Source organism: Coregonus clupeaformis, chromosome 6, assembly GCF_020615455.1.
Source record: "Coregonus clupeaformis isolate EN_2021a chromosome 6, ASM2061545v1, whole genome shotgun sequence".
In the NCBI taxonomy this organism is placed as follows: Eukaryota; Metazoa; Chordata; class Actinopteri; order Salmoniformes; family Salmonidae; genus Coregonus; species Coregonus clupeaformis.
Window position 1 is genome coordinate 24357265 of NC_059197.1, and position 288358 is coordinate 24645622.

The 288358-nt window shown below is 44.7% G+C and overlaps 2 protein-coding genes across 2 annotated transcripts; both read right to left on the reverse strand.

The window, feature by feature from the left end:
• Positions 1-72762: 72762 nt before the first annotated feature.
• LOC121568043 (CXADR-like membrane protein) lies at positions 72763-188117 on the reverse strand. Its single transcript, XM_045219603.1, has 8 exons — positions 187895-188117; positions 187640-187733; positions 85882-86039; positions 82276-82477; positions 80261-80428; positions 77200-77322; positions 76503-76644; positions 72763-75705 (listed from the first exon to the last, which is right to left on the reverse strand). The coding sequence occupies exons 2-8, from the start codon at positions 187698-187700 to the stop codon at positions 75357-75359; spliced, it is 1203 nt and encodes a 400-aa protein (XP_045075538.1). The 5' UTR covers positions 187701-187733; positions 187895-188117; the 3' UTR covers positions 72763-75356.
• A 78044-nt stretch (positions 188118-266161) lies between these two features.
• Positions 266162-274962, reverse strand: mxh (myxovirus (influenza virus) resistance H). Its single transcript, XM_041878948.1, is given in 14 exon segments — positions 266162-266685; positions 267043-267312; positions 267444-267520; positions 268676-268834; positions 269019-269151; positions 269463-269585; positions 269669-269747; positions 271109-271307; positions 273010-273148; positions 273757-273911; positions 274075-274209; positions 274467-274672; positions 274799-274838; positions 274937-274962. Coding segments are annotated over 13 exon segments (1935 nt in total). The 5' UTR covers positions 274837-274838; positions 274937-274962; the 3' UTR covers positions 266162-266463.
• Between the last annotated feature and the right edge of the window lie 13396 nt (positions 274963-288358).

The window sequence follows — 288358 nt, forward strand, 5'->3', positions numbered from 1 at the left end:
GTATCATATTTGTCTTGATTTAAGTGCTAATGCATAGCAGCGATGTAAAGCCATCATATTTCATTGAAGACCTCAGCCAGTGCCAAAGATATGACACATGAATATAGCTAACTGTTGTCTGTGCATCTGAAGAATTATTAGAGGAGATGAGAGTAAAACAACTGCTCTATTTTATGGACTTTTTCCTAACCACTGTTCATAGGACCATGAAGGAACACATAAGAAATCTAAACTGACAACTCAGACGTCCTGACACACACAGAGAGATAAATGTGTCAGCGAGATAAATTCCTCTAATGCAACGCCAGATTTCAATGTTTCCAGCAGACTTCTTAGCAGAGCAAAAAAACATCTAGACATGTAAGGTAGGTTTGTTTAAATCCAGCCCTAAATCAAATGATGTAATTATCCTATTAGTAATTTGTCCACTTTACACCTCATTTCAAGTAATCCCTTTCCTTCAGTCACACTTCTGTTTAATAACCTGTGAGATTATTCCTGCTCTTTTTGTTATGAAGGATATTTTTACAAAAACTGTTCCAAGTAAATTATTCAATTAGAGAACTGCTATGTTTAACATAACATATTTCTAAAGAACAGATGGTTGTCAAAATGTGACAGAACCATTGAGATCTCTCTGATCTTAGAAGTATCTATTCTATGCAATGAAGGGGTAATTTGTTCACCCAATAGCTACCATTGTTTACTAGTTCAATGCTACACTGTAACTTTACAACAATTCAACCTCAGGCTCTTTGCAAATCTGGAGTTAAATGTGTGATGTTGTGTATTTTCCATTGACTAGACCAGTACTAGAATTCAACCAGACCCAAAATGTGCAATCTCCCCATCTAACAGTCCCCATCTCTCCCCTACCTACTGCATAGGATGTTCCATGTACACACCCTTTCATCAGACTTGTTCCTATAGCCTCTCTCTTGGGGCAGAGATCATTATATTCTTACACAGCCATGGCTATTATTCCTCAGGGACTGGTAAAAATGAGAAGGTGAGAAAGGTGAAGGGACAAGGTATTTTTCTACAGTAGGTGTGTGCTGCTTCAGGCAGTGGCGACCAGCAGCAGCATAATTTTGCTTGACAACAGACGGCTGATAAAAGGTGCAGGTGGATGCAGACTCTTGAGGAAAGTGTTCACCGTAGGGTGCTCTCCTCAGCTGCCCTTCAGCTAAACTACCCTTTACTACGCTTCATCACCTAGTTGATGTAATCTAAGGTTATTGACAGAACATGCATCTCCTGCCACATGAGAAAATGTACTGAAGAGTGCAATGGACCAGCAGCAGATCCCTCAAAGCTGACTGATAACACACCGATGAAGTAATGATAAACTACCACTAGCCCGTTAGTGACCTGACACTGAACTGCTGCTTCATTTTAAACACATAGTACAGTAGTTCCATTCACACCCATTCATGCAAGCATATTCAAAGCATTACAGTACAGCATGTACAATATATGTATGTTATACAGTAGACATGAGCTTCACTAAAGCAAGGTAGGAAACATACATTACCTCATAGAGTACAAAAGGGCAGTAGCTGGATTAGAATCAAGGATCACTTTGCCTTGCCATCTGTCAAGCAGTTGGGGTGCATGGGAAGTGCGACCAATTCACTCCTCTGCTCTCCTCTCTTCCTGTGCTTTCTTCTCGCTCCACTACCCTACAGAGCAGAGAGCAGTTCCACTCCATGTGAAGGGAATCGTCTGTCTGGAGCCCATTTAAATTCACACAAGATAACCTTTGCTGAAAATTGTGACATATACCTGCATGCCCCGGCAACGTGTTAAGCTGTCCCTCTGTATCCTTCGCTCTCCTACTTCTCTCTCTCTCTCTCTCTCTCCTACTCTGTTCTCTCTACTGCTCCCACTCCCCCACTCACTGGTGTTCTTTCTCCTCCACGCCGTCCTCTTACACAGAAATGCACACACACACACACACACACACACACACACACACACACACACACACACACACACACACACACACACGCACGCACACTACAGGCAGCCTTCTGTTGTGTGTAGTTAACCCCTGTCATTACACAGTGAAGCGTATGGACTTCTGTCTTTCTACACTCTACACATCTCTCTCAGTGAACATACTTTATCTTTAACCACGCCAAAAACACAACTTACATCTTTGGAGTGTTTTGGGACTTATACACCGTAGACTACTAAATAAACAATAAAGCACCATTAAAACATTATAAAGCACTAAATACATTAGAATCCTTTTTCTGTGCTTCATGGTACATTTTCATGTCTGAAATGTTTTTCATCATTACATGGCTCACCTATTCTAGAAGATGATTTTAGCCCCTGAATATATGACAACCTGGACAAAACCCCTCTAGTAACAATTATATTAGCACTGAATGAGATTAGGTAATAAGGGAAGCATAGGCTGTGACTTAATAGTGGATGTAATGAATAAAATAACCTATCCTCAGCGGCCATGATCCCCTTGGCTGCTGTAGGTTCATTCACCTCAGCAGATCTACAAACACATAGCCTATTAGCTATAGAATTGTAATGTTATACCTCTGAAAGGGGTGAAATATGAGAAATTATTCACACTGACACATAGCATCAGCGACTGTTCAGTCAGTGGTAATGATGAATTGCTTAAAATCATAAACTCTTTACATAGATATCTCTTTTCTCAAATTACATAGCATTCACATTTGTATTCCTAGGCATTAGTAATCAAGCTCCACACAAACAGACATCAATGGAGCACACAGTTTATCATATTATCACATTCATTATTTGAATATTACTTACGATTCTGTATTAATATCAGTTATGAAGTGGTAAAAAAGGTGGGTAATGGGTAAACTACAGTAATTAACTTGGACTGAAATAGGTGCCGGTACTTTTGAGCTAATATTCTATAAGGAGCTCAAGCAGTAATCAAATCAAATCAAGCTTTATTTATACAGCACATTTCAGACATGGAATGCAACGCAATGTGCTTCACAGGAAAAAACAAATAAAAACGAGAAAAACTGAAATATTTACTACACAACAAACATAAGATGATAAAAAAAACTAAAGAATAACAATAAAAACTGAATGACTAAAAAGCACCCTAAGGAAAAGCAAAGCTAAAAAGTTGTGTTTTAAGATCTCTTTTAAATATGTCACAGTTTCGGCCCCCCTCAGGTTCTCTGGCAGGCTATTCCAGAGGCTGGGGGCATAACAACTAAAGGCTGCCTCTCCACGCCTCTTGGTCCTAGAACATTTGAGGTGCCGGTACCCAGCTCCGGTAAGCTCCTGCCCAAATCAAGCACAGGTAAACTATAAACTCCAGTGGGCAATTGAGATAAAACGAACAACCGCCGATATGAACAAAATCGTATGAGATTTGTAGAACTGCATTTTGATTGCATTTTAATGTATGCCTAGGCCTATCGGGAAGATAGGCCATGTGGAGATGTTCATATTGAAACATATCTTATTTTAATAAGTTCATAACTTAACATAACTAACTCAAGATTAGTACAGATTTTCTCAGGGGACCCCATGTTGGGCTCCAACCCCAAGTTTGGGAACCACTTTACTAACCTCTCTCTCTCTGCTTGCTTCCTCTCTCTCTCTGTCTCCTCTGCTTCTGCTGCATGCAATGCAGCCTGCCTCAGCCTCACCACAGAGCGCCACATCACTGTCTGTCTCAGTAGCCTATTCTCTGTAAAGCAAAGTTATGAGAACTTAGTAGCCTATTTCTTACTCCTGCTGAGGTAGGCTTTGTTTAACGTTAGGTTCTTACTTCATCCTTCTTGCTGGCTAAGTAATACTAGCCAGAGTCCTTCATTAATGCAATATGAGTCTCTGCCGGCAGCTGACTGTAGGTATCTATAAGCAACTATTTACTAGTTGTGCACTCATTCTCTGAGAGTCTGTATTTGTTTGTTTGTGGGATATCTGTAGACACGGCAGGAGTCACGGGACGGTTTTGAAATTGCCTTTGGTCCGGCATCTCGCAAACACACTGTCAGCAGCATCTTTAGTTGCCTACTTGAGCCGGCTCTCTCTCTCGAGCTGGGGTAGTTAGTTTCTCGTCTCAGGCCCACGGCATGTGCCGCGAGAGGGCGGAGTTAGCAGTTTAAGAGAGTGGTGAATGTGCTGCTAAAAAGGCAAATCCGGGAGGCAAATCCAGGGGACGCAAGCAAACACAATGAACAAACCACTGTTCATGATTCCACTTGTTCGCAAAGAGGCAGACGTGATTAGAACTCAGTCAGATGAAGAATGTAAGCGTTTTGAGCTTTCATGAATTCTGGGAACAATATTTAGATTTTGACCCGTAATTGATTTTCTTAATTCTGTACAATATACAGTATATATATACTGTATATACTGAACAAAAATCTAAACGCAACATGCAACAATTTCAAAGATTTTGCTGAGTTACAGTTTATGTAAGGAAATCAGTCAATTTAAATAAATAAATTAGGCCCTAATCTATGGATTTCACATGACTGGGCAGGGGCTCAGCCATGAGTGCACCTGGGAGGGCATAGGCCCACCCACTTGGGAGCCAGGCTGACCCACTGGGGAGCCAGACCCAGACATTCAGAATGAGTTTTTACCCACAACCGCAGACCAGCCCCCCTCCCCCCTCCCCTTTTGATGATCCCGCAGGTGAAGAAGCTGGATGTGGAGGTCCTGGGCTGGTCTGCGGTTGTGAGGCCGGTTGGACGTACTGCCAAATTCTCTAAAACAACGTTGGAGGTGGCTTATTGTAGAGAGATGAACATCAAATTCTCTGGCAACAGCTCTGGTGGACATTCCTGCAGTCAGCATGCCAATTGCACGCTCTCTCAAAACTTGAGAAATCTGTGGCATTCTGTTATGTGACAAAACTGCACATTTTAGAGGGGCCTTTTATTGTCCCCAGCAAAAGGTGCACCTGTAATTTATCATTGAAATGTGATACAAAACGAGACAACTGTGTGCTTTAGGACCATGTGGATGCCTCCAAGCAGTCGGGTAGGCTGTTTGGAGTGTTTATCCGACTGGATATATAGAACAAAAAAATTATACAAAATTATGTCCCTCCCACTTCTAAAACCAAAGTTGCGTCCTTGGTAATGATCATGCTGTTTAATAAGCTTCTTGATATGCCACACCAGTCAGGTGGATGAATTATCTTGACAAAGGATACAATGCTCACAACAGGGATGTAAACAAATTTGTGCACAACATTTAATAATAATATAATATGCCATTTAGCAGACGCTTTTATCCAAAGCGACTTACAGTCATGCGTGCATACATTTTTGTGTATGGGTGGTCCCGGGGATCGAACCCACTACCTTGGCGTTACAAGCGCCGTGCTCTAGCAGCTGAGCTACAGAGGACCACATTTAAGATAAATAAGCTTTTTGTGTGTATGGAACATTTCTGGGATATTTTATTTCAGCTCATTTATTTATTTATTTATACAGAGGTCTGGACATCAGTCTCCTCATATTTAGTTACGGACCTGGGTATTTGTATATCCATCCATGATCATGTGTAAAATGGAGTCAAATATGTGTTTATGTGTGTGTACATATGTATATGACATGTGTGATGCATTTTTAAGTGGATGCTCCAGAGATGTTCTATTTTGAGGCTTGAATCGTAATGCATAACAGAAGAAAAAGTGGGAAAGGGCTATTTACAAATCAGCCTCTCAGTGGAAGCTCACCCCCCAACCACATCTCCACGCTTTAAGGGGATAACAGTGGGAGAGAGAGGGAGGAGAGAGAGGAGAGGAGTGGGAGAGGGAGGGACAGATTTAGGTAAGAGCCAAAAACCCCTGGAGGTGAGCTGAGCTGTTATGAGATTGGTTGGGAGGGCTATGCTGTCAGCTAACACCATACAACACAGAGTCGTTCCACCTCAAAAAACAGAAGAAAGAGGATTTCGTCACCCACCATCTCAGATTATTCTGAAACGATGTCTGTAGTTAGAAACGGATACGATTAGCATTCGTGAAACATTATTTAGTTGAAAGATTATTTGAATTGAGAAATTACGCTAATTGATTGCACCCAAATTAGCCATTTACATTTATAGAATATAGCTCAGTTGGTAGAGCATGGCGCTTGCAAAGCCATGGTTGTGGGTTCGTTTCCCACGGGGGGCCAGTATGAAAAATGTATGCACTCACTAACTGTAAGTCGCTCTGGATAAGAGCGTCTGCTAAATGACTTAAATGTAAAATGTATATAATATTAAATAAATACAGCACCCAACATCTGTATTGGACCAAACTTCTTCTTAACAATGATTAAGAAGTGAGGAACCCAAATCAAATGGTCAAAAGCCACCCACGGACCCCCCAAACTCCACACCAAGCCCACCCAAACGGCCAGTATACAGTATCAGATCTCTATATTTGTATAAGTAGTATTTGTATAAGTAGCATGAAGCTGCAGCTTGGAGTATTGTTTAATCATACTATATAATGAATTCTCAATTAATTTGGTGATGTTTCTTCCCCCAAGTTCAGAGAAATTAGCCATTGAAGTAGCTTGTATTTCCACCCATAAAATTATTGTTAAAGCACAAGGTTTTAAACACTAGATGCCGCTGTTCCTGCTACTGCCACACCCCGAAAGGTTTGTTGAAACTAAATGGAACGACCCCACAGGTACAGTTGAAGTCGTTTTTCAACCACTCCACACATTTCTTGTTAACAAACTATAGTTTTGGCAAGTCGGTTAGGACATCTACTTTGTGCATGACACAAGTAATTTTTCCAACAATTGTTTACAGACAGATTATTTCACTTATAATTCACTGTATCACAATTCCAGTGGGTCAGAAGTTTACATACACTACGGTGACTGTGCCTTTAAACAGCTTGGAAAATTCCAGAAAATGATGTCATGGCTTTAGAAGCTTCTGATGGGCTAATTGACATAATTTAAGTCAATTGGAGGTGTACCTGTGGATGTATTTCAAGGCCAACCTTCAAACTGCCTCTTTGCTTGACATCATGGGAAAATGAAAATAATTCAGCCAAGACCTCAGAATTTTTTTTGTAGACCTCCACAAGTCTGGTTCATCCTTGGGAGCAATTTCCAAATGCCTGAAGGTACCACGTTCATCTGTACAAACAATAGTATGCAAGTATAAATACCATGGGACCACACAGCTGTCATACCGCTTAGGAAGGAGACGTGTTCTGTCTCCTAGAGATGAATGTACTTTGGTGCAAAAAGTGCAAATCAATCCCAGAACAACAGCAAAGGACCTTGTGAAGATGCTGGAGGAAACAGGTACAAAAGTATTTATATCCATAGTAAAACGAGTCCTATATCGCATAACCTGAAAGGCCGCTCAGCAAGGAAGAAGCCACTGCTCCAAAACCGCCATAAAAAAGCCAGACTACGGTTTGCAACTGCACATGGGGACAAAGATCGTACTTTTTTGGAGAAATGTCCTCTGGTCTGATGAAACAAAAATAGAACTGTTTGGCCATAATGACCATCGTTATGTTTGGAGGAAAAAGGGGGTTCTTGCAAGCCGAAGAACACCATCCCAACCGTGAAGCACGGGGGTGGCAGCATCATGCTGTGGGGGTGCTTTGCTGCAGGAGGGACTGGTGCACTTCACAAAATAGATGTCATCATGAGGAAGGAAAATTATGTGGATATATTGAAGCAACATCTCAAGACATCAGTCAGGAAGTTAAAGCTTGGTCGCAAATGGGTCTTCCAAATGGACAATGACCCCAAGCAGACTTCCAAAGTTGTGGCAAAATGGCTTAAGGACAACAATGTCAAGGTATTGGAGTAGCCATCACAAAGCCCTGACCTCAATCCTATAGAACATTTGTGGGCAAAACTGAAAAAGCGTGTGCGAGCAAGGAGGCCTACAAACCTGACTCAGTTACACCAGCTCTGTCAGGAGGAATGGGCCAAAATTCACCCAACTTATTGTGGGAAGCTTGTGGAAGGCTACCCGAAACGTTTGACCCAAGTTAAACAATTTAAAGGCCATGCTACCAAATACAAATTGAGTGTATGTAAACTTCTGACCCACTGGGAATGTGATGAAAGAAATAAAAGCTAAAATAAATCATTCTCTCTGCTACTATTCTGACATTTCACATTCTTAAAATAAAGTGGTGATCCTAACTGACCTAAGACAGGGAATTTTGACTAGGATTAAATGTCAGGAATTTTTTAAAACTGAGTTTAAATGTATTTGGCTAAGGTGTATGTAAACTTCCGACTTGAACTGTAGGTGTGTTTGGTGGCTTATATACAGTACAGTATTGTCAATAGCTTTGTTGTTCCACTTGCATTATGTAATTAAAGGCTTACTTAAGAATGCAACAGAGTAGCTATCACTGTGACAATACAGTATGTTTTGGTACAGTTTTCCAAAGAACTCCCCCAGGGTAGGGACCCACACTGCATGTATTTTATTGCTTCAATGAATCACAATGTCCCCAAAGAAATATGCTCTGCTCCCTCAAGGCAAGCTTGATCAGATACGAAACACACAGTATATTTAGATCTGGTCTAAGACAAAGTATGTGTTATTACTGCAACTGAGAGGTGATCACAACAATACATTTTTTTATAGAAAATAAGACTGAATAAATGTGATAGTTGCCTCAACATGGTTTCAAGAACTAAACATGTCAACTTCTCCATGATTAGAATTCCTGAGTGGAGGAAGTGGGGCTGAAACACAAAGAGTGCTTTGTGATTAAAATGTAATTATGGCAGGTCTAATCTTTGGATTAGCCATGGTCTGTCTCAGGCAGAGGCAATTGTCCTCTTTGAGGTATCATCAATAATGCTGCCGCAAGCAAAACAGAGAGTTCATTAACAATATATAACATTATTTTGACATCCTGCTTGGACAGTTCACTGGGCAGTATACCGTATATACCGTATACCGTGGTATTTGGAAATAGCCACCGGATGGTTTTTCAATACCGTCAATACTATTAAAACTATTTATTTGAAGTTTTTCAATAAATGTTAATATATTTGTAGGTACTTTTTAAGTAAATACCTGCAGTCAACTTGTGCAATACGTTAGGAGAGAAAGCAGATTGTGTTCTTCATTTCACCTGTCACATTATTTTACATTTTGAACCTTACCATAGTTCCCCAGAACAGTTGAGCCAGTCACGTGTTTGTTTGTATATAGCACAACGGAAGACAGCGGGAGCAGGTGAGTCCAGCTGTGTATTGACAGGGGTTGCGTTTTATATTGAAAGTCAACAGTGTTTTTTGCCTCAATATAGTGATCAGGGACATGCAACTATACTTTTCCTTCACAGAAAATACATTACTGCAACACATTCTGCAGAAAAAAGCTTAATTTTCATCAGATGACAACAGAAGTGCAATGCTATTTGGCTGGCAGCCACACAAGTAAATGAGCTTTGGGACAGATTGAAATGTACTGGGGGAGGTGTGGTCCAAAATAGGGGAGGGTTATCAAACTTCTTTTTTTGCTTTGGGGAGGGTTGTGTAGTTTTTTACTGGGCACAGAGGAGGGTAGTGCATTTTGTCCCTGGTTTACATTTGATCTTGTGCTCATATTTTCCCTATAAATAATGTCTGGACTTAGTTTTGATATTACCCTAATAAAGTTTAGAAACGTTTGTGAAGGTTTGTTATGGTGTGGCTATTATTAAACGTTAGCTACTGCAGGTCTATGATATGAAGGCAGTGTGCCCCGGCGCTCCAACTGACTCCGACAGTTGAACTTGAGGTGAGGAAGACTGTTTCAGGCCTACCAGAGTTACTCATTTAATCTAACAATATAATATTTATCTTTTTACAACATATTCAGATTGAACATTTACGAATTACCCTCCTTCTGTACGTCTATATCTGTATAGCTATAGACTCTGGCAAGTGCGCTAGTCCAGTGTCACTTTGATTATGCCTGCACATCATGGTTCACAAGTAGCCCCAAACATCTAAAGAATAAGCTACCAGCCAAACAAGCTTGTAAGAATTGGTCTTAATCTCCCCTCTCATACTCATCTGGAGGTTGAGCATTTTTTCGTCTCTATCTCTGTAATATGTCTGTATCTATGTAATTGTTAAAACATTTAAATATGCACAGTATTTATGTAACAAATAGGGATCACAATGGAATTTAAAACATCTTTGTGTATATACAGTACCAGTCAAAAGTTTGGACACACCTACTCATTCAAGGGTTTTCTATATTTTTACTATTTCTACATTGTAGAATAATAGTGAAGATGTCAAAACTATGAAATAACACATTTGGAATCATGTAGTAACCAAAAAACTGTTAAAGAAATCAAAATATATTTTTAATTTTAGATTCTTCAAAGTAGCCACCCTTTGCCTTGATGACAGCTTTGCACACTCTTGGCATTCTCTCAACCAGCTTCATGAGGAATGCTTTTCCAACAGTCTTGAAGGAGTTGCCACATATGCTGAGCTGCTTTTCCTTCAATCTGCGGTCCAACTCATCCCAAACCATCTCAAATTGGGTTGAGGTCGGGTGATTGTGGAGGCCAAGTCATCTGATGCAGCACTCCATCACTCTCCTTCTTGGTCAAATAGCCCTTACACAGCCTGGAGGTGTGTTTTGGATCATTGTCCTGTTGAAAAACAAATGATAGTCCCACTAAGCGCAAACCAGATGGGATGGCGTATCGCTGCAGAATGCTGTGGTAGCCATGCTGGTTAAGTGTGCCTTGAATTCTAAATAAATCACAGACAGTGTCACCAGCAAAGCACCCCCACACCATCACACTTCCTCCTACATGCTTCATGGTGGGAACCACACATGTGGAGATAATCCGTTTACCTACTCTGCGTCTCACAAAGACACGGCGGTTGGAAACAAAAATCTCAAATTTAGACTTATCAGACCAAAGGACAGATTTCCACCGGTCTAATGTCCATTGCTCGTGTTTCTTGGCCCAAGCAACTCTCTTCTTCTTATTGGTGTCCTTTAGTAGCCAATTATTGTTGGAATTGTTTCCAACAAGGGACAGAACAACAATTTAACAAGGTCTTATATCAGACAAACCAATGTTTACAGTAAATCACATAACTTCATGTTTTTTTTTATTTTTTTTTTTTTTTTTTTTTTATTATTATTATTATTATTATTTTTTTTTTTTTTTTTATGGGGGATGGATCAGCTTAATATTGCAGATAGATTGTATCTTCTATCAATGTAATTGTCTGCATCACTTCCAATCCCCCATGTTTATTTTTATTTTTTATATATATATTCCCCTTTATTACTTTTCAACCCCACCATCCTTTCCCTACTTGGAGTAAATTAGTGAACAACAACGCCCAGGCCTCTACTTCCGGTCTATACTTACTATCTACACCTTATGGACAGAGTTAATTTTACAATAATTCTATATCTATATATATATATATATATATATATATATATATATTTTATTTTTTTTGCTCTGAACTTCTTCTACTCTCAACCTCTCCGATCATTTTCATGATGTCCATCCGGTTTGCTTCTAAATGCCATATCTTTCTAACTGTGCTCTTTCCCAAAAGCTCCCAACATACAACCTACAGTGGGGAAAAAAAGTATTTAGTCAGCCACCAATTGTGCAAGTTCTCCCACTTAAAAAGATGAGAGAGGCCTGTAATTTTCATCATAGGTACACGTCAACTATGACAGACAAAAATAGAAAAAAAAATCCAGAAAATCACATTGTAGGATTTTTAATGAATTTATTGGCATATGATGGTGGAAAATAAGTATTTGGTCAATAACAAAAGTTTCTCAATACTTTGTTATATACCCTTTGTTGGCAATGACACAGGTCAAACGTTTTCTGTAAGTCTTCACAAGGTTTTCACACACTGTTGCTGGTATTTTGGCCCATTCCTCCATGCAGATCTCCTCTAGAGCAGTGATGTTTTGGGGCTGTCGCTGGGCAACACAGACTTTCAACTCCCTCCAAATATTTTCTATGGGGTTGAGATCTGGAGACTGGCTGGGCCACTCCAGGACCTTTGAAATGCTTCTTACGAAGCCACTCCTTCGTTGCCCGGGCGGTGTGTTTGGGATCATTGTCATGCTGAAAGACCCAGCCACGTTTCATCTTCAATGCCCTTGCTGATGGAAGGAGGGTTTCACTCAAAATCTCACGATACATGGCCCCATTCATTCTTTCCTTTACGGATCAGTCGTCCTGGTCCCTTTGCAGAAAAACAGCCCCAAAGCATGATGTTTCCAACCCCATGCTTCACAGTAGGTATGGTGTTCTTTGGATGCAACTCAGCATTCTTTGTCCTCCAAACATGACGAGTTGAGTTTTTACCAAAAAAGTTATATTTTGGTTTCATCTGACCATATGACATTCTCCCAATCCCTCTTCTGGATCATCCAAATGCACTTCAGACGGGCCTGGACATGTACTGGCTTAAGCAGGGGGACACGTCTCGCACTGCAGGATTTGAGTCCCCTGGCGGCGTAGTGTGTTACTGATGGTTGGCTTTGTTACTTTGGTCCCAGCTCTCAGCAGGTCATTCACTAGGTCCCCCCGTGTGGTTCTGGGATTTTTGCTCACCGTTCTTGTGATCATTTTGACCCCACGGGGTGAGATCTTGCATGGAGCCCCAGATCGAGGGAGATTATCAGTGGTGTTGTATGTCTTCCATTTCCTAATAATTGCTCCCACAGTTGATTTCTTCAAACCTAGCTGCTTACCTGTTGCAGATTCAGTCTTCCCAGCCTGGTGCAGGTCTACAATTTTGTTTTTGGTGTCCTTTGACAGCTCTTTGGTCTTGGCCATTGTGAAGTTTGGAGTGTGACTGTTTGAGGTAGTGGACAGGTGTCTTTTATACTGATAACAAGTTCAAACAGGTGCCATTAATACAGGTAACGAGTGGAGGACAGAGGAGCCTCTTAAAGAAGAAGTTACAGGTCTGTGAGAGCCAGAAATCTTGCTTGTTTGTAGGTGACCAAATACTTATTTTCCACCATAATTTGCAAATAAATTCATTAAAAATCCTACAATGGGATTTTCTGGATTTTTTTCTCTCAATTTGTCTGTCATAGTTGACGTGTACCTATGATGAAAATTACAGGCCTCTCTCATCTTTTTAAGTGGGAGAACTTGCACAATTGGTGGCTGACTAAATACTTTTTTGCCCCACTGTATATACTTATTATGGACACAGTATGCTTACATTATTAGCTATCTTTGTTATTATTTGTTGTTATTTGTTATTAGTCCCATCCTTCAACTCTATTCAATACCTCCCATCTATCTCTTAACACCATCCATATAGGATTTCTATTTGCCATATATATTTCAACCGTACTGTGATGTTTTACAAAAGTTCTGAACCTTTCTATTCTCATTGCTTCTACAGATTCTACATTTTTGCTAAAAGTATTATTATATTATTGATTGATTGACTATGACTTTTCAGATCACCCAGTAATGCTATCTGCAAGGTTAGTTCCAGGTAAATATTGCAATCCTTTAGCTATTCCTGGACCTGTGTCCAAAAACAAGCTACAAATGGACAGAACCAAAACAAATGATCTAATGATTCTATCTCTTCACAGCAAAATCTGCAGAGCTGGGAAGATTGTATCCCCCATATAAATAACATTCTATTGGTAGCAAGAATTTTATATAATAATTTAAATTGAAAGATTCTAATTTTTGAATCCGGTGTCGTTTTGCGTGTCAGTTCATAAACACTATGCCATGGGATCGGTACGTCAAAGATCTCTTCCCAACTATTTTGCAATCTATATGGGACGGCTGTCAATCCTTTGGTCCTTAAGTGAAACTGATATACTTTTTTATTTATCACAGTTTTCCTTAACCAATTATGTTCTTTAATGCAAGGCCGACAGACAAGTTCCTTACTTTCTCCCCCTTCAACTTTCCTCTTCCACTTTTGCGGTAAGGCTGCAATTATTTGGTTGTAATTTTGGGTAGAGCAGACATTTCCATATGTTTTTGTTAGCTGCATGTGCGACATAACTCCACCAGTCCTACCGATGATATCATTTACGAAGATTATACCTTTTTTAAACATTCTGTCAAAAAATAAAGGTTTTTTGTCAATTAGTATATTTGAATTTAACCACAATATTTGTTGCATTATTTGTTCTGTCGTTTCTGGAGGATTAAATTGAAATTGCAACCAACTTTCTATGCCTTGTTTTAGAAATAGTGACATTTGGGAGATTATTTCCTTTTCAAATAACTGAAAGTGAGAGGTTGTAATCTGAATAAAGGGAAAAAGGCCTTTCTTGAACAGTGGGTGAGACAATCTTACTAATTTGCTTGAGAACCAGTTCGGATTTAAGTATAACTTTTGGATGACTGAAGATTTTAGTGATAGGTCTAATGCTTTAATATTTAATAATTTCTGTCCTCCGAATTCATATTCATTATATAAATATGCTCTTTTAATTTTGTCTGGCTTGCCGTTCCAAATAAAATTGAATATTTTTTTCTCATATAATTTAAAAAACTGTTTGCTAGGCGTAGGCAAGACCATAAGCAAATAGGTAAACTGGGATAATACTAAAGAGTTAATCAGGGTGATTTTTCCACAAATTGACAGGTATTTTCCTTTCCATGGTAGTAAGATCTTATCTATTTTTGCTAACTTTCTATTAAAATTTATTGAAGTGAGATCATTTATTTCCTTTGGGATATGTATTCCGAGTATATCTACATCACCATCAGACCATTTTATTGGTAAACTACATGGTAATGTAAAAAATTGTATTTTTAGTGATCCAATACGTAATATAGTACATTTGTCATAATTTGGTTTTAATCCAGAGAGGTTAGAAAATGTATCTAGATCCTCTATGAGGCTGTGGAGGGATTCTAGTTGTGGATCTAAAAGAAAACATGAATCATCTGCGTACAATGACACCTTTGTTTTTAAGCCCTGTATTCTAATCCTCTGATATTATTATTGGATCTGATTTTAATAGCTAACATCTCGATGGCCACAATAAATAGATATGCCGATAGTGGACAACCTTGTTTCACTTCATGTTGTTACCCACAAGCAAATGCCTGCTAGGTCGCCATATCAAGATCACCTCCAGTACACCACAGTGCATTCTATTCCACATCAGCAGGCACACACAGTACTCTGGAGAGCCTTGTGTTGTGTCCCTAGTGCACCTCAGCCTGTCCTGCTGGTTATGTCATGTCTCTCCCAGAGTGAAGGGGCCTTCAGGTCCATCTCTCCATGATTAAATCCCAATTATCTTGAGATACCTGGATGTACCATAACCACCCCAAACGGAACAGTAGATGTCAGTTTGACACTACACATCCCACACTACATCTCACACGCTTTAGTCTCTGGGTGTCTTAAACTATTTACTATCAAGCATCCCTCCATAAAGGCAAGAGTCATTCTCTCTGTAGTAATAATGCCATTGTACTTTTGGGAGACAAATAATTGCCTTTCTAGATTACTGATAGTAAAAGTGTTAGTCATTATGATAATAGTGTCAATGAATGAGACGCTGTGTGTGATATCTGACAATTACAGGCGTAAACAGGAAGCTGGGAAATTAAGTTTGAATATATAATGGATCTAACTAAGCCTTTAGTAAACCCTATGCATACTGACATGAAATTAAACCCCTCCCAGAAATGTTGTTGTACATTTTACTTGATTTTAATTTACCCATGTGACACATTCCAAAGCCCACATTCCCCACCTCAAGAGAATAAAGCTCTAAAAGGTCCAGCCCGTCATAATCATAGTGAGGTGTTGATGGTACAAGAGAGTGTGAACCCCTGGGGTACTATAGCAGTAGGGTCTGTGTGGAATGGAAGGCAGATAAATGACCACATTACCTCATGTTTATAGGCTGCCTTAAGAGTGTTTGATTGGTCCTACAGAGACCTGTGACACATTCATCACTTCAAGGTTATTCCGCTGACTCTGGTAAAACCATCTATTCATTTATCATGTTCTACAGTGTACATTCAAATGCATTGAGACCATAGAGAATGATAGAGGACTCTTCTTTGTATCTGTCCCATTATGGCTTTTATGAGCGCACGGGCAGTGCAATTGAGGCCATCTCCATTTTGAGTAGTCAATTTTCTTCTTCTACTACTTCTATGAGTTGGTAAACAAACTGAAAGGGTGCACACTGCCACCTGGAGTGTATTGTTTGAAGATATAAAGCCAAGGTTGGCCACCAGCCGTTATGGAATGTTTGCTCACAAGCATAAATCATTGGCTGATCCCTCCTGATGACCCGGATGGAATTATGTGATCCTTCCTTAACCCATAGGAAGTCCCACCCAGTTGACTACATCAAAATGGTTAAAGTCCTCAATGGTGCTGCCCATGCTAAAACAGGCTTTTTGGCACTAGATTCCTCTATCTCTATGATTGAGACCATGTGGGTGATGCTTACGATACGATACCATTTCGACGTTGGCCCTCTCTGGTGTGATTAGGTTATGTAGTATTTTAACTACCACCCTCACTTTTTCTATTACATCAATTCAATGAGGCTCATCAGTGAAATGTTCAAGCATAACGGTCACTGATGGTCTTTGCTCTTTGCTCTTACAGGCAATCCAATTTGACGAGCTAGGAGTGTAATCAACCATTGAGAAGAACACGATAGCAGATTGTTGCAGAGCTTTTCTATTTCCCGTCTTGCTCCCAGTGTTCTGTCAGTGGTGAGAAGACAAAGATATTATCATAAACACAGAGGAAAATAGTACAATTGTGCTGCCGTAAGTTAACACACAGTCTTACATGGAGGATGCAACCTTTTATATGTGAGAATGTAATCACACACTGATGTAGCATCCTAGAAAATACATGATGATGTGGTTGGGCAGGTATAATGAGGATGGAGACAGGTAAATGTTGTTTGGAAATGAAATTCTGCAAATTGATAATAGGAAGATATCAGAGCTACGAGAACACATGGAAATGCTTTTTGTCGTCACAGTATTTTCATATCAAATACATAATATTGTAAAATCTAGCAGTTTCAGATTTGTATGAATGCTTTGGGGAGAGTGCAGTCCTTTTCAATTTGAGGTAAACATATTCAGCCTCTATCCTGTTGTTTGAGAATGATCTTCATTCAACATTTCCAAAACAAATGGACTGAGATAGTGTGCCCTCATTTTGTAATGTATGGCTCACGGCTTGTTATGATTCTCACTGGAGAATAGTGTGCTGAATTCTATAGGCGATTTATTCTTTAGGGATTTATTTCTAAATCTGAGCAGAAAGCACACTCAGCAAGTTAAGTTCTGTTTCTCAGGAACACCCGCTGGCTCCAATACAGCCTGCTTAGACATGGGGCGAAACCAACGGAGGGAACAAACGATCAGTAAAAAGATAGCATTTCAGAAAAATCCCTAAATTAAGATCAAGGCACTTACAAAAAAAGTCATGCAGGCAAGTTCCAGTAATTGCATGTGTTGTTCACTTGACTTAATCAAAAATGTTTCATGCTCATACAGTGGGGAAAAAAAGTATTTAGTCAGACACCAATTGTGCAAGTTCTCTCACTTAAAAAGATGAGAGAGGCCTGTAATTTTCATCATAGGTACATGTCAACTATGACAGACAAATTTAGATTTTTTTTCTCCAGAAAATCACATTGTAGGATTTTTAATGAATTTATTTGCAAATTATGGTGGAAAATAAGTATTTGGTCACCTACAAACAAGCAAGATTTCTGGCTCTCACAGACCTGTAACTTCTTCTTTAAGAGGCTCCTCTGTCCTCCACTCGTTACCTGTATTAATGGCACCTGTTTGAACTTGTTATCAGTATAAAAGACACCTGTCCACAACCTCAAACAGTCACACTCCAAACTCCACTATGGCCAAGACCAAAGAGCTGTCAAAGGACACCAGAAACAAAATTGTAGACCTGCACCAGGCTGGGAAGACTGAATCTGCAATAGGTAAGCAGCTTGGTTTGAAGAAATCAACTGTGGGAGCAATTATTAGGAAATGGAAGACATACAAGACCACTGATAATCTCCCTCGATCTGGGGCTCCACGCAAGATCTCAGCCTGTGGGGTCAAAATGATCACAAGAACGGTGAGCAAAATCCCAGAACCACACGGGGGGACCTAGTGAATGACCTGCAGAGAGCTGGGACCAAAGTAACAAAGCCTACCATCAGTAACACACTACGCCGCCAGGGACTCAAATCCTGCAGTGCCAGACATGTCCCCCTGCTTAAGCCAGTACATGTCCAGGCCCGTCTGAAGTTTGCTAGAGTGCATTTGGATGATCCAGAAGAGGATTGGGAGAATGTCATATGGTCAGATGAAACCAAAACAGAACTTTTTGGTAAAAACTCAACTCGTCGTGTTTGGAGGAAAAACAATGCTGAGTTGCATCCAAAGAACACCATACCTACTGTGAAGCATGGGGGTGGAAACATCATGCTTTGGGGCTGTTTTTCTGCAAAGGGACCAGGACGACTGATCCGTGTAAAGGAAAGAATGAATGGGGCCATGTATCGTGAGATTTTGAGTGAAAACCTCCTTCCATCAGCAAGGGCATTGAAGATGAAACAGTGTGTGAAAACCTTGTGAAGACTTACAGAAAACTTTTGACCTGTGTCATTGCCAACAAAGGGTATATAACAAAGTATTGAGAAACTTTTGTTATTGACCAAATACTTATTTTCCACCATAATTTGCAAATAAATTCATAAAAAATCCTACAATGTGATTTTCTGGATTTCCTTTTCTCATTTTGTCTGTCATAGTTGACGTGTACCTATGATGAAAATTACAGGCCTCTCTCATCTTTTTAAGTGGGAGAACTTGCACAATTTGTGGCTGACTAAATAATTTTTTTCCCCACTGTAAAGCATGTTCATAATTATCTCGGCAAAACATTTCATGGGAATTTACTCAGCTGTTGATGAGACATAGGTCTGAATTACATGCTAGTTCAACACCCAAGCCTTGTTTCCATCCAATTGGCAACAGATATTCATGCAAATATTCTAAAATCTGCATAAAACAATATGCACATTTTCCCACCAGAGATGTGTTTCTATCAAACTAATTTATTGCAGATAAAAGACTGTGTGTGATGACGTGGTGCACATAAAAATAACTTTTGTGGTTAAATTCCCATGCATAAAAAATACAAGTTAAATGGGTTTCCATCGCATTTTCAACTCTACTGATGGTTGCGTCACAAAAAGTGTTGGATTATACAGCAAATGTGCCCACTCTGGTCAAGCCAACAGTTTGCAGATAAAGTGAGGGTAGGCTACCTACATGGTGAGATTATTATGGATAAGAGCGAGATAATTTGTATTTGTCAAATGGCAGCCAAGCATTGATCATCATGTCACCAGAATAAGGCCCTCAGTATTTATTGGAAAGGAGCATCAAACTCATCACCGTCCACTTTCACCACCCTGTGACGTTCATCATCATTTATTTAATCTGTAGCCTAATAGACAGCATGCTTTGCCCGAGTCATAGTGGGAGGACCACAAAACATAATTGCGTGACTACATTTTCTTCGATAAAATGGTTATTATATCAATATGTGCGCATAAAGGAGTTTCCACTGCCACTTCTCTCATAATACATTTTACAGACACAAAAAGATCCCACCATGTCGAACGAACAAATTTGTCTGTCGACATTTGTACAATTATACCGGCATTTCCTGTTTCCATCAGCCCGGTCGTGGCATTTTTCATGCGTCAGGTAGTTAATCCGCATGAAATGGTTGGATGGAAACCTGGTTACAGATTAACCCCGTTCTGTTCCTGAAATTGTCCGCCAGTGAAAATCAATTAGTCCACCGTTTGTCAGCTGCTCCCATAGAATTAGGAATTATATTACTAGAATGGACGTGAACCTTCTTATGATGGTCAGGGAGTTGGTCAACCATGGTTTGCCAGTGCTGTGATAAGATATTGTGTAAAATAATTAATTTGAAGAATGTATCTGCACTGTATGTTTACTAGCTAGCTAGCCAGCCAGTTTTAGAGGAATTATTCCATTAATTTGTCAAATTAACTGCCAATATGCCAACATTCCATTCAAACAGAGCAATCAATCCACAGCCATAAACTGGCTGAAATCAATTGATGATAGGACTTGTAAAGGCAGCAAGTTGTAAAGGCAACAAGTACTGATATTGTATCATATAAAAGCACTCACAGCTTTTAAAGAAAACAAAAATGTTGACATTTATGGTCTGTTTACATATATTTCAGAAGCTATTTATACAGAACATTGTTATAAAACTCGTATAAACTGTATTTATATGACAATATTTTACGTTGACAATAATTCTATTACACCATTTCTGATATATCACATACTTTACTTTTATTTTGTATTTTTCTGCATAAGTAAAATCAGGATTCTACCTCTACTACCATTCATTCCAAATAGACTGGTTTGGATTTCTCCCTAACCAATATGGCTGCCATTTTCAATCCATTCCATCCATGTATTGGTTGTCTCATATTGGTTTTACATCTCTATGATCATGTAAGAGCTGAATGAACACAATTATTTGTGTGAACTGACTTTGAAAATGAATAATCACAGCCTTTCTTGGAGATAATGTTAGAGTGTTTTTATTTTATTACGAAATTGCAGGAAGAAAACTCTGCAGAAGACACATTCATCAATATTTCAAAAGCTTTTGACATGGATTGTTATCTTGGTGGGTAAAGTGCAGATGAGAATAGTTTGCTGATAAGAAAAAAAAAATGTAGTCTGTTTTGTGGAAAATTATACAAAGCTACAAATTCAGCTGTTTTCTCAATTCTACAGGGGTCTATAAAGATGAATAGTTGCTGTTGCATACATATTGTATCTCAGCCACCAAGGATATAACCATCTAATGACAACCATAATGTATGTAGGAATTCATGATGTGGAATGAAGCAGCGGGGGAGAACTGCATTGATATTCTCCACAGAGCCGGGAACCATAAACTGTACATATAATAATAATAATAATAATAATAATAATAATAATAATAATAATAATAACTGCACTGCTGACCAAATGCAATTGCAATTCCATTAAATCCTACAATAACGAATATCCAAACACCTGAACAGGGTTAGGAAATGTCTTCATATCACAGCAACTGACAAATGGCTACGATATCATAGCCAGTTAAACACTATCCTAAGGGCTTCAGAATGCCAACATCCTCAGCATGGTACTGTGCATAGATATCCTACTAAATTACTAGAGAGACTATGTCATAAACCCTCAAAGTTCCAGAATGGGACGACAATGGCAGCCATTGTGGTCAGGGAGAAATCCAAACCAGTCTATTTGGAATGAATGGCAGTAGAGGCATAAGTGATGCATTTCCTGCTTCTACTTATGCAGGACAATAAAAGTAAGGCATGTGATATATCAGAAAATGTGTAATAGAAATAGTGTCACCCCAAAATTTGTAATCTAGTTGATACAGGTTTTATACAAATGTTCTGTGTAAATAGCATCTACAATATATGTAAACAGACCATAAATGTCTAAATGTGTGTTTTCTTTGAAAGCTGTGAGTGTTATAATATGATACAATATCAGTACAGTGCATTTAAAACTTGTCTAAGTCCTATCAACTGATTTCAGTCAGTGTATGGCTGTGGATTGACTGCATTGTTTCTATGGAATGTTGGCATATTGGCAGTTAATCTGACAAATTAATGGAGTCATTCCACTAAAACTGACTGGCTAACTAGCTAACAAACCTAATGTGCAGATAATCTTCAAATTCATTGTTTTACACAATATATTTTCACATCGCTGGCTGACCATGGTTGACCTACTCTCTGACCAAAATGGCTGACCTTTTATACTGTCATAAGAAGGGTTATGTCAATTCTAGTATTGCCATTCCTAATTATATGGTACTGTGTCTGTTCTTCATATTTGTCCTTGCAGTCCATTTATCTCCAAAAACAATGGAGTGAATGACAAAGTTGGTGTCTCCCCTGTCAGAGCACACCCCCTGTGAAGCCTGTGATGCACATTTCCCTCAATGTTGACTCTGGGAGCTGTGAACCCTTTGGAGTAGTCCTTGAAAGGGTCTCACTTTAAAAGGCATCACATTTCCTGTGTATGTGTGTGTGTGTGTGTCTGTGTGTGTGTGTGTGTGTGTGTATGTTTTATCTTGCTTTATTTGAACTTTTCCTGGCTTTCCACAAGGCCAAATCCATGTAACCCCATTCATATTGGGATCTATTTCAGGTAAGCCACTTATTCCTGAAATAGTGCAATCCTGCCACCATGTGGAAGAAATCTACAATACATTTACATTTACATTTTTACATTTTAGTCATTTAGCAGACGCTCTTATCCAGAGCGACTTACAGTTAGTGAATACATTTTATTTATTTTTTTATACTGGCCCCCCATGGGAAACGAACCCACAACCCTGGCGTTGCAAACGCCATGCTCTATCAACTGAGCTACATCCCTGCCGGCCATTCCCTCCCCTACCCTGGACGACGCTGGGCCAATTGTGCGCCGCCCATGAGTCTCCCGGTCGCGGCCGGCTGCGACAGAGCCTGGATTCGAACCAGGATCTCTAGTAGCACAGTTAGCACTGCGATGCAGTGCCTTAGACCACTGCGCCACTCAGGAGCTACACAGAGACAGTGTACACTGTACTGTACCACTGGGCCATTCCAATTCTGATTAGTTCAGATAGCACTCCAATGTTTGCCTAAACAGTCATTTGTTTGCATTTGCAAACAAGCAAGCATGTTTGAGACTCCTGCATGCAGGCCGTACAGAGACGAAAGAGAAAGAAAGCCTCACATGATAAGAGAAAACAAAGTAACTCTTTGCATCCTTGTTGAAAATGCATTGTTTTTGGTCTTTCTTTGAAAGAAAACCTGCTCCTCTGGTGCCCAATATACACACAATGTTATAAATAAACCAAATAATGTTCCTCTAAAACCATTTTAAGCACCTTAAAGAGAGAGAGAGAGAGAGAGAGAGAGAGAAGGAGAGCTCAGCAGTGTGCTCAGAGGATGGTTGCACCTTTACAGGCCCTGGAAGAGGACAGTAGGGTTCACTAAGGGTTCAGTATTGGAGGTGTTTAATCAAATGTGCAGTGCAATGAATGATGAACATTTCAATGCAAAATATTTAGTCGGTTTGAGGTCTCACAAGATACCTTGAAACTGCTGCCAAGCAAAACTGATATTTTCCAAGTGATAACACCTGACTGAACAGGGCACTAGCAAGAAACACCTTCATGTGACATATGAATCACAAATGTCATCTAGCCATCTGGTCTGCACTGAGTGGTTTGGGACACACACACACACCAGACATGCACACTGGACACCCACCCACATACACACATACACACTGTGACTGCAAGGCACATCTCCAGACCCATCATGACATATGGTGGGCTCGTGACAGTAATGTTGCTAAACTCCGGCCATGCAATCCAATAACCAACACATTGAATATTGCCTTCCTTCCGTGCTGCAGTTTGTCAACAGGGCTGAGCACAGCGACAGCATTCTCAGTAACACCAGGATGCTGTATATATCAGAGGGTTTGGGGGCTTTTGTGATGAGGATGATCTGGATCTAATTACCTAGACAGGACAGCTTAACAGCAGCGTCTGGGTCTGATTGCTCTGCTGCTGTTGCTGAACACATCGGATAGAAAGATCACGCTGTTTAAAGATGCACTATGCAGAAATTGCTCTGCCATTTCCTGGTTGCAAAAATTCTAATAGTTCACCTAATTTCAGTTTATGTGACAAAACAAGCAAGTATAATGTAGAGTATCGTTGTACCATCTAAACCGCTGTGAAATATATTTTCCATAACAAAAAATATTGTATTTTCAGCTGTTTGAAGCTGGTGTACAAAACCAAAAATAAAAGACGCAAAAACGAAACTTAAGCACAGGAAGAAATAGCGCAAATAGAACCGATCTACCAATTCTTAGACTTGCTTTCAATGAGAATGACAGATCTATAACTCACATTTCTATGTGAAGTTGGTCGGGTCGCCCAAAAAGTTACATATTGCAGCTTTAAGACTCGATGGAGATGGAGACTAGCTAAGCAGATCCATTATGATATTAGATTTTCTAGTGATTAAATCAAATCAACTAGTAATACAGTATAGGCCTAGCTACAACTGTTGGAATCAGTGTATCCATTGTGGGCAGACTGAAAATGCCTTAGGTAACAAAGCTGTCAAAAATTGAATCTTGGAAGAGCCTAGAGCTACCACGGTGAGCCCGAGGTCAGTAAGAAAGCACCATATCCAAAAACATTACAGATGAATGCACTTCACTGGTGCTGTACAAGAGGGAGTTACATCCCCAAAGACCAAGAAGAGAGCAGTGTGTGTGTCTATCTGTCGGTCTGTGGACCTGTATGGAGTAATGGAGACAGTCTGGGTCCCAGAGAGACTATCCTGTTACTGTGTATTGTCTGTGGACCTGTATGGAGTAATGGAGACAGTCTGGGTCCCAGAGAGACTATCCTGTTACTGTGTATTGTCTGTGGACCTGTATGGAGTAATGGAGACAGTCTGGGTCCCAGAGAGACTATCCTGTTACTGTGTATTGGCCCTTGGGGAGGAGTCAGGGCCTAAGGGCCTGGGGGGAAAGAAAAGCAGGAATGCCGCAGCTCTAGCCCTGAACAGGGCCTGGTCTGCTTGTGAAACCTTAGCCACAGCACCTGCCTGGAACACTGCTCATGGTCCAGATATGGGAAACTCAACGTGATGTTTAACCCAGTTGTGAAGACAAGGATGCACACAGGACACCCAAGTATGGGGTTGGGAGCTTAGTGATTTGTAATCTGGGGACAGCAAGATCTGCCAGATCTTTGACTGAAATTACAGTGAGTACAGCACATAAGCAATACTCTATATCTACGTATAAGATGTCACCTTTTCCATCTGGTACCAAAAATAAAAGGCTGGCCATAAAGGCCTCTGGGATTTCCAGTTCCCAGCACTCACAGGGGGTAGTTAAGAGGGATTTGGGCCCATAGATCTTCATGCAGATGAGTTCCAGAAAGATTTGCTTTATTCTGCCCACGTGTGCCAGACCAGGGCCCTGATGCAAATGAAAAAGCATCCAAAAAGGCAGCTCCATTTCATCTCACTTCACTCTCGCATAATCAAAAATGTCCATGAAAATATAGGCAAGGCAATCCACAGCTTTCATTTCTCCCTGTAAGCAAAAATCACCCGTGCTCACTTGCCATTAGGGACTCTGTGTCCGCTTGCTTTTGAAAATACATTTAAAATGTGCCAGGCTGCTTTGATCTTGCCTTGGCTTGAGATAATCAGAGGGAACTGGTGCACTAGATCTCACAGGGATAAAAAAAATCTAATGCATCCCTTTACCAGGGCTCCGATCAGCCTCATCTACTAGCACAGCTTTGATTGTCCTCATTAGGAGGCATGTCAATAGAGAGACTAGAGCTGGGAACTGTTCCTTGGGAGAAAGAAAGGCCATAGTCATTAGCCAACTGAAGAAGATGTTGGTATAACTTGCTCTTTGCTGACCTTTTCATTGACTTACCACATTAGTTTGTTTGATAAGCCTGTGGTGTGAAAATCAAAAGCACCATACATCTAAAATTCGATGGGGGTCATCGCTGCCGGCTCACCTGACAGGTACACGCCACCCTGTGCCTTCTGTGAGCCGAATGGCACTGCAATCGCTACTCCTTTTTCCTCCTTCACGGCACTCAGAATCAGAATTGCCTTTATTCGCCAAATACATGTACAGGAACTTGACATGGTAAAATGGTGCTGCCATAATAAACAGAATATACAGACAGACAATAAACAAGCGGAATATACGGACAAGACATATAGACACAGAGTTCACACAATCCACATAGCTACAGTATGTACACAATGAACACAAGGCAAAAAAACTACAGACTACACTATAAACTGGGACAGAGCTGAGTGGAACCATACAGTATAGGCTAGACATGATTGATGGCATCCACCACAATGTACAGGGGGCTTGAATGAGGGACGGAGAGTGAGGATAGATGGTCAAAGGGGAGATGGTGGGTATTTGTGAGAGATGATCATTTCTATAATTTCCGTTATAGTGTGCGCTTTGTTCAGTCTGCTGCTTATGGGAACAAGATTGAATCTTTCCAATCAGCCTCCTGCTGTTTCAGAGGGAACTGAGCTGTCTGGAAATCATATCAAACTTCCATGAATATAAATTGCTCTAGAGTCTAAATCTATTCATACCATACACATCAGTATTCTCCACATATCAGCAAGCATGCAGGAAAATGTAAATAATGCACACAGTATACTATCATTATATCTTCAATGACTACCTACAATAAGACAAAGCAGTAACTAACAGTAGAGGAAAAGAGGATAATAATATGAGCACACTATAAAGAATAGGCCTAAAACTTAATGGATCACTGCTCCAACAAGCTTTGAATTATACTGCACATCTTCAGTATCCACACTAGTCATTACATCACCCTTGGCTGTAGTAACTCTTGATTCCACCCATTCTAAATGAGTGGCTGGAATAAAGAATGCATACATATTCATCCATCTGGATGGGAGCCAGGAGTAGATTAGTGTTACAAGGCAGAGCCAGATTAATTCTTTATTACTGCTTCCCTATAGCATATAAATCAGCTAGCTGGAAAAGGCCAGTGAAAATGAAACTGCACGCCCAAGCAGAGCAGTGGAGAGATGATGGACACACCCACTGGATGGCCACAGTAATGGTGTATCAATGAGTGTATCAATTACACAGTTACATAATATAATAGTTTGAATAAAATATTTACATGCTTTGCAAGTAGAACGATTTCCCTAATAATCCTGTTTACATGGACACATCTAAAATCAGGCTACCTGATGGGAATTTCATAAATGCAGAAAATTGCAAATCAAAATAAACTTTCTACCACAGTGACCATGTTATTTTTGGGAAGCCTATTTGATTCTGAGTTCGGACATATAAAGTTTGTATGTGAAAACTATTTCTAAGATGCATACTTTCAGTTGTTCTGAACTCACTTCACTCGCGCTAAAGAGAGAGGCTCGCTGGGCTGGTGCTAGTACATGTGCAGATCAAATACACCACTGGAACACCAATTAAGGTGTTTACATGTCCTAATCATTTGAAAGATTGCTCAGAAAATCAGGTGTTTTAATCGGCGAATGCTTACTTCGATTATGACCTTATGTCGATTAAAGATAAGCAGAGTAAGATGTTTACATGACTAATGCCACACTCGGCCTACTGCCATAATCAGTTTAATCAGCCATAATCGAATTATTACTGTGTGTGTAAACATACTCAATGTATGGGACAGGATGATCCATTGCTGTTATCACGTACTCCTTCTAGCCCCAACCTGCCTTATCGCATTTAACTAGTTTCATCCAGTTATTTACATTTATTTGACTCTCTGTCTTATGGTCAACAGGTGTGTTTTACCAATCAAATAGAAAAAAAAAATGTCAAAGCTTGGAATGCCAAAAAAGCAGGTAGAAATCCTCTAGAACTGTAAGCCAAAAGCCTCTTCATTCATTTAATTTATAGCGAGAATAACTGAAGAAAAGGCTTTTGTCTGTGACTACAGTATAAATTGACATGAAAGTCAAATCTTTCCGATACATTATTTTTTTTAACTAGGCAAGTCAGTTAAGAACACATTTTTATTTACAATGACAGCCTACTTGCAAAGCCCCCCCGGCCAAACCCTCCCCTAACCCGGATGACTCTGGGCCAATTGTGCACCACCCTATGGGACTCCCCATCACTTCCGGATGTGATACAGCCCGGGATCGAACCCGGGTCTGTAGTGATGCCTATAGCACTGCAATGCAGTAGACCGCTGCGCCACTCGGGAGTTGATACAGAGAGGAGTACAGAAGCCTGACAACTGACAATCACTTTCCTACTGTAGCTTTAACACATGTGATGTCCTTCACTGTGCCATGACATGCACAGTCTCCTGTCGTAAAACACCTGTGATGTTCCTTCACTGTACCATGACATGCACAGTCTCCTGTAGTAAAACACATGTGATGTCCTTCACTGTGCCATGACATGCACCGTCTCCTGCAGTAAAACACCTGTGATGTCTTTCACTGTGCCATGACATGCACAGTCTCCTGTAGTAAAACACATGTGATGTCCTTCACTGTGCCATGACATGCACCGTCTCCTGCAGTAAAACACCTGTGATGTCTTTCACTGTGCCATGACATGCACAGTCTCCTGTAGTAAAACACCTGTGATATCCTTCACTGTGCCATGACATGCAGTCTCCTGTAGTAAAACACCTGTGATGTCCTTCACTGTGCCATGACATGCAGTCTCCTGTAGTAAAACACATGTGATGTCCTTCCCTGTGCCATGACATGTACAGTCTCCTGTAGTAAAACACCTGTGATGTTCTTCACTGTGCCATGACATGCACCGTCTCCTGCAGTAAAACACCTGTGATGTTCTTCACTGTGCCATAACATGCACAGTCTCCTGTAGAAAAAACCTGTGATGTCTTTCACTGTGCCATAACATGCACAGTCTCCTGCAGTAAAACACCTGTGATTTCCTTCACTGTGCCATGCCATGCAAAGTCTCCTGTAGTAAAACACCTGTGATGTCCTTCACTGTGCCATGACATGCACAGTCTCCTGTAGTAAAACACCTGTGATGTCTTTCACTGTGCCATGACATGCACAGTCTCCTGTAGTAAAACACCTGTGATGTCCTTCACTGTGCCATGACATGCAGTCTCCTGTAGTAAAACACCTGTGATGTCCTTCACTGTGCCATGACATGCAGTCTCCTGTAGTAAAACACATGTGATGTCCTTCACTGTGCCATGACATGTACAGTCTCCTGTAGTAAAACACCTGTGATGTTCTTCACTGTGCCATGACATGCACCGTCTCCTGCAGTAAAACACCTGTGATGTTCTTCACTGTGCCATAACATGCACAGTCTCCTGTAGAAAAAACCTGTGATGTCTTTCACTGTGCCATAACATGCACAGTCTCCTGCAGTAAAACACCTGTGATTTCCTTCACTGTGCCATGCCATGCAGTCTCCTGTAGTAAAACACCTGTGATGTCCTTCACTGTGCCATGACATGCAGTCTCCTGTAGTAAAACACCTGTGATGTTCTTCACTGTGCCATGACATGCACAGTCTCCTGTAGTAAAACACCTGTAATGTCCTTCACTGTGCCATGACATGCACAGTCTCCTGTAGTAAAACACCTGTGATGTTACTTCACTGTACCATAACATGCACAGTCTCCTGTAGTAAAACACCTGTGATGTCCTTCACTGTGCCATGACATGCACAGTCTCCTGTAGTAAAACACCTGTGATGTCCTTCACTGTGCCATGACATGCACAGTCTCCTGTAGTAAAACACCTGTGATGTCCTTCACTGTGCCATGACATGCACAGTCTCCTGTAGTAAAACACCTGTGATGTTATTCACTGTGCCATGACATGCACAGTCTCCTGTAGTAAAACACCTGTGATGTTCCTTCACTGTGCCATGACATGCACAGTCTCCTGTAGTAAAACACATGTGATGTCCTTCACTGTGCCATGACATGCACCGTCTCCTGCAGTAAAACACCTGTGATGTCTTTCACTGTGCCATGACATGCACAGTCTCCTGTAGTAAAACACATGTGATGTCCTTCACTGTGCCATGACATGCACAGTCTCCTGTAGTAAAACACCTGTGATGTTCTTCACTGTGCCATGACATGCACAGTCTCCTGTAGTAAAACACCTGTGATGTCTTTCACTGTGCCATGACATGCACAGTCTCCTGTAGTAAAACACCTGTGATGTCCTTCACTGTGCCATGCCATGCACCGTCTCCTGCAGTAAAACACCTGTGATGTACTTCACTGTGCCATGACATGCACAGTCTCCTGTAGTAAAACACATGTGATGTCCTTCACTGTGCCATGACATGCACAGTCTCCTGTAGTAAAAGACCTGTGATGTTCTTCACTGTGCCATAACATGCACAGTCTCCTGTAGTAAAACACCTGTGATGATCTTCACTGTGCCATGACATGCACAGTCTCCTGTAGTAAAACACCTGTGATGTCTTTCACTGTGCCATGACATGCACAGTCTCCTGTAGTAAAACACCTGTGATGTCTTTCACTGTGCCATGACATGCACAGTCTCCTGTAGTAAAACACCTGTGATGTTACTTCACTGTACCATAACATGCACAGTCTCCTGTAGTAAAACACCTGTGATGTTCTTCACTGTGCCATGACATGCACAGTCTCCTGTAGTAAAACACATGTGATGTCTTTCACTGTGCCATGACATGCACAGTCTCCTGTAGTAAAACACCTGTAATGTCCTTCACTGTGCCATGACATGCACAGTCTCCTGTAGTAAAACACCTGTGATGTTCTTCACTGTGCCATGCCATGCACCTTCTCCTGCAGTAAAACACCTGTGATGTTCTTCACTGTGCCATAACATGCACAGTCTCCTGTAGTAAAACACATGTGATGTCCTTCACTGTGCCATGACATGCACAGTCTCCTGTAGTAAAACACCTGTGATGTCCTTCACTGTGCCATGACATGCACAGTCTCCTGTAGTAAAACACCTGTGATGTCCTTCACTGTGCCATGACATGCACAGTCTCCTGTAGTAAAACACCTGTGATGTCCTTCACTGTGCCATGACATGCACAGTCTCCTGTAGTAAAACACCTGTGATGTTATTCACTGTGCCATGACATGCACAGTCTCCTGTAGTAAAACACCTGTGATGTTCCTTCACTGTACCATGACATGCACAGTCTCCTGTAGTAAAACACATGTGATGTCCTTCACTGTGCCATGACATGCACCGTCTCCTGCAGTAAAACACCTGTGATGTCCTTCACTGTGCCATGACATGCACAGTCTCCTGTAGTAAAACACATGTGATGTCCTTCACTGTGCCATGACATGCACAGTCTCCTGTAGTAAAACACCTGTGATGTTCTTCACTGTGCCATGACATGCACAGTCTCCTGTAGTAAAACACCTGTGATGTCTTTCACTGTGCCATGACATGCACAGTCTCCTGTAGTAAAACACCTGTGATGTCCTTCACTGTGCCATGCCATGCACCGTCTCCTGCAGTAAAACACCTGTGATGTACTTCACTGTGCCATGACATGCACAGTCTCCTGTAGTAAAACACATGTGATGTCCTTCACTGTGCCATGACATGCACAGTCTCCTGTAGTAAAAGACCTGTGATGTTCTTCACTGTGCCATAACATGCACAGTCTCCTGTAGTAAAACACCTGTGATGATCTTCACTGTGCCATGACATGCACAGTCTCCTGTAGTAAAACACCTGTGATGTCTTTCACTGTGCCATGACATGCACAGTCTCCTGTAGTAAAACACCTGTGATGTCTTTCACTGTGCCATGACATGCACAGTCTCCTGTAGTAAAACACCTGTGATGTTACTTCACTGTACCATAACATGCACAGTCTCCTGTAGTAAAACACCTGTGATGTACTTCACTGTGCCATGACATGCACAGTCTCCTGTAGTAAAACACATGTGATGTCTTTCACTGTGCCATGACATGCACAGTCTCCTGTAGTAAAACACCTGTAATGTCCTTCACTGTGCCATGACATGCACAGTCTCCTGTAGTAAAACACCTGTGATGTTCTTCGCTGTGCCATGCCATGCACCTTCTCCTGCAGTAAAACACCTGTGATGTTCTTCACTGTGCCATAACATGCACAGTCTCCTGTAGTAAAACACATGTGATGTCCTTCACTGTGCCATGACATGCACAGTCTCCTGTAGTAAAACACCTGTGATGTTCTTCACTCTGCCATGACATGCACAGTCTCCTGTAGTAAAACACCTGTGATGTTCTTCACTGTGCCATGACATGCACAGTCTCCTGTAGTAAAACACCTGTGATGTTCCTTCACTGTACCATGACATGCACAGTCTCCTGTAGTAAAACACCTGTGATGTCCTTCACTGTGCCATGACATGCACAGTCTCCTGTAGTAAAACACCTGTGATGTTCTTCACTGTGCCATGCCATGCACCTTCTCCTGCAGTAAAACACCTGTGATGTTCTTCACTGTGCCATAACATGCACAGTCTCCTGTAGTAAAACACATGTGATGTCCTTCACTGTGCCATGACATGCACCGTCTCCTGCAGTAAAACACCCGTGATGTTCTTCACTGTGCCATAACATGCACAGTCTCCTGTAGTAAAACACCTGTGATGTCTTTCACTGTGCCATAACATGCACAGTCTCCTGTAGTAAAACACATGTGATGTCCTTCACTGTGCCATGACATGCACCGTCTCCTGCAGTAAAACACCTGTGATGTTCTTCACTGTGCCATAACATGCACAGTCTCCTGTAGTAAAACACCTGTGATGTCTTTCACTGTGCCATAACATGCACAGTCTCCTGCAGTAAAACACCTGTGATGTCCTTCACTGTGCCATGCCATGCACCGTCTCCTGCAGTAAAACACCTGTGATGTACTTCACTGTGCCATGACATGCACAGTCTCCTGTAGTAAAACACATGTTTGTTGTGATGTCCTTCACTGTGCCATGACATGCACAGTCTCCTGTAGTAAAACACCTGTGATGTCTTTCACTGTGCCATGACATGCACAGTCTCCTGTAGTAAAACACCTGTGATGTCCTTCACTGTGCCATGACATGCACAGTCTCCTGTAGTAAAACACCTGTGATGTCCTTCACTGTGCCATGACATGCACAGTCTCCTGTAAACACCTGTGATGTTCCTTCACTGTGCCATGACATGCACAGTCTCCTGCAGTAAAACACCTGTGATGTCTTTCACTGTGCCATAACATGCACAGTCTCCTGCAGTAAAACACCTGTGATGTCCTTCACTGTGCCATGACATGCACAGTCTCCTGTAGTAAAATACCTGTGATGTCCTTCACTGTGCCATGACATGCAGTCTCCTGTAGTAAAACACCTGTGATGTCCTTCACTGTGCCATGACATGCAGTCTCCTGTAGTAAAACACATGTGATGTCCTTCCCTGTGCCATGACATGTACAGTCTCCTGTAGTAAAACACCTGTGATGTTCTTCACTGTGCCATGACATGCAGTCTCCTGTAGAAAAAACCTGTGATGTCTTTCACTGTGCCATAACATGCACAGTCTCCTGCAGTAAAACACCTGTGATTTCCTTCACTGTGCCATGCCATGCAAAGTCTCCTGTAGTAAAACACCTGTGATGTCCTTCACTGTGCCATGACATGCACAGTCTCCTGTAGAAAAAACCTGTGATGTCTTTCACTGTGCCATAACATGCAGTCTCCTGCAGTAAAACACCTGTGATTTCCTTCACTGTGCCATGCCATGCAGTCTCCTGTAGTAAAACACCTGTGATGTACTTCACTGTGCCATGACATGCACAGTCTCCTGTAGTAAAACACATGTGATGTTCTTCACTGTGCCATGACATGCACAGTCTCCTGTAGTAAAACACCTGTCATGTCCTTCACTGTGCCATGACATGCACAGTCTCCTGTAGTAAAACACCTGTGATGTTACTTCACTGTACCATAACATGCACAGTCTCCTGTAGTAAAACACCTGTGATGTTCTTCACTGTGCCATGACATGCACAGTCTCCTGCAGTAAAACACCTATGATGTCCTTCACTGTGCCATGACATGCACAGTCTCCTGTAGTAAAACACCTGTGATGTCCTTCACTGTGCCATGACATGCACAGTCTCCTGTAGTAAAACACCTGTGATGTCCTTCACTGTGCCATGACATGCACAGTCTCCTGTAGTAAAACACCTGTGATGTTCTTCACTGTGCCATGACATGCACAGTCTCCTGTAGTAAAACACCTGTGATGTTCCTTCACTGTACCATGACATGCACAGTCTCCTGTAGTAAAACACATGTGATGTCCTTCACTGTGCCATGACATGCACCGTCTCCTGCAGTAAAACACCTGTGATGTCCTTCACTGTGCCATGACATGCACAGTCTCCTGTAGTAAAACACATGTGATGTCCTTCACTGTGCCATGACATGCACAGTCTCCTGTAGTAAAACACCTGTGATGTTCTTCACTGTGCCATGACATGCACAGTCTCCTGTAGTAAAACACCTGTGATGTCTTTCACTGTGCCATGACATGCACAGTCTCCTGTAGTAAAACACCTGTGATGTCCTTCACTGTGCCATGACATACACAGTCTCCTGTAGTAAAACACCTGTGATGTTACTTCACTGTACCATAACATGCACAGTCTCCTATAGTAAAACACCTGTGATGTTCTTCACTGTGCCATGACATGCACAGTCTCCTGTAGTAAAACACCTGTGATGTCCTTCACTGTGCCATGACATGCACCGTCTCCTGCAGTAAAACACCTGTGATGTACTTCACTGTACCATGACATGCACAGTCTCCTGTAGTAAAACACATGTGATGTCCTTCACTGTGCCATGACATGCACCGTCTCCTGCAGTAAAACACCTGTGATGTACTTCACTGTGCCATGACATGCACAGTCTCCTGTAGAAAAACACATGTGATGTCCTTCACTGTGCCATGACATGCACAGTCTCCTGTAGTAAAAGACCTGTGATGTTCTTCACTGTGCCATAACATGCACAGTCTCCTGTAGTAAAACACCTGTGATGATCTTCACTGTGCCATGACATGCACAGTCTCCTGTAGTAAAACACCTGTGATGTCTTTCACTGTGCCATGACATGCACAGTCTCCTGTAGTAAAACACCTGTGATGTCCTTCACTGTGCCATGACATGCACAGTCTCCTGTAGTAAAACACCTGTGATGTTACTTCACTGTACCATAACATGCACAGTCTCCTGTAGTAAAACACCTGTGATGTTCTTCACTGTGCCATGACATGCACAGTCTCCTGTAGTAAAACACATGTGATGTCTTTCACTGTGCCATGACATGCACAGTCTCCTGTAGTAAAAAACCTGTGATGTCCTTCACTGTGCCATGACATGCACAGTCTCCTGTAGTAAAACACCTGTGATGTTCTTCACTCTGCCATGACATGCACAGTCTCCTGTAGTAAAACACCTGTGATGTCCTTCACTGTGCCATGACATGCACAGTCTCCTGTAGTAAAACACCTGTGATGTCCTTCACTGTGCCATGACATGCACAGTCTCCTGTAGTAAAACACATGTGATGTCCTTCACTGTGCCATGACATGCACAGTCTCCTGTAGTAAAACACCTGTGATGTTCCTTCACTGTACCATGACATGCACAGTCTCCTGTAGTAAAACACCTGTGATGTTCCTTCACTGTACCATGACATGCACAGTCTCCTGTAGTAAAACACCTGTAATGTCCTTCACTGTGCCATGACATGCACAGTCTCCTGTAGTAAAACACCTGTGATGTTCTTCACTGTGCCATGCCATGCACCTTCTCCTGCAGTAAAACACCTGTGATGTTCTTCACTGTGCCATAACATGCACAGTCTCCTGTAGTAAAACACATGTGATGTCCTTCACTGTGCCATGACATGCACCGTCTCCTGCAGTAAAACACCCGTGATGTTCTTCACTGTGCCATAACATGCACAGTCTCCTGTAGTAAAACACCTGTGATGTCTTTCACTGTGCCATAACATGCACAGTCTCCTGTAGTAAAACACATGTGATGTCCTTCACTGTGCCATGACATGCACCGTCTCCTGCAGTAAAACACCTGTGATGTTCTTCACTGTGCCATAACATGCACAGTCTCCTGTAGTAAAACACCTGTGATGTCTTTCACTGTGCCATAACATGCACAGTCTCCTGCAGTAAAACACCTGTGATGTCCTTCACTGTGCCATGCCATGCACCGTCTCCTGCAGTAAAACACCTGTGATGTACTTCACTGTGCCATGACATGCACAGTCTCCTGTAGTAAAACACATGTGATGTCCTTCACTGTGCCATGACATGCACAGTCTCCTGTAGTAAAACACCTGTGATGTCTTTCACTGTGCCATGACATGCACAGTCTCCTGTAGTAAAACACCTGTGATGTCCTTCACTGTGCCATGCCATGCACAGTCTCCTGTAGTAAAACACCTGTGATGTCCTTCACTGTGCCATGACATGCACAGTCTCCTGTAGTAAAACACCTGTGATGTTCTTCACTGTGCCATGACATGCACAGTCTCCTGTAGTAAAACACCTGTGATGTTCCTTCACTGTACCATGACATGCACAGTCTCCTGTAGTAAAACACATGTGATGTCCTTCACTGTGCCATGACATGCACCGTCTCCTGCAGTAAAACACCTGTGATGCTACTTCACTGTGCCATAACATGCACAGTCTCCTGCAGTAAAACACCTGTGATGTCCTTCACTGTGCCATGCCATGCACCGTCTCCTGCAGTAAAACACCTGTGATGTACTTCACTGTGCCATGACATGCACAGTCTCCTGTAGTAAAACACCTGTGATGTCCTTCACTGTGCCATGACATGCACAGTCTCCTGTAGTAAAACACCTGTGATGTTCCTTCACTGTGCCATGACATGCACAGTCTCCTGCAGTAAAACACCTGTGATGTTCTTCACTGTGCCATAACATGCACAGTCTCCTGTAGTAAAACACCTGTGATGTCTTTCACTGTGCCATAACATGCACAGTCTCCTGCAGTAAAACACCTGTGATGTCCTTCACTGTGCCATGCCATGCACCGTCTCCTGCAGTAAAACACCTGTGATGTACTTCACTGTGCCATGACATGCACAGTCTCCTGTAGTAAAACACATGTGATGTCCTTCACTGTGCCATGACATGCACAGTCTCCTGTAGTAAAACACCTGTGATGTCCTTCACTGTGCCATGACATGTACAGTCTCCTGTAGTAAAACACCTGTGATGTTCTTCACTGTGCCATGACATGCACAGTCTCCTGTAGTAAAACACCTGTGATGTTCTTCACTGTGCCATGACATGCACAGTCTCCTGCAGTAAAACAATGCCACCATCTCTTCTTCTCAAGGGCATGTTCAACCAGGTGTTACGGGGACCATTACACATCTGTCTAGTAAATGGGTTATGGTGACAACACAACTACAACTCAAGAAGGTCACCCATGAAACGTCACACAACTGGTTACTCATACATTCTGTATCCGCGCAATACGATTCAGAATTGTATATGCATGCCTGAGTGAGTATGAACGACAACTGGATGGCCACAGGGACACCCTACTTTTCAGCAGAACTTTTTTATTTTGTACTTCTATTAGGCCGATGCCTTTTAACACAGTAAAACAGGGCTGTGTAATCGGGCTGTGACACAGTTGTCATGCATCATTGTTACTCAGAGTCAGCGGACAGACAGACAGACTGGTTGCAGTAGGCCTAGAGGTGTGATACGTGGCCACAGAGAGGGAGTGATTCTTAATAGCCAGGTTAGCCAGAGACCACCAGGCCTGCTAACCACCAACGCCGCTCATATTAGACAAAGCCTCATTTAGATCAGGATTGTCCCAGGTGACACCTCTAGTAGACACCATTTAGCAAGCACCCCGACTGCAATCCCAGAGACATATTACTTCTGATAGAGCAATCTTGTTATGTCATGCTGCGTTGTATTTGACTGAGTACATTTCTCGAAGGGGCAATTTTTAAAATCGAATTGTTCATCAAGAACTAAATACGCTATAGTCTGGTACTTGGTGCAACTGGATAAGGAGGGGGACCTGAGTGAGCATTAAATTAAATTGCTATGCTCTCTGGAAATCCCATCCATCTCTGGCATATCAATGACTCAACTGCACCTTGGCTTTAGCATGATTAAAGTCTTTGCACCCCCCGTTTATGGCCGGTATTTACTTTGCAGTGTTATCAAACTTGCATCTAAAGCAGCAGCTACATCATAGGTTCTGTGATGTTTTATCCATATGAAAACCATTGCAAATAAATTCAGACTTAATACCCTCTCCCCACATGAAGTTTACTACAATAACATCCTACATTACAGACAGTGAGGAAGTCATCACAAGCTGAGTGAAGTAACTAGGGTTGCAAAACTACCGGTAATTTACCAAAGTTACCGGAATCTTCAGTAATTTTGGCAATTAACAGAAAATCTATGGCAATCTATCGTAACTTTGGTAATCTATAGTTTAATAACTTTTTTAAAATGTATTCATATACAGTATTGATTTGTTATATCTGTGTCCATATTGTCCATGAGTTTCTAGTAGATAGACCATATGGTTCAAAGTATGGTGTCACGACTTCGGCCGAGGCTGCATCCCCTCCTTCTTCGGGCAGGCTTCGGCGTTCGTCGTCACCGAAGTACTAACCACTGCCGCCCCAATCATCATCACAATTGTCTTGTCTTCACACACACCTGGTTCTAATCCCCTAATTAGTCTGTGTATAAGTGTTCCCTCTGCTCCCTTGTCCTTGTGGGTGATTGTTTATTGTGAAGGTTAGTGAAGCTTGGTGGAGCGCATTTATTTTGTTCGACGGGAGTATTTTCCCGTGTGCCTTGTATTTTCCAGTGCACCTGTTTTGTATCCCTGGAGTGTGTTTGACACAGTTCTGCGTAAACCTGTATTTTGGGTATTAAAGCCTGTTATTCTGTGATTTACCCTCCTGCGCCTAACTCCTTCAACACCACCTCATCACAGAATCTCCCACCCGCATATGGAGTCAGCGGGAGAAGAGCGCATGCCTGGAGTCGTGGCACGGGTCCAGGACCATTCCACGATGCTTGCCAGCTTGGGGGAAGTGATGGATCGTGTTCTTCAGGTCGTCCAACGCCTGGAGAGGAGAGAACCCGATCTGTCGAGACCAGCTGGCTAACCGGATCCAGCCACCTACACCCCAGCACCCGGAGGGATCCAGATATCCCGACCACGGGTGTTTGATGGGACGACGGCGCTGTGCCAGGGAGTCCTCCTCCAATTGGAGCTTTACTTCGCCAGCATCAGGCCGGAACCATCGGAGCAGGAGAAGGTGTCCGTCCTCGTTTCCTGCCTCTGTTGAAAAGCCCTGGAGTGGGACAACGCGGTGTGGAACGAAGGAGGAGCCGCGTTGGAGGACTACAGGGAGTTCGCTTGCCTCTTTCGGGCGGATTTCGATCACCCGCCCGAGGGTAGAGAGGCGGGTGATCGACTGGTCCACCTGAGGCAGGGGACGAGGACCGCGCAGGACTTCGCCTTGGAGTTTCGGACGCTGGCAGCGGGGTCCGGTTGGAACGAGCGGGCCCTGATCGACCATTTCCGGTGCCATCTGCGGGAGGACATCCGACGGGAGCTAGTGTTGTCCTTCAATAAACTGGTGGACATGGCCATTCGTTTGGACAACCTGCTGGCAGCCAGAGGATGTTCTGGTAGGGGTCTGCCCGTTTCCACCCCGGACGACTCGGATCCCGAGCGGATGGAGCTGGGTGGAACCGCCAGCCAAGAGAGCGGAGGAGGACAGCGACAGTGCCACTCTGGTGGCACGAAGGGACAGTACACCACACGTTGTAGTCAACGTTCTTTTGGGCCTGGTGGCGGCAGGCAGGGCACTCCCGCATCACCCCAGGTATCGAACACCCACACTTGTTCAGAGCCCTCTGTTGCGCACTGTATCCTACCTATCCACTTTTCCACTCACATGGTAGTTCCCAGTGTAAGGCGCTAGTTGATTCAGGCGAAGCTGGGAACTTTATGGACAGGGCATTCACATGCCATCAAGGCATTTCATTGGTTCCCCTATCCATTCCACTCGATAGTCGACCAATAGGGTCCGGGTTTGTTACGGAAGTCACGATACCAGTCACCATGATCACCCAGGAGACTCATTATGAGCAGGTTATTTTTTCGATTATTGAATCTCCTGCTTTCCCTGTGGTATTAGGTATCCCTTGGCTAGCACTCCACAACCCCACCTTCTCATGGCCGCAGAGGGCTCTCACGGGGTGGTCGCGAGAGTGTCAGGGTAGGTGTCTAAATGTTTCCGTTGGTGCAACCACGGTGGAAAGTCCAGACGGTACCTCCACCGTGTGCATTCCCCCCAAATACCTCGATTTGGTGCACGCGTTTTCCAAGACGCGTGCGACTAAATTACCACCTCATCGGGCAGGGGATTGCGCGATAGACCTTCGGGTAGGCGCTGTACCTCCCAGGAGTCATGTGTACCCCCTGTCGCAGGCTGAAACGGAGGCTATGGAAACATACGTCTGCGAATCCCTGGGTCAGGGGTATATATGTCCCTCCACTTCACCCGCCTCCTCGAGTTTCTTCTTTGTGAAGAAGAAAGATGGCGGTCTGCGCCCGGGCATTGATTATCGGTCACTGAACAAAGAGACGATTAGATTTAGTTATCCTCTCCCCCTCATTCCTTCGGTGATTAAGTCAATGCATGGGGTGCGCTTCTTCACAAAGCTAGATCTCAGGAGTGCATACAACCTGGTGTGTGTTCGGGAGGGGGATGAGTGGAAGACAGCATTCAGCACAACCACGGGGCATTATGAATACCTGGTGATGCCCTACGGTTTGATGAATGCTCCATCCGTCTTCCAGTCCTTTGAGAACGAGGTGTTTCGGGACATGCTGGGTCGTGGTGTGGTGGTCTACATCGATGATATCCTGGTGTATTCCGCTACTCGCGCCGAGCATGTGTCCCTGGTTCGCAAAGTGCTGGCCCGACTGTTGGAAAATGACCTTTATGCCAAGGCAGAGAAGTGTATGTTTTTCGAGCAGTCCGTCTCCTTCCTCGGATACCGCATTACCACCTCAGGTGTGGAGATGGAGGGAGATCGCATTTCAGCCGTGCATAATTGGCCGACTCCAACCACGGTTAAGGAGGTGCAGCGCTTCCTTGGCTTTGCCAACTACTATCGGAGGTTTATCCGGGGCTTTGGCTAAGTGGCAGCTCCCATTACATCCCTGTTGAAGGGTGGGCCGTCCCGGCTCCTCTGGTCTGCTGAGGCTGACCTGGCCTTCAGGAGACTGTGGGGTCTGTTCAACTCAGCTCCGGTATTGGCCCACCCCGATCCATCACTACCGTTCGTAGTGGAGGTGGATGCGTCCGAGGTAGGGATAGGCGCTGTCCCAACAATCGGGCACGCCACCCAAGCTCTGCCCCTGTGCCTTCTTCTCTAAGAAGCTCAGCCCGGCGGAGCAGAAATACGACGTTGGTGATCGGGAGCTGTTGGCTGTTGTCTGAGCCTTGACTGTGTGGAGGCATTGGCTCAAAGGGGCGAAACACCCTTTCCTCATCTGGACGGACCACCGTAACCTGGAGTACATCCGGGCAGCGAGGAGGCTGAATCCTCGCCAGGCCAGGTGGCCCTATTCTTCACCCAGTTTGATTTTACACTGTCATACATTCCGGGTACGAAGAACGTGAAGGCAGACGCACTGTCCCGGCTGTATGAAACAGAGGAGAGGCCCAGAGACAACACCCCCATACTCCCGGCCTCCTGCATTGTGGTGCCGGTAGTATGGGCGATGGACGCGGATATAGAGCAGGAATTACGCACAGATCCATCTCCACCACAGTGTCCAGCTGGGCTGCAGTACGTGCATAATCTTATCCGTGATCGTCTGATCTTCTGGGCACCTATCTCTGGTCACCCAGGTATCGGCCGTACAGTGCGCTGCTTGAGCGGAAAGTACTGGTGGCCTACCTTGGCTAAGGACGTGAGGGTGTATGTCTCCTCCTGCTCAGTGTGCACCCAGAGTAAGGCACCTAGGCACCTCCCAGTGGGTAAGCTGATCCAAGATGGCGTAGCAGTTAGGTCGTGTTCTCTGTGTGTCCATGTAAATAGCCTGTTTTTTGTATTTTTTTGTATTTTACATACAGTGAGGGAAAAACGTATTTGATCCCCTGCTGATTTTGTACGTTTGCCCACTGACAAAGAAATGATCAGTCTATAATTTTAATGGTAGGTTTATTTGAACAGTGAGAGACAGAATAACAACAAAACATTTCAGAAAAACGCATGTCAAAAATGTTATAAATAAAAGTATTTGGAATGGGCTACAAGACCATCGCCAAGCAGCTTGGTGAGAAGGTGACAACAGTTGGTGTGATTATTTGCAAATTGGAAGAAACACAAAATACCTGTCAATCTCTCTCGGCCTGGGGCTCCATGCAAGATCTCACCTCGTGGAGTTGCAATGATCATGAGAACGGTGAGGAATCAGCCCAGAACTACACGGGAGGATCTTGTCAATGATCTCAAGGCAGCTGGGACCATAGTCACCAAGAAAACAATTGGTAATACACTACGCCGTGAAGGACTGAAATCCTGCAGCGCCCGCAAGGTCCCACTGCTCAAGAAAGCACAAATACAGGGCCGTCTGAAGTTTGCCAATGAACATCTGAATGATTCAGAGGAGACCAAAATCGAGCTCTTTGGCATCAACTCAACTCGCCGTGTTTGGAGGAGGAGGAATGCTGCCTATGACCCCAAGAACACCATCCCCACCATCAAACATGGAGGTGGAAACATTATGCTTTGGGGGTGTTTTTCTGCTAAGGGGACAGGATAACTTCACCGCATCAAAGGGACGATGGACGGGGCCATGTACCGTCACATCTTGGGTGAGAACCTCCTTCCCTCAGCCAGGGCATCGAAAAGGGGTCGTGGATGGGTATTCCAGCATGACAATAATCCAAAACACACAGCCAAGGCAACAAAGGAGTGGCTCAAGAAGAAGCACATTAAGGTCCTGGAGTGGCCTAGCCCTTAATCTCATAGAAAATCTGTGGAGGGAGCTGAAGGTTCGAGTTGCCAAACGTCAGCCTCGAAACCTTAATGATTTGGAGAATATCTGCAAAGAGGAGTGGAACAAAATCCCTCCTGAGATGTGTGCAAACCTGGTGGCCAACTACAAGAAACGTCTGACCTCTGTGATTGCCAACAAGGGTTTTGCCACCAAGTACTAAGTCATGTTTTGCAGAGGGGTCAAATACTTATTTCCCTCATTAAAATGCAAATCAATTGATAACATTTTTGACATGCGTTTTTCTGGATTCTTTTGTTAGTATTCTGTTTCTCACTGTTCAAATAAACCTACCATTAAAATTATAGACTGATCATGTCTTTGTCAGTGGGCAAACGTACAAAATCAGCAGGGGATCAAATACTTTTTTCCCTCACTGTATATATTTCCCTATCACACTTTTCATCCTTCTACTAAATATACTTTCCTGCAACCCGCCTCACTCAATGTGGAACGGATTCTATTATTTACTCAGCTTTATCTAGAATCTCCAGTTGAAACTAGCTACTTGCTATTAGCCACCGTTAGCGGTTTTCACCCAGAACATCAGATTTTCTGCCGGAATAACTGAATCACTGGACCTTAACACTGGATCGCAACTAGCTAGCCGCAACCGAATGGATGTTGCTGTAGGCTAATCACCACTGCTCCGAAGCAAGCACCAGTTAGCCTTGAGCTAGCCTCGAGCCAGGCCCATATCCCGGCTATCTACCTCTTTGTCTACCGGACGGGAGTAGCCAGCTAACTAGCTACTTGCTATTAGCCACCGTTAGCGGTTTTTCACCATTGTCCGTGGCCTGCACTACCTACCAGCCAGCTCTGGCCTGGACTATTTTCGGCCAGTCTGCACTGTCTGCACAGCGCGTTATCGACCCAGAACATATCGGATTTTCTGCCGGAATCACTAAATCACTGATCCTTTAACACCGGATCATCGCAACTAGCTAGCTGCAACCAACTGGATGTTGTTGTTGGCTAATCAGCCTTGAGCTAGCCTCGAGTCAGGCACATCTCCCGGCTATCTACCTCTCTATCAACCGGACGGGACATCCTAGAGTCGACACAGAGCCCCGCCGATCCATCACGACTGGTCTGCCGACGTAATCGTCTGTGGTTTCAACAGGCTTCCTGTTGCGACGACCACGAAGATCCATCTGCTAGACCCGACCCGCTAGCACACGCAAACAACAGCCGTGCTTCCTGCTCGCTGTGCTGTAGCACCAATTCGAACTGTTCTCAGACTCAAATATTGCTGTTCACTGGACCTTATGATCACTCAGCTGCATAGCTGATGCCTGCTGGACTGTTCCTTTACACGGTACCCTGTCCTGTTTATCTGTTTAGCCTCAGCCCAAACTTTAATCGCCATTACCAGTTGTTGTCTTAGCTCTCTCTAATAACACCTGTGATTGCTTTATGCCTCTCTCCCATGTCAATATGCCTAGCCTATTGCTGTTCCAGTTAGTTCTTAATATACAATTTCACTATAGAACCCCAGGTCCTTCTCAAACTGCCTCAAATAGCTCATTTGTTCCACCCCCCATACACGCCGAGACCGGCTCAATCGGTGCCTCCAGTGATGCTATCTCTGTCATAGTTACCCAACGCTTAGGTTTACCTCCACTGTACTCATATCCTTCCATATCCTTGTCTGTACATAATGCCCTGAATCTATTCTACAACGCCCGGAAATCTGCCCCCTTTATTCTCTGTACCCAACGCACTAGAAGACCAGTTCTTAAAGCCTTTAGCCGTATCCTTATTCTAGTCCTCCTCTGTTCCTCTGGTGATGTAGAGGCTAACCCCTGCAGCCCCCAGTATCACTCCTACTCCCCAGGAGATATCATTTGTTGACTTCTGTAACCGTAAAAGCCTTGGTTATCTGCACGTTAACAACAGAAGCCTCCTTCCTAAGTTTGAGTTATTCACTGCGTTAGCAAACTTCGCCAATCCTGATGTTCTAGCAGTGTCTGAATCCTGGCTTAGGAAGGCCACCAAAAATTCAGAAATGTCCATCCCCAACTACAACATTTTCCATCTAGATAGAACTGCCAAAGGGGGTGGAGTTGCAATCTACTGTAGAGATAGCCTGCAGAGCTCTATCATACTATCCAGGTCTGTGCCCAAACAGTTTGAGCTCCTACTTCTAAAAATCCACCTTTCCAGAAAGGTCTCTCACTGTTGCCGCTTGCTACAGACCCCCCTCAGCCCCCAGCTGTGCCCTGGACAACATATGTGAACTGATTGCCCCCCATTTATCCTCAGAGTTCGTACTGCTTGGTGACCTAAACTGGGATATGCTTAACAACCCGGCCATCCTACAATCCAAACTAGATGCCCTCAATCTCACAAATTATAAAGGAACCTACCAGGTACAACCCTAAATCCGTAAACATGGGCACCTTCATAGATATCATCCTGACTAACTTACCCTCTAAATACACCTCTGCTGTCTTCAACCAGGATCTCAGCGATCACTGCCTTAATGCCTGCTTCCGTAATGGGTCCGCGGTCAAACGACCAACCCTCATCACTGTCAAACGCTCCCTAAAACACTTTAGCGAGCTGGCCTTCCTAATTGACCTGGCCCAGTTATCCTGGATGGATATCGATCTCATTCCGTCAGTAGAGGATGCCTGGTTGTTCTTTAAAAGAGCTTTCTTCTCAATCTTAAATAAGCATGCCCCATTCAAAAAATGCAGAACTAAGAACAGATATAGCCCCTGGTTCTCCTCAGACTTGACTGCCCTTGACCAGCACAAAAACATCCTGTGGCGTAATGCATTAGTATCGAATAGCCCCCGCGATATGCAACTTTTCAGGGAAGTTAGGAACCAATATACACAAGCAGTTAGGAAAGCAAAGGCTAGCTTTTTCAAACAGAAATGTGCATCCTGTAGCACTAACTCCAAAAGGTTTTGGGACACTGTAAAGTCCATGGAGAATAAGAGCACCTCCTCCCAGCTGCCCTGAGGCTAGGAAACACTATCACCACCGATAAATCTATAATAATTGAGAATTTCAACAAGCATTTTGTTACGGCTGGCCATTCTTCCCACATGGCTCCCAGTACCCCGGCCACCAGCTCTGCACCCTTCGCTACAACTTGCCCATGCCCCCCCCGCTTCTCCTTCACACAAATTCAGACAGCTGATGTTCTGAAAGAGCTGCAAAATCTGGACCCCTACATTTCATCTGGGCTAGACAATCTGGACCCTTTCTTTCTAAAAATAGCCAGCGAAATTGTCGCAACCCCTATTACTAGCCTGTTCAACCTCTCTTTCGTAACGTCTGAGATCCCCAGAGATTGGAAAGCTTCCGCGGTCATCCTCCTCTTCAAAGGGGGTGACACTCTAGATCCAAACTGTTACAGACCTATATCCATCCTGCCCTGCCTTTCAAAAGTTTTTGAAAGCCAAGTTAACAAACAGATCACCAACCATTTCGAATCCCACCGTACCTTCTCCGCTATGCAATCCGGTTTCCGAGCTGGTCATGGCTGCACCTCAGCCACGCTCAAGGTCCTAAACGATATTACAACTGCGATCGATAATAGACAGTACTGTGCAGCCGTCTTCATCGACCTGGCCAAGGCTTTCGACTCTGTCAACCACTGCATTCTTATTGGCAGACTAAATAGCCTTGGTTTCTCAAATGACTGCCTCGCCTGGTTCACCAACTACTTCTCAGATAGAGTTCAATGTGTCAAATCGGAGGTCCTGTTGTCTGGACCTATGGCAGTCTCTATGGGGGTGCCACAGGGTTCAATTCTTGGGCCGACTCTTTTCTCCATGTGTATCAATGATGTCGCTCTTGCTGCTGGTGACTCTCAGATCCACCTCTACGCAGACGACACCATTTTGTATACATCTGGCCCTTCATTGGACACTGTGTTAACAAACCTCCAAACGAGCTTCAATGCAATACAACACTCCTTCCGTAGCCTCCAACTGCTCTTAAACACTAGTAAAACTAAATGCATGCTCTTCAATCGAACGCTGCTGGCACCCGCCCACCCAAGTAGAATCACTACTCTCGACGGGTCCGACCTAGAATATGTGGACAACTACAAATACCTAGGTGTCTGGTTAGACTGTAAACTCTCCTTCCAGACTCACATTAAGCATCTCCAATCCAAAGTTAAATCTAGAATCGGCTTCCTATTTCGCAGCAAAGCCTCCTTCACTCATGCTGCCAAACATGCCCTTGTAAAACTGACTATGCTACCGATCCTTGACTTCGGCGATGTTATTTACAAAATAGCCTCCAACACTCTACTCAGCAAATTGGATGTAGTCTATCACAGTGCCATCCGTTTTGTCACCAAAGCCCCATATACTACCCACCACTGTGACCTGTACGCTCTTGTTGGCTGGTCCTCACTACATATTCGTCGCCAAACCCACTGGCTCCAGGCCATCTATAAATCACTGCTAGGCAAATCTCCGCCTTATCTTAGCTCATTGGTCACCATAGCAACACCAACCCGTAGTCTGCGCTCCAGCAGGTATATCTCACTGGTCATCCCCAAAGCCAACACCTCCGCCATCCCTTCCAGTTCTCTGCTGCCAATGACTGGAACAAACTGCAAAAATCTCTGAAGCTGGAGACTCTTATCTCCCTCACTAACTTTAAGCATCAGTTGTCAGAGCACCTTACCGATCACTGCACATGTACACAGCCCTTCTGAAATTATCCCACTAAACTACCTCATCCCCATATTGTTATTTATTTTGCTCATTTGCACCCCAGAATCTCTATTTGCACATCATCTCTTGCACATCTATCATTCCAGCGTTAATACTAATTGTAATTATTTTGCACTATGGCCTATTTATTGCCTTACCTCCATAACTTGCTACATTTGCACACACTGTATTTATATTTTCTGTTGTATTTTTGACTTTATGTTTTGTTTTACCCCATATGTAACTCTGTGTTGTTGTTTTTAATCGCACTGCTTTGCTTTATCTTGGCCAGGTCGCAGTTGTAAATGAGAACTTGTTCTCAACTGGCTTACCTGGTTAAATAAAGGTGAAATAAATAAAATAAAAAATAAAAAGCTACAACCATTACCAGTTCCACAACGACCATGGTCTCATCTGAGTATTGATTTTCTGACTGATCTTAAACTTTACCAAGGTAACACCACCATCCTGGTCGTTGTGGACCGCTTTTCTAAAGCCTGCCGCCTCCTTCCTCTGCCCGGTCTCCCAACAGCTCTGCAAACTGCGTTCTGCGTAAACCTGTATTTTGCGGATTAAAGCCTGTTATTCTGTGATTTACCCTCCTGTGCCTGACTCCTTCCACACCACCTCATCACAGAGGTCTAATGTCAGGGATTGAAGTTCATCCTTCAAATTTGCCAAGGCGTTGAAATACAATATATGCCTAGTGGAAATGGCTAGCTAGTTAGCGGTGCGCGCTAGTAGCGTTTCAATCGGTGACGTCACTCGCTCTGAGACCTTGAAGTAGTTGTTTCCCTTGCTCTGCAATGGCCGCGGCTTTTGTGGAGTGATGGGTAACGGTGCTTCGATGGTGACTGTTGTCAATGTGTGCAGAGGGTTCCTGGTTCAAGCCCAGGTAGGGGTGAGGAGAGGGACGGAAGCAAAACACTTACACTAGTTACAAGAGATAAAAGTGCCATGATGAAGCACACGTGATATGGTTATCATAACCTTTACCAGTCCATCAGTGGAGGCTGCTGAGGGGAGGATGGCTCATAATAATGGCTGGAGCTAATGGAATGGCATCAAACCATGTATTTGATACCATTCCAGTCATTTCGCTCCTTTCATTACCATGTGCCCGTTTCCCCAATTAAGGTGCCACCAACCTCCTGTGCTGTCCATCATTCTTCTTGTAATAAATGCATCCTATACGCCTACATACTCATACATTTCAATTGACCCAATATAATTAAAACCCTTTCCTGCAGTCAAATGACCTAGTGGCCTCATGGGTGGAGTGTTATTAATCTTTTTCATAATTTAATAATTAATACACTTTTTTTCTTTACTGCCGAAAATCCGGTGTTTCTATGTCAAACGGTTTTGTTATATTTCAGTCTTTTGTGATGTATATAAAGTTTAGTATTGGGATGCAAACTCGAACATTTTATACATTTCAACTCTATATCTGACATGGTACAGGTGTCTTCTTTTTTGTAAGCCCAAAGTAGATTTGTTTAAGACTACCAAGAAAAAAAATTGTGACCCTGATTTAGCCCACTGCAGTAAAAGGCTAAGAATAATAATTTATTGATATTTCTGATGGAAGGAACATATAGGGGAGAGTGTGGTATGTAGAGGCATTTATTACATTCAGCATCACTATGTCAAGGGAAATATAGTATTCTTTCTAACAAAGATATCTATACTGAACTAAAATATAAATGCAACATGCAACAATTTCAACGATTTTGCTGAGTTACAGTTGTAAGGAAATTAGTCAATTGAAATAAATTAGGCCCTAATTTATGGATTTCACGTCACTGGGCAGGGGCTAGGCCCAGTGGATCTAGGCCCAGCCAATCAGAATGAGTTTTTCCCCACAAAAGGGCTTTATTGCAGACAGAAATACTTCTCAGTTTCATCAGCTGTCTGGGTGGCTGGTCTCAGACGATCCCGCAGGTGAAGAAGCCGGATGTGGAGCTCCTGGGCTGGTGTGGTTACATGTAGTCTGCGGTTGTAGGCCGGTTGGAAATACTGCCAAATTCTCTAAAATGACGTTGGAGGCGGCTTATGGTAGAGAAATTAACACTACATTCTCTAGCAACAGCTCTGGTGGACAGTCCTGCAGTCAGCATGCCAATTGTATGCTCCCTCGAAACTTGAGATATCTGTGGCATTGTGTTGTATGACAAAACTGCACATTTTAGAGTGGTCTTTTATTGTTCCCAGCACAAGGTGCACCTGTGTAATGATCATGCTGTTTAATTAGCTTCTTGATATGCCACACCTGTCAGGTGGATGGATTATCTTGGAAAGAAGAAATGCTCACTAACAGGGATGTAAACAAATTTGTGCACAAATCTTGAGCGAAATAAGCTTTTTGTGCATATGGAAAATGTCTGGGATCTTTTATTTCAGCTCATGAAACATGGGACTATGTTGCATTTATATTTTTGTTCAGTATACATATATTTTAGGATGTTGTGTATCCCTGGAAATAATCAGAATTCATATACACATAACAGTTTGGAAAACATAGCTTATCCAAAAATATATGGGGTAAGTTGGGACAGGGTAAATTGAGCTGCCTTGGGGTAAATGGGTGATAGTGTCCTATGACAGTGGGTGATGGTGCTGGTAGGTCAAAGTTCAATTCATGGCATGGGGGTGTGGTATATTGTATATCTTAAATGTATGCCTACATTCAGATATAATATCACTTACCCTTCCATTCTTGAACAGTTGTCTCGGTCAGGGATGTTGTTTCAATATGCCAATTCGTAGGCAAGTTCTCTGCATTTGAGGCTACTAAGCCCATGAATCTGGTGAGCGAGATTCTTGACATGTTTAGCAAGCTCAGACTCCATGTCATCAGATAAGACCTTGTGTGCCTCTGCTACTCTATCATAGCCACTACATGAGCCACAGGTACATGTTCGTTTTCTTTTTAGTCAATTTACCTCTTCAGTGTCATTCAGTAAATTTTTTCAAATCTTTTACTGCTGCTCAACGTACACAAAAGTATGTGGACACCTGCTCGTCGAACATTTCATTCCAAAATCATGAGCATTAATATAGAGTTGGTCCCCCCTTTGCTGCTATAACAGCCTCCACTCTTCTGGGAAGGCTTTCCACTAGATGTTGGAACATTGCTGCGGGGACTTTCTTCCATTGTCCCCAAACTGTTGCCACAAAGTTGGAAGCACAGAGTCGTCTAGAGTTGGCACTATGCATTGTGGCAGGTAGCATTCTCCTGGCATCCGTCAAACCCAGATTCGTCTGTCAGACTGCCAGATGGTGAAGCGTGATTCATCACTCCAGAGAACGCGTTTCCACTGCTCCAGAGCCCAATGGCGGCGAGCTTTACACCACTCAAGCCGATGCTTGGCATTGTGCATGGTGATCTTAGGCTTGTGTGCGGCTGCTTGGCCATAAAACCCATTTCATGAAGCTCCCGACTAACAGTTATTGTGCTGACGTCGCTTCCAGAGGCAGTTTGTAACCCGGTAGTGAGTGTTGCAACCGAGGACAAGACGATTTTTACGCGCTAACGCGCTTCAGCACTCGGCGGTCCCGTTATGAGAGCGGCTGAGCCGTTGTTGCTCCTAGAAGTTTCCACTTCACAATAACAGCACTTCCAGTTGACCGGGGCAGCTCTAGCAGGGCAGAAAGTTGACGAACTGACTTGTTGGAAAGGTGGCATCCTATGACGGTACCACGTTGAAGGTCACTGAGCTCTTCAGTAAGGCCAATGTTTGTCTATGGCGATTGCATGGCTCTCTGCTCAATTTTATACACCTGTCAGCAACGGAAGTGGCTGCAATAGCTGAATCCACTAATTTGAAGGGGTGTCCACATACTTTCGTATATATAGTGGACTTCTTCCCTTCTCTCACTTCCTTGGCTGCTCTCTCAAGAACCTCAAGGGGGGCTTGTTTTATATTTGTATACATGATGTCTGCTCTGTAACAATGAGTTCATATGAATGACACATTGCAGCAATACTATGCATATTATACATAAAACGGACAAAATGTAATCATAATTTGTATGGGGTATGGTGGCCATTGGCTCAACTTACCCCATGGGCATTAGCTCAACACACACAGCTACAAGGCTGCAATTTCATGTTAGGTTTAGGACCTCATATTGTAGCTTATCTATCTACTTTGGTTTAGATACAAGCATCATGAAACATATAACACAATACATTCATTTGACTTGGTGAAAATCTTTTTTTTTTTTCCTAACATTTTGTTTTATATATACCAACCTCAAATCTAATATTTCAGCTCACAATACATGCATGTTTGGAATCCTCATGTTTTCAGTATTCTACTTTAAGTAAACAGAATCAAAACAAGCGTGTAGGCTACCTGTGTTGTTTTCTGTCACTAGAAGGGGAGGTTGTTTTCCCACGTTGGTTTTGTCCCTGCTGAAAGAGAGGGAAGGAGATGCTCTTGAACAAACCGTCCTCAGCCGACTCCTCCAGCCTCAGTTGAGGGATGAGGTGTCCGAAGGCCATGATGTTTATCACAACACCTGCGCACTGTGTTTACAACGTATAGCCGCCTACTGATGAGGAGGGCGCACTTCGAGAGACAAGCCTTCAACACTAGAAAGGACTAATAAAAACGATTGTTGGTGCTCCTGTCGCTCTTATAATGTGATCTCCATCCCCCCAAGCTCCTTTTCACAGCGTCCTAAACGCTCTACTGCCGCTGAAAAGTACAATTGGGATGCTGAGGCGCAGTTGGTGCCACGCGTCACACAAAACGCTTCACTGGAGTCGCGCGTGCACTTGTTCCAAACCATTGGGCAGAATCATTATAGAGGTCCACGTGCCACTGTGTAGAGTGAGCATGCGTCGTTTATTAATGGAACTAATGAGTCCCTCTTCACGATTCAGTGGACAGTTTCAAATATGTTGATTTCATTAGAACTTAGGAAATTAAAATGCATGTTTATTTAAGCCATTTTTATTTGACCTGATGCTGTCTGTCACCCCAAACTTGACATAAGGTAGGCTACCACAGACTTTCCTTTATGTTTCGATCTGAGGTTCAGCCAATGACCATAAATACATCTGAATCCCTTCAGGATAATTGCTTCTCACCCACTATGTTTGCGCCATGGTGACGAACACAGGATTTGGCTAGAAAACGTACCTCAATCCAGGGATGGAAGATGTCCCTGTACTCCTAATTATCCTATTATCCGAAATGAAAAATCGAGAAGATTGAAATACTGCTCGTTTTTAATTAAACTGGCTTTTTCGTCCTCATGCTAGGCTAGCTAGTTCTAAAGCAACCCATTGGATTCCACAACACATTCGGAAGCTACTCACTCCAACGTGTCACATTTTCATGGAATTCAATAGGCTGCTTTAGGAAATTTTTCCAGGGGGTGTTGTTTATTTGTCCAGCAACAGAGTCTAGCTCTCACCCATCCTCACCTTTTCTCCCCCTCAAGTGAGAGATTTCTATCACCTTCAGCTCTTGACCTCAGCCAATCTGACAGGCCCCACTCACCTCACCCCTGTGCATAAACTAACCATGCTGTCTCTTCAGGCCCTGATTGGCTTGCCAGCCTGACCCACGCTCTCCAAGGGTATAAGCATGGCCCGTACCCCTACAGTCTTTGTCCAGTTTGTGAGCATGGGCGGACATCCAGACATGAGATCTTAATTTGACCCAGTTTGCTACAGCAGGAAAATAATCCTGCAGCAACAGGAAATGTGAATTATTATGTGGATTATAATTAATGGTCTGAAGTTTAAAACTGGAAATCACAAACTTCAGAAGCCTTTTGAAACCTCAAATATACTACAAATTCTCTTGCAACAGGTTGATCAAATTAAGATCCTACATCTGTACATGCATGGGATACGTGACTACAAAGCTGCTTATTCCCCTCTTCACCTCTGGTCACAGACCAGCAAACACGGAGAGCCAGGTCGCTCTCTTTCAGTACTGGACCCAGAATCAACCCCTACGGTACCCCACATGACATATGTTGTCTGTCCATATGTCATAGACTAGCCTATGGTTAGAAAATAGAAGACTTCTCATACAGAATTCTGTAGCTAATAGCCTAATCCTCACAGCTCTACTGATTTGTGTAGTTTTCTTGAGGAGTCTTAGCTCAATTACTTTACTGTGGGTGGATAGTCTGGTCATCACTTGTATTCAATTAGCTCTCCTCCATTGAACTGCATGGAGTCAGCTCAGTATCTGCCAAATACACGTCTTAAGGGCCCAGAATAATTTTATTATGAAACCACATGGCATGCCAATTTGGCCTACTCTTACTTTTCTGCACTCTGCCCCCATTAGGAGATGTTATTTACATTTACGTCATTTAGCAGACGCTCTTATCCAGAGCGACTTACAGGAGCAATTAGGGTTAAGTGCCTTGCTCAAGGGCACATCGACAGATTTTTCACCTAGTTGGCTCGGGGATTCGAACCAGCAACCTTTCGGTTACTGGCACAACGCTCTTAACCACTAAGCTACCTTAGGCCACCCAAACAATGTATTTTACTTTTTTACTTTATAGATATTAATGTAACAAGTGCTCTACTTTCTTGTTTAGCATCAATCAGGCTTAGTGAATTAATTATAATCTCCAAGATGAAACCTAATGCCAATGGCTTAACTAAAACACATTTATGTTTGACCAATGGCCCCTAAAGGTCACAGGGGCAATCCTTCTGTCCAAAATAACATCTCGACCAGCAGTTCTAGGCAAACATTTGTAACTGGAAAAGATTCCACAATATTGTGCCCTTCACACACAGGTCAAAAGGAAGGTTGGCCGCCCATAGAAGACATGGAGAAGGACGAATGAGGAAGAGATAAGGCAGGAACAACCTGGAATAAGGTCATGAAAACTACTCAGAACTAAATTAGCTGTAGATGCACCATTGATGCCCATTGCTCCACTAGGAGCTAAAAGGAATAAGTCAAGTAAGTCTCTTCCTTTTAGCAGTGTGAGACGGGCAGTATCAAGAAGAATAGTATCAACGAGTAAATTGTGAGCAATTGAGTGTCTTCCGACTGGAATTATGTCTGCACAGTTAATCTGGATGAGGGGGGAGTCGGGGACTCTTGATTTAAAAAGGGAATTATAATGCCAAGCTGATGTTAAAAATAGCATCCTATTAACCTCTCCATTTGACTTTATGGCAGCGCTGTAATTAGTGTAGTCGTCAGACAGTGAAATGTGCTTTAGATGCGGGTCATAGTGCAATACCCATTATCCACTGAGAGAACTGAGAGGTCTACGATGTGTGTGTTAAGTTTGACACAACCTTCAGACAAATGTATCAATTGCTCAATAGTCTTCTTTCACCAGCATTTTGGCTTTTATACAGAGTTATAACCCTGGCGAGCGAGGCTTTGTGTCCTATACAGCAGCAGTTGCCATTTTAGATCGGAATCAATAGGCAGATGGTTACCAACTGTAATTTAGGCAGAAGATATTCTTGTCCAGAGAGATATATGACCATGATAGTTGCATGTGGGTTGTCAAAATATATGGGTGTGCCCAGTGGGTACATACTACATTACTGTAGGCCTATATCATCATTCTCTTATCAATTCCAATTTTATTGAAGTACTCCAGTTGTTGCATTAGCAACATACTTTCAGCAATTGTGTGACTCAGTACTGATAAAGCTATTCCTTTGTAAACTGACAAGCATATACAGTTGAAGTCGGAAGTTTACATACACTTATGTTAGAGTCATTAAAACTCATTTTCCAACCACTCCACAAATGTCTTGTTAACAAACTATAGTTTTGGCAAGTCGGTTAGGACATCTACTTTGTGCATGACACAAGTAATTTTTCCAACAATTGTTTACAGACAGATTATTTCACTTATAATTCACTGTATCACAATTCCAGTGGGTCAGAAGTTTACATACACTAAGGTGACTGTGCCTTTAAACAGCTTGGAATATTCCAGAAAATGATGTCATGGCTTTAGAAGCTTCTGATAGGCTAATTGACATAATTTGAGTCAATTGGAGGTGTACCTGTGGATGTATTTCAAGGCCTACCTTCAAACTCAGTGCCTCTTTGCTTGACATCATGGGAAAATCAAAAGAAATCAGCCAAGACCTCAGAAAAAAAATTGTAGATCTCCACAAGTCTGGTTCATCCTTGGGAGCAATTTCCAAACGCCTGAAGGTACCACGTTCATCTGTACAAACAATAGTACGCAAGTATAAACACCATGGGACAACTCAGCCGTCATACTGCTCAGGAAAGAGACGCGTTCTGTCTCCTAGAGATTAACGTACTTTGGTGCGAAAAGTGCAAATCAATCCCAGAACAACAGCAAAGGACCTTGTGAAGATGCTGGAGGAAACAGGTACAAAAGTATCTATATCCACAGTAAAACGAGTCCTATATTTACATTTTAATCATTTAGCAGACACTCTTATCCAGAGCGTCTTACAGGAGCAATTAGGGTTAAGTGCCTTGCTCAAGGGCACATCGACTGATTTTTCACCTAGTCGGCTCGGGGATTAGAACCAACGACCTTTCGGTTACTGGCACAACGCTCTTAACCACTAAGTTACCTACCGCCCTATATCGACATAACCTGAAAGGCTGCTCAGCAAGAAAGAAGCCACTGCTCCAAAACCGCCATAAAAAAGCCAGACTACGATTTGCAACTGCACATGGGGACAAAGATCGTACTTTTTGGAGAAATGTCCTCTGGTCTGATGAAACAAAAATAGAACTGTTTGGCCATAATGACCATCGTTATGTTTGGAGGAAAAGGGGGAGTGCTTGCAAGCCGAAGAACACCATCCCAACCGTGAAGCACGGGGGTGGCAGCATCATGCTGTGGGGGTGCTTTGCTGCAGGAGGGTCTGGTGCACTTCACAAAATAGATGACATCATGAGGAAGGACAATTATGTGGATATATTGAAGCAACATCTCAAGACATCAGTCAGGAAGTTAAAGCTTGGTCACAAATGGGTCTTCCAAATGGACAATGACCCCAAGCATACTTCCAAAGTTGTGGCAAAATGGCTTAAGGACAACAAAGCCAAGGTATTGGAGTGGCCATCGCAAAGCCCTGACCTCAATCCTATAGACATTTGTGGGCAGAACTGAAAAAGCGTGTGCGAGCAAGGAGGCCTACAAACCTGACTCAGTTACACCAGCTCTGTCAGGAATGGGCCAAAATTCACCCAACTTATTGTGGGAAGCTTGTGGAAGGCTACTCGAAACGTTTGACCCAAGTTAAACAATTTAAAGGCAATGCTACCTTTAATAATTGAGTGTATGTAAACTTCTGACCCACTGGGAATGTGATGAAAGAAATAATAGCTGAAATAAATCATTCTCTCCACTATTATTCTGACATTTCACATTCTTAAAATAAAGTGGTGATCCTAACTGACCTAAGACAGGGAATTTTTACTAAGATTAAATGTCAGGAATTGTGAAACACTGAGTTTAAATGTATTTGGCTAAGGTGTATGTAAACTTCCGACTTCAACTGTATAACCATATGTGGACAGTGACACATGCATCTCTTGTGTATCTTTAACTAGGTTTCCATCCACTTTGTGACAGATTTTCATGCAAATATTCTAAAATATGCTTAAAACAATATGCACATTTTCCCACTAGATGTTTCCATCAAACTTACTTTCTGTGGATAAAAGGCTGTGCCTGATGACGCAGGACGCATACAAATAACTTTTATCGTTAAATTCTCATGTAGGCTACCAAATGAAAAATACAAGTTTATAATAATAATAATATGCCATTTAGCAGACACTTTTATCCAAAGCGACTTACAGTCATGTGTGCATACATTTTTACATATGGGTGGTCCCGGGGATCGAACCCACAACCCTGGCGTTACAAGCTCCATGCTCTACCAATTGAGCTACAGAGGACCACAGTTTAATGGGTTTCATCGCATTTTCAAATCTACTGATGGTTTTATCACAAAAACTGTTGCGTTGTATAGCAAATGTGCCCACTCTGGTCTTGGCAGATGTGCTCTAGCCAACACCTAGCAGATACCATGCGGGTAGGCTACCTACATTATGAGATTATTATGGATAAGCGCGATAGGCCCAGTGGCAACCCTGGCAGAGCCCCACCTGTTTTGAGCCCCACATTTTTAGCTTGCCTGTTTTGCATGTTATTTTGGCACTAATACGTGTCACATATCAGTTTGCAAACAATGTAAAAATAAATAAATAATAATAATAGAGTTAATAAAGCCGCTTTTTTGCTTTCTTGAGTAAGGCAGCTCCAAAATGCAGGTGTTTCAGCCTAGCTCAGTGCTTTCTGTGGTGGTGAGGCAGCCAGCGGAAAATACGGAGCGTAGGTGTTGGTATTGTTCTCTAGTTGCGCCGTGATTGGCTCAGTGTTCTGTCACTCATGGGGACACTAGTAACCGCCAAGTCTAAGGGTAGAGCTCGAAAATTCAAGCCCCTTGGGTGCTGCCATAGAGTTACATTAGAAGTGCCCATCCAAGAAGGCTCTAGGTCATTGGCCACAGATAAAATCACATTATATCTACAGTAGCTTTGATTGGACTGATCATGTCAACATCATACTTTCAAAATCTTAGCTAGCAGTCATCATCATGAATCATGTCGACAATCTACTGGCAAATCCTTTTTAATCCTTGTCATGTGAAGAGAAATTATGGATAAACGTATGGGTGCTCATCGGCCATTGGACATAAACATTACACAATAAGTTGGAAATCGCAAATTCAACAATGAGTGCTTTGGAACGAATCAATAATAATATGCCATTTAGCAGACGCTTTTATCCAAAGCGACTTACAGTCATGCGTGCATACATGTTTGTGTATGGGTGGTCCCGGGGATCGAACCCACTACCTTGGCGTTACAAGCGCCGTGCTCTACCAGCTGAGCTACAGAGGACCACAATGGCTAACTGCAAGCATTGCAAAGCAATCACTAGCCTGCTATTCAGTGGAGTGGCTGTGTGGTCCCAAGTCTAGCATTAAGGGTCTCTTTTCCAAGCTTAAAATGATAAACATTCAACATTGGCCATGCTGTCAATGAAGCATGATTTGTGCCGCGCTAAATCGGAACTGCAAAATCTGACTTCAATGAGATCAAGACAACTGGGAACTCGGGAAAAACAAGCTCAGACAATAAATACGTTTTGAACGGTCAACCAACTCAGATATGTAAATCCGGAACTCGGGCCTCTTTCTAGAGCTACGACCTGAAGATCACTGACGTCATCATGATTCTACCTTGTTTTTTTCAGAGTTCCCAGTTGTCTTGAAAGCACCATAAATCCAGAGAATGCCAGACTTTGATGACAAAGTTTGATGACAAAATTTGCCCACGAACGACCACCGCGCCACCTTCCTGTTCAAGTGAGCACAGCACAACAAGGTGAGTCCAAAAATGTATTGTATGCTGCTGCATAAATTATGTAATATGCCAGGGAGTTATGTATACTGTAGCTAAGAAAGTAATACTAAGTGTATGTTGTGTAGTAAGCTGTTAGTAGCCCATGCACCTCACCCTAATAATTTGGTCTATTTTCCCCTCTTATGTTCGCCTACTGTTCTGACTTGGTGGTGCACATGTAGCCTATAACCTGTTTTAGAGAAATGTAATCATCGAATATTGTAAGAGCTTTCATTGTCTGCTTATATGCCCCCTTTATTTATCCTACGGTTCTGACTTGGTGTACAGGGAGAACACTGTAAGAACGGCCAATGTTCTGAATTCTGTCGCTGTACATTTCAAAAGTGCTGAACAAATAGTTATATTGACTACGTCCATCCTACCTCGCTCATTAATGTCTTATTCGAAATTACGGATTGCCTCTTATCCGCTTGTCATACCCTTATACCATAGTTTGTACATCTCAATTGTCAGTAGAAACCACATTTGTTTAAGCAAGTCAGCCATATCAGTTATGTTTTGTTTTTAAAGGCAGTAAAAGAGGCTGAATGAATTGTTTCGCTGCCAGACAAGGCTCCGCTGATAGCCAGGTGTAGCAGTGGTAAATTGTTGGGATTGCTGTTGGGACTATGTTGGCCCTAACAGTTTGTGGGCACAGTTTGTCACCATTATAGTGCAATTAATGTATTGTTTAGTGTTGTGTTGTGTAGTGGCTTTGCTGGCATGCATCACACATTTTTTGTTTTTTTGCCCCACCAAGATTTACATGCTAAAATCGCCACTGGATAGGCTGATTATTTGTATTTGGCAAAGACCCTCGATATTTATTGGAAAGGTGCATCAAGCTCATCACCTTGCACATTCACCACCCTGTGAAGTTAATTTGTAGCCTAATAAACTGCATGCTTTCCCGAGTCGTAGTGGGAGGACCACACAACATATCATCGCGTGACTCCAAGTTTACTTCGATATGATGGTTATTATATCAATATTTGCATAAAGGCGTTTCAACCAAAGATCACACCATGTCGAACGAAAAAAATTGTCTGTCGGCATTTATACAATTGTACCGGCATTTCATGTTTCCATCAGACCGGTCATTACTTTTTTTTTTTTTCATGCGTCAGGTAATTCATCTGCATCAAATTATTGGATGGAAACGTGGTTTGTAATAACCATGATTCTTCTGGAGGAAGCCATATTATGGACCACCATAGGGCAGAGGTGGGATCAAGTCACTATTATTGGAGTCACAAGCAAGTCTCAAGTCACAACGTCCACGTCTCAAGTCGAGTCCCAAGTAGAACGGGTCAAGACTCCAGTCAAGATCAAGTCGTGCATTGTAAGAGCAAGTCGAGTCCAGTCACGTTTTCAAGTCAGGTGAAGTAAAAAATATATATACAAGCAATGACTTGTTCAAATACAAATCTTTGTTTGTTTATTGAGGCTACCAGACAGCTCTATTCATTATTTTATCTAAAACACATTTTGATTATGTAATTGTAAAATAGGGACCTTGAAGCAGTCATAAGGGCATGAAATCAGCAGAAGGCACGACAGGTTGAGATGTTCAGAGTGTACATGGATCTTGGTGATCCAATGGTGAAAGCACCATTTCATACAAAATATACAAGTAGATTGACCAAACATACACGAGCAATAGCCCAAAATAAATAGCCTTTGTATCAGGCTTAATCTGGCCTATCTGAATGGACAGCAAGACTGTACAGCCTCCCCTTGAGAAACCAAATCAAATCTGTCTAACAGGAGTTCAAACAGGTAAGCCTACATAATATAAGCACTTGGCCCCAGGACCATACAAATTACCCAATTGGCAATTACAACTTATAAAGTGGTTCTACAATCTAAAATGTAATTTCCACATACATTGTTGCATTCGTGTTAATGATTACATTTTAGTCATTTAGCAGACGCTCTTATCCAGTGACTTAGACCACTGCGCCACTCGGTAGACATGATATTTAAACACCATGCATACATGGAACAATCATTTTATCTTATTCAAGTGCAGGTCACGTATTCTATTTCTATGCGCACTGAGGCGCGCGAGCTCCTATTACGCACAACCATAATGACAAAGACAAAGGACACAGACACATGGAACTCCAACATTACACAGGAAATATGAACAAAGGAAACCATACATTGAATTAAATAATCATAACTTCTACCTCATTAGTATTGTGAACGTTCATGTGCACAATAATGTGGGCTCCCTGCCTGTGCCATTAAACCCCTACAACTTATCCAGAACGCTGCAGCCCGTCTGGTGTTCAACCTTCCCAAGTTCTCTCATGTCACCCCGCTCCTCCGCACACTCCACTGGCTTCCAGTTGAAGCTCGCATCTACTACAAAACCATGGTGCTTGCCTACGGAGCTGTGAGGGGAACGGCACCTCCTTACCTTCAGGCTCTGGTCAGACCCTACACCCAAACGAGGGCACTACGTTCATCCACCTCTGGCCTGCTAGCCCACCTACCTCTACGGAAGCACAGTTCCCGCTCAGCCCAGTCAAAGCTATTCTCTGCTCTGGCACCCCAATGGTGGAACAAGCTCCCCCACGACGCCAGGACAGCGGAGTCACTGACCACCTTCCAGAGACACTTGAAACCCTACCTCTTTAAGGAATACCTGTAATATTATAACAGTAATCCTTCTACCCCCCCCTCCCCCACCCCCCCATAAAAAACTAAAAAACTAAAAGGGAGTGGTTGTCCCACTGGCTATCCTAAATTGAATGCACCAATTTGTAAGTCGCTCTGGATAAGAGCGTCTGCTAAATGACTTAAATGTAAATGTAAAATAAACATCGCGCCCACACAGAGGGCAAGAAATGGTTGGCTAAATTAAAATGAATCGTAGGCATATCAAACATGAAACAGAAATGTCTACATGTTGCAATAAACGGTACAGGGTTGAAATGATGAAACGCTATCAACTATTGTAGTATCAGATGGAATATAGATTTACCACATAGGGCCTATGTATTTAAATGTGTGAAAGCAAGAGAAAACATTTCAACAAGAGAACAAAAGCGCTCTCCACTGGCGGGAGTTTGGAGAGCGCAAGTCAAAGCCAAAGTCAAAGCCGCGCCTATGGTGCGTTAATATTCTTGATCACCAAACCATTTTTGGAGCTGCATATTTATTTATTATGGCAATCCTCTCTTCCTATAATTTGATGATTGCGCTGCAACCGAACCTATAGCCGTACAGCAAATCAGCATTCGCTAGCTCTTCACCCGACCTGTATTGATTGACAGTTTTCTAGTCCAATCATAGTGCCGAGTGTGCGTTTCACTCGCCAATCCGTTGCAGGTTTTTTTTTGCAAGGGCAATGCTGTGACTACTGTCTCTGGCTGCGTGTAGATTAATCCACGTAGACTGTGCCACAAAATGAGTGACAAAATATTACAAAACCTGGCCAGATAAATTCAAGTCATCAGTCTCAACTCAAAGTCGTGTCTTGATCAAGTCTCAAGTCTCAAGTTATTTTATTTTCTATCGAGTTTCAAGTCATCAAATTTGTGACTCGAGGCAAGACTCGTCATGTGATTCGAGTCCACAACTGCCAGAAGAAGCCTCAACCAAAGCTATTCATGGCTTCACTGTTTCGATCCCGATTCCCACCGCCATACTGTAGTCTAGATAGTCATGTGTGGTCACTAATCACCTTGAGGATTTGTTATAAACTGATAAAGTTGCTCATTGTTTTTATGCCTGATTTCTTGGTTTAATATGTGTATGGTTGTTATCATATTAGGGTCCAGCAGCATAATCACAGACGGGATAGTTTTCGCTGAGATCTTCAACCAACACCAGGGGGCACAATTCTATAACTGATGAACAGAAACATATTTTCGGTGCTCCAATTATGTGCTATGGCAATCTACATACGTTCACTTTCAAGATGAAGGAGAGCTACAGCCAAATAAGGTTTGATTACATTTTCTCATGGCAGAAAGATCAGATTAAGATATTCCTCATTGCGATAAGGACACAAGGACTCATCTTTATCATAGTTATGTTAGAACCAATTAGAGTAACATTGTGTTTTCTATTCCTGTGGTAATCCATTATTGTATTCCACACTAGGACTAGAATTACATTTTTAATTTTCAATTACATTTTTCTAAAATGAGAGACATACAATGACCAGTTCTTGGGTTATTGATTTTCATGCCATATAATTTGATTCCGAGGCTGAAGTGTGTGTGTGTTTAAATCAAATCATACAAGTGTTTAGCAGATGTTATTGCGGGTGTAGCGAAATGCTTGTGTTTCTAGCTCCGACATGATGTGTTTGTGTGTATTTGTGTGTCTGAGGGGGTGTGTAAGTGTCATCACATACTGTTAATCATGTGGAATCAAAGGGCACAAAGGCATGGAGTAGAGAAATGTGATGTGGGCTTGAAAATCTGACTCAATCTTGTTGGATATGTATGAGGGGCTCTGGAATTATGGTAATGTTTAAACAAATAGGATCCGCAACAAGCAGATGTCAGATAACACAGTCTGATATGTGGTATGTAGCCTAACCAATCCCCATTTTATTGCTCTCATATCTACAGTACATTCACTTTATATCTCTTATCTTTTACTTCAGGAATATATTGCATAATCCCTGTTTGTCGTGACTTGTTGACATATTTTTGTATGATACCTGTGTTCCTTGAAAAATGTATAAAAGTCACTGTTTATCTCTGGATCCGTTTGACATGTGTACTTCAACTTGGCAGTTCAATAAATTGTCAACATAGAAATTGTCTGAGGGAAAAAGATGAATGTCAGTCAATATAAGGCTGACAGTTCAATAGATATCTCTGACCTTCCTGCGATAGGCATAAGTGTCACATCCAGGGGCCTGGAGATGAGCAGTTAGGCTGAAGCCTCTGCTACTGCGACCCTGGGGATCATGAGGCCTATTAGTCTCGCTTCCGCATTGTCTCCGTGCTGCTCTGCTGTTTGTTGCTACTTGGCTACCTAACAAACTATTCACGTTTTACTTTTAATAAACGTTTAATCAATCTCTGTGTTCAACAAATTTACCAACTTTTTAGTTTTGTCCTCACTCATCTTTTTTCGTTAAACTTTTTCACCCCGGACGTTTATCCCGAGACAGAAGAGTCATTTTCCTGTGCGTTTTAGCTGCCAACTTTACGTTATTTTCCTTTTTTCCATCGCAACTTTTTTCCCTTATTCAACTTTTTCACTCCGGACGCTTTACCTGGACATGGTTCATCAACATCTTCAACAGCCCGAAGCTAAGTAGTAACATTAACATGATGTCTTCTAATTGCAGTCGCTGTACTCGCTGTACTCATAATATACAGGAGAATTCTCGCCTTGCGGCGAGAATAGCTGTGCTACAAGCCCAGCTTCAGACGCAATCGTTAGGCAAGGGTAATATCAGTGTAGGAAAGGAAGAAACAGCGTCTGTGCCACCAGTAAGTACAGATAGTAATGTTAGTATAAATCCCCCCGCACAGTCCCCGCAGCCGGACAACTTTCTCATGGCTTCTGGAGGGAAATACTGTTGGAATGCTCAACCGGTGTCGCTCATTCAGCCGACAGAAACCTTCAACCGGTTTTCCCCATTATGTAGCGAGTCGGAGTCTGAGTCTGAGTCTTCTCTAGTCTCTACTCCTCCCGTTACGGGGTCTGAGACTCCGAAGGCTCCACCATTAGCTCTGACAAATTGAAAACCCTAGTCATTGGCGACTCCATTACCCGCAGTATTAGACTTAAAACGAATCACCCAGCGATCATACACTGTTTACCAGGGGGCAGGGCTACCGGCGTTAAGGCTAATCTAAAGATGGTGCTGGCTAAAGCTAAAACTGGCGAGTGTAGGGAGTATAGAGATATTGTTATCCACGTCGGCACCAACGATGTTAGGATGAAACAGTCAGAGGTCACCAAGTGCAACATAGCTTCAGCGTGTAAATCAGCTAGAAAGATGTGTCGGCATCGAGTAATTGTCTCTGGCCCCCTCCCAGTTAGGGGAAGTGACGAGCTCTACAGCAGAGTCTCAGCACTCAATCGCTGGTTGAAAACTGTTTTCTGCCCCTCCCAAAAGATAACATTTGTGGATAATTGGCCCTCTTTCTGGGACTCACCCACAAACAGGATCAAGCCTGACCTGCTGAGGAGTGACGGACTCCATCCTAACTGGAGGGGTGCTCTCCTCTTATCTACCAACATAGATAGGGCTCTAACTCCTCTAGCCCCACAGTGAAATAGGGTGCAGGCCAGGCAGCAGGCTGTTAGCCAACCTGCCAGCTTAGTGGAGTCTGCCAATAGCATAGTCAGTGTAGTCAGCTCAGCCATACCCATTGAGACTGTGTCTGTGCCTCGACCTAGGTTGGGCAAAACTAAACATGGTGGTGTTCACCCTAGCAATCTTATTAGGATAAAGACCTCCTCCATTCCTGCCATTATTGAAAGAGATCGTGATACCTCACATCTCAAAATAGGGTTACTTAATGTTAGATCCCTCACTTCAAAGGCAGTCATAGTCAATGAACTAATCACTGATCATAATCTTGATGTGATTGGCCTGACTGAAACATGGCTTAAGCCTGATGAATTTGCTGTGTTAAATGAGGCCTCACCTCCTGGTTACACTAGTGACCATATTCCCCGTGCATCCCGCAAAGGCGGAGGTGTTGCTAACATTTACGATAGCAAATTTCAATTTACAAAAAAAAAAAAGACGTTTTCATCTTTCGAGCTTCTAGTCATGAAATCTATGCAGCCTACTCAATCACTTTTTATAGCTACTGTTTACAGGCCTCCTGGGCCATATACAGCGTTCCTCTCTGAGTTTCCTGAATTCCTATCAGACCTTGTAGTCATAGCAGATCATATTCTAATTTTTGGTGATTTTAATATTCACATGGAGAAGTCCACAGACCCACTCCAAAAGTCTTTCGGAGCCATTATCGACTCAGTGGGTTTTGTCCAACATGTCTCTGGACCTACTCACTGCCACAGTCATACTCTGGACCTAGTTTTGTCCCATGGAATAAATGTTGTAGATCTTAATGTTTTTCCACAAAATCCTGGACTATCGGACCACCATTTTATTACGTTTGCAATCGCAACAAATAATCTGCTCAGACCCCAACCAAGGAGCATCAAAAGTCGTGCTATAAATTCTCAGACAACACAAAAATTCATTGATGCCCTTCCAGACTCCTTCTGCCTACCCAAGGACGTCAGAGGACAAAAATCAGTTAACCACTTAACTGAGGAACTCAATTTAACCTTGCGCAATACCCTAGATGCAGTTGCACCCCTAAAAACGAAAAACATTTGTCATAAGAAACTAGCTCCCTGGTATACAGAAAATACCCGAGCTTTGAAGCAAGCTTCCAGGAAATTGGAACGGAAATGGCGCCACACCAAACTGGAAGTCTTCCGACTAGCTTGGAAAGACAGTACCGTGCAGTACAGAAGAGCCCTCACTGCTGCTCGATCATCCTACTTTTCCAAATTAATCGAGGAAAATAAGAACAATCCAAAATTTCTTTTGATACTGTTGCAAAGCTAACTAAAAGCAGCATTCCCCAAGAGAGGATGGTTTTCACTTCAGCAGTGATAAATTCATGAACTTCTTTGAGGAAAAGATCATGACCATTAGAAAGCAAATTACGGACTCCTCTTTGAATCTGCGTATTCCTCCAGGGCTTAGCTGTCCTGGATCTGCACAGCTCTGCGAGGGCCTGGGATCGGGAGAGACACTTAAGTGTTTTAGTACTATATCTCTTGACACAATGATGAAAATAATCATGGCCTCTAAACCTTCAAGCTGCATACTGGATCCTATTCCTACTAAACTGCTGAAGGAGCTGCTTCCTGTGCTTGGCCCTCCTATGTTGAACATAATAAACAGCTCTCTATCCACCGGATGTGTACCAAACTCACTAAAAGTGGCAGTGATAAAGCCTCTCTTGAAAAAGCCAAACCTTGACCCGGAAAATATAAAAAACTATCGGCCTATATCGAATCTTCCATTCCTCTCAAAAATTTTAGAAAAAGCTGTTGCGCAGCAACTCACTGCCTTTCTGAAGACAAACAATGTATACGAAATGCTTCAGTCTGGTTTTAGACCCCATCATAGCACTGAGACTGCACTTGTGAAGGTGGTAAATGACCTTTTAATGGCGTCAGACCGAGGCTCTGCATCTGTCCTCGTGCTACTAGACCTTAGTGCTGCCTTTGACACCATCGATCACCACATTCTTTTGGAGAGACTGGAAACCCAAATTGGTCTACACGGACAAGTTCTGGCCTGGTTTAGATCCTACCTGTCGGAAAGATATCAGTTTGTCTCTGTGAATGGTCTGTCCTCCGACAAATCAACTGTACATTTCGGTGTTCCTCAAGGTTCCGTTTTAGGACCACTATTGTTTTCACTATATATTTTACCTCTTGGGGATGTTATTCGAAAACATAATGTTAACTTTCACTGCTATGCGGATGACACACAGCTGTACATTTCAATGAAGCATGGTGAAGCCCCAAAATTGCCCTCGCTAGAAGCCTGTGTTTCAGACATAAGGAAGTGGATGGCTGAAAACTTTTTACTTTTAAACTCGGACAAAACAGAGATGCTTGTTCTAGGTCCCAAGAAACAAAGAGATCTTCTGTTAAATCTGACAATTCATCTTGATGGTTGTAAAGTCGTCTCAAATAAAACTGTGAAGGACCTAGGCGTTACTCTTGACCCTGATCTCTCTTTTGACGAACATATCAAGACTGTTTCAAGGACAGCTTTTTTCCATCTACGTAACATTGCAAAAATCAGAAATTTTCTGTCCAAAAATGATGCAGAAAAATTAATCCATGCATTTGTTACTTCTAGATTAGACTACTGCAATGCTCTATTTTCCGGCTACCCGGATAAAGCACTAAATAAACTTCAGTTAGTGCTAAATACGGCTGCTAGAATCCTGACTAGAACCAAGAAATTTGATCATATTACTCCAGTGCTAGCTTCCCTACACTGGCTTCCTGTTAAGGCAAGGGCTGATTTCAAGGTTTTACTGTTAACCTATAAAGCGTTACATGGGCTTGCTCCTACCTATCTTTCCGAGTTGGTCCTGCCGTACATACCAATACGTACGCTACGGTCACAAGACGCAGGCCTCCTAATTGTCCCTAGAATTTCTAAGCAAACAGCGGGAGGCAGGGCTTTCTCCTATAGATCTCCATTTTTATGGAACAGTCTGCCCTACCCATGTGAGAGACGCAGACTCGGTCTCAACCTTTAAGTCTTTACTGAAGACTTATCTCTTCAGTAGGTCATATGATTGAGTGTAGTCTGGCCCAGGAGTGTGAAGGTGAACGGAAAGGCTGGAGCAACGAACAGCCCTTGCTGTCTCTGCCGGGCCGGTTCCCCTCTCCACTGGGGTTCTCTGCCTCTAACCCTGTTGCAGGGGCTGAGTCACTGGCTTGCTGGTGCTCTTTCATGCCGTCCCTGGGGGTGCGTCACTTGAGTGGGTTGAGTTACTGACGTGATCTTCCTGTCTGGGTTGGCGCCCCCCCTTGGTTTTGTGCTGTGGTGGAGACCTCTGTGGGCTATACTCGGCCTTGTCTCAGGATTGTAAGTTGGTGGTTGGGGATATCCCTCTAGTGGTGCGGGGGCTGTGCTTTGGCGGAGTGGGTGGGGTTATATCCTTCCTGTTTGGCCCTGTCCGGGGTTTCTTCGGATGGGGCCACAGTGTCTCCGGACCGCTCCTGTCTCAGCCTCCAGTATTTATGCTGCAGTAGTTTATGTGTCGGGGGGCTGGGGGTTAGTTGGTTATACCTGGAGTACTTCTCCTGTCTTATCCAGTGTCCTGTGTGAATTTAAGTATGCTCTCTCTAATTCTCTCGTTCTCTCTTTCTCTCTGAGAACCTGAGCCCTAGGACCATACGTCAGGACTACCGGGCATGATGACACCTTGCTGTCCCCAGTCCGCCTGGCCTTGCTGCTATTCCAGTTTCAACTGTTCTGCCTGCGGCTACGAAACCCCTACCTGTCCCAGACCTGCTGTTTTCAACTCTAAATGATCGGCTATGAAAAGCCAACTGAGATTTATTCCTGATTATTATTTGACCATGCTTGTCACTTATGAACATTTTTGAACATCTTGGCATGGTTCTGTTATAATCTCCACCCGGCACAGCCAGAAGAGGACTGGCCACCCCTCATAGCCTGGTTCCTCTCTAGGTTTCTTCCTAGGTTTTGCCTTTCTAGGAGTTTTTCCTAGCCACCGTGCTTCTACACCTGCATTACTAGCTGTTTGGGGTTTTAGGCTGGGTTTCTGTACAGCACTTCGAGATATTAGCTGATGTAAGAAGGGCTATATAAAATAAAATTGATTGATTGATTGATTAGAAACACAGAGAAAGGTGGTCCCTACTGCACTGTAGCTCTCTCACCTAAGTCACCATGAGTCACCAGTATAATACCATTACAATGTCACACACATGAGAGGCAGCTGCTAGTGAATGTCAGTTTCACTGCTTGCATTTGCCTTGATTGAAGCAAAAAAATGATGTCATGCCGTATAACTTGTCATTGTATATTTTATTTGCAAATTAAATAGTAATAACTCAGAAGTCGTAAAAATATACATTTTTTACTTGTGATATTTACATGGATTGTTTTCGTCAAACAAACTGTACCGCTTTAAAAAACCAAAGAGAAGCGACTGCGAAGAAGATGGCAGATGAGTGAAAAGTAAAGAGTGGTTCATATTTCCCTTTATGATGCCGTGCTGAGCTGTCTGACATCCAGACAAGGTCGTTACAGACAGAGACAAACCCCTCAACCCCCAACCCTCACTCATGATGAGCACAGCACACAAAAGTGCAAAGTACATGGATTCAGAATAACCAAAATAGAAAACGAAATAAAGCTTCATAAAACTTTCTGTGATATATATTTACAATAATCTGTTTTTAGCCAAATACAGGTATATGTTTACATCAAAGCAAAGCATTCCCCCTCATCTGCTCGATGGCCTTTGACATGCAGCTCCCTTTGCGTTCCTCCTTTCTGAGATGGACTTCCACCCCTCCACTTTCAGAATGTCACAACACATCATGTTCCCGTGCCAGAGGCTGTCCAAACACAGTATGAGCTTCAATCTGTCATGCTGGACTGCTTATCCCAAAAACTGCTTAAGAACACAAATGTGGTGGCTACAAGAGATTCATATTCATATAATATAATGCAGGATAATCAGAATGTTGAATCATTTCACTTACGTTTGAATGCTGACAACAACATTATAGTGGTGCCACTTTAAGACCCATTTTGTCTGGGAGTGGAGAAAAAGCCTAGTTTAAATTCCTGATTGCTTAGACAAAAGCCTATCTGGATTTTATTTGGAGAAAACAGAGCAGCTTTGACAGTCCACAAAGCTGGCACATATGTGGAGAAGCAACGCGAGGGCTCATAATCTGGGGAATTTGCCACCTGAGTCCTCCAGTTGCTTGAAAGCAAATAAAAAAGCTGGAGGAATTTAAGACAAAGCATCTTATCCTCCACCGAGCTGCTCCTATAGGCAGAGGAGGGAATTTAAATGGAGGAGCCTAGAGCTCTGGCTCGATATCAATCTTGTTATACGTCCCCTCCTCTCCCACTACTCTCTCACGTTCCCTTGAAAACTGTGTTAGAGCATTTGTTTTTGAGAATGCTAAGACACATAGCACTGTTTGTGTGTGTGTGTGTATTGTCTCCTGGGTTATGCAATGGTTATTTTTGTGCTCCCTTTGGTGGGGAGCGCCATCAGTCAGTCGTAATACCCCCGACCATCCATCAAATGTATTCTGAAGGAACAGAAATAACAAGGCTGACTGTTTGGGCTTTCGGTTCACTGTGTACTGTGTGTGTGTGTGTGTGTGTGTGTGTGTCTGTTTCTGTGTGTGTGTGTTTGTTTGTCTGTGTTTCTGTGTGTTTCTCTGTGTGTGTCTGTGTTTGTGTGTGTGTGTGTGTGTGTGTGTGCGTTTGTGTGTGTTTGTGTGTGTGTCTGTGTTTCTGGTTGTGTGTGTGTGATGGGAAGCTGTCAATACACAAAGAGACCGGTGCATGGCTATATTAAAAAACAGCTTTGCCTGACAGATAGCATGCGAGCAGCTTCCAGAGGCCTAGATGAGTATGAATTATGGACGGGCATTGTCTCGAGACACCGCTGCCACTAGTGAAAACAAGATTGCTGCCTGTGAAACTGAATTTAATTCAATAATAGGCATCTACTGTTAGTCACAGAAACTAAAATAAACACTGTGTGTCTGCACTGCAACCGTATCCATTCAGATAGGTTATGCCTGGCTGGTCCCCTTATTCTTCTCCCTTGAATGAGAAGCTAACATGAGAATGTGTGGGTGTGGCCCTGAAGGCTTGTACCCAATTAAAACACATCAGCTTCCCTGGCCAAATACAAACCATGTTCTCTTTAAAAAGGCATTTCTTTCCTCATTGGACATCTTAACACCACCACCAACACCACCACGATCTTGTCTATTAAATTAAATGACTTCATGTGCGTATATCTATCTGTATGTACAATATAAAACAACACTATGACTACATAATGTACATTAGTCCCTTGGCATGGATTGTTGCCTCATTATGGAGATGTACACCCTCTGCATTGTGATTGAGTTACATATAGACCCATGGGGCGGCACACAATTAGCCAGCGTCGTCCAGGGTAGGGGAGGGAATGGCCGGCAGGGATGTAGCTCAGTTGGTAGAGCATGGCGTTTGCAACGCCAGGGTTGTGGGTTCGATTCCCACGGGGGGCCAGTATGAAAATGTATGCACTCACTTAACTGTAAGTCGCTCTGGATAAGAGCGTCTGCTAAATGACTTAAATGTAAAAAATGTAAATATAATCATGTTTACAGCAGAGACCCTTGTGCGCTTTCAGTCAGGGTCTTTGTCCACTACTTTGTATAAAAAGCCTACAGACAAGAACGGTATCCTACATGCCTCTAGTGCGCATTCCACATTTCTGAAGAAGGGATTAGCGTACACGCAATTTCTGAGACTGAAGCAAATGTGTACTAGTAAAACAGACGTTGAAAACGAGGCTTTGAAAATGTATAGACAGTTTGAGGCCCGCTCATACCCGAAAGAATGGCTTGATGATGCTCTCAGTAGAGTACATACCATTGATGAGACCTCTACCAGAAGGGATAAAATGATTACAAAAATAAATAAAATAAAAAGCAATTTTATCTGTACCATTACATATTGTCCTGTGAGTGATGACATCAAGGGAGCTATTAAGAAACATTGGAATGTGCTTATGGCTGATCCTGCTTGCCAAAATATTTTCTCTGACCCTCCTTTCTTTTCACACTACAGGGCCAGGAATGTCAGGGACTTCATTGTTCGGGCTACCACGAGGTGACTGGCTTCTACCCCTGTCGTAGTTGTACGGCATGTAGGGATTCCTGGAAAAACTTTACACTATCAAACAGTTTCTCACATGCAGCTCTTCTAATGTCATATACCTTATCTCTTGTCCATGCAATAAGCAATACGTGCGCAAAACCATTAGACCGATAACAACACATATTATAGAACACAAGAGTGCTATAAGGAGAAATGACCCTAAATCCCCTATTGCACGTCATTTCTCAGAGGCCTGTCACCCTGTCTCTTCCATATCCTTCTGTGCTATACAGCAGATACAACGTTCACGTAGGGGGTGTAATCTTGAATTAAGTCTTCTCCAGACAGAATGCATGTGGATGTTCTATTTAAAAACTCTCCACCCATGAGGCATGAATGAAGAATTGTTATTGAAGTGTTTTCTGTAACTGGTATATTGCCTCTTATTTGCGTTTGATACCCCCATCTAGTGGTGTCTCTAGCTCCCTACTCTTACAATCCTGTGTTATTTACTCTGAGGAAATGTTCACAAGGTATATCCATAAGCAATAATTGATTATATTTCTCTGTCCACTTTTGTATATAACCTAGATCATGCATTATATTGTACTAGGTACTGATTTATAGATTTTCGGATGTATTTTCTTGCCCATGTGACATATGCAATTATCATTGAAATAGAAACCAGGTGTGTGTGCCGACAATTTCCACTGATGATGACCTGAGGCCGAAACGTCTGTGTTTTCTTTTCACCTTTTATTTATGCACCATAATGTTGCAATAAACATCTTTATTTTGCATTCAAGCCTCAGTTTTGGATCCATTCCTTTTTTTGACAGTGTGCGGGTCTCTATCTCTTCCAGTATTGTTATTTTGACTCCTACGCACCTGGAACAGACACTTTTCAGTAGTAAGGACCTTAAAAGAGCACAGATGGCCTCTGATCAGTTATATATAATCAGACAGGTTTGGCTTACGCCCCTGTCTCTCTGTGTTTTGGCTGTAGATTCCCAAAGCTGAATCAACACATATAACTCAAACCACATGTGCATTCATGATAAGGACAGAGAAAGAAACCGTCAAAGGGGATAGGGATTGATGTACACTGCACTGGTCTGACAGATGTACAACAAATGGGATGGCTGATGCCAAAGCCTGGCCAACGTACTGAGCAGCCATCAACACAATGAGACAGTAATCGAGTGCCACTCTGTTGTTGTGGATCCAAGGAGAGTACCTACCAGCGGTGGAACCATGCACACTGTACAATACAAGTTCCTAGAATCATACTCCTTCCTCCATTCAATCATCCACAGTATTTGGGGGGATTAACTTCAAGGTCATGTATGTCTCTGTACCTATGTTTGACTTCCTTCCATTCAGTACCTTACAAAGCATAGAAAATAATCTATGTTCAACACACATTCACTGCGTTTTTGACAGGTTTTAGTTTCAGTGACATTGCAAAACAGTGGAGGTAAATAAAAGAGTAAAAAAAGCAACGATGACCCATCCTGGGGATTGGTGGCACTTCTTCAGACTGAGACACTGTCTGTCACCCTTCACAACCTGTTAGACATGCCCGGGTGGGGGGAGTAAAATAGAAATATAATAGATATTAAGCCCCCCTTGTCTTAAAGGTATTATTTTCCAGTATATTCAGTAACGTATCTCTATGTACTGTACATTAACACCCAATTCACCCATATGTTAATTTGGGGAGTAGTTTCCGTACCATATGGGATGGTAACGCCAGTCCTCGGGGGCCTGATTGGTGTCACACTTTTGCCCCAGCCTCAGCTAACACACCTGACTCCAATAATCAACTAATCATGATCTTCAATTTAGAATTCAATTAGTTGAATCGGCTGTGTTTGCTAGGGACGGGGGAAGTGTGACACCACTCCGATCCCGAGGACTAGAGTTGCCCATCCCTGATGTAGGATGTCCACAGAGCTGAGAGACAGGATGTGGAGAGAAAAATAAAAGTTTCATCAGAACTCTGACTACCATGTCAGTGAGACGTCATACGAATGTGGCTAAAGTTTCTCCTGTTGAGAAAAGCAGATGTTCTCTGAATGGGGTCAGGACCATGGAACATGGTGTGTCTTAGATGTCGTCATGGAGTGCATAAAGCATCACAGAGAGTCTGGGGCACAGGAGGCTGCTGAGGAGAGGACGGCTCATAATAATGGCTGGAATGGAGTGAATTGAATATGGAAACCATGTGTTTGACGTGTTCGATACCATTCCATTTATTCCATTCCAGCCATTAATATGAGCTTGTCCTCCCCAAATAAGGTGCCAACGGCCGCCTGTGGTCTGGAGGGGTGATCTAACGGTTTCCCTCGTCACAGGGAACACAGCCTGGTCTCTGTCAGAGGGCCAGGGGTGTGTATGTGGGTGTGTGGCTTGTAACGGGGGCTGGAAGCTCCGGTGTGTCTGCCTGCTGGGAGTGGTGTGGTTGGATGAGTCAGAGACACCACTAGGCTCCGACTTTGGATCTCTCTTTTCTCATCCCATCCCTTCTTTCTTAGTTTTTCTCTGCACTCCTCTTGTCCTTTTGATTTGATAAATAAATTAAAGCTCCACTCGGGTTTTCCTTCCACCTCACCGCACACAGCATTGTGCTCACTCACTGCTTCCCATTCCTTCAAAGTTTAAAGAAAAGTGTAAAAATAAGTTATTTAGCAGAGAGACATAAACAGAAATGTGTTCTGTCTCTGGTTTTTTTTGTTGTTTTGTTTTGTTGTTTTTTATTCAGTAGGGGGCAAGCATTTCTTATTTTCCCTTTTTAAGTGTGCATTCATTAAAATTTGAGATTTATATTATTGATTATTTTAATTACATCCTTTTACTAGTTGCATTTCGTTGTTTAACAGAAGAGTTTGTGTCTTTGAAGGGTTGTGGGGAGGGGGTGGGTCTTATACATCAACACAGCCAGGATGGGCTCTCTTCTCCTTCCTACACAGTTTGAAAGGCCTTGGTCTGGGCAGGGACCATGAGAGTGGGGGGAGTGGGCCCAGAGATCTGGTTCCTGGAGTTGATGTTGAATTTGGGGGTGCCGGGGGGCTCAGGGGTCTTGTTCGGGGGTACCACCGTGGTGTAGGCTGGGGGGGACTGAGGGAAGTCATGGGGCTGTCCGTTCTCCTTAAGGGCAGCTATGGCTGGGGGCCGAGGGCGGTGCCCGCGGGGGACGGTGGTGTGCACCATGGACTGTGTTGAGGAGGCCCCAGAGCGGGAGCTGCCAGAGCGGGATGAGGACAGAGAGTTGGGCTTCACCAGCTTGGCCTTGGGAGCCTCAGCATCTTCCCTGTACGGATACACAAAGCAAAAACAAACAAGAGCTACTTAGATTCGGCCAGTCATGACCCCAAGCATGCACACAGAGACAAACTTAGACAAACTCTATGGCCTTTCTGAGGAGAGCCAGTGGAGAAAACTGTCTTATACAATCAGAGAAAAGGGTTTGGTGACGCTCCACTGCACTTGCTGCATTATCATCTGGGTCTGACACAGTGTCTAAATAAAGATAGTCTAATTCGTCACATTACATCGGCGCCATCGTCACCGACCCCACTTCAGAAAACCTACGAGCTCCATCCCATCCCACCCACTCAGTGGTTAAACATGGCATGTAAAAAGGAAAGACCTCCACGTAGTCTGCATTATTTACTACACAGTCATCCCCAACCAAGCTGCATTATTCATCTGAACACCGGCAAATAAGCAGCTACATAGCCTCCAAGTTGTAATTTTTCTTATTTTTCTGCTGTAACAAGTCATTCCATTAGCAGCCTGGAGTCCCCAGTTTACTGTAACTCTCGCTCTGGTAGTCAAACACGGCCTCAATCCACACCTAGGCCCTGCCGCCTGTTAATGGCTGCTCTGGAGAGGAGAGAAGCTCTGGGCACGGGAGCAGAGAGGTGTGAAAAGGAGGCTCTCAGAAACCAATCAATACTACGCTTGACAATGATGGATTTATTACAGACACACACGCATGTGCACTTACACATGCAGAGAAGTTGGTGCTTTGCTTTAGTATTTAAGTTAGAGACAGAAAAAGAGCAAAAGAGGAACAGAAGAAGAAGAAGAAGGAAAATAACTGACCGGATCTCGTTGGGAGTCTCCTCCTCCTCATACTTCTTCTTCTCCTTCTTGCGGAAGACGAGCCAGATGATTAGGATGATGAGGAGAACACCAAAGGAGACGCCCACCACGGCACCTGCCAGCACGCCCATCCCTCGAACATCTGTGGATCATCACACATCTGTGACCTCAGAAGGGCAGCGGAAAACCACCATACATGCACCTGTACATACAGTATCCACACTGTACTGTGTACACACGCAAATATTGATGCTTCTCACATAAACAATCCCTTTGATTTAGTCCCGATAGGTAAATCCTGTGAATTTGTGGATCATAGATTTTGCTGGTGTTGTGTGTATTATGTGTTCAGTCCCCTACAAAGCTATGAATCTAACAAAACGCTATCAAACCATTTCTGTTGCTGTGTTAACTTATAAATCATGTCCCCAACAGTTCACCCCATTGTGACCCTAATATTCCTGTGCCTTTCTGGAAATCTAATACTGTGACATTGAAACATTACTGTTTGAGCGTAGCCGATGACCAATGGCCACTGTTTTAACAGTACAGTCCCCAGTGTTGGGTTACTGAGGTGCAGGGGAGTGGAGCGAGGGCGTGAGGGAAAAAGAATTTTCAGGTGCTGTTGGAAACTACAGTCATCCATCACCATTGTAGTATGGTATGGTGCGGAGCCGGAGAGCAGCTCTCTACTCACATTGCATGGTGACCTCGATGATGCAGTTCTCCTCTCCCACGTCATTGCTGGCGGTGCACTTGTAGACACCTGTACTGTCCTTCGTAAGGTTCCGCAGGGTGACGATCGCTGGATTCTTCAGATCTGTAAGAGAGATAGATAGACCGTGATTTAACAACCTGCTCAACTTGGGAAAGCTGAGAGGACCAGGGTCTGTGGTGCAGTTTGTACAGTCATGGTCAAAAGTTTTGAGAATGACACAAATACTAATTTTCACAAAGTCTGCTCCCTCAGTTTTGATGATGGCAATTTGCCATGTCCCTCTTTGCCATGAAAATAAACGTAATCCCCAAAAAACATTTCCACTGCATTTCATCCCTGCCACAAAAGGACCAGCTTCCATCATGTCAGTGATTCTCTCATTATCACAGGTGAGAGTGTTGACGAGGACAAGGCTGGAGATCACTGTGTCATGCTAATTGAGTTTAAAATAACACACTGGAAGCTTTAAAAGGAGGGTGGTGCTTGAAATCATTGTTCTTCCCTGTTAACCATGGTTACCTGCAAGGAAACACGTGCCATTATCATTGCTTTGCACAAAAAGGGCTTCACAGGCAAGGACATTGCTGCTAGTAAGATTACACCTAAATCAACCATTTATCAGATCATCAAGAACTTCAAGGAGAGAGGTTCAATTGTTGTGAAGAAGGCGTCAGGGTGCCCAAGAAAGTCCAGCAAGCACCAGGACCGTCTCCTAAAGTTCATTCAGCTGTGGGATCGGGGCACCACCAGTGCAGACCTTGCTCAGGAATGGCAGCAGGCAGATGTGAGTGCATCTGCCCGCACAGTGAGGCGAAGACTTGATGTAAATTATGTAAATGTAAATGGAGGATGGCCTGGTGTCAAGAAGGGCAGCAAAGAAGCCACTCCAGGAAAAACATCAGGGACAGACTGATATTCTGCAAAAGGTACAGGGATTGGACTGCTGAGGACTGGGGTAAAGTCATTTTCTCTGATGAATCCCCTTTCCGATTGTTTGGGGCATCCGGAAAACACCTTATCCGGAGAAGACAAGGTGAGCGCTACCATCAGTCCTGTGTCATGCCAACAGTAAAGCATCCTGAGACCATTCATGTGTGGGGTTGCTTCTCAGCCAAGGGAGTGGGCTCACTCACAATTTTGCCTAAGAACACATCCATGAATGAAGAATGGTACCAACACATCCTCCGAGAGCAACTTCTCCCAACCATCCAATAACAGTTTGGTGACGACCAATGCCTTTTCCAGCATGATGGAGCACCTTGCCGTAAGGCAAAAGTGATAAGTGAACAAAACATCTACATTTTGGGTCCATGGCCAGGAAACTACCCAGACCTTAATCCCATTGAGAACTTGTGGTGGATCCTCAAGAGGCGGGTAGACAAACAAAACCCCACAAATTCTGACAAACTCCAAGCATTGATTATGCAAGAATGGGCTACCATCAGTCAGGATGTGGCTCAGAAGTTAATTGACAGCATGCCAGGGCGGATTGCAGAGGTCTTGAAAAAGAATGGTCAACACTGCAAATATTGACTCTTTGCATAAACTTAATGTAATTGTCAATAAAAGCCTTTGACACTTATGGAATGCTTGTAATTATACTTCAGTATACCATAGTAACATCTGACAAAAATATCGCATAACACTGAAGCAGCGAACTTTGTGAAGACCAATACTTGTGTCATTCTCAAAACGTTTGACCATGACTGTACATGTATTTCCACTACAATGGTTTCAAGCACTTATACAGTTAGCATGACCTTGAAGAGCAATTTTATTAACAGCATGTAGTAAATCCTTGCAGTGAAGTACTGTACTACATCAAAGTCTACTCAGCTCTGATCCACTCCATTCTATGATAATCTAGTAACAGACCAGCAGCAAGAATAATGCATTGTGAGGCTTTATTGAGATTAAATTGTATTGATGAGTGTTGAGCCTAGTTAGACCTGACTCAGGTCTGTTTTGGGCTTTCCATTCCTGTCTGTAATAGTGTGTCAGCTCTGATGTATCACACTTTGTGGGATGGAGCAAGAGTAGAGGAACTCGCAAATGTTGATCTTGGCCTCTGAGAGATTGGATGTACTCAGACTCAGAGTGGCTTTGGTGATTGAAGAGCAGGCCCGTAGACACTGGGGGAATTTAGGGTGAGTTAAAAGAGTTTGTCTGAGAGAATGATGGAGCTTTACGGGGCTAAGAGTTGCTTAGTCATCCCCGATCATGACAGCCACGTGATATTACCTTTCACCAACACCCATAAATAATGGGCCACGACGATGTGTTTTATCGCCCAATGAAAACGAATTAGACTGAACAAATGTTGTTTCATGGAGGTCGTTAATTTCTAGGCTTTTGGCATGGGCACGTGTCATCGCTAATGCGAGTTGAGTGGGGAAAATAGGTGGTAAAACTGGAACGCAATGAAGGTGTGTTGTTGTGTGCCTTGAGGGGTAGATGCGTCTAGGCCGATTCAGCCATTGGTCGATTTTTTCTTGAGTGGATGGTCACGGGGCCAGAACATAATTACTAATAATTTGTAGAATGCATAAATGCATAAAACATAATAATTTCAAACCTTGCTTATATTTGTATACGATCACATACTGTATATCTCTCTATTATGCGTGGGAATACTTTTGAACATATTTTCTCAATTAAAATCATTTGGAGCTGATTTGCTGGTGTTTTTACAGTCTTTTATGTCCAACAATAATAAACAATAATTTTAAAAAACTGATTTTCTTGTGCAGAAAACTTGTGGGGCCAAATAGAATCTCCCGCGGGTCAAGTTAGGCAGCCAGTTGGGGAACCCTGGCGGAATTGCCGCTATCAGGAAGTTTTGTGCTATAATGAATCTCCATTACATTTCGGTGTTTCGGAGGCAGACTGGTATTTAAGTGTTTGGGGATAAAACAAAATCTGGGAAATACTATCATCAAAATGTCATATTCTATGTAATATCCTCTTTAGTGGACCCGTGTTTCACATACACATGGATGAAGTGGGGCGCAGCATGTGTACTTGTGGACAATCTATTTACCTCTCAGTGCCAGTATGGGGAGTTTCCCAACACTCTTTCCCTTATCCAGCACCCTCTCCCAATTGTATTTGATAGGGTCTGAGCCGTCATTGGATTTGCAGCTCAGTTTAACATCACTGCCCTCCAACAGCCTGCCGTCCATCCAGCATCGCGGCTTAGAGGGCTTCACTGTAGAAACAACAGAACAGTAGTTATAGAACACTCAAAATAACACTATAATACAAAAAGATAACACAGGATGGTACCTAATACGGATAATGATTCATTCTTATAATATACTGTTTAGCTCAGAGTATGACATACTGTAGCAGCATGTGTAAATGTGAAAGAATACTGAAAGATTATTGAGTGTAACAGTAGCTTGCTTGTTTCTCATGGTAGTAAATGCTGGGATTAAGAGTTGTGTTAAAGGCCCCAGGTCTAGATCATTAAGTGACTGTGAGTTGGTTTTGAAAGCCTGCAGACAGAGACAGGTCAGGAGAGAGTCCTGTGCTCCTGAGTTCACTAGATGGCCAGCACTGCTCTAAGCTCTATGCCGCTTCACAGCAGCTGCTCCAGTCCTCCTTATATCTCTCCATCCATCCCTCAACCCATCCCTCCATCCCTCAACCCATCCCTCCATCCCTTCCTCCTTCCATCCATCCATCCCTCCCCTCCCCTCCATCCCTTCCCTCCCAGTCTAACCGGCCTGGTGAACATGCTCAGTGAGAGATATAATGAGGGGGCTGAGGAGAGTGCCGGGGATTCTGCAGTACATCTCACAGCTCTGTCAGGGCCAGTTAGGCCAATCTCTCTGCAGCAGGAGCAGCCAGAGTGAGGACACACACACACACTGACACAGGGGCCCAGACCCAGCCAGTCACCAGCTCCGCTGCCAACCCATAATCTTAACATCGGGACTGCGAGAGAAAAATGCAAATGTTCGTATCTCAAAATCAAACACGTCACTGCAAAGCTGAGGGCAATTTGTAAAAATCTAGGCGCTAACTCAGTGAAATGTCTTTATGTAGGAGAGGGAGAAAAGAGAGAAAGAATTAAGAGACTTCCATTAAAGTACCAATTAACTAATCTCCCATGATGTTTTAATAAATTGCATGGTTTCTGACATTGAGAATGATCTCACTTCCCCCGTTGGACTACTAGACGGCTTTGTGGTATTGCTGCTCTTCACTTGCCTGTCTGTCCTTCAAAGCTGTTTGTCTATTCAATGATATGCAGAGGCACATTTACCACAGAGCCATTGAAAACTAAGCCATTTTAAACAGATCCAACAAGCCTCTGTGTATAGGGGCAATGAAAAAAACTAAACAGAACAGAGAATATAAAGCAGCCCAACTGGCTTTGTCATCATAGTTATGAAAGCTGAATGATGGCTCAGAACTCTGTATGGTGTTTAATAATTAAAAACAGATATAACAAATATTAAATCATCATAAAGAGCTTGTCTGCAGTATATTTGATGACAGAAAACTTATTTTCATATCATGATGGCAAAAACGTTTCCTAATGTTTAACAGCTAAATTCTGCATCATCTGTTTCAAGCTGACATGAGGTCAATCCACAATGTCAGCCATTTTTCGACATATACAGTACCAGTCAAAAGCTATTATCAAGGCAAAGGGTGGCTATTTGAAGAATCTCAAATATAAAATATATTTTGATTTGTTTAACACTTTTTTGGTTACTACATGATTCCATATGAGTTATTTAATATCTTCACTACTATTCTACAATGTAGAAAATAGTAAAAATAAAGAAAAACCCTTGAATGAGTAGATGTGTCCAAACTTTTGACTTGCAGTGTATATGATATGTTACTTCTATGTGCCTCAACAACCACACATCTCAGAGACCCTCGCAACGGAGAAACAAGGCCAAACAAAAAATCTAAATTGAATCACTCCGTCTGAATCAAATTGAATCATTAGATCAGTCAGCATGAGAGAGGAAATGTGCCGGGCTAATTCCCTTTTGATTAGCGCGTGTGAGAGACAGAGCTGGAGAGCAGACTCACCCAGCACAATGAGTTTGACATGGCTCCAGTGGTACTTTCCCCCCGTCTTGACCTTGCAGTGGTACTCCCCAGAGTCCGTCAGCTGTAGGTCACTGAGGAGCAGGGAGGCGTCTCCTTTCAGGTAGTCCCCGGCGAAGGACAGACGACTGGCCTCGCTGGTCACCTCATTGGTGTACACCTGGCCCCCGAAAAACGTGATGATCTGGGTTGGAGAGAGAGACAATGAGACACACTGAGAGAGCTGAATGCAGAGATATATGTAAATAAATCAGCTCTGTATCTGGATTTAGACGTACATGGACACCGCTTGCTCATAAAGACACATACACATACAGTACAGACATACCCTCTCTTTGTCTTTTTCTCTCTCTCCCTTGTAAACACACACACACACATACAGTGAGGGAAAAAAGTATTTCATCCCCTGCTGATTTTGTACGTTTGCAAACTGACAAAGACATGATCAGTCTATAATTGTAATGGTAGGTTTATTTGAACAGTGAGAGACAGAATAACAACAACAAAAATCCAGAAAAACGCATGTCAAAAATGATATAAAATTAATTTGCATTTTAATGAGGGAAATAAGTATTTGACCCCTCTGCAAAACATGACTTAGTACTTGGTGGCAAAACCCTTGTTGGCAATCACAGAGGTCAGACGTTTGTTGTAGTTGTCCACCAGGTTTGCATGCATCTCAGGAGGGATTTTGTCTCACTCCTCTTTGCAGATCTTCTCCAAGTCATTAAGGTTTTGAGGCTGACGTTTGGCAACTCGAACCTTCAGCTCCCTCCACATATTTTGTATGGGATTAAGGTCTGGAGACTGGCTAGGCCACTCCAGGACCTTAATGTGCTTCTTCTTGAGCCACTCCTTTGTTGGCTTGGCCGTGTGTTTTGGGTCATTGTCATGCTGGAATACCCATCCACTACCCATTTTCAATGCCCTGGCTGAGGGAAGGAGGTTCTCACCCAAGATTTGACGGTACATGGCCCCGTCCATTGTCTCTTTGATGCAGTGAAGTTGTCCTGTCCCCTTAGCAGAAAAACACCCCCAAAGCATAATGTTGCCACCTCCATGTTTGACGGTGGGGATGGTGTTCTTGGGGTCATAGGCAGCATTCCTCCTCCTCCAAACACGGCGAGTTGAGTTGATGCCAAAGAGCTCCATTTTGGTCTCATCTGAGCACAACACTTTCACCCAGTTCTCCTCTGAATCATTCAGATGTTCATTGGCAAACTTCAGACGGGCCTGTATATGTGCTTTCTTGAGCAGGGGGACCTTGCGGGTGCTGCAGGATGTCAGTCCTTCACGGCGTAGTGTGTTACCAATTGTTTTCTTGGTGACTATGGCCCCAGCTGCCTTGAGATCATTGACAAGATCCTCCCGTGTAGTTCTGGGTTGATTCCTCACCGTTCTCATGATCATTGCAACTCCACGAGGTGAGATCTTGCATGGAGCCCCAGGCCGAGGGAGATTGACAGTTATTTTGTGTTTCTTCCATTTGCGAATAATCGCACCAACTGTTGTCACCTTCTCACCAAGCTGCTTGTCTTGTAGCCCATTCCAGCCTTGTGTAGGTCTACAATCTTGTCCCTGACATCCTTGGAGAGCTCTTTGGTCTTGGCCATGGTGGAGAGTTTGGAATCTGATTTATTGATTGCTTCTGCGGACAGGTGTCTTTTATACAGGTCACAAGATGAGATTAGGAGCACTCCCTTTAAGAGTGTGCTCCTAATCTCAACTCGTTACCTGTATAAAAGACACCTGGGAGCCAGAAATCTTTCTGATTGAGAGGGGGTCAAATACTTATTTCCCTCATTAAAATGCAAATCAATTTATAACATTTTTGACATGCCTTTTTCTGGATTTTTTTGTTGTTATTCTGTCTCTCACTGTTCTAATAAACCTACCATTAAAATTATAGACTGATCATTTCTTTGTCAGTGGGCAAACGTACAAAATCAGCAGGGGATCAAATACTTTTTTCCCTCACTGTACATACATACACACAAACACAAACACACACACACACACACACACACACACACACACACACACACACACACACACACACACACACACACACACACACACACACACACACACACACACACACACACACACTACAACAACAACATCAAACACAGCTGTCACAGTAGCCTATTACTCAGGGCAACTGAGAGCCTGCAGATGGGGACTGCTAAACACTGGTGCCACAGCACATCAGTGCCACCAGAGCTTGGTTTACCTGCTGCGCTCGCAGGTGACGTCTGGCCATTTACACACAAAGACACACACACACACACACACACACACACACACACACACACACACACACACACACACACACATGAGCCCTGCCACAGGCACTCTGTGACATAACCCTGGCACCTGCGCTATGAGGTTCAAGTTACTGTGTTTTTGCATACGCATCCCCAGGTTAGCACCAGTGAACCCTGCCCTTGCTCAGGCTTTCTCTCCCCTCTGTGCTCCTGACACATTTAGCCTGTACGCTCGGCAACAGAGGCTAAATGTTGACAAGCTGCTCTTTTCCATTTCAACACGGCCTTCCAGCAGAAATTAAATAATGTATTCATTCCGCCACAGGCACAGTCTCATTCCTAATCACATTTTCAGACGTTTGATTTTAATTAATGTTCAATGTTATCTCCCTGTTAAATATTCAATGCAATGCGCCAGCCCCTTCAAGATATCAAAGTGTTAGACATTTGTTTTCCCCTTTCTTCCCTTCTCTCCCTCCTTTCTTCTCTGCCTCCTCCCTTCTCTCCCTCCTCCCTTCTCTCCCTCCTCCCTTCTCTCCCTCCTCTCCCTTTTCTTGTGGAACCAAATCTCTCACTGCTAATCAAAAGATCAGTGTGTTAATGAATGACTTCAAAAGAGAGAAGAAATCTCTTTCTTCTGATGAGGCCTGTTCAGATTTCACTGTCTTACTGTTATCAGATACTACATTTCCTTAAGAAAAAACAGGAACAAATCAAAACAGAAACTGATACTTTAACATCTTCTGAGAGCTACAAGACAAGTAATTACATTAGGACTGTTTTTAGACTCTGTAGATGATTTAAGGTAGGTGATAGGAGGGATACATTTTTATTTTATTAGGAGCTGGCAGTATTGATGCGGTCTAATTCAATTCTCAGGGACTGGAATGTCTAGGTATTTTTTGTCACAGCTGGTGTGATGTACAGGCTTTATTTAGTAACTGTGTCTCAGGTGGACATTCAGCCACAGTAATTTGTTTGCTACTGTATCTCTGTCGATATTTTAACACTTCAGGGAATCTGAAAAAGCCTATGTACAAAACCCTGAGCAGTTGAAATAAATAGAGGCATGAGGAATTGGGAGAGTGTAAGAGTAAACTGTAGGAAGTAGAAAAGGGCTGAGATCGGAAGGAAACAAATCGGAGGAACATTGTGTTGTATAAGTGTGCCTTTGAAAAAGCGATTAAAATTCAATCAAATTGGTTGCAACAAAGAAATTGGGAGGGGGTATAGAGAAAAGGAGAGAGAAGAGAGAGAGAAAGAAGGAAAGAGAGAAAATGACAAAAAACATCAGAAGAGAAAGAGAGAGCAGCTTCCTCACCACTCTCTGCTTGGAGTTGGGCTTCTGCAGTAGCCACTCGATGTCGAGGGACTGCGCATTGGACTGCCAGAACTGATGGTGGCACGGCAGGGTGGCGTTGTCTCCGACGACTCTCTTCATTTCTGTCTGGGCGCCGGCCTTCAGCAGGCTCAGCAGCACTGGAGAGAGAGAGAGAGAACAGAGACACTGTCAGACAACTAGAACCAGATACACCACCAGACAGCAGCCACAGGCAGAATATAGCTGGAGTAAAAAAACCTAGTGAGATAGGAAACAGAATCAGAATTACTAGGACATAATACGTTAAAGAAACATAATCAAACAAGCAAAACCATCCAAATCCCAATAAGACAAAGACTATAACTAGAGCCAATTTCTCCCAAGCCGACCTAGCTGTCAGGTTGTTTGCTGTACGACAGGGTCTGGGTTACACTAGGCTCAGTCAGTAGTGTACGTGGGGCTTGTGGCTCGGCCCTTGATCAGTGGCCAGACTGTCAGGGCCCTTCGCAGAAGGGGCCACTGGGCTAATTTATTGGAGGATGCTGGCTTGAGGGGAATTAGGGAGAGGCGTCGGGGGGATTTGCAGAGGGATGGAGCTCAGGGGGGTCAAGGGAACATACGATTCCCTCCACCTGGTAGACCCAGCGCAGGGAAAACAATGCACAGGCTTCACAGCCTCACTGGGCTTACTCACTCAAATGTGAGAGATATTTTTGGTGCTTCAGCATTAACGTAACTAGCACATTTAATTTAACCACTGCAGAGAGCGGGCTAAGAGCCTGGCTTCAAATAACTTTAAATAAAGTTATCCAAATGCTTGTTCGGATGCAGTATGTCCTGGTCATGTAAATATTGTGATATTACCAGTGGTATGTTGCTGATTAGGTGCTGAGTGGTTCAGTAAATCACTAAATATACAATGTGGTACACATACTTTTTTTTTAGGGGGTAGATCAGCTTTAATATTGCAGATAGATTGTAAATTCCATCAATGTAATTGACAGCATGACAATGATCCCAAACACACCGCCCGGGCAACGAAGGAGTGGCTTCGTAAGAAGCATTTCAAGGTCCTGGAGTGGCCTAGCCAGTCTCCAGATCTCAACCCCATAGAAAATCTTTGGAGGGAGTTGAAAGTCCGTGTTGCCCAGCGACAGCCCCAAAACATCACTGCTCTAGAGGAGATCTGCATGGAGGAATGGGCCAAAATACCAGCAACAGTGTGTGAAAACGTTTGACCTGTGTCATTGCCAACAAAGGGTATATAACAAAGTATTGAGAAACTTTTGTTATTGACCAAATACTTATTTTCCACCATAATTTGCAAATAAATTCATTAAAAATCCTACAATGTGATTTTCTGGATTTTTTTTTCTAATTTTGTCTGTCATAGTTTACGTGTACCTATGATGAAAATTACAGGCCTCTCTCATCTTTTTAAGTGGGAGAACTTGCACAATTGGTGGCTGACTAAATACTTTTTTCCCCCACTGTATATGGGACGGCTGTCAATCCTTTGGTCCTTAAATTAAACTGGTATACTTTTTTATTTATCACAGTTTTATTTAACCAATTATGTTCTTTAATGCAAGGCCGACAGACAAGTTCCTTACTTTTTCCCCCTTCCACTTTCCTCTTCCATGGTTGTAATTTTGGGTAGAGCAGACATTTCCATATGTTTTTGTTAGCTGCATGTGCAACATAACTCCACCAGTCCTACCAATGATATCATTTACGAAGATTATACCTTTTGTAAACATTTTGTCAAAAAAAATAGTTTTTTATCAATTCGTATATTTGAGTTTAACCACAATATTTGTTGCATTATTTGTTCTGTCGTTTCTGGAGGATTAAATTGAAATTGCAACCAACTTTCTATGGCTTGTTTTAGAAATAGTGATATTTGGGAGATTATTTCCTTTTCAAATAACTGAAAGTGAGATGTTGTAATCTGAACAGGGGCGGTGTGTTCAATAGGGCGATATGGGCGACGCACTGCCAAACGGGAAAAGGAAGGGATTTTTTTTCTAATCAATTATATCACGGCAACAGTAGTTATCAGTGTTGTAATCTAGACGTCTGATCTGCCACAGTGCCACACTGCCACTAAATGTCCAATCAGGCTAAAGTCGTGCTTCAAATGGCCCCCTCTTTTGGGGGCGATTTCAGTCAGGTTGAAAATCGCCCAGAAGTCTGTCATAGACTCCCATGTAAAATCTATTTTTTCAAATTTCAGAGCTTTCAATACAATCTCTATGGGTTTCTGAGGGCTTGCACTTACGCGCTTTCGTCATACGTAACGTAACCATGAACGTAACTAAGAAAAGAGCAGGTAGCAGCATCAATCAATTCACGTACTACTATCAAGATGGCTATAGCGTTCAGTGCAACTCGATTGTCTCTTTGAAAGAAGTTCACATCAAAGAGACAACCACAAAGTGCAGGAGCGCTTTTTTGAGTTCCTTCCCATCTCGGAATCAACCTCAGTCTCAATCGCCAGTGTGCTTTTGGAGAGACTGAACGGTCTTTTTGCCGACGACGTGAAAGTCAAACTCATTGCGCAAGCTTACGATGGAGCCAGTGTGATGAGGCGAGAGAAGGCAAAAGGTGCGTGAGCATTTCAAGAAAGGCCATTACGTGCATTGCTATGCGCATCAGCTGAATTTGATCATGCAGCAAGCTAAAAAGTAACTAGCAAACTAGTCCTCAGCATGCCTGATTTCAATGAGAAAGTCATTGACCGCTTTGCTGCATTGAAAGAGAGAAGAGAACAGTTTCAGTACAAGTAATGTAGCCTCTCTCTCTCTTTGTCCCTCCCTGTCTGTCTCTTTAACACACACACGCCCAAATCAGTTCACAGTTGATGTTGTTTAAAATAGTTATTTTTCATTTAAAAAAAGTAAACAATTTTTTTTACAAATCTATACAATTGGCCAGAATATGGTTGTTCATATTTACAAAGCCATACAGATAGCTGTGTTTACCTTTTCTAGAAATTATTTTCAAATTCTGTTTTCAGGCAAAATGTCTATCACTGTTCATTTTCACAAATCTATACAAGAGGGCAGAATATGGAAGTCTATAAAAATTTCTTATTACCAATAACTTGCATCAATGTTTTCAGTAGCCTCTATCAAAAGCTCCTGCTTGCTCAGGTGCACATATTTCCAATTCAACCATGAGGCCTTTTTGAAGCAAGTAATGTGTATATCAGTATTGACTTATATGCTGCCCCTGTCTTCATGTTGTTGCTGGACATATCTTTTTTTAAATGTGTGTAGGTCACCTAAATCATCAGAAAAATTGCCCCCCCTGAGAATTTTTTCAGGAGCCGCCACTGAATCTGAATAAAGGGAAATATATACTTACACAAACATTTTATGGCCTGTGGGCCAGCCCTGAATATGTTATGTCTGGGCTTCAGTGATTCAACAGACAGCGACTCATTGAAAGAATGCCTTTGTGCCCTATCACCCTCGATCACATGTTGTTGTCACGATCGCTCATTAACGAGAAGGACCAAGGCGCAGCGTGATAAGCGTACATTTTATTAAGTACTTAACATGACACAAAACAACAAACAAACGATACGTGAAGTCCTAGGTTACACAAAACAAACCTTTACGGAACAAGATCCCACACCGACTAGTGCCAAACAGGCTGCCTAAGTATGGTCCCCAATCAGAGACAACAAGAAACAGCTGCCTCTGATTGGGAACCACCCTGGCCAACATAGATCTAAACGATCTAGCACATGAACATAGAAAATATAACACAGAAACTACACACCGTGGCTCAACATTTCAGAGTCCCCAGAGCCAGGGCGTGACAGTTGTCAATGTTCCATGGATCACCAAATGTGGTCAATGCATCAGCTGTAGGCACCTTTCTTCTTATTCAGTGGCCACCCTCTCAGGAACAGCAAACATAAGAGCTGTCAAAGCCAATGAGAATGGTCACTAGTCTGCCCTATAAAACATGTGACTTGGTGTAGGTATGTGGTAAAGATGGCGCCGCTGGAGAAGGGCGACATCATACAAGTTCCACCACAGTTCCACCCAGCCTTCAGTCACTTTTACCCTGCCTTCAGTCACTTTTACCCAGCCTTCAGTCACTTTTACCCTGCCTTCAGTCACTTTTACCCTGCCTTCAGTCACTTTTACCCTGCCTTCAGTCACTTTTACCCTGCCATCAGTCACTTTTACCCTGCCTTCAGTCACTTTTACCCTGCCTTCATGTCCATATCTACCTCAAATACCTCGTACCTCTACACACCAATCTGATACTGGTACTCCCTGTATGTAGCTCCATTCTTGTGTATTTTATTTTACCTCTCTTGTGTTTCTATTTTAATTTTTTATGATTATTTTTTAACTCTGCATCATTGGGAAGGACTCGTAAGCAAGCCTTTCATGGTAAAGTCTACACCAGTTGTGTTCGGCACCTGTGACAAATTTGATTTGATTTGGTACAGGGAGGGAGGTATCATAACTGTAATCCGCTTATTCAGAAGTGGTTGACTGACTCACAGTAATGACATCATTACTCTGTGAACTTTGTGTGCAGCTTTTTAAGTTTCCTTCACTTTCACATTTCCCTGATGCAATAACCCTGGTGTCACGGTTTCGGCCGAGGCTGCCTCTCTTCCTTGCTCGGGCAGGCTTCGGCGTTCGTTGTCTCCGGAATACTAGCTGCCACCGTTGCATGTTTCTATGTTCGTTTGCTTTTGTCTGATTGTTGTTACACCTGTTATCCTTTAGTGTAATTAGTGTCCTATAAGTTCTCGTTGTGTTTGTCTAGTGTTGTGTGTTATTGTTTTACTGTCGTGCCGGTAGGCTGTTATTCTACTGTTTGCTCGGTTGAGCTATTTCTCCATATTGTTTGGAGTGTTTTGTCGCACCTGTTAGTGCGCCCGTTATTTTCGCCTACGTGCGGAGTTTTCGCCTCAGGGCATTTATTCGTGATTGTTTTTGTGTGCATCTACTAAAGTCTGTTGGACTAACGTTCTGCGTCCTGCGCCTGATTCCACCACCACACCCACCTACATCTACCTTGACAGAATAAAACACCACAAGAATGGAATCAGCAGGAGCCGCAGCAGCACAGGCGACGCTGGAGGACCGGGTCCGCGACCAGATCCTGCGGATGGGGTCCGCACTGCAGGAGGTGATCACCACCATCCGAGGCTGGGAGACCCGAGGGACACCTCCACCACCATCCTCCCTGCCCGCACCATCGGCAAGTCAGCCCATTCCCGCTCCGGAACCCAGAGGAGTTCGACTCTCGCTCCCAAGGGCCTACGATGGGACCGCTGCCGGGTGTCAGGGATTCCTTCTCCAGGTGGAGCTTTACCTGGCCACCGTGCACCCGGCGCCCTCGGGACACGAGAGCGTGTCCGCCCTGATCTCCTGCCTTTCCGGTAAGGCGTTGGAATGGGCCAACGCAGAGTGGAGGAGAATCGACGCTACCACCATCACCTACGACGAGTTCTCCCGCCGCTTCAGGGCGGTGTTTGACCATCCCCCGGAGGGGAAAGCGGCGGGGGAGCGTCTGTTCTGCCTCCGGCAGGGGAAGAGGAGTGCCCAGGAGTTCGCCTTAGAATTCCGTACTCTAGCGGCGGATGCAGGGTGGAATGAGCGGGCCCTCATCGATCACTACCGATGTAGTCTACGTGAGGACGTCCGTAGGGAGCTGGCCTGTAGGGACACCAGCCTCTCGTTCGACCAGTTGGTCGACATGTCCATCAGGCTGGATACCCTGCTAGCTACCCGCGGACGTCCCCGAGGGGGTCCGTCCATTTCACCCTCCAGCGCCTCCGAGCCGTGCCCCATGGAGCTCGGGCGCTGGCGCTAGAGAGAGGAGGGGTCGGATGACGAGGGGGTCCATCTCCTGCACCAACTGTGGTCGGGGGAGGACACCGCGGCTAGGTGCTGGGGATGGCCTCCTAGGGGAGAAGACTGACAGGTCCCGCACTGGGGAGTCCTTCCAGGTGAGTAGGCGCCCCACTCACCCAGAGCTCTCTGTTGCACACTTCTGTATGCCTGTGCGTTTTCCACAGGTAGCACCTCATTCCCAGCATAAGGCGCTGGTAGATTCAGGCGCGGCTGGGAATTTTGTTGATAAGAAATTTTGTTTAGCCTTAGGGATTCCCCTTCTCCCTGTTGACGTTCCCTACCCCGTTCATGCCCTAGATAGCCGTCCGTTGGGTGCGGGCTTGATCAGGGAGGTCACGGCGCCACTTAGGATGTGTGCGCAGGGGGTCATCAGGAGATGATCCAGCTATTTCTGATCGACTCGCCTGCGTATCCGGTGGTGCTGGGCATGCCCTGGTTGAGTACCCATAACCCATCTATTTCGTGGCAGGAGAGGGCTCTGATGGAGTGGTCTGCCCAGTGTGTGGGTCGATGTTTAGGCGTTTCCATAGGGGCTACCTCGGTGGAGAGTCCAAACCAGGTGCCCGCATTGCACGTTCCCCCTGAGTATGGGGATTTGGCTATTGTGTTCAGTAAGTCGAGGGCGACGCAGTTGCCTCCCCATAGGCAGGGAGATTGTGCGATAGACCTCCAGGCAGGAGTTGCGCTCCCACGGAGCCATGTGTATCCTCTGTCTCAGGAGGAGAAGAGAGCTATGGAGACTTACATAGACGAATCTCTGAGACAAGGATACATACGGCCCTCCACTTCCCCTGCGTCCTCGAGTTTCTTTTTGTGAAGAAAAAGGATGGGGGTTATGCCCGTGCATTGACTACCGTGGTCTCAATCAGATCACGGTGAAGTACAGTTATCCACTCCCGCTGATTGCGACCATGACGGAGTCATTGCACGGGGCGCGTTTCTTCACTAAATTAGATCTCAGGAGCGCGTACAACTTGGTGCGCATTAGGGGGCGATGAATGGAAGACAGCCTTTAGTACCACCTCGGGCCATTACGAGTATCTTGTCATGCCATACGGGTTGATGAACGCTCCTTCAGTTTTCCAATCATTTGTGGATGAGATCTTCAGGGACATGCAGGGGCAGGGGGTGGTCGTGTACATAGATGACATTCTCGTGTACTCGCCTACCCGAGTCGAGCATGTGGCCCTGGTGCGCCGAGTGTTGCGGAGGCTGTTGGAGCACGACCTGTATGTCAAGGCAGAGAAGTGTCTGTTCTTCCAGGAGTCGGTCTCCTTTTTGGGTTATCAGTTGTCTGCGTCAGGGGTGAAGATGGAGGTAGACCGGGTGTCAGCCGTGCGTAATTGGCAAACGCCAACCACTGTGAAGGAGGTGCAGCAGTTTTTGGGGTTTGCGAATTACTACCGGAGGTTTATCCGGGGTTTTGGACAGGTGGCAGCTCCCATAACGTCTCTTTTGAAGGGGGTCCGGTGCGTCTGCAGTGGTCAGCCGAGGCGGACAGGGCGTTTGGGAGGCTGAAGGACCTGTTTACCTCGGCCCCGGTGCTGGCGCATCCGGATCCCTCTTTGCCATTTCAGGTAGAGGTGGACGCGTCAGAGGCCGGTGTAGGAGCCGTGCTTTCGCAACGGTCCGGCGCGCCACCTAAACTCCGCCCCTGTGCTTTTTATTCCAAGAAGCTCAGTCCGGCGGAGCGAAACTATGACGTAGGGGACAGGGAGCTGTTAGCCGTGGTACAGGCCCTAAAGGTGTGGAGGCACTGGCTTGAGGGGGCTCAACACCCTTTCCTCATTTTGACGGACCACCGTAACCTGGAGTACATCCGGGCAGCGAGGAGGCTGAACCCTCGCCAGGCGAAGTGGAATATGTTTTTGACCCGGTTCACATTTAAGATCACGTACATCCCTGGGTCACAGAACGGTAAGGCAGACGCACTGTCTCGGCGGTATGACACGGAGGAGAGGTCCGTGGAGCCCACTCCCATACTGCCGGAGTCTTGTCTGGTGGCACCGGTAGTGTGGGAGGTCGATGCTGAACTCGAGCGGGCGTTACGCACCGACCCTAGTCCACCTCAATGCCCGGAGGGTCGGAAGTACGTTCCGCTCGAGGTTCGGGATCGATTGATCTATTGGGCTCACACGTCACCCTCCTCTGGACACCCTGGTATCGGCCGGACAGTGCACTGTCTTAGTGCCAAGTACTGGTGGCCCACGTTGGCGAGGGATGTGAGGGTTTATGTTTCCTCCTGCTCGGTGTGCGCCCAGTGTAAGGCGCCTAGACATCTGCCTAGGGGTAAGTTACTACCCCTGCCCGTTCCACAACGACCATGGTCTCACCTCTCGGTGGATTTCCTCACTGACCTTCCTCCTTCACAGGGGAATACCACTATACTGGTCGTTGTGGACCGGTTTTCTAAGGCCTGTCGTTTGCTCCCTATGCCGGGCCTTCCTACTGCCCTGCAAACCGCCGAAGCACTATTCACCCATGTGTTCCGGCACTACGGGGTACCCGAGGATATTGTGTCTGATCGAGGTCCCCAATTTACCTCCAGAGTCTGGAGAGCTTTTATGGAGCGGTTGGGGGTCTCGGTGAGCCTCACCTCGGGTTACCACCCGGAGAGTAATGGGCAGGTGGAACGTGTGAACCAGGATGTGGGTAGGTTTCTTAGAACATACTGCCAGGACCGGCCGGAGGAGTGGGCCAGGTACGTTCCCTGGGCCGAAATGGCCCAGAATTCCCTACGCCATTCCTCCACTAACCTAACCCCTTTCCAATGTGTGTTGGGTTACCAGCCGGTTCTGGCACCTTGGCAGCAGAGCCAGATCGAGGCTCCTGCGGTGGATGAGTGGGTGCGGCGCTCAGAGGAGACATGGAACGCTGCACACGTCCACCTGCAGCGGGCCCTCCGTCGTCATAAGGCGAGCGCCGATCTCCACCGCAGTGAGGGACCGGTGTACGCACCTGCCCCTCCGCCTGCCCTGTCGGAAACTGGGTCGGCGGTTTGTAGGGCCATTTAAAGTCCTGAGAAGGTTGAACGAGGTGTGTTACAAATTACAACTACCTGTTGAGTATAAAAGTATTAACCCCTCGTTCCATGTGTCTCTTCTCAGGCCGGTGGTAGCTGGCCCACTCCAAGAAAGTGAGATCAGGGAGACTCCTCCGCCCCCATTGGACATCGAGGGGGCACCGGCGTACTCCGTGCGGTCCATCTTGGATTCGAGACGTCGGATGGGGGTCTCCAATATCTAGTGGAGTGGGAGGGGTACGGCCCGGAGGAACGGTGCTGGGTGCCGAGGAGAGACATTTTGGACCCGTCTCTCCTGACGGAATTCCATCGTGGGCACCCGACGCACCCTGCTCCGCGTCCTCCTGGTCGTCCCGAGGCCGGAGTCGGCGCACGTCTGGAGCCGCGCGTCAAGGGGGGGTACTGTCACGGTTTCGGCCGAGGCTGCCTCTCTTCCTTGCTCGGGCAGGCTTCGGCGTTCAGTCGTCTCCGGAATACTAGCTGCCACCGTTGCATGTTTCTATGTTCGTTTGCTTTTGTCTGATTGTTGTTACACCTGTTATCGTTTAGTGTAATTAGTGTCCTATAAGTTCTCATTGTGTTTGTCTAGTGTTGTGTGTTATTGTTTTACTGTCGTGCCGGTAGGCTGTTATTCTACTGTTTGCTCGGTTTAGCTATTTCTCCATATTGTTTGGAGTGTTTTGTTGCACCTGTTAGTGCGCCCGTTATTTTCGCCTACGTGCAGAGTTTTCGCCTCAGGGCATTTATTCGTGATTGTTTTTGTGTGCATCTACTAAAGTCTGTTGGACTAACGTTCTGCGTCCTGCGCCTGATTCCACCACCACACCCACCTACATCTACCTTGACACCTGGGCTCCACACCAGTCACTCACATTTTCATTTAACATTTACATTTGAGTCATTTAGCAGACGCTCTTATCCAGAGCGACTTACAGTTAGTGCATTCATCTTAAGATAGCTAGGTGGGACAACCACATATCACAGGCATAGAAAGTACATTGTTCCTCAATAACGTAGCTATCAGTAGAGTCGAGGTGAGGAGGAGGATTATTTAAGATACTGTTTGAAGAGGTAGGGTTTCAGATGTTTTCGGAAGATGGGCAGGGACTCTGCTGTCCTAGCTGTCCTAGCTTCCATCCATCTGAGTCACCACTTAGACACAACCCCAGATGCCCTCTCTGACTGGCACCCAGCAACACAGGAGATGAGGCCATATTACAGTACAGCAGGGCCCTCAATCCGCTCAATACGGCCCTGGTGACAGGACACATTACTGAGGTCCTCCTACTGCTCTCGCTCTCCCCTGCTCTGCTCAAATCACTACTCAGCAGAAAAAAGGGCCACCTCTTCCCAGCCAAGGAGCTCCCAGCTCCCCTGAAGGTATCCCCGTTCATGAGTTTTTAATGCAGCATTTGCAGAGCTATTCATCTTGTGGGCTCCCTGCAGATATTACTTTGGATGGAAGTCAAAGAGTGGAGTCTAGGAGAGAACGATCCAGCCAGCACAGAGGACTCTGGGTATCCTCTCAGCATAGCTCCTACTCACTTTAAGGAGGAGGAGGAAGGAGGAGGTTGGCTGGAGTGTGTGTGTGTGAGAGAGTGAGTGAGTGAGTGTGAGTGTTGGGGCCTGGTGATGGTCCGTTGGCAGCCCAGTGCCCACTGCTGGCCAAGGCCTGTTCAAGCCGTGCTGTCTAATCAGTGCCCTTACACTCGTCACCTTGGGACTGAACCCCCTGCTCTGTGTGCTGGGCCTGATAACAGCTAGTAGGCTCACCTCTCCTCTCCACCGCACGCCCAGAGTTTTGCATGGGAGCGTTACGAGTAGGGCCAATTATCAAAGGGGGTATATGGAAGGTTGTGTGTTGTATGTGCAATTAACTGTGCTGTATATTGCCCACTCCTTTAGCCAACTCTCAACGACCTTCCAACAAGCACACTGAGCCAATATAGACTGTATGGGTTTGGAAGTAGGCTTCACTTTATCATCTTTCAATGGATTTACCATGTATGAAATTATCTCAATTTCAGCCAACAACATGACAAACATTTAAATGCCTTTATAGTGACACTACAATCAGCTTTTACACAGTCAGTTTATGGTCTTGGAGAGGGGATTTTGTGCTGTGGAATGGATAACATAGTGGTCCAAAATAAGCCTGCCTTGAAGTCTATTTGTGCTCAAATTTGGATTGGCCTCATTCACAGTGTGCACAGCTGTGGCAGTTTGGACCGATGGAAACCATAATTTGTGAGATGCCCAGTATGCGGCATACCAGGGTGTCACAGCATACTATGGTGACTCTGTATAGGAACCTCAGGTAGTCTTTAGTTTATGACCTTGGCTTTAATGGTCTTAATATAGTGTGATATTTCACCATACTTTAGTTTAGTTTGTTAATTCAACCGTTTAAAAAAACAATCACACATAAAACTTGAAAAAGCCATACATGAGTAAAATCATTGAGGATAACACACAATAATGTCTGGGACTTATTTCCATTGTGGTCCTCTTGAAACAAGATGGCTAGGCAAGAACACAGTATGGCATTGAGATAATAAAACATAAAAACAAAAAAAAAGAACATCTATCTCATCATTGCAGTTACATCGTAGGGTACATTCATATGGGCACAGAAGACATCAAACCATTTTTTACTTTATTTTTAAGGCAACTCATTCCACTCTGAGGCTCCAGTATACAAGAAAGTACCTTTCCCAGCATTACTCCTGTACCTGTATATGCACACATTAGCAACACCTGATCTGGTGCTGTGGTTGTGTGCATCCCTAACATGGGGAAAGTAATCAGTCAGATATCTGGATGCAGAACCATAAATACTCCTGTAAACCAAACCCAGTCTAATCTGGGACACCCTAGCCTCAACAGGCAGCCAGTTGAGTTCCTGAAAGCAGCTCTTGCCTATGTGAGTACATGGACTCACCTTCAATACTACCCTGATCAGCTTATGTTGGGCTATCTGGAGCTTCCCGTTCAGAAGCTTAGATAAGCCCCCAAACCAGGAAGTACGAGCGCAGTCAAAATTGCATTGAATTACGGCAGTGACTAGCACGCTCATGGAGTCCTTATCATGCAGCTTGGACTTTCTAGCCAAAAACTTGTTCCTGGCATTAACCTTCCCTAGCACTTTACTGTCCATGCTCACACCCCCCAAGCTTCCATCAAGGATGCATCCCATGTACAGTGCCATCCCAGGTATTCATCCCCCTTGGTGTTTTTCCTATTTTGTTGCATTACAACCTGTAATTTAAAATTATTTTTATTTGGATTTAATGTAATGGACATACACAAAATAGTCCAAATTGGTGAAGTGAAATGAAAAAAATAACTTGTTTCAAAAAATTCTAAAAAATTATTCACGGAAAAGTGGTGCGTGCATATGTATTCACCCCCTTTGCTATGATGCCCCTAAATAAGATCTGGTGCAACCAATTACCTTCAGAAGTCACATAATTAGTTAAATAAAGTCCACTTGTGTGCAATCTAAGTGTAACATGATCTGTCACATGAGTATATATACACCTGTTCTGAAAGGCCCCAGAGTCTGCAACACCACTAAGCAAGGGGCACCACCAAGCAAGCGGCACCTTGAAGAGCTCTCCAAACAGGTCAGGGACAAAGTTGTGGAGAAGAACAGATCAGGGTTGGGTTATAAAAAAATATCAGAAACTTTGAACGTCACACAGAGCACCATTAAATCCATTATAAAAAAATTGAAAGAATATGGCACCACAACAAACCTGCCAAGAGAGTGCCGCCCACCAAAACTCACGGACCAGGCAAGGAGGGCATTAATCAGAGGCAACAAAGAGACAAAAGATAACCCTGAAGGAGCTGCAAAGCTCCACAGTGGAGATTGGAGTATCTGTCCATAGGACCACTTTAACGATGAGACAGCCTATAGGGAGGAGGTCAGAGACCTGGCCGTGTGGTGCCAGGATAACAACCTCTCCCTCAACGTGACCAAGACAAAGGAGATGATTGTGGACTACAGAAAAAAAAAGAGGACTGAGCACGCCCCCATTCTCATCGACAGGGCTGTAGTGGAACAGGTTGAGAGCTTCAAGTTCCTTGGTGTCCACATCACCAACGAACTATCATGGTCCAAACACACCAAGACAGTTGTGAAGAGGGCACGACAAAGCCTATTCCCCCTCAGGAGACTGAAAAGATTTGGCATGGTTCCTCAGATCCTCAAAAAATTCTACAGCTGCACCATCGAGAGCATCCTGACTGGTTGCATCACCGCCTTGTATGGCAACTGCTCGGCCTCCGACCGCAAGGCACTACAGCGGGTAGTGCGTATGGCCCAGTACATCACTGGGGCCAAGCTTCCTGCCATCCAGGACCTCTATACCAGGCGGTGTCAGAGGAAGGCCCTCAAAACTGTCAAAGACTCCAGCCACCCTAGTCATAGACTGTTCTCTCTGCTACCGCACGGCAAGCGGTACCGAAGTGCCAAGTCTAGGTCCAAAAGACTTCTCAACAGCTTCTACCCCCAAGCCATAAGACTCCTGAACAGCTAATCATGGCTACCCGGACTATTTGCACTGCCCCCCCACCTCCACCCCATCTTTTTACGCTGCTGTTACTCTGTTAATTATTTATGCATAGTCACTTTAACTCTACCCACATGTACATATTACCTCAACTACCTCACTAGCCGGTGCCCCCGCACATTGACTCTGCACCGGTACCCCCCTGTATATATAGCCTCCCTACTGTTATTTTATTTGACTTCTGCTCTTTTTTTCTCAAAACTTTTTTGTTGTTGTTGTTTTATTTTACATTTTTATAAAAAAATAAATGCATTGTTGGTTAAGGGCTGTAAGTAAGCATTTCACGGTATTGTCTACACCTGTTGTATTCGGCGCATGTGGCCAATAAAATTTGATTTGATTTGAAGCCGTACACTCCACAGAGCTGGGCTTTATGGAAGAGTGGTCAGGAAAAAAATGAAAAATAAGCTAACACATTTGGTGTTCGCCAAAAGCCATTTGGAAGACTCCCCAAACATATGGAAGAAGGTACTCTGGTCAGATGAGACTAAAATTGAGCTTTTTGGCTATCAAGGAAAACACTATGTCTGGCGCAAATCCAACACCTCTCATCATCCCGAGAACACCACCCCCACAGTGAAGCATTTTGGTGGCAACATCATACTGTGGGGATGTTTTTCATTGGCAGGGACTGGGAAACTGGTCAGAATTTAAGGAATGATGGATGGTGCTAAATACAGGGAAATTCTTGAGGGAAACCTGTTTCAGTCTTCCAGAGATTTGAGACTGGGATGGAGGTTCACCTTCCAGCAGGACAATGACCCTAAGCATACTGTTAAAGCAACACTCGAGTGGAAACATTTAAATGTCTTGGACTGGCCTAGTCAAAGCCCACACCTCAATCCAATTGAGAATCTGTGGTATGACTTAAAGATTGCTGTACACCAGCGGAACCCATCCAACTTGAAGGAGCTGGAGCAGAATGGGCAAAAATCCCAGTGGCTAGATGTGCCAAGCTTATAGAGACATACCCCAAGAGACTTGCAGCTGTAATTGCTGCAAAAGGTGGCTCTACAAAGTATTGACTTTGGGGGGGGGGCTTGAATAGTTATGCACGCTCAAGTTTTCTGTTTTTTTGTCTTATTTTTCTAGTTTGTTTCACAATAAAACTATTTTGCATCTTCAAAGTGGTAGGCATGTTGTGTAAATGAAATGATACAAACCCCCAAAAATCAATTTTAATTCCAGGTTGTAAGGCAACAAAATAGGAAAAATGCCAAGGGGGGTGAATACTTTCGCAAGCCACTGTAGCAAACAGAGGTTTTAGTAGTAAGCACCTCACCCACTAACTCCACTCTGAGGACCAACACAATTTAGGTCTGGACCCAAAAATAATTGCCTCAGTGCAGATATAGCTTATTATCTCCAAGCCATTTGCTAATGTTAGTAAGCTCTGTGAAAAGTATGCTCTCCAACATAGTTGTACTTTTATGAGACACCAGAAGTGTAGAGTCATCCGCATAAAGGAAAAGACGGCAAGCACAAGCATCTTTCATATCGTTTATATATATGTAACCCTCTCACCAGGCTCGAATTTGACTCTCAGAATATTACCTTATTTAGAATATCTGAACAGCATGGGATATTAGGTGAGAAGGACATCTCCAATAAGAATCCCGATTGTAAACTTGCTAGGGTGAATGACAAATAGGGTATTAACTTCAGATAGAATGATTATAGACTTGGTTATTGTTATAAGGATATGCTTTCCCATGCATTAAATGAAACTGAAACAGTAAATGACTCCACCAATACAACAGACATAAGGTTCAAGATCTATATTAATCAAATGTTCAATGTATCACATCAAAATAAATAAAAATTATAAACCCCAATGATTTTTCCACAACCCATGTCCAAATTATTTGCAAGCTTGCTTAAACCCTGGGCGCGCGTTGGAGCTCATAAAAAAATGACGACATACATGAAGTCCCGAAGTCCACCCCACATTTGTAGTTACTCACTACTTGTAGATAATGCCTCAGCAAAATATAGTAGTTCCGTGCAGGTGTCCTCACAAGATCCACAGCGAAACCAGCTATCAATGCAGCCAGTACTCGGTAGCAGCAACAGACATCCGTTGGAAACCCGAACTCGTTGATCGTCACAAGCAATTCTCTCCAAGTCTTGCACGATGCTAACCTCTAGAATGTCTCCACAATGCGACGGCAGCTTCAGTCTCCACTAAGTCTTTCTTAACGAAATAATAAACACTCTCTTATAGAAATAAAATCAGGATTTCCCTTCAAAAAACTCTGTAGGTATGGTTTTGTTCTCTCTTTATCGTTTCCTTTGGTCGTTTTTCCTTCACCAACCCCACTAACGTCTCTCCTCTCCCTTCTTTCAACCTTTCCCTCTCTTTTCTTTCCCAGCAACCAGTCCACTCTCCCATTGGCCACAACTTAACAAGTTAGCTCATTGGTCAAAACTTTAACGAGATACGTGGGAAACTTAAACTTAAAAGTAAACCAACCTATTCACTTGTAAATTTTTTTAAAAACATTGCTTCAAAAGAAATGCATTAATGACATTACAAATCAGGAGCTATTCGATCACCTTTTAAATCTAATACCAATGAATTATAACAAATCAACTCTATACTTGGTTTTAGCAAGGTATTACACTCTCCCCCCACCAAAATAGGCATGTCCTCATGACTTGTAAACATAAGTGAAATGTAATGACAAGTAAATGTGTCAACTCTTAACTACAACCTACAGCTGAGACAAAACTTGTTAGATAATTGAAAATGAGATACATTTGTGTTTCCCTTATCCAATCCACTTGTACAATGTGGAACAATATCTGACAACTGGGGCTATACTTGGAACTCCAGGTTTATCATAGGTAAGTAATACAGGTGCTTTCTTTACTCTCTGAGATCTTCTTATCCCTGGTCCTTCCATTTCCTCCGAAGTTTCCACTTCTCCCTGAACTTCTCGTTCCTCTTCTGTAATCTCTTCAACTGAGTTAGATGCCTCATTATCATCTACTTCAACTTCAGTTGCGACCTCAGCTTCTTGACTGGACTCTTTTACTTCCAGAACTTGGTCTGCTCTTTCAGGTACCCCTGTCATTTGATTCCAAACTATGTCTAAGTCCAAGCTAAATGGTTCCGACCTCTCTTCCACTTCTCGGCTTATACAGTTTGCATTTGGCACTTCATACCATACTCCGATGTCCTCATCTTCTGAGTCAAAATCCTTCTCATCTTCTGGATTCTCAACCTCTTCAACTTTCTCATCATTCCGAGGAGTACAGTTTCCAGGGAACTTTTCATGTCCCTTTCTCTTCCTCCTTCTTTGCAGGGTCCTTCTACCAGTTGTTGGTTCTATGTTAACCACAGGTTCTATGCGCACTTTCTGCCCCAGTGGTAGCAGGTGATTTCGATGAAGTATCTTAATGGGTCCATCTCCAATTTCAGGCTTCAAACGAAACACAGGTAAGTTTGACATCTGACTTTCCACCACATATGGCATAGAGGCCCAGCGATCTGCCAGCTTATGTTTTCCTTGCAGTCCTAGATTCCGTATGAGGACTCTGTCTCCAGGCATAAGTTGCATGTAGCGGATCTTCTTATCATATCGCTGTTTGTTTTCTTGGTTTTGCTTTCCAGCAGTGCTCTCAGCAAGTTTGTAAGTAGCTTTTAACTGTTTCTTCATATCAGATACATACTTGAGGTAAGTTCTCTCTGAAGAGCTATCACTCGAGACTCCAAAACAAATATCAACAGGCAATCTAGCTTCACGTCCAAACATAAAAAAATATGGCGAATAGCCAGTCGCTTCATTCCGACTACAGTTATACGAGTGCACTAGATGCCCAACATACTGACTCCATTTGTTCTTTCGTGTAGGATCAAGAGTTCCAAGCATGTTCAACAAGGTTCGGTTGAATCTCTCGGGTTGCGGATCTCCCTGAGGATGATATGGTGTTGTCCTTGACTTCTCCACTCCAAGCATATTCAGTAGCTCATGGATGAGTCGACTTTCAAAATCTCTACCTTGATCACTATGCATCCTCTTGGGCAGACCATAATGGATGAAGTACCTCCCCCACAATACCTTGGCGACCGTGGATGCTTTCTGATCCTTCGTAGGAAAAGCTTGAGCGTATCTTATGTAATGATCCATAATGACAAGAACATTCGCTGTGTTACTGGAGTCAGGCTCAATGGACAGGAAATCCATACACATAAGGTCCATAGGTCAATCACTTTGCATATGACCAAGCGGAGCAACTATCTTTGGAAGTGTTTTCCTCTGTACACAGCGAGCACAGGACTTACAGTACTCTTCTACTTCCATCTTCATGCGTGGCCAGTAGAACCGGTCTCTGACAAGTCCATATGTCTTGTCAAATCCTAAATGACCTGAGTCATCGTGCAGTGACGTGAGAACCATAGTTCTGAACTTCTCTGGAAGAAGTAACTGAGCACGACGAGTCTTGTTTGGCGGATGTGTGATCCTGTACATAACTCCATCTTCCATCTTTAGCTTATCCCACTCTCTCAGGAGCAAAGAGATGAGTGGATGGTTTGTCTTGGTCACCCTGGTGATATCATGTTTATTAAGAGCAACCCACATCTCTCCTAAGCAAGGATCTTCTTGTTGTGATGCAGAAAGTTCCATAGTGCTCAATCTGGGCATGTTAGACTTCAGCATGCTCAGGTTACAGTATGCTTGAGGCACAGCATGCATAGAGGCTCCCAACTGATCAATCACTCTACTATGAGATGATCCAGGAGTTATTCTAACAACATTAGACATCTGGCACATGGCTCTAACACCGGATGCAGGAATGTCTCTCCAATCTTGTTCCACTGCATATATTGCTGATGAGGGCGGCGAGATAAAGCATCGGCATCTATGTTCTGCCTGCCTGTCCTGTACTTGAGACTAAAGTCATAGGTAGACAACGCAGCCAGCCAACGATGACCAGTGGCATCCAGTTTTGCGGACGTGAGGACATATGTCAATGGGTTGTTGTCTGTTCTAACCTCGAACTTGACCCCATACAGGTAATCATGTAGTTTATCAACCACGGCCCACTTCAACGCAAGAAACTCTAACTTGTGAGCTGGGTAGTTGCGTTCAGAAGTGGTCAGGCTTCGACTCACAAATGCCACAGGACGCAGACCCTCACCTTGATCTTGGTACAGTACTCCACCTAACCCTTCGCGGCTAGCATCTACATGTAGAACGTATGGCAACTGAGGATCAGCAAAAGCCAACACAGGAGCTTTTGTGAGGCTTTCCTTCAATGTCTCGAATGCCAATTCACACTTCTCATTCCACCTTGATCCAAATGGTTCTGAGTTGTTGAGGTAGGCTTTCACCTCTTCCTTGGACTTTCTCCCTTTCTTGCCTGTGGGAAGATATCCACATAAGAGCTGATTCAGGGGGTAACTCACTTTAGAGTAGTCTTTCACAAATCTCCTGTAATATCCACAGAATCATAGGAAAGAACGCAGAGCAGTCACAGTTTCAGGCCTTGGCCACGTGGTGACAGCTTCAATTTTTGATGGGTCTGTGGCCACTCCATTCTGGGATATGATATGTCCAACATAGTTGACAGATGTGCGGCAAAACTGACACTTGTCAAGGGACAGTTTTAGGCCTTCACTTTTCAAGCGGTCCAACACCTTGAGCAACCTCTGCTCGTGTTCTTCCAGCGTCCTTCCAAACACGATTAAGTCGTCAAGGTAAACAAGAACTTCGAGTAGATTCATGTCTCCAACTGTCTGTTCCATGACACGTTGAAATGTTGCAGGTGCTCCGGACACACCCTGTGGCATCCTCTCAAATTGGTAAAATCCAACTGGACAGATAAATGCAGTCTTCTCTTTATCTGTGTCACCCATTGGGATTTGATAGTATCCGCTTCGGAGATCTAACACACTGAACCATTTGCTCCCACTCAAACATGTCAGAGTATCCTCCACACGTGGGACTGTGTACTGGTCGGGAACAGTGCGCTTGTTGAGGGTCCTGTAATCAACACACATGCGTATGGTGCCATTCTTTTTCCTCACCACCACAATAGGAGATGCATAGGGGCTTCTCGACTCAGATATGATCCCAGAACTTTTCAAGTTATTTAGATGGTTCCTTACATCTTCAACATCAGCTGGAGCCAAGCGGCGAGATCTCTCCCTAAACGGTTTGTCTTCAGTAACTCTGATGGTGTGATGAGTACTCTTTGAACAACCCACATCAAACGCATGTGTTGAGAACACTTCTTTCCGTTCCATCATCTTTTCACATAACCTCTTCTTCCATCCCTCAGGCACTGGAGAATCTCCAAAGTTGAATGAAGAAGACGTCAACTTCTCAGATGAATCCTGCTCTCGTTTCAATGGAAACCCAGGAGCAATATCTACAGGAAACAGATGAGCAATAGGCATACCTCGTTTCAGAGTGATCTCCTTTGTCGAGACATTCCTGACAGTAAGGGTGATTCTTCTAGACGACACAACTGCAACCGTCTGGATTTCAGGCCTCACTAGTAGTTCTTCAGGGAACCGAGGTTCTTCAGGCCTCTCTACCAGAAGGGTTTGTGAGTAGAAGGTATCCCAGGAAACTTTGGAATTCCAGTAACTCTCGCCTGCCCACCATGTGGCAGGGTGACAGGTTTTGTCTGTGCGAACCAGACCGTTCCTCTCTTCTCATCATCATCAGTTGAGCTTTCTCTCATCCTCTCATATGCCTCCTTGATAGCAGGATGAACTTGTAGTGTGCTAAGGAAACCTTCACCTTCCTTTTCTCTGCAAGCAGTCATAAGTCTCTTCACTACAGACGTATTTGTGCCGACCAGAATAGACACGTCACCTTTCATGGCCGGATCTGGACATACCAACACAAGTGCTTCAATGGTCTCTGCTACGCCCACAACCGATCCCGAGAACTCAAGCTTGAGCGACAAATAGCCATCATATGGATACTGCTCAGAGCTAAGGCCCCATATCTCTAAGTTTCCTATAGGAATCAATGGCAAATGCGTCAGGTACTTGTCATAAAAGGATCTGTAAAGTAGAGTAATCTGAGAACCACTATCTAGTAAAGCTTTAGTATAGACACCTTCAATCTGTACAGAAACGACAGAACTTGGGCCAACTAAACCTGTAGGTAGCATGTCTTTCATGTCTTCATACTTGTGGCACTTTGTGGAACGTATCTTCACCGGGACGTCAGGCCGCTCCTTTACTGGGTCCCTCTGTAGTTTCCCATAGACCGTTTTTGTTTGATCAGGCGTGTGTTGACTTTCCTCAAGTTCTCTTCACCTTCACAGTTTCTCTTGAAATGGCCATCTTCTCCACATCTATAACAGAACACTCCAGGGTTTCCGTCGGCCTGTGTCTGTTCTTGTGATGGATTTACCCTTTTATTTTTGCTTTTAAATGCAACATCTGACCTTTGTGTGTCAGAGTGAGCTGCTGTGACGTTAGCAGACATGAGACGTGTCATTTCAATTTTCAAACCTTTTAGCTCTTTTCTCAGCACTTCTATCTCAGTATTAGCTTCTTCACAAACTGTAGCAACAGGAGCAACAGCTGATGACTTCACAACACTCTTCGTTGTGTTCCTGTCTTGAATCATGTCCTCCTCCTCCCTTACTTCCTGCAGCAGCTCAGTAAAGGTTGGTGGATCACGCAGCTTATAGGTCATGCGAATACGAAGCGCAACCATGTCATGTGAGGATGCACCTCTCACTACTTGGCCAATGCGTGTGCGATTCATCTCTGACAGCTCAATGCCTCCTTTTCGATATACATTGTGCAGCAATTTGTCAAGTCTCAACAGGTAAGCTGAAAGCTTCTCTCCTTCACTCTGGAATGTGTTTCTGAACCTTACCATGAGATCAGGTGCACTTTCGGTGGTACCGAATGCGGTTTCTAGAGCCTTCATGTATTCGATCGCTGTAGCATGGGGGTTTCCGGTCCTAAAGAACCTCACAATGTCAGCAGCAGGCCCTTTGAGACTTTCTATTATTCTCTGTTTTTTCACATTGTCGGTGCACTGCCATTCCTCTAGAAATTGGGTGGTTTGCTCAGCCCATGCGTCATACTCTTCCTCTTCACTAGGAGTGGGCTTCACACCTGAGAACATACGTAGCTTACTGTAACTCTGAGTCTCAGATGGCACATTGTTGCATTCTTCTACCAGTGAACTTATGGCAGTAACCAGTTCAGCGTTGAGGTCAGCACCAGAGGGACTTACCAGGCCTTTAACATCAGCCACAGTCTTCCCTTCATATCTCAGAAAGGATAATAACTTTGCCTGGAAATCTTCACCCTCTCTCTCAGCTGGAGATGTGACTTGTGAAACTACATGTACAGGCCAGGGACCCAACTCTCCAGGTATCCCAACAACACTTGGCACAGCTATTTCGTTAAGGTTGTTTGATATCTCTACCAAAACATACTGCTTTTTACCAGCTGAATAAGAACAACGACTACGCAGTCTAATTTTACCAAAAGCCTTAACACAAGTCAGCGTTTCCAGCAGAACCTCATCAGACACATCATCTGTAACACTGCTAAGGACAACTGCACGATTAGTAGCTAGCTGTTTCTCTCTACACCAGGTAACAATCTCTTCAACATGCATGTTGTAGGTTTATGCCTATACAGCAATGTCAGAAGAAAATCCAAAATTTCAATTCAAAATTGTCAAATGGGGAGTCAAAAATATCCCATCAACAATAACCAAGATCCCGGACGAGCCCCCAAAAATGTAACCCTCTCACCAGGCTCGAATTTGACTCTCACAATATTACCTTATTTAGAATATCTGAACAGCATGGGATATTAGGTGAGAAGGACATCTCCAATAAGAATCCCTATTGTAAACTTGCTAGGGTGAATGACAAATAGGGTATTAACTTCAGATAGAATGATTATAGACTTGGTTATTGTTATAAGGATATGCTTTCCCATGCATTAAATGAAACTGAAACAGTAAATGACTCCACCAATACAACAGACATAAGGTTCAAGATCTATATTAATCAAATGTTCAATGTATCACATCAAAATAAATAAAAATTATAAACCCCAATGATTTTTCCACAACCAAATTATTTGCAAGCTTGCTTAAACCCTGGGCGCACGTTGGAGCTCATAAAAAAATGACGACATACATGAAGTCCCAAAGTCCACCCCACATTTGTAGTTACTCACTACTTGTGGATAATGCCTCAGCAAAATATAGTAGTTCCGTGCAGGTGTCCTCACAAGATCCACAGCGAAACCAGCTATCAATGCAGCCAGTACTCGGTAGCAGCAACAGACATCCGTTGGAAACCCGAACTCATTGATCGTCACAAGCAATTCTCTCCAAGTCTTGCACGATGCTAACCTCTAGAATGTCTCCACAATGCGACGGCAGCTTCAGTCTCCACTAAGTCTTTCTTAACGAAATAATAAACACTCTCTTATAGAAATAAAATCAGGATTTCCCTTCAAAAAACTCTGTAGGTATGGTTTTGTTCTCTCTTTATCGTTTCCTTTGGTCGTTTTTCCTTCACCAACCCCACTAACGTCTCTCCTCTCCCTTCTTTCAACCTTTTCCTCTCTTTTCTTTCCCAGCAACCAGTCCACTCTCCCATTGGCCACAACTTAACAAGTTAGCTCATTGGTCAAAACTTTAACGAGATAAGTGGGAAACTTAAACTTAAAAGTAAACCAACCTATTCACTTGTACATTTTTTTTAAACATTGCTTCAAAAGAAATGCATTAATGACATTACAAATCAGGAGCTATTCGATCACCTTTTAAATCTAATACCAATGAATTATAACAAATAAACTCTATACTTGGTTTTAGCAAGGTATTACATATAGTAAAGATAGTAGTGGATCAAGCACGCTCCCATGTGGAACGCCACAACTTATTTGTTTTGCCTGAGACAGTGAACCATTAACCTCTACCACTTGTGTCCTACCTGACAAGTAGGACTTTACCCAGCCTAGAGGTATACTGCTTAACACCAGTACCTCCAGTTTGGAGATTTGGAGACAGTGGTTAACTGTATCAAAGGCCTTCTGTAGGTCAAGCAGTACCATTCCACAAAGATTTCCCTCATCAATCTCTTTCCTGATGAAGTCAGTCAGGTAAAGTAGACATTAATCAGTGGAGTATGTTTTTCTAAACCCAGACTGAAAATCATACATTAGACTTTGTTTGGTGACATATTCATACATTTGCTCATGTGCAACTCTCTCCAGGATCTTTGAAGTTATACTGAGGATAGATACAGGCCTATAATTCCCAGGGTCAGACTTTATCCCCTTCTTATACAGAGGTATAACTTTCGTTTCTTTCCTTGGGAAAGGTGCCTTGTTCAAGAGAGAGATTAATGAAATGCGTAATACAAGGGGCAATTTGCTCAGCAGAATCTCTAAATAACCTTGCAGGAATATTATCCAGGCCTGGGGTTTAGGAGCATTTCAGCTCTGTTGCTACCTTTGCTAAAGACAAAGAGTTTGGCTGAACCCCTAACTCGGCATAATACTTCTTGACTTGGTCGTTTCCATATAAACTAGAACTGGTGGGCCGCTTGCTAACCAGCTTGCTGGCAACAGAAGTAAAAAAAGAGTTGAATTACTATGAATACCGGTGACATAGTAAATAGCCTACATAGTAAATACCTACAGTCAGGCATGGCAAAACTGTCAAAACATCTTCCATCATGAGCAGATCTCGGTTCAAATACTATTTCAAATATCTCAAATACTTTCATATACAGTACATTCAAAGTAAGTATTCATATATCTTTTATTTGAAAAGACATGTCCCAATGTGCACACACTGGTCAATGAAATTAAGTTGAACCAGCGTGCAATTGATGTCTGTGCCCAGTGGGGTGGTTGAATATTTGAATGTATTTGGAAATACACTTGGAAAGTATGTTAGAGTATTTTCAAATACTTATTTCACATACTATTTTCAAATTCCTGTGTTAAATGCATGGGAGTATATTTTTTTGTGGGAGTTTTTACCCCTTTTCTCCCCAATCTCGTAATTTCCAATCGGTAGTTACAGTCTTGTCCCATCGCTGCAACTCCCGTACGGACTCGGGAGAAGCGAAGGTCGAGAGCCATGCGTCCTCTGAAACACGACCCTGCCAAGCCGCACTGCTTCTTGACACGCTGCCCGCTTAACCCGGAAACCAGCCGCACCAATGTGTCAGAGAAAACACTGTACAACTGGTGACCGAAGTCAGCGTGCATGCGCCCGGCCCGCCACAGGAGTCGCTAGAGCGTGATGGGCCAAACCCTCCCCTAACCTGGACGACGCTGGGCCAATTGTGTGCCGCCTCATGGGTCTCCCGGTCGCGGCCGTCTGCGACACAGCCTGGGATCGAACCCGGGTCTGTAGTGACGCCTCTAGCACTGTGATGCAGAAAAATACAGAAAAAAGTATTTTAAATACCAGATACTCAAATACACATGTATTTGAACCCAGGTCTGATCACGAGGCCTCTATGCGTTTTATTTTATTTTATTTATTTCACCTTTATTTAACCAGGTAAGCCAGTTGAGAACAAGTTCTCATTTACAACTGCGACCTGGCCAAGATAAAGCAAAGCAGTGCGATAAAAACAACAACACAGAGTTACATATGGGGTAAAAAAAACATAAAGTCAAAAAAATACAACAGAAAATATATATACAGTGTGTGCAAATGTAGCAAGTTATGGAGGTAAGGCAATAAATAGGCTATAGTGCAAAATAATTACAATTAGTATTAACACTGGAATGCTAGATGTGCAAGAGATTATGTGCAAATAGAGATTCTGGGGTGCAAAAGAGCAAAATAAATAACAATATAGGGATGAGGTAGTTGGGTGGGCTAATTTCAGATGGGCTGTGTACAGGTGCAGTGATCGGTAAGGTGCTCTGACAACTGATGCTTAAAGTTAGTGAGGGAGATAAGAGTCTCCAGCTTCAGAGATTTTTGCAATTCGTTCCAGTCATTGGCAGCAGAGAACTGGAAGGAATGGCGGCCAAAGGAGGTGTTGGTTTTGGGGATGACCAGTGAGATATACCTGCTGGAGCGCAGACTACGGGTAGGTGCTGCTATGGTGACCAATGAGCTAAGATAAGGCGGGGATTTGCCTAGCAGTGATTTATAGATGGCCTGGAGCCAGTGGGTTTGACGACGAACATGTAGTGAGGACCAGGCAACAAGAGCGTACAGGTCACAGTGGTGGGTAGTGTATGGGGCTTTGGAGACAAAACGGATGGCACTGTGATAGATTACATCCAATTTGCTGAGTAGAGTGTTGGAGGCTATTTTGTAAAGGCTATTTTGTAAATGACATCGCCGAAGTCAAGGATCGGTAGGATAGTCAGTTTTACGAGGGCATGTTTGGCAGCATGAGTGAAGGAGGCTTTGTTGCGAAATAGGAAGCCGATTCTAGATTTAACTTTGGATTGGAGATTCTTAATGTGAGTCTGGAAGGAGAGTTTACAGTCTAACCAGACACCTAGGTATTTGTAGTTGTCCACATACTCTAGGTCAGACCCGTCGAGAGTAGTGATTCTAGTCGAAGTCAAGGATCGGTAGGATAGTCAGTTTTACGAGGGCATGTTTGGCAGCATGAGTGAAGGAGGCTTTGTTGCGAAATAGGAAGCCGATTCTAGATTTAACTTTGGATTGGAGATTCTTAATGTGAGTCTGGAAGGAGAGTTTACAGTCTAACCAGACACCTAGGTATTTGTAGTTGTCCACATACTCTAGGTCAGACCCGTCGAGAGTAGTGATTCTAGTCGAAGTCAAGGATCGGTAGGATAGTCAGTTTTACGAGGGCATGTTTGGCAGCATGAGTGAAGGAGGCTTTGTTGCGAAATAGGAAGCCGATTCTAGATTTAACTTTGGATTGGAGATTCTTAATGTGAGTCTGGAAGGAGAGTTTACAGTCTAACCAGACACCTAGGTATTTGTAGTTGTCCACATACTCTAGGTCAGACCCGTCGAGAGTAGTGATTCTAGTCGAAGTCAAGGATCGGTAGGATAGTCAGTTTTACGAGGGCATGTTTGGCAGCATGAGTGAAGGAGGCTTTGTTGCGAAATAGGAAGCCAATTCTAGATTTAACTTTGGATTGGAGATTCTTAATGTGAGTCTGGAAGGAGAGTTTACAGTCTAACCAGACACCTAGGTATTTGTAGTTGTCCACATACTCTAGGTCAGACCCGTCGAGTAGTGATTCTAGTCGAAGTCAAGGATCGGTAGGATAGTCAGTTTTACGAGGGCATGTTTGGCAGCATGAGTGAAGGAGGCTTTGTTGCGAAATAGGAAGCCGATTCTAGATTTAACTTTGGATTGGAGATTCTTAATGTGAGTCTGGAAGGAGAGTTTACAGTCTAACCAGACACCTAGGTATTTGTAGTTGTCCACATACTCTAGGTCAGACCCGTCGAGAGTAGTGATTCTAGTCGAAGTCAAGGATCGGTAGGATAGTCAGTTTTACGAGGGCATGTTTGGCAGCATGAGTGAAGGAGGCTTTGTTGCGAAATAGGAAGCCAATTCTAGATTTAACTTTGGATTGGAGATTCTTAATGTGAGTCTGGAAGGAGAGTTTACAGTCTAACCAGACACCTAGGTATTTGTAGTTGTCCACATACTCTAGGTCAGACCCGTCGAGAGTAGTGATTCTAGTCGAAGTCAAGGATCGGTAGGATAGTCAGTTTTACGAGGGCATGTTTGGCAGCATGAGTGAAGGAGGCTTTGTTGCGAAATAGGAAGCCGATTCTAGATTTAACTTTGGATTGGAGATTCTTAATGTGAGTCTGGAAGGAGAGTTTACAGTCTAACCAGACACCTAGGTATTTGTAGTTGTCCACATACTCTAGGTCAGACCCGTCGAGAGTAGTGATTCTAGTCGGGTGGGCGGGTGCCAGCAGCGTTCGATTGAAGAGCATGCATTTAGTTTTACTAGTGTTTAAGAGCAGTTGGAGGCTACTGAAGGAGTGTTGTATAGCATTGAAGCTCGTTTGGAGGTTTGTTAACACAGTGTCCAATGAAGGGCCAGATGTATACAAAATGGTGTCGTCTGCGTAGAGGTGGATCTGAGAGTCACCAACAGCAAGAGCGACATCATTGATATACACAGAGAAAAGAGTCGGCCCAAGAATTGAACCCTGTGGCACCCCCATAGAGACTGCCATAGGTCTAGACAACAGGCCCTCCAATTTGACACATTGAACTCTATCTGAGAATTAGTTGGTGAACCAGGCGAGGCAGTCATTTGAGAAACCAAGGCTATTTAGTCTGCCAATAAGAATGCGGTGGTTGACAGAGTCGAAAGCCTTGGCCAGGTCGATGAAGACGGCTGCACAGTACTGTCTATTATCGATCGCGGTTATAATATCATTTAGGACCTTGAGCGTGGCTGAAGTGCACCCATGACCAGCTCGGAAACCAGATTGCATAGCGGAGAAGGTACGGTGGGATTCGAAATGGTCGGTGATCTGTTTGTTAACTTGGCTTTCAAATACTTTCGAAAGGCAGGGCAGGATGGATATAGGTCTGTAACAGTTTGGATCTATAGTGTCACCCCCTTTGAAGAGGGGGATGACTGCGGCAGCTTTCCAATCTCTGGGGATCTCAGACGTTACGAAAGAGAGGTTGAACAGGCTAGTAATAGGGGTTGCGACAATTTCGGCAGCTAGTTTTAGAAAGAAAGGGCCCAGATTGTCTAGCCCAGCTGATTTGTTGGGGTCCAGATTTTGCAGCTCTTTCAGAACATCAGCTGTCTGAATTTGTGTGTAGGAGAAGCGGGTGGGGGGGGGACATGGGCAAGTTGAACAACCAGGCATCCTCTACTGACGGAATGAGATCTATATCCATCCAGGATACCTGGGCCAGGTCAATTAGGAAGGCCTGCTCGCTAAAGTGTTTTAGTTCACATGTCTTCTTGACATTCCATAGGGCCCTAGGAAATGCCATGTTAAGGAGGCCATCTTAACTGAGAGCTGTGAGTCAAGGGGGTGTTTCGCGATAAGGTAACTATGTTAATAACTTCTGGCTCCAACAAGACACAACCCCCTCTCCCTCCCTCCTCTTCTCTCATTTCCTCTACTCTCTGGACTGTGATCAACTCGACTGCACATTGTCATTTTTGACAGAGCTCGGTTTTTACCCAAGCAATGAAAAGAGCTAAATAAATGTATTATAATGAACAAAAGGGAGCGGGCAGCAGCATAGGCTTAGAGAGAGACAGAGAGACACACAGAGAGAGAGAGAGAGAGAGAGAGAGACAGGGGGAGACAGAGTGACAGAGAGAGTGAGGGAGAGCTGGGGTGACTGTAGTGAAGGAACCAATTTGTATGAAAATGCCCTAGGGGGAGTTGTGCTCCAGTAAATCCACCTCCCCACAGAACCCTACAATCTTATTATAGAGCAGCCAGTGGGACGCAAGCAGGCAGCGGCCCCAGATCTTTCACATTGCCCAAAGTCAAGCTCCACATCCCATTCAGCACATTGGCTTGGCTGGGGCCTCAGCACCGCTAAAGCGCCTGACCTCTGGCTCTCACAACTGAAGAGATCAGGGGAGGAAAAATAAGAGAGGGAAAAGAGGGAAAAGAGAGGAAAAGGCTGAATGTCTTGTCTTGAGCCCTTAATACGTCCACTCTGTTCCCCTACAGATATCCCGGCATTGTCAACAGATTCTGGCCACATTGAGCTTTAATCTCACCTTAGCTATAGGGAAAAGCAGTGGGAAAAGTGGAGGATGTAGAACTAACTCGTCTAGAGTGCATCTGTGTGAGAGTGTGAACAGTATGTGGGTGCTTGTGTGTGTGTGTGCTGCATGCTTTATGTGAACATATGCTGCCTCAGAAATGTGCTTCCATACTCCTCTATCTGCATAATGGAAAAACAAGGCCTATCTCATGCTGACGGTAAATCAATGCCTCTGTGCAGACATGTGAAGTAGAATATAGCAGTCATGGGGCATATGGAGTTTCAAATTGCATAGGAGTTACCAGCTGCTCCACACAAGGTCCAGACAGGGAGAGAGGACTGCAGCATTCATCTCTCAGCACTGCCACTCTATTCTAAAGTTGTATCTTGCTCCACTGACAGGCTCCTCTGGCAAGAGAAGAAAACAGAGGGAGTGGACGGGAAGAACTACTCAGAGAACACTGGGCTGGAACATAGAGAAATGCCTCTAGGGTTACCAGGTGCACTGTATTTGGCTTTTCTCCATGGTATGATCAATACGTGTGAAATGCATCAGAAGCGACTGGTGACATACAGTGTCACGACTTCCGCCGAGGCTGCCCCCCCTCCTGGTTCGGGCAGGCTTTGGCGTTCGTCGTCACCGGAGTACTAGCTACTGCCGATCCCATTCTCATCACTCCACTTGTCATGTCAATTATTATTATTATTATTATTAATTTTTTTACCTTTATTTAACCAGGTAAGCCAGTTGAGAACAAGTTCTCATTTACAACTGCGTCCTGGTGCTCATTCCCCTAATTAGTATGTGTATAAGTGTTCCCTCTGTTCCCCTTGTCTTTGTGAGAGATTGTTTTGTTGTGAGAGCGTGTAGCTCGGTTGAGCTACATTTCACTGTGTTATTGCCAAGGTGGATGTTTTCCCTTGTACAGTTTAGTTTGATTTATGAAAACAGATTAAACCCTGGACTTCGGTATTTTACCTTCTGTGCCTGACTCGTTCTTTCACACCTCGTCACAGAATCACTCACCTGATATGGAGTCAGCAGGAGAAGACTGCATGCCTGGAGTTGTGGCAAGGGTCCAGGAGCATTCCTCGATGTTGGCCAGCTTGGGGGAAGCGATGGATCGGGTTCTACAGGTGGAGAGGAGAGGATCCGATCTATCGAGACCAGCTGGTCAACCGGATCCAGCCACCTACACCCCAGCCCCTGGAGGGATCCAGATATCCCGGCCACGGCGTTTGACGGGACTGCAGCGCGATATAAGGGATTCCTACTCCATCTGGAGTTGTATTTCTCCAGCATCAGACCGGAGCCCCGGGAGCGGGAAAATGTATCCGTCCTCGTTTCCTGCCTTTGGGGGAGAGCCCTGGAGTGGGCCAACGCGGTATGGAACGAGGGAGGTACCACGTTGGAGAACTACGGGGAGTTTGCTCGCCTCTTTCGGGCCGTTTTTGATCACCCGCCTGAGGGTTGAGAGGCGGGCGAACGACTGGTTCATCTAAGGCAGGGGACGAGGACCACTCAGGACTACGCGCTGGAGTTCCGGACGCTGGCAGCGGGGTCCGGGTGGAATGAGCGGGCCCTGATAGACCATTTCCGGTGCCACCTAAGGGAGGACGTCCGATGGGAGCTAGACTGCCGGGATGTCATGCTATCGTTCTCCCAACTGGTGGACATGGCCATCCGGCTGGACAATCTGCTAGCAGCCAGAAGATATCCTAGTAGGGGTCTGCCCGTTCCCACTCCGGACGACTCTGACCCCGAGCAGATGGAGCTGGGTGGAGCCGCCGGTCGAGAGAGTGCAGGAGGACAGCGACAGTGCCACTCTGGTGGCACAAAGGGACAATCCACCTCACGTCGCAGTCAACGTTCTTTTGGATCTGGAGGCGGTAGCCAGGTAACGAACACCCAAACGTGTTCAGAGCCCTTTGCGGTGCACTCTACTTTATCTATCTCCTTTCCTGATCACTTGGTAGGTTCCCAGTGTAAGGTGCTAGTCGATTCAGGCGCAGCTGGGAATTTTATGGGCATTTGCACACCGTCAAGGCATTTCATTGGTTCCCCTAACCATTCCACTTCCGATCAGAGCACTAGATAGTCGACCATTAGGGTCCGTGTTGGTTAAGGAAGTTACTGTACCAGTCACCATGATTACGCAGGAGACACATGTTGAGCAGATCACCTTTATGATTATTGAGTCTCCTGCTTACCCTGTAGTCTTGGGTATCCAGTGGTTAGCCCTTCACAATCCCAATTTCTCATGGCCGCAGAGGGTTCTTACGGGGTGGTCACGTGAGTGTCCGGGTAGGTGTCTAGGTGTTTCCGTTGGTGCGACCACGGTGGAGACATCGGCTCGAAGGGGCGAAACACCCTTTCCTCATCTGGACAGACCACCATAACCTGGAGTACATTCGGGCAGCGAGGAGGCTGAATCCTCGCCAGGCCAGGTGGGCCCTCTTCTTCACCCGGTTTGATTTCACACTCTCATACATTCCGGGTACGAAGAACGTGAAGGCAGACGCACTATCTCGGCTGTATGATACAGAGGAGAGGCCCAGAGACAACACCCCCATACTCCCAGCCTCATGCATTGTGGCGCCGGTAGTATGGGCGATGGACATAGATACAGCGCAGGCATTACGCACAGATCCATCTCCACCGCAGTGTCCAGCTGGGCTGCAGTACGTGCCTGCGCTTATCCGTGACCGTCTGATCTACTGGGCACACACGTCACCCTCCTCTGTACTGATGGCCTACCTTGGCTAAGGGCGTGAGGGTGTATGTTTCCTCATGCTCAGTGTGTGCCCAGAGTAAGGCACCTAGGCACCTCCCAGCGGGTAAGCTACAACCTTTACCAGTTCCACAACGACCATGATCTCACCTGAGTATTTATTTTCTCACTGATCTTCCCCCCTCCCAAGGTAACACCACGATCCTGGTCATTGTGGACCGCTTTTCAAAGTCCTGTCGCCTCCTTCCTCTGCCCGGTCTCCCCACGGCCCTACAAACTGCAGAGGCTCTGTTTACTCACGTCTTCCGGCACTACGGGGTAACAGAGGATATAGTGTCCGACCGAGGTCCCCAGTTCACGTCTAGAGTCTGGAAGGCATTCATGGAACGTCTGGGGGTCTCGGTCAGCCTGACCTCTGGTTTTCACCCCGAGAGCAATGGGCAGGTGGAAAGGGTGAATCAAGATGTGGGTAGGTTCCTACTGTCAGAACTGGCCGAGGGAGTGGTCGGTGTTCCTGCCATGGGCAGAATATGCTCAGAACTCTCTCCGCCACTCCTCCACTAACCTAACACCCTTCCAATGTGTTTTGGGGTACCAACCGGTCCTGGCACCATGGCACCAGAGCCAGACCGAGGCTACCGCGGTGGATAACTGGTTTCGGCACGCGGAGTAGACTTGGGACGCTGCCCACGTTCGCCTCCAGCGCGCCGTGCGTCGTCAGAAGGCCAATGCTGACCGCTACCACAGGGAGGCCCTGGTGTTTCGGCGTGCGGAGGAGACTTGGGACGCTGCCCACGTTCACCTCCAGCGCGCTGTGCATCGTCAGAAGGCCAACGCTGACCGCCACCGCAGGGAGGCCCCGGTGTTCGTACCGGGGGATCGGGTCTGGCTCTCGACCCGGAATCTGCCCCTCCTTCTGCCCTGCTGGAAGCTGAGCATTGGTTTGTGGGGCCATTTAAAGTCCTGAGGAGAATAAACGAGGTGACATACAGGTTGTTACTCCCCCCTGATTACTCCTCAGGTCGGTGGTAGCTGGTCCGCTCCAGGAGTCTGAGGTACGGAAGGTTCCTCCACCTCCTCTGGCCATTGAGGGTGCCCCGGCGTACTCGGTCCGTTCCATCCTGGATTCGAGGCATCGGGTGGGGGGCCTTCAGTATCTCATGGAGTGGGAGGAGTACGGTCCGGAGGAACGGTGCTGGATCCCAAGGCGGGACATCCTCGATCCCTCCCTGTTGAGGGATTTCCACCGTCGCCATCCGACTCGCCCTGCTCCACGTCCTCCTGGCCGTCCCCGAGGCCGGGGTCGACGCACTGCTGGAGCCGCACGTCGGGGGGAGGGGGGGGGGTACTGTCACGACTTCCGCCGAGGCTGCCCCCCCTCCTGGTTCGGGCAGGCTTCGTCATCACCGGAGTACTAGCTACTGCCGATCCCATTCTCATCACTCCACTTGTCATGTCTTGTCAATCACACACACCTGGTCCTAATTCCCCTAATTAGTATGTGTATAAGTGTTCCCTCTGTTCCCCTTGTATTTGTGAGTGATTGTTTTGTTGTGAGAGCGTGTAGCTCGGTTGAGCTACAGTGGGGGGAAAAAGTATTTAGTCAGCCACCAATTGTGCAAGTTCTCCCACTTAAAAAGATGAGAGAGGCCTGTAATTTTCATCATAGGTACACGTCAACTATGACAGACAAATTGAGAAAAAAAATCCAGAAAATCACATTGTAGGATTTTTAATGAATTTATTTGCAAATTATGGTGGAAAATAAGTAATTGGTCACCTACAAACAAGCAACATTTCTGGCTCTCACAGACCTGTAACTTCTTCTTTAAGAGGCTCCTATGTCCTTCACTCGTTATCAGTATAAAAGACACCTGTCCACAACCTCAAACAGTCACACTCCAAACTCCACTATGGCCAAGACCAAAGAGCTGTCAAAGGACACCAGAAACAAAATTGTAGACCTGCACCAGGCTGGGAAGACTGAATCTGCAATAGGTAAGCAGCTTGGTTTGAAGAAATCAACTGTGGGAGCAATTATTAGGAAATGGAAGACATACAAGACCACTGATAATCTCCCTCGATCTGGGGCTCCACGCAAGATCTCACCCCGTGGGGTCCAAATGATCACAAGAACGGTGAGCAAAAATCCCAGAACCACACGGGGGGACCTAGTGAATGACCTGCAGAGAGCTGGGACCAAAGTAACAAAGCCTACCATCAGTAACACACTACGCCGCCAGGGACTCAAATCCTGCAGTGCCAGACGTGTCCCTCTGCTTAAGCCAGTACATGTCCAGGCCCGTCTGAAGTTTGCTAGAGTGCATTTGGATGATCCAGAAGAGGATTGGGAGAATGTCATATGGTCAGATGAAACCAAAATATAACTTTTTGGTAAAAACTCAACTCGTCGTTTTTGGAGGACAAAGAATGCTGAGTTGCATCCAAAGAACACCATACCTACTGTGAAGCATGGGGGTGGAAACATCATGCTTTGGGGCTGTTTTTCTGCAAAGGGACCAGGACGACTGATCCGTGTAAAGGAAAGAATGAATGGGGCCATGTATCTTGAGATTTTGAGTGAAAATCTCCTTCCATCAGCAAGGGCATTGAAGATGAAACGTGGCTGGGTCTTTCAGCATGACAATGATCCCAAACACACGGCCCGGGCAACAAAGGAGTGGCTTCGTAAGAAGCATTTCAAGGTCCTGGAGTGGCCTAGCCAGTCTCCAGATCTCAACCCCATAGAAAATATTTGGAGGGAGTTAAAAGTCTGTGTTGCCCAGCGACAGCCCCAAAACATCACTGCTCTAGAGGAGATCTGCATGGAGGAATGGGCCAAAATACCAGCAACAGTGTGTGAAAACCTTGTGAAGACTTACAGAAAACGTTTGACCTGTGTCATTGCCAACAAAGGGTATATAACAAAGTATTGAGAAACTTTTGTTATTGACCAAATACTTATTTTCCACCATAATTTGCAAATAAATTCATTAAAAATCCTACAATGTGATTTTCTGGATATTTTTTTCTCATTTTGTCTGTCATAGTTGACGTGTACCTATGATGAAAATTACAGGCCTCTCTCATCTTTTTAAGTGGGAGAACTTGCACAATTGGTGGCTGACTAAATACTTTTTTCCCCCACTGTACATTTCACTGTGTTATTGCCAAGGTGGATGTTTTCCCTTGTACAGTTTCGTTTGACGCTTGGGGCGTTTGATTTATGCAAACGGATTAAACTCTGGACTTCTGTATTTTACCTCCTGCGCCTGACTCCTTCTTTCACACCTCGTCACATACAGTCGAGCTTGGGACACATTAAAATGATGGAAAATGATGCAAGAAATCACTTTACAAAATAAAATGCATCATTATTCTCATACAATTATTACAGTGAATCAGACAAATTATGCTACCCTCTGCCTATTGGCTACTTAGCTTATTCAAGCCTGTCTCAAAATACCACAATGTTCCTTTAATAAAAAAAAAAGCTCTTTACCTGACTCGCTTTTCAAAGATGTCTGTAAATGTACACGTTTTGTGCTCTTGTAGGAAGCAATCACTCCCCTATTGCTGACTACAAATGACCTATAACTGGGCTAATAACTCACTAACTAGCAAAGGATATGAACAAAATGTGCAGACGTGGCTACATGCAGCTCTCGCTTTGATCTCAAAATAAACGCATCTACTCACAACCGCTCATGCTGTAAACACAGTCCAGTTTAAAGTAAATGGCACAGATCCATATATGGCAATGGTCTATTTGCATATAGGCCTACTGCAGCTCTGATTGTTTATGCATTGTTTATGTCTGTGTAGAGTAGGGGCTGAGTAGTGCATGTCAATGCAATACAATCCTATTCTGATGCGTTCTGCCTACAAAAAAATTGCTTGCATAGTTAGTTTTGTTTTGGTATGTTGCATTGAAAGTGGATAATATTGCATTGATTCAATCACAATTGCCACAGTAAAGGGAAACGTTGATATTGATAACAGGCAAAACTCTAGAACAGTGGTCACCAACCTTTTCTGATTCAAGATCACGTTGAGTCAAAATGCAACCCGAGATCTACCGCTCAGTAAGCTATAGGCCCAATACATTACCACCGCATATTGGCTTTGCTTGAATTGCCCTGCCAATGCATTGTTGTTCGGGCCATTTATAAAAGTTATATTTCAACATTTGAGGTAGCCTATATGATAACACCAGTAATAGATCCGTTGTTGTATTACTTGTGAAGCACAGCTGAGTGAGCCTACATTTAAATAATTTGCTTTTTTTTGACTGGGCTGATGGTAATGCATCTGAGGGTCAGTCTCAATGAAAGGAGAGAGCAGCAGACTGACGGTCCACCACTCAACATCCCAGGGCTGATATTTCTGCACAGCAGTCCCGGGGAGCTGCGCAGCAGTCTCGGGGCTACTGCACACGTAGTTTAGCGGGAACATTGGTCACAGCCAGAAGTACAGCTTGGTGTTCAGAAAGATCAGTGAAATGAACACTTACAGCACAGTGGGTTTGTTGACCTCCTGTTGCTGTGGCTATACAAATTGTAAATATATTGGTGCTTTCTTCACAAGGAAACAGAGTTATCACAGAGATTGGCACAGAGGGAGGTAAATCATTTCCAGAGAGATGGAGGACTTGAAACACTGAAATCCTCTCACATCTCTGATGGCTCCCCAGACAAGAGCTGTGCTCTGAGACGCTAGTACAAACAGGCTATAAAAACAACCTTCGTAAGAGCTCTCAAAGAGACTCCTTTATTTATACAGCCTCTTATCCAGGCTCTTTTTAAATGGTCAAATTCACGCTCTTATCAAGACAACACATGGTCATCTCTTCTGCCTCTGATCTGGTGGAATCACTAAACACAAATGCATCTTTTGTTAATGATGTCTGAGTGTTGGAGTGTGCCCCTGGCTATCCATACATTTTTAAAACAAGAAAATGGTGCCGCCTGCTTTGCTTAATAGAAAGAATTTGAAAGAATTTACACTTTTACTTATGATACTTAAGTATATTTTAGCAATTACATTTACTTTTGGTACTTAAGTATATTTAGAACCAAATACTTTTAGACTTTTACTCAAGTAGTATTTTACTGGGTGACTTTTACTTTTACTTACGTAACTTTCTATTAAGGTATCTATACTTTTACTCAAGTTTGACAATTGGGTACTTTTTCCAACACTGCCGGTGAACAACACCCCTTCTGCTGATATGGAACTTTTCTCCATGCCACTTGCAGCACTATTAAAGAGCAGGGCCACTTCAAGCATGGAGAGAGAGCCGGGGCTTGAGAGGAAACATTTAAAATGAGGGCCCCTTCGTGTCCGCACTCGTCTGCGATGATGGATTCCTAAGAGCCTGGCTAGAGCAGGCGGGTACAAAGAAGGAATGGAATCACTTCCAGGATAATCCGTAGGACCTGGAGGAGAGGAACAGGGAAAGGGAGAGGGCCTATGGGAAATAAGGAATGGGAGATGAAATTCCACTAAGATCTGAATAATGTAGGACCCTGTGGTACATTTTCACCTCAAGCTCTCTTGTTGGATTCATTAGCATTTATTTCAAGGGCTCGTCATCTATGTCACATCGAGCAAACTTTTTGGGGAATTAAAAGAGCTCGGCATTAAACCAATTTAGCATCTATTTTGGGATTCCGTCAGTGGGATGCACTGACAGAATCCCAGAATAGATGCTAAATTGGTTTAATGCTGAGCTCTTTTAATTCCCCAAAAGTTTTCGATAAACTCTCTCAGCAGATAAACGCCTCATAAAAGCTAATTACAACTTTTCCCAAAGGAACGCCAAGTCACTGAAACCTGCTTACATCTTCCAAACCCTGCAGCTGTTGGCATCATACTGTATGCACGGGTGTTATCCAAGATCCTATGGATGTTCCATCAGCTCAGCTGCTTAGCCGTTAGCGTTAGCTTAAACGACCAGGGCTCTAGCGTGTACCACATGTGGTACTCGAGACGTTCCAGTAAGCAGCCACCGCCGCCCCACTTCCTCCCTTTACCTTTATGTGGCTCAGTAAAACCACGGCTCCACATATGACAGAGTGGGAAGAGTGGCACAGGACTTAAAAGGGCCCAAACACAAAGACACCACTGATAGTCATTGGTTGAGTTTTAATTAAAACCCAATTCATCATTTGGAATGGATGTTCCCCATTTACATTTTAATTATGCCAATGCATCTTAAGAGACTCCAGGCTCCCTCGCAGGATAATCGCTGGAGGCTTGTATGGTGTTAAACCGTTTAAGGAGTTATTTTCAGGTTGAAATAACACCATGCAAAGGACCTCCTATTTCCATGATGTGTTCTAAACAAACAAGCCCCCCAAATCTCAAATGGCTTGGCTTGCGCAAGATAACAAGCTTCAGCTGCATTGTGGGGATTGGACAAAGACCCTCTGCTCTGCTGTGGCAACATATCCTCCCCACATCTGGCCACTCCAAAACATACCAGCATGTGTGTGCATTCGCTTTGCTACACATGACCAGAGTGTCTACATACAGTACCAGTCAAACGTTTGGACACACCTACTCATTCAAGGGTTTTCTTTATAGTTTTACTATTTTCTACATTGTAAAATAATGGTGAAGACATCAAAACTATGAAATAACACATATGGAATCATGTAGTAACCAAAAAAGTGAGATTCTTCAAACAGCCACCCTTTGCCTTGATGACAGCTTTGCATACTATTGGCATTCTCTCAACCAGCTTCATGAGGTAGTCACCTGGAATGCATTTCAATTAACAGGTGTGCCTTCTTAAAAGTTAATTTGTGGAATTTCTTCCCTTCTTAATGTGTTTGAGTCAATCAGTTGTGTTGTGACAAGGTAGGGGGGGGGGTATACAGAAGATAGCCCTATTTGGTAAAAGACCAAGTCCATATTATGGCAAGAACATCTCAAATAGGCAAAGAGACAACAGTCCATCATTACTTTAAGACATGAAGGTCAGTCAATCCGGAAAATGTGAAGAACTTTGAAAGTTTCTTCAAGTGTAGTCGCAAAAACCATCAAGCGCTATGATGAAACTGGCTCTCATGAGGGCCGCCACAGGAATGGAAGACCCAGAATTGCCTCTGCTGCAGAGGATAAGTTCATTAGAGTTAGTAGCCTCAAAAATTGCAGCCCAAATAAATGCTTCACAGAGTTCAAGTAACAGACACATCTCAACATCAACTGTTCAGAGGAGACTGTGTGAATCAGGCCTTCATGGTTGAATTGCTGCAAAGAACCCACTACTAAAGGACACCAATAAGAAGAAGATACTTGCTTGGGCCAAGAAACACGAGCAATGGACATCAGACCAGTGAGAATGTGTCCTTTGGTCTGGAGTCCAAATTTGACATTTTTGGTTCCAACCGCCATGTCATGTGAGACGCGGTGTGGGTGAACGGATGATCTCCGCATGTGTATTTCCCACTGTAAAGCATGGAGGGAGAGGTGTTATGGTGTGGGGGTGCTTTGCTGGTGACACTGTCTGTGATTTATTTAGAATTCAAGGCACAGATAACCAGCATGGCTACCACTGCATTCTGCAGCGATACTCCATCCCATCTGGTTTGCGCTTAGTGGGACTATCATTTGTTTTTCAACAGGACAATGACCCAACACACCTCCAGGCTGTGTAAGAGCTATTTTACCAAGAAGGGGAGTGATGGAGTGCTGCATCAGATGACCTGGACTCCACAATCCCCCGACCTCAACCAAATTGAGATGGTTTGGATGAGTCGGACCGCAGAGTGAAGGAAAAGCAGCCAACAAGTGCTCAGCATATGTGGGAAGTCCTTCAAGACTGTTGGAAAATAATTCCAGATGAAGCTGGTTGAGAGAATGCCAAAAGTGTGCAAAGCTGTCATCAAGGCAATGGGTGGCTATTTGAAGAATCTCAAATATAAAATATATTTTGATTTGTTTAACACTTTTTTGTTTGCTACACGATTCCATGTGTTATTTCATAGTTTTGATGTCTTCACTATTATTCTACAATGTAGAAAATAGTAAAAATAAAGAAAAACCCTAGAATGAGTATGTGTTCTATAACTTTTGCCCGGTAGTGTACAGTATGTGCTTATCTTTCTCTTTAAATTAAATCAAATCAAGCTTTATCTATACAGCACATTTCAGACATGGAATGCAACACAATGTGCTTCACAGGAAAGAGAGAGAGAGAGAGGTTTAGACTTACTCCTCACAGACTTACTCCTAACATGACTGATGTGACTAATGTGCTGGTCCTTGGCAGAATCTCTCTCTCTCTTTCTCTCTCTCTCCCCCTCTCTCTCTCTCTCTCTCTGTCTCTCTGTGTCTCTGTCTCTCTCTGTCTCTCTGTCTCTCTCTCTCTCTCTCACTCTCTCTCTCTCTCTGTGTCTCTATGTCTCTCTCTCTCTCTCTCTCTCTCTCTCTGTCTCTGTGTGTGTGTATGTGAGACACATACAGAGAGAGAGACACACACACATAGAGACACACACAGAGAGAGAGAGAGAGACATATAGAGACACAAACAGAGAGAGAGAGAGATATAGAGACACACAGCAGAGAGAGAGAGAGAGAGAGAGAGAGAGAGAGAGAGAGAGAGAGAGAGAGAGAGAGAGAGAGAGAGAATAGACCGCCTTTTGCTGTTTCAACTGAAACATTAGACAACTTTGCTGAAAATCCTTTTCACTTGTGTGTATGCAGTGAGGATGGAAAACAACGGCAATATTTGAAAGAGTCACCAATTTGTGATATTCAAAGAAATACATTCTATATCCTGTTAAGAAATTACATTTATTTTCACAGAAACTACATTAATTGACCTCTATTAGGAAAACATTTATTTTATTAAACCACTTGGAAAGTTTCTCCAAGAATTCAGCAAAACTATTGTTTTCTGAGCTGGGCCTATTTTTCGCTTTGAGTGGCATTAAGTTATTTTTCTTTGCAAACAAAAAGGTTATTTTCCAGGATTGTGCAAACCGAAAGGAAATATTAATCACAAAGGACTTATACTGTAACAGTTAGCTGGTGAAGAAACAAGAAACAATACCTAGAAAAAGACAAACAGTCATAGATTTGCCTCCATGGGGTTCAGGCTCGGCTTGACCGTGCCATCAAAACAGATGGTGCAGTCAACGAGGAAGCTGGCCTTATGAATTAAAGCACTGTTTAAGTCTGCCTCACCTGCTTCTGATAAACAGGAGCTGTCCTGTTGGGTATTGGTATGATAGAAGCTAAATTATGCTAGGGACAGACAGATGGAGAAGACCTGAGACCAAACATAATTGCCACAGTACCCATATCAACAAACTTTTTCCGTACTACTTCACCTGGCACAACAGACAACTGTGTGCAAGTCTCTCCATTATCCAGGACACAAATTGACAACATTTGTTTCCATGTTATTTATGCAGTCCAATCTCCATTTGTGGCTGGCTGCTGGTGAACTCCACTCACATTGTTGGTGCTGCCTGGACCTCCGAAGATTCAATACTTTATATGCTACGGTGCTGCCAATTCCATTTAGCTGCAATCTGCAATTTTTTATGTCCATTAGGTGGAAAATAGAGCTGACTTGGTGGATGACCACAGAAAGAGGAATCCATGTTGGTCGCCCAGTCTCTGTGGTGATGGATGCTCTGTAGCAGCGTACTGTACAACCAATAAAAAACGTCAAATGCTGTCTGCCTCAAGTATTGTGCAATTAACTTATATTAAATGCAATTTAATACTTTGATGATGATGTTTTAAAGGAGTCTCTCTAAGTCCTTTTACAAGATGTGGGAAGACAATAAAACACATGAGTGTATACAAAGGATTGTTTGAAATCAACCTCAAAGCTTGGACTATATTTAGAGCAGTATTAAACAATGGCTTTAAACAGCATTAAACGGCCTGGAATTGGACATGCTAACACAACATTTTGTGGGCTCAGCCTGAGCGTGCTGCTGGGCCTCTGGATCCTTCCCTGATCCCTCTCCTCTCCACACACATTTAATTCCATTAGTTTGTCCACTGGCACTGTTTGTCACTGTCGAGACCCTTGAGTTCACCCAGGGTTAGACAGAGCATTTCTGAGCAAAGGCACTGAAGCGCTGGGCTGTATCCATGTAAGAATAGGATCGGAACAACAACAGAACAGAGCGGCTCCTATGTTGTACATTTCACAAGCTAATTGAAAACAGACGGGATGCTAACTCCCTCCCCTCCATTTGAGGGTACTAGCTCGCCAGCGTCAGTAACATATTAGCGCTGTCTCCAGACTTATGGTATGTATCTGACTTATCATTTTACTTGATTGACAAAGCAGAAAATAACAAATACATGACACATGAAACCAGGAGTGGATGCAGGACGCTACTGTTGCTGCGTGGGAGTGGAGTTACCCTATCCATCCTGTCTGATGACTGAGAAGGGCACGTCAGTGGACGCCATCTCCATTTTTCTAACTTGATCACTAATAATCAGAATAATTTGAGAGTGCTCTTCTCAACCGTTGATGGCCTGATAAATCCTACCCCCGCAAACCTATGTGAACTTTCTTCCACATCTAAATGTGATGAGGTTGCGGCATTTTTCAGAGATAAGATAACAAACATTAGGCTGGGTATCAGTGAAACAAGACCTGATGAGAAGTTTGATGATATGTGCCATAGCCTACCACGCAAAGGCACTATGGATTCATTTTCCCTGGTTGACACAGACATGCTCAGGGAAGTGATATCAAAACATAAACCTTCTATCTGCCTCCAATCCTATCCCCACCACCTTCTTCAAAACTGTTTTTAATTGCATATCTGAAGAAGTGCAATGTATTGTTAACCACTCCCTGTTCACAGGCACTTACCCCACTGCACTAAAAACTGCTATGGTGAAAACCCTTCTGAAGAAAAGTAATCTAGATTCTTCAGCTCTTAGCAATCGGCCAATCTCCAACCTTCCATTCTTAAGCAAAATTCTGGAGAAATTGGTTTTCAAACAGCTAAATGATTTTTGAAGTTCCAATCTGGTTTTCAGGCCCACCACAGCACAGAGACAGCCTTAGTTAAAGTGGTAAATGATCTTAGAGCCAACACAGATGCCAAACAGCTCTCTGTCCTTGTACTCTTGGATTTAAGTGCTGCATTCAATACTGTTGACCATTATGTCCTTCTGGACAGACTGGAGAGGTGGGTTGGGCCTCTTCGGCCCAGTTCTACATTTGTTTAGGACCTATTAACCGGTCGAGAGTTTTTTGTCACCCTTGGTGAGCCTAACTCAGAGAAAATACATATCACATGTGACGTTCCACAAGGTTCGGTTTTGGGTCCGGTACTGTTGAGTTTATATACAGTATGTTACCACTTTGCAGCATTATCAGAAAGCACAGCATTGGTTTTCACTGCTACACAGACGATACACAACTTTATATTTCTGTGTCACCAGAGGATTTTAGCTCCATGGATACATTATTACTCTGTATTAGTGATTTAAATATACTTGGATGGCTCACAACTTCCTCCAGCTAAATCAAGACAAGATCAAGGTACTTATTGTTGGAGCCAAAGCACAGAGAGAGAATCTGGCCGCACATTTTAATTCACATTCAATAAAGATAAAACACCAGGTAAAAAACCTAGGTGTTATTTTAGATTCTGAACTCAATTTCGAATTACACATTAGGAATGTGACCAAAATAGCTTTTTACCACCTGAGGAACATTGCCAAGGTGCGGCCGTTTCTCTCTGAGGCTGATACAGAGAGACTCATCCATGCTTTTCTTTCAAGCAGGCTTGACTGCTGTAATGCTCTCCTGCCAAGAAAGCCATTGGTCAACTGCAAAACATACAGAATGCTGCAGCACGGGTACTGACCAAGACCAGACGGAGAACACACATTACACCAGTTTTAAGGTCTCTGCACTGGCTGCCTGTGAGTTGAAGAATTAATTGTAAGATTCTTCTGTTGGTTTTTATATCAATCCACAATTGTGCACCCCAATACATGTCAGACATTATTTTAAGTTATGTACCCAGTTGGTCCCTCGGGTCCTCTACCACTGGCCTTTTAACTATCCCAAAGCCTAGGACCAAGAGGCATGGAGAGGCAGCCTGACATATTTAGTGGACATATTTAAAATAAATCTTATAACACAACTTTTTGCTTTGCTTTTCCTTAGGGTGCTTTTCAGTCGTTCAGTTTTTATTGTTATTCTTTAGTTTTTTATCCTCTTATGTTTGTTGTGTAGTAAATGTTTAATTTTATTCTTATTGTTTCTATTCGTTTTTTCCTGTGAAGCACATTGCATTGCATTCCATGTCTGAAATGTGCTGTATAAATACAGCTTGATTTGATTTGATCTCCCCTGAGGTGAAGAGGTGCCATGGCAGCTTTCGCGGCTTGTGAAAGGCGTTGATTTGGGAGGTATCTGACAAAGACAAAGTGCTGCTGTGGCTGTGGAGGGAAAACAGGAGCCAAATCTTCCAGGAAAGGTCCCATTTCCGCTCAGAGGATCGCTAATGGCCCAGGTTACCATCTGTCCTGCTGGCTACTCAGGTCCAATGGAGCAGACTGACACTGAGTGGCTGCTAGGCATATACAGACACTCTGTCTCATGAGCACACAGAGCACACAATCACTCACATACAAAGTACAGGCATCTCTTTACTTACTACATGCTGGCCTGAGGAAACTATGCAGCATTTCAGTAGGCCTAATATAGCAGCCTATCAACAGTAAACAATTTAGAGGTATCTTTCAATCATAATTACTGTACTTTGTCCATTTCTAATGTGCCATAAACAAGATATCCATTAAAATAATGCATGTGATGTGTTAGGTTTTGAATGGGCATATCACGTTGAACCAGCATTGCCACCAAGCATCTTACAGCACTAGTAAACAACATGCCTAGCAAGCCCTTTTTAGAGAGAGCACCAGGAAAGGCCAAACACCTTCTCCCCTCTCTGGGCCAGCAGCATTAGCAGAGCAGAGGTCCCCATACATCCACATGTGGCATAAGCTTCACAGCTCTCACATACTCCCCCAATAAATAAGGCTTGCCTTTGGGCTGCTAAGCTCAGTCAGTCTCAGCGAGGGTGGCCCCTCCCGGCGTGTCAGCCAGATAAGGAACTTCAACACTGCCACATCCGAGGGCGGAGAGGAGATTGAAACCAGATGAATGTGACTTTGGTGCAGTAGGCTCTCCAGGCCCATATTTCACTCCCCAAATCCTGATTAAACGAGATGTGGAGCTCGTTGGGCTAAGGCTGTGAGCTCAGTGCTCAGAGCAGGGCATGGGCTCACTGTGACACCCCAAGCAAGGAAAACAGGACAAAGGGAAGACCTACAATCTCTCTGATTTGTCGCCGTAGTCTCAGGAGTTCTTTCCAAACACATCAAGAATGCACTCCAAATTTGCTTCAGACAAAATAATTGATCGACCCTCATTCAGACTTTTCAGTTAAATGGGAGGACTGATGAATGTCATTAAATTAGATTCTGCCTAAAAGGGGTTTGGCGGGACTCTGTCACCTTACATTGTGGTTTTGTGTGAAATAAAGCCGCGCAATGCATTAAAGTAGACCATGGGGTTGAAACTGACAACCAACGGTGCCAAAGAAAATGAGGGCAAACTGCAACATTTTGGGAGAGAGCGAGAAATAGCAACATCCCTGTCTAATCCAGGAGTCTATATGGATCATGTGAAAAGGGTGAAAAAAACTGACACAGATCTACAATTGCTAGAGTTACTAATTATACCTTAGAGTGTATAATTGCATTGTTGAGTTATTAAAATTACACTTTAATACCCCTGTGTACAATTACTGTCTGTGTAACATGGATGTAAGACCTTGTCCAATTAAATGCAATATACGGTAACTCACGCCCTTCCCCCAAACGTAAATGTTTTACAGCAATGTGGTATAAAGTTCATTTTCCAGTTGTCCAGGACATCAGATGTGCACAGCACAGAGAAGTTGAGCAACTTGGAGGGTGTTGGCCTGTGCTTTAGAGGACTGGGGAAGAAAGAGAAACAACTAACTAACTGCACAGGGCTTGTTTTTCCAGCTTGAAGGCTGTTTTCTGTTGGCCAGAGGAGGACTTTGCTAAACATGCCACATGCCCCTGTTTCGCCTCAGTTCATGAGTTCAGACTGTGTGTGTGTGTGAGTGACTGCGATTGTGTGTGTGTTCAGGGCAGACAGTGTTTGTGAGTGATTAAGGGTCTGCTTTCATTGGTTGTCCACAATGGTTCTCCTGAGCGAGGGAAAGTGGCCTACTTTTTTCCAGCCCCAGCCCCTGCTCCAGGACCTTTTCCTGTTCCCTCTGACATGTAGCTGGTTGGCCACACTCACAACCCAACGCCAAACACACTCCATATCCCCATTACATTTCAGCTATGTTATTGCTGAAAGAATTGTGGCTGCTTCGCTGGCTGCTGCCCTGCGTTAGGCTAGAGTAAATAAAGAAAGGCCTCATTTAATTCACCCGTAATGTTTAATCTGCGTTTGCTTGGCCAACGAGAGGTTAATCTCATTATCTTGTGCTAAATGGCATGCTTGGGCATCCTCTCTGACAAGGCTAACATTTTACAGTTAGTTAATTAAGAGAGCCATTAAAAAGACAATGGACCAACTGGACATAAGTAATACGTTCCAGAGACAGTTCAGCCAGTAGAGAGCAAACCACTTAGATGACAAAATACCCAGCACTATAAACACACAAAATAACAATGGCAGACCAATGGGGGAAACCTGGCACAGGACAGGCTAGTTCTGTGGTTGAACATGTTCTCCTAGTGATGCGGTGTGAGTTTAGTTAGTTGTGGTTTACCTGCTGTGAGAGTGCCCTATTAAACTCAGCCAGCCTTGCCACAATACACATGCAGGCTAAACGTATTATTATCCTCCTCCTAATCAACTGGCTCCCTTCATGTGGCTGGGAGGGAGCTGCTGCTGTTGCTGCTATCCTTTCCTCTCCTGTCCTCTGGGTCTTCCCGTGTCCGCATTGGCTTCCTCATCTCTCTGTGTGAATCATGAGCCAGGCCCAAGCCTCCATGACTTGATCCCCTGTGACATCACCACAGGAGACGAAGTGAGCAACACAAAGCAAAACAGCCTCCCTACTCTCTCTCTCTCTCTCTCTCTCTCTCTCTCTCTCTCTCTCTCTCTCTCTCATTCTCCCTCTCTTCTCCTCTCTCTCTCTAATTTAAAATGGGTGTAAATGATGATTAATGTGCAAGAAGGTATCTGAGGATATGTCAGAGGACTCTAGATATTAATTTAACAGATGATAGCATTTGGCAAAAGCTTACATTTTTGCTTTTTGGAGACTGAAATTAGTCTCTCTCCCTCTTCTCCTTCGTCAAGCCTTTTCTTCCCCCTGTCCTCCCCCTCTTGGTATGTTATGTAAATTCATACCTCCCATTACTTTGTTTAAATACAACCACACAGCCCTAGATGAGTGCTTATGTAGTGTGGCAGCTGAACTAGAATCAACACAGGGCCCTTTTAGCCATGAAAAAGCGTACCCTGGAGGGAAAATATATGTATTATAGGCCACAGAATGTATAGTCTTATGTAAGGCCAGACATGCTAAGTGCTTTGTCTCTTATGCATCAACCCTTGGGGAAATGTCTTCTTCTTAATTAAAAAGGGAGCAAGGAGCAGAGGAGACATAGCTACTTTTGAGGCGGGTGGAGTGTGTTGTATTTCTTGTTGTATTTCTTCTCAAAGTTTTCGGTATGATCCTCACTCTGGTGTGGAGTCTGCGGTTCTGCTGATGCAGGGGCTTTGTCTCAAGATTAATGAAAGACGTTTGGCTCTTTGGCGTTTGGATCCTACACAGAGGTGAAGAACAACCTCCAACCGGCAAAGGTTTATGCGCCACGCTATACAGAACATTCTGCTCACTCAGTGAAGCAATTCTTTCTCTCCTCCTCTCCCATTTGTACACTCCTAACAAATAAATAAAAAGTGAAGCTCAGATTATTTAGAAAAGGCCTACTTTTTCGCTTTCTCCTGCTGACAAATCAGATTTCAAGCAGAAAAATGGAAACCATTACCCCAAATAATACAGTTAACATGTTTTTGAAGGGCAGCAACCATGTTAGAATAGAATATCATCTGTTCTAAAAGGGACAAGCGACTGCTGATCTGGGACTGCAGGAGTTGATTTATATGCCATTTACAGTGCCTTCGGAAAGTATTCAGACCCTTTGACTTTTTCCACATTTTGCTACGTTACAAAATGTATTACATAGTTTCCACCCACCCCCCAAAACCCCGGAAATATCACATTTACAGTATTCAGACCATTTACTCAGTACTCTGTTGAAGCACCTTTGGCAGCGATTACAGCCTCGAGTCTTCTTGGGTATGATGCTACAAGCTTGGCACACCTGTATTTGGGGAGTTTCTCCCATTCCTCTCTGCAGATCCTCTCAAGCTCTGTCAGGTTGGATGGGGAGCGTTGCTGCACAGCTATTTTCAGGTCTCTCCAGAGATGTTTGATCGGATTCAAGTCTGGGCTCTGTCTGGGCCACTCAAGGACATTCAGAGACTTGTCCCGAAGCCACTCCTGCATTGTCTTGGCTGTGTGCTTAGGGCCGTTGTCCTGTTGAAAGGTGAACCTTTTCACCAGTCTGAGGTCCTGAGTGCTCTGGAGCAGATTTTCATCAAGGATCTCTGTACTTTGCTCCGTTAATCTTTGCCTCGATCATGACTAGTCTCCCAGTCCATGCCATTGAAAAACATCCCCACAGCATGATGCTGCCACCACCATGCTTCACAGTAGGGAAGGTGCCAGGTTTCCTCCAGACGTGACGCTTGGCATTCAGAGAATCTTGTTTCTCATGGTCTGGGAGTCTATGTGGTCGGGTCTATGTCAAACAGCGAACTGCAGCATTCTCCTATTCAGAACTAGAGAGGGGTCTGGAGGCAGACAGAGTGAAGCTGCATAAAGATACTTTGTCATGCTGTCTGTCTGACTGCCACTCACCCATCCCAGTCTAAGAGGCACCACATCACTAGTGGTGATACACTTCACTCTCAGGCTACTCCCTTTGTGTGGAACAGGACAATCTCAAACCAGATTCACCATCCCTGTCTGGCTTCTCTGCTGCATTGGGGAAGATGGGGATAGGGAGGCAGAGGGTTTTGGGGGGAAGAGGGTGAGGGAATGTTTTCAGGAGCCTGCAGTGGGACGTTCGTTCTTTCTTCCATTCATTCCAACCCCCATCCTTCAACCCTTTTCTGCCTCCAATCCTTCTCTACCCACCCCTTTTGCCTTGATGTAGACAAGCCTACAGTGCACACACAGAACACACACTGCAACACAAACACACAGCCTCGCCCTGCATGGCGACTGTTCGGTGGAGGGGAATAATGCACTTGCCATGCATGCGTGGGCCAATGTCAGGGCAATGACAACATTCTCCCAGGGATCCAATAAACAAGAACTGATTCAATCAGCTTTGGTTCCGGCCCAGATGCCATGCAATGGCCCGGTCGGTCTCTTCAGCTGGAGCAGCTAGCCAGTGGATCTGAGGAGAGGAGAGCCGGGTGGCGCTGAGGTTAGCATTATATGTTTCAGACAAGCCCGCTCCGCTCCAGGCTTATTTAACCCACCATGGCCAATCACACAGGCTCCGGACACAATTTATATTCCCTATCGTCGGGCGGATTAGTCCAGTCTAATCTGCTCAACTCATAGAAAAAACCTTCACCATCTTTCTCACTCTAATATTTATATTAGTCCCGCCTGCATTCAAGTGATGTGCTGCGACACAAGTCGCTCTCCTTGAGAGACTCCTCTAATAGGGGGTGGAGGAGGAGGTCAAGCAGGCACAGGACTTCATTCTGTCAGAGAGATGTGCCTGGTTCTTAATGCAGACATAGGTGGGGAGGTTCAGGGTGGGACTGCATGCTGATTATGGGTCTGGTGTTGATGAGAGGGAGAAATGCCCTGTATGATTTAATGAGCAGAGGATATTGGCCTGGAGCAGGGTCTTAGGAGGGCGCACACACATACACACACACGCGTATGGATACAACTGGAGCTGTAATGCTGCCCTTAGAGAAGTGCTACCGACTCCATAGTGTGATCTTCAAGCCCCAAAGTCCTTCCTCCCTCAGATGTCCTTCATGACTACAGCTCAGCATTCAACACCATAGTGCCCTCAAAGCTCATCACTAACGTAAGGATCCTGGGACTAAACACCTCCCTCTGCAACTGGATCCTGGACTTCCTGACGGGCCGCTCCCAGGTGGTAAGGGTAGGTAACAACACATCTGCCACACTGATCCTCAACACGGGAGCCCCTCAGGGGTGCGTCCCTCAGTCCCCTCCTGTACTCCCTGTTCACCCATGACTGCATGACCAGGCACGATTCCAACACCATCATTAAGTTTGCCGACGACACAACAGTGGTAGGCCTGATCACCGACAACGATGAGACAGCCTATAGGGAGGAGGTCAGAGACCTGGCCGTGTGGTGCCAGGATAACAACCTCTCCCTCAACGTGACCAAGACAAAGGAGATGATTGTGGACTACAGGAAAAAAAAGAGGACTGAGCACGCCCCCATTCTCATCGATGAGGCTGTAGTGGAACAGGTTGAGAGCTTCAAGTTCCTTGGTGTCCACATCACCAACGAACTATCATGGTCCAAACACACCAAGACAGTCGTGAAGAGGGCACGACAAAGCATATTCCCCCTCAGGAGACTGAAAAGAGTTGGCATGGGTCCTCAGATCCTCAAAAAAGTATACAGCTGCAACCATCGAGAGCATCCTGACTGGTTGCATCACCACCTGGTATGGCAACTGCTCGGCCTCCGACCGCAAGGCACTACAGAGGGTAGTGCGTACGGCCCAGTACATCACTTGGGCCAAGCGTCCTGCCATCCAGGACCTCTATACCAGGCGGTGTCAGAGGAAGGCCCTAAAAATTGTCAAAGACTCTAGCCACCCTAGTCATAGACTGTTCTGTCTGCTACCACATGGCAAGCGGTACCAGAGTGCCAAGTCTATGTCCAAAAGACTTCTCAACAGCTTCTACCCCCAAGCCATAAGACTCCTGAACAGCTAATCATGGATACCCGGACTACTTGCACTGCCCCCCCAATTTGATTTGATTTGATTTGATGACAAGCCAGGTCCCCTTTCACTCAAACACAAAGGGGGACTTCTAGATTAATGTGAGACAGAGAAAAAGAGAGAGAGAGAGCGAGAGAGAGAGAGAGAGAGAGAGAGCGAGAGAGAGAGAGAGAGAGAGGCAGAGAGAGACTTGCCTGTTCGGTATATCAAACCATACTGAATAATAATCGCTGCTGAGATAAGCACAAGAGACCATCTCTCCTTTTCACTTTATGAAGAGCAGATTAATTGCCAAAAGCATGAAATAAAAATGTCTAATGACATTTGAAGGGCTTCATATTGAGAACAGGTCCCCAGCAGCAGTTTTGTGTGCTGTTGCAGTGCTCCTGGCCAGTAGGTACAGGCGTGCCTGTGTGCTTGCCGGCTGATCAGCAGAGTAATGTCACTGGGTTTTACCAGAAATTAATTTTAATGTCACTCCGTCTCCCACGCTTGAATGTCACTGCCTTTTAATTATCCCAGTAAAATGGCAGTGTTGTTTGTAACTGGGAGTGACGGATGGGAGGGGACAAATGAGGTGACGGTGGTTTCAGAGACTTGCTCCATGATGGGGTTTTGACCACAAGCCATTTTGCAACTGGCCTGATTCTGTGGTGCATTGTTTCACTGCTGCCGAAGCAACATTAGGTTATACTGTGTGGATGAAGAAAAATAGAAATAAATCAGACTATTCTACTCCGAAGTACACATCAGGGTAGGGTTTCAGAAAATATTTTCCTGATGATTTGAAATGATTTAATTCAAATGGAATTGACCCCAACCCTGATAGACATTCTTGCATTAGGGTAATGATATCATTATTAGGGGTTGAAACACAAACCGGATAAGAGGAACAGAATCAGAACCGTGAATGAAAGTGATCTATACTGTTCCGGAACAGAACTGTTATTTTAAAAGCATGGGAATCGGTTTATAACAGTGGAATGAAACAAATAATAGAATAGTTCTGTTCAAAACAAAACAATTGGAAAATAATTATTATGTAAGGTTACATCTACCCGAGTCAATAGTGTACATACATAGAACAGTGGATACCCTATACTATTGAGTGATAATGTGGGACCTGTTTGGTTGTCAGGATGATTTTGTAGTAAGAATTGTGGGGCAGAGGTCAAAACAGTCAGCACTGCCCTTAAGTCCTGTCTGTGGCCCAACAGACTCTGGGGGACACTGTTAGACTGATACAGTGGCTTGCGAAAGTATTCACCCCCTTGGCATTTTTCCTATTTAGTTGCCTTATAACCTGGAATCAAAATGGATTTTTGGGGGGTTTGTATCATTTGATTTACACAACATGCCTACCAGTTTGAAGATGCAACATATTTTTTATTGTGAAACAAACAAGAAATAAGACAAAAAAAACTGAAAACTTGAGCGTGCATAACTATTCACCCCCCCCAAAGTCAATACTTTGTAGAGCCACCTTTTGGAGCAATTACAGCTGCAAGTCTCTTGGGGTATATCTCGATAAGCTTGGCACATCTAGCCACTGGGGTTTTTGCCCATTCTTCAAGGCAAAACTGCTCCAGCTCCTTCAAGTTGGATGGGTTCCGCTGATGTACAGCAATCTTTAAGTCATACCACAGATTCTCAATTGGATTGACGTCTGGGCTTTGACTAGGCCATTCCAAGACATTTAAATGTTTCCTCTTAAACCACTCAAGTGTTGCTTTAGCAGTATGCTTAGGGTCATTGTCCTGCTGGAAGGTAAACCTCCGTCCCAGTCTCAAATCTCTGGAAGTCTGAAACAGGTTTCCCTCGTTAATTTCTCTGTATTTAGCGCAATCCATTATTCCTTCAATTCTGACCAGTTTCCCAGTACCTGCCGATTAAAAACATCCCCACAGCATGATGCTGCGATGCTGGGATGGTGTTCTCGGGGTGATGAGAGGTGTTGGGTTTGCGCCAGACATTTTCCTTGATGGCCAAAAAGCTCAATTTTAGTCTCATCTGACCAGAGCACCTTCTTCCATATGTTTGGGGAGTCTCCCACATGCCTTTTGGCGAACACCAAACATGTTTGCTTCTTTTTTTCTTTAAGCAATTGCTTTTTTCAGGCCACTCTTCCGTAAAGCCCAGCTCTGTAGCGTGTACGGCTGAAAGTGGTCCTATGGACAGATACTCCAATCTCCGCTGTGGAGCTTTTCAGCTCCTTCAGGGTTATCTTTGGTCTCTTTGTTGCCTCTTGATTAATGCCCTGATTGCCTGGGCTGTGAGTTTTGGTGGGCGGCCCTCTCTTGGCAGGTTTGTTGTGGTGCCATATTCTTTCCGTTTTTTAATAATGGATTTAATGGTGCTCCGTGGGATGTTCAAAGTTTCTGATATTTTTTTATAACCCAACCCTGATCTGTACTTCTCCACAACTTTGTCCCTGACCTGTTTGGAGAGCTCCTTGGTCTTCATGGTGCCGCTTGCTTGGTGGTGCCCCTTGCTTAGTGGTGTTGCAGACTCTGTGGCCTTTCAGAACAGGTGTATATATACTGAGATCATGTGACACTTAGATTGCACACAGGTGGGCTTTATTTAACTAATTATGTGACTTCTGAAGGTAAGATCTTATTTAGGGGCTTCATAGCAAAGGGGCTGAATACATATGCACGCACCACTTTTCCATTATTTATATTTTAGAATTCTTTGAAACAAGTAATTTTTTTAAATTTCACTTCACCAATTGGACTATTTTGTGTATGTCCATTACATGAAATCCAAATAAAAATCGATTTAAATTACAGGTTGTAATGCAACAAAATAGGAAAAATGCCAAGGGGGATGAATACTTTTGCAAGGCACTGTATGACACATCAGCCAGTCAGTCAGCCACAGTAGCAACACAGCACTGAGCATCACATGTCAACCTTCCTCCATGTCCCTTCTGACCACGCTGACATGGTGACATCCCCGCTCGGCAAGGTCCCAGACTGGTGCCAGGACTATGACATGATCCCTCTGCTCATAAACAAACAGCTCACAGTCGGAATCGTGAGCCCATTGGAAGATTAACGCAAGGAAACAGTTGCTGTCTGTGGTTTGGGTTTTGAAATACAACAGGAATTTTAGGAAAGAACCCACTGGGAATGTGCTAGCATGAATGTTTCTGGAATGGAAAGAAAATGATATCAGGTTTCTGAGTAATAAAAGAGCTTGTTCTCTGTTAGCTCCGGGGAGGCGCTCTGAATCAGAGAGCCACATAAACAAGAATCCCAGGGACGTAGAGGAGGAAGAAACAGGCTGATGGGGTTGGTGTTGTGTGGTAGCTCCCTAGTGTGTGATCCGCTTGCAGTCTGTATATCTGGTTGCAGGGCAAATGTATCACCTCGCTATGACTATACATGGCAATCAAGTGAAACTGGGGATAGCCTTCCTGCCTGCCTGCCTGCCAAGAGGCTCCAGGTTCAAGTTCAGATTGTGTTTCATCTCAAGCACACACACTTGGATACTGACCACACACACGCACACACACACCTTCACAACCTTCCCTTTTGCCATGACAGAGTACACATTACTCATTGCAGCTCCGCCGAAGCTCTTTGTTTGGATTAGCTGAGGCAGAGCAGAGCCCCATCAGTCCCTGTGGCTGTGAATGCCACACGTCGACCTTCCTGCCGTGGTATACACGCACACACACGCACACACATGCACACACACTGCCAGTCTGCTGGCCTTATACAGAAATAGTGGAGACCCATTGCCTTTCATGGGAGAGCTGACTTCCTATACTCCTGTCCTGGGGCTCAGTGTTTTCCATCCACAGCCAACATACCATTCTAAATGACAGGAAAGGAGAGGGGCGGGGGGGAGCTGCAGGAGACAGGGTGATGAAGAGTGCTCTGGTGCTCCTGCAGTGTTTACAGTGGTTCAGCCGTTTGGCACCAGACTCGTTCGCACTCTAAAACCCTCTTTCCTGAGTTCCCAACACTTGAGTGGTTCTGGGACGATCTGAGCTAGATCAAAATACACATACTGCTCTTTTCACTGTAATGTGTATGTGAGGCCTGCTGGGAAGAGAATCTCTGTCAGTATTGGTTTCTTCTTGCTTGTTCTGAACTTGAAGTATTATTTGTATTGAAGTTTGATTTGTATTGAAAGCACAGTATGCTCCCACTAAAACTGAACCGGTTGTCACTATCTTTACCTGGCTTAGCGTCACATAGGATAATGCATACATCCAGTACAGTACAAGACTATGCTTTACTATGCTTAGGCCTCATGTATTGTATACTGAACAAAAATATAAACACAACATGCAAAAATTCCAATGATTTTACTGAGTTACAGTTCATATAAGGAAATCAGTCAGATAAAATAAATGAATTAGGTCCTAATCTATGGATTTCACATGACTGGGCAGGGGTGCAGCCATAGGCACCCACTGGGGAACCAGACCCAGCAAATCAGAATGAGTTTTTCCCCACAAAAGGGCTTTATTACAGCCAGAAATAATCCTCAGTTTCATCAGCTGTCTGGGTGGCTGGTCTCAGATGATCCAGCAGGTGAAGAAGCCGGAGAAGTCGAATGTGGAGGTTCTGGGTTGGCATGGTTACACGTGGCCTGTGGTTGTGAGGCCGGTTGGACGTACTGCCAAATTCCCTAAAATGATGTTGGTAGAGAAATTAACATTAAATTTTCCGGTTCAGTTTTAGATGCAAGATGGCGCACAGAAGGATGTGGACGTATTGAAGACCACACAGGATACACTTTCCAGAAACTGTTCCTCTTTGCGGAACGAAATCACCACAGTCAGGGAGGGCCTCCAGAACATGTCTGGGAAGGCTGATTACCTGGATGGACAATCGAGGATAAATAATCTTGTAATAGATGGTATCCAGGAGAGCCAAAGTGAGACATGGGCTGAATCAGAGGACAAAGTTCGAAAGCTGTTTTCTGAGAAGCTACAATTGGATCAACAGGTTGAGCTGGAACGTGCTCACCGGTCTGGGAAACCAGGGGGCACTGGTGGTGCCAATGATGGTGCCAATGGAACCAGACCCAGGCCAATTGTAGTGAAATTCCTCAAGTTCAAGGATAAGCTTGCAGTCCTTGAAAAAGCCAAATGCCTTAAAGGGTCCTACATCTACATCAATGAGGATTTCTCTGATGAAGTCTGTCAAAGAAGAAAGGAACTAATACCAGCTATGAAGGCTGCAAGAGAACGAGGTGACATAGCCTACCTGAGGTATGACAAACTGATTGTTCAGCCTCCCTCCCAAGGAGTTAGGAGGAGCGACAGGGACCTCATCCCTGTCATTTGCAGTAGAAAGAAAAGGAGATATCGCAGAAGGAGATCAAGGTGCCTGGTAAGGAGCTGGCGAAGAGTGGCTAATCTGCTTTTGGCGTCAATACTATTGGCCAACTTACAATCGCTTGATAATAAAGTGGACGAACTACAAGTACGTATATCCTACCAATGGGACATAAAAAACGGTAATATCTTATGTTTCACCGAGTCGTGACTGAACGAAGACATGAATAACATACAGTTGGCAGGTTATACACTGTATCTGCAGGATAGAACAGCAGCCTCTGGTAAAACAATGGGTGGCAGTCTATGTATATTTGTAAACAACAGCTGGTGCAAAATGTCTAAGGACGTCTCTAGGTTTTGCTCGCCTGAGGTAGAGTATGTCATGATAAGCTGTAGACCACACTATCTACCAAGAGAGTTTTCATCTATATTTTTCGTAGCTGTCTATTTACCACCACAAACCGATGCTGGCACTAAGACCGCACTCAACGAACTGTATACGGCCATAAGCAAACAGGAAAATGCTCATCTAGAGGCAGCGCTCCTAGTGGCCGGGGACTTTAATGCAGGGAAACTTAAATCCATTTACCTCATTTCTACCAGCATGTTAAATGTGCAACCAGAGGGAAAAAAAACTCTAGACCACCTTTACTCCACACACAGAGATGCGTACAAAGCTCTCCCTCGCCCTCCATTTGGCAAATCTGACCATAATTCTATCCTGCTGATCCCTGCTTACAAGCAAAAACTAACGCAGAAAGCACCAGTGACTCGGTCAATAAAAAAGTGGTCAGATGAAGCAGATGCTAAGCTACAGGACTGTTTTGCTAGCACAGACTGGAATATGTTCCTGGATTCTTCCGATGGTATTGAGGAGTACACCACATCAGTCACTGGCTTCATCAATAAGTGCATCGATGACGTCGTCCCCACAGTGACTGTACGTACATACCCCAACCAGAAGCCATGGATTACAGGCAACATCCGCACTGAGCTAAAGGGTAGAGCTGCCGTTTTCAAGGAGTGGGACTGTAACCCGGAAGCTTATAAGAAATCCCGCTATGCCCTCCGACGAACCATCAAACAGGCAAAGCGTCAATACAGGACTAAGATCAAATCGTACTACACCAGCTCCGACGCTCTATTACAGACTACAAAGGGAGGCACAGCCGCGAGCTGCCCTGTGACACGAGCCTACCAGACGAGCTAAATTACTTATATGCTCACTTCGAGGCAAGTAACACTGAAACATGCATGAGAGCATCAGCTGTTCCGGACGACTGTGTGATCACGCTCTCTGTAGCCGAAGTGAGTAAGACCTTTAATCAGGTCAACATTCACAAGGCCAGACAGATTACCAGGACGTGTACTCCGAGCATGCGCTGACCATCTGGCAAGTGTCTTCACTGACATTTTCAACCTCTCCCTGTATGAGTTTGTAATACCAACATCTTTCAAGCAGACCACCATAGTCCCTGAGCCCAAAAACACTAAGGTAACCTGCCTAAATGACAACCGACCCGTAGCACTCACGTCTGTAGCCATGAAAGGCTGGTCATGGCTCACATCAACACCATTATCCCAGAAACCCTAGACCCCACTCCAATTTGCATACCGCCTCAACAGATCCACAGATGATGCAATCTCTATTGCACTCCACACTGCCCTTTCACACCTGGACAAAAGGAACACCTTTGTGAGAATGCTATTCATTGACTACAGCTCAGCGTTCAACACCATAGTGACCTCAAAGCTCATCACTAAGCTAAGGACCCTGGGACTAAACACCTCCCTCTGCAACTGGATCCTAGACTTCCTGACGGGCCGCCCCCAGGTGGTAAGAGTAGGTAAAAACACATCCGCCACGCTGATCCTCAACATGGGGGCCCCTCAAGGTTGCGTGCTCAGTCCCCTGCTGTACTCTCTGTTCACTCATGACTGCATGGCCATGCACGACTCCAACACCATCATTAAGTTTGCAGATGACACAACAGTGGTTTTCCTGATCACCAACAACGAAGAGACAGCCTATAGGGAGGAGGTCAGAGACCTGGCCGTGTGGTGCCAGGACAACAACCTCTCCCTCAACATGATCAAGACAAAGGAGATGATTGTGGACTACAGAGGACTGAGCACGTCCCCATTCTCATCGACAGGGCTGTAGTGGAGCAGGTTGAGAGCTTCAAGTTCCGTGGTGTCCACATCACCAACAAACTATCATGGTCCAAGCACACCAAGACAGTTGTGAAGAGGGCATGACAAAACCTATTCCCCCTAAGGAGACTGAAAAGATTTGGCATGGGTCCTCAGATCCTCAAAAGGTTCTACAGTTGCACCATCGAGAGCATCCTGACTGGTTGCATCACTGCCTGGTATGGCAACTGCTCGGCCTCCCACCGCAAGGCACTACAGAGGGTAGTGCGTACGGCCCAATACATCACTGGGGCCAAGCTTCCTGCCATCCAGGACCTCTATACCAGGCGGTGTCAGAGGAAGGCCCTAAAAATTGTCAAAGACTCCAGCCACCCTAGTCATAGACTGTTCTCTCTGCTACCGCATTAAATGGCTACCCAGACTATTTGCGTTGACAATCCCCCCCACTTTTAGGCTGCTGCTTCTCTCTGTTTATTATCTATGCATAGTCAATTTAATAACTCTACCTACATGTACATGTTACCTCAATTACCTCGAATAACCGGTGCCCCCGCACATTGACTCGGTACCAGTACCCCCTGTATATAGCCTCGCTATTGTTATTTTTACTGCTGCTCTTTAATTATTTGTCACTTTTATTTCTTATGATTTTATATTGTCTTTTTTTGTGTGGTTTTTTTTTGGTATTCTTTCTTAAAACTGCATTGTTGGTTAAGGGCTTGTAAGTAAGCATTTCACTGTAAGGTCTACACATGTTGTATTCGGCGCATGTGACATATAAAATGTTATCTGATTTGATTTGATTTTGAAGAATGGTGTCTGAGTGTGTTGATATGAACACATTGGTGTTGAACATTTCTAAAACTAAATGCATTGTATTTGGTTCAATATATATGCTTGCTGATGATCCCCAATTGAATTTGTTGATGAATAGAATGTATGTAGAGCAAGTGGAGAAAAAAAAATGACTAGGCGTCATGTTGACCGCAGCTTTATCATGGTCAGAACACATAGATAATATTGCTATTAAGATGGGTAAGGGAATTGCTGTTACAAGAAAATGTTCAGAGTATGTAACATCTAGCACTCTGAATCCGGTGATTCAAACCCTGGTCCTATCACACCTAGAGTACTGTCCAGTTATATTGTCATCTGCAGCAAAGAAATATATAAAAAAGCTCAAAATCGCTCAAAACAGGGCTGCCAGATTAGCTCTTCATTGATCTATCCGTATGAATATTATCCAAATGCATTAGAATCTCTCATGGCTTCACGTTGAAAACAAATTAATATCCAGTCTTTTGATTTTCTTTAGAAATGTAAAATTTTTCAAAAAAACACACTATTTTTCAGACCTGTTAGTACATATTAGCAACACGCATAACCACCAAACGAGACAGGTAAATTCAGGGCATCTAAGATAACCCAAGCCAAGGACAAAGCACCTTAAATCTCCAGTCTTATATAGAGCCATTGCTGAATGGAACTCTTTACCAATCCATATTTCTCAGGCAAAAAGTAAATCCACCTTCAAGAAAAAACTAAAAGAACATCTAATGCGATAGACCATATGACAGGAAATAGAAAGCATCAACTGAATGTTAAATGTGTTACCTGTCTGGTATTTTAATTGTCTGTATTGTCTACTTGTTAAATGTTTGTAAAGTCTTAATTTGTAATTGTTTGTAATGTCTTATTAATTGGTGTTGGACACCAGGAAGATTAGCTAACGTTACGGCGTTAGCTAATGGTGATCCTAATAAAAATGCACAAATTACATCTGGGATATAGTCCTATTAACAATGTCTGTTTTATGCACATGTTGAAGCCTAAAGCTGCCTTGGATATAGTAGAGCACACAATGTCTGTGTGGCTAACAACCACACTCCATATGACCAGGTTGGAGCTTGTTGTCTTTCCTCTCTCTCTCTCTCTCTCTCTCTCTCTCTCTCTCTCTCTCTCTCTCTCTCTCTCTCTCTCTCTCTCTCTCTCTCTCTCTCTCTCTCTCTCTCTCTCTCTCTCTCTCTCTCTCTCTCTCTCTCTCTCTCGTCTCTCTCTCTCTACTATTCCCTACCTATACCCTTCCTCTCCTTCTCTCCCCCTCCTCCCTCTCTCTCCCCTGTCTCATTAACTGACATGCACAGTGTCTCTCAGAGAGGGCCAGATGAAAGACACAGAGTACCATGACCTTCACTTCACAGCAGGGCCACTATCAGTGACAAGCCTTCAGCTGCAGTGACACACTGTGTAAACACACACAGGCACACACACACACACACACACACAGGCAGGGAGGCAGGCACGCACACACACACAGACAGATAGACACGCACACCACACATCAAATTCTCACGATACAAAAGCACTCATCATCGCCAGTCCTAAATGCCACTCTGCCAGGGAGGACACCTCCAGAGGTGGAGAGCAGCAGCAGCCATCATGGCCCTAGGCCCAACCCCCCACAAGGCAGTAGTGCGAAGGGGTGGGGGCGTTTAGAGCCTCCTGTGGGTCGCGTCCTTGGCCTGTGGCAGTAAATACAGAGCATGAGCATAATGTTTTAATCAGCCTGAGGGTCACATGGGTGCTCCCCGTCACGCTAACAGGCCCTCCATCATTGCAGCGTGGGGCTTGGTCACATGGGTCCATAGAGTCAGGTGGAGAGACCACCCGGTTGACCCCTGGGGCGGGTTATCAGGATGGGATTTCCTTAGCCAAGCCCATAAACATTGGATGAGCTATCTGAGGCCGAGAGACACAGTAACCTTGGGATATGGGGGTGTGATGGATGGAGACAGTAAACATTGGCCCTGTTCCCTCATTGATCAGGGACTCTCAATCACATGATGATCTGTGATGCTTCAGCGCATCCATGGTCTGCTCTCCAAATGAAATGGGACCAAGGCAATCAGGACCACCGGAAAACACACTTGGGAGTAATAATTATAATCACAGAGCAACTGAATGTCATTATAATAAATGATCAGGAAAAGACGTAATCAAAACAATAATGGCTAATTGGCGTAATTAGCTAGCTAGCATCTCTGCAGTCATTACATTCAGCAAAGCTTGTTTACTGTACTAAACAGGTAGAAAAAAGCACAATTTAGACTAACTGCCTTTGCTTTCTTTTCGGACGACTCCTTCATTTTTCAGAGTGCTCTGTTGTAAAGAGCAGGCTGTGGTGAGAAAGAGAGGAGAAGTGGAAGAGTTCAGTAATGTAATCAGTGCTTGGTCGCTCTGGTATCTTGCTGCTGACTGCACTACTGGGGCTGAGAGTAAGACTGAGGCTGAGGCTGGTGGGGCGTCCACACTGTGTAATGCCAAGGAGAAAACAGTTTGTGTCGTGCCAAACTTTTTCACATCTGGGAGCAGGGGACCCACCTAGGCCTTGCACGTCCACGGATATCTGGCGTCCAACTCGCACTATGAAACCAGATCTCAAGACCCCAGGCCCCCCGTTTACTGTAACCAGACAGTCACCGGGATTGGTGGACGCAGACTCACAAACTACCTCCCCACCCTATAACACAACAGAACAGGGTGGCTCTGTGAATGCTTTATTGCTAAGCCTGTTTGTGGAACCGTCTGTGACAAAAACAATGTCATGGTAGAAAATGGTAATGTTCTCTGGAGCCAAATGTTATACTGATGCATGGTTGGTACAACATTTTAGCTTATATGAGGTTCAGTTTACGTGACAAATAACAAATAAAGATCCATCCATTTATGACTGCAAGCAGCGTATTAGCTGTAATTGTCACAATTGTGTCAAAATAACTACAGTATTTTGAGCTACAGTAATAGAGATTAACATTGAATTTCAGCTGTCACAGAGAAGAGACAAAAATAGTTAAGAGTTTGAGCTGAGTAACAGACAGACAGACTGACCTGTTATGGAAAGCACTGGGAACATCCAACAGTATGAACTGTTGATTACCAGCCAGAGGATCCACACTAGATACTGTAGATTGTCTGGAGATACTCATTTACTTTGTGTTCAGTGTTTCAACAGCTTTGTTGTGATTAGCAAATAGCAGCTATGCAGATGAACTGGAGCAGAGGTGTCAGAATATGAGGCCTCAATAAGGCTAAATGTAAACTGTCATCGTCAACTGCACAACACTTTATCTAGTGCACTTCTTGCATCTCACACTCTCTCTTGTCGACTATGTCTCCATGATATTATTTATGACATTGGTTTCATAAAACAGGAATTACACGTGGCTAATTTATTAGTACATAAAAATACTTCCTACTAGAGAAAGAGCTAGAGAGTGCTAGAGAGAAAGATATAAACTGATAGAGAGAGAGAGAGCTAGAAAGACAGAGAGAGAGATGGAGAGATAGAGAGACAGGGAAAGAGAGAGATGGAGGAGGTGTATGGTCTTCAAACCAGTGACCTTTCAAAACCAGCACTCTTAACGGCTAGGCTACCTGCCAACCCTACACCATAGCATAGAAAAACAATCATGTCAGCCATTAAGAGAGCGAAGACTGTCTGACATGGTTTTTAGATGTCTAGTGTTTAGACTGAGTAATTGAAGAGAGGGAGATCATTTTGGTCTGGTCACACATAAATTGACAATTCACACAAACGTACACACAACCAGAAATACAACCAGATACAGTCATTAGGTGTTGCCCCCCTGATGATTATGAGCTGGACTTATTAACTTGTGAAGGGGCACCAGGTGTTTTTAATGTATCAGCTCTGTGACCCGCTAAACACGTGACCCGCTAAACACGTCTAAACATCTGCACATTTAGAGTGTTTTTCTCCCTCCCTCCCTCCCTCCCTCCCTCCACCCTCTTCTTCTAATGGGGCTGCCTCATGTGCCAAGAGACAGAGAGAAACTCATCAGAATGTGACAGAGAGAAGCTAAAGTCAAACGCATATCTCCATGATATAATTTATGACATTGGTTTCATAATAACAGGAATTACTTGGCTGATTTTTTGGTACACTATAATAATAATTCCTACTAGAGAAAGAGCTAGAGAGAGCTAGAGAGAAATATATAAACTAAGATAGAGAGAGAGCGCTAGAAAGACAGAGAGATGGTGTGATAAAAAGAGAGAGGGAAAGAGAGAGAGAGATGGAGAGATGGAGGAGATGTATGGTCCTCTCTGATGAGAGTGAAGAGTCTAACTCTGTTTGGGGCCTCCTCTGATCTCCTCCTGTCCTCATGTAACAGTGACAGAGCACTCAGCACACACCTCAGGCTGAGCCAGCTTCAATCGCTCTCCCTCCCTTTCCTCCAGAGAACAGGTTAGGATGAAACAGCATAAAACAGTGTGGAAGCCTTTCTCTATTAGTCTCCTATACTCTAGACTTGCTATCAATGGTTGTCTCAGTCCCTGAAATCCTTTTAGTTCACTAAATAACTTTTCTTATTAGTCATGACTGAATCAGTCATGACTGAATCAGACCTATGCTACTTACTCTATTTGTCTGCCTCCTCAAATTTTCCCTGGCAAACCTTACAGCGCTTGTGACAATCTCTTTTGTAAATAGAGACTAAATCAAATAGGGGCTGTGATTGATCGGAAAGCACATGAAACAGCTCAAGTGCCCATATTGACTCATTTAGGGCCATTTACTGTACCAATGAGAGGAGGCGTGCCCTGCCCTGCCTGTGGCCATCAGGACTGGCTGAGGTGTGCCAACTTCAATTTCAGAGTAATAGGAGAGTGTCTCCTGCTCAAACGGATCATTGTGCCCAAGCTCCCAGGATATAATTCGAATGGACAGGTAAGTCTATTCTCCAAGCAGACACTGATCCTGCAGTCTAGAGGGGGATGAGACAGTGTGGCTGCTTGGTGAGTTATTTGAAGGTAAAAAATGGTGTGGCCCGACCTATAGTTTAACAGCTCTGGAACACATCATTAGAAAAAATATATACTTTTAAATAATCCCTCGGGGGTTGGGTTTCTCACTATCTCACTAATTGTGTACTTTAGGAACTCAAACTCCCAGCCACCCCTGATTAATGTACCTGAGATGGTTAGTATGAGTGAGGATCAAAGGGAATATGAATTAGACCGACTGAAGGAGGTCACCCAGGCTGTTAACAGTGAATTAACATACCATCTAAGTCTAATAACCAAAGAAATGGGCAGGCAGTGTCACGTTCGTCGAGGAGTGAAGGAGACCAAGGCGCAGCGAGTGAAAAGAACATGTTGACTTTATATACTTAAAGCAACCAAAACAACAAACCAAAGCGACGAATGTGAAGTCCAATAGTGACAATGACTAAACAGGAACAAAACCCCACAACCCTCATGAGAACACAAACAGTTTAAATATGGCTCCCAATCAGAGATAACGAGCCGACAGCTGACACTCGTTACCTCCGATTGGGAGTCACACGACACTACAAATAACTCACCCAAAACACAACCAAACGAATACACCCTATACAACAGAACCCCACAACAAAACCCAACAAAACAAATACACCCTGGCTCAAATACAAAAGTCCCGGAGCCAGAGTGTCACAGCACCCCCTAAAGGTGCGACCTCCGGGCGCACCAGCATACAGTCTAGGGGAGGGTCTGGGTGGGCGTCTGTCCACGGTGGCGGTTCTGGCCCTGGTCGTGGTCCCCCACCCCACCTTAGTCACCACCCGCTTCCCTAGCCTCCTCCACATGACCACCCTCCAACTTACCCCACCTGGATTTAGGGGCAGCACCGGGCTAGAGGCAGCACCAGGATAAGGGGGCAGCACCGGGCTAAGGGACAGCATCGGGCTAAGGGACAGCACCGGACTCCATGGCGGATCCTGGCTGGCTGGCTCTGGCGGATCCTGGCTGGACGGCTCTGGCGGATCCTGGCTGGACGGCTCATGGCTGGCTGAAAGATCTGGCTGCTCATGGCTGGCTGACGGATCTGGCTGCTCATGGCTGGCTGACGGATCTGGCTGCTCATGGCTGGCTGACGGATCTGGCTGCTCATGGCTGGCTGACGGATCTGGCTGCTCATGGCTGGCGGAAGGCTCTGGCTGATCCTGTCTGGCGGAAGGCTCTGGCTGATCCTGTCTGGCGGAAGGCTCTAGCGGCTCGGTCTGGCGGACGGCTTTGAAGGCTCATGGCAGACGGGCGGCTTTGCAGGCTCAGTACAGATGGCCAGTTCAAGCGCCTTAGGGCAGACGGGCAGTTCAGGCCCCGTTGGGCAGACGGCAGACTCTGGCCGTCTGAGGCGCACCGTAGGCCTGGTGCGTGGTGCCGGAACTGGAGGTACCGGGCTGAGGACACGCATCTCAGGGCTAGTGCGGGGAGAAGCAACAGGGCATGCTGGACCCTGGGGACGCACATAAGGCCTAGTGCGGAGAGCAGGAACAGGGCATGCTGGACCCTGGGGACGCACATAAGGCCTGAGTGCGGAGAGCAGCAACAGGACGCACAGGACTCGGGAACACACAGGAGGCTTGGTGCGTGGTGTAGGCACTGGTGGGAAAAGGCTGGAGACACGCACCATACAGCTAGTGCGTGGAGGAGACACCGGGCTCTGCAGACGTACAGGAAGCCTAGTGCGTGGTGTAGGCACTGGTGGTACTGGGCTGGAGCGGGGAGGTGGCGCCGGAAATACCGGACCGTGCAGGCTTACTGGCCCCCTTGAGCACTGAGCCTGCCCAACCTTACCCGGGTTGATGCTCCCCGTCGCCCGACCAGTACGGGGAGGTGGAATAACCCGCACCGGCCTATGTGGGCGAACCGGGGACACCCTGCGTAAGGCTGGTGCCATGTAAGCCGGCCCGAGGAGACGCACTGGTGGCCAGATGCGTTGGGCCGGCTTCATGACATCCGGCTCAACGCTCAATCTAGCCCGGCCGATACGTGGAGCTGGAATGTACCGAACCGGGCTATGCCTGCGTACAGGAGACACCATGCGCTCTACTGCGTAACACGGTGTCTGCCCGTACTCTCGCTCTCCACGGTAAGTCCAGGGAGTAGGCGCAGGTCTCCTACCTGACTTCGCCACACTCCCTTTAAGCCCCCCCCCAAGAAATTTTTGGGTAGTACCCACGGGCTTCCAGCCTCGACTCCGTGCTGCCTCCTCATACCGCCTCCTCTCGGCTTTAGCTGCCTCCAGCTCTTCACGAGGGCGGCGATATTCTCCCGGTTGTGCCCAAGGACCCTTTCCATCCAGTATCTCCTCCCATGTCCATGAATCCTTGATAGGCGTCCATAAATCCTGTGTAGGTAGGTCCTGTTGCCGCTTGACACGCTGCTTGGTCCTTTTACGGTGGGGTTTTCTGTCACGTTCGTCGAGGAGTGAAGGAGACCAAGGCGCAGCGAGTGAAAAGAACATGTTGACTTTATTACTTAAAGCAACCAAAAACAACAAACCAAAGCGACGAATGAGAAGTCCAATAGTGACAATGACTAAACAGGAACAAAACCCCACAACCCTCATGAGAACACAAACAGTTTAAATATGGCTCCCAATCAGAGATAACGAGCCGACAGCTGACACTCGTTACCTCCGATTGGGAGTCACACGACACTACAAATAACTCACCCAAAACACAACCAAACGAATACACCCTATACAACAGAACCCCACAACAAAACCCAACAAAACAAATACACCCTGGCTCAAATACAAAAGTCCCGGAGCCAGAGTGTCACAGGCAGACAACACGGCTTAACGGTTAAAACCATTAAGGGCTGTTTAATACAGATGTAGGATCTTAATTTGATCACTCTTTTGTTACTGAGAATTTTCATGTAAAGCAGGAAATGCAAACTTGTATTTGAGTTTTAAAAAGATTCTAAAGTTTGTAATTTCCACTTAGAAATTTCAGATTTGATTTTCCCTAACGAAATATTTATTAACCCCTACAAAAATGTCCATTAATCCACATAATAATTCACATTTCCTGTTGCGGCAGTATTATTTTCCTGTTGTTGCAAACTGGCTCAAATTAAGATCCTACATCTGTAGTATTTCAGTATAGCGCACACCCATCGCACAGTGTCTACGAGACTGGTGCTCTGAACCATGTGTCCCGAAAAGGCAACATCTGGCTGGTGCCATGAGAACTAAAGTGATAAGCATCGTCTCTCTCCCACGCTGGGCAGTTCCCCATCTCTTCATCATTACAAATGGTCCTCCAGAAAATAATAAAGAAGGGGAATGGCATGTAATTAAGTTGTTTCTGGCGTCCACCTTTTCCTTATGAAATGCTAGGCAATAACTAATATATGGCCTAACAAATGGCTACCCATACTTTTTGCATTGCCCCCCCCACCCCTCTTTTACGCTGCTGCTACTCTCTGTTTATTATCTATGCATAGTCACTTTAATAACTCTACCTAAATGTACATATTACCTCAATTACCTCGACTAACCGGTGCCACCACACATTGACTCGGTACTGGTACCCCCTGTATATAGCCTCGCTATTGTTATTTTAATGCTGCTCTTTAATTATTTGTTACATTTATTTGTAATTTTTTTTCTGTATTCTTTCTTAAAACTGCATTGTTGGTTAAGGACCTATGAAAGTCCTTATGGATCAGTTTTTATCGCACGAGTTGTGTGCGAAAGAAAATGTGTTGGACTACGTTAGTCGCTTTCGTGAGCGCCTACATGGTGCCTGTGCTCTGGCAAAGGAAGCGCTGTCTTCCTCACAGAGATGTATGAAACGGCACTATGACAAACAGGCTGTTTCTCGTTCGCTGCAGCCGGGTTCTTGTATTGTTGCCTGTTCCAGAGCGTCACTGTCAGCACGTTTCTCTGGTCCTTATGTAATCGAAAATAAACTAAGTGAAACTGATTACGTGATACAGACTCCCGATAGAAAACGCCAATCTCGTGTGTGCCACATTAACATGTAGAAGACATATCACACCAGACCCATCACCCAGATAGACAGTCCAGAGAAACTGGCCGAAATGACTGTCTCCATTGCTGCTGCGGCTGTAGTGGGAGGTCATGTTAATGATGTTGACGGAGATGGTTTGGAGTTGCGCAATACTCAGCCACAGTGCGCTAGATGGCCCAATTCAGAGATGCTGCTGTCTCTCCAGTCAAGTCTGGTTCATTTAACGGACGGACAGACAGATGATATTGTGAGGCTATTACACAGCTTTCCATGTCTTTTTTATGATGTTCCTATATGCACAAATGTGTTAGAACATGACATTAATGTTGGAAATGCTGCCCCTATCAAGCAACATACTTATCGTGTCAACGTCTCTAAAAGAAAGACAATGAGGGATGAGGTCGGTTATTTGCTGGAGAATAACCTGGCTATGCCAAGTTCAAGTCCTTGGAGTTCGCATTCTGGTTCTCAAAGCAGGTTATGTATGGATTATCGAAAGGTAAATTCTGTCACAGTGCCGGACTCGTTCCCGTTACCCAGACTGGACGATTGTATTGACACTGTTGGTGCTGCTACTCATGTAACCAAGCTAGATCTTCTAAAAGGTTACTGGCAGGTGCATCCGACATCGCTGCCTTTCTGACCCCAGACCACTTCCTACAATATGCTGTCATGGCATTTGGGAAGCGGAACGCACCCGCCACTTTCCAACAACCTGGTTAACACAGTATTGGCTGGAGTTCCTAATTGTAGTGCCTACCTTGATGATCTGGTAATTTATTCAACTGAGTGGTGAGATGATATTAACACTCTAAGGGTAGTGTGTGAACGTCAAGCAGCCGCTTCTCTAACCCTGAACTTAGCAAAGTGCGAGTTTGGGAAGGCTCCTGTTATTTATCTCTGCAAACAGGTCGGCCATGGTCAGGTGCGCCCTGTTGATGCCAAGGTCTCGGCTATAACTGCATTTCCGCACCTACCACCAGAAGAGAGCTACGCCGCTTTTTAGGAATGGTTTGCTACTACCGTAGTTTCTGTAAAAATGTCCCTGCGGTAGTTGCTCCATTAACGGATTTGCTCAGTCCTGTGAGAAAATGTGTATGGTTTGCAGATGTCACACTGCTTTCAACACTGCTAAAGCACTCTTATGTAATATCCCTGTTCTTGCTGCTCCAGATTTTGAACGGCCGTTTAAACTTGAGGTAGATGCTAGTGCCAGAGGTGCTGGTGCTGTTCTACTGCAGCCGGACCAGAGTGGAGTGGACCTTCCTGTCTGTTATTTTCTCTGAAATTTAACAAATGTCAGACTAACTATTCAACCATTGAACAAGAAGCTCTAGCTTTGTTGTTAGCTCTGCAGTACTTCGAAGTCTATGTTGGTTCCAGTGCACTACCAGTGATAGTGTATACTGACCATAACCCCTTAGTTTTACTCCACCGTATGTACAACCAGAACCAATGCCTTATACGTTGGACACTTATTGTGCAAAATTATAATTTGGAGATCCGCCACAAAAAGGGTTCGGATAATGTGATGGCAGATGCTTTGTCTCGTGTTTAAAGATGTATGATTTATTTTCTATCCCATGAGAATGCCATTGCTCTGTGGATTTGTTTGGTATTCTTTATAGTACTTGAGTCGCAAACCATTGTATGTTTGCTCTTTGAAGGGTGGAAGTGTTACAGATACAGGTATCCTGTATGTGTATTTGTGTTTTTCCTCTCCTTCTGCCCTATTCACAGGTGTCCCTTGTGTTCCTGATTGGTGGTCGTTGGTGTGTCCCACCTGTCAGTCGTCAGTTCATCTGCTGATTGCTGAGGTGGACCAATTAGTGGACACTCCTCCTGATTGCACCACCTGTTTCTGGTTTTCATTACCCAATCACATCACACATCCCCTGGTTTAAAAACCCAGTCAGTTGTGTTTCTCAAGTAGATTCTTTTTTTTTCTTGCTTTCTCACACATTAGGCCACACATACCTTTGTGATAGACAGACTACCATCATACACCACATAGTCATAGCCCATACATCTCACTTTGTCCTGTTCCATGTGAGTATGTATTACTGTGGTGTCTTGTTTGCTATTGTCTAGTCACTCGTTTGCTGTTTAGTCCTTATTTACCTATGTTGTTTGTTGGTGCCTGGGAAAAGGGGGATTTTTAGCAAGTCGCCCTTGGGCATATACTACCCATCGGAAAACTTTGCCTAAAAACACTAGTTAGACCTGAGCAGACCACCCACTGTATTTTTGAATAGTTAGTAGCAAGCTAACGGTTCTTGAGGCAGGCAGGATCATTTTAGGGGTTTTTGAATTTATTATTTCATTCCTTGGGTCCAGCTCAGCCCCTTTTCCCCAAACCGTTTACAGTGTGTTTAAAATAAATGTATTGTGATTGACGGTAGGATTGGTTGTCAGTGTATTTTGTTCTCACTGTTCCTTTTCACTATTCTAATTCGCATGAGTTATGTTACGGGTCTCTTTACCATCCACCCTAGACTTTTAAAGCCACAGGGTTCGTAACAGTAAGCATTTCACTGTTGTAATCGGCGCATGTGACAAATAAAATGTGATTTAATTATAATGGATGTGACGGCGGGATTTGTTAAACCCCAGCGAGAGAGAAAAAGTGTTGATGAGTGAGGGAAAATAACTTCCCCGCTAAAGAGTGGCTGACTCAATCTTCAGGATGTGGATCATGAACTATTTAGATTGGGTATGCTGAGGGTTGCAAAGATTCCGGGAACCATCAATAAATTCCCTATTTTTCCCGAAATCCCGGTTGGAGGCTCACCAGAATCAGGAGGGATAAGCAGGAAATCCGGAATCCACCAACCAGGACTTCTGGAAAACCAAGTAATTCACTTTTTTTTCCTTTTTTTTATGAGCTGGAGTCAGCTAGAGCTCATAGGATTGAGTTTGTTTAGTGAGTTCAATTCAGCGGTTGAAAGGGACAGTAAGAAACCCTGGGTGGTGCGAGAAAGAAATACATGGAGAAAAGGAATGAACTTCAAAGATCTGCGTGATATCCCAAGTGCGATGAGTGTTTTTTACACAATCTCCAGAGGCAGGGCAGAAAAAAGAGCTGCTCGGCAGTCAGTTGAGGATATGTGAGATTGAGAACAACAGAGAAGAAAGAAAGAGAAAGGGCTTTTATGTGAACTCTCTCTGAACAGCCAGCCTCTAGCCTAACTCTCACACCACGTCTCCAAATGAAACACATTCATACTGCACCACCGATGGAATCCAAAGACCTGCAGTGCTATGATCAAGAGGACAACACGTGGCAAGGGAAGAACCATAGCATAGAAAAACAACCAAGTCAGCCATTGTAAGAGAGAGAAGACTGACTGACATGGTTTTTAGATGTCTAGTGTTTAGGGCACCCTCAGCGGGATAGGTAGAAACCGGAAACATCAGGTTTTCAGGGATACAGTATCTTCTAATGAAGGCAACTATATAACTTTATGCAGCTGCACTGTGTGTCTCACTGAGCTGGCTGCTCTTAGGGCTGGACTATTGCTCACTGGGGCACTGTGTCTCAGTCTCTCTACTGCAGTTGCATAGATTGATCCATAGATAAAGATGATCACACAATTGTTTGTGTACTCTCTTTTCTCTTTGCCTTTCTCTCGCTGTCTGTCTGTCTGCCTCTGTCTGTGCGTCTGTCTGTCTGTCTCTCTCTCTCTCTCTCTCTCTCTCTCTCTCTCTCTCTCTCTCTCCCTTTCCCTTTCCCTTTCCCTGCATGGCACAAATAGATTTGAATATATTCATTTGAAATCCACTGGGTTGCTATAACTAGGAAACACACTAGAAGGGATGCAGATAATGCAGACATATAACAGAATACTTTCTAGCCTGGCCTCCTTTATGCACCACTATCATCTTGATGCCTTTGTACTGGAACATTGTTTCCTAGTTTGGAAAATGAGGAAATCAGATTCACAAAACAAGTGGATTAACTTAATCACTCCTCCGCTTTGACAATGACCTTCGCTTCTCAACCATAATAGGGATTAGAGGAAGTCGAGGACATATGCCATTCAGCAGAGAAAGATTAGAGTTTTCCCGTGACAGAATTATTGAAATGTGCTATTCAGAATTTCTTCACGGTGCCGAGTTACAGTAGGATAAGATGCAATACGGTACAGTACAAACCTTCTCAGTTATGTCAGGAAAAAGAGCAAGATACTGTACTTGTACACAGCAAAAGCCTCTGGTGTAAATTACACTGAATTTAAAGGAGTCCACTTTCACTGTAAACAAAAGTATGCGGCACCCACAACAGCTACAGAAGTGGGAACAGCAAAGTTTTCATTTGCAGTGAGGTATCGATTACGGCTACGGTAGGTATATTCAAGAACTCATATCCTTTGTGAGCTGAATTGCTTAATATTTCTTAGGGCCCATGCTATTGATTCATACGAAGGAAGGAAGTCAGTTGAAGTTATTCCTGGGGCCGTATGAAAGACAATACTGGCATGGGTCCTGTTCAATAGTACATTAAACTGAGAGAGGTCACACAATTAATAAAATGCCTTTATCCTCACTTGAGTGAAACCTGAGGTCAGGTGGGAGCAGCAAGGTCACTGGACCGGGAGCTCAATGCAAATGGGGGAATGAGATCAGCGATAGGGATGATGGATGACCATTGATTTCTGGTGACACTGGAACAATCAATCGCCATGTACAAGCATCTTCTAAACGAATGGCGCTAATGGAAAAAGATCTGTCCGTTTAAAAATAAAAGAGCAGAACAGAGAGGAACATGCTGACTTGGAACAGTGAAGGACATTGTCTCTCTCTGTGACGCGTTTGTCACTTCAGTATGGACTGGGATTGGTGTGCTATTGTTTCCTGTCAGCTGGATGGGGGTAGGGTATATGTTACTGTAAAATAGGCTGATTGGTGACCGGTAACTTTGTGCGCATGTGTGTGTCAATGTATGTGTGTGCATCAGTGTGTGTGTGTGCGTCAGTGTATATATGTGTGTGCATCAGTGTGTGTGTGAGGCAGGATTGGGAGTAGGTACGATGAGGGACTGTAAATAACAACAGCCACAAGGCAGTGGCAGGGGGCAAACGTGCAGTGAATTCATCCACACTCCCCCTCCCCTTCTACTCTCCATCGACCGACACCTTACCCCCTCATGAGTCCCATCCAGAAATGCAGGAGATGGACGATAGGAGTGCGATGTGCTGTTTCTGTAGGAATGACCTTCAAATGTGGTGACTAGCATTAAATAATGGCCGAGGGGGGAGCTGTGGAGGGGGTTGTTTATCCTAGCAGGGTCCACTTTAAAGGTTGTCCAGGGAGTGGTACAAGGACCGGAGGTACTGTATATGACAGGCCCAGTGACGTAGAACAGTAACAGTCACAGAGATGGTTAAGAAGCCCAGAGGAGCCAGTGGGACCGCTGTAACAGACCCAACATCCCTCTCCATCTTCCTCATCTCTCCTTTCCCTCTCTCCCGGGGACCAGTGAATTGTATGTTCATTACCCAGCATGTCACCTGACCTTGACACCTATCTATCTCTCTCTCTCCCGGTACAGCAGCTTATGATGGAAGTCATGTTCTCCACCATATTATGCACCAACACACACACACACACACACACACACACAGATGGAGAATACACACAGACATACATATTGACACATGCACGCAGACATACTGTACACCAGAATGCAAACATACAAACACACACACATATATGCATGAATGCACACAAGCACACACAACTAAACAAACACACAAATACACACACACACACAGTCTTGCGCAGCTAACTTTGTGGGGACATACAATTCAGTCCCATTCAAAATCCTATTTTGGGGAAACAATTGGGGACGTTCCGTGTTCATAAACTACCCTAATCCTGCCCCCCCTCCCCAGCCTCCCCAGTCAGGCACAAGGTTATCTAAGGGGGCAGCCCACCTGAGGCAGAGTCTAAACGGTGGACAGTCAACCTGAAGAGGTTTCTAAATGGTGGACAGCCCACCTGAAGCAGTGTCTAAACGGTGGACAGCCCACCTGAAGCGGTGTCTAAATGGTGGACAGCCCACCTGAAGAGGTTTCTAAACGGTGGATAGTCAAACTGAAGAGGTTTCTAAACGGTGGACAGCCCACCTGAAGAGGTGTCTAAAAAGGTGGACAGTCAAACTGAAGAGGTTTCTAAACGGTGGACAGCCCACCTGAAGAGGTGTCTAAACGGTGGACAGCCCACCTGAAGAGGTGTCTAAAGGTGGACAGCCCACCTGAAGAGGTGTCTAAACGGTGGACAGTCAAACTGAAGAGGTTTCTAAACGGTGGATAGCCCACCTGAAGAGGTGTCTAAACGGTGGACAGTCAAACTGAAGAGGTTTCTAAACGGTGGACAGCCCACCTGAAGAGGTGTCTAAATGGTGGACAGCCAACCTGAAGAGGTTTCTAAACGGTGGACAGCCCACCTGAAGAGGTTTCTAAACGTGAGACAGCCCACCTGAAGAGGTGTCTAAACGGTGGACAGTCAAACTGAAGAGGTTTCTAAATGGTGGAGAGCCCACCTGAAGAGGTGTCTAAACGGTGGACAGTCAAACTGAAGAGGTGTCTAAACGGTGGACAGCCCACCTGAAGAGGTGTCTAAACGGTGGACAGCCCACCTGAAGAGGTGTCTAAACGGTGGACAGCCCACCTGAAGAGGTTTCTAAACGGTGGACAGCCCACCTGAAGAGGTGTCTAAACGGTGGACAGCCCACCTGAAAAGGTGTCTAAACGGTGGACAGCCCACCTGAAGCGGTGTCTAAACGGTGGACAGCCCACCTGAAGCGGTGTCTAAACGGTGGACAGCCCACCTGAAGCGGTGTCTAAATGGTGGACAGCCCACCTGAAGCGGTGTCTAAATGGTGGACAGCCCACCTGAAGAGGTGTCTAAACGGTGGACAGCCCACCTGAAGAGGTGTCTAAACGGTGGACAGTCAAACTGAAGATGTTTCTAAATGGTGGACAGCCCACCTGAAGCGGTGTCTAAACGGTGGACAGCCCACCTGAAGCGGTGTCTAAACGGTGGACAGCACACCTGAAGCGGTGTCTAAATGGTGGACAGCCCACCTGAAGAGGTGTCTAAATGGTGGACAGCCCACCTGAAGAGGTGTCTAAACGGTGGACAGCCCACCTGAAGCAGTGTCTAAATGGTGGACAGCCCACCTGAAGAGGTGTCTAAATGGTGGACAGCCCACCTGAAGCGGATTCTAAACGGTGGACAGCCCACCTGAAGAGGTTTCTAAACGGTGGACAGTCAAACTGAAGAGGTTTCTAAACGGTGGACAGCCCACCTGAAGAGGTATCTAAACAGTGGACAGTCAAACTGAAGAGGTTTCTAAACGGTGGACAGCCCACCTGAAGAGGTGTCTAAACGGTGGACAGCCCACCTGAAGAGGTGTCTAAATGGTGGACAGCCCACCTGAAGAGGTGTCTAAACGGTGGACAGTCAAACTGAAGAGGTTTCTAAACGGTGGACAGCCCACCTGAAGAGGTGTCTAAACGGTGGACAGCCCACCTGAAGCGGTGTCTAAACGGTGGACAGCCCACCTGAAGCGGTGTCTAAATGGTGGACAGCCCACCCGAAGCGGTGTCTAAATGGTGGACAGCCCACCTGAAGAGGTGTCTAAACGGTGGACAGCCAAACTGAAGAGGTTTCTAAACGGTGGACAGCCCACCTGAAGAGGTGTCTAAAAAGGTGGACAGCCAAACTGAAGAGGTTTCTAAACGGTGGACAGCCCACCTGAAGAGGTTTCTAAACGTGAGACAGCCCACCTAAAGAGGTGTCTAAACGGTGGACAGCCAAACTGAAGAGGTTTCTAAATGGTGGACAGCCCACCTGAAGAGGTGTCTAAACGGTGGACAGTCAAACTGAAGAGGTGTCTAAACGGTGGACAGCCCACCTGAAGAGGTGTCTAAACGGTGGAAAGCGCACCTGAAGAGGTTTCTAAACGGTGGATAGCCAAACTGAAGAGGTTTCTAAACGGTGGACAGCCCACCTGAAGAGGTGTCTAAAAAGGTGGACAGTCAAACTGAAGAGGTTTCTAAACGGTGGACAGCCCACCTGAAGAGGTGTCTAAAGGTGGACAGCCCACCTGAAGAGGTGTCTAAACGGTGGACAGTCAAACTGAAGAGGTTTCTAAACGGTGGATAGCCCACCTGAAGAGGTGTCTAAATGGTGGACAGTCAAACTGAAGAGGTTTCTAAACGGTGGATAGCCCACCTGAAGAGGTGTCTAAATGGTGGACAGTCAAACTGAAGAGGTTTCTAAACGGTGGACAGCCCACCTGAAGAGGTTTCTAAACGTGAGACAGCCCACCTGAAGAGGTGTCTAAACGGTGGACAGTCAAACTGAAGAGGTTTCTAAATGGTGGAGAGCCCACCTGAAGAGGTGTCTAAACGGTGGACAGTCAAACTGAAGAGGTGTCTAAACGGTGGACAGCCCACCTGAAGAGGTGTCTAAACGGTGGACAGCCCACCTGAAGAGGTGTCTAAACGGTGGACAGCCCACCTGAAGAGGTTTCTAAACGGTGGACAGCCCACCTGAAGAGGTGTCTAAATGGTGGACAGCCCACCTGAAAAGGTGTCTAAACGGTGGACAGCCCACCTGAAGCGGTGTCTAAACGGGGGACAGCCCACCTGAAGCGGTGTCTAAACGGTGGACAGCCCACCTGAAGCGGTGTCTAAATGGTGGACAGCCCACCTGAAGCGGTGTCTAAATGGTGGACAGCCCTCCTGAAGAGGTGTCTAAACGGTGGACAGCCCACCTGAAGAGGTGTCTAAACGGTGGACAGTCAAACTGAAGATGTTTCTAAATGGTGGACAGCCCACATGAAGCGGTGTCTAAACGGTGGACAGCCCACCTGAAGCGGTGTCTAAACGGTGGACAGCACACCTGAAGCGGTGTCTAAATGGTGGACAGCCCACCTGAAGAGGTGTCTAAATGGTGGACAGCCCACCTGAAGAGGTGTCTAAACGGTGGACAGCCCACCTGAAGCAGTGTCTAAATGGTGGACAGCCCACCTGAAGAGGTGTCTAAATGGTGGACAGCCCACCTGAAGCGGATTCTAAACGGTGGACAGCCCACCTGAAGAGGTTTCTAAACGGTGGACAGTCAAACTGAAGAGGTTTCTAAACGGTGGACAGCCCACCTGAAGAGGTATCTAAACAGTGGACAGTCAAACTGAAGAGGTTTCTAAACGGTGGACAGCCCACCTGAAGAGGTGTCTAAACGGTGGACAGCCCACCTGAAGAGGTGTCTAAATGGTGGACAGCCCACCTGAAGAGGTGTCTAAACGGTGGACAGTCAAACTGAAGAGGTTTCTAAACGGTGGACAGCCCACCTGAAGAGGTGTCTAAACGGTGGACAGCCCACCTGAAGCGGTGTCTAAACGGTGGACAGCCCACCTGAAGCGGTGTCTAAATGGTGGACAGCCCACCCGAAGCGGTGTCTAAATGGTGGACAGCCCACCTGAAGAGGTGTCTAAACGGTGGATAGTCAAACTGAAGAGGTTTCTAAACGGTGGACAGCCCACCTGAAGAGGTGTCTAAAAAGGTGGACAGTCAAACTGAAGAGGTTTCTAAACGGTGGACAGCCCACCTGAAGAGGTTTCTAAACGTGAGACAGCCCACCTAAAGAGGTGTCTAAACGGTGGACAGTCAAACTGAAGAGGTTTCTAAATGGTGGAGAGCCCACCTGAAGAGGTGTCTAAACGGTGGACAGTCAAACTGAAGAGGTGTCTAAACGGTGGACAGCCCACCTGAAGAGGTGTCTAAACGGTGGAAAGCGCACCTGAAGAGGTTTCTAAACGGTGGATAGTCAAACTGAAGAGGTTTCTAAACGGTGGACAGCCCACCTGAAGAGGTGTCTAAAAAGGTGGACAGTCAAACTGAAGAGGTTTCTAAACGGTGGACAGCCCACCTGAAGAGGTGTCTAAACGGTGGACAGCCCACCTGAAGAGGTGTCTAAAGGTGGACAGCCCACCTGAAGAGGTGTCTAAACGGTGGACAGTCAAACTGAAGAGTTTTCTAAACGGTGGATAGCCCACCTGAAGAGGTGTCTAAACGGTGGACAGTCAAACTGAAGAGGTTTCTAAACGGTGGACAGCCCACCTGAAGAGGTTTCTAAACGTGAGACAGCCCACCTGAAGAGGTGTCTAAACGTGAGACAGCCCACCTGAAGAGGTGTCTAAACGGTGGACAGTCAAACTGAAGAGGTTTCTAAATGGTGGAGAGCCCACCTGAAGAGGTGTCTAAACGGTGGACAGTCAAACTGAAGAGGTGTCTAAACGGTGGACAGCCCACCTGAAGAGGTGTCTAAACGGTGGACAGCCCACCTGAAGAGGTGTCTAAACGGTGGACAGCCCACCTGAAGAGGTTTCTAAACGGTGGACAGCCCACCTGAAGAGGTGTCTAAATGGTGGACAGCCCACCTGAAGAGGTGTCTAAACGGTGGACAGCCCACCTGAAGAGGTGTCTAAACGGTGGACAGCCCACCTGAAGAGGTTTCTAAACGGTGGACAGCCCACCTGAAGAGGTGTCTAAATGGTGGACAGCCCACCTGAAAAGGTGTCTAAACGGTGGACAGCCCACCTGAAGCGGTGTCTAAACGGTGGACAGCCCACCTGAAGCGGTGTCTAAATGGTGGACAGCCCACCTGAAGCGGTGTCTAAATGGTGGACAGCCCACCTGAAGAGGTGTCAAAACGGTGGACAGCCCACCTGAAGAGGTGTCCAAACGGTGGACAGTCAAACTGAAGATGTTTCTAAATGGTGGGACAGCCCACCTGAAGCGGTGTCTAAACGGTGGACAGCCCACCTGAAGCGGTGTCTAAACGGTGGACAGCACACCTGAAGCGGTGTCTAAATGGTGGACAGCCCACCTGAAGAGGTGTCTAAACGGTGGACAGCCCACCTGAAGCGGTGTCTAAACGGTGGACAGCACACCTGAAGCGGTGTCTAAATGGTGGACAGCCCACCTGAAGAGGTGTCTAAATGGTGGACAGCCCACCTGAAGAGGTGTCTAAACGGTGGACAGCCCACCTGAAGCGGTGTCTAAACGGTGGAGAGCCCACCTGAAGCGGTGTCTAAATGGTGGACAGCCCACCTGAAGCGGTGTCTAAACGGTGGACAGCCCACCTGAAGCGGTGTCTAAATGGTGGACAGCCCACCTGAAGCGGTGTCTAAATGGTGGACAGCCCACCTGAAGAGGTGTCTAAACGGTGGACAGCCCACCTGAAGAGGTGTCTAAACGGTGGACAGTCAAACTGAAGATGTTTCTAAATGGTGGACAGCCCACCTGAAGCGGTGTCTAAACGGTGGACAGCCCACCTGAAGCGGTGTCTAAACGGTGGACAGCACACCTGAAGCGGTGTCTAAATGGTGGACAGCCCACCTGAAGAGGTGTCTAAATGGTGGACAGCCCACCTGAAGAGGTGTCTAAACGGTGGACAGCCCACCTGAAGAGGTGTCTAAATGTTGGACAGCCCACCTGAAGAGGTGTCTAAATGGTGGACAGCCCACCTGAAGAGGTGTCTAAACGGTGGCTAGCCCACCTGAAGCGGTGTCTAAATGGTGGACAGCCCACCTGAAGAGGTGTCTAAATGGTGGACAGCCCACCTGAAGAGGTGTCTAAATGGTGGACAGCCCACCTGAAGAGGTGTCTAAACGGTGGACAGCCCACCTGAAGAGGTGTCTAAATGGTGGACAGCCCACCTGAAGAGGTGTCTAAACGGTGGACAGTCAAACTGAAGAGGTTTCTAAACGGTGGACAGCCCACCTGAAGAGGTGTCTAAACGGTGGACAGCCCACCTGAAGAGGTGTCTAAATGGTGGACAGCCCACCTGAAGCGGTGTCTAAACGGTGGACAGCCCACCTGAAGCGGTGTCTAAATGGTGGACAGCCCACCTGAAGCGGTGTCTAAACGGTGGACAGCCCACCTGAAGCGGTGTCTAAATGGTGGACAGCCCACCCGAAGCGGTGTCTAAATGGTGGACAGCCCACCTGAAGAGGTGTCTAAACGGTGGACAGCCCACCTGAAGCGGTGTCTAAACGGTGGACAGCCCACCTGAAGAGGTGTCTAAATGGTGGACAGCCCACCTGAAGAGGTGTCTAAATGGTGGACAGCCCACCTGAAGAGGTGTCTAAATGGTGGACAGCCCACCTGAAGAGGTGTCTAAACGGTGGACAGCCCACCTGAAGCGGTGTCTAAATGGTGGACAGCCCACCTGAAGAGGTGTCTAAATGGTGGACAGCCCACCTGAAGAGGTGTCTAAATGGTGGACAGCCCACCTGAAGAGGTGTCTAAACGGTGGACAGCCCACCTGAAGCGGTGTCTAAACGGTGGACAGCCCACCTGAAGCGGTGTCTAAACGGTTTACAGCCCACCTGAAGCGGTGTCTAAACGGTGGACAGCCCAACTTAAGCAGTGTATAAAAACCCGGCGGACAAAGGAGCCCCTCACACCGTCTCTGATTAGCAAACTGTCCCGGAGGACATGCAGCCACAAAGAAGAGACTCAGAACCAGACCCACTGAGACTGATGGTTCTGATGGCGCTGGAGCCAAGGGTGGGTGGTGTGCGGCGTTTGTTGTGTACTCTCAATTTTTCTGGTCGAAAATGAGCCCAATGTCACTGTGACAGCGCCGCACTCCTCCGAGGGCACCGTAGACCAGGGGGGGACATGATCGTTCTGCCTCCCTCCACCATGGCCCAGCTTGCACACACACACATATATACACACACAGACACACACACAGCAGAGAGCACAGCACAGGCCTCATTACGACTGCGGCCCTGGCTAATGCCACAAGATCAATGACAGATCCTGCCTGCCTCTCTCTCTCCCTCTCTCTCTCTCCCTCCCTCCCCCTCTCTCTCTCCCTCTCTTTCTCTCCCTCCCTCCCCCCTCTCTCTCTCTCCCTCTCTTTCTCTCCCTCCCTCCCCCTCTCTCTCTCTCTCCCTCTCTTTCTCTCCCTCTCTCCCTCTCTTTCTCTCCCTCTCTCCCCCTCTCTCTCTCTCTCCCTCTCTTTCTCTCCCTCCCTCCCCCTCTCTCTCTCCCGCTCTCTTTCTCTCCCTCCCTCCCCCTCTCTCTCTCCCTCTCTTTCTCACCTTCGCTCCCCCTCTCTTTCTTCCGCTCTTTTTTTCTCTCTCTCAAGTGCTGTTTCTGCCTCTCCACCTCGCTTACTGTCCCAGACTTCCTCCTTCTGTTTCTGCCTCTCCACCTCGCTTACTGTCCCAGACTTCCTCATTCTGTTTCTGTCTCTCCACTTTTCTCTCAATGGTTCTCTCTCTCTTCATATACCTCTCCTACTCTGTCCCCTGGTGCATTCCTTTACCAAGCAATAGCCTCCAATATGTTCCTGCAGTCAACCCAACCCAACTCAACCCCACCTCCACCCCGCACCCAACCCCACTTCAGAGCAGAGAAAAATAGGCTGCCTCTGGTGAGCAGGATGCACATGGCTGAGTGGTCATCCATCACACCCTGCAGTGGCTACATGTCCATGATGCTCCACCCATACATCCTTGCAGGCTACATGACCATGATGCTCCACACCTACATAGCCCATTCCATTACTCAGAGAGTGGTAAAGGACAGTAAAAACAGCTTGTTAAAAGATGAGGGAGTGGTGAGACGTAAAACAAAACAACAGTGTCACATACCGTGCAGCTGAAAGATCAAAAGGTGAAATAATGGTGGCTTTCAAAACCTATGTAGCCTCGCCATTGGCCAGGCATGCTAATGCATTCAAATGATAATGCGTGGCGTGATACATCAAAATGTCCGTCCCAAGACAGGACGGGTTAACTGCCCCCCCCCCCTCATGCACAAATGTTCTGTGAAATAAATTGCAGGAGATGATTAGCTTGATGGGAGGATGGTCTGGAAGAGAGGATGGGAGATAGAAGGAGAGCAACATACTAGTGAGGTTACTGGGTCATACTGATAGTAAAGGAAAGGAAAGGGGGATACCTAGTCAGTACAGTGCTAGAATAAACACTCTTCATTAAGCACTGATGCACCCTCATACCGTATGGTTTCTCCTCAGAGGTAACTGAGAACAAACAAAAAACCCATAAAGAAATGGGGCTAACCATTCAGTCGATGAATAGGCTCCCCAATGCACTTGAATGCACTGGAGTATAACGAAACTATTGACATGCCTTCAGAGAAAGCGTGCCCAAGACAATCCATCTTCACCAGTGCAGTTACCATGGGCTAATGTTGAGCACTCATTAGCTAGCCTCCTGAAACACAAAACACAGCGCAGCTCCAGCCATAAGCAGAGTGCCACTGCCTGCAACATCAGACAGCATTACATTGGGATGTGAGTCCTCAGGGTGAACAGTCAATACATGTCCTCTAACAAGGGAAGTAAGAGACCACTGTCTCATCCTGCCATGCTATGTGGGTCGAATAATGAATACGGAGTCATTTCTCCAGTCTAATGTCTTTATAAAGGTCCTGTAAGCAGTGCATTTGGAGGAAAGGATTACGTCTGCAAGGGAGGGAAGTATTTCTCCTTCAGCATGCTGCTGTGCTGTCAAACACGTCTCCTGATGGATCTTGTGTCCCTCTGCTCAGCCAATGACAGAGCAGACGCAGTCGGCCATTGCTCACAGGGCACTTTTCTAAGGCCTTGTTAGTTTGCCCGCCAGGTGACCTGTAACTGAAACCCCCCAATCCAGCTGCCTCACAGGCTTCAATCGCTCACAGGGGTGATCTCTGGCTATTGATCCGCTCACGTGATCTGCAGATGGATCTTGACACACGATATGTCACCCTTTGATGGGTTTGTTCCCTAAACCGGAGAGGATGGGGAAATCCTATACAAAGGGACTGCCACTTGATATGCTTGCTATACTTTTCTCTGCAAAACGGAATCAACTGAACATGTTGTTTTATACATGTACATAAATGTACTTTCTACAAAGGGTTGGTCAAAACAAGCATTATGATATAGCACGGGTAAACCTATGACGCAAAAATGGGCATCTTGTTTTCTGTTCCATCTGAGAAATCCCTGTGCATCCAGTGTCCCATCAGCTCAGCCAGCCAATTCATTAACTTGATCTCCACTGTAAAAAGCATCTAGATATTATTTCCCCTTACTTCTAGCCTAACATTTGGTTTGCAACCACGGGGGTTTGTACAAACATTGCTGTCTGTCTCTTGACATTTGCAACATTGTTTAAATATTGAAATTCGATTTCCACTGTCCTATTGAGAATTAACGTGTCAGGACGAGACGGACATATTTTCTCAGCCAGTAGAAATCATGAATCAGCATAATTTTTATGGATATATACAAAGAAATGTAAATAGAAAAACAGGTGAAATGAAATGCAGCTATTTTTCTGTTATTCTAGCTGACTGTGTTAGCTGTAGTTTGCTAGCTAGCAAGCAAGGGATAAGAATGTTGCCAGCCAGTATAGATATAGAACAAAAATACTTAACAACTGGGTCGAGTCTCTGGCAACCTAGAATGAACGGCCAGCCGGCTTGGCTAGCAACCATAGATGTTTCGGGCTAGGCGTTTTCGTTGAGGGATGAAATAGTAGCCTATGAATACATTGATCAAAATAACATTTTTTATTTAGTTGGTAACCTGTTGTAAAAAAGCAATTGTACATGAGGTTGTGCAAAAAACTTTTTTAGCATGGCTGTGCTGATCTACGGTACTCGGGTCCACCTCGTACCTATAACCGCAGCACAGCTGTGCTAAAACAGCCGTTTAGCACGCCCTCTCAAGTACAATTGCTTTAGTATATGCATGAGCACATGTCTGTACGCCCACACAAACACTCTCATTACAAATCACATATGGATCACTTGTCAAATGTTTCTCATCAATCACTAGCCAACTGGCCGTGAAAGAGGAGACTTCAGAGACAGGCATTGATTTCAAGCAAATCTGCCGGGACGTCTCCTGTCTCTCTCTGCACTGTGCGGTGCAGTATACCTTTCCAACGTTAATGAGCAGCCGTCTTCCTTCTCCGCAGAGTGAGACGTTCTCTTTCATGCCATCTGTCAGGAAACACCAGCGATTCATTACCAGAGAAGAATAAAGTAATCTGACGGTTTAGCCAGCTATTTGAAGACAGAATACGATGTCCCGTAATCCCTTTCTGAGCAGCCGTAAGCCTTGCCGTTATCACCGCCTTTAAACACATTAACTCAGGCTCTAATTCTGTACATGACGCTATAGAGGCTTGGAGGAAAAAGCATGCTAACTGACGTCAATATAATTGAATTGGGCAAAAGGAGGAATACGGAGTCTCCGTGCATTTTAAACAATCAACATTAGCCTGTAATAAGCAAAACAGCCTTGAGGTGAATGCATTTCCGTGCTTTAACAAACATCCCCATAACACACTAGGAAGATGCAATCTAAAGAAACACATGATGCACACATGCACACACACACACATAAACACACACATTAACACACAGGATTCTCTAGTAATGAGTGAGCAGGTGAAAGAGAGGTAGGCCTTGTTTTACTGATGAGCATCATGTGGGAGGGAGGTAAAGTAGAAACAAGCAGCCTCGCACCACACTACCCCCAGCTGCAGTAGGATCCCTCCGTCCACACTGCTGCAGCCTAATGTCCCCTCCCTGAGCAGGAGCTTTTGGTGGAATTAATAACTTATGGACTAAAGGAAACATGGTAAATACTCCACTAACGGCCGGGGTGACCGAACAGGAAAACGCTGCTGCTGCACCATGTTATACTCAGGTTCACTGAAATACAGCAGTCAAAGGTAGCAGTCATACAGGGAACACTCTGAAGCAACACTATAAGACCATGTACTGTTTCATATCCCATCACCAAACAGGAAGCGCACAAGCATCAATCATGTTGATCTGAAGAGATGAGCGAGGGTCACATTGACGAGGGAGGGCCACAGGAGAAGGGAGGAGGGGAGAGGGGATGGAGGGGGAGTGAATCCCACCAGACAGGACTGCTTGTGCATTCTGTTTGCAGCCAGAGGGTATGAGACGCTTGGTGTTTGCTGAGACTGCCGATTACTTCTCAGCCCTACACTCAGCCCAGTGCTCCACCACGGCAGGATACACTTAATTGCCTCATTAGCAAAGGGGCTAGTGACAAGTCGGCTCCTCCACATTGTTCAACGTCAAGAGTGCATCCATGAGGAAAGATCAGTAGAGTAAATAACGTCTTCTCCTCTACATAGAGAAAATGTTTGTTTTTTAAATTGGGTCCAGTAACCAAGGAGATGAGGCATGTCCTTATGCTCTCCTCGCAAACAAAGAATAGACCATCCATTTAATAACATTTTCCTTTTCTATATTCTAACCCCAAGCCATTTTTTTGTAATGTATAACATAGCATACAGTTGATGGTACAGTACCTCCCATCACTGTACTTTTTGAGCTTGGACTAGTCTAGAATACCAACTTTAATTATTTTAAGAGCTTGATTTTGCAATGTTGCTATTCCTCCTCCACAGCAACTCTGGACCCCGGATGGCAAATCATGCCAAATGCTAACACTCCAGATTTCCCTTTCTGAAGTGATGTGTACTGTTAAAAACCTCACATTGAATATCAAGAAGACAAGCCCATCATGTTCTATTTGCTCCCAACTGAACAAATATTTGAAAAGGAACATCTCATTCACAAGCGAACTGTCCAGCACCAGCATGGAATATATTGAAATGTGACACTTTTGACAAAAACACAAAACCATGACAAGCATTTTAAACACAGTCCTAAGCCCAGTGCCTTGTCTGGTGGCATAGTGAGCTACAGTTAGCCTGTCAGGCTGCAAGAGGACCAAGGTAAAGAATCCAGGAGAGACACAGGAGAGGCAGAAGATGACTAAACAATGGATAGAAAATGGTAGCATCTGCAGGAAATGTAACTAGGAGCTTAGTCCATCTAGGAACAGGGAAGTAGATGGCATTAATTTGCCACTCCCCAGGGTACTGGAAGCCTGCTCAGACGCACGAGTACAACCGTACCATGAGCCTCACGGTCTCAGGGCAGGAGTAGTGTGTGTGTGAGAGAGAGAGAGAGTGTGAGTGTGTATTTCAGGCATGCAGAATAACTACCCCATTCTATTATAATAATATGCCATTTAGCAGATGCTTTTATCCAAAGCAACTTACAGTCATGTGTGCATACATTTTTACGTATGGGTGGTCCCGGGGATCGAACCCACTACCCTGGCGTTACAAGCACCATGCTCTACCAATTGAGCTACAGAGGACCACAGTTATCAGAGCACAGACCGTGGTGCTTCTGCCACCTCAGTCACGGGGAAACACAATATGCCCTCTTTGGAAAGACAATATCCAAAACCTTGTAAGGTGAAAATGTAATGCTCGTATGTGTTTGGGCTGTATATTACATCGCTATTGCTGCACGGCACTCTGCGACATGGTGGATAACATCAAACCATTGAGCTACACATCTGCATGGGCAGTATAGCGGAAAGGCTCCATTTCATCATCAAGTCAAGTCTAACGACTCGTAAAAATAAAGGTGGTGATGCCATCTGTTCTGGAACAGTTTCACAGGAAGGGGAGAAAAAAATAGATTTTTCAGCAGGGAGGGCAATCTACTGTACACTCACCACGGTCTAAGCCAGGGGTGTCAAATATACATAAAACAAAATATATATATATATATAAAACAGTATGCAAAGTATGTTAAATATACTTTAAAATGACTAAAACCAAATTGAAACTGTGTAGTAATGATAATGGACCTACATTCATAACATTTCTTGATTGTGTCCAACTCGCTAATAATCACCGAAATGAAAGCTAGACAGTCAGGGAGCATCGGAAATTCCAAAAACGACAGATAGTGTCACGCCCTGACCTAGAGAACTCTTGTTGGTTGGGTCAGGGTGTGAGTTTCAGTTTGAGATCTATGTGATCATATTCTATGTTGGAGATCTAGTATGTGTATGTCTAGGTTTGGCCGGGTGTGATTCCCAATCAGAGGCAGCTGTCGCTCGTTGTCTCTGATTGGGGATCATACTTAGGTAGCCTGGTTGCCTACCTTAGTTGTGGGATCATGTGTTCCTGATAGGCTTGTGGTGTTAGCCCTTAGGACCTTCACGGTTACGTTGCTTTTGTTGTTTTGTCGAGTGTTTATTTGTTCTAATAAACATGTACGCATACCACGCTGCACCTTGGTCTGACCCGTCTCTCAACGAACGTGACAGAAGATCCCACCGTAAAAGGACCAAGCAGCGTGCCCAGAAGGAGCAAACGCCTGGGACTCAATGGGAGGTAACCTTGGTAGATGTCCTCCTCGGTTGGGGGAAAATTACTGAGGAGGAGGCCATCCGTTACCGGGAGGTAATGAAGGAGAGTGTAGCCGATAAAGGACCCTGGGCGAAGGAGGAAGCCCTGGTAGGAGAGGATCAACGGCGACATCAACGGTGCCGGCCGAAGAGGAAGCCCGAGAGGCAGCCCAAATAAAACATTTTGGGGGGGGGCTAAAGGGGTGGTCGGGGATCGAGAGAGAAGAGCCCCGACCATTGCACCCGTGGGGGTTCCAGGTGGAGTCCCTACAACCATGAAAGCAGGAATGGGAGCAGTTTTACACAGAGGAGTCGGAGGAAGACGACGACGATGAATTTCTGTTCCCTCACTCGTGGGGGCTCCCGGATGAGTCCTCACTGGAGGGGGATTGGCGGTGGCGAGAGAAGGACTGGAACAGTCGTGGATCTCCAACGCCAGTTCCCAGCCCGGTACGCCCCGTTCCTGCTCCTCGCACCAAGCCAGTGGTGCGTGTTCCCAGTCCGGCGCGGCCCGTGCCTGCTCCCCGCACCAAGCCAGTGGTGCGTGTTCCCAGTCCAGCGCGGCCCGTGCCTGCTCCTCGCACCAAGCCAGTGGTGCGTGTTCCCAGTCCGGCACGGCCCGTTCCAGGACAGAAACACGCACCTAAAATGGAGTCAGCAGGTACAGTCGGTCCGTCCGGATCGTTGGAGGAACGTATCCAACGGCAGGCGAGCAGGATCCAGGCTCTCGGCAGCGCAATGGTGCGCGTGGTGAGTACATTGGAGCGATGGGAGAGAGGTGGCGTTTCTACACCTCATCCAACCACACAACTCACCCGACCTCCAGCGACGGTTCCCTGCAGGGAGCACTTTAGCGTGTCGGTGCCCAGTCTGGGGCTGGCAACCAGCCCAACTACAGGGTTGGAAACCACCTCTGCATCGGTGCCCAGGGTGGGCACGACGTACAGCCCCGTTTTGGAGAAGGAGCTCCTAAACGTGTCAGTGCCCAGTCTGGGGCCGGCAACCAGTCCTACTACAGGGCTGGAATTTTCCTCTGCGTCGGTGCCCAGGCTGGGCACGGCGTTTAGTCCTGCTCCAGAGATGGAGATGGATACGGGTCCGGAAGTTTGCTCTACTCCGGAGCCAGAGCAGTCCGCTCCACCAGAGCCTAGTCCAGCTCCGGTCAGCTGCTCCACTCCGGAGCCAGAGCAGTCCGCTCCACCGGTGCCAAGTCCAGCTCTGGTCAGCGGCTCCACTCCGGATCTAGAGCAGTCCGCTCCACCGGTGCCTAGTCCAGCTCCGGTCAATGGCTCCACTGCGGAGCCAGAGTGGTTCGCTCCACTGGTGTCCAGTCCAGCTCCGGTCAGCGGCTCCACTCCGGAGCCAGAGCAGTCCGCTCCACCGGTGCCAAGTCCAGCTCGGTCAGCGGCTCCACTCCGGAGCCAAAGCAGTCCGCTCTACCGGTGCCCAGTCCAGCTCCGGTCATCGGCTCCACTCCGGAGCCAGAGCAGTCCGCTCCACCGGTTTTTAATCCAGCTCCGGTCAGCGGCTCCACTCCGGAGCTAGAGTAGTCCGCTCCACCGGGATCTAGTTCAGCTCCGGTCAGCGGCTCCACTCCGGAGCCAGGGCAGTCCGCTCCACCGGGGTCCAGTTCAGCTCTGGTCAGCGGTTCCACTCCAGGCCCAGACGTCAGCCCCACTCTAGGGTCGGGGCCTCCCACACCAGGGTCTAGACAGGGCTTGGTGCATCGTGGGAGGAAGGAGAGGGGAAGCATCGCGCCGAGGTCCAGACCAGACCAGGGGTGCAACGGGGAGGCAGAGAGGGAGAGGTCGTCACGCCCGGAGCCAGAGCCGCCTCCGAGGCTAATGACGGCCGGAGTCCGCACCTTTGGGGGGGGGGGGGGTACTGTCATGCCCTGACCTAGAGAACTCTTGTTGGTTGGGTCAGGGTGTGAGTTTCAGTTGGAGATCTATGTGATCATATTCTATGTTGGAGATCTAGTATGTGTATGTCTAGGTTTGGCAGGGTGTGATTCCCAATCAGAGGCAGCTGTCGCTCGTTGTCTCTGATTGGGGATCATACTTAGGTAGCCTGGTTGCCTACCTTAGTTGTGGGATCATGTGTTCCTGATAGGCTTGTGGTGTTAGCCCTTAGGATCTTCACGATTACGTTGCTTTTGTTGTTTTGTCGAGTGTTTATTTGTTCTAATAAACATGTACGCATACCACGCTGCACCTTGGTCTGACCCGTCTCTTAACGAACGTGACAGATAGAGGACTATTTTTTACAAATTGTTACGGCGAGGAAATATAACCCATTTTAAGTGTGGCCCTCCAGACCTCATTGAAGACTGAATGTAGCCCCCGGGGCAAAATGAGTTTGACACCCCTGGTCTAAGCACCTGAATGTGACTTAATCTTCCATACAAACATAAACTTCTTCCATTGAGTGCATCTCGCCTCTCAGAGTTTAAAGGTTGAGCCACCATTAGTGTGACACACTGCAGGCTATCGTAATCAGCAGCATTACACACTTAATTGCAGGCAGCCTAGCGATTGATCAGCGATATCCAGTTTACAATGTTTTTGCTGTGGTATGAACAGCCAAATAAATGCCAGGCATTGTGGCTCGATAATTAAACCATCCATCATGATGCCTCTAGTACAGGATAACAGCAAGCCACTACAGTGGGACCTAAATATTGCATTCTACAGCTACTAGTACTGAATAGCAATAAAAGATCTGCAGTCGTGATGACCAATGCATTTATCCTTAGTTAAAAATCAGCGTCAGTATATGTGTTTATCATATAAAGCCTTTTTCATGATTCTAATAAAATAATTGCAACCTATCTGAATTACAGGAAGTTATGTCAATTAATTACAGATATAAAACAAAAGTATTGCACCATGAACAAGCCTCAGATTTTAAAACCCCTCCAAATCAAATAGGGACTTGGACTCAGGTAAGAAGACAGGTGGTCCTCAAGGTGTTGTTGCTACCTGCAGGTTAATCATTCCTTCTTCCTACTTTTAAATGCACTAATCACTGGCCACCAAATTCCCCCTGCAAACACCATCCATCTTTGGATCTTATACAGATGGAGTGGTGACGTCCAATGGGGGTGAAGATGAATGCAAGAAGAACAGGAGGCCTCTGCTGATTACTGGCACTAATGCTTGGGGGAGAGCAACAAGAGGGAAATGGAGTGAGACAATGGAGCAAAACACCTAATGGAGTGGCCTGCTAGCAGAGCTAATAGACTGTTTCAAATTGAAAGGAACAGCGTCTAAAGAGTGAGACGTGGAACATTTCCCCCGTTCTCTCAGTTGGCTCTCATTCTACAAGAAGAGAGAGAGAAAAAAACAACAGGGTTGTCATTGCCTTGTGAAACATGCTTTTGCATCATGGGTTGATTAAAAAAAAATCTGAAATCAATTTCAGTAATTAAATTACTGCTTAATGTCATATGTGGGAGTCAAGCCTTAGTGAATTAGCGTTGCTGTCCTGATGCGAGGGAAGTATGTTCAGAGATTCTCCTGCTTGACTGTGTGAAGAATCATGTCTTTGGGCTTCATAGATCATAGAGCAGGGTTTCCCAACTGGCGGTCCGTGGGCAAAAGGTTTTATTTGGCCTCCCCAAGTTTTGTGAGCCAAATAAATTAAAGGATTAATTTTCATTTTTTTGTTAGACATAAAAAACTGTAAAAACACCAGGAAAACAGCTCCAAGGGATTTTAATTTGGGAAATCTGTTCCCAAGTATTTCTACCAGTGGAATAATAATGGCCGGAACGGAGCAAATGGAATGGCAACAAACACCTGGAATCCATGTGATTGATGTATTTGATACCATTCCACTAATTCCGCTCCAGTCACAACCACCAGCCCGTTCTCCCCAATTAAGGTGCCATCGACCTCCTGTGATTGCAGAGAGGCACGTGATTATATTCAAAAGTAAGCAAGGTTTGAAATGATTATGTTTTAGTCAAATATTATATCTGTTTGGGCTTCTTGTGATCAATTTGCAGTCTACAAATTATTGTAATTATGTTCCGCCACCCGACCAACCGCTCAAGAAAAGATTGGCCCGCGGCTGAATCTAGTTGATGATCACTGTCATAGAGTGCTTTATAGTGAGAACCTATCCCTCTGAGAGCAATATTCCCAAATTATTCAGATCCTCAGTCATATCATGCCTTTTGAACATCAAAGCCTCTATTTGGACATAATAATCAATTAGTCCCTCCAGGATTTTTTTTGCAAAATCAGCAATACCCTGCATATTATGCGAGGGCTTGCAAATTTGACCTATCACATAAAACAGTCAAATCACAATTCATCATCTCAGCCTTGCAGCGTGATCACCTCAGCTCAAGCTAATGGGCGGTCCAGGCGACAGCGGACTAGAGCGTTACACACAGAGGAAACACTCCCTACAGCCTCTGAGAAAAATAATGTTTGGCCAATTTCAGCTATGGAACGAACGTACAGAATGACAATTCCATTATTTTCAATGGAGGCAAACCACATATAAAATATATTGTAATGCACTTGTTATTCTTCTCATGTCATTGATGTAAACTGTATGCTAAGATGCTTGAAATTGAAAGACACCTTTGCGACAGGGATTTTCTTTAGGGTTGAAGCCTCTCTGAAAACAGATATTAATGGTTTCCAAAGAGCGAACACAGATCAAAAGCAACTTCTGCTATGAGTAGACAAGCGGGCCAGTCTTATTCTGGGCTGCCAGTTTTCGCTTAGGTAGAGCATGCTTGAGAGAAGCAAAACAGAGCTGTGAGCTTGGAATGATCAATCTCTATTCACTTGGCAGTAGGTATCCATTGAAAGATGTGGTTGAAGTCCAACAGTGTCAATCATTGATGTGCAACAGTATCATACCAGGTGATCTGAAAAACTACGATCAGTCAATGGGAAATATCATTATACTCTTGGGTAAAGTATTTATTTTTAGGGCAATATTGGTATAAATGTTACAAATAGGGAGTTTCAGGACCCCCGTAAGACATCATAGTAAAATGGAGGGATGTATTCCAAAAGGAAATAACAAAATGGCCTTATACTGGGAAAGATGGGTTCATCTCTGGACATCGGAGGGTTGGCGTTAAGATCAGAATGAATGGTGGATTGGTCGCTGTGGGTGAAAATCCGGCACTTGCAGAAAGAGTAAATTAGGAATATATGTACCGTACATGTGAGTGAAAATAGCTGTAAGTAGCAGTAGAAGTATTGTTGTCCGTTAGTTTACTCCAATCAGGGTAGGGATGGTAGGGCAGGGGGAAAAAGTATAAAGAAATACATATTTAAAAAATAACGGGGATTAGAAATGATGCAAACAATTAAATTGATAGAACCCACAATCTATCTACAATATCAAAATGTCATACCGGGACTTTAGTGAGGTGAATCAATGCAAGGCAGCACCATGCCCTTTGTAGTTCAGGGCAAAAAACATCAGCATTTGTCTTGTCATTTGTTCACCCTCAGATCTCTGCATTCTTATAAAACAATCAAAGAGACCCTCATCAAACTGTTTATGTTCACTAGCGTCAAAGCTTTCCTGAAAAGAAGCAATAATTGTCCCCGATCCATTGACTTTCATGGTTATTCACCCCAGCAAATAATGCAGAAATCCTAACTTTTGCTTGTAAATGACCATGGCGGCAGAGATTAGAGAAAGCGGCAGGACACTCTGCTGTTCGAACGTAAAATGGAAGGTCTGCAATGCTTGATAGATATCATAGAAAGAAGAGCTTGGTGTACCAGAATGAACATAGCCTACTGTACTATACATGTGGCTTGAGTTAACGTGAATCTGAGCCTCTCCAGAACATCTGTCAAAAGTTAGCTGTACAGTGAAATAGGCAGTTCCTGTTCACGTGTTCCAAAATAATCTGGAAGTCATTTTGTCAGTAAAGTTTTAAAAGAGGCTGAGATTTATAGGTCAGAAAACAACACAAACCCAGTTCTGTCCAGATGTTTGTGGCCCACGTCAATGCTACATAATATTTCAAACAAAAACATACTGTATTTTGAGTCAGACCTCTTGAAAAGACTATCAATGGTGAAATAGATGCCCAATGTCAATGTAGTGTATTGATGCAAATAAGATGAAGGTGACAGACACTAGAAGGTAAAGTAGGCAGGATTTAGAAAAGAGAGAGGAAATCTGTCATGCTGAAATGTACATTTTCATCTCGCCAGAATGACCTTCACTTGTACAGAGGATGTCTTTGGCTGTTAAAAATACACACAGTAAAAAGAACAGGTATAAACCAGGCACTATTTCACCTAAAGTCTCTCTCATTCAAAACACAGAACTAGGGCCTGGATTCAATCAGATCGAGCGCTAACCAGCTTTGGCCGGATCCACATACAGTGCATTTGGAAAGTATTTAGACCCCTTGACTTTTTCCACATTTTGTTACATTACAGCTGTATTCTAAAATTGATTAAATAGTTTTTTCCCGTAATCAATCTACACACAATACCCCATAATGACAAAGCAAAAACAGGTTTTTAGAAATTTTAGCAAATGTATTTAAAATAAACAACTGAAATATCACATTTACAAAAGTATTCAGACCTTTTACTCAGTACTTTGTTGAATCACCTTTGGCAGCGATTACAGCCTTGAGTCTTCTTGGGTATGACCCTACAAGCTTGGCACACCTGTATTTGGGGAGTTTCTCCCATTCTTCTCTGCAGATCCTTTCAAGCTCTGTCAGGTTGGATGGGGAGCGTCGCTGCACAGCTATTTTCAGGTATCTCCAGAGAGTGTTCGATTGGGGTCGAGTCCGGGCTCTGGCTGGGCCACTCAAAGGCATTCAAAGACTTGTCCAGAAGCCACTCCTGCATTGTCTTGGCTGTGTGCTTAGGGTCGTTGTCCTGTTGGATGGTGAACCGTCGCCCCAGTCTAAGCGCTGTGGAGCAGGTTTTCATCAAGGATCTCTCTGTACTTTGCTCCGTTCATCTTTCCCTCAATCCTGACTAGTCTCCCAGTCCATGCCGCTGAAAAGCATCCCCATAGCATGATGCTGCCACCACCATGCTTCACCGTAGGGATGGTGCCAGGTTTCTTCCAGATGTGACGTTTGGCATTCAGGCCAAAGAGTTCAATCTTGGTTTTATCAGACCAGAGAATCTTGTTTCACATGGTCTAAGAGCCCTTTAGGTGCCTTTTGGCAAACTCCAAGCAGGCTGTCATGTGCCTTTTACTGAGGAGTGGCTTCCGTCTGGCCACTCTACCATAAAGGCCTGATTGGTGGAGTGCTGCAGAGATGCACTCCTCAGTTCAATGTGTCAAATCGGAGGGCCTGTTGTCTGGACCTATGGCAGTCTCTATGGGGGTGCCACAGGGTTCAATTCTTGGGCCGACTCTTTTCTCCGTGTATATCAATGATGTCGCTCTTGCTGCTGGTGACTCTCAGATCCACCTCTACGCAGACGACACCATTTTGTATACATCTGGCCCTTCATTGGACACTGTGTTAACCAACCTCCAAACGAGCTTCAATGCCATACAACACTCCTTCAGTAGCCTCCAACTGCTCTTAAACACTAGTAAAACTAAATGCATGCTCTTCAATCGAACGCTGCTGGCACCCGCCCACCCGACTAGAATCACTACTCTCGACGGGTCTGACCTAGAGTATGTGGACAACTACAAATACCTAGGTGTCTGGTTAGACTGTAAACTCTCCTTCCAGACTCACATTAATAATCTCCAATCCAAAGTTAAATCTAGAATCGGCTTCCTATTTCGCAACAAAGCCTCCTTCACTCATGCTGCCAAACATGCCCTCGTAAAACTGACTATCCTACCGATCCTTAACTTCGGCGATGTCATTTACAAAATAGCCTCCAACACTCTACTCAGCAAATTGGATGTAGTCTATCACAGTGCCATCCGTTTTGTCTCCAAAGCCCCATACACTACCCACCACTGTGACCTGTACGCTCTTGTTGGCTGGTCCTCACTACATGTTCGTCGTCAAACCCACTGGCTCCAGGCCATCTATAAATCACTGCTAGGCAAATCCCCGCCTTATCTTAGCTCATTGGTCACCATAGCAGCACCCACCCGTAGTCTGCGCTCCAGCAGGTATATCTCACTGGTCATCCCCAAAGCCAACACCTCCTTTGGCCGCAATTCCTTCCAGTTCTCTGCTGCCAATGACTGGAACGAATTGCAAAAATCTCTGAAGCTGGAGACTCTTATCTCCCTCACTAACTTTAAGCATCAGTTGTCAGAGCACCTTACCGATCACTGCACCTGTACACAGCCCATCTGAAATTAGCCCACCCAACTACCTCATCCCTATATTGTTATTTATTTTGCTCTTTTGCACCCCAGTATCTCTATTTGCACATAATCTCTTGCACATCTAGCATTCCAGTGTTAATACTAATTGTAATTATTTTGCACTATAGCCTATTTATTGCCTTACCTCCATAACTTGCTACATTTGCACACACTGTATATATATTTTCTGTTGTATTTTTTGACTTTGTTTTTTTTACCCCATATGTAACTCTGTGTTGTTGTTTTTATCGCACTGCTTTGCTTTATCTTGGCCAGGTCGCAGTTGTAAATGAGAACTTGTTCTCAACTGGCTTACCTGGTTAAAGAAAGGTGAAATAAAAATAAATAAAAATGGTTGTCCTTATGGAAGGTTCTCCCATCTCCACAGAGGAACTCTGGAGCTCTGTCAGAGTGACCATCGGGTTCTTGGTCACCTCCCTGACCAAGGCTCTTCTCCCCTAATTTCTCAGTTTGACTGGGTGGCCAGCTCTAGGAAGAGTCTTGGTGGTTCCAAACTTCTTCCATTTAAGAATGATGGAGGCCACTGTTTTTTGGGGGACCTTCAATGTTGCAGACATTTTTTGGTACGCTTCCCCAGATCTGTGCCTCGACACAATCCTGTCATGGAGCTCTACGGACAATTCCTAGACCTCATGGCTTGGTTTTTACTCTGACATGCACTGTCAACGGTGTGATCTCATATGGACAGGTGTGTGCCTTTCCAAATTATGTCAAATTAATTGAATTGACCACAGGTGGATTCCAAACAAGTTGTAGAAACATCTCAAGGATGATCAATGGAAACAGGATGCACCTGAGCTCAATTTCGAGTCTCATAGCAAAGGGTCTGAATACTTATGTAAATAAGGTATTTCTGTTTTTTATTTGTAATAAATGTGCAAAAATGTCTAAAACCTGTTTTCAGTTTGTCATTATGGGGTATTGTGTGTAGATTGATGAGGAAAATGAATAAGGCTGTAAAGGTAACAAAATGTGGAAAAAGTTAAGGGGTCTGAAAACATTCCAAATGAACTGCACCTGATGTTTTGATGGTGTTGGAGGTGTAACTAAGGTATGAGCTGACAGATCGGGGAGCGGCTACTCTTGTTTGTCACAAACCAGTCCCTTCCTTATTATCCCTACTGCGTTAGAAGTTCAAAACAGCGCTAGAAAGTGTAGGCTCTATCGATGATAGAAATAATGACTGATAAAAATGTCAACCCATTGATGTTAGACTAATCCATGTTTTCATGTTAATTTGGATGTGGAGATTTATGCCTATAAGTCTAATTTGAGTGTTTGAACTTGCAAAGCGGCTGCATGAACTTCTAACGCGGCTGCATGGGAATTGTCGGATTATAGTCGGGTGTGGTTTCATTGCATCCAATGGAAGTGACCTGCGATAGCCTTAACCGGCCTTAATGCACGGAGCTGCTTGTGGATTAGACAGCTCTAACACAGCTCCACCTCCAATACCGCCAAAACAACCGCTATGGGGATGTCGGCTAAAGCGGATCTGATTGAATCGGGCCCTAGGCTTGCTCTGGACGTTTCCTAAAAGCATTTCAATCAATGAAACAAGGTTCTTTCAGCAGAAAAATTGGAAAAGCGTATTAGCCATCTCAAGGCCATAGGAATCAAGTAACACAAAAACTGCTAGAAAAGCAAATCAGTGTTTGTTAGCGATATGGGTGTATAGTTCTAGTAGTGGCAGTTAGACCTTTATGCTCGAACATCGTCTCATTAAGCTGCTCATTAGATGTGTGCTCACCACTTCTATAAGGTTGTTCCATCCTGTGTGTATCTCTGCAATCTAGAGCTTGAAATATTTGGAGCGTTTACGTGAATGCAGTCTCCGCTAACGCGGGAATATTGCCTTTAAATTAATTCATGCTGTAATGCTGAACTTCTGCGATACGGATTGGGTCCTGTGTAGCTCAGTTGGTAGAGCATGGCGCTTGCAATGCCAGGGTTGTGGGTTCGATTCCCACGGGGGGCGGTATGAAAATGTATGCACTCACTAACTGTAGGTTGCTCTGGATAAGAGTGTCTGCTAAATTACAAAAAAAAAAGATATATATATGTAATACAGCCCCTAGTCTATGAATACTGACTAGATATGCAATAACTAGAACAACAGTCTTAATGCTTTTTATGGTCATCTGATTTAAAATAAATTGCTTTGTATGTGTGTGAGATAGGGGGGGGTAGAATGTGTGGGAGTGTGATTCAGGAGCAGACACATCAAGATGTCACTTCATAACCTCTGGCTCTGGAGGCTCCTGTCATCTCCGCATATGAAAGATCCTTTGCCACCCCTGGAGACTCGCTAAATATAGAATGGGAACAGAAAACAGTTTTAAACCTAGTTGTTCTTAGTGTCTATCTCCACACATAATGGATCAGATTAACGATGATTATGCAATTTGAGGATGCAACTCAAATTCCCTCTGCCATTGTCATAGAGCAGCATAGATGCAAGACTGCTAAAAATCATAGCGGTCAAAGTGGATAAGCTCCATTTGAAATTAGGGTGTTTGGGGGTTGGAAATGGATAACTCCAATGGAAGGGCTACTCATTTTTTCCCATTACATTTCTGTCAAGTGAATTACAATCTGTTATTACTTCCTGGACAGTCACTTAACATTTTCCATGCAAAACCATATATTGATGAGGGAAGGACAAGCAGGCAATCCATCATTAAGCTCCACTACTTTGGTTTGGTTCTACTTCCAGCTGTTTTATGGGCTTTACCACATTATTTGACCTTCTGCTTCACTATTCATTTTGTGATGTAAGCCTTGATAAAGGCAGTTAAGGAATTCTGTGGTGTTTAATTGTGGTACTTATCTATAATGTGAACACTGGATATTACATCTCCCACAGATATTAAATTAAGGATGTCTTAGGACTTCCAAGGCCAAAGACAAATTAAAAGGAAATGAGCTCTATTAATGAGTATTGATCATTCCATAATAAAATAATATATTCTCTCTTAGCTCAGCCTTTGTGTTGGTCTTTAAAAAATACTGTTCATAACTATAAGGGAAATGTCCTTCAACCTGGTTTGCCATTATGAAAGACCGCACAGAGGGGTATGTCACCACTACATGTATGCCATCTGACTATTTTTTTTACATTTACATTTTTAGTCATTTAGCAGATGCTCTTATCCAGAGCGACTTACAGTTAGTGAATGCATACATGTGTTTAATTTTTTTTATTTAAAAAAATTTTCTCATACTGGCCCCCCGTGGGAAACGAACCCACATCCCTGCCGGCCAAACCCTCCCCTACCTTGGACGACGCTGGACCAATTGTGCGCCGCCCATGGGTCTCCTGGTCGCGGCCGGCTGCGACAGAGCCTGGACTCAAACCAGGATCTCTAGTGGCACAGCTAGCAATGCAATGCAGTGCCTTAGACCACTGTGCCACTATCAATTCCAACTTTCACATCAGCCCTACACTAATCTGCCAAATACAAACAATAATACAAATTCTATTATACTCACCATCATCATCAGCACCACCAAAACCACCAAACCATCACCATCACCATCACCATCATCAGCACCACTACCAAAACATCATCATCATCATCATCATCATCATCAGCACCACCACCACCATCATCATCACCACCACCATCATCACCATCATCATCATCATCATCACCACCACCAAAACCATCACACCATCACCATCACAATTATCATCATCATCAGCACAACTACCATCATCATCATCAGCACCATCATCATCATCAGCACCACCACCATCAACATCACCACCACCATCATCAGCACCATCAACACCATCACATCATCATCACCACCATCATCATCATCATCATCATCACCACCATCACATCATCATCACCACCATCATCATCATCATCACCCCCACAAAAACCACCATACCCTCACCATCAACATCATCATCATCAGCACCATTACCATCATCATCACCACCATCACCATCATCATCATCATCAGCACCACCACCACCATCATCATCACCACCACCATCATCATCATCATCATCATCATCACCATCATCACCATCACCAATCTGCATCATCACCAATCTTCACCATCACCATCATCATCATCATCATCCACCACCATCATCACCAATCTGCACCATTACCATCAACACCATCATCACCATCATCACATCACGTTCATCACCATCATCATCATCATCACCACCAGCTAACAAAATAAATAGCTGATAATACAGTTCACTAGAGCTATGATTGCATGTCTAGACTGTCAACCCAGGTGAAGAAGCCGGATGTGGAGGTCCTGTGCTGGCATGGTTACACAAGGTATGCTGTTGTGAGGCCGGTTGGACGTACTGTCAAATTCTCTAAAACGATGTTGTAGGCCACTTATGGTAGAGAAATTAACATTACATTCTCTGGCAACAGCTCTGGTGGACATTCCTGCAGTCAGCATGCCAATTGCACGCTCCCTCAAAAGTTGAGACATCTGTGGCATTGTCTTGTGTGACAAAACTGCACATTAGAGTGCCTTTTATTGTCCCCAGCACAAGGTGCACCTGTGTATTTATCATGCTGTTTTATCAGCTTCTTGATATGCCACACCTGTCTGGAGGATTGATTATCTTGGCAAAGGATAAATGCTCACTAACAGGGATGTAAGCAAATTTGTGCACACAATTTGAGAGAAATAATATTTTTGTGCATATGGACGATTTCTGGGATCTTTTATTTCAGTTTATGAAACATGGGACCAACACTTTAGATGTTGAGTTTATATTTATGTTCAGTATATATTACCAGAGGTCATGTATTTAATGTGCTATTGTAAAGAAAATATATACTATATTAAAGGTCTAAGTTTGCTAAACACATTAGGTTACATACAAAAGGCTATAACCAACAAACAGTCATCAGACAAAAAAAAAAATATTTTTATATATATATATATATATATATATATATATATATATATATATATATATGGAATGCACCATCACAACCACGGACAGAATTGTTGGAATTTAACCAAAGGAGACAAGCACCAGTGTATTCCATGTTTACTTTGCACCACTCTCACGAGCTCTCACCCTGGCACATGCAGGCACGCCATATCTAGCTTCCTCATCTAGCGGTCAGGTCCCTCTCAGGGCACCAGCGAGCCACTCTCACCACCTGCCATGATCTATTAGACATATCTATTTTTGCCAATCGGTGTCACAACACATTAGTTTGTGCTTCGGATTATAGGTGGCGTTCCCTGTCTTTGTGCTTTCTGCTAAGAAGCAGTTGTGTTTATTCTGTCATTAACAGACAATGGACAATACAATACACTCAGACTACAGTCTTTCTCCAGCACCAGTCAAGTGGATGGATGCCTGAAGTGCAGCCTTTGTACAGTGATCATAACACAGAAACATCTGCTTTCAATTCACATTGTAGGGGGTTCTTTTTTTTACGATGTGAACTTTTTTCTTCTTAACACACATTTTTCACTTGAATTACTTATCACAATGAAGTCTCATCTCATCTCATCTCACTATTTATTTTACATTTTAAAATGGCTAATTTGTCAAAGTGATCTAGGCTATTCAAAAAGAACATGATATAAATATTATGAATAGCTTATGTTACATCATTTGTAGGCTAATTTCGATATAATTCTGGATAAAATGAGGCACAATAGAGCGCTATGGTAAATTTTTTGTGAACAATAGCCTACAAATTGATATAATGGCTCGATATAAATCATAATTATTATTACAACACACAACAACCCAATTTCATCCTTTATCATGTCATTGATAATCACCTATTAATAACTAAATATTTTTATATGAATGCGAACTCACTTACCCAGAAACAAAGAGCGAAATGTTGCAGACATCACGGCACCGGACACGACTGGAAATCCCATGCAACGAAGCTGGAAACAATGCGCTCAGGCTGCCTTAAAATTCATGCGGGTGAACGAAGTGTACAGTCACAATAAAGTAGCACATCAGCAATGGGAGAGAGAAAATTAAATATAATCTACAATGAGCAGGGATCCAAGGACATCATATGCTGAATACTCGAAATGTCAATTCCTCCCTTCACTAAAGAATGCACCTCTTTCTTATCGTCATTTTCATCACAATCCGCCACGCGTCAAATCAAAATTCCCTTCCTTTCTGTCTCGCTCTGACGCGTGCGTGTCTCAGGTTCCTCTGTCTCCGTGGCTCTGAGCGGTCTCCTCCTTTCCTTCCTATACCGCTGCACTAGAAAGTAAGGGGCAGAATCCCGATAGGTGGATGTTGCTGCATGCTGGATGGAGACCTCTAGAGTCTGAAGCCCTCACATCCCCTCATATGACCACAACGGCATCTTGGGCTGGTCTGACTGTTGGGTAGGCTACTTGAGGCCCACTTCCTTAGCAGTGCATCAAAAGGGTCACAATGTATGACTGTGCAACAGTGAGGTAAATAAACAACAGAGAGAGGAGCAATGTTTCCTATTAGGCATTGAGACAGATTAATCCCCTCTTCTGTCTCTGAACAATCTACTGAAATAACACACAGGGCTGGGGTCTCCAGGGGTCACCAGGCTAGCCCTCCCCCTCACTGCTGCTTCTCTATGAAATGGCTCTTTGAGCACAAGACCCCTCATTATTTTCCATCCCAATAACTAGATAGCTTGAAACAATGCCCCCCCTTCCCCTCCATCTACATCAAGCTAATGTGCCAGGAGAGATATGGAAGTGCTTCTCTTTGTCTCACTCTAACCATGTGCTATAGCATGTGCAGTTTTGTCAGAGAGCTCCTTCATATTTTAAACAAACTTATATGTTTTTTGTATTCATAAGTGTGTCCTATTTTGATAATGTTATTGATAGACGTCAATCAATCTTACGACAAACATGTAATTTATATAACTGTCTCATTGCGACTACTCAATTCATTGTCGAAAAATAAGAGCATAAAGTGTAACTCTGCTCTTCCAACACAGATTGCCAAACTATGATGGATGGCAGACTACCCTTGATGCTGCAATCCAAGGCATAGCCATAGACAGGCTTGGCACTGTCAGCACAATTCCAGGAGAGAAGCAAAGCAATAGCATTGGGGGTGCATGTGCCGCTTACTCAATAAGCTCATGTGATAACATGGCACAATCTCTGAGCAGATAACAACAGTTGATCGTGCAATCACCACTGAACTGATTGCAAACACATACTGAATTGTCCCCGAAGGATAAGTTTGCCACAGATAGGGCGACAGGTAGCCAAGTGGTTAAGAGTGTTGGGCCAGTAACTGAAAGGATGCTGGTTCGAATCCTCGAAGCAAACTAGTTGAAAAATCTGTCAATATGCCCTTAAGCAAGGCACTTAACCCTAATTGCTCCTGAAATGCTAAAATACTAAAATGTAATACATTAGATTAAGTATTGCGAGGTAGATACTAATAATCATGCAGCAGGTCACCCATGGAAGCAAACTTGTCCATGTTTGGTGGCTTGGCCTTGGTGCATGATATAGCACCCTAATGCAGATGGTCTTGCTGATATTTATTCCACAGGCCCTGAAAAGTCATTAGCGTGGAAACAGGTCCTTGTCAGCACTGATTGGTGACTTGGCCTTGGTGCATGATATAGCACCCTAATGCAGATGGTCTTGCAGATGGCTGATATTTATACCACAGGCACTGAAAAGTCATTCGCGTGGAAACAGGTCCTTGTCAGCACTGATTGGTGAACTAGCATTACAATGTGCCATATTCTGTCCTCGCGTTCATTCCCCCAGAGCCAGTATTGTATGAGGCATCACTGTTGGAAAGTATGAAAAAATGTATGCACTCACTAACTGTAAGTTGCTCTGGATAAGAGCGTCTGCTAAATGACTCAAATGTAAAATGTAAGAATGTTGGCATTAGGATTCCATTTGTGGGAACAGACCCCCTTAAAAATTATGATGGTGATGTGTTGGGACTCTTTTCTTTTACCGCATGAAAATGTAATCCTCCTAAGTGCAAGGTCCATGATTTTTTAAGAAGCTTCAGACTCAACATGGCTTCCGTTTTAGTTCCGAGCACTCCTAACTTATGTACTGTAAGTGGATTTGCAATTCAAATATAACAAGCAATGCGCTACGGCTCGGACGTCAGGAACAGACCTGGCGAGTGTTTCTGGTCGCTCTTACACCATATTTCAGTACATCACACAGATGTGTAAGCATTTTCTTGATGAGCTGACACACCACAGACGTACATGAGGGAAGTTGAGCCTGTCTTTGAGTCCTGACCTCAGACACCGCAGACAGACTTTAAAGGATTCTTGAATAACAATATGGACTGAAAAATCTATTTTGTTGGGCTCTGTTTTTAGGCACCACTGGGATCCTTCACTGTTAGTGTTTCACGGCTCACAGATCTTTTATAATTTAATGAGGGAGAGGGTGGCCCCGGGAGATTTATGGTCTTTACAGCATCTAGAGGCAGCATTGGCCACTCGGCCTATTGATCCACATTGGATGTTTGTTTATAGGTCAGTAAAGCACATTCCTTCCTGTGTAGTAGAACACAGCCAGGCCTTTAGTGATGCTCATATCCACATGCAGGCAGCACCTTTTAATCCAATCACATGAATGTATTCTCTTCCAAAAGGTCCTTTGTTTCTGCCTCTCTCACCATGATGTTGTCATGGCAAGAGGAAAAGTGATTGTTCAGATGCATGTTTATTGCTCCAAAATTACTGCTAGGGTCTCTCTCTCTCTCTCTCTCTCTCTCTCTCTCTCTCTCTCTCTCTCTCTCTCTCTCTCTCTCCACATATGTTATTTGGGGAGCAGTGCACACTCCTTGCATTTAAAGGACCAATGACTTCATTTTACATTTACATTTTAGTCATTTAGCAGACGCTCTTATCCAGAGCGACTTACAGGAGCAATTAGGGTTAAGTGCCTTGCTTAAGGGCACATCGACAGATTTTCACCTAGTCGGCTCGGGGATTAGAACCAGCGACCTTTCGGTTACTGGCACAACACTCTTACCCACTAAGCTACCTGCCGACCCTTCAAAAGCAGATGTTACTCTGAGTCTGCTTTTCAATTTCTTCATGAATCTTTCATCGTGGTAGAGAATCAGAGATGGAGAGAGAAATCAGAACATGTTAATCATGCACTGATTAAAGACAAGGGAAATGGCGGAATCACAATCCAGATTATTGTCAGAAAGGCTGAATTTGATCACTGTTTATGTGAATCTCATGGTTGTATCCTTGAGAGGTCAAATATACCACTGTGTAAGAGGAGGCTGGTGGGAGGAGCTATAGGAGGAAAGGCTCATTGTAATAATAATAATATGCCATTTAGCAGATGCTTTTATCCAAAGCGACTTACAGTCATGGCTTGAATGGAATCAATGGAACGGTATCAAACACATCAGACATATAATGGAAACCATGTTTGACTCCATTCCATTAATTCTATGCCAGCCATTACAATGAGCTTGTCTTCCTAAAGCTCCTCCCACCAGCCTCCTCTGCACTGGGTAGTATAATGCCTGGTGCATTCAAGGTAAACAGATCAATCTCTTTTCAACATCATTTCCTCTACATTTTGTTTTCCTCAATGTTGCTTGGTATTTTCAGCACAACTAGACGCAGGAAAATGCAATATCTTATAGCCAGAAAGCATAACTTAATCAACAATATTCTTAAGTACTAAAATAAATACATTTGGCCTAATTGGAAAACTATTTGTACCTTTGGGTGAATGGTTGTGTGCTCAAAATGCCCCCTCAAAGGTAGTGTGTGAGATACTGCATATACTCATGCTGTATATCTGGGGAACAGATTGTCTTGGATATATAGAGTGAACCACTCATTCAAAGATATCAACTGATATCCTGCAAACTGAGTTACTATGTTAGCATAGCCCGCTTACTTCACTAAGAGATGCAAACGGGTGGTTATGATTTTTCTACTGGCTCAGTCTCTCCTCTCCACTCCCCAAAGAGCCGCTGTTGTTTTTGGTGTTGTTGTTTTTAATTCATCTCTATTCCAGAGGGGCAGCCTCTTTCGACAGGAGGAAGTTTATCCAAAAGAGAAACTGTACCAGATTGCAAATCCCTCTCATACCATTCCCCTTGCAAAAGTGGTTTATGTGAAAAGAGAATTCTTTATGTACCTATTAGGACATTTGAGGAGCCCCAGCCACCGATTGGGAGCTTGGGATACATTATTGAACCACATTAATTAGCTGATTAGCCTGGGATTTAAACACAAATTGAAAGCCTTCCTTGGCATTGATTCCTTTGCCTTTTAAGGTCTATTCACATGAATGCTGGACATGGACGATGATGTGGACCCCAGGAAGAGTAGCTGCTGCTTTTGCAACAGCTAATGGGGATCCTAATAATATAGCAAACAAATAACAATTGCAATAGCGGCTAGCTTTCTAAGAAGGAGAGGGGAGGTGGCATGTTTGATGTCATGCCACCTCCCCTCTCCTTCTCCAATGCCACCACCCCTCCCTTGATGAAGTGTTCCCTATCTGGGGAATGGGGAGTGTTCCCTATCTGGGAAATGGGGAGTGTTCCCAATCTGGGGAATGGGGAGTGTTCCCTATCTGGGGATTGGGGAGTGAGGGCTGTGATGCGATGTGAGGCACACGCCACAGCTAGGGAAGCCAGTGTAAATCAACAGGCGCTTTGCATCATATGTCAGGTGGGGGGGAACACATCAGTTCTCCGCAGGTCTACATCAATCATGCTGCTAAATGAGGGGACCTAACTCTGCTGATGATAAATACAACTGGTTTGTTCACCACGGTACTAAGCCTACAATACTCAAACTTACTGTAGGATTCACCATTGGACAATGTGCTAAATGTGAAACACGTTATCTTTTAACCATCAGAGGAACAAAATAGCTCTTGAAGTCAGGACCATGAAATCTCTGCTTGATGAAAGGGGTAATAGTTCATATTGGTACTAGACACCCCAAGGTCAAGGCCTCAATCTGTCAATGTCTGGGAAAGGTGGAAAAACCTGAGTCCTTTTGATGTCTGTTATGTGACTCCCCTACCCCTATAGGTCTATAGGCTAACAGTGTCCATTGGGTCATGGTGGGTGAGATTGAATTTTTCACAGAATGACTTCTATATAGGCTCCAGATGCTCTTGTTTCAATGTATGGGTATAGAGAGAGATGAGGAGAGCAGTTTGATGTTCATGGGAAATCCTTCTTAAGGCTCATAGACTGTGACGTGATTAAGGCAGAGTTTGGAGATAGCACAAGACATCACCCAAGGTCAACTCAATAATTGCAAGAGCGGGAAAAATTATGTTATCATCTGTCCCTTGCTGAATTGCATCACCACTGCATTTTTAAATGGAAGGGTTGAAGAGGTGTTTTCATCATTAAAAGGGAACATCATCTACCATGTGAAGGAGTGTGAAAACTGAACATGTACTGTTATTCATCTTACAGAAAACCACATTCCAATACAGAGTCAATGACTCTCACACAGTATTAAAAAAGGGACACACAGAGCCGAAGGATAAATGTACCGTACATTACAAAAATAAAAATAAAAATAATATATGGGACTGCGTTGGTAACGCTTTGTGGCCGAATAACATTCCCAAACCAGAAGAAAAAAAAACATTCAACGAAGGAGAATTTATTGGACACAGATAATTCTGTGCCTCTAGCCGTGGACTAATCTAAAGTCCCGGCTATTTTCCAGAGCAACTATGGACTGAGGCGTAACTGATGCAGTGTCCAGCCAAGCAAGATCATTTATTTGACAAGCCCTACCAAAGAAGAATGACAAGACATGAAAAATGTTGCATAAAGATGACACCCTTTATCCTGGCAATGTAACACTGTAACCTAGATAATCCTGCATGCAGGGATTATCTTTTGATGTTGATGATCATATGTCTTCCTTCACATGTTCCTTAATGCGCTCTAATACAAAGGCTATACCTCCATGCATCGGTGAGCCCGGTTTACACTTGTAAAATGTCACTTGTAAAATGTTGTCAGTGCTCTAAAAATAGACTCTGTTCTCATCATGGGTTAAAGGAGACATAGATTCCTCTGTGCTGTGACATTGTCTCTTAGAGTGTAGCTATTGAACATTTAGACGCATTGGCTTTTAGAGAAATATCAAAGGTTGCTCTGTGCTCTAGTTCTCCCCGCAGTTGAAGCTGTGAGGCGTGTGGTGTTATCACTGTTTAACATTATCCACAGGTGTATGTAAATCATGCTGGGGGCACAGCGGACATCCACATGCAACCACCATCCAGGCATTTAAATAAATCCTTTCATTCATGAAGTCACCAAACCTCCTGGTTTTGTCCCCCCCCCCCCCACTGTGTCCTCAAGGCCAGCAGGCCCAGCATTACACAAACAGTTTAGGGTGGGTCTAATTCAAATAGATTACAGTAGGATGGTCACAGTTTTGTTATATTCCGGTCTTCACTTATACAAATCAAAAATAGTTATTGGTTTATAGCTGTTTAATAAACATACTACTACGTACTACCTACTATTAATTATCTGATTCTGTGTGTCGATGATTGTGAGTATAATAATGTGTCCTGTTTCAGATTTCCAAAAGAGAGCAGCCGACATTAACTGCATATGGATTATAAAATGTAGCTCAGATTATCATTGTTTCAATTTACAGTCCCTGGCCAGAGACACAAACCTCCCCACATCTCAAATAGCTCTAACCTTTGGGCTGGGTACAGGTTTCATTTATCACTAAAGTAAAAATAGAAATCTCCATAGATTTTCCTCCCTGACAAAATCAGGACGTTTAGCAGCAATGCCCTGGTAATATCATGCTGGATGCTGGAGTAAATCAAATAACTTCAGTCCAAGGACTTTGAGGTGTCAGTCTAGTGCCCATCCTGATTTTCTACCTCCTTTCTCACAGCCCTGTTTATTCATGAGGTTCCTGATCTTTCCTGATGGAATTTCTCCATGTAGGCTACACATACCATGAGAGCTTCTATTCTACCATTCATGATGGTTTGATGTCTGTACTTGTGAAAACTAGCCAGACAGAAGGAGTGAGGGTAACCTATTGTCTCTGGGGAATTGCTTGCTGACTTGGAGGTGGATAAGTCAAGTTGGTATGAATGTATTCCAATCACACAAGTAATAAAGAGGACAATGGCAGCTTGGCCCTTCCATAAGTCAATCACGTTTCATTCAGGAAGAGCAGGACAGTGCTTTCGGAATTAGCTACCACTTATCTAATTGAGGAAAGGAACCCTGAGACATGGATTGAAGGAAAATAGTGGCTAAAGTGGCTAGAAAACTGAATCTACAGGGATGGTGCCAGTCTTGTGCATCTGTGTTACAACTGAGGCATAAAGGTGTGATAATATGGAATTACAAATCACGTTTTTATGCACAACCATTGAATGCACTGGGCTCATACATAATACAGCTATTACATTGCAATTACATTGTACTGCCTTGAACTGGCTTGTCCATTGATACAGTTACCTGAACATACTGTACAGTGCATGTGAAATAGACAACATAGCTGTATGTCGCAGAGGTGCATTCATGTTGCACACTGTATACAAAACAAGGTGGCTCTAGCGTTCACTAAAAAACATTACAGCACAGTTTACTACCCAATTAATTATGGTACATGACATATTCAAACATGTAATTTGGTTAGACATTGAACTCGAGTTTCATAAGAAAGAAATTACAATGTAGCATGCAACCTGTCACAAAGCTTTAGTCAGGAAGGCCACCCACTAAATATTACACAGCTCATTATTATGCCTTGAGCCACGTTGCTGCACACTGCCTTGCTGAACAAACAGCAGCTCAACATCAGGTAATAAGCATACTTTATGACATACCTTGAATACGTCCTGTACTCCTCCCACTGAAAGAATGCCACACCACACTAGAGCCACCTGATGAGAAATATTAGTGCATTCATTTTGTATTTTCTGGAACTCTTGACCTGGTAATGATTGTCATTTATGTATGATTTAACTATCTCAGGATCATGGATAAAAAGTTGATACTACCTGCTAAGGATTTATTATACAAACTTTACATTATCTAATTGCAACCAGTTGATTACGTTTCCTCAGTCGGGTGTTTTAAATTTCCCTCTAATCTTTGATCGGGTTCCAAACTTGTGGCTACTTTATGCTGTTTTATTTCAAGGCAGGTTCTGGATTCTGACTCACCTGGTACAAACTGTTGTGGGCCCACAAAACGGATTCCTTGTCTCTCTCTCTCTCGCTCTCTCTCGCTCTCTCTCTCTCTCTCTCTCTCTCTCTCTCTCTCTCTCTCTCTCTCTCTCTCTCTCTCTCTCTCTCTCTCTCTCTCTCTCTCTCTCTCTCTCTCCTCTGTGGAGACATCCTCTGTTACAGTCTAGATAATATCTTCCTGCCACTCCACAGGCCACCAGGCTTGGGTTACTGCCAGAAGTTACTGCCATGGGAGATCCGAGAATACTTATTTTGATCACTTGGCAATACAGTACGGCAGAGCCACTGACTAAATTATATTAAAGAGGAAAGATGATTCAAGTTACAACTGCTCACTTCTCTATGGCTTTCCACAGGGTGATTGTGGGTTCAGAGCCATAAATAATGCTTTACCATGTCGAGGAGAATGGAGAGCAAGGAGTAGGCATGTCCACATTAAGGCCCAGGCTGTGGCTAGCAAAACAAAACAAATACAAAATGATGTGTTCTGCACCAAGCTCAGTCTTCATGCAGTAGCCTTGACAACACGGTTAACTTGAACCACTGAACACATTTAGCGGAATGACTTTCTGTGTCTGCTCCCGTCAAAACACAGATAAGAAAATAACATATTGGTGGGATAATTATACCTGTCACATCCAACACTAAAAATAACACACTGGTTGCAGAACAATTACAAGGTTTCTCATAGCTGTGTTTTATAGTGTGATGGAATCATAGAGGCCAGTCATATCATTCCCAAGTCTTTGTCTCTTTCAGAAACACCCCCAAAACAATGTGATCAAGGTAATAATGAGATTATGTTATCTGCAGATTTCTAAAATGATAACGCTATGCCCTTTAAGTCTCATGGAGATGGCTGAGATGGGATAGAAGAGAGATTATTTGGGCTTTAGAACAGGGCTTTAGAACAGGGCTTTAGAACAGGGCTTTTGCCTCTTCTCTGGGCTGCAAGAAAGGACATGGTTGGTAGAGAGAGAAAGACGGGAGCAAATAAAGAGATAAAGCAAGAGGGAGAAAATAGGCAAATTATAGATAAACCAAAGTAAAGCAAATTAAGGAAAGAGAGGGAGAGAGAGAGAGAGAGAGAGAGAGAGAGAGAGAGAGAGAGAGAGAGAGAGAGAGAGAGAGAGAGAGAGAGAGAGAAAAGAGCAAGAGAGAGGAGAAGGAACTCCTTCTGGAGCTAAACTGAAGTCCTCAGTCAGCCACACTACCTTTTGACTCTTGCAGAGGAGTAGAGCAATGTCTCTCCCCTGCATTAGCTAATGAGGACTATATATCACTGACTGTATGAATGGATTTTTGCATACCTTGTGCAAAAAGCTATATACAAGCAACAGCTTTCATTCAGCCTGAGCTGAATTAAAGGAGATAAGGGTACTCGCCTAAAATAGCTTGTGGTGTGTAGAACAGTGATTCCCCTAGCCTTTTATGTCATTCCGGCCAACTTGCATGCAGCTTATTCTGTCATGTGGCCTTCCCTTCCATGCTGGCTGATGAGGAGGATGAAAGAGGAAGGGAAGGGCAGGGATGCTGGCACCTGGTGCTTTAGCATCACATCAAACCTGGAGTGGACATGGATGCAGAGAGAACAGGGGGTAGAGAGAGAGGTGCTGCAGTGATGCCTGGCCGGCACATGGCACCACAGGGCACGGGCACGCCTCGCTTCAAAAAGGAGGAGGAGGGGCGGGAGGGAGGAGGAGTAGGGGAAGGAGGAGGAGGGGCGGGAGGAGGAGTAGGGTAAGGAGGAGGAGGGGGCGGGAGGGAGGGAGGAGGAGTAGGGGAAGGAGGAGGAGGGCGGGAGGAGAGTAGGGGAAGGAGGAGGAGGGAGGAATAGGGAAGGAGGAGGAGGGCGGGAGGGAGGGGAGGGGAGAGGAGGGGAGGAGGAGGAGGGCGGGAGGGAGGAGGAGGAGTAGGGGAAGGAGGAGGAGGGCGGGAGGGAGGAGGAGGAGTAGGGGAAGGAGGAGGAGGGGCGGGAGGGAGGGAGGAGGAGTAGGGGAAGGAGGAGGAGGGGCGGGAGGGAGGGAGGAGGAGTAGGGGAAGGAGGAGGAGGGGCGGGAGGGAGGGAGGAGGAGTAGGGGAAGGAGGAGAGGAGGAAGGGAGCGAGGATCAAGGCAGAGCATGAGCTGATAAAAATAGCTGCCCTCCCTGCATTTCTTCTCTACCTTTGGGCAGTTTCCCCTAATAATAGTAAATGCACAATTGGACGCACACACAGACACAGACACAGACACAGACACAGACACAGACACAGACACACACACACACACACACACACACACACACACACACACACACACACACACACACACACACACAGCTCATGGCCACAGCAAACAGACCAGGGATGCAGACCAACGTACCCTGAGGATTTGCCTCAGTTGCAGTGATGCCTTTGGATCACAACACACACGGCTCCAGCAGGACGTACTGTAGTCTGTACGCTTCCCAAGCTGACGGGGAAAACAGTTATGTTTAATGAGCTTCAACAGACAGGGATGGAGTGGGAGGAGGTTATAGTGAATTACTGCTTGTCCAGAGCAAACAGGAATCACTTTCAACTGCACCATAAAACACAACTGGGAGGGAGATTCACCTTGAGCTTGTTTGACTATAAGGAGCACGCTTACGCCTTAGTGAAAGAAGCAAATTCTTCCCCTTCCAATGAGATTATTATAATTGCATCCATTTCGGACAGTACTATAGCAGCATCATGGTCAAACACACAAGACCATCAGGAATAGTCCGCTGAATGATGGGGGCTCCCATCCACATGCTATAATACTAAATGGGTTCTTTACATTTATTAAATTGTTCCCTGCTTTGGATAGACACAAACCATTATACTGTATATGTAGATCACTCTATTTGGCATTGAGGAGCCAGCAACTAATTCCCAGAATTTGTACATATCTGGCCACTGTGCTGGAATATCCGCTGTCATATGTTGTTTGTGATAGGTGATTTCACAAATCATTGTTTCTCCAGCTTGCAAAATAAAAAAATTGAACAGGGAAATATTGGAACATTATGTGAATGAGAAAGTCGTGCTCCAAGGAAATGCTTGTTGAACTGAGAGTGGCTATGTGTATTTGTATTTGTATTTATTATGGATCCCCATTAGTTCCTGCCAAGGCAGCAGCTACTCTTCCTGGGTTCCAGTAACATTATGGTAGTTATATGCAATTACAAATATTACATGACATTACATTTCATCACACTTTTCACAACACATTAAGTGTGTTCCCTCAGGCCACTACTCTACTACCACATATCTACAATACAATGATAACGAATTATTCAACGCATGACACAAAAGAAAGGCGAGACATCCCATGCACATCAGGAATAAGACTCCAATACGGGCTGCAGTGCACTCAGTACAGTGGGGAAAAAAAGTATTTAGTCAGCCACCAATTGTGCAAGTTCTCCCACTTAAAAAGATGAGAGAGGCCTGTAATTTTCATCATAGGTACACGTCAACTATGACAGACGAATTGAGAAAAAAATAATCCAGAAAATCACATTGTAGGATTTTTAATGAATTTATTTGCAAATTATGGTGGAAAATAAGTATTTGGTCACCTACAAACAAGCAAGATTTCTGGCTCTCACAGACCTGTAACTTCTTCTTTAAGAGGCTCCTCGTGTCCTCCACTCGTTACCTGTATTAATGGCACCTGTTTGAACTTGTTATCAGTATAAAAGACACCTGTCCACAACCTCAAACAGTCACACTCCAAACTCCACTATGGCCAAGACCAAAGAGCTGTCAAAGGACACCAGAAACAAAATTGTAGACCTGCACCAGGCTGGGAAGACTGAATCTGCAATAGGTAAGCAGCTTGGTTTGAAGAAATCAACTGTGGGAGCAATTATTAGGAAATGGAAGACATACAGTGGGGAGAACAAGTATTTGATACACTGACGATTTTGCAGGTTTTCCTACTTACAAAGCATGTAGAGGTCTGTAATTTTTATCATAGGTACACTTCAACTGTGAGAGACGGAATCTAAAACAAAAATCCAGAAATCACATTGTGTGATTTTTAAGTAATTAATTTGCATTTTATTGCATGACATAAGTATTTGATCACCTACCAACCAGTAAGAATTCCGGCTCTCACAGACCTGTTAGTTTTTCTTTAAGAAGCCCTCCTGTTCTCCACTCATTACCTGTATTAACTGCACCTGTTTGAACTCGTTACCTGTATAAAAGACACCTGTCCACACACTCAATCAAACAGACTCCAACCTCTCCACAATGGCCAAGACCAGAGAGCTGTGTAAGGACATCAGGGATAAAATTGTAGACCTGCACAAGGCTGGGATGGGCTACAGGACAATAGGCAAGCAGCTTGGTGAGAAGGCAACAACTGTTGGCGCAATTATTAGAAAATGGAAGAAGTTCAAGATGATGGTCAATCACCCTCGGTCTGGGGCTCCATGCAAGATCTCACCTCGTGGGGCATCAATGATCATGAGGAAGGTGAGGGATCAGCTCAGAACTACACGGCAGGACCTGGTCAATGACCTGAATAGAGCTGGGACCACAGTCTCAAAGAAAACCATTAGTAACACACTACGTCGTCATGGATTAAAATCCTGCAGCGCACGCAAGGTCCCCCTGCTCAAGCCAGCGCATGTCCAGGCCTGTCTGGTTTGCCAATGACCATCTGGATGATCCAGAGGAGGAATGGGAGAAGGTCATGTGGTCTGATGAGACAAAAATAGAGCTCCACTCGCCGTGTTTGGAGGAAGAAGAAGGATGAGTACAACCCCAAGAACACCATCCCAACCGTGAAGCATGGAGGTGGAAACATCATTCTTTGGGGATGCTTTTCTGCAAAGGGGACAGGACGACTGCACCGTATTGAGGGGGGGATGGATGGGGCGATGTATCGCGAGATCTTGGCCAACAACTTCCTTCCCTCAGTAAGAACATTGAAGATGGGTCGTGGCTGGGTCTTCCAGCATGACAACGACCCGAAACACACAGCCAGGGCAACTAAAGTGTGGCTCCGTAAGAAGCATCTCAAGGTCCTGGAGTGGCCTAGGCAGTCTCCAGACCTGAACCCAATAGAAAATCTTTGGAGGGAGCTGAAAGTCCGTATTGCCCAGCGACAGCCCCGAAATCTGAAGGATCTGGAGAAGGTCTGTATGGAGGAGTGGGCCAAAATCCCTGCTGCAGTGTGTGCAAACCTGGTCAAGACCTACAGGAAACGTATGATCTCTGTAATTGCAAACAAAGGTTTCTGTACCAAATATTAAGTTCTGCTTTTCTGATGTATCAAATACTTATGTCATACAATAAAATGCAAATTAATTACTTAAAAATCATACAATGTGATTTTCTGGATTTTTGTTTTAGATTCCGCCTCTCACAGTTGAAGTGTACCTATGATAAAAATTACAGACCTCTACATGCTTTGTAAGTAGGAAAACCTGCAAAATCTGCAGTGTATCAAATACTTGTTCTCCCCACTGTACAAGACCACTGATAATCTCCCTCGATCTGGGGCTCCACGCAAGATCTCACCCCGTGGGGTCAAAATGATCACAAGAACGGTGAGCAAAAATCCCAGAACCACACGGGGGGACCTAGTGAATGACCTGCAGAGAGCTGGGACCACAGTAACAAAGCCTACCATCAGTAACACACTACGCCGCCAGGGACTCAAATCCTGCAGTGGCAGACGTGTCCCCCTGCTTAAGCCAGTACATGTCCAGGCCCGTCTGAAGTTTGCTAGAGTGCATTTGGATGATCCAGAAGAGGATTGGGAGAATGCCATATGGTCAGATGAAACCAAAATAGAACTTTTTGGTAAAAACTCAACTCGTCGTGTTTGGAGGACAAAGAATGATGAGTTGCATCCAAAGAACACCATACCTACTGTGAAGCATGGGGGTGGAAACATCATGCTTTGGGGCTGTTTTTCTGCAAAGGGACCAGGACTGACTGATCCGTGTAAAGGAAAGAATGAATGGGGCCATGTATCGTGAGATTTTGAGGAAAACCTCCTTCCATCAGCAAGGGCATTGAAGATGAAACGTGGCTGGGTCTTTCAGCATGACAATGATCCCAAACACACCGCCCGGGCAACGAAGGAGTGGCTTCGGTAAGAAGCATTTCAAGGTCCTGGAGTGGCCTAGCTAGTCTCCAGATCTCAACCCCATAGAAAATCTTTGGAGGGAGTTGAAAGTCCGTGTTGCCCAGCGACAGCCCCAAAACATCACTGCTCTAGAGGAGATCTGCATGGATGAATGGGCCAAAATACCAGCAACAGTGTGTGAAAACCTTGTGAAGACTTACAGAAAACGTTTGACCTGTGTCATTGCCAACAAAGGGTATATAACAAAGTATTGAGAAACTTTTGTTATTGACCAAATACTTATTTTCCTCAAAAATTTGCAAATAAATTCATAAAAAATCCTACAATGTGAATTTCTGGAAAAAAAATTCTCATCTTGTCTGTCATAGTTGACGTGTACCTATGATGAAAATTACATGCCTCTCTCATCTTTTTAAGTGGGAGAACTTGCACAATTGGTGGCTGACTAAAAACTTTTTTTCCTCACTGTACCTTTGCTTTGAAGACGGGTGTGATTTGTTAACACTCATTAATATATTATTAAAATGCCACAAATGAAATCTAGTACAGCATGAAAAACAAATATCGGCAGTCCTTGCCAATATGTTTTCTAATTTGATATTTTTATTGGCAATAGGAAAGCAATACAGTTTATAAATAATAGATAATACACAATTTACCCATCAAGCTTTGACTGCGATTTGATGACATGGTAATGTCTGACAGTACCTAGAAACAAATTGGCATAAAATTATAGGATAGAAAGATGTGGTGTATGAGGCCATTAAACAGTGAGAATCTAATGGCAGGCTTGGATATTGGTTTCAGAGCAGGTTGAGCTGAATTGTTAAATATGTCAATGTTTTCAGTTAGACAAAGTTTGGGAAACAAATTATAATGTAAGCCCAACAAATACCACATTTCCTTTTGTGCTTTTCTCATTGTTACCCATTATAACGTATTACAGACTACATTTTGCTTTGTCCCCTCCCAAATATCTGTGACAATTCCTCCACAAGGACTGAGAATGGCATGCTTTTAAAATCCCAAAAGGCAGTCTCATAATCCAATAAAATTCAGTAATTAGATTTTTAGAAAAGGTTTTCAACAGCGGCTGGTTTTTCATGAGAACACTGTCAAACTCTGTAATAAAACCAAAACCCAAACACAAGACCGCCACACCTTGGTTGGAAGTATTTTCTCCACCGACGTGGTCACCAGAACTAGACAATATGTCCAAATGAAATGCTATAACATGAATGCACCTGGTGCGCCAGGCAATGGAGTTAGCATAAGAGTGAGTATCGACATTAGGCAGACAACAGGAGGTGCACCAGGGAGCTTAGAAAACATTACATTTACATTTTCATTTTCGTCATTTAGCAGACGCTCTTATCCACAGCGACTTACAAATTGGTGCATTCACCTTATGACAGCCAGTGGGACAACCACTTATTTTGTGTCTTTTATTTTCTTTATTTTTTTTATTTTTTGGGGGGTGGGGTAAGGGGGGTAGAAGGATTACTTTATCCTATCCCAGGTATTCCTTAAAGAGGTGGGGTTTCAAGTGTCTCCGAAAGGTGGTGAGTGACTCCGCTGTCCTGGTGTCGTGAGGGAGCTTGTTCCACCATTGGGGTGCCAGAGCAGCGAACAGTTTTAACTGGGCTGAGCGGGAACTGTGCTTCTGCAGAGGTAGGGGGGGGCCAGCAGGCCAGAGGTGGATGAACGCAATGCCCTCGTTTGGGTGTAGGGACTGATCAGAGCCTGAAGGTACTGAGGTGCCGTTCCCCTCTCAGCTCTGTAGGCAAGCACCATGGTCTTGTAGCAGATGTGAGCTTCAACTGGAAGCCAGTGGAGTGTGCGGAGGAGCGGGTGTGAAGCACAATGCTATGGAAACATCCAGTCAACCAATCTGGTTCAGTCTGCAGGCCAGGGAGAGAGAGGGTTAATAGAGAGATACAGAGAGAAACTAGCCAAGACTGGAGACGTATGGTTTGCACCAGCCGCTGTCCTAGAAATGAGGAGCATTTCAGTGAAACATGAGAGGGAAAGATAGGAGCAACAGAGCACATTGATTCTCCCTCCGCTGCTTTCCTTTAAACATGCAAATCACTCAAAGCACGGTTCAATCTACTGTAGCTCACAGACGTTGGCTACAGGGGCTGATACTTAAAAATAACACCTTGCAAGTCATGACCCAAATTTGCTTCAAAAATAACTTGCTGGAAGACCCAACCCACAGCGACATGTGGCAGGCACCAGGAACCCAAATCTCATTTCAGTTTCTGTCACACTCGCTGATCCCACCAACATTATTTATTGATATACTTTTACAACAAGAAAAATAAATAGGTGTGGGAGAGTCGCGGGACATCTAGATCTGACGCTTGTAACTTACTTATTGTGGAATCTCAGACTACTGACAAAGCTGTTTCAGGAGAAAAATTGAAGAAAAATATCCACAAAGCACAGTTGGAGATTGATTCACATCAAACCTTGACATATCATGTTATGCAGTATTTCAGGGGTGAGTGGGTCTGTCAAGGCCTTGTGTATGACTTCATGTCATACCCATGAGACTCCTTTAATGATTTCTGACTGGACCTTTAAATTAGCTATATATCCACTATCATGTGGTTGCCATGACAGCTGATTCACTGAGGGCATGTTCCTTTAATTAATTAATTAGAGGGGGTAACCTCATCCAGAGCCTCCACCTTCACCATATGCTTATTTCACCCACATCAATGGGAGATACTGTAGCTCAAGGTGATTATCTCTGAACCATTTATTTAATTGCACAAAATTCCAATGGCCGTCATACTCAGAGGACTGAAATCAAAGGTGTTTATGAGACGGACCATTCATTTTCCCTTCTCCTCTTGATAAATACTTCCGTGTGTGAAGGTGAGGTTATTATAGGGTACATGTCTGATAATCATGCTGGTGTGTGTACACTAATTAACCCAGGGCCATATCTATTTCTCAATACCCTGGTCTAATGAGAAGCAGCGGAGGCCTTCTCCACAGCATTGTCTCCTAAGGCTCTTAAGTCATGGTCTCATCACATGGCTTACAGGCGTCCCCTGTGGTGTCAAGATTGGATTTGCCAAATAAATTATTAAATAATTTCTATCTACAGATATTGCCCCCTAAACATTCCTTTGTATGGATGCCTCCATGATACTTGCATTGTATTGGTAGTATTACTCAGGATGGGGTATCATATGTGAAGTCTGCCAGAGAGGTTAGAGAAATGAAAGAGGTTTGGCACAGAGGTTTGAGGAGACGAAACAAATATCTCCCAATGCCTGATGATACCAACTGCAAATACCATGAAAATGAAACTGAACGAGTTGCAGGATAAGCCTCAAGTGTCTTTAACTTTTGGAATCATATAAAATCATATAAAATCCATCCTACACTAGAGAGTTTTAAGATAAACCTTGAGAAATGGTTTATGGGCAAAACGCTTTAAAACTGCACAGGTTTTAAGAAAGTATAATTGTTTTCAATGAACGTCATCTATTTGATTCCTTTTACAGTTTCCTCCCTATTGATGAGATGTATTTGAGATGTATTTGTTTTCATATTATAATCTTGTATATATTTTGTTTTCATGTATTTTCATAAGGACCACAATGGAAATAAGTTGTACAACTTTTTTGTGTCATTCTCGATGATTTTAATGGCATTGTACTGTATCCACATGTGTGGTTGTATTGTGTTTTAAAATGGTCCCCCCAAAAATGAAATACATTTTGAATCACAATTGGACTTCTTTGCACTCAATCAAATGTATTACATCACCTGAATCGAACACTAATTTTGTTTGTAATATGATGTTAAGTCTCCTTTCCTTTTCCAGTTAAACTGGAAACAGCAAACTGCCACAATTCATAGAGGTGCACATTTTCCATGCTAGTGAGCTCCACAGAACCACTATCCCAGACTTTCTACTTTTAAGATACAAGGGCTGACCTACATAGTAAATCTCATTGAATCCCCTCTCTCCTCTCCTCTCCTCTTGCCTTAGACATCGGGAGGCATATAGGGCACTCTCACTGGCTCAGGGCTAAGGAAACATTTTAGACTATAACACTGAGAGACCCCTTTCTCCCTCTATTTCCCTCTCTCTCATAACGCTCATTCTGGCCCTTCCTCTTGCTCTGTTTACACTCTACTGAGCATGTGTCATCACTCCTACACATCTTGCCAGGTAGAATTGGCCCCATTTTTCCTTCCTGTTGTTTGACTTCTATAAATATAGCCCTAGCTTGTCGTGAAGCTGCCACGAGGCTGGAGTCTGGGGCTCTGCAAGGCTCAACACTTCACTTCCTGTTGAAGAGGACAGAAGAATGCATGTTCCCATCGTCTGAGAGACAAAACAGATGAATGTCTACTGTGAACATTAGCGTGCGCAGCAAAGACACTTGTGCCTAATTTGGGGAGAGGTGTTAGCACAATGCGATACATCAAATCAAATGTATTTATAAAGGCCTTTTTACATCAGCAGATGTCACAAAGTGCTTCTACAGAAACCCAGCCTAAAACCCCAAACAGCAAGCAATGCAGAATCCCACATACAATGGGATTTTCATAACTGCATTGAAATGTGATGTCCTCTCCTCCAGGATGACTTATTTTTATTGCAAAAGGAGACAATGTATTTTGGTAGCATGGGATTGATTGTATAGTAACCTATATTATGTACTGTACATGCTCATTGAATCTGCAAAGTTACTGTATAACACAGTCTCCTGCTGACAACTTTGTTGAACTTCTTAAGACTCCACCTATCACAGACATAATTATTGCTCTGAGACTGCTGCGGGAAGAAACAGAACTGGCAACAAAGGGAAGAGAGCTCTCTCCAGACTTGAAAGTTACAAAAGCTAAAAACCGAAATAAGCGCAAACAGGGATATTTTTTAACTTTAGAACATGATGCATATGGACACAAATGCATTAGTTTATTTTACTCCAGCAGGACCTAATGGGTGTGATGTGAAGAAACTGCTGAATGATCCAACAGCATGCTTGAATTAGTTGATTCAATTAAGGAAAAAGGTCATCCTAGTTACTGTTTGGAAATATGGTCAAATTATGCCAAGCATGTTGCTTACATGTGCAAAAATGTAATTGCTGACATCGAAATATTACCCAGCAATGCTCATTGTTAGCGGCAGGTTATGGAATGTATGTTTTAGTTTTAGATTATATAATTTAAGGCCTGGATCCAGTACTGTGTTAGGAGTATGATAGCTAATAGTATGTTGCTGTTTCATGCTTTCTGGGTTTCTTCTTCTTTTCTGAAGTGATTTGCCTGAGACAGGTCCTATGAATAGGGTTACTTAGAAAATCACCAAAGCAAAAATATTGTATGCCTATTGCTATTTGGCTTGACATTAACATTTAAAACAGGGTACACTTGATTAATAAATCATAAATAGAAAATACACTCATTAACAGTGAGAACCACTCACTTCTGTAGTATGCCTTCAAGTGTTGAACAACAGAATAAAGGCATTAAGAGATATATTTGCAAATACATGTGTATTTTAATATTTGTTATTTAAATAATTATTTTCAGTGTATTTGAGTATTTGCAAATAATGTGGCCCAAATCAACTACTTCCATTGGAAGTGTTTGAAATTATTTTCTAATAATTTTCTATAAATAGCCTACTATTTGAAAGTATTTTCAAATACTTATTTCAAATTGTATTTTCAAAAGCCTGGATTAAATGCATGGGAGTTTATTTGAGTCAGCGTATTTGAGTATTTTCAAATACATGCCAATACTTTCCAAGTGTACATGCCAATACTTTCTCAATTATATTCAACTACTTGTCTTTAAAAAAAGAAATATCTGAATACTTACTTCGAAAGGTATGTGAAAGTAATTGAACTAGTATTTGAACCGAGATCTGATTGGGAATCAGGATTAGGTAACTCAAAATCTCAAAAAGCAGTAGGAGAGCACAAAACCCTGACTTCCCTCTGTGCTTACTCTACCTCCACCAACCTTCTCCCCTAAATAGGAATAAGGTCAATTGATTGCTGCCTCAAAGCTTTCAGTTTGTGTGCTGCTTGATCTAAAACCAACGCAATCTCCAAAGAAAACCTTTAAAATGGGCTGTAAACTGAAGTGTGTTCACCTCAGAGAGCATGCCTCTCCACTCCTCATCTCTCCTGTCTCAAGAGGTGATTACACTCACCATTTTCATTTCCAAAGAGAGGACTTTTCCCATGCACCTTTTACCCTGCACTACCTTGGACGCTAGACGGTGGTTAGGATGATATAATGGGGAAATACATAGACTGTTAAACAGCTTCATCAAATCCAGTGGCTATTGCAGGAGCAATAAAAGGAGAATGATAGTGGAAAATGGTGACTGGACTTTTATCTTACAGAGGTTAAAACCGTTGTTCTTTTGCTGTTTCAAGCTGAAATAGCCATTTAGGGATATACTGTATCTGAATGAATAAAGTGATGTTCTGTTGAAGAATGAAATAACCTATTGCTCTATTTGTTCATTATGTACTGAAATGTCAATGAAATGTTGAGCAATGGCAAAACTAAGCTTGGAGCAATCCTCCTTTTTCCATAATGACTTACTCATTTTATTGTCTGTGCACTCAATTTTAAGCATGGACAGCAAAATGAGTTGCACCAAAATGTACTTTTTTTTTCTCTCTCTCTCTCTCTCTCTCTCTCTCTCTCTCTCTCTCTCTCTCTCTCTCTCTCTCTCTCTCTCTCTCTCTCTCTCAATTCAATTCAATTCAATAGACTTTATTGACATGGCAAGTTAAATTACTTACATTGTCAAAGTATACATATAACAAAAATGGTGGGACCAACAGCAATAATAATAGAAGTAGCGGAAATGGGATTACCATTAACAGCAACTACAACAACAATATTAATGAGAATAACAATACATTAAAGCAATAGTAGTCGACCAGTCTCAACATGACTGAGAAGACACATTACATGGTATGAAAGCCAAAACAAAACAGGAAATATTATTGACATTACATTACACTTTTCACTGGCTGTCCCTCAGGTTGTTGCAGGATGCACATTTAGGCTTTTCACCCAATACATTTTAGATTTTTTCTTCCTCTTTTATAGTTTCAAATTCTTTGTACTGAATGATAATTTTGGGAAAGAAAGATTATCTTAGGTCTGAGAATTTGTCACAGTGTAATATGAAATGCAGCTCTGTCTCTACCTCTCCCTGGGGGCAGAGTGAGCACAGCCTGTCCTCTCTGGGCAGCCAGGTTTGTCTGTGACGACTGGTCTCTATAGCCAGACTGTGCTCACTGAGTCTGTACCTAGTCATTGTTTTCCTCAGTTTTCTATCAGTCGCAGTGGTCAGATAGTCTGCCACAATGTACTGTCTGTTTAGAGCCAAATAGCATTGAAGTTTACTTTGATTTTTTGTGGTGTCTTTCCAATAGGTGATATATTTTTATTTTTGCTTTGTGATGATTTGGTTGGGCCAGATTTTCTGAATGCTGTCCTGAGGCTTTATGAGGTTGGTTTTGGTTAGTGAACTGAGCCTCAGAACCAGCTGGCTGAGGGGACTCTTCTCTTGTTTCATCTCTTGACATAGTAGAGCTGTGTGATGGAATGTTTTGGGGTCACTTGTTTTTTGATGGTTGTAAAATTTGATTGCTCTTTTTTCTATTCGAATAAGGAGGGGGTATTTGCCCAATTCTGCTCTACGTGTGTTATTTGGAGTTTTTCTTTGCACTTGCAAAACAGTCTTCTAAAACTCTGCATGCAGTATTTCGATTGGATGTTTGTCCCATTTGGTAAATTCAGTATTAGAGAGTGGACTCCACACTTCGCTGCCATATAGAGCAATTGGTTCTATAACTGATTGGAAAATTTCGATTTTAATATTCATTTTAATGGCATAGAATGCTCTTCTTGCTTTTTCTCTCAGCTCATTCACAGCCATGTGAAAGCTACCTGTGTTGCTGATATTTAGTCCTAGATACGTGTAATTTTTGGTGTGTTCTAATAGAACTGTGTCCAAATAGAATTTATATTTGTCATCCTGATTTCTGGACCTTTTTTGGAATATCATTATATTCATTTTTTTTAAATTAACGGTCAGAGCCCAGGTCTGACAGAACCTGTGCAGATTATCTAGATGCTGCTGTAACCCCTCCTTAGTGGGAGACAGTAGCACCAGGTCATCTGCGTACAGCAGACACTTGATTTCAGTGTTGTGTAGGGTGAGACCAGGTGTTGCTGATTCTTCTAATGTTTTTGCCAATTCATTAAAGTAGATGTTAAATAGTGTTGGACTTATTGGGCAGCCCTGTTTCACTCCACGTCCATGAGAGAAGAAGTCTGTTTGTTTGTTGCCGATTTGTTTTTAGTGTACATTAATTTAATAACATCATATGTTTTGCCTCCAATACCACTTTCTATTAATTTGTAAAAAATACCTTTGTGCCAAATTGAATCAAATGCTTTCTTGAAGTCAACAAAACACGAGTAGATTTAGCCTTTGTTTTGGTTTACTTGTTTGTCAATTAGAGTGTGGAGTGTGTAAATGTGGTCTGTTGTACGATAATAATAAAAAAATCAAATCTGGCTTCTGCTTAGGACGTTGTGTTCATCAAGGAAATGATGTAGTCTGCTGTTTATGATACTGCAGAGAATTTTCCCCAAGTTGCTGTAAACACAAATTCCTCTGTAATTATTTGGGTCAAATTTGTCCCCATTTTTATAGATTGGTGTGATCAATCCTTGGTTCCAAATATCGGGGAAAATACCTGCAGTTAGGATAATGTTGAAGAGTTTGAGTATAGCCAATTTGAATTTGTGGTCTGTATATTTGATAATTTCATTTAAAATACCATCAGCACCACAGGCCTTTTTGGGTTGGAGAGTGCAAAGTTTTTCCAATAATTATTGCTCTGTAATTGGGGTATCCACAGGATTCTGATAGTCTGACTGCTGATTCAAGGATTTGTAATTGTTCTTGTATATCTTGTTGTTCTGGTCTGTAGAGGTTTGCAAAGGGATTTCTCAACACATCCCCATTTTGGATAGCCAATTCCACATTATGAGGTTTGTTTAATTTATTCAAATTCTCCCAGAAGTGGTTTGATTCTATGGATTCCTCAATTACATCCAGCTGATTTCTAATGTGCTGTTCCTTTTTTGTTCTTAGGGTGTTTGTATTGCTTCACTGTTTCCCAAGTTTGAAGGCGTATATTTTTGTTATCTGGGTCTCTGTGTTTTTTATTAGATATATTTCTCAATTACTTTCTTAGATTTTTGCAATCATTATCAAACCATTTTTCATTATCTATTCTTTTTGGTTTGCTCTTATGTTTCTTTAGATTAGCCAAGGAGGCTAATTTGTCAAATATAAAGTTTATGTTCAAAACTGCCAAATTTACACCTTCATTGCTGTAGGAGAATGTTACGGCTAAAAAGTTGAGAGATTTTATTTTTTGGCTACTAATAGCTTTTTGGTAGATTTCTGTACTATTTGCACTCCATCTATAGGTCTGTTTAGTACCATGTAATTTATTGGGCTGTGATGCTTCATGGTTGGGTTCTGTTCTTCTCAGATACACTGTGATTTTACTGTGGTCTGAGAGAGGTGTTAGTGGGCTGACTGTGAAGGCTCTGAGAGACTCTGGGTTGAGGTCGGTGATGAAGTAGTCTACAGTACTGCTGCCAAGGGATGAGCTGTAGGTGTACCTACCAAAAGAGTCCCCTCTTAGCCTACCATTGACTATGTACAGACCCAGTGTTCGACAGAGCTTCAGGAGCTGTACTCCATTTTAGTTTTTTACTTTGTCATAGTTGTTTCTGGGGGGGTATGTGGGGAGGAAAGGTTGTTGCTTCCCAGTAGGTGTTTGTCCCCATGACTGTTAATAGTTCTTCTGCTGTTCTAGTATTCAGGTCTCCACAGACCAGCACATAGCCTTGGGCCTGAAAGTGACTAATCTCCCCCTCTAGAATGGAGAAACTCTCTTCATTGAAGTAGGGTGACTCTGAGGGGGAAATGTATGTAGCACAGAGGAAGACGTTTTATCTGTTAAGATAGGCTCCTTTTTTTATTTATTTTGGGCCAGGTGTACATTGGGTCGCAGGGCACAGTCCTGGGAGAGGCTGGTGTTTATTCTTTGGATTGTGGCAGGGTGGAAGTCCCCCCCTCTCTCTCTCACACATATTGATCTTATCCAGATACCTTAGACTCACTGTCCCTCCCCCTTCCTCCATCCAACCCCACAAAGCACTCAGCATCTCACCGCTGTATGTGTGGATTCAAAGTAACAATAAAGTACCATTGATTTTTACCCTCTTGATTTTAAAGGACAAAGGAAGGGTAGTGACTGAGATGAAGCAAATACTAGCTTGCCCTGGAGATGGATGGAGAATAGCTGGCTGCCTTGCTGACACTGACAGGTGTCCATCACTCTAATTGTTTTTGCCATTTCAGGGGCAACAGGAGCCCATTCTTTAGAAAGTCAAACTTTATGGTAATTCGTTTCTGTTGAGAGGTGGGCTAACGAGCTTAGGGACAGATAATTTGTTGATGCTTTCCTCTGGCTCATTTCTCAGCCGGAGCGCTGTTTACTTGGTGCGTACAATTATTAAACTTTTTGTGCATCCCTTGGGCAATGTCACCAGGAACAGGCATTATGAAACACTGTAGTCCCGCCATATTAAAACGACACATTTTTGTTGTCCATTACTGGTAAGAATGATGGATAATGGATTACAATGGAATCATTTGAGTATTAACTCACTTTCAAAACCTGACACTAATATGTCCGCTGTTGTTTTATGCTTAATATTTAGTCTTTAGTTTTCTCTTCTTGTCACACGTTCCTTAAACCAGAATGACATAGGCCTACTAGAAGAAAAAATTATGTTATGACATCAAATCAAATCAAATCAAATTTTATTGGTCACATGCGCCGAATACAACAGGTGCAGACATTACAGTGAAATGCTTACTTACAGCCCTTAACCAACAGTGCATTTATTTTAAACAAAAAAGTAAGAATAAAACAACAACAAAAAAGTGTTGAGAAAAAAAAGAGCAGAAGTAAAAATAAAGTGACAGTAGGGAGGCTATATATACAATAGAATAAAGTGACAGTAGGGAGGCTATATATACAGGGGGTACCGTTGCATAGTCAATGTGCGGGGCACCGGCTAGTTGAGGTAGTTGAGGTAATATGTACATGTGGGTAGAGTTAAAGTGACTATGCATAAATACTTAACAGAGTAGCAGCAGCGTAAAAAAGTATGGGGTGGGGGCAGTGCAAATAGTCCGGGTAGCCATGATTAGCTGTTCAGGAGTCTTATGGCTTGGGGTAGAAGCTGTTGAGAAGTCTTTTGGACCCAGACTTGGCACTCCGGTACGCTGGCCGTGCGGTAGCAGAGAGAACAGTCTATGACTAGGGTGACTGGAGTCTTTTGACAATTTTGAGGGCCTTCCTCTGACACCGCCTGGTATAGAGGTCCTGGATGGCAGGGAGCTTTGCCCCTGTGATGTACTGGGCCGTACGCACTACCCTCTGTAGTGCCTTGCGGTCAGAGGCCAAGCAGTTGCCATACCAGGCGGTGATGCAACCAGTCAGGATGCTCTCGATGGTGCAGCTGTAGAATTTTTGAGGATCTGAGGACCCATGCCAAATCTTTTTAGTCTCCTGAGGGGGAATAGGCTTTGTCGTGCCCTCTTCACGACTGTCTTGGTGTGTTTGGACCATGATAGTTCGTTGGTGATGTGGACACCAAGGAACTTGAAGCTCTCAACCTGTTCCACTACAGCCCCGTCGATGAGAATGGGGCTGCTCAGTCCTCTTTTTTTTCCTGTAGTCCACAATCATCTCCTTTGTCTTGGTCACGTTGAGGAGAGGTTGTTGTCCTGGCACCACACGGCCAGATCTCTGACCTCCCTCCCTATAGGCTGTCTCATCGTTATCGGTGATCAGGCCTACCACTGTTGTGTCGGCGGCAAACTTAATGATGGTGTTGGAGTCGTGCCTGGCCATGCAGTCATGGGGTGAACAGGGAGTACAGGAGGACTGAGCACGCACCCCTGAGGGGCCCCCGTGTTGAGGATCAGTGTGGCAGATGTGTTGTTACCTACCCCTTACCACCTGGGGGGCGGCCCGTCTGGAGGAAGTCCAGGATCCAGTTGCAGAGGGAGGTGTTTAGTCCCAGGATCCTTAGCTTAGTGATGAGCTTTGAGGGCACTATGGTGTTGAATGCTGAGCTGTAGTCAATGAATAGCATTCTCACGTAGGTGTTCCTCTTGTCCAGGTTGGGAAAGGGCAGTGTGGAGTGCGATAGAGATTGCATCATCTGTGGATCTGTTGGGGCGGTATGCAAATTGGAGTGGGTCTAGGGTTTCTGGGATTATGCTGTTGATGTGAGCCATGACCAGTCTTTCAAAGCACTTCATGGCTACAGACGTCAGTGCCACGGGTCGGTAGTCATTTAGGCAGGTTATCTTAGAGTTCTTGGGCACGGGGACTATGGTGGTCTGCTTGAAACATGTTGGTATTACAGACTCAGTCAGGGACATGTTGAAAATGTCAGTGAAGACACTTGCCAGTTGGTCAGCACATGCTCGGAGTACACGTCCTGGTAATCCGTCTGGCCCTGCGGCCTTGTGAATGTTGACCTGCTTAAAAGTCTTACTCACATCGGCTACGGAGAGCTGATCACATAGTCGTCCGGAACAGCTGGTGCTCCTCATGCATGCTTCAGTGTTGCTTGCCTCGGGCGAGCATAGAAGTGGTTTAGCTCGTCTGGTAGGCTTGTGTCACTGGGCAGCTCGCGGCTGTGCTTCCCTTTGTAATTACTGTTATTACTATTATTTATATTAATGTAATAGTTATGTGTATGGTCTTGGAGAACAGGATTAAACAGTGGTAAATATGATTTAAGTGTATACCTGGTACAATTTGATTGTAGGTAAACACACATAGCTACCTAGGAATACTGCTAATGTCTAATGATGTAATAATAAAGAAACAGTCAACATAAAGGAAGGAAATATCCACGTAAAAAAAAATCAGAGAGAGAGAGAGCCAGAGAGAGAGAGAGTCAGCGAGAGAGATAGTCAGAGAGAGAGAGACATTCAGATAGAAAGAGTCAGAGAGAGAGCGAGAGAGTGTCAGAGAGAGAGAAAGCGAGAGAGATTCAGAGAGAGAGAGAGAGAAATAAAAAGCACTTCACAAACCATTTATAAAAGAAGACTGAAGCATCAAGGCTAACCTAAATTGGCTCATGTTCTCTCTTGACAGAACCAAGGACGGCCATGTTACAGTGATAGCTCGGTCTGGGGTGTAGTGGTGTAAACCCCACCAGGTCCTCCTCCACTGTCAAGGTGCTGATTACCAACCACTACTCCTGACCAATAACCATTCTCAAGGCTGTCACCATGGCAGCCGCATGGGGAGGGGAGCAGGCGGTGACCTTTGATGCATGATGGTATGGTTTCAATTAGCAGGGTTTCAGAAGGAGGGGGAGGCGGCACAGCCCGCAGGAGGTTTGTCTCACAGTTAAACATTCCCTGTGGTCCAATGCTTTGATTACATCCTAGGAGGTAAACACAGGCAGGTCTCCAGCTTTGTGTATCAGTCTCAGGGGAACGGTGGGGGTAGGGTCTGACAGTGTGACTCACTTGATTAGGAGGAGTGGGAAGCAGGACATGTACTGTAGCTAGCTACCAGATTGAACTGCGTTTGGGTTCCATGTTCTTTCTGGAGCACCACAACCTCACATCTACACCCTCAACACTTTCTTCTGCTGGATGAACCAAAGCAGCCAGCTACACTCAGAGTGGTTGCGGGGTGGGAGCTAATCCACCATATCTCATTTCAACCTGTGATGAAAAATGACATCTGCACTCTCTTCAAAAGGAGGGAGAGGAGGAAATGCACACACACACATACACACACACACACACACACACACACACACACACACACACTGACACTTCAACTCACAAACAGTGATGATAAACCTTCCAAGAACAACTGCTACATTCTTCATCGATACACAATTACTTCACCGCGGTCGAGAATTTATTTGCAGGTTTGCCTTCACAAGACAATAATTTGTAAATGCAAGTGAGTGAGACAAAAAGTTAGTAGCAAAGTTGGACCAGCAGTATAAATAGCTTGCAACTTCACGTAAATTGATCCCTGAGTGAGAGAAGGTTAACCACATATATTCTAATTTTCTTTTCAAAATTATTTTTGCCTGTCACTCCAACATAAATCCATTAGACAGGATGAGCAAACCAGATGGCAAGCATTGTGTGCAATGCAATAACTAACACACAAAAGAGCCGTTAACACAGATGGCTCGACAGCAGACTAAGGCCACAATGTCACCATTAAAGAGACAACACAGGATTCTTCACCAAAACACTATTTTTGTCTTTCATCTCATTCAGTTAGAATTTCCTCTGCATTTTGTTTCACCAGCAGGTTTTATGCAATCTCTGAAACATCATAAAAATTATATGACTGTTATATATTCACACTCCTTTGGATAGCTTGTGGTACAAGATTTTTATTGATTCACCATTCGAAAATATCCTGTTTAATATCTGAAAACAACCAACCTCATAATACAGCTGGATACAATGTTCCCACTATAATGATACAGAGATCAAAGCAATGTCATATTGTAGTAAGGCTGAAGGGATTGATCGGTAGGTGTGGCAACACCACAGGCTTGGTAGGTAGCTTAGTGGGTAAGAGCGTTGTGCCAGTAACCGAAAGGTCGCTGGTTCTAATCCCCGAGCTGACTAGGTGAAAAATCTGTCGATGTGCCCTTAAGCAAGGCACTTAACCCTAATTGCTCATGTAAGTCGCTCTGGATAAGAGCGTCTGCTAAATGACGTAAATGTAAATACTCACCTGTAGACAAAGGGGAAGATCTGACTGACTTGTGTGTTCTGCAATCTGCCCCACACACTGGACCACCATGCCAACTCAGACATTTTCTACGGAGCAGAACAAACTACCAAACTAAAACAAATTCCAGCGTGGAGCCATTAGTTTCTCAGGCAGGATGAGATGAGGGTAATCCCTGGAAATCTGTCAGGGATCAGGTAGGGGACAGAGGCCTGGGAGGTCTGTGGAGATATTTTGTGGGGCCCTTGGTTGAGATGATTATTGCAGGTCCTGTTCCAGACACTGAGAGCTGCATGAGCCAACATCATCAAAAGCAATTACAGAGGACAAGAGGCCCCTGCGGGCGTCACACTCTCATTATATTTTTTCATAATAGTATCTTGCCCTGCAGATACACCTGCTCGTCGAACATCTCATTCCAAAATCATGGGCATTAATATGGAGTTGGTCCCCCCTTTGCTGCTATAACAGCCTCCAATCTTCTGGGAAGGCTTTCCACTAGCTGTTGGAACACTGCTGCGGGGACTTGCCTCCATTCAGCCACAAGAGTATTAGTGAGGTCGGGCACTGATGTTGGGTGATTAGGCCTGGCTCGCAGTCGGCGTTCCAATTCATCCCAAAGGTGTTCGATGGGGTTGAGGTCAGGGCTATGTGCAGGCCAGTCAAGTTCTTCCACACGGATCTCGACTAACCATTTCTGTATGGACCTCGCTTTGTGCACGGGGGCATTGTCATGCTGAAACAGGAAAGGGCCTTCCCCAAACTGTTGCCACAAAGTTGGAAGCACAGAATCGTCTAGAATGTCATTGTAAGCTGTAGCGTAAAGATTTCCCTTCACTGGAACTAAGGGGCCTAGCCCGAACCATGAAAAACAGCCCTAGGCCATTGTTCTTCCTACACTAAAGTTTACAGTTGGCACTGTGCATTCGGGCAGGTAGCGTTCTCCTGGCATCCACCAAACCCAGATTCGTCCGTCGGACTGCCAGAGAGCTTGTTTCCACTGCTCCAGAGTCCAATGGCGGCGAGCTTTACACCATCCAGCCGACACTTGGCATTGCACATGGTGATCTTAGGCTTGTGTGCGGCTGCTCGCCAATGGAAACCCATTTCAAGAAGCTCCCGAAGAACAGGTCTTGTGCTAAAGTTGCTTCCAGAGGCAGATTGGATCTCGGTAGTGAGTGTTGCAACTGAGGACAGACGATTTTTACATGCTTCAGCACTTGGCGGTCCCGTTCTGTGAGCTTGTGTGGCCTACCACTTCGCGGCTGAGCTGTTGTTGCTCCTAGACATTTCCACTTCACAATAACAGCACTTACAATTGACCAGGGCAGCTCTTACAGGGCAGAAATTTGACGAACTGACTTGTTGGAAAGGTGGCATCCTATGACGGTGCCACGTTGAATGTCACTGAGTTCTTCCATTATAATGCCAATGTTTGTCTGTGGAGATTTCATGGCTGTGTGCTCTATTTTATACACCTGTCAGCAATGGGTGTGGCTGAAATAGCCGAATCCACTAATTTGAAGGGGTGTCCACGTACTTTTGCATATATAGTGTATGTGTGCCTTGAGAAGGGACAATTTCAAAGACATATAAAGGTGGGAGTTTTTCTGTGTATGTTGGAGTGTGTGTGAGAGAAAGAAACAGAGTGTCGGAGAGAGAGGGAACTAGAGAGAGAAAAGTAAGTTAGAGGGAGATATAAACACAGACACCAAGTTAGCTGTTCTTTGTACACAGTGCAGCGAAAGATTAGCGTGACAAAAAGCAAAAGTCTAACAAAGTGTGGAGGAAGTCTTCTGTTTATACTTTTAGTCACAGTTCTGCGGAACATAAACTTTGCTCTGTTGGTGTAATTATAAGCTACATTGTTACAGTCAAGTAGTTCAGTGCTCTGGTGAATTTCATAGTAAATGGTGCATATTTGGGGCATCAGTTTCACCTCTTATGGGATTTAGCTCTTCCTGACTTTAAATTACAGACCCAAAGAAACAACACAGATTAGCTTTACCGGTACTCTCTGCATTCTTCAAGTATGGTGACCCATGCAATTTGAGTATAGCCATTAGCTAAAAGCTTGCTTGAATCACTGTCTTGATAATATTAGCCAAGTGACAAAATTGTCGTGGTTCATAGCCAATTAAATGATGGCTTAGCTGTCTGATGTTTTACATGACACCAGCCTCCTGACAGATTGAACAAGAGAAAGACATTCAATACACTCACAATTCTACTGATTAAACATTTGTTTTTGTGGCTAGGTTTACAACCAATTGGCGAAAGAAAATATTCACATTTCCCACGTGTGTTGTGTTTCCACTAGACTTGTTGCTAATAAAAATCAGTGCGTGATGACGTAGTGCACACAAAATATATTTTTTAATGTAGGCCCTACAGATAAAAAATCTGAAATTAAATGTGTTTCCATCGCATTTTCAACTAAAAAATAGTTTTGTCACAAAAACGGTTGTATTAAATAGCAAATGTGCCTACTGTGGTCTTGGCACGCGCGCCCTAGCCAACAGCTCGCAGATTCGGGTAGGCTGTGCAGGTAAACTATTCTGCATGATGAGATTATTATGGATAAGAGCAAGAATATTTTTTTTGTCAAAGTGCGGCAGTCAAGCATCGATCATCATGTCACCAGAATAAGACCCTCGATATTTATTGGAAAGGATCATCAAGCTCATCACCGTGCACTTTCACCACCCCCATAATTTATTTAATCTGTAGCCTAATAAACTGCATACTTTTCCAAGTCGTAGTGGGAGGACCACACACCATATCATCGCATGACTCCAAGTTTACTTCGATATGATGGTTATTAAATACAAATTTGCGCATAAGGCTTTTCCACCGGCTTTTCTCACATAATTAATTTTACAGACACCAAAAGATCCCAAAAATAAAATTGTACTGAAACTTTGTTTCCATCACAGCTGTCATGATTTGTTTTATAAGGTATGACTTTACTCTGTGGATGGAAACGTGGTTAATGACAATCTCCAAACATTTTGCCATCCCTCTAACTCCTAGCCAATAAAGATTAATGTTCATGTTGCTTCTGCATCAAAAACATATTGACTGTTTTTTGGAATACCTCAGAAATCCAGCATATGGTGTATGTCTGGGAAAACAATTGGAGCGTAATTGTTTACGTCCAGAAGACACTCATCAAAAACACCAGACTCCATACAAAAGATTGGAGACTTGTCGGGTATGACATACAACAAACATTGTTGGGAGGCTATTTAGTACAGCTCGACTACACAGCTGGCTAAAAATATAACCAGTCTGTTGAATGACGTTGATCAGCTCGTTGGGTTCATTGTCACGTTCGTTTTGATTGATTGAAATTTGTCATGCACTGATAACGGAACAACGCAATACAATGGTAGTCATTACGTTTGTCTGTTCTTGTTCTTGAACACCTTAAACCTATTTGATGTAAAGTCCCCTATTTAGTGCACTAGTAGCGGTTCTGGAACGGTCCTGACTGTCATTTTCGTGTACAGAGCGCTCTGTAAACTGCGCAACGTCAATAGCTTTATGCTCAGCATAACAGTTGAGCCTCCCATTCAGACCGCGCTGCCCTCGAGGAGTTTAGATGCAGGGTTTGACATCTGATTTGCGTAGGGAGTGACGTGTCACATTTTCTGGCCTATCCAGACAAAGAGCTCCACTTGCGATATGAAAGGGGAGACCCTAGAGAATGCAGCAATAGAGATAATCTCATGCAGTAATAATCTCATCTCGCAGTGATATTCTCAGACTGATTTACATCTCTCTCAACATGAAAAAATATAAAATAATTTCGTAGATTTGAAACAATACTTTTTCTTGGTCAAAGAGGGAAGAAATCACTTTGTGCTTAAAGCTGAAGTTGTAAATAGTCAACACGCACTTGAATCGCGTCTGCATCTCAGAGGACGCAGGGCAGAACTTTCTCTGTCATCAGTAATATGAAATGGAGCCAATTTTGTACTGTCACTAAGTATGATCATATTTATTTTGCAGTTAGAAAGGTGAAATCTTATAGTACGTTTTTTTAAATAATTTGATTGTTACTATATTTAGAAAGCATTTAAATAATTGCAAGCCCTATTGCCCCACAGTTGTTGAATAGGAAACAAATCATAGATGACTTTTCATATTTTCATAATATTTGTACTATGTACATGAGCTTGTGTCCTCAAAAGTGATTACACCTCTGCAATTTACAACATTTTTTTTCCAGAAAGGTGAGATCCAGACCTTGCTAGAACTCTGCAACATTACTAGTTATTGTTTATGGCCCTCTCAAGATAAATAATTACTTTTGGGATTACATAGAGTACATTTTAGATTAAATCTAACAGTGATAGCGCACGATTTTTGCAAATTTTCTATTTACCAAGAGTCAGATGAACTCATGGATACCATTTGTATGTCACTGTGTGCAGTTTGAAGGAGGTTGAAGGTAGTTTTTGCGAGCGATTGCTTGCATGCTAGCTGATCCCATAAACTTCCAGTCATTGCACCAACACTAGTTAGCAATTGCGCTAATGTTAGTTAGCAACTTCCTTCGAACTGCACGCAGAGACATGAAATTGGTATCCATGAGCTCATCTGACTGCGTAAGTAGAAAAAAGGCTTAATTGCCAAAATATTGCACTATCCCTAGTCACATTTGACATAAGCTCATTGTTTATACAGTATGTGGTCTACTGGGGCGTCTTAACCAAGTTCTCCAGACACCACTTAACCACAGATTTGTAGTGTAATTTGTATTGGTCAGGGCCATTAATTTAAAGTCAATGACTCATTTCCAACAATATCTTCAACCACAAATACATACAGCGTAATTTCCTCAGATATTTTAAGAATGTGTGAAGCTACACTAGGGCCGACCTCCACCTCCACATAGTCATGCATTATTCATCCCAATGCAGGAGTGAGGGCTTAAGGTGAAAATAGAAGGCAAAGTTTGCCGCCATGTCGCGGGGTGGTAGATGAGATTGTTGCAACTGCCAGGATATCACAGAGCCTGTTAAGCGAGTAAGCCACAGCATAAATAAATGTTAATGTTGGCAGAGGGCCCAGTGAGGGAGTTAGCCCCACATAGCAAGCTAGCGTGCTAGCGTTGCCTACCTGCCCAGGAGTCTGCATCCCTGCCGCTCCTCTTTGAATCATGGATCGGGAAATCATGAAATTAGTATTTTGGCTTCATCATAAACTCAGTGGGGGGTGGGTACAATCCTGATCTCTCATTGTGCTCTCTTTCTTCCTCTCTCTCAGCACTGTTGGAGGGAAGGTCTTTGTTTACATACGGATGCTTCATTTAAAATTAGGGCTGTAATTGAATGGATTACAATGCGGCGGAGCTAAACAAAAGAAGTCTCACAGATCAGGCCAACGCATCAAGCAACAAATTAAAAGGGGGAGCTCTAATTGAGGTAGACAACCATATCGGCCTGGTGGGTAGACAGATCACACTGTGTTACACTACATGCCTCTCCCTGATAGGATTCCTGCCCCTTGCATTTACCGAGAAGCATTAGCAGGAGCGTGTGGAAAATCTGAGGTTTCCCCCCCTAGACAGATTCTCCCAACCATTCATACACCACACTCAACAGCACTTCTCATTTGTATTAGTCATTTGGCGCACTCAAGGAGTCTACTCCATTTCCTGTAGTCTGTCTATGCTCTGCAATTAGCAGACCAGGGAAAAAGTGGTTTGTACTTAATGCATTCATTTATAAAAGGGCATACTGCATTGATGTTAACATCTGGTCTCAAAGAAGGTCAATGAATAGGGGCAATTGAAGACATTCAGTAGACAGTAGAGTTAGCAGTTTATTCCATAACTTGTGTTCCTGTAGCCTATAAGACAACATCTGTTGGAATTTATGTGCATGACTGATAAAAGTAGAATAGAAGCGTAAGATTCCAGAAATATTCCAGTCCTCCTTCAGCATTCAGACAGTCAGGAAAGGGGATTTATCTAGTAAGAGAAAGCCTGCCTGCCCTATCTCAGTGTCATGACCTTCTGGATCCCTTCCGTCTGATTACCCTTCACAAAGCTTAGTTATTTACTTTGTGCCAGTCCCATGTGCAGTAAAGTGTGGAGACAAGGAGCTGCTAAGAGCTTAGTCTCCCTCTCCAGACTCCCCAGTCTCACAATTCGGCTCAGAGGGCCGGCTGAGGGGGCGACACAGACAAGGTGTCCAGGAATCTCTGCCCGACAGGACCGGCGCCAAGGGGACCCAAAGTCCACACTTGTCAGACTGGAGCCTGGGCATCAATCGCTAGTAGGATATCTGCTATGAAAGGTGCTCTGCCCAATATTTGACTGTTTTCTCATAGTGGCCAGTGTTTGGGGATGATGCATGCTGTCCAGACAGTTACTAATGACCTCTGTCTGCCACCCACTCTGTCCAGGGGAACTAAAGAATGGATGGAAGGGTTTGATGGGTCTGCTGGCTAGAGAAGGGACGGGAGAAAAACAGAAGTAGCTGCCATCCCCGGCGTCAATCTAGCTTCTCAGCCTGGTCTCAATGACTAGACGTAACATCGTAAATGTAAATCCGGGACACTCAAATTAGTATGTTGTTTTCTTAAAACTGCATTGTTGGTTAAGGGCTTGTGACAAATACATTTTGATTTGATTTGATTTTGATATGTTACAGTTGAAGTCGGAAGTTTACATACACTTAGGTTGGAGTCATTCAAACTTGTTTTTCAACCACTCCACACATTTCTTGTTAACAAACTATAGTTTTGGCAAGTCGGTTAGGATATCTACTTTGTGCATGACACAAGTAATTTTTCCAACAATTGTTTACAGACAGATTATTTCACTTTAAATTCACTGTTTCACAATTCCAGTGGGTCAGAAGTTAACATACATTAAGTTGACTGTGCCTTTAAACAGCTTGGAAAATTCCAGAAAATTATGTCATGGCTTTAGAAGCTTCCGATAGGCTAATTGACATCATTTGAGTCAATTGGAGGTGGAACTGTGGATGTATTTCAAGGCCTACCTTCAAACTCAGTGCCTCTTTGCTTGACATCATGGGAAAATAAAAATAAATCAGCCAAGAGCTCAGAAACAAAATTTTAGACCTCTACAAATCTGGTTCATCCTTAGGAGCAAAATCCAAACGCCTGAAGGTACCACGTTTATCTGCACAAACAATAGTATGCAAGTATAAACAGCATGGGACCACGCAGCCGTCATACCGCTCAGGAAGGAGACGCATTCTGTCTCCTAGAGATGAACATACTTTGGTGCGAAAAGTGAAAATCAATCCCAGAACAACAGCAATGGACCTTGTGAAGATGCTGGAGGAAACAGGTACAAAAGTATCTATATCCACAGTAAAACGAGTCCTATATCGACATAACCTGAAAGGCCGCTCAGCAAGGAAGAAGCCACTGCTCCAAATCCGCCATAAAAAAAGCCAGACTGCGGTTTGCAACTGCACATGGGGACAAAGATCGTACTTTTTGGAGAAATGTCCTCTGGTCTGATTAAACAAAAATAGAACTGTTTGGCCATAATGACCATCGTAATGTTTGGAGGAAAAAGGGGGACACTTGCAAGCCGAAGAACACCATCCCAACCGTGGAACACGGGGGTGGCAGCATCATGCTGTGGGGGACTGGTGCACTTCACAAAATAGATGGCATCATGAGGAAGGACAATTATGTGGATATATTGAAGCAACATCTCAAGACATCAGTCAGGAAGTTAAAGCTTGGTCGCAAATGGGTCTTCCAAATGGACAATGACCCCAAGCAGACTTCCAAAGTTGTGGCAAAATGGCTTAAGGACAACAAAGTCAAGGTATTGGAGTGGCCATCACAAAGCCCTGACCTCAATCCTATAGAACATTTGTGGGCAGAACTGAAAAAGTGTGTGCGAGCAAGGAGGCCTGCAAACCTGACTCAGTTACACCAGCTCTGTCAGGAGGAATGGGTCAAAATTCACCCAACTTATTGTGGGAAGCTTGTGGAAAGCTACCCGAAACGTTTGACCCAAGTTAAACAATTTCAAGGCAATGCTACCAATTCTAATTGAGTATATGTAAACTTCTGACCCACTGGGATTGTGATGAAAGAAATAAAAGCTTAAATAAATCATTCTCTCTGCTATTATTCTGACATTTCACATTCTTAACATAAAGTGGTGATCCTAACTGACCTAAGACAGGGAATTTTTACTAGGATTAAATGTCAGGAATTGTAAAAAACTGAGTTTAAATGTATTTGAATAAGGTGTATGTACATTTCTGACTTCAACTGTATGTTTGGTATGGTTACATTAGACAGAAGGTTACTTAAGGCAAAAACGAAAGTAGGTTGGTTGGTTGGGGTGGATGGTGGATGTATAACGTGAAAGTCTAGAAATCCTAAGGTTGTGTGTTTGAATCTCATCACAGACAACTTTAGCTAATTAGTAACTACTTACTACCTTTTAGCTAGTTTGCAACTACTTAGCATTTTAGCCAACCCTTCCCCTAACCTTAACTCTTTAACCTAACTCCTAACCCTAACCTTAACCCCTAACCCTAACCCCTAGCCTAGCTAACTTTAGCCACCTAGCTACTGTTAGCGTTAGCCACCAGGCTAACGTTGCCACAACAAATTGGAATTCGTAACATATCATACGTTATTCAAATTCATAACATATTGCACGAATTGCAATTCGGAACATAATGTTTCAATTGCAATTCGTAACATCATATGAAATAGATGATGGACAACCACAAATTAATACATACCATACAAAACGTAACTTATCATACCAATTGGAGTGTCCAGATTTACATTTACTACATTGCGAGTCCAGGTTGAGCATCTTGTGAAATCTGGTAACTGACAACCTGTCTTTCCTTGTTTGTCTGCCTCTGAATGATTCATGGGCACACGATTTCCCTGGAGCCACGGCACAGACATGTTCGGTTATTTTAATGGTCCATCTCCTTCACTGAGCCTTGCTTGAGGAGAGGCGGTGCAAAATCCGGAGAAACTCACGTCTCAGGACAAATCCGTGGAATGAATTGTCGATATCCGTGGCTTGGTTTCCTCTTGGCTCCCCATTGCTGGCCATGCGTTTGTGTCCCAGGCCCATTAGAGGGGACTTATAGAAGGAGTGAATTCCTATTACCCCCCAAAAAAATGGGATCAGCACTTTCCGTTTCGCCACTGATTCGCTGGGAATTCGCTGACATGCGGTTGTCACCCATTACTCTGACTGAAGCACCCTCCACCAGAGCGTGGCTACCTCCAGAACATTTGACTGCCATTTCTCTGCTGGACGAGAGAGAGAAAGAGGATTAGAGGGAGAGAATCAGTGCGCCATCATCATCAACTACAGAGGGCAAAGTCTGCTCACACCTGATGGTGCTGTAACAGTAGAGGATAGAAAATAGCTCTGTATTCTATAAGATGGTAACAATACATTTGATTTGACAGAGATAGAGTGCGGAAGTATTAAGCATAAATCTTATGACATCATCTATTAATACATGCCATTTTGCAGACACTTTTATCCAAAGCAACTTACAGTAATGCGTGCATACATTTTAAGTACAGGTGGCCCCAGGAATCAAACTCACAACCCTAGTGGTGCAAGCACCATGCTCTACCAACTGAGCCAAACAGGACCACTCATCGCTTAGATGAGATCTACTCCTTTGTTCTGGAAGACGGAAGAATGGGCTGCAATACATCATGTCCATCATAGCCCTCATCATCTAAAATCCACCCAGGGGAATGTAATCCACCCAGGCATTTACAATGTACAGTACTACTGTGCCCTGTCACTTAGGCCTAATGAAAAGGGCATATGACATGTTTGGATAGTAAATTACTCTCTGTTCAGTAGATGGGGCTATGAGTTAATGACATTGCTTTGGGTGGTGCTTTATGTAAATGTGTATTATATCTTTATCAAAGAGAGAATCAGTCCAGCAGAGACTTATTCAGGGTGTTACTAAGAGTACTTCTAAGGCCATTTCGGTGCACTCACTGTGGTTATTAGTCACAAAAGCAAGAGTGACCAGCAGCCATCTTTAATGTAACTCTAATATTGTGATTCACAGCGTGAGTGAAGTAACTGATGAGACATGAGTTGGGATGTCGCTCACTCTCTCACGCCATGTTGATAGATCCTCAAAATAGACGTGACAGTACTCTCTTCACTGTAATTCTGATGATCGGCAAAATGTTAATAGACCAAAACCGTTTTCTCCCACGCTTTCTTTGGTGTCTTTGCATGTGAAATCAGTTCCCGTTAACATGTATTTTATGCAATGATAAAAATCCTGAATTTGCAAATGGATTGATTTATCTTTCTACTTGCACAGGCCCTCTTTGCAGCCTCAACATGCTTACGTCCCATAATGCAATCAAAACCCTAATGGTGGACATAATGCTGATGCCGGACATTTTTCTTGCAGGCATAAGTGTAGCTACATGTAAATAAGTGTGTTAGTTAGGGTATAATCAGAATGTAGGGATGGCGCTTTGGGAAGTCTGTTGCCTATATGTCAGCTCTCAATTGATCACATTTGCAGGAGCAGGACACACAGGCAATACTTATATGATCATATATGTGTGACACATTAAGTATTAAAATACATACACTACCAGTTAAAGGTTTGGACACACCTACTCATTTAAGGGTTTTTCTTTATTTTTACTATTTTCTACATTGTAGAATAATAGTGAAGACATCAAAACTATGAAATAACACATTTGGAATCATGTAATAAACAAAAAAGTGTTAAACAAATCAAAATATATTTTATATTTGAGATTCTTCAAATAGCCACCATTTGCCTTGATGACAGCTTTGCACACTCTTGGCATTCTCTAAACCAGCTTCACCTGGAATGCTTTTCCAACAGTCTTGAAGGAGTTCCCACATATGCTGAGCACTTGTTGGCTGCTTTTCCTTCACTCTGCGGTCCGACTCATCCCAAACCATCTCAATTGGGTTGAGGTTGGGGGATTGTGGAGGCCAGGTCATCTGATGCAGCACTTCATCACTTTCCTTCTTGGTAAAATAGCCCTTACACAGCCTGGAGGTGTGTTGGGTCATTGTCCTGTTGAAAAACAAATGATAGACCCGCTAAGCCCAAAACAGATGGGATGGCATATCGCTGCAGAATGCTGTTGTAGCCATGCTGGTTAAGTGTGTCTTGAATTCTAAATAAATCACAGACAGTGTCACCAGCAAAGCACCCCCACACCATAACATCTCCTCCTCCATGCTTTACGGTGGGAAATACACATGCGGAGATCATCCATTCACCAACACCGTGTCTCACAATAACACGGCGGTTGGAACCAAAAATCTCCAATTTGGACTCCAGACCAAAGGACAAATTTCCACCAGTCTAATGTCCATTGCTTGTCTCTTCTTATTATTGGTGTCTCTTCTTATTATTGGTGTCCTTTAGTAGTGGTTACTTTGCAGCAATTCGATCATGAAGGCCTGATTCACACAGTCTCCTCTGAACAGTTGATGTTGAGATGTGTCTGTTACTTGAACTCTGTGAAGCATTTATTTGGGCTGCAATTTCTGAGGTGCAGTTAACTCTAATGAACTTATCCTCTGCTGCAGAGATAACTCTGGGTCTTCCTTTCCTGTAGCGGTCCTTATGAGAGCCAGTTTCATCATAGCGCTTGATGGTTTTTGCGACTGCACTTGAAGAAACTTTCAAAGTTCTTGACATTGTCCGTATTGACTGACCTTCATGTCTTAAAGTAATGATGGACTGTCGTTTCTCTTTGCTTATTTGAGCTTTTCTTGCCTAATATGGACTTGGTCTGCTACCAAGTAAGGCTATCTTCTGTATACCCCCCCTACCTTGTCACAACACAACTGATTGGCTCAAACGCATTAAGAAGGAAAGAAATTCCACAAATTACCTTTTTTATCTTTTGGTTGAGAGAATGCCAAGAGTGTGCAAAGCTGTCATCCAGGCAAAGGGTGGCTATTTGAAGAATCTCAAATATAAAATATATTTTGATTTGTTTAACACTTTTTTGGTTACTACATGATTCCATATGTGTTATTTCATAGTTCTGATGTCTTCACAATTATTTTACAATGTAGAACATTGTAAAAATACAGAAAAACCCTTGAATGAGTAGGTGTGTCCAAACTTTTGACTGGTAGTGTATAAGTTCCTTTTTTGTCATACTCAGAGAGACGTGGTATTGTGATGGACGCACCAGTCAATACAGGCGCTAGTGTGGAGAGTGGTTCTGAGCCCCTTTGCCAACACACTGTCGTAGTTTCCTGCAGACATACACACACAGGCACGCAGACACACACACCTGCCCTCACACACACCTACACACTCCCTATCTTGACAGCTCTGAGGAGAGCAGCAGGGCTATTGTGAGTGAGGGAGAATCCTAGAGGAATAGATGGGGCGCTGTGGCTCTGTGGTACGGTAGCTAGACTAGAGGAAGAGGTAATTACCATGCACACCACAAGGCTCTTTATTATGGTGATACGCTGCAATGATGCAACTCACTCTAACGTCAAATTGAAGAACTGACTGTCACGGTTTCGGCCGAGGCTGCTCCTCCTCCTTGTTCGGGCAGGCTTCGGCGGTCGTCGTCCCCGGAGTACTAGCTGCCACCGTTGTATGTTTTGATGTTTGTTTGGTTTTGTCTGATTGGTTACACCTGTTTCTGTTTTGTGCTTATTATGTGTCCTATAAGTTCTCGTCGTTTGAGTCTTGTGTTGTGTGTAATTGTTTCACCGGTCAGCAAGAGCTGTGAGTTATATTCTCTCCATTTGTTTATTTCGAGAGAGTGTCCGCACTGTTGTGCGCATTTGTTTTGTATTTTGTGGTTTACGCAGTGTGCGTAAAGTTCACTTGCCTCCGGCTTGGTTGTAGCCGTTTTGTTTGTTTTTCGTGTCTTTAACTAAAGACTTTTGGACGAAGCCTCTGTTGTCCTGCACTTGATTCCCACACCACATCCACGCTCGCACCTGACAAAATTACACACCACCTACATCGAATCAGCAGGAGCAGCAGCAGCCGCCGAGTTAATCGAGGAGCGCGTCCGCGGACAGGAGGACAGGATCAATCGAATCGGGACCGCTCTAGATGGAGTAATCAATACCCTGCATAGATGGGAGACCAGTGGGGTACCCACGCCTCCACCTACCTCACCACCACCATCGGTCAGTCCGCCCGTCCATGCTCCGGAACCCAGTGGGATTCGGCTCTCGCTCCCGAGGGCGTATGATGGCACCGCTGCCGGGTGTCAGGGTTTCCTCTTACAAGTAGAACTCTACCTAGCCACCGTACACCCGGCGCCCTCGGGACACGAGAGCGTTTTCCGCCCTCATCTCCTGTCTCACCGGCAAGGTGTTGGAGTGGGCCAACGCCGAATGGAGGAGGATAGACGCCGCAATGATCACCTATGCGGAGTTCTCCCGTCGCTTCAGGGCTGTGTTCGACCATCCACCTGAGGGGAAAGCGGCGGGGGAGCGTCTAGTCTACCTCCGGCAGGGGAGGAGGAGCGCCCAGGAGTTTGCACTGGAGTTCCGGACTCTAGCGGCAGATGCAGGGTGGAATGAGCGGGCCCTCATAGACCACTTCCGATGCAGCCTCCGGGAGGACGTCCGTCGAGAGTTGGCTTGCAGGGACACCACCCTCATGTTCGACCAGTTGGTTGACATGGCCATTCGTCTCGACACCCTGCTGGCCACCCACGGACGTCCTGAGTGGGGGTCGTCCATTCCACCCTCCAGCACCTCCGAGCCGAGTCCTATGGAGCTCGGGGGTGCTGGCGCTAGTGAACGGAGGAGAAGGAGTCCGAGGGGGGCCGTCCCCTGCACCAACTGTGGCCGTGGAGGACACACTGCGGCTAGGTGCTGGGGAGGGTTTCCAGGGGGACGAGACGGCAGGCCACGCACTGGGGAGTCCTTCCAGGTGAGTAGGCGCCCCACTTACCCAGAGCTCTCTGTTGTGCACCTAACCATACCTGTTTGTTTTCCACAGGTTGCACCTCGTTCCCAGCATAAGGCGCTAGTAGATTCAGGCGCAGCTGGGAATTTTGTAGATCGGACATTTTGTATAGAGTTAGGGATTCCTCTCCTTCCTGTTAAAAATCCCTTCCCTGTACATGCCCTAGATAGCCGTCCGTTGGGATCGGGGTTGATTAGGGAGGTCACAATGCCACTTAGGATGGGGACGCAGGGGGGTCATGAGGAGACTATTCAGCTATATCTGATCGACTCTCCTGCGTATCCCGTGGTGCTGGGGCTTCCCTGGTTGATTACCCATAATCCCACTATTTCGTGGCAACAGAGGGCTCTTAAGGAGTGGTCTGCCCAGTGTGTGGGGCGATGTCTGGGTGTTTCCGTGGGGGCGACCTCGGTGGAGAGTCCAAACCAAGTGCCCGCAATGCACGTTCCCCCCGAGTATGAGGATTTAGCACTCGTGTTTAGCAAGGCGAGGGTGGCGCGATTGCCACCTCATAGACAGGGGGATTGTGCGATAGACCTCCAGGCAGGAGCTGCGCTTCCGTGGAGCCATGTGTATCCTTTGTCTCAAGAGGAGAAGAGGGCTATGGAGACATACATAGCCGAGTCTCTGAGACAGGGATACATACGGCCCTCCACTTCCCCTGCGTCCTCGAGCTTCTTTTTTGTGAAGAAAAAGGATGGAGGTTTGCGCCCGTGTATTGATTACCGCGGTCTCAATCAGATTACTGTGAAATACAGTTATCCACTCCCTCTGATTGCGACTATGCGGAGTCATTACACGGAGCACGGTTCTTCACAAAATTGGACCTCAGGAGCGCCTACAACTTGGTGCGCATTAGGGAGGGCGATGAATGGAAGACAGCATTTAGTACCACCTCGGGTCATTACGAGTATCTCGTCATGCCATACGGGTTAATGAATGCTCCTTTAGTCTTCCAATCCTTTGTGGATGAGATTTTCCGGGACATGCAGGGGCAAGGAGTGGTCGTGTACATAGACGATATTCTGGTGTACAGTTCTACCCGAGCCGAGCATGTAGCCCTGGTGCGCCGAGTGTTGAGGAGGCTGTTGGAGCACGACCTGTATGTCAAGGCAGAGAAATGTCTGTTTTTCCAGGAGTCTGTCTCCTTTTTGGGTTATCAGTTGTCCGCGTCAGGGGTGAAGATGGAGGTTGACCTTGTGTCAGCCGTGCGTAATTGGCAAACCCCAACCACGGTTAAAGAGGTGCAGCAGTTCTTGGGCTTTGCTAATTACTACCGGAGGTTTATCCGGGGTTTTGGACAGGTGGCAGCTCCCATAACGTCCCTTCTGAAGAGGGGTCCGGTGCGTTTGCAGTGGTCAGCTGAGGCGGACAGGGCTTTTGGGAAACTGAAGGACCTGTTTACTTCGGCTCCGGTGCTGGCGCATCCGGATCCCGCTTTACCATTCCAGGTGGAGGTGGACGCGTCAGAAGCCGGTATAGGGGCCGTTCTCTCGCAACGGTCCGGCACGCCACCTAAACTCCGCCCCTGTGCTTTTTACTCTAAGAAGCTCAGCCCGGCGGAGCGAAATTATGACGTGGGGGACAGGGAGCTGTTAGCCATGGTACAGGCCCTAAAGGTGTGGAGGCATTGGCTTGAGGGGGCTCAACACCCTTTCCTCATTTTGACTGACCACCGTAACCTGGAATACATTCGGGCAGCTAGGAGACTGAATCCTCACCAGGCTCGGTGGACCATGTTTCTAGCCCGGTTCGTATTTAAGATCACGTACATCCCTGGGTCCCAGAACGGAAAGGCAGACGCCCTGTCTCGGCGATATGACACAGAGGAGAGGTCCGTTGAGCCCACTCCCATACTACCGAAGTCTTGTCTGGTGGCACCGGTGGTGTGGGATGTCGATGCTGAAATCGAGCGGGCGTTACGTACCGACCCTAGCCCTCCACAGTGTCCTGTGGGTCGGACGTACGTTCCGCTCGAGGTTCGGGATCGACTTATTTATTGGGCTCACATGTCACCCTCCTCTGGGCATCCAGGTATTGGCCGGACAGTGCACTGCCTTAGCATGAAGTACTGGTGGCCAACGTTAGCCAGGGATGTGAGGGTTTATGTCTCCTCCTGCTCGGTGTGTGCCCAGTGTAAGGCGCCCAGACACTTGCCCAGGGGAAAGTTACAACCCCTGCCCATTCCACAACGACCCTGGTCTCACCTCTCGGTGGACTTTGTTACAGACCTTCCCCCCTCACAGGGGAATACCACCATCCTGGTCGTTGTGGATCGGTTCTCGAAGGCCTGTCGTCTCCTTCCCATGCCGGATCTCCCTACTGCCCTACAGACCGCTGAGGCACTATTCACCCACGTCTTCCGGCATTACGGGGTACCCGAGGATATAGCGTCTGATCGAGGTCCCCAGTTTACCTCCCGAGTCTGGAGAGCGTTCATGGAGCGTTTGGGGGTCTCGGTGAGCCTTACCTCGGGGTACCACCCGGAGAGCAATGGGCAGGTCGAACGTGTCAACCAGGATGTAGGTAGGTTTCTGAGGTCGTATTGCCAGGGCCGGCCGGAGGAGTGGGCGAGGTATGTCCCCTGGGCAGAGATGGCACAGAACTCTCTCCGCCACTCCTCCACCAACCTAACCCCTTTCCAATGTGTGTTAGGTTACCAGCCGGCTCTGGCACCATGGCATCAGAGCCAGATCGAGGCCCCTGCGGTGGATGAGTGGGTGCGGCGCTCGGAGGAGACGTGGGACGCTGCACACGTCCATCTGCAGCGGGCCATCCGTCGACACAAGGCGAGCGCCGATCTCCACCGCAGTGAGGGGCCGGTGTACGCACTTGGAGATCGAGTCTGGCTCTCGACCAGAAACCTACCCCTCCGCCTGCCCTGCCGGAAGCTGGGTCGGCGGTTTGTGGGGCCTTTTAAAGTCCTGAGGAGGTTGAACGAGGTGTGTTACAGGTTACAACTGCCTATTGATTATCATGTCGTTCCATGTGTCTCTTCTCAGGCCGGTGGTAGCTGGTCCACTCCAGGACTGTGAGATAGGAGAGACTCCTCCGCCCCCACTGGACATCGAGGGGGCTCCGGCGTACACAGTTCGGTCCATCTTGGATTCGAGACGTCGGATGGGGGGTCTCCAATATCTCGTGGAGTGGGAGGGGTACGGCCCGGAGGAACGGTGCTGGGTGCCAAGGAGGGACGTTTTAGACCTGTCTCTTCTGACTGAGTTCCACCGTGGTCACCTCACGCGCCCTGCTCCGCGTCCTCCTGGTCGTCCCCGAGGCCGGGGTCGGTGCACGGCTGGAGCCGCGCGTCAAGGGGGGGGTACTGTCACGGTTTCGGCCGAGGCTGCTCCTCCTCCTTGTTCGGGCAGGCTTCGGCGGTCGTCGTCCCCGGAGTACTAGCTGCCACCGTTGTATGTTTCGATGTTTGTTTGGTTTTGTCTGATTGGTTACACCTGTTTCTGTTTTGTGCTTATTATGTGTCCTATAAGTTCTCGTCGTTTGAGTCTTGTGTTGTGTGTAATTGTTTTACCGGTCAGCAGGAGCTGTGAGTTATATTCTCTCCATTTGTTTATTTCGAGAGAGTGTCCGCACTGTTGTGCGCATTTGTTTTGTATTTTGTGGTTTACGCAGTGTGCGTAAAGTTCACTTGCCTCCGGCTTGGTTGTAGCCGTTTGTTTGTTTTTCGTGTCTTTAACTAAAGACTTTTGGACGAAGCCTCTGTTGTCCTGCGCTTGATTCCCACACCACATCCACGCTCGCACCTGACACTGACATAGTATGTTTTCATCTCATGTTTTATTTGTCAGCTTTGAGTCACTCAGAGAAGTAAAGAGACTGTGCATGTTGATGGTTTATTATTATTTTATTGTTATTAGACCAGTACACAATGTACTCTTTTCTTTTTTTGTGGAGGGTGTGCAGCCATGTGTTGGAAAGAAATAGAGAGACCTTCCTCTGATATAAATAAAGGATGTCCAGGAAACAGAGAGATGAAGAGGTTGGGAAAAAGTGTCAGCAAAAATAAATGTCAGGGAAGGAGAAACAAAACAGCCCAACAGATCACCACGTTCCTGCAGTTATTCCAGCTAACTTCCCAAACACCTTTCAACGTCACATTATTGGTGGAATAATGCTTGCACATTAATCTACAGGGGAACAGAGCAGATGCAAGGCTTCTGTCAAATATGAAGACAATGCTAATCATGTCGCATTGCTCAATGTTTTTATGTCTACCTAACAGATGCTTCCTCAACCCATCTTCCAATTTACATTTTAGTACTTTAGCAGACGCTCTAATCCAGAGCAATTTACAGTTAGTGCATTCATCTTAAGGGGGGTCAAGTGCAAGTACGGGGTCGAGGTGAGGAGGAGGATTATTTAAAATACTGTTTGAAGAGGTAGGGTTTCAGATGTTTTGGGAAGATGGGCAGGGACTAACTTCAGGGGGAAGCTGGTTATATCATTGGGGTGCCAGGACAGAGAAGAGCTTGGACTGGGCTGAGCGGGAGCTGCCCTAGGGTTGGTTCAAGAGACCTGAGGTGGCAGAACGGAGTGCTCGGATTGGGATGTAGGGTTTGAGCATAGCCTGAAGGTAGGGAGGGGCAGTTCATCTTGCTGTTCCGTAGGTAAGCACTATGGTCTTGTAGTGGATGCGAGCTTCGACTGGAAGCCAGTGGAGTCTGCGGAGGAGTGGGGTGACATGGGAGAACTTGGGAAGGTTGAAAACCAGGCGGGCTGCAGTGTTCTGCATAAATTGCAGGGGTTTCATGGCACAAGCATGTAGCCCAGCCAACAGCGAGTTGCAGTAGTCCAGACGGGAGATGACAAGTGCCTGGATTAGGACCTGCGCTGCTTCCTGTGTGAGGTAGGGTCATACTCTGCAGATGTTGTAGAACATGAACCTGCAGGAATGCTTTGAATTTTGCAGAGAACGACAGGGTGTTGTCCAGGGTCATGCCAAGGATCTTTGACCCTGTGGAGTTGTCAACTGTGATGGAGAGGTCTTTAAGCGGGCAGGCCTTCCCCGGGAGGAAGAGCAGCTCCGTTTTGTCGAGGTTGAGCTTGAGGTGGTGGGCCAACATCCAAGTTGAGATACACTATATGTACAAAAGTATGTGGACACCCCGTCAAATTAGTGGATTCGGCTATTTTAGCCACACCCGTTGCTGGCAGGTGTATAGAATCGAGCACACAGTCATGCAATCTCCATAGACAAACATTTGCAGTAGAATGGCCTTACTGAAGAGCTCAGTGACTTTCAACGTGGCACCGTCATAAGATGCCACCTTTCCAACAAGTTAGTTTGTCAAATTTCTGCCCTGCTAGAGCTGCCCCAGTCAACTGTAAGTGCTGTTATTGTGAAGTGGATACGTCTAGGAACAAAAACGGCTCAGCCGTGAAGTGGTAGACCACACAAGCTCACAGAACAGGACCGCCAAGTGCTGTAGCGCGTAAAAATCGTCTGTCCTCGGTTGCAACACTCACTACCGAGTTCTAAACTGCCTCTTGAAGCAACGTCAGCACAATAACTGTTTGTCGAGAGCTTCATGAAATGGGTTTCCATGGCAGAGCAGCCGCACACAAGCAAAGATCACCATGCGCAATGCCAAGCGTCGGCTGGAGTGGTGTAAAGCTCGCCGCCATTGGACTCTGGAGCAGTGGAAATGCGTTCTGTGAAGTGATGAATCACGCTTCCCCATCTGGCAGTCCGACGGACAAATCTAGGTTTGGCGGATGCCAGGAGAACGCTACCATAGTGACAACTGTAAAGTTTGGTGGAGGAGGAATAATGGTCTGGGGCTGTTTTTCATGGTTCAGGCTAGGCCCCTTAGTTCCAATGAAGGGAAATCTTAACGCTACAGCATACAATGACATTCTACATGATTCTGTGCTTCCAACTTTGTGGCAACAGTTTGGGGAAGGCTCGTTCCTGTTTCAGCATGACAATGCCCCTGTGCACAAATTGAGGTCCATACAGAAATGATTTGTCGAGATCAGTGTGGAAGAACTTGACTGGCCTGCACAGAGCCCTGACCTCATCTCCATCCAACACCTTTGGGATGAATTGGAATGCCGACTGCGAGCCAGGCCTAATCGCCCAACATCAGTGCCCAACCTCACTAATGCTCTTGTGGAAGGAAGGCCATGCAGCAAAGTTCCAACATCTAGTGGAATGCCTTCCCAGAAGAGTAAAGGCTTTTATAGCAGCAAAGGGGGGACCAACTCCATATTAATCCCCATGATTTTGGAATGAGATGTTTGACGAGGAGGTGTCCACATACTTTTGGTAATGTAGTGTATCTGTCAGGCACGCAGAAATGCGTGTCGCCACCTGGGTGTTAGAAGGGGGGAAGGAGAAAAGTAGTTGAGTGTCATCCTCATAGCAATAATAGGAGAGACCATGTGAGGATATGACGGAGCCGAGTGACTTGGTGTATAGAGACAAGAGGAGAGGGCCTAGAACCGAGCCCTGGGGGACACCAGTAGTGAGAGTACGTGGTGGAGACACAGATCCTCTCAACGTCACCTGGTAGGAGCGGCCTGCAAGGTAGGATGCAATCCAAGAGTGTGCAGAGCCTGAGACACCCAGCCCTGAGAGGGTGGAGAGGATTTGCATAGTGGATTTGCCTTTGAAAACACAAGGAAACAATCCATGCATTGAATGTTAATCAAACGTGTGGGTCAGAGTAATGGTAATGGTATGTAATTCACATGAGCTTGCCATGAACCTATTGAAGTGGAAAGGAACATACGTTGCCAGTGAACTGTAGTGAAACATTCCAGTATAGAATTCCAGTATAGAAGATAGACTGAGACATTTTGACAGACAATATCTAGAGTGATTACAGTGTTATTACACAGGTATAAGAGAAACGTGTGTGAAGCGTTACCATACTTTTCTTTTGGAGAGTTAGGACTATCATCTCTGCTGCGGGGGGTAATCACCAGAGAAGCTTTAGCACAGATGCACAGTCAGGTGTTATTGATTGTGTAGTCTCCAGCAGTAAGGCACCGCGTTTGATGTCTCTTTCTGTCTGCTATTGTCCCACTGTGTTGTCTCGTAGTGAATGTTAATAGGTTTGATATTACTCTGTAGTTGCCAGTGGCTAAGTAGCACACTCTTAGTAGCTTTTAAGACTTTCCTCTCATCACTTTCCAAAAAACATCCTGCTCTTCTTCCACTTTGTCATCTCCCATTAGGTTGCACTCAGAACAACAGCTCTCACAAAACCTTCCTCTTCCCAGCTGGTTCATTCTCATTTAGCACGATGTTTCTACCTCCATTAAACTCAATCCTCCAAGGTTGTGAGATGAGACTTGTTTGGATGCTCTTGTTGTTTTATATCCCATTTTCTTTAGCTCTGGAACAACTAGAGGCATTTGTATTTCAATAAAAAATCTGGTGATCCCTTATGATTTGAGTGAAGGAACGGGTTCATAACACACTTTACAATAGTTTGTGTATGATGATATCCTTGGATGGCTTTCTACTATACGTCTTTGAATAGATGACAGGCTCCAAGGTCAGGGTAACTCGTCTGCTCAACTTGATTATTTTTCTCTCCAAAGTTGGAATGGCTGAGGATGAGTGTGAACTGACATGCTGTTTGAATATCCATGGAGAGAGACACAGGAGTTGAGATGGCATCAGCCGTCCACAGAGCACAGAGGGAGGGTGAAAATGAGAGGCAGTGGGTAACAATGCATGTCCGTGGAGCTGGGTCTGGGTGGGTGTATGAAATATGAAAGGCCCTTGTTATCGTTGACTGTCTGCGTGTGCAGATGCGATGTGACAGTTGAGCAGTGTTGCGAGGGCAGAGATGAATTAGCAAATGGTAGCCCCAGGGACCAGCGGGGTGGGGGGTGGGGGTGAGGATGTGTGGTTGGTAGGAAGGAAGGGAGCAAGTTTGGGTTCAGGAAGGCAAACCGTCCAGTCTGCTGGTCTCTCTCTCTCTCTCTCTCTCTCTCTCTCTCTCTCTCTCTCTCTCTCTCTCTCTCTGTGCAACCGCGGTCATAAACTAGTTTAGCAATTATTACAAGAAGATAGAAAAGCAGCACAATCTGATGAGTGAATTATTTGAACTGTTAGCAGCCAATATCAACTAGGGATACAGTGCCGCTCTTCAGAAAGAATTCACACCCCTTGACTTTTTCCACATTTTGTTGTGTTAGAGCCTGCATTTAAAATGGATTCAATTGAGATTTTGTGTCACTGATCTACACATAATACCCCATAATGTCAAAGTGGAATTATGTTTTTAGATATGTTTACACATTGATTAAAAATGAAAGGTTGAAATGACTTGAGTCAATACGTTTTCAATCCTTTTGTACACTGAGTATACAAAACATTAAGAACACCTGCTCTTTCCATGACATAGACTGACCAGATGAATCCAGGTGAAAGCTATGATCCCTTATTGATGTCACTTGTTAAATCCACTTCAATCAGTGTAGATGAAGGGGAAGAGATAGGTTAAAGAAGGATTTTTAAGCCTAAAGAGAACTGAGACATGGATTGTTTATGTGTGCCATTCAGATGGTGAATGGGCAAGACAAAAGATTGACATGCATTTGAACGGGGTATGGTACTAGGTGCCAGGCACACTGGTTTGTGTCAAGAACTGCAATGATGCTGGGTTTTTCACACTCAACAGTTTCCTGTGTCAAGAATGGCCCGCCACTAAAGGACATCCAGCCAACTTGACACAACTGTGGACCAGCATCCCTGTGGAATGTTTTCGACACCTTGTAGAGTCCATGCCCCGATTAATTGAGAATGTGGGGGTGCAACTCAATATTAGGAAGGTGCTCCAAATGTTTGGTATACTCAGTGTAAGTTCAGGAGTAAAAATGTGCTTAACAAGTCACATAATAAGTTGCCTGGACCCACTCTGTGTGCAATAATAGTGTTTAACATTATGTTTTAATGACTACCCCATCTCTGTACCCCACACATACAATTATCTGTAAGGTCCCTCAGTCGAGCAGTGAATTTCAAGCACAGATTCAACCAGAAAAACCAGGGAGGTTTTCCAATGGTTCGCAAAGAAGGGCACCTATTGGTAGATGGGTGACAAAAAGCAGACATTGAATATCCCTTTGAGCATGGTGCAGATATTAATTACTCTTTGGACTGTGTCAACATACCCAGTCACTACAAAGATAAAGGCACCCTTCCTAACTCAGTTACCGGAGAGGAAAGACATAGGTGTCACGCCCTGACTCAAGGGACTTGTATTTGTTGAGTCAGGGTGTGTATTTTCTGTGTTGTGTTTGGCTATGTTGATTGTCCATGTTAGATTCTAGTATGTCTAGATCTATGTTGGCCTGTGTGGTTCCCAATCAGAGGCAGCTGTCGCTCGTTGTCTCTAATTGGGGACCATACTTAGGCAGCCTTTTGGCACCTGTTAGTTGTGGGATCTTGTTCCGTGTAAGGTATGTTGTGTGTATGCTACCTTGGACTTCACGTTTCGTTTGTTGTTTTGTCGTGGTGTTTATTCGTTAAATAAACATGTATGCTTATCACGCTGCGCCTTGGTCCTTCTCGTTCGTAAACGATCGTGACAATAGGTCAGGGATTTCACCATGACAGTTACAGAGTTTATTGGTTGTGATAGCAGATAACTGAGGATGGATCAACAACATTGTAGTTACTCCACAATACTTACAGTTGAAGTCAGAAGTTTACATACACCTTAGCCAAATACATTTAAACTCAGTTTTTCACAATTCCTGACATTTAATCCGAGTAAAAATTCCCTGTCTTAGGTCAGTTAGGATCGCCACTTTATTTTAAGAATGTGAAATGTCAGAATAATAGTAGAGAGAATGATTTATTTCAGCTTTTATTTATTTCATCACATTCCAAGTGCGTCAGAAGTTTACATTCACTCAATTAGTATTTGGTAGCATTGCCTTTAAATTGTTTAACTTGGGTCAAACATTTTGGGTAGCCTTCCACAAGCTTCCAACAATAAGTTGGGTGAATTTTGGCCCATTCCTCCTGACAGAGCTGGTGTAACTGAGTCAGGTTTGCAGGCCTCCTTGCTCGCACACACTTTTTCAGTTCTGTCCACACATTTTCTATAGGATTGAGGTCAGGGCTTTGTGATGGCCACTCCAATACATTTACTTTGTTGTCCTTAAGCCATTTTGCCACAACTTTGAAAGTATGCTTGGGGTCATTGTCCATTTGAAAGACCCATTTGCGACCAAGCTTTAACTTCCTGACTGATGTCTTGAGATGTTGCTTCAATATATCCACATAAGTTTCCTTCCTCATGATGCCATCTATTTTGTGAAGTGCACCAGTCCCTCCTGCAGCAAAGCACCCCCACAGCATGATGCTGCCACCCCCATGCTTCACGGTTGGGATGGTTTTCTTCGGCTTGCAAATCTTCCCCTTTTTTCCTCTAAACATAACGATTGTCATTATGGCCAAACAGTTCTATTTTAGTTTCATCAGACCAGAGGACATTTCTCCAAAAAGTACGATCTTTGTCCCCATGTTCAGTTGCAAACCGTAGTCTGGCTTTTTTATGGTGGTTTTGGAGCAGTGGCTTCTTCCTTTCTGAGCGGCCTTTCAGGTTACGTCGATATAGGACTCATTTTACTGTGGATATAGATACTTTTGTACCTGTTTTCTCCAGCATCTTCACAAGGTCCTTTGCTGTTGTTCTGTGATTGATTTGCACTTTTCGCACCAAAGTACGTTCATCTCTAGGAGACAGAACGTACCTTCAGGCGTTTGGAAATTGCTCCCAAGGATGAAGCAGGCTTGTGGTGTCATGAGCCTCTCACTCCACCGGGTTACCACCTTAATTTTCTTCCACTCTGCTCACCACTCTCTCTACTCAGCCTAACTAGCTCCACCTGTCCCTGCTCTGCTCGGCTCTAATTACTCTGCCAGCTGCGCTGCATTACCCACTAACCTCTCCCAGTATTTATAGCCCTGTCTTTCAGCTCTCCTTGGTCAGATCGTCTGCAAAGCTCACACCCGAACCTGTTTGCTCGCGCTTCTGGCTCACCCTGGTTTTGTGACCCCGGACCTGCCTGGTTTTTGGATACTCTTCTGCCTCAGGAGATCCAGACCTGCTTCTGCCATTACGACTCCTGACTACTCTTCAATCCCGGTAACTCTGACCAGCCTTCTGCCTTGCTACTACGTATTTTGGATTTCCCTTGAACTGTACTGCTGCCTGGTTTCATTCCGCCCCGTTGTGTCTGTGTTTCCTCCCCCCAGGACTTCTGGACCACCAACCACCGGCGTCATCGGACGCATCGCTGCCACTGGGGGAGGCACAGACCCAGCACATCGGACGGGATAACCCCTGGAGCCTTCACTCACTCCCTACATCCCTTTCCCCTTAAGTTTAAATAAACTTTCTGGTGTGACGCAATTGTGGTCCTCTTGTCGTCTGTCTGAACCGTGACAGTACGATCTGACCATCATGGACTCAGCGCACACTTCCCCCCGACATGGAAACCGAAGAACCTGAGCAACCCACCGCCATGCTACGCCTGGAACACACTGAGAGAGAGCTAGGCCGCATGGCGGCGACATCACCTCTCTGCTTCAGGTCGGCCACCAACAGCATCAGCAGTTCCAGCAGCACCAGCAGCAGTCCCAGCAGCAGCAACAACAACTTCGCCATGATCATTCAACTCCTCACCAACCTGACCCCAGCCAGTCTGCCCACCAGCCCTGCCCCGAGTTACCTGCCCCGGTCATTGCAGCCGCTGCTCCGGAACCCAAGATTGGAAACCCCGAGCGGTTCAACGGCGATTCAACCCAGGTCCGGCCATTCCTGACTAGCTGCCGACTTCAGTTATCCTTGCAGCCAAGGACCTTCGCCACGGAGGGGGCTAAAGTTGGGTATGCCATCACTCACCTGACGGGCCGAGCTCGACTCTGGGGAACAGCAGAGTTGAACGTCAAACCCCCGCATGTGCAACCTTCGACCGGTTTGCCGAGGAGATGCTGAAGGTGTTTGACCTGGATTCACCAACCGCAGAGGCGTCTCGTGAACTGTTCAGTATTCGACAAGGCAGACGTACAGTCGCAGACCATTCCATCGACTTCCGAACCCTGGCTAGACGAAGTTCTTGGAACACACCATCGTTGGTGGACGCGTTCTTCCATAGTTTGGCTGACTATATCAAGGACGAGTTGGTCTCCCATGAACTGCCTTCCACTCTTGATGAAGCCATCGCACTGACTGTCAGGATCGACAGAAGGATACAGACCCGTCGTCGTGAGAGGGGGCGCCAAGGTCCACCTACTACCGGCATTCGGAGAGATCCGACTGGGCTCCTGTCATCTACTGCCACTCACCCAGTTCAGCTTGATCAGTCTGAGCCTATGGAGATTGGGCGAGCCTCTCTCACTCCTGCAGAGCGCCAGCGACCTTCACCTCGAACCTCTGCCTCTATTGTGGAGGTGATGGACATCGTGTGGTAACCTGCCCTTTAAAGGGCCGAAGCTCACCGGGCATAGGGGGAGTCCGGTTGAGTTCAATGACCATCCAGTCCTCCGACCGCAAACCCCTGCTGCAAGTTCACCTCCGCCTCCTGACTCAACTCACACCCTGGCTGCTCTGGTGGATTCTGGCGCCGAAGCCAACATAATGGACATCAAGCTGGCACGCCAACTGGGACTGGAGAACCTCCGTTTGACACCTCCTATTCCTGCCCGGGCACTGGACGGACACTTACTCGGATCGGTCACTCATGTCACGGCCCCGGTCTCGATGGGTCTGTCCGGAAACCATCAAGAAACTATCCAGTTTCACCTGCTCCCCCTCTCCAGGCCAACCCCTCATCCTGGGTTACCCATGGCTCCGCCCGGCACAACCCTCAGCTCGACTGGGTGACCGGGGTGATCAGGGAGTGGGGAGAGGACTGCCACCGAACCTGCCTGCTTGCCGCCGCACTACCCCCTCGGCCAGTACCTACTAACTCCGCTCCTGACCCCTCCAAGGACCCTGTGTCGATTCTGCCAAGTCCCTGCATCGTTGCAGCTCTGACCTGGGCTGTTGAGGAACAGGTGCTGGAGGCTCTCCCGTAACCAGCCAGGTCCCAGCACTTGCCCAGCTGACCGCCTTTTTGTCCCCGAAGACCTGAGGTCCCAGGTCGTTCAGTGGGGACATGACTCCCTCCTAGCTTGTCACCCTGGCTCCACCCGCACTTACAACCTGCTCGCCCAGAGGTTCTGGTGGCCCTCTCTGAGGAAGGATGTACGGGGATTCGTCCAAGCCTGCCCCATCTGCAACCAACACAAGTCGTCCTGCCAGCCCCCAGCCGGATTGCTGCAGCCCCTGCCTGTGCCCAGGAGTCCGCTGGTCCCTGCTGCGCCTTGTCCTCCTCCTCCACGGCTCGTCGATGGTGGTCTGGTTTTAACCGTCCGCCCGCCTGCTTCGGTCCAGACGGAGGGTGGGGGTCTCAGTACCTCATTGACTGGGAGGGCTATGGACCTGAGGAAAGGACCTGGGTGCCAGCTGGGTCGGATTGTGGATAGGACTCTCATCACCGCTTTCCACCAACGGCATCCTGATCAACCTGCAATCCGTAGGGGCCGCCCCAGAGGGGTCTCTAACCGTCCTGCCCGCTCGGCTTCCTGTCCTGTGCCTGATCCGGTCTCGGGACCTGTCCCATCTCCCGACCACGGCCCTCCGGCTTCCTCCGAGGATAGGCGTTCACTCGGACCGTTCGGAGGAGTTCTAGCCCTCCTCCGGCTCCCCTCCTCCCGCCCGGCGTGGTGTTGCTCTTGGGACTTCTGGGGCCGTCCCTTGGGGGGTTCTGTCATGAGCCTCTCACTCCACCGGGTTACCACCTTAATTTTCTTCCACTCTGCTCACCACTCTCTCTACTCAGCCTAACTAGCTCCACCTGTCCCTGCTCTGCTCGGCTCTAATTACTCTGCCAGCTGCGCTGCATTACCCACTAACCTCTCCCAGTATTTATAGCCCTGTCTTTCAGCTCTCCTTGGTCAGATCGTCTGCAAAGCTCACACCCGAACCTGTTTGCTCGCGCTTCTGGCTCACCCTGGTTTTGTGACCCCGGACCTGCCTGGTTTTTGGATACTCTTCTGCCTCAGGAGATCCAGACCTGCTTCTGCCATTACGACTCCTGACTACTCTTCAATCCCGGTAACTCTGACCAGCCTTCTGCCTTGCTACTACGTATTTTGGATTTCCCTTGAACTGTACTGCTGCCTGGTTTCATTCCGCCCCGTTGTGTCTGTGTTTCCTCCCCCCCCCAGGACTTCTGGACCACCAACCACCGGCGTCATCGGACGCATCGCTGCCACTGGGGGGAGGCACAGACCCAGCACATCGGACGGGATAACCCCTGGAGCCTTCACTCACTCCCTACATCCCTTTCCCCTTAAGTTTAAATAAACTTTCTGGTGTGACGCAATTGTGGTCCTCTTGTCGTCTGTCTGAACCGTGACATGTGGAGGTCTACAATTCTTTTTCTGAGGTCTTGGCTGATTTCTTTTCATTTTCCCATGATGTCAAGCAAAGAGGCACTGAGTTTGAAGGTAGGCCTTGAAATACATCCACAGGTACACCTCCAATTGACTCAAATGATGTCAATTAGCCTATCAGAAGCTTTTAAAGCCATGACATCATTTTCTGGAATTTTCCAAGCTGTTTAAAGGCACAGTCAACTTAGTGTATGTAAACTTCTGACCCACTGGAATTGTGATACAGTGAATTATAAGTGACATAGTCTGTCTGTAAACAATTGTAGGAAAAATTACTTGTGTCATGCAAAGTTGATGTCCTAACCGACTTGCCAAAATGATAGTTTGTTAACAAGAAACTTCCGACTTCAACTGTAAATGACAGAGTGAAAAGAATGATGCCTGCACAGATACAAAATATTGTAATACATGCATCCTGTTTGCAATAAGCCACTAAAATAATACTGCAAAATTAAGTGCCAAAGAAATTAACTTTTGTCCTAAATACAAAGCGTTATGGGGCAAACCCAACACAACACATCACTGAGTACCACTCTCCATATTTTATATGTATGGTGAGGTATGTTATGGGTATCCTTGTCATCGGCAAAGACTAGGGAGTTATTCGGGATAAAAATAAACGGAATAGAGCTAAGCACAGGCAAAATCCTAGAGGAAAACTTTGTTCAGTCTGCTTTCCATCAGACACTGCATGACAAATTCACCTTTCAGCAGGACAATTACCTCAAACACAAGGCCAAATATATTGTACACTGGTGTTGCTCACCAAGACAACATTGAGTGTTCCTGAGTGGCATAGTTACAGTTTTGACTTAAATCGGCTTGAAAATCTATGGCAAGACTTGAAAATGGCAGTATAGCAATGATCAACAACCAACTTGACAGAGCTTGAAGAGCTTTTTTAAGAATAATGAGCAAATATTGTACAATGCAGGTGTGCAAAGCTCTTAGAGACTTACCCAGAAAGACTCACTGCTGTAATCGCTGCCAAAGGTGATTCTAACATGTATTGACTCGGGGGGTTGAATACCTATCTGTAAGGGTTGGTGTGAGGTGTGACCCAGGTGCGGTGCAGGATAGACAGTAGGCAGTAGGCAGAGATAGTGAAACAAGGATCTTTACTGGTGGTCCAGAAGCCAGGATACAAAACAACGGAATTAACACGATAACAGAAAGGTGGAGCAAATAAATCTCAAAAAACAGGCTGACAGCCAAAATACGAAATAGCAACTATGATGAAATAATAAAGAAACAGGGAGAGCATTTCTCGAGTACCTGTAGATACTTCTTCGATCAGACACTGATTAGTACTGCTGAGCATAGAGAAACTAGAAGAGAAAACTGAGCAAGGGAACACAGGGAAGTGAGGGCATAAATACACAGGAGAACAGGTAGACACAGGTGATAGTGCCCCCCCAACGAACGGCCCCAGCCGTTCACCTCGGAGCCTTAGGGGCGACGGAATGTTGCTATCAGCCCTGGGTCCAGAATGTCCCTCCTGTGCACCCAAGGCCCACTCCTCCAGCCCATAACCCTCCCAGTCCACCAGAAACTGGAGGACCACCCGCCACCAGTCCAGGATCCGGTCCACAGTAAAAGCCGGCTGCCCTCCGACGAGGCGCAGCGGGGGAACAAGACGAGGAAGGGGAGCAGGGGACAGGTGGCGACGGGCTTGAGGAGGGACATATGGAACGTGCGAAAAACCGATGTGGGCCTGGACCGACGGGACCGCCGCCTCCTCCTCTTGCTCAGGGAATAGGGGGGGTTGTTACCCGTATTGGCACTGGAAGGGGGACAGGCCGGTGGACAAGCAGAGAAGGGTGTTGTGGATGTACTCCTCCCACGCCAGTCGCTGACTCCACGTAGCTGGGTTTCTGGAGGCGTAGCACCTCAGCACCCCCTCCAGATCCTGGTTGACGTGATCCATCTGCCCGTTAGACTGGGGATGGAAGCCGGAAGACAAGTTGATGGAGGCGCCAAGGCTGGAGGCGAACTGAGGGCCCCGATCCGACACCACATCTTGGGGAAGGCCTTGGACCCGGAAAACGTGCTGCACCACCAACTTAGCTGTCTCCCGGGCCGACGGGAATTTGAGAAGGGGAATGAAGTGGGCAGCTTTCAAAAACCGGTCCACAATGACCAGGATGACTGTGTATCCATCAGAGGGGGGTAGGGCGGAAATGAAATCCATCGAGATGTGGGACCAGGGGCGCTTGGGGATAGGCAGGGGTTGGAGCAGCCCTGCCGCGGGCTGACGTGAGCTCTTTGTGCGCGCGCACGCTAGGCAAGCAGCCATGAAGGTGCCCGTATCCCCCTCAGCTGATGGACACCAGCACCTCCTGCACAGGAACTCCAACGTCCTGGCGCCCCCCCGGATGGCTGGTGAGGTCGGACGCGTGTGCCCACTGAAGCAGTCGCGAGCGCGCCGCCTTGGGTACGTACATCCTCCCCAATGGACATCCGCCCGGATCGGGCTCCCACCGTAGCGCTGCTCTGACCAGCCTATCGATTCCCCACGAATCTGGGGCAGCAATCAGGGTGTTGGGGACAACGGGGTCTTCCCTCTCCACCAGGTCCACGGGGTCAAACTGCCGGGAGAGTGCATCAGGCTTGGTGTTCTTCAACCCAAGACGGTATGAGATCTTGAGCCGGAACCTGGTGAAGAACAACGCCCGAAAAAGAAAAGGAATTAGCCGTCCCCCTCCCGAATCTTCACCAGGTTGTAGGCATTTTGTAAGTCCAGCTTGGTGAAGATCCGGGCTCCCTGCAACGACTCGAATGCCGTCGTCATCAGAGGGAGAGGGTAGCGGTTCTTAACCGTGATGTCGTTGAGCGCCCGGTAATCAATGCACGGCAGTTGCCCGCCGTCCTTTTTCCCCATGAAGAAGAAGCACGAGTGCCTCGTCGATATACTCCCTCATGGCCAGCGTTTCATCCGGTCGGGACAAGGAAAACAATTGCCCTCGTATGGGCATGACGCCCGGCAGGAGATCGATAGCGCAGTCGTATGGCCTTTGAGGAGGTAGGCCCTTGGCACGCCTCTTACTAAACACCTCCCCCAGATCCCAATACTCCCGGGGAACGCCTGCCAGGTCTGGGCCGGTGACGGAGTCTGTAGCCGGCGTCCTCCCGGTGGCAACCGCCGCTAGGGCGGTAGGCAGTTCGGAATGCGGGACCTGGGGAAGAGGTGAGGAATGGTAGGTGGTCTGGGATGGTGGTTTGGGCTGATGAGTGGTCGATGGAGACCGGAACAGGACAGGGGGCGGAGCCTCCCTCCAGGATGAGCCGGCCCGTGGACCAGTCTATCCGGGGTTTGTGTGCGACCAGCCAGGGGTGCCCGAGGACGAGGGGACACTCCGGAGAGTCCACAATGAAAAACTGGATATCCTCCCATAGACCCCCTGCCACAAGGACACGCATGGGGACAGTGCGCCGGGAGATGAAACCCAACCCCAACGGCCGGTGTCGTGGATAATTATCACTATACTTGTTAAAAATCAAAAGTTCTTCCAGAGTTTTTGTAGAATGAAAATATACTTTTATTACACGAAGCAACGAAAGCCGAGATGATTTGAAGAACATCTGTTTTCCCTGACTCGGAGCTCTCCTTTTATACAGACACAAATGCATAGTCATGCTTATACAACCTACACAGTTACTCCATTATATGTACATGATTAACATCCTCCAGTGTCACATGTTGTTTACTCACGAGGGCTACGTGCACTTCTCTAAATGGGGCCTCTGTCACTTATCTCATTATATTGTTGGCGTGACTCAAATAATTATATACAGTGGGGAGAACAAGTATTTGATACACTGCCGATTTTGCAGGTTTTCCTACTTACAAAGCATGTAGAGGTCTGTAATTTTTATCATAGGTACACTTCAACTGTGAGAGACGGAATCTAAAACAAAAATCCAGAAAATCACATTGTATGATTTTTAAGTAATTAATTTGCATTTTATTGCATGACATAAGTATTTGATCACCTACCAACCAGTAAGAATTCCGGCTCTCACAGACCTGTTAGTTTTTCTTTAAGAAGCCCTCCTGTTCTCCACTCATTACCTGTATTAACTGCACCTGTTTGAACTAGATTCCGTCTCTCACAGTTGAAGTGTACCTACGAAAAAAATTACAGACCTTTACATGCTTTGTAAGTAGGACAACCTGCAAAATCGGCAGTGTATCAAATACTTGTTCTCCCCACTGTACATACGTACGTTAAAGAACAATCACACTCTGTATTGACTATATTCACTATCCAGGCATGCATCTGGAGTACAAAGTATCAATCATGTTCATTCTGTTTTACCCTTATCATTTCATAACACATTATAAAACATATCAATCAATACTTAAACATGGTTTAAACATGTCATGTCCATCACCCATTCTCAACCACATACATTTAAGCCTGTCCCAACAGCCATCCTCCCTGGACCTTAAGCCACTATGGTTTTTCCTTGTGACTATGTGCATGTGACTATATGTGTCAGTTCATAAGCACAAACAAGTGACAACACTAGTTCCATTGTTACTCCTATCTCCACACAGCTACAACGATACATTTTATTTACATCACGTCATTGACATACCCAGACCAGCTGCAGGGAGTTAGAGGGAATCATCCATTATCAGAAGCACAGCGTTTGCACTAAAGAAATGTCTCTGCTCTGTTTTAACCCTTTAATTGGTTCTTAATCCATAAGCATTTAAGGCATATAGGCGTTTCATTCTACAACATATGTACTAGAAAATCATCCATACCGGCCGTCCAGGCCCATGACCGGAACCAGCTCGGAGAGGGAGATTAACGGAACGCTCCATCCTTGGGCCAGCCCCGCATCCATCAGGTTTCCCGTGGCCCCAGAATCCACCAGTGCATGCACCCGACGTGCAGCGCGGGCCCACTGAACCCTGACAGGGAGAAAAGTCAGGGAGTCTCTGGAGTTGGGGTTTCGGTTCCGGCCCGCTAGCACCCCTCCCGATATTAGCAAGCCCTCCCGTTTCCCGGCTTCTCCGGGCATGAGTCGCAGTGGTGACCTGCCTGGCCGCAGTACAGGTAACGTCCCTGGTGCAGCCGCCTCTACCTCTCCATCCTGGACAAGCGCGCCGCACCCAGCTGCATAGCTTCCTCCTGAGGCGTCTCCTCCCTGAATTGGCTGAAAGCCTCCAGGCTGGAGGACACATAGTGCATCGCTCCGAAACTGCGACCCCCTCCTGTAACACTTATTTCATCAAGATATATGTTTTATTTTCCATGAATATACACACTACCGGTCAAAAGTTTAAAACTCCTACTCATTCAAGGGTTTTTCTTTATTTTTTACTATTGTCTACATTGTAGAATAAAAGTGAAGACAACAACACTATGAAATAACACATTTGAAATCATGTAATAACCAAAAAACTGTTAAACAAATCACATTTTATTTTATATTTGAGATTCTTCAAATAGCCACCCTTTGTCTTGATGACAGCTTGGCACACTCTTGGCATTCTCTCAACTAGCTTCATGAGGTAGTCACCTGGAATGCATTTCAATTAACAAGTGTGCCTTCTTAAAAGTTAATTTGTGGAATTTCTTTACTTCTTAATGCGTTTGAGCCAATTAGTTGTGTTGTGACAAGGTAGGGGTGGTACACAGAAGATAGCCCTATATGGTAAAAGACCAAGTCCATATTATGGCAAGAACAGCTCAAATAAGCAAAGAGAAATGACAGCCCATCATTACTGACAGCCCATCATTAATGACAGCCCATCATTACATCAGACATGAAGGTCAGTCAATACGGAAAATGTCAAGAACTTGGAAAGTTTCTTCAAGTGCAGTCGCAAAAACCATCATGCGCTATGATGAAACCGGCTCTCATGAGGACCACTAAAGGAATGGAAGACCCTCATGTCTACCTCATGAAGCTAGTTTAGAGAATCTCCAGGTAGCCTAATGTTCTGGCAAAGATGAGTCAGTAGTAGATTGCTAAACTGTATTTTATATGGACGATAAACGTAGGCCTACTCTGTTTTTGCCAGGCAAAACTGTAGGAAATGAATTAAGTTATTTCTGGTCTCTAATCTGGATATGCACACACGCCTTTGAGTGCCAATGCTGATGACTTGTCATTGGTAAACAATCAAGACATTATTATTATTATTATTATTATTATTATTATTATTATTATTATTATTATTATTATTATAAGACATGCAACTTTTGGTTCTGAAGCATAGGCCTAGATGAGAAATTAACAACGACTTGCGGGCAGTTGGTTCAGAACAACAACGGCAAAAAATTTATTTAAAAAATAAAACATTTTGGGGGAAATTATACCACCACTTAATAGGGCACTTTGGAAACTGGAAGGGCAAAGGGACATGTGCTATGCACAGGTAGAGCCCTATCTGTGCACGTGCCTGCTGCAGGCACTCCCTGGTGACACGCCAGGGCCTCCACACAGCTGGTGAGGTTCCAGTGCCTCTACCCAGCTGGTGAGGTTCCAGGGCCTCTACCCAGCTGGTGAGGTTCCAGGGCCTCCACCCAGCTGGTGAGGTTCCAGGGCCTCTACCCAGTTTATGCAGCCTGACAACATTTCTCTCAAACTGTTTAAATCTGACTTTATATGGTAACAGTACTTGTCACTCAGGTCTTGGACTCAAATGAAAAGAGTTTTGTTCAAAAAATATATAGATGTCACAATTTGTCCAGTTAATTATTAAAAAATAAATAATTTGTCACATAGACGGGTTGGCTGACAATGTCACGAAAATGATGCACGCTCACCAATGTGGCCGGAAGCCATGCTTTGTTATGTTTCGCAACGGTCAGGTAGCTAGCAACAATGACTAGAAGCTGCCATGTGGGGAATCGTAGGTGGCTCGTTTCAGCTAGCTTTTCTTGTTCTTGTTTTGATGTGTTTTCACTGATTTCATGTCAATGCTAATATGGCAAACATTCGCTAGTTAGCTAACCAACAACTGTAAAAATGTATTTGAGAGACAACAAGTGCTCATTTTGCAAATGTATTTATGTTTTCAATAAACATTTGGAGAATATAGTTGTATGTTGTCAACAAACAACCAACCTGTCTATTTAACTGTGTAAAACAGGGGTGTCTAACTCATTCCATGGAGGGCCTAGTGTGTGCAGGTTTTTGGTTTTTCTTTTCAGTTAAGCCCTAGACAACCAGGTTTGGGGAGTTCCTTACTAATTAGTGACCTTAATTCATCAATCAAGTACAAGGGAGGAGTGAAAACCCGCAGACACTCAGCCCTCCGTGGAATGAGTTTGACACCTGTGTTATAAAACCTAGCAGTGCTACTTTTTTCTGAGAGTATAACATACATAATATAGTGTTTTGCAACAAAATATGATTATTTTTCTCTCTGAAATAAAACTATATAGTGACAGATTTCAAAGGAACAAGGAATACATGTCTTATAATTTACCAAAATTCATATTCATTTTATTCTGATCACAAAAGTTTTCTGCAGAAATTGTGGTAGTGATCTGGGGCCTCATTTATAACTGTTATAAATACATTTCACACAAAATGTCTGTGCGCAAGTACAAAATGTTGAGCTTTATAAACTTGGCACACACCATGCATACGCATGTTTCCGTTATAAATCAGACTTGTTGTAAAACTGGAGGCTGAAGGAAGACCCTAACAAACTTTTACAGATGTACCATTGAGAGCATGCTGTCGGGCTGTATCACCGCCTGGTACGGCAACTGCACCGTCCGCAACCGCAGGGCTCTCCAGAGGGTGGTGCGGTCTGCCCAACGCATCACGCCCTCCAGGACCTTCAAGGATTTTCCAGGATGGCTTTGTTCACGGGCAGTGACATTTTACATATTTTGCCTCAGGTGTGGCATATCAAGAAGCTGATTAAACAGCATGATCATTACACAGGTGCACCTTGTGCTGGGGACAATAAAAGGCCACTCTAAAATGTGCAGTTTTGTCACATAAAACAATGCCACAGATTTCTCTAGTTTTGAAGGAGCGTGCAATTGGCATGCTGACTGCATACATTTCCACCAGAGCTGTTGCCAGATAATTTAATGTTCATTTCTCTACCATAAGCTGCCTCCAACGTCGTTTTAGAGAATTTGGCAGCACGTCCAACCGGCCTCACAATTCGCAGACCACTCGTATGGCGTTGTGTGGGCGAGCGGTTTGCTGATGTCAACGTTGTGAACAGAGTGCCCCGTGGTGGCGTTGGGGTTATGGTATGGGCAGGCATAAGCTACGGACAACAAAGGCAATTGCATTTTATTGACGGCAATTTAAATGCACAGAGATACGTGACGAGATCCTGTACACAATTCCTTGAGTTGGAAATGTCCCAGTTCTTCCATGGCCTGTATACTCACCAGACATGTCACCCATTGAGCATGTTTGGGATGCTCTGGATCGGCGTTTACAATAACGCATTCCAGGTCACGACAATTTCCAGCAACTTCACACAGCCATTGAAGAGGAGTGGGACAACATTCCACAGGCCACAATCAACAGCCTGGTTAACTCTATGCAAAGGAGCTGTGTCGCGCTGCATGAGGCAAATGGTGGTCACAACAGATACTGACTGGTTTTCTGATCTGTATTCCCAGTCATGTGAAATCCATAGATTAGGGCCTAATGAATTTATTTAAATTGACTGATTTCCTTATATGAACTGTAACTCAGTAAAATCTTTGAAATTATTGCTTGTTGCGTTTATATTTTTGTTCAGTATAGTTAGTTAGTTAGCTAGATGGCTAAAGTTAGCCATCTAGCTAACCAAGGGCAATTCCACCGTAATGGAGTGACTTAAGGCATCTGCATGCTTCAGTTCGGCTGGCGCCTAGCCCGAAATCGTCTAGGCGAACCGAACGAGTGTGCTTGCATACTGAAAAACTTGAAAAAAGTGGCAATAGTACTGTTCGTCCATTTTGAGACACCGTAGCCAGACACACCGTAGCCAAAATAGTCAGGTTTAATCTATGATAACTCAAGAAATCTGTCATTTTTGCAGAGATCTTAGTCGCTCAATTTTACATTTAACTAAGATGTTTGGTGCAGTATTTCTCAATGAAAAAATGTGCATGAAAACTAGTCGTCTCTCATTGAATGATAACAAAGACTTTATTGAAGAATCCCTACTGTTGACCAATCACCGATGAAGGGGCGTTGACTTCAAGTACCGACTTTGGCTTGTCTTGAGAAAGAAATGTGTGTGCCCGAATAGCCGAAAAAATCCTTACCAAAGTCAAAACTAACAAAACCGTCGCCATAATATATGCAGAAAACTCTTCCAAACTATTTTGGCTGGGAAGCATGCGGACGCCTTAAGGCTTTGTTTACACAGGCCGCCCAATTCTGATATTTTTTTCACTAATTGGTGTTTTGACCAATCAGATCAGCTCTGAAAAGGATCTGATGTGAAAAGCTCTGATGTGATTGGTCAAAAGACCAAATAGTGGAAAAAAAATGAGAATTGGGCTGCCTGTGTAAATTCAGCCACTGAGACTCAGATTTGTTACTTTAAAATGTACAGTATGTCAAACAAAAACCAAGGATCTCAAAATTAAACAAACCATACAACTCAGAATAAATTGTTAAAAGTAGTGTTGTGGAAATTCTTACACGGGGACACTTGAAGTCAATCTTAAATGAATCATTGTTTATTGTCAGCGCGCAGGAGAGGTTCCAACCAACTCAATGCACCATAGTACACATGTCAATCAGGAGCTCTGCTCGGGCAGTCCCAGCAGTTGTCTTATATACAGCTATACACAAACAAGTTATATTTGCATGATTTAGCATAATTCATTAATCATTACTGTTTTGTTTTATTCATGTGACCGACCAATACTGGTTCATAACATGTGACAGACCAATACCTCACGAGGATTCTTCTCTCTAAGCTGAGACCTTGAAACAGAGACATCTTTCGTTCTCAAAACAAGGTCGGCATACTGCCAAATTGCAGATACTGATAAGTGAAGATTAGGACAGTCACATGCATGAACACAGAAATTGGTTATTAGAACAGCACATGAATAGAACATGGAAATGTATAGAATAGAAAAGCACCAACATTAACATTTCCATCTCAATAGTCATTGAGCGTAGAGTTGTATGGTTTGTTTAACTTAGCAATTTTTGGTTTTTGTTTGACATCCAGTGGGAAAAACAAGTATTTGATACACTGCCGATTTTGCAGGTTGTCCTACTTACAAAGCATGTAGAGGTCTGTCATTTTTATCATAGGTACACTTCAACTGTGAGAGACGGAATCTAAAACAAAAATCCAGAAAATCACATTGTATGATTTTTAAGTAATTAATTTGCATTTTATTGCATGACATAAGTATTTGATACATCAGAAAAGCAGAACTTAATATTTGGTACAAAAACCTTTGTTTGCAATTACAGAGATCATACGTTTCCTGTAGGTCTTGACCAGGTTTGCACACACTGCAGCAGGGATTTTGGCCCACTCCTCCATACAGACCTTCTCCAGATCCTTCAGGTTTCGGGGCTGTCGCTGGGCAATACGGACTTTCAGCTCCCTCCAAAGATGTTCTATTGGGTTCGGGTCTGGAGTCTGGCTAGGCCACTCCAGGACCTTGAGATGCTTCTTACGGAGCCACTCCTTAGTTGCCCTGGCTGTGTGTTTCGGGTCGTTGTCATGCTGGAAGACCCAGCCACGATCCATCTTCAATGCTCTTACTGAGGGAAGGAGGTTGTTGGCCAAGATCTCGCGATACATGGCCCCATCCATCCTCCCCTCAATACGGTGCAGTCGTCCTGTCTCCCAAGCCAGTGGTGCGCTTCGTCAGCCCGGTTCGGCCCGTCCCTGCTCCCCGCACCAAGCCTGTGGTGCGCGTCGCCAGCCCGGTCCGGCCCGTTCCTGCTCCCCGCACCAAGTCAGTGGTGCGCGTCGTCAGCCCGGTCCGGCCCATTCCTGCTCCCTGCACCAAGCCTGTGGTGCGCGTCGTCAGTCCGGCACAGCCCATGCCCGTTTCACCGGTGCCTGGTCAGGTACCGGTCAGCTGCTCCACACCGGAGCCGAAGCAATCCGCTCCACCGATGTCCAGTCCAGCTCCAGCCAGCGGGGCCAGACCAGACCAGGGGCGCTACGGGGGGGTTGTTAGAGGGTGGTGGTCATGCCCGGAGCCGGATCCGCCTCCGAGGAGGAATGCCCACCCGGCCCCTCCCCTGTTGGGTTTATGTTGGCGCGATCGCAGTCCGTACCTTTGGGGGGGGTACTGTCACGCCCTGGCTCTGGGGACTCTTGTATGTTGAGCCAGGGTGTTAGTTTCGTTGTGTAGAGTCTATGTTTCGTGTTTCTATGGTATGTTCTAGGTTATGTGTTTCTGTGTTGGCCGGGGTGGTTCTCAATCAGAGGCAACGAGAATCAGCTGTTGCTTGTTGTCTCTTATTGGGAACCATACTTAGGCAGCCTTGTGTGCACTTGTTTTTTTTTAATTGAGTTTGAGTTTAAGTTTATTTTTACAGGGACAGTGCACATTAATCAACGTTTCAGTAAAAGTGCCGGTTTTAGCCAGCCGGCTAATTTTCAACCGCAGTCCCTGGGCAGGTTATTAAAAACAATTACAATATAGACAATAACAACATAGAACAAGACATAGCATACAGACATAGCAACATAGGACAAGCAAGACGTAGCATACAGACAGAGCAACATAGAACAAAAAGCAGCAAGACAAAATTCATAAAAGCAACAAAGTGTTTCCACACCTCACAAGTTACAGACAACAGACATGGAAAGCGGCAACACACAGCTAGGGACCATGTTCACAAATCTGATTGACCTTTAGCCATGTCTTCAAGCATTTTGTGAAAGTGTGATATGTGGTGCAGTTATGTGTGTCTGATGGCAGTGTATTCCAGACATGGGAAGCTCTCACAGAAAAAGCGGATTTACTAAAGGTGCTTTTCCTTAGGGGAACTACACAGTCACCTCTCATGGCAGACCTTGTGAATCTGCTGCCATATGTTTGGGTTTTCTGTTTAACAAAAATACTGAGTAGAGGGGGAGCCAAGCCATTTAGGATCTTGAATACAAGACATGCATCGGTGTATTGCACAAGATTTTCCCAACTCAGGAGCTCATGCTTTCTAAGGATGTGACAGTGATGATGGCTATTGGGCTTCCTATCAAGCACTTTGAGAGCCTGTTTGTAGACAGACTGAATAGGTCTTACTGTTGTACAGCAAGCTTGGGCCCAACTAGCCAAACAGTATGTTAAGTGGGGGAGTATCATAGATTTGAAATACAGTTTTGCTACCTCTGTAGTCAAACAATTTCGTATAAATCGGAAATTAGCTAGGTTGAATTTGGTTATTTGAATTACCTTTTTCACATGCTTTTTAAAAAGAGAGGTTGGAATCAAGTATGATGCCAAGGTACTTGAAATCAGATACCCCCTGGAGCTTCTCCCCTGACACATAGACTTCTGGCTCAGTAGCATCTGTTGCCCTCTTTGTGAAGAACATGCAAACAGTTTTTTTCACATTGAGATGCAAACACGAGTCACTGAGCCACTTTGTAACCTGGACCATTACAGTAGTGAGTTCTTGTGCAGCTTGTTGTTTGCTCTTTGCATGCACATATATCACTGTATCATCTGCATACATTTGAACTTCAGACCCAGTACAGACAGAAGGCAGATCATTAATGTACAGGCTGAACAGGAGGGGCCCCAGTATTGACCCTTGTTATTCGTGGGATCTTGTTCCGTGTAGGTTTGTGTATGACCGAGGATTTCACGTATCGTTTTGTTGTTTTTGTTCGTGTGGTGAATTAAAATAAAAGTATGTACTCATATTATGCTGCGCCTTGGTCCGCTCCTTTTGACGATCGTGACAATCTCATCACCTGTTCATGTGGGAAAGCCTACGTAGGACAAACGAAAAGACAATTAAAACAATGCATAGCTGAACACCGCAGCTCAATCAGGTGTAAGAACACTGACTATACAGTAGCAGCTCACTTTGTTGAAGCTAACCATCCCATCTCCTCCCTCAAATACACAGGCATTGAGCATGTTGCTCTACCAAGGAGAGGAGGTAACATCGAGACCCTACTACTACAGAGGGAGGCCAACTGGATACCCTATTTAAAAACATTGGCCCCTAGTGGTCTGAATATTGACTTTGATCTCAGGCCCGTCTTATGAACAATTATATTTTCTATGAACAAGTCTTATAAATGAATATATTATTTCTACAGCTTATCCGCATACACCCAATATGTTCCCCCTGTTGATGATGCTTATTATGCATTATGGTTGAAACAAAATATTACATGTAACACAAATTTTCTGAAATTGGAAATGTGAAATTAAATTAAACAATAATGTATGTTGATGATAATCTTATGCTAATGCTAATGCTAACACTAGCCTAATATATTCAAAATGCTGTAAACTATTGCCTTTTAACAGTTTCGCTTAATTCATTATAAACAACCTAATAATTATGACACACCCCTCACTATTGTCATTGGTTGCACTAATTGCACTGTTTTGTCGACATAACCTGGTTCAAACATTCAGGACATTACCCTGAAGAAGGCACAGTGATGCCGAAACGTTTGTGGTTTACCCAATAAATGACTGGGAGTTTATACATAGAGTGTGCGACTTTCTTTGTTTTTATAGCTTACTAATTTACTACCAACATCAAGTAGTAAGAACTCTATCTGATTACTATTGACAAGCCTGTGTAGTAAAGCTGTAGTGTTTCGACTACTTATTTACAACCAACATCAAGTAGTATAAATCTCTACCTGATTACTATTGGAAACACTACTGTTTTCCTACTGAACACTACAAAACTCTACCTGTGCATAAACTACACATTCACTACACAATCCCTACAAGTCTCTACATAGTTACTACTGCACAAATAGGTTTTGTGTAGTAATTCAGAAGTACTTTTTCATGTAGGTCTGCTCATGACATTGGCCAATGAGTAAACCCAATTTGCAGTCATGAATGGGAATGGGAAAGGGAAAGGGGGATACTAGTCAGTTGTACAACTGTATACATTCAACTGAAATGTGTCTTCCGCATTTAACCCAACCCTTTGTAGGTAGCCTTGTACACTACCATTCAAAAGTTTGGGGTCACTTAGAAATGTCCTGGTTTTCCATGAAAACATACATTAAATGCTAGATGACGTCGTCCCCACAGTGACCGTACGTAGATACCCCAAACAGAAGTCCCGCTTTCAAGGAGCGGGACTCTAACCCGGAAGCTTATAAGAAATCCCGTTATGCCCTCCGACGAACCATCAAACAGGCAAAGAGTCAATACAGGACTAAGATGGAATCGTCCTACACTGGCTCTGACGCTCGTCGGATGTGGCAGGGCTTGAAAACTATTACAGACTACAAAGGGAAGCACAGCCGCGAACTGCCCAGTGACACAAGCCTACCAGACGAGCTAAATCACTTATATGCTCGCTTCGAGGCAAGCAACACTGAAACATGCATGAGAGCATCAACTGTTCCGGATGACTATGTGATCACGCTCTCTGTAGCCGATGTGAGTAAGACTTTTAAGCAGGTCAACATTCACAAGGCCGCAGGGCCAGACGGATTACCAGGACGTTTACTCCGAGCAAGTGTCTTCACTGACATTTTCAACATGTCCCTGACTGAGTCTGTAATACCAACATGTTTCAAGCAGACCACCATAGTCCCTGTGCCCAAGGACACTAAGATAACCTGCCTAAATGACTACCGACCCGTAGCAATCACGTCTGTAGCCATGAATTGCTTTGAAAGGCTGGTCATGGCTCACATCAACACCATTATCCTAGAAACCCTAGACCCACTCCAATTTGCATACTGCCCCAACAGATCCACAGATGATGCAATCTCTATTGCACTCCACACTGCCCTTTCCCACCTGGACAAGAGGAACACCTATGTGAGAATGGTATTCATTGACTACGGCTCAGCGTTCAACACCATAGTGCCCTCAAAGCGCATCACTAAGCTAAGGAGATGATTGTGGACTACAGGAAGAAAAAAAAAGGGCTTAGCACGCCCCAATTCTCATCGACGGGGCTGTAGTGGAACAGGTTGAGAGCTTAAAGTTCCTTGGTATCCACATCACCAACAAACTATCATGATCCAAACACACACCAAGACAGTCGTGAAGAGGGCATGACAAAACCTATTCCCCCTCAGGAGACTGAAAAGATTTGGCATGGGTCCTCAGATCCTCAAAAAGTTCTACAACTGCACCATCGAGAGCATCTTGACTGGTTGCATCACCGCCTGGTATCACAACTGCTCGGCCTCCGACCGCAAGGCACTACAGAGGGTAGTGCGTACGACCCAGTACATCACTGGGGTCAAGCTTCCTGCCATCCAGGACCTCTATACCAGGCGGTGTCAGAGGAAGGTCCTAAAAATTGTCAAAGTCTCAAGCCACCCTAGTCATAGACTGTTCTCTTTTACCGCACGGCAAGCGGTACCGGAGCACCAAGTCTAGGTACAAAAGGCTTCTCAACAGCTTCTACCCCCAAGCCATAAGACTCCTGAACAGCTAATCATGGCTACCCAGACTATTTGCACTGCCCCCCCCATACCCCTCTTTTATGCTGCTGCTACTCTGTTTACTATTTATGCATAGTCACTTTAACTCTACCCACATGTACATATGACCTCAATTACCTTGACTAGCCGGTGCCCCCGCACATTGACTCTGTACTGGTACCCCCCTGTATATAGCCTCCCTACTGCTATTTTATTTTACTGCTGCTCTTTAGCTATTTGCTTTTATTTTTCTTAATTAACACTTTTTTATTTTACATTTTTCTTTAAAAAACTGCATTGTTGGTTAAGGGCTTGTAAGTAAGCATTTCACTGTAATGTCTACACCTGTTGTATTCGGCACATGTGGCAAATAAAATTTGATTTGATTTAAAAATTTTCATTTTAGTCATTTAGCAGACGCTCTTATCCAGAGCGACTTACAGTTAGCATACATTTTTCATACATATTTGATTTGAAATGAGTTTAAATAGGAAATATAGCAAAATTAATAGGAAATGTAGTCATTGACAAGGTTAGAAATTATGATTTTTAATTGAAATAATAATTGTGTCCCTCAAACTTTGCTTTCGTCAAAGAATCCTCCATTTGCAGCAATTGCAGCCTTGCAGACCTTTGGCATTCTAGTTGTCAATTTGTTGAGGTAATCTGAAGAGATTTCACCCCATGCTTCCTGAAGCACCTCCCACAAGTTGGAATGGCTTGATGGGCACTTCTTACGTACCATACGGTCAAGCTGCTCCCACAACAGCTCAATAGGGTTGAGATCTGGTGACTGTGCTGGCCACTCCATTATAGACAGAATACCAGCTGACTGCTTCTTCCCTAAATAGTTATTGCATAGTTTGGAGCTGTGCTTTGGGTCATTGTCCTGTTGTAGGAGGAAATTGGCTCCAATTAAGTGCCGTCCACAGGGTATGGCATGGCTTGCAAAATGGAGTGATAGCCAAAATCCCTTTTACCCTGTACAAATCTCCCACTTTACCACAACCAAAGCACCCCCAGACCATCACATTGCCTCCACCATGCTTGACAGATGGCATCAAGCACTCCTCCAGCATCTTTTCATTTGGTCTGCATCTCACAAATGTTCTTCTTTGTGATCCGAACACCTCAAACTTTGATTCGTCTGTCCATAACACTTTTTTCCAATCTTCCTCTGTCCAGTGTCTGTGTTCTTTTGCCCATCTTAATCTTTTCTTTTTATTGGCCAGTCTGAGATATGGCTTTTTCTTTGCATCTCTGCCTAGAAGATCAGCATCCCGGAGTCGCTTCTTCACTTCGCTGCCAATTGAGGACCAGTGAGGCGTCTGTTTCTCAAACTAGACACTGTAATGTATTTGTCCTCTTGCTCAGTTGTGTACCGGGGCCTCTCACTCCTCTTTCTATTCTGGTTAGAGCCAGTTTGCGCTGTTCTGTGAAGGGAGTAGTACACAGCGTTGTACGAGATCTTCAGTTTCTTGGCAATTTCTCGCATGGAATAGCCTTCATTTCTCAGAACAAGAACAGACTGATGAGTTTCAGAAGAAAGTTATTTGTTTCTGGCCATTTTGAGCCCGTAATCAAACCCACAATTGCTGATGCTCCAGATACTCAACTAGTCTGAAGAAGGCCAGTTTTATTGCTCCTTTAATCAGCACAATATTTTTCAGCTGTGCTAACATAATTGCAAAAGGGTTTTCTAATTGTCAGGGTTGAGTGTAAATGTGGTGTGGAATCATGCGCAGGACACACAGAGGCTTCGTACTGACGTCTTTAGTGAAGACAAAAGAACAAGCCAAACACGGCAACAGGCAACCAGGCAGGCAAGCGAACTTTACGCAACACGGTAAAGTGCAAAACAAAGGCGCACAAAGTGCGGAACTCTCTCTAAACAAAATACAGAGAGAACATAACCGAACTAGCACAAAAAGTGACAACGAACAATTACACACAACACATGACAAAACTCAAGAGAACTATATAGGACGCATAATGAACACTAACAAGGAACAGGTGTAACAAAACAGACAAAACCAATCAAACATCGAAACATAGAACGGTGGCAGCTAGTACTCCGGAGACGACGACCGCCGAAGCCTGCCCGAACAAGGAGAAGGAGCAGGCTCGGTCGAAACCGTGACACTAATGATCAATTAGCCTTTTAAAATGATAAACTTGGATTAGCAAACACAACGTGCCATTGGAACACAGAACTGATGGTTGCTGATAATGGGCCTCTGTACGCCTATGTAGATATTCCATAAAAAATCATCAGCTGTTTCCAGCTACAATAGCCATTTACAACATTAACAATATCTACACTGTATTTCTGATCAATTTGATGTTATTTTAATGGACAAAAAAATTGCTTTTCTTTTGAAAACAAAGACATTTCTAAGTGACCCCAAACTTTTGAACGGTAGTGTACAGTCATGGTCAAAAGTTTTGAGAATGACACAAATATTAATTTTCACAAAGTCTGCTGCCTCAGTTTTTATGATGGCAATTTGCATATACTCCAGAATGTTATGAAGAGTGATCAGATGAATTGCAATTAATTGCAAAGTCCCTCTTTGCCATGAAAAAATGTCCACTGCATTTCAGCCCTGCCACAAAAGGACCAGCTGACATCATGTCAGTGATTCACTCGTTAATATAGGTGAGAGTGTTGATGAGGACAAGGCTGGAGATCACTCTGTCATGCTGATTGAGTTAGAATAACAGACTGGAAGCTTTAAAAGGAGGGTGGTGCTTGAAATCATTGTTCTTCCTCTGTTAATCATGGTTACCTGCAAGGAAACATGTGCCGTCATCATTGCTTTGCACAAAGAGGGCTTCACAGGCAAGGATATTGCTGCTAGTAAGATTGCACCTAAATCAACCATTTATCGGATCATCAAGAACTTTAAGGATAGAGGTTCAATTGTTGTGAAGAAGGCTTCAGGGCGCCCAAGAAAGTCCAGCAAGCGCCAGGACCGTCTCCTAAAGTTGATTCAGCTGTGGGATCGGGGCACCACCAGTGCAGAGCTTGCTCAGGAATGGCAGTAGGCAGGTGTGAGTGCATCTGCATGCACAGTGAGGCGAATACTTTTGGAGGATGGCCTGGTGTCAAGAAGGGCAGCGAGGAATCCACTTCTCTTCAGGAAAAACATCAGGGATAGACTGATATTCTGCAAAAGGTACAGGGATTGGACTGCTGAGGACTGGGGTAAAGTCATTTTCTCTGATGAATCCCCTTTCCGATTGTTTGGGGCATCCGGAAAAAAGCTTGTCCGGAGAAGACAAGGTGAGCGCTACCATCAGTCCTGTGTCATGCCAACAGTAAAGCATCCTGAGACCATTCATGTGTTGGGTTGCTTCTCAGCCAAGGGAGTGGGCTCACTTACAATTTTGCCTATGAATAAAGAATGGTACCAACACATCCTCCGAGAGCAACTTCTCCCAACCATCCAAGAACAGTTTGGTGACGAACAATACCTTTTCCAGCATGATGGAGCCTCTTGCCATAAGGCAAAAGTGATAACTAAGTGGCTCGGGGAACAAAATATCAACATTCTGGGTCGATGACCAGGAAACTCCCCAGACCTTAATCCCATTGAGAACTTGAAGGTCAATCCTCAAGAGGCCGGTGGACAAACAAAAACCCACAAATTCTGACAAACTCCATGTATTGATTATGCAAGAATGGGCTACCATCAGTCAGGATGTGGCCCAAAAGTTAATTGACAGCATGCCAGGGCAGATTGCAGAGGTCTTGAAAAAGAAGGGTCAAGACTGCAAATATTGACTCTTTGCATAAACTTAATGTAAATGTCAATAAAAGCCTTTGACACTTATGGAATGCTTGTAATTATACTTCAGTATACCATAGTAACATCTGACAAAAATATCTAAAAACACTGAAGCAGCAAACTTTGTGAAGACCAATACTTGTGTCATTCTCAAACCTTTGACCACGACTGTACATGTTTTGGCACAAAGATGAAGAAATTGAATTTACCTGGGAGAAGCTGCATTATTCACCACTGTAAATGTACTTTTAACCTTCTGTACAAAAGTTATTAGGTTGGGCAAAACCTTGAAGGCTCTAGTTGCAACATCTTTGTTTTTCACGCATCGATGGCCACAACTTCTTTGGGAAAACCGTGGAACCTGTGATCTTGGGACATATTGTGCAATAGTCTGTAGAAAGCATTCAGAAGTGCCTTAGCCTTCACTTTCATTTAAATTATTCTTTATTGATTTCCAGATCAATTATTCAGTCCAAGTACAGCATCATATAAAAACAGAATACAAATCATCTTTGGACATGCCATCCCCACCTCCCCTCCCTCCTTAGAAGTGGAAACAATACAAGTGGTTGCTTAAAAAATAACTAAGAGCAATTGTTAGATTACAAACATGTAGCACTTTTAATTCTAATGAATGACAAGTGTGTAGATGACAAAGAGCACAGTAAAACAATAGAAAGCAATATTATTAATCTGAAGAAATGAACGGCCACCATTATGACAACAGCTGTTCAGAGTAAAAGTTAACCAAAATGTAAAATAATTAACATAAAAATATGTGGATTGACACTGCAACAATATTTCATGTTCTTGTTGGAACTTGAATAATCAGTTCATACTACTATCAAATCTATATTTAGATAAAACATTTGTGTGAAAAATTAAACCTGTACATGCACTTTACTGTGCACTTTACTGTGTGACCACAAAATATTCAGAATGCTCTGTTCAATTATTAAAGGCCCAGTGCAGTCAACATTTTGATTTTCCTGTGTTTTATGTATATTTCCACACTATGAGGTTGGAATAATACTGAAATTGTGAAAATTGTGATGATGCTCTTTTAGCTGTTTGAAAAGTCCGCCTGAAATTTCAGCCTGTTTCGGTGGGATGGAATTTTGGCCTGCCTGGTGACATCATTAGTTAATAGACAAATAAGAAAGAGTTCCAAACCTCTCTGCCAATAACATATAGTTTTCAGTTTTCCACTCCCAGATAGACCTAGCAAAATTCTTGCTTGAGAAATTGCTCTTTGCTAAGAAGCTATTTATATTTATTTTTCACCATCTTAATTTAAAACAATCACAGTAAGGTACTTAATTGTTACCCAGAAATGATTTGATATTGAGATAAAAAGGTCTGCATTTGACCTTTAATGAACAAGAGGCCTTTGACTGTCAGCTAAGAGCACAGTATGAATGATGCTGGTGCCAGGTTGACACACATTTCAATTCTGAAATGTGAATTACCTCAATATAAAGGAATGATTATCAAGTTCTATGACACGTGTCAGAGTGAAGGCAGTCCATGTAGACATCCTGTTGTTGTTGAAATGACATAACATAAAACGGTACTACAGTATTGCAAGCCCTAAAAATCACTAAGCTTTTCCTGGGCCTTTTTCAGACGGTCCAGGCGTTGATGCAGGTCGGCTCTCCTGCGGCCTGCCGTAGAGTCTTCGCTCAGCAGTTTGACAACATCAGCTCCGTCTCTCAGATCCATAATCTGGATACGCAGCATCTTGGCTGATTCCTTAAGCATGAATTGCAGGATCAGCATGGGCACGTAATCTGCCAGGCGCTGGTAGACAATCTAGGAGTGGGGTGAAGGACAGTAATACATTACAGTAAGGTGGACAATGATTATGCACAGACAATGACTCTGTATGGTAAAACATACAATTGAAAAGCTACAGTATGTGATTACTCATATGAATGTCTTCTAGAAAAAAGACACCACTTGAATTCTGTTTTAGTAGCCCTTCCTTTCCCTTTCTTTTTCTCTGAGTTGCTCTTGTATTTCCGGTACAGACTCTAACATGCAAAGCCTGGCCCCTTGGGTTCGGGGTGGTGCAGTGCTTCCTGAACTTTATCAGTGTATGCCCTCCTTGACTAAAGGTAGACTCTCCACGCCCACCTATTATGAAAAACATACTGCTGTCAAACATACCTCATAATAGACCCCAAGTTTATCTGGGGTCAGCTTCCTGGTATCAAATGCAGCACAGTTGAATACAGCAGTGATGTCATTCTCCTCAGTTTCCTCTGGATCATAAAAATGCTCTTCCTCAAAGGCTTCTTTGAACTGATCTTTATGATCCTTCAAGCCCTTGACGAAAATACTATCCTGAGTGTACACCAATCGCTCCATATTGATGTATTCTTTGATTCTCTTCTCAACTTTGGCTTCCTGCTTCGACTGGATTTCGTCTATCTTAGTCTGAGGAATTTCGTTGTGTGACTGATAGTTAATTACATGAATGACTCAAACAACATTATATAATTGATCATCCATTTTAACTTCACAACCATAATCTATGATGTAAAATATATCACTTCACTTTAACTCACCACAGCCAGGCATCTGAGTTGAGGATAGCTTTTGAAACAAGCTTCACACACATCTCTAAACTCTGCTTGCACCATACCTTGAGAGGAAAAAAAAAAGTCAATATAAAGATTTGAAGGCCTGTTTACTGGTTGATATTCAACATTAGGTCTATACTGTACACACTAAAAAAGTAGGGTTCCTCAAGGGTTCTTTGGGAAGGGTGATGGTTCTATGTGGAATCATAATGAGTCAAAGAACCCTTTGAGCTATTCAATGGTTCTTTATAGTTCACAAAATTGTTATTTTCTCTTTTAGTGATCATTAAAATGTAGGGGAGGTGGCTCATTAGAATATTTTGGGGCATGGTTTGCTCAAAACACTTTTTGAGCAACTGTGAGTGAGAGTGTCATTCCAGTTTATCTCATGTGTTGTCATATGCCATTGAATATTTTATATGACTATGGTCATTGACAGTGTCTTTTGAAAGACTCATGTATGGCCTTGTGCCAATTGAGAACGGTTGACCAAATCAGTAAGTGGTTCTCAATTCTCTCCTCAGGGACCCCCAGCTGTTCCCGAGGTAGCTCACTTGATTCAACTTTTCAATGATCACAATAAAAACACATGTGGAATTTTAACAATATGATATGGATGACCAGAATAAAAAAATAACAGTGGTTCTCCAAAAGGATCTTCAAAGAACCTTTCAGATTGAGAAAGGTTCTATAAAAATAATTTAAAAAAGGGTTCTATATAGCCCCAAAAAGGGATGTAACCAAGGGTTGTAACGATCAACTGTATGCAAGAATTTCCTCTGTGTTGATCTTACCATCCCCCATTGTCTCACCTCTGAGAAGCAGAGGTTACATGCTGTAGGACTGATACCGGAATGGAGGTTAACTTTACTGTAATACCATTGGTCAACAAGAGTTTTTAAATCCAAATTAACTACACTTTAGAATTCCATCCTCAATTCTCTATTGTTGTAACTCAACTATAGTGTTCTTGCTTATTGCTATTTATCTTATGGAGTCAGATAATTCATTTAATGGGCTAATTGCATAGTCTTATTATGAGTCGCATGTGAGGTATATATATATTGTACTGTTTATACACATATAAAATATTACTGTCCACTACTGACTCAGCTTTATACTTTTACTGTACCAAGAGGAGTGGGCCGAATTCCGACAAACATAGAGTGTGCCTTTTGTGATCATGTCATATCACAGATTGTCAGTTTAAATAATACCTCGAATGGCTTTCAGGACATCCAAGGCCGGCTCTTGAAGTCCAAGGATGTGCTTTTGAACTGCGTGTTCATATACACAATAGTCACTGAAAGTTATCAGTTCTCTCCCACGATGTTCTTTATCGTAGTTCTTTATCATGGTCGCCACTTCGTTGAGGACTGAAATGATACCCAGAAACAAGACAGAACAAACAACTCTGTGAGTGGAATACCATTTTGTTAGGGTATAAAGTCACAAGCAGGCTTACATCCTGTAAACTGCAAAGCATTAACTATGATCATGACAACATGGGACATGGGTCTCTATTTGCATGACATGAAATCTAATGAATACAGGACTTACATAATCCTTTGGTGTTACTGAGATAACTATCCTACTTTTGGAATACAGGACGGAGGAAAGTATGCAGATTCTTCTCACTTGAGTTCCCAACTCTGCACAGTTCATGAATCTTGTCAATGAAATCCATTAGTCGCTAGAAATGTAGACAGAACCACGTTGTCATGTATCTAATAAGAATTTAAAGGGTACAGATCTTTCTAATTCTGTTTTCCAAAAAAGTATTTCATTCTACATTTTCTCATCTACGTTTCCTGGATCGAGAAACACTCGCTAGTTTCTCTATCTATACATCCGGTACCAGAACCAAAATCAAGTAGCTGATTTGGTTCTGGGTGCTGAGATTAGTGACAACATGAACCTAATTTAAACAGTGTAATATAGATTTGAACAATTCTATGAAAAGAGTATTGTGACCTTTATTTCTTCAGGTTTCTATGTACTCACCTCCGTCAGGTAGGGCCCCATCTTTTTACGTTCCAGTGGGGGACCAGTGCTATACTTCTTCAGTTCTGTTTTAACAGTCTCAAGATGCTCTCTGATTTGATCTGTCAAGTATGGCAGTGATGTCTGTTGGGAAACAATTCAATTAAGTGAAGTAGCATTCTTAGCATTGAATGTAATAGTCAATGGCAAGTTTAAAGTCAACTTACTTTGATATGATCTACTAGGTCTTGTGTGAGCTTGGTAGCAAGGCATTGTGTTGTAACTTTGTTTTGCTCAAGAAGTGGACTGTAATTGAGATGCACAGAAATGTTTTGGTTGACTTGTGTACAAACGAGCCATAAACCAATGTGAGAATATGTTAGTTTCCACCTGCCCTTAGCACTAGTACCGACATGGACATTTTGAGGCATTTTGTGAGTCCTAATAATAGCCATTGTGAAAGTTATTTCCAAAAACACTTGGCGACCCATTTTAGAACCCCTGTAGGTCTAAGCCCATAGATCGCAATATCTACTCAACTAACATATGGAATTGTTTTAAAATGGTCATAAAATGTACAAAACAATAGATATATAAAACATATTTTATGAAACATTGAATTTGCCTTTACTGTTATTATCCATAGAAATGCATTGAATAACACGTGTAAATGGCGAAACAGTCAGTCCAAAAATAAATCATAAGGAAAAAGGTTTTGAAGTGTGTGTCTTATATCTGAGAGATATAAGAAAAGTCAGCAAAAATGTTTTTTTTGGCCAATGTTTGGTCAAGTTATTCAGGCCACTTTTTACCCCTTTTTGCACTTTGTGCCATTTGTACAGCCCAGTACTGGGTTACATTCAGACGACATTCAGACACTTTGTGTTTGTGAGAGTCTGCCCTTTCGATATTGGTGACATATTAGTTTGTAGCTCCAACAGTTCGGTAAGAACAGTAGGTTTTTTGAGAAGATCTCTGAAATTAGGACATCTGCAACAGAGGACTGCCATAAAGCTTGTGGATGTCTTAGAGCCAAACAACGTACACTGTCATATTCGAGAGAGTCTATTCTTTCGATGGTGGTGACTTATTAGTTTGTATCTCAAACGGTTGGGTTGTACAGACGATTTCGTGGTGATGTTCTTGTCCGGATCCTTATGTGTAGAAAAAGACTGCTTTCACAAGCCCCATGTTATGCAATAGGTGCAAACTTTGTATCGGCGAAAAGAGGAGATTGAGCTGCAGCCACTACAATAAATGGTAAGTATCTAGCCTAAACACACAGGGAGCTATTCAATATTTAAAAAACCTGCTCTAGTTGCATCTACCATATTTTGGATTTGGTAAGAAGAACCAGGCTTATCACTTTTGTTTGACCGTGGAATTTAAAGATAACTATTTGTAAATGTTCAATTCTCAAATGTAATGATAGTTGATAAAGGTCAGTTAGCGGATCTCACACTGAGATGGGAAATGTCTGGTAATTCTGCAATTATAGAAGACCGTTGAGACCAGCTCGTATGACTGACAAACACTAACAATTAAACTACCCAGACAATCAGTGACTTTTATGGCTGACTGATATGTTAAGGGCAGTGAAAGCAGCTGGTGCTGTGACATTTTGGGATCAACATTGACCCCCTGGTGTGAAGTGCTACCAAAATTACCTAAAGTAGTGGTGGTTTTTGAAGAATTCCATTTCCAGTCGAGTGGCGTCCGCCAAAGAGATCTTCTGGTTGATATCACTCTGGCCACGGCATTTTACGATGATGTAGCCTTTGTTCAGGTGAACGACTTGGCCATTAACAATTTTTAAGATGTCTGGCTCTGCTCCTTTGTCAACCAAGTCTGGCTTGGTCAGAATTGCTTGTAAACACAGAACATACAGTGGGGGAAAAAAGTATTTAGTCAGCCACCAATTGTGCAAGTTCTAACACTTAAAAAGATGAGAGAGGCCTGTAATTTTCATCATTGGTACACGTCAACTATGACAGACAAAATGAGAAAAAAAATCCAGAAAATCACATTGTAGGATTTCTAATGAATTTATTTGCAAGTTATGGTGGAAAATAAGTATTTGGTCAATAACAAAAGTTTCTCAATACTTTGTTATATAACCTTTGTTGGCAATGACACAGGTCAAACGTTTTCTGTAAGTCTTCACAAGGTCTTCACACACTGTTGCTGGTATTTTGGCCCATTCCTCCATGCAGATCTCCTCTAGAGCAGTGATGATTTGGGGCTGTCGCTGGGCAACACAGACTTTCAACTCCCTCCAAAGATTTTCTATGGGGTTGAGATCTGGAGACTGGCTAGGCCACTCCAGGTCCTTGAAATGATTCTTACGAAGCCACTCCTTCGTTGCCCGGGCGGTGTGTTTGGGATCATTGTCATGCTGAAAGACCCAGCCACATTTCATCTTCAATGCCCTTGCTGATGGAAGGAGATTTTCACTCAAAGTCTCACAATTCATGGCCCCATTCATTCTTTCCTTTACACGGATCAGTCGTTCTGGTCCCTTTGCAGAAAAACAGCCCCAAAGCATGATGTTTCCACCCCCATGCTTCACAGTAGGTATGGTGTTCTTTGGATGCAACTCAGCATTCTTTGTCCTCCAAACACGACGAGTTGAGTTTTTACCAAAAAGTTATATTTTGGTTTCATCTGACCATATGACATTCTCCCAATCCTCTTCTGGATCATCCAAATACACTCTAGCAAACTTCAGACGAGCCTGGACATGTACTGGCTTAAGCAGGGGGACACGTCTGACACTGCAGGATTTGAGTCCCTGGCGGCGTAGTGTGTTACTGATGGTAGGCTTTGTTACTTTGGTCCCAGCTCTCTGCAGGTCATTCACTAGGTCCCCCCGTGTGGTTCTGGGATTTTTGCTCACCGTTCTTGTGATCATTTTGACACCACGGGGTGAGATCTTGCGTGGAGCCCCAGATCGAGGGAGATTATCAGTGGTCTTGTATGTCTTCCATTTCCTAATAATTGCTCCCACAGTTGATTTCTTCAAACCAAGCTGCTTACCTATTGCAGATTCAGTCTTCCCAGCCTGGTGCAGGTCTACAATTTTGTTTCTGGTGTCCTTTGACAGCTCTTTGGTCTTGGCCATAGTGGAGTTTGGAGTGTGACTGTTTGAGGTTGTGGACAGGTGTCTTTTATACTGATAACAAGTTCAAACAGGTGCCATTAATACAGGTAACGAGTGGAGGACAGAGGAGCCTCTTAAAGAAGAAGTTACAGTTCTGTGAGAGCCAGAAATCATGCTTGTTTGTAGGTGACCAAATACTTATTTTCCGCCATAATTTGCAAATAAATTCATTAAAAATCCTACAATGTGATTTTCTGGAATTTTTTTCTCAATTTGTCTGTCAATTGACGTGTACCTATGATGAAAATTACAGGCCTCTCTCATCTTTTTAAGTGGGAGAACTTGCACAATTGGTGGCTGACTAAATACTTTTTTCCTCCACTGTATATCCACATATTAAAAAGTCATTTTCATGAAGGAAAAGGGTGAGGAGTTCAAATAAACAGTTGTGATATGGTGTGAATTTACCCAGAGTCCTTGCACCTTCAGGATCCACTGATTGTGCCATTCTCAATGCTTCAGTTGTTGCTATGTCAACATTGCATGGCACTACAACCAGGTTAATGGTCTCTTGTTTCTTAATAAACTTCAAAATAAGACGTCTGATCTAAATGGACATGAAAGGCAAAAATTGGTAAGAGTATTATCTGTTGAAACAGACTGCTAACATCTGTCAGCGATGCTTAGTGAATCTGAGATAAGGAGAAATTACCATTCAGTTACTATAGGGCAAGACATGACCCAAAACACACTGGAAATGCAACCAAAGAGTTGAGTCACAGGCTTTATGCATTGATGGACCAAAAACTAACCTTTAGACAACTTTAATATATATAATTTTAATTTGTCCAAATACTTATGACTTCTTCAAATGAGGGGTGGGTAGATACACAAAGTGCTTTAATTTCTAAACGGTAAAACACATGAAAATACCCTGAAATAAAGATGACATTCTGTACTTTTGCCTCATATTCGTCAACAAATCCACATTGCTGGAGTATAAAGCCAATATCCAAATAAATGTGGAGAGCACTGTATATGATTAAGTGAAGTTAACAAGGTTCAAAATGCACATTGATAATAGTTATATTGTCTACATAGAGTATGAAAAATGTATGCACTCACTAACTGTAAGTCGCTCTGGATAAGAGCGTCTGCTAAATGACTAAAATGTATCTACTTCCTCCTAACACACATTCATTTTGTGACACTAACCTGATCACCAATATCCTCTGGTTGGCCTTGGACAGATACTCTGGTAATCCCAGGTAGATCAATAAGTGTGAGGTCACATACATCAGGAGACGTGATCTCCAGCGTGATCAGGTCATCACAGATCCCAACACCATCTCCGGCTAGAGTATTCTGAGCTTTAAAACAGGTAATTAGGCAACGTTATTCACCCCTGTGAATTTGACATCTATTGAAAACTATAAACCAACGTAAAATGACACTGTCAGCATGTATCTACTGTATATTGTGGGGAATATACAGTGAAATGTTATGCTTTACATTCAGTTGAAACTTGCATACCTGTTCTGACATGAATCTCAACCAATGAGGGGTTCTCAAAAGTCTCCACTACCCCTTGATAACTGATCTTTGCCTTCCATTTTCCTCCAAAACTCTTCCTTAGTTTCAATTCCAATGGACACCTGGTGACAATACCTAAGATAACATATATTTATTTTAAATAAAAATTGCACCCAATTGGTATTTGTTATGCAATATAAGAAACGCAGCCTATAAATTGTAAAGAGAACATTTACTGATCTACCTGATAAAATGATGCAGTAGCAGATGCATGACAACATGTTTCGACTCATGCAGCGCTGACTTGAGGAAGACCCAGTTGGGTAGAAACATGTTTCTTCATGCATCTGCTACTCTCTACTCAAAGATAGTTTTCAACTGATTCATCTCACCACTTCCTCTGGGTAGTGCCACCCCAGATAATGCCTCAAGCACTGAGCTCTTCCCTGAGCTCTGGTCTCCTACCACAGCAATGGCTGGCAATGCCAGGTCCTTCTCGATTCCGATCGATCTCAGAAAGTCAATGAGTTCGATGAATGGTCGCACTTGTCTATCCAAATGGCTGTAGAATACCCCACTTTGCATACCAGTTCTATATCTGCAGACAAATAAATATACCAAGCAAATGTAGGAAAACCAATCAGTTATGAATTAAGCTGCAAATGAAGTCTTTAATTAGAAAATTGGAAACATACCTGGATCAATTGTTTGGATTTCAACTTACCTTTCCTCATCCTCAGAACCTGCATCTGGTCTGTCCATTTCTTGATGAAACACACATGCACCAAGCATACATCTAAGGTTAGATGTAATTTGTTATTGGGTTATAACTTACATTTCCATAACAAAAAAATGGACTTACTCAGTATTGCTCAGCTGTGTTTGTCAGAGTAGAAAGAGCACACAGCAGAGACCTGTCAATATAGCTTTGTACTGCAACAATGTGCAAAAATGTTACAACCCTAGAATGGGCACAGTCTGTAGCATCATAACAATGTCCAAAGTACTGTAAGGGAGTGGCTTTATATGAGCATCTTATGATTATAAGGCCTTAAGAAATGTGCTGATTTCAAATAAATATAAACTGGGTGCTCCAGTATATAACAAAGGATAAGGGTCAATCTATGCACTCATCTAAATCTGACTACTATTCAAGAGTGAAAAGTGTAGCAACAATTCAAAATGAAAATGATTTTGGGCAGGGGCGCAACATGCATTTTTGTCCTCCCCAGTTTTATCATTGGAATGTGATACAAAACGAGGCAACGGTGTGCTTTTGGACCATGCAGACTTCTCCAAGCGGTCGGGTAGGCTGTTTGGAGTGTTTATCCGACTGGATACAAAAATAAGAATTATGATTATTATGTCCTCCCTGTCACGCCCTGGCTCGGGGGACTCTCGTATGTTGAGCCAGGGTGTTAGTTTCTATGTTTTGTTGTGGGTTCTAGGTTATTGTATTTCTTTGTTTGAGTGACTCCCAATCAGAGGTAACGAGTGTCAGCTGTTGGCTCGTTGTCTCTGATTGGGAGCCATATTTAACTATCTGTCTTTCACGTTGTGTTTGTGGTTTCTTGTTCATTTCGGTTTGTGTGAAACCGTAGACGTCACGTTTTCGTTTGTGTTTTTGATCGTGTGATCATTTATAGAAATAAAATATGTTCACCTTCAACGCTGCGCATTGGTCCTCTATGTTAGACGATCGTGACAGAAGAAACCACCAAGATGGGGACCAAGCAGCGTGTCCAGGAGCCGTCGCCAGGGAGATCCCTCACAGATCTCCTTCGCCTCCTGGACTGGGTCAAGCCGAGGGAGGAAGACAAGGGCTTGACATTATGGCAGAAGGGCGAGAAGCTGGCGAGGGATATGGAGACGTGGTCCACGGGTAGGAGAGACGCCCCGAAAATTTTTAGGGGGGGGCTCACGACGGCGGACCAGCAGGAGGCCGCGATAGAGCGGTCCAGTGGGTTGCCGGAGAAGGCCGCCGGGTTACGGGGGCCACTGGTAGAAGAGGGGATGGAAGGTGTGGAGGCACGGCGAGAGGTACTGGCGTGTGTTGCCAGTCCGGTCCGGCCCGTTCCAGATCCCGGTGTGGAGCCAGTGGTGTGTGTCCCCAGTACGGTCCGGTCTATTCCTGCTCCCCGCACCGAACCTGCGGTGCGCGTCGCCAGCCCAGTCCGGCCCATTCCTGCTCCCCGCATCAAGTCTGTGGTGCGTCTCGTCAGCCCGGCTCTGCCCGTTCCTGCTCTCCGCACCAGGTCTGTGGTGCGCGTCGCCAGCCCAGTCCGGCCCATTCCTGCTCCCCGCATCAAGTCTGTGGTGCGTCTCGTCAGCCTCGGCTCTGCCCGTTCCTGCTCTCCGCACCAGGTCTGTGGTGCGCGTCGCCAGCCCAGTCCGGTCCATTCCTGCTCCCCGCATCAAGTCTGTGGTGCGTCTCGTCAGCCCGGCTCTGCCCGTTCCTGCTCTCCGCACCAAGTCTGTGGGGCGTTTCGTCAGCCCTGTCCGGCCCGTGCCTGTTCCCCACACCAAGCCAGTGGTGTGCGTCGTCGGTTCGGCACGGCACGTGCCTGTTCCACTGGAGCCGGATCCGCCGCCTAGGCGGAGTGCCCACCCGGTCCCTCCCCTGTTGTGTTTCGTTGGCGCGGTCGGAGTCCGCGCCTTTAGGGGGGGGTACTGTCACGCCCTGGCTCGGGGGACTCTCGTATGTTGAGCCAGGGTGTTAGTTTCTATGTTTTGTTGTGGGTTCTAGGTTATTGTATTTCTTTGTTTGAGTGACTCCCAATCAGAGGTAACGAGTGTCAGCTGTTGGCTCGTTGTCTCTGATTGGGAGCCATATTTAACTATCTGTCTTTCACGTTGTGTTTGTGGTTTCTTGTTCATTTCGGTTTGTGTGAAACCGTAGACGTCACGTTTTCGTTTGTGTTTTTGATCGTGTGATCATTTATAGAAATAAAATATGTTCACCTTCAACGCTGCGCATTGGTCCTCTATGTTAGACGATCGTGACACTCCCCACTTTTAAAACCAAAGTTGCGCCAATGATTTTGGGAATAGCATTACTGTTGAATGTCACCATTTCAGACAAGGCAGTATTTTAAGAGAGCCCTTACTTACGTTAAAAGGTCAATGAAAATTAATACGCCATTTAGCTTTCAGCTGATCATTGATGTTGATGATTGATGTAAATCTGCTAGTTAGCTAGCTCGATTTCTTTACTGATTGTGATTTACCTCTATGTCTTTCTGCCTTGCCCAGACTGAATATTGATCATGACATAAAATGGCGCCGAAGGAGTTGGCTGCCGTTTTACGGGCTCCTAACCAGTTGTGCTATTGTGTGTGTTTTTTCACGTTATTTGTAACTTATTTTGTACATAATGTTTCTGCCACCGTCTCTTATGACGGAAAATAGCTTCTGGATATCAGGACAGCGATTACTCACCTCGTACTGACCAAACTGATATCCTACCAATGGGACATTAAAAACGGTAATATCTTATGTTTCACCGAGTCGTGGCTGATTGACGACATGGATAACATACAGCTGGCGGGATATACGCTGCATCGGCTAGATAGAACAGCTGCCTAAGGTAAGACAAGGGGTGGAGGTCTGTGTATATTTGTAAATTGCTGGTGCACAAAATGCTGGTGCGCAAAATCTAATATAAAGGAAGTCTCAAGGTTTTGCTCGCCTGAGGTAGAGTACCTTACGATAAGCTGTAGACCACACTATTTACCAAGAGAGTTTTCATCTATATTTTTTCGTAGCTGTCTATTTACCACCACAAACCGATGCTGGCACTAAGACCGCACTCGATGAGCTGTATAAGGCCATAAGCAAACAGGAAAATGCTAATCCAGAGGCGGCGCTCCTAGTGGCCGGGGACTTTAATGCAGGGAAACGTAAATCCGTTTTACCTCATTTCTACCAGTATGTTAAATGTGCAACCAGAGGAAAAATAACTCTAGACCACCTTTACTCCACACACAGAGACGTGTACAAAGCTCTCCCTCGCCCTCCATTTGGCAAATCTGACCATAACTCCATCCTCCTGATTCCTGCAATACAAGCAAAAACTAAAGGAAGAAGCACCAGTGACTCGGTCAATTAAGAAGTGGTCAGATGATGCAGATGCTAAGCTACAGGACTGTTTTGCTAGCAGAGACTGGAATATGCTCAGGGATTCTTCCGATAGCATTGAGGAGTACACCACAGCAGTCACTGGCTTCATCAATAAGTGTATCGCCGATGTCCATCCACAGTGACCGTACGTACAGAAGCCATTAATTACAGGCAACATCTGCACTGAGCTAAAGGGTAGAGCTGCCGCTTTCAAGGAGCGGGACTGGACCTGGACACTTATAAGAAATCCCGCTATGCCCTCTGACGAACCATCAAACAGGCAAAGCGTCAATACAGGACTAAGATTGAATCATCCTACACCGGCTCCAATGCTCGTCGGATGTGGCAGGGCTTGCAAATTATTACAGACTACAAAGGGAAGCACAGTCGCAAGCTGCCAAGTGACACGAGCCTACCAGACGAGCTACATTACTTATATGCTCGCTTCGAGGCAAGCAACACTGAAGCATGCATGAGAGCATCAGCTGTTCCGGATGACTGTGTGATCACGCACTCCATAGCCAATGTGAGTAAGACCTTTAAACAGGTCAACATTCACAAGGCCGCAGGGCCAGACGGATTACCAGGACGTGTACTCTGAGCATGCGCTGACCAACTGGCAAGTATCTTCACTGACATTTTCAACCGGTCCATGACTGAGTCTGTAATACCAACATGTTTCAAGCAGACCAACATAGTCTCTGTGCCCAAGAACACTAATGGTAACCTGCCTAAATGACTACCGACCTGTAGCACTCACGTCTGTAGCCATGAATTGCTTTGAAAGGCTGGTCATGGCTCACATCAACACCATTATCCCAGAAACCCTAGACCCAATCAAATTTGCATACCGCCCCAAAAGATCCACAGATGATGAAATCTCTATTGCACTCCACACTGCCCTTTCCCACCTGGACAAAAGAACACCTACGTGAGAATGCTTTTCATTGACTACAGCTCAGCGTTCAACACCATAGTGCCCTCAAAGGACCCTGGGACTAAACACCTCCCTCTGCAACTGGATCCTGGACTTCCTGACGGGCCGCCCTCAGGTGGTAAGGGTAGGTAACAACACATCTGCCACGCTGATCTTCAACATGGGGGCCCCTCAGGGGTGTGTGCTCAGTCCCTTCCTGTACTATGTGTTAACCCATGACTGCATGACCAAGCACAACTCCCAACACCATCATTAAGTTTGCAGATGACACAACAGTGGTAGGCCTGATTACCGACAACGATGACCCAGCCTATAGAGAGGAGGTCAGAGACCTGGCCGTCTGGTGCCAGGATAACAACCTCTCCCTCAACGTGACCAAGACAAAGGAGATGATTGTGGACTACAGGAAAAAGAAGAGGACCGAGCACGCCTCCATTCTCATCGACAGGGTTGTAGTGGAGCAGGTTGAGAGCTTCAATTTACTTGGTGTCCACATCACCAACAAACCATCATGGTCCAAACACACCAAGACAGTCGTGAAGAGGGCACGACAAAGCCTATTCCCCCTCAGGAGACTAAAAAGATTTGGCATGGGTCCTCAGATCCTCAAAAAGTTATACAGCTGGACCATCGAGAGCATCCTGACTGGTTGCATCACTGCCTGGTATGGCAACTGCTCGGCCTCCAACCGTAAGGCACTACAGAGGGTAATGCGTAGGGCCCAGTACATCACTGGGGCCAAGCTTCCTGCCATCCAGGACCTCTATACCAGGTGGTGTCAGAGGAAGACCCTAAAAATGGTCAAAGACTCCAGCCACCCTAGTCATAGACTGTTCACTCTGCTACTGCACAGCAAGTGGTACCGGAGCGCCAACTCTAGGTCCAAAAGGCTTTTTAACAGCTTCTACCCCCAAGCTATAAGACTCCTGAACAGCTAATTGTTACGTGTGACATGTTTTTCTTTCTCCCAATTTTCCTTTGTAGTGTGTGTGTGGTTCAGAGTGGTTGTTCTGTTGGTGTGTTCTGGTTATTTCAGGTGTGCTGAGTTGCGGCTGACGATGGTGGGCGTGGTTTCGGTCCGGAGTCCTGGCAGCTGTGGTTGAGTGATTGATTCACTAGAGTATAAACTGTTTGTCGTGTGAGTTCGAGACAGAGAGAGACGGGGCACTATTGTTTGGCTGAGGATTTGGTTATTGGTTGTTTTGATTTATCTTTGTTTGTGTTCCAGCCTGTCCTCCTGCTGTATTCCACCCTACCTGGGTCCTGGAGAAGGGAAAGGTAGTTCTGCCCATGGGTGTACATTCACACGTAGATAATCCACTGTTTTATACACTAGGTTAGCCAGGCGGGTGTCACCACTGTATTTGTGGTAACAGGTAGGAGAGCTGGTTAAGGCTTAGAGTGTTAGGAAGGATTAGGTTTGTAGAAGAGGGACCTTTAATTTATTTTCATTACTTGGACCCCGTTCCCAAACATTCCCTTCTCTTACCATCCCTGGTTTGTTTGATTGGTCTTTGTTTTATTACTGTTTCTTTATGGGTGTTGTATATGTTGTTCAGTACCTTACTAAACGACCCCAGAGGGCTAACATTGAGTTCTGGTTGTTGTGTCCCATTATTTTAGTTAGTTACACCCCACATTTCTTTCCCATCCATTTAGTTTACATTGTGTGCGTAGGCACGGGCATTTACGTCTCCTCCTCAGACGAACTACACCCGAGGGGAGAACGTAACACTAATCAAATGGCTACCTGGACTATTTGCATTGCATTTCACTGTAAGGTCTACACCTGTTGTATTCGGCACAAGTGACAAATAACATTTGATTTGATGTAAGCTAAATCAAGTGTTAATCAAATGTTATGCTGCTGTGGCAGTACTGTTGAAATTTAAGCTAGGTAGCTAGCTACAAACACTTGACCGGTGACCAAATCTCTCAAGCCATGCATGTGGATACCTGGCACGCAGTCGTCGTACAGGGCAGACTGGGAAAAAGGCTCCAAAGGATCCATACAGGGAAGATCAACAGGCACAACCAGCGGGTTCCGGACAACAAGTTGGCACTTGTGGGCAGTGGGTTCCGAACAACAATGACAAAAACGTTATACAAAAAAAACATTTTAGGGGAAATTATACCACCACCCAAAAAGGCACTTTGGAGACTGGAAGGGCAAAGGGGAATGTGCTCTGCACAGGTAGAGCCCTTTCTGTGCACGTGCCTGGGTGACATACAAAAAACTGTCAGAGCGATCTTTAGCCATGAAGCCCTTAAGAAAAAGGATCAATATAAAATATTCAGTGATTTCCACAGTGGAAGACGAACAAGTTCCAGCTGACTGCATCTGTCATCCATGTGGTATTTTTGTATTATTATTTTTTATGTTTCAGAAATCATGTCCCTCTGATTTTAACACTTTTGACTGGGATCGATTTATAAAGGCTTGGCACAATGCTATGGTCCAACCAGAGGGATTCATGTGTGGTGCTGAGGGCTATTATGTTGTTGCACTGAATTACTAGTGGAAGACATTCATAACTGGCCCAAAAAATTAAATGTAGGTTAAAAATTGTATTGTTCTAATTAATAACGTTCCCTGTTGTCCTTGTCGAGAAAAATAACCAACCCACATAGTTAAAATGATTAGCTCTGATCCATTGCGGGGACAATGTCATCAGATGCTTGCTGAGTGTGAATTCTATTGATGCCTGAACTGCTCAAGCTCTATTTCTGCCCCATGCAGCCTCCTTCCTTCTCCCTTCTCCCTCTGCGCTGTGTCTCTGGACCCCTTTTAATCACCACCCTGACACCAGATTGCAAATGACATTAGGTATCAATCTATCAACCCATCACTGTTCTGCTCCACTACCCCCTGTCCTAGAGGAACAGCAAACCCGTGCTCTCAGCATCGGAAAAGTTCATCACAAACGCCACAAAAAGGTGGAGAGAGAGAGAGAGGAGGGAAAAATTTGACAGAAAATCAAAAAAGAAAAACATTTTAAATAGCTGCACCATCTCCGACTCAGCCGAGCCCCATTAATGAAAGGACACGGCCCGTCGCAGCTGAAGTGAAATCTCACTCTTTATTCACTGTAAGACGGTGTCAGGGAGAATTATATTTTTTCTTCCTCATGGTAAACCACGTAATCTGGGCTACAGACTTTATCATAATTGGATGAGGATGATTTATGCTGGGCAGAGAGAGAGCAATGATAGGGAAACCCCCTGCTCTCACTCAGTCAGTCAGTGAGGTATAAAAAGTGGATTTCATACACTGGCCAGGTCTGGCCAGTTATTCACTCATACACATCCTCATCTCCATCCCTCGCCCAGAGTTATGATTTATATTAGATTGACATTTTCATCTCGGGGGATGAATCATCCATTCTTATTCTGGCATTTTTGCGTAATTGAGGAGAGTTCAATATACAAACCAGTTATTTAGTGGAGCTGAACTTGGAACCAGATGTGAAGGGGAATAGGATAATTATGTGCTCCTAGATTGATCCCACAGCCAACAGAATACACAATATCCTGCTCTAAAGTGTGCAATAATTTCCATTCAGAAGTACAGCACCAGCATGTGTGGGCGACCTGTGGTACTATGGCTGTTGCATGCTGGGATTCTGCTCCTGGCAATCTACTCTCGACCGTTCCCCAGCTTCTTGCCCTCCATCCTCCGCCCTGCGACTTCTCCCCAGAGACACCTTATTGTTTGAAAAAATTTTTTTCCACTATGTCTGTCTGACTGTTCAGTGGAATGCAGGTTGGCACTTTGGCTTGGACTGAGTGCAGTGAAGTGAACTGAGAGAAAGCAAGGCTTTAAAAATACATTCACAAATGGCTTTTAACAGATCAACTGCTACAGCAGCATTGTACCAATGGCCTCCTCCCTCCAGCTTGCTCGTACAAATTGTGACAGCACCTGTTTTTTGTAGACAGCGGGGCGTCCTAGCAGTAGCGGTGCGTGGGTAACATCCCTGGGGAAGTTCGGAAAAAAAAGCCATATTACAACCCCAAAAAAATTATGTATTGTTCACATACACATGTTTAGCTGTTGTTATTGCAGGTGTAACGAAATGCTTGTGTATGTCAGGGTTGAGTGTAGAGGTAACGTGGAATCACACGCAGGACACACAGAGGTTCGAAACAGATGTCTTTAGTGAAGTCCAAGGAAACAAGCCAACCACGGCAACAGGCCACAGGCGAACAATTACGCACACTGGTAAGTACCAAAAATAAAAGTGCACAACGTGCGGGACTCTCTCTAACAAAACGAATACAGAGAGAACAGAACAGCGAACTAATACAACACGTGACATCGAACAATTACACACAACACCTGACCAAACACAAGAGAACTAAATAGGACGCATAATGAACACTAACAAGGAACAGGTGTAACAAACAGACAAAACCAATCAAACATAGAAACATAGAATGGTGGCAGCTAGTACTCCGGAGACGACGACCGCCGAAGCCTGCCCGAACAAGGAGAAGGAGCAGCCTCGGCCGAAACCGTGACAGTACCCCCCCCTTGACGCGCGGCTCCAGCCGTGCGCCGACCCCGGCCTCGGGGACGACCAGGAAGACGCGGAGCAGGGCGCGTAGGATGACCACTATGGAACTCGGTCAGAAGAGACGGGTCTAGGATGTCCCTCCTCGGCACCCAGCACCGCTCCTCCGGGCCGTACCCCTCCCACTCCACGAGATATTGGAGACCCCCATCCGGCGTCTCGAATCTAGGATGGACCGAACAGTGTACGCCGGAGCCCCCTCGATGTCCAATGGGGGCAGAGGAGTCTCTTCTATCTCATAATCCTGGAGTGGACCAGTTACCACCGGCCTGAGGAGAGACACATGGAACGAGGGGTTAATATTCCTGTAATCAATGGGCAGTTGTAACCTGTAACACACCTCGTTCAATCTCCTCAGGACTTTAAAAGGCCCCACAAACCGCCGACCCAGCTTCCGGCTGGGCAGGCGGAGGGGCAGGTTTCTGGTTGAGAGCCAGACTCGATCTCCAGGTGCGTACACTGGTCCCTCACTGCGGTGGAGATCGGCGCTCGTCTTATGTCGACGGATGGCTCGCTGTAGATGGATGTGTGCAGCGTTCCACGTCTCCTCCGAGCACCGCACCCACTCATCCACCACAGGGGCCTCGATCTGGCTCTCATGCCAAGGTGCCAGAACCGGCTGGTACCCAAACACACTGGAAAGGGGTTAGTTTAGTGGAGGAGTGGCGGAGAGAGTTCTGTGCCATCTCGGCCCAGGGAACATATCTCGCCCACTCCTCCGGCCGGCCCTGGCAATACGACCTCAGAAACCTACCCACATCCTGGTTGACACGTTCGACCTGCCCATTACTCTCCGGGTGGTAACCCGAGGTAAGGCTCACCGAAACCCCCAATCGTTCCATAAACGCTCTCCAGACTCTGGAGGTAAACTGGGGGCCTCGATCAGACACTATATCCTCGGGTACCCCGTAATGCCGGAAGACGTGGGTAAATAAAGCCTCAGCGGTCTGTAGGGCAGTAGGCAGACCCGGCATGGGAAGGAGACGACAGGCCTTCGAGAACTGATCGACAACGACCAGGATGGTGGTATTCCCCTGTGAGGGGGGAAGGTCTGTAACAAAATCCACCGAGAGGTGAGACCAGGGTCGTTGTGGAACGGGCAGGGGTTGTAACTTACCCCTGGGCAAGTGTCTGGGCGCCTTACACTGGGAACACACCGAGCAGGAGGAGACATAAATCCTCACATCCCTGGCTAACGTTGGCCACCAGTACTTTGTGCTAAGGCAGTGCACTGTCCGGCCAATACCTGGATGCCCAGAGGAGGGTGACGTGTGAGCCCAATAAATGAGTCGATCCCGGACCTCGAGCGGGACGTACGTCCGACCCACTGGACACTGTGGAGGGCTAGGGTCGGTGCGTAACGCCCGCTCGATCTCCGTATCGACCTCCCATACCACCGGTGCAACCAGACAAGACTTAGGTAGTATGGGAGTGGGCTCAACGGACCTCTCCTCCGTGTCATACCGCCGAGACAGGGCATCTGCCTTCCCGTTCTGGGACCCAGGGATGTAAGTGATCTTAAACACGAACCGGGCTAGAAACATAGTCCACCGAGCCTGGCGAGGATTCAGTCTCCTAGCTGCCCGAATGTATTCCAGGTTACGGTGGTCAGTCAAAATGAGAAAAGGGTGTTGAGCCCCTCAAGCCAATGCCTCCACACCTTTAGGGCTTGTACCACGGCTAACAGCTCCCTGTCCCCTACGTCATAATTACGCTCCGCCGGACTGAGCTTTTCGAATAAAAAGCACAGGGGCGGAGTTTAGGTGGTGTGCCGGACCGTTGTGAGAGAACGGCCCCGATACTGGCTTCAGACGCGTCCACCTCTACTTGGAATGGTAAAGCGGGATCCGGATGCGCCAGCACTGGAGCCAAGGTAAACAGGTCCTTCAGTCTCCCAAAAGCCCTGTCCGCCTCAGCTGACCACCGCAAGCGCACCGGACCCCCCTTCAGAAGGGACGTTATGGGAGCTGCCACCTGTCCAAAATCCCGGATAAACCTCCGGTAGTAATTCGCAAAACTCAAGAACTGCTGCACCTCTTTAACCGTGGTTGGGGTTTGCCAATTACGCACGGCTGACACACGGTCAACCTCCATCCTCACCCCTGACGCAGACAACTGATAACCCAAAAAGGAGACCGACTCCTGGAAGAACAGACATTTCTCTGCTTTGACATACAGGTCATGCTCCAACAGCCTCCTCAATACTCGGCGCACCAGGGCTACATGTTCGGCTCGGGTAGAACTGTACACCAGAATATCGTCTATGTACACGACTACTCCCTGCCCCTGCATGTCCCGGAAAATCTCATCTACAAAGGATTGGAAGACTGATGGAGCATTCATTAACCCGTATGGCATGACGAGATACTCGTAATGACCGGAGGTAGTACTAAATGCTGTCTTCCATTCATCGCCCTCTCTAATGCGCACCAAGTTATATGCGCTCCTGAGGTCCAATTTTGTGAAGAACCGTGCCCCGTGTAATGACTCCGTCATAGTCGCAATCAGAGGGAGTGGATAACTATATTTCACAGTAATCTGATTGAGACCGCGGTAATCAATACACGGGCGCAAACCTCCATCCTTTTTCTTCACAAAAAAGAAGCTTGAGGACCCGGGTGAAGTGGAGGGCCGTATGTATCCCTGTCTCAGAGACTCGGCAATGTATGTCTCCATCACCCTCTTCTCCTCCTGTGACAAAGGATACACATGGCTCCGCGGGAGCGCAGCTCCTGCCTGGAGGTCTATCGCACAATCCCCCTGTCTATGAGGTGGCAACCGCGCCGCTCTCGTCTTGCTAAACACGAGTGCCAAATCCTCATACTCGGGGGGGAATGTGCAGTGCGGGCATTTGGTTCGGACTCTCCACCGAGGTCGCCCCTACGGAAACACCCAGACATAGCCCCTCACACTGAGCAGACCACCCCTTAAGAGCCCTCTCTCGCCACGAAATAGTAGGATCATGTTTAATCAACCAGGGAAGCCCCAGCACCACCGGATACGCAGGAGAGTCGATCAGATAGAGCTGAATCGTCTCCTCATGACCCCCCTGCGTCTCCATCCTAAGTGGCACTGTGACCTCCCTAATCAACCCGGATCCTAATGGACGGCTATCTAGGGCATGTACAGGGAAAGGATTATTTACCGGAAGGAGGGGAATCCCTAACTCTACAAAGAATTTGCGATCTACAAAATTCCCAGCTGCGCCTGAATCGACTAGCGCCTTATGCTGGGAACGAGGTGCAACCTGTGGAAAACAAACAGGTATAGTTATGTGAACGACAGAAAGCTCTGGGTAAATGGGGCGCCTACTCACCTGGGAGGACTCCCCAATGTGTGGCCTGCCTTCTCCTCCACCAGGACACCCTCCCCAGCACCTAGCCGCGGTGTGCCCTCCACGGCCACAGTTGGTGCAGGGGACGGCCCCCCTCGGGCTCCTTCTCCTCCTTCCTCTAGCGCCAGCACCTCCGAGCTCCGTAGGGCTCGGCTCGGAGGTGCTGGAGGGTGGAATGGGCGACCCCCATCTGGGACGCCCACGGGTAGCGAGCAGGGTGTCCAGCCGAATGGCCATGTCAACCAATTGGTCAAAAGAAAGCGTGGTATCCCTGCACGCCAACTCTCTGCGGACGTCCTCCCGGAGGCTGCAGTGGAAGTGGTCTATAAGTGCCCGCTCATTCCACCCTGCATCTGCCGCTAGAGTCCGGAACTCCAGTGCAAACTCCTGAGCGCTCCTCATCCCCTGCCGGAGGTAGAATAGACGCTCCCCCGCCGCCTTCCCCTCTGGTGGATGGTCAAACACTGCACGGAAGCGGCGGGAGAACTCCGCATAGGCGTCTATTCTCCTCCATTCGGCGTTGGCCCACTCCAACGCCTTGCCGGTGAGACAGGAGATGAGGGCGGAAACGCTCTCGTGTCCCGAGGGCGCCGGGTGTACGGTGGCGAGGTAGAGTTCAACTTGCAACAGGAACCCCTGACACCCGGCAGCGGTGCCGTCGTACGCCCTCGGGAGCGAGAGCCGAATCCCACTGGGTTCCGGAAGTTGGACAGGCGGGCTGACCGACGGTGAGGGTGTGGTAGGTGGGAGTGTGGGCACTCCGCTGGTCTCCCATCGATGGAGGGTGTTCATCACTCTGTCCAGGGCGTGCCCGATTTGGTTAATCCTTTCCTCCTGTCCACGAAGGCGCTCCTCGATGATCTCCGTGGGTGTGGTTGCTCCTGCTGATTCCATTGAGATGGTGTGTAATTATGTCAGGGTTGAGTGTAGAGGTAAGGTGGAATCACACGCAGGACACACAGAGGTTCGAAACAGATGTCTTTAGTGAAGTCCAAGGAAACAAGCCAACCACGGCAACAGGCCACAGGCGAACAATTACGCACACTGGTATGTACCAAAAATAAAAGCGCACAACGTGCGGGACTCTCTCTAACAAAACGAATACAGAGGGAACAGAACAGCGAACTAATACAACACGTGACATCGAACAATTACGCACAACACCTGACCAAACACAAGAGAACTAAATAGGACGCATAATGAACACTAACAAGGAACAGGTGTAACAAACAGACAAAACCAATCAAACATAGAAACATAGAACGGTGGCAGCTAGTACTCCGGAGACGACGACCGCCGAAGCCTGCCCGAACAAGGAGA

What these genes read in the sequence shown, in the direction of transcription:
- LOC121568043 (XM_045219603.1), bottom strand. Translation starts at nt 187,700, where the DNA reads ATGGGATTTCCAGTCGTGTCCGGTGCCGTGATGTCTGCAACATTTCGC. An exon ending in TGTCAAACTCATTGTGCTGG is followed by an intron (nt 80,429 to 82,275) that starts GTGAGTCTGCTC and finishes TTGTTTCTACAG; the next exon opens with TGAAGCCCTCTAAGCCGCGA. An exon ending in CATCGAGGTCACCATGCAAT is followed by an intron (nt 76,645 to 77,199) that starts GTGAGTAGAGAG and finishes GATGATCCACAG; the next exon opens with ATGTTCGAGGGATGGGCGTG.